This window comes from Myotis myotis, unplaced genomic scaffold, assembly GCF_014108235.1.
Source record: "Myotis myotis isolate mMyoMyo1 unplaced genomic scaffold, mMyoMyo1.p scaffold_m19_p_7, whole genome shotgun sequence".
Lineage (NCBI taxonomy): Eukaryota > Metazoa > Chordata > Mammalia > Chiroptera > Vespertilionidae > Myotis > Myotis myotis.
This window is the reverse complement of record NW_023416379.1, coordinates 91,020,820-91,297,337: the sequence shown is the minus strand read 5'-3', so window position 1 is coordinate 91,297,337 and position 276,518 is coordinate 91,020,820. Positions and strand designations below refer to the sequence as shown.

Genomic DNA, 276,518 nt, shown 5'->3' with positions numbered 1-276,518 from the left:
TTCGAGAGAAGGATTTTGTTGGCGGTTCAGCTTTTACCGCCGCATTTTTTCTTCTTCCCTAAAACAAGGGTGTCCGTGGCCTTGGACCGCTCGCCCCTCCTCACACAAGCGGTGGGTGTCCTCTTTCTCCAACAGCCAACAAAGAAGGACCCTTGCTGGGCAGGATTTTTAAAATAAACGCATCTCGTGGGAGGAGAGAGAGGTCCTGAGCGAGCAGGGCCAGCGACGAGGTGTGGCGTGGAGCGAGCACGTGGCCTCCCCCGAACAGAAAGGCCGCCAGGACCCGGGGCGCCCGCACAGAGCGGACACCAAGCAGCTCCGCGCTCCCGCCGCGGGTCCCGGGGTCCCGCGCCCACAGCGCGCTCCTCCCGCCTTTTCCAATCACCTTCCATTCCTCTCATTCCCCTCCGCGGCCGCGCTGCGGGCCGCGCATACCACGGCGGGCAGACACAAATAAAACCCATACATGGCCTCTGCCGGGGCGCAGGGCGGCGCAGGACGCCCACGGCACCGGGCGCGCCCACCCCTGCCCGCCGCCGAATCTCGGCTGGTAAACACCCGTCACTTGGTAACCCCTCCACCGGCAGCCTTTGGGCGGTTATTCATCCCCGGCTAACCTTCCACCAACTCCATCCTCGCCGGCCTCCGCCCCCACCCCCCGGAGGAAATTCCACTGCCCTGACGCGATGGGAAACGTGATCTGCCCGCCCCGGCGCTCTCGCTCCCCCGCCCCAGCCCGTTCCCAAACTGGGTTTCCCTGGCCCCCGCCCCCCTCCCCGCTCCCTCCCTCTCCCTCCCCACCCCCACTCCTGCCCTCGCCACTGCACCCGCTGTAACCCGATAGGCTGGAAGTGCAGCCTTTCATCTTCCATTTCCCACATCCTGAAAATCCCGGGGAAGGAGCCCACCCAGATCAAGGAATTCCAAGTATGCGCGTCCCCCTCCCCCTTTAGCTCCATTCACAAAGCAGATTACTAAGAGCCGGGTTCCTGGGAGGCCCCGCTCCCACCACGCTCCCGCCTCGGAGCGAGCCGTCTGCTCCTTCCTTCTCCTTACTCCTCACCCGCACAAAGGCCGGCGTCCACAGGCCCAGAAGCAAAAAGGAACGTTTTCCTGGGCGCTGACCCCAAGGAATGCTTTCAGACGTCACTCCGGTTGCAACTGCGTCGGGCAGAAGGTGCTGCCCGCATTCATCTACGCCATCCCTGGCGTTTCTGGATGAGCGGCTCGGGGGAAATGTGTGGCGGGGTCGGGGGAGAGAGAGAAAGGTAACATGTGATGTTTCAAAGGCAAGATCGCCGGCCCTTCCCCCCAGAGACCTTCTTCTCCGACAGCAATGTTTTGAGGCCAGAGGAAAAGATGCTCATTTGAGAGTACGGGCAGAAAATGTGGGTGCAGTTCCAAATGTATGTGCGCCTCGGTGGAGAGAGGTTCTGGTAACAAATTAACTCTGTCGGTAAATTTCTTGAGTTGAAATACCCTATTATAGTTCTCACTACCTGGAAATTCGTGATTGTGAAATGCACCCAGGTCAGTTCTGTAGTCGCCCCGTCCTGAATTCTGTCAGTGACCGGAATCCAAAGCAGGGACAGCTTCTCTGACCCCAAGCCCAAAGGTTAGGGAACAGCTAAGCAACCCTACCCATCCTCCGGCGGGTGTGAGAGCTGTTGGAATCTCCACCACCTCTGGGATAACCAGTCCGAGTTTCCTAGTCACTGTGTGAAACTGGATTTCCTCTACCAAGGAGTGCTCCCTGGTCCTGATTGGGGGGGGAGAGGGGTAGTTCGGGGGGAGTATATTTAATAGATTATTAACCCATATTGTTTTTGCAACTCAGGATAGTTAGCTAACTTGCTTAACTAGCATTGGACCCAAATATGCTAAAGTCTGGGCACACGTTAGTGCCCTGGGTCAGCAAGCCTCATGGAATTACTTCCAAGAAGAATGTAAGAGGCCGGAGCTGGAAGACGCAGTTACGGAGATAAGAAATGACAGGCTGGCAACGAGCCCCAGATCGTCCCCATGGTGCCCAGGAGAAACCCGTGCTGCAGCTCAGTTCCAGACGGGGCCCCGTTTGCAGTCCCCACGGAGGTGCAGCCTGCTCCCCATATCTACCTGGTAACAGGTCAGCATCCTTAGCACCCCACAGAGTGTCACCTTAATGCCTGCAACTCGGAGCAAGTATTATTCTTCCTGGGCCTCCGCTGCCTCAGATGTCTTATCTGTGAAGTACCAACCGCTGCTGTTCAAAGTGTGATCCGAAGAGGAAAAGATGCTCATTTGAGGGTACGGGCAGAAAATGTGGGTGCAGTTCCAAACGTACGTGCGCCTCTGTGGAGAGAGGTTCTGGTAACAAATTAACTCTGTCGGTAAATGTCTTGAGTTGAAAAACCCTATTATAGTTCTCACTACCTGGAAATTCGTGATTGTGAAATGCACCCAGGTCATTTATAATGGCGGGAGGCTTCACCTGGGAGCTCGCTGAAAGTGCAGACTTTCAGGCCCCTCCCAGCCTGCTGCATTGGAACAGGATCCCAGGTGACCCCGTGCACACTCCCACTTGAGATCTCTGGCCAGACCCAGGGTCTCTGAGGTCCTCGTTGAAGTTCTGAAATCGGCTGATCTCATTAAGTGGTTCCCAGGAAGTTTTTCTTCTCTGATAAATCCTTTTCCTTCTTTCTTCCGTCTCCTGTCTCCCTTGCCAAGGGACTTAAGTTTCAATAGCCACTGGATTTGCATGAGGACTTTGTTTAAAATACAGATTCTGGCCCTAGCCGGTTTGGATCAGTGGCTAGAGCAGTGGTTCTCAACCTTCTGGCCCTTTAAATGCAGTTCCTCATGTTGTGACCCAACCATAAAATTATTTTCGTTGCTACTTCATAACTATAATGTTGCTACTGTTAGGAATCGTAATGTAAATATCTGATATGCAGGATGGTCTTAGGCGACCTCTGTGAAAGGGTCGTTCGACCGCCAAAAGGGTCGTGACCCACAGGTTGAGAACCGCTGGGCTAGAGCATTGGCCTGCAGACTGAAGGGTCCCGGGTTCGACTCTGGTCAAAGGCACGTACCTTGATTGCAGGCTCCTCCGCAGGGCCGGGCCCTGGTCAGGGTGTGTGCAGGAGACAACCAATCGATGTGTTTCTCTCCCATGGCTGTTTCTCTCTGTCTCTCTCCGTCCCTTCCACTCTCTCTAAAAATCAATGGAAAAATATCCTTGGGTGAGGATTAACAAAAAATACATAAATAAGATACAGATTCTGGAACCCAATAAAAAATGCACTGGGCAGGCTGGGGATGGGGCTAGTCCTGCATTTCAGCCAGCATCCTCCCACCTAACCACTTAATGAGATCAGCCGATTTCAGAACTTCAATGAGGACCTCAGAGACCCTGGGTCTGGCCAGAGATCTCAAGTGGGAGTGTGCACGGGGTCACCTGGGATCCTGTTGCAATGCAGCAGGCTGGGAGGGGCCTGCTTCAGATTATGGCCTCCAGATTGCATTTTCTTTCCTTTAACTTTTTATTATGGAAAATTTCAAACCTAAAACAAATAAACAAACTAGTAATAATGAGCAATCATGTTTCCATACCCAGCTTCATCAAATCAAGGCCAATTTTGTTTCACTTAGATTATCTTTTTAAAAAGCCTTCACATCTAGACCCTTTTCAACCTTCCTGGTTCCCTCCATCTAACAGCGTCTAATCCTTTAAGCCTCAGCTTGTTCTTCAGGGCAAGAGTTGTGTCCTGTTGTCTTGGAATCCCCAGTACCAACACTGCCTGGCGCTATTGGATGCAATAGTACATTTAAAAGAACTTTGCTTAGGTCCTGGCCAGGTGGCTCAATTGGTTAGCGTCGTACCACACACCAAAAGGTTTCGGGGCTCAATTCCTGGTCAGGGCACATACCTAGGTTTTGGGTTCTGTCCCCGGTCAGGGCACTTTCTCATATCCACGTTCTCTCTCTTTCTCTCTCCCTTTCTCTCTCGGTTGAGGATTAAAAAAAAAAAAAAAAAAAGAACTTCAGTAGTAAAACATAAATTATCATCTCCTTGCGTGATTTAAACTGGAGGTAAACAAGATGATCTGATTTCTCTTGTTTTCCATTCTTTGCCTGTGACGCCTTTTTCAGTTAAAGAAATTAAGGCATCAGAATGCATCTTACCCAGTGAAAGAATTGGGGAAACGTTTCCAGAAGGCCAAGTTTACTAGTACATTCCTTTCCTTCTGGTCTTAACATTTGACAAGAGGCTTTGTGTCCGTGGGTGTGTGGAAAGAGAGAAGGTAGGGACGTACCTCTGGGGGCGGATACCATCCCAGGGCCTTTGTGCGAGTCTAACCTAGTGATCTCTGATTAAAGCGCCCGTGGCATTCGGCATATCCTGTCCGCGGTCAGGTCTTCCCACACTTGTGAGAGGAATTCAGGTTTACTCAGCAGGCACGGCGCTGATATCCCAAAGGCACAGCCCTGCCTTTTCACCCATTTGCTAATTATAAAGGAGAAAGCGGAGAATTTGGATGAGCGTGCTAAATAACAGGAGGGAGAGCGAGGAAGGCAGGACCAAACCGGGGAAGGGGCTCAGCAGTTCCAAAACTCAGCACCACGATCAAGGGAGAAAGCGGCAATTAGGCCTGCTTGTCATGCAAGGCAGCCCGGGCGAAACTGGCCGGGAGCCGGGAGACGAGGCTGGAGGAGAGTGTGCGGCGCTGGAGACGGGCTTTGATGTCTGCAGGGAAGGTTGGGTTTCATTCAGCCATCCAACCAACCAAAAAAAATGTTGCAGGAGCAACATGAAACCTTCTAAAATGCAGCAGACGGCAAGCTGCAGGGAGCAAGCGGCGGGGCCCGAGGTCTCCTCTGAGCGTGAGCGGGTGCTGGAGCTTGCGGACTTACTAGTATTTGCCACTTTCCCCAGACTCGCCGCTCCCACCTCTGGCATCTGTCAGAAGACAGGAGCTCACTGTTAACTCGCTGCCGTTGGCTTAGCAGAGGCTTGTGACGAGGGAGAAAGTGTCTAAGTCCAGGCAGCTCTTCACCCGCTGTGGGGAGAAAGCAAAGGGAATGGAGGCCAATGGCTTTGTCTCTGCGAGGCCTGAACCGATCACAGATGCAGACGCGGGGTCTGAGGCTGCCAGCTACCACAGCTTTATACCAGCCCATGAAGGAAGACGAAAGTGAGCCAAGAAAGTAGGTTAATCTCTCGCATAATAGGGAGCAAGGAGCATGGTCACACCTTCCCCTCTTTAATTGCTTCGAGCACAGAGCTGTGAAGCACAAGGAATTCCTTGCCTCTCTCAACCCCTTAGGGGTGTCCCAGGTCTAGTACATTGATTTCTTCTCTGAGCTCATTGCTCAGTGAGGTGCACTCCCAAAACCTAGCCACAACTTTCATTTCCTGCGAGGGACTTTCAGTGCCACTTGGTTTGGGGAGACAACCAACTTTTTATTTATTTTATGTGTTTGACGATCAACTTGTTCCTAAATCACTAACAGGAAAACAATAGTCAGGTTTGTAGTTAAGATGTCATCATGTTGTTATTTTACTTATGCACAGGGTGCTCCCCATAGAAAGTAGGATGTGTAATCCTGATTTTGCAATAAGGAAGTCCATGAAATTACAGAAGTCTCACATGGGAGACTAAATGCAATTTCTGTTCCTTAGGGATTGCCCAAATAAGACCCATTCACCACTGTGTATACCACCCAGACTCAGGGTCCAACGTTTCTCTTTCAAAGGATGAAGTAATCTGCTGATCAAATTATATTGAAGGAAATAAGAGAGCATTTATTACACATCCAACACATCACTTCTTGGGTTTATCTCAGCCTTCTCTTCTGCATGTGCAGTGAACCATCCACTGAGTCAGCCACTGTTTGCTGTGATTCTCCTGTGCTGCTGTTTACTCTTAAGACCTGCATAAATGGCATCTGTTTACCATAAAGCCAAGAACCCATGGAATAACTACAGGTACAAATCTCCTGTTGTACCCGTCACTATTGATATTGCTTCTATACTTCACAAATTGTGTGAGTGAAGAATGAAGCTTTGATATAATATCTGTCCTTTCCCCCCCAATGTCACTTGATTTAGGAGAAACTGCAGTTAATCACTTCTAAAAAATTCCCAGAAATCACTCTTGTAGGGTGCAGCATGAATTTAGGATAAATTGCACAACATTGAAAGCACCCTTTTAGCTGTCGTATTTTGTATAATATTTGAAAATGAATTGTGGAATCTTGTTTTTACTCAACATAAAAAAGGGGCGGGGGGGGGGAGAGTCTTAACAGCTGTGTCTGTTTTTTAATAATAAGAAAATAGCACTCCGCAGAATTTCCAGTAAAACCCATAAGACTTAGGCAGTTCATCCCTAAAATATGTGTGGGATGCTGGGAGCTCCCTGGCTTTTCCAGACAACCCTACTCCCACCCCCACTCCCCAACACACTCCCCATAAAAACACAAAAGCAGATGGGCTGCATCTGAACGAATCAAACTCCCCGGGGACCAGAGCTCTCTGCTCTAAATGCTAATAGAGTGAGTAATCAGAAACCTACATTTGGTAAATTATTTATCTTATCTCTGGAACTCAGCAAAGCATCGAAGATAGCAACTTCTGTAGAAAGATGTTGGTCAAGAACTCCAGCTGGAATTTGTACTTTTACTAGAAAAGGGAAAAGTTCAGAGACCAGTGTGGCTCATGAAAGCAGTAATTAAAAAAAAAAAAAAAAAAAAAATGACTGAAGGCAAAGCCAAGGAAAACTGACTCCCCAGTTCTGTGGAATAGGTCTGGATCGTGTTTTGTCTAATGGGCCTTATGTTCCAGCCATATTCGGGTAATGGCAAAGCAAACCAATATAATAGGGATCCCTGAAGAGTTGGGAGGAGGTTCCGGCACTCCCCATCTCTACCCTTCCCTTGCAAAGGGCAGCCAGCCAAAGCCAAAGTAACCGGAAGCAGTGGCTCATCAGTATCACCCCAAGGGCTTGTTAAAAATCGAATGGCTGGGCCTCATCCCCAGCATCTCAGACTATAGGCTTTCAGGGGTGGGGCCTAATAATTTGCATCCCTTCATTTCAAATCTCAGGTACTGCTGTTGCTACTTCAGGGACCACACTTTGAGAACCACTGGCCTGGACCATGGGGTCTTCCTATAATTTAGTTTGGTTTCTGTAGAATCTAAGTCCCCTCCCTCAGGTTGAAGTATGGAGGTTTGGAGGTTTCAGGGCTCTGGCTTGGATTTGGACAGTGGATTTAGGCCTTGACATGAATCTTAACACTTTCATCAGTTTTATAAAAAGTATTAACCATCATCCATGGGTTAACGTTATACTTACAGCACATTTACATGCTTTGTGTCCCCCATAGTTCTGTTGAGTGCAATAGAAAAAGCAAACAAAAAGGGAAAGTTTTCGTTTAAATGTTGTTTAAATCACATTTATAAACACATTAAACTTTTTGTTTTGCCTCTACAATTTCATTAGTCCGTCCACATTGTGAACTCAACTTTGATGGATTGAATTGTGAAATAAGAGGGACCCAAATGATTCTGTTCCCTTTGTGTCTGTGGGGGCTAAAAAATAATAATGCCCTTTCTCCCACCTACTAATTTCTTCTAGCTGGGCTAATAATCAAATTAACAGGAGAAAATCAAATTTTAATACGTGGGGACGGGGAATTCACATAAGCACGAACATTGCAAAGACAGGCAAAAAATAGGTATGTATGTGGTTTTGGGCAAAGGAGAAAAGGTGGGGAGCAGGGTCTGAGAGTTTAGAAGTGGAAATGGGCTATTTGAAGGTGAAGAAGGGCAGAAAACACATGGCAGGGACGATTTTGTTAGTCAACCCAGAAAACAATGGACACAGAGGGAACTTAGTCCACAGGCTCCTGCTTGGAGTCTTCCAGTCTAAAGCGGAGGTGATTGTGTTGTTTCCCTTCCTGAAACGGGCTTTTCCATCTGAATCTCCCAGGCAGGAAAGGGGGGAATGTCAAAGGTTCTTTCTGAGCCTTTTGTTTCTTTTTTCTTTTCCTTTTTTAAAAATATATTTTTATTGATTCCAGAGAGGAAAGGAGAGGAAAAAGAGATAGAAACATCCATGATGAGAGAGAATCATTGATTGGCTGCTTCCTGCATGCCCCCCACTGGGGATCAAGTCCAAAATACAGGCATGTGCCCTGATCGGGAATCAAACCTGGGACCCTTTGGTCCACAGGCTGACACTCTATCCACTGAGTCAAACCAGCTAGGGCTGAGTCTTTTGTTTCTTAATCACCAGCTTAAAATCAATATCCCAAAAGGCAGCTTTAGGGTTGCAAAACTTTGATCCTCTTCATGTCTTTCCTTCAAACCACAAATATATTTAGGGTATTGAATCTAAGGGGAGATGAGGCCAAACAATACAACCACATGAGTTAGAGAAACGCCAGCAGGTGTGGTGGCCAGGGAATGCTTTTACAGAAGGTGGCACTTGAGTTGGGTCTATGGCTTCTTGTCACCTTCAGATAAAATTCATAGTCGTCAGACTAGCACACACACAGGTCTTTTTTTTTTTAATATATTTTATTGATTTTTTTTTTTTTTTCAGAGAGGAAAGGAGAAAGAGAGGGATAGAGAGTTAGAAACATCTATGAGAGAGAAACATCGATTCAGCTGCCTCCTGCACACTCCCCACTAGGGATGTGCCCGAAACCAAGGTACATGCCCTTGACCGGAATCGAATCAGTCCGCAGACCAATGCTCTATCCACTGAGCCAAACCAGCTAGGGCATACACAGGACTTTGTGATCACCTACGGTCACCAGTTCAATTGGATTTCTCTGTACTCCTTTTCACCCCAGGGCCATACTCATCACAAAATAAAAGTCTATGATTATGTGAATTTCAGATGTGATTCAATTGACAGTCCTCTACCAAGCTATCCTACTCCTTTTCTCAAATAGGGGCAGAGTAAAGGTCTCTCTGGAGGGGGGGGGGGGGGAGGCTGGGAAATGACTGCCCCATGATCCTTTGAACTTCATCCAGGAGCAGCCAGTTGTGTACATAACGAGTTTCACTGTCCTTTTTTGTGTGCTTTGGTGACAGCAAGGATCCAACTGAAAAAGAACCATTTTTCTTTAATGTCACCGTGATGCGACCTTTCCCTCTATTTTCTGCTTACAAGGTTTTGGGGCCTTACTACCGTATGATGGGTTTTTCTGCCCATGCAAATTCAGCCTCTGGTGTTTACACTCGGCTGTCCTTCCTTGCTGACATTTGAATTTCCCCATCCTGCCCTTTGATTGGTTGATTCCTCTCTTCCTATTTATGTTCAAGACCCACATCAGGTGTTATCTCCTCGCCTAAACTTTCCTTGACCTGGAGGTCAGATTTGGAGGGTGTAGCTTGCTTCGCATTCTTAGTCCTGATTCTAATCACGGTAGAGTAAGTGTTAACTGTGCGAGAGGGGCTCATTAAATGTTTGTGAAGAAAGGAGCCAAAACGGAGAGGCAATGTGTAAGCACAGAGAGATGGGAAATGGCAAGCCTCACCCTGGGGACAGCAAGTTCTGTCCTGCCCTTGCCCTCTCCTCACACTCATAGGGAAAGAAAGACGTGCACGGATGAGCAGAAGACCTCAGAGTAGCTGGGTCTTGGTTTCCTCAGCGGTAACACTGGGATAATGACAGTACCGCCTCATAGCGTGGAGGTGGGGGGGGAGTGCTGTGTGTTCTAAGGCACTGACACTCATCTTGGCACACAGAAAGGGCTCAGCCATGTTAGCCATTGTTTGCTATATGAGACTGTTTCCATGCTTTTAAGCGGGAGTCACACCACTTACTAGTACTCAGGCGATGTTTCCCAGGTACCTGAGTAAGCAATTGGGATCAAACCTATTGCCCAAATTTAGACCCAGGATATCTGAAAGACATAGGTGGCCCTTTGGGCTTTTGTGTGTTGCTGGCGAGTCTAACAGTTGAACAGCTGAGCAGTGCTGAGATCTCCTGGGACCCAGACTAGTGCAACCAACGATGGGGGGAGGGGAGTGCATGATCTTTGTCTCCAAACCGTGGAGAGAAGTGGCTTTGTTTTGAGTTCTCCAGAGGGCACGATTAAGACCAAATAAAGGGAAGTTCCAGAGAAATAGATTTTAATTTATCACTTAAAAGCTTCCAGACAAGTGTAGCTGAATGGAACAGGCTGCCTCGTTAGGTAGTAGGCTCCTGTTTAGTAGTGGTAATCAGAGTCTGGATAATTAAAATAGATATTCTAGGACCCTCAGCTTTGATTCTTGATTCTGGCCCTGCTCAGGTGGCTCAGTTGCCTGAGTGTTGTCCCATGCACCACAAGGTTGCTGATTCAATTCCCAGTCAGAGCATATGCCCAGCTTGCAGGCTCAATCCCTGGTAGGGAGCATACAGGAGGCAGCTGATCAATGTTCCTCTCTCATATTGATTTTTCTTTCTCCCTCTCCCTTCCTCTCCCCCCCCCGCCCCTCAAGAAAAAAGCTCTTGATTCTGAAATATGAAATGCTGTTAAGCTTCTGTTGCAGCCATGGACTTGGGAATTCAAAGACTTGGCTTCAAATCCCAGAATTGCCTTTGATTGTGGGTTACTCATTAACCTATCTTTGCCTCAGTTTCCTCATCTGAAATAGGAATAACAACCCCTATTTCCCTCAGTATCAGAGGTTAGATCTTTTAAAATATGTAAATAATTTAGCACAGTTTATATAGTTAACACCCAACAAAGAGCAACTGTTGTTTTTTTAAATCCTCACCTGAAGGTGTTTGTTTTTTTTTTTAATTAATTTTGGAGAGAGAAAAGGAGAGCGAGAGGAATCAAAAACTTCAATGGGAGAGAGAAGCATCAATCAGTTGTTTCCTGCACCCCGCCCTGGCCAGGGATCAAACCCACAATCTAAGTATGTGCCTTGACCAGGAATCGAACCTGCAACCTTTCGATGTACGGACGACACTCCAACCAACTGAGCCACACTGGCCAGGGCAAGGACAGCTATTTTATCAGGTTCAATGCTCTCTCATATTTGCTTATATAAATTCGTATCGACGTCTGGGATCTTTTTACCTGTAAAGCTCAACTCCCTTCCACCAGTCCTTTCTCAGTGTTTGCGTGTCCCAGCTCACTCATTCTGGTTAATCTAGGCCCTAGTCACTCATCCGAACCGAGATCAGGTGAGAATATTTTACCGCTAAGCCCAGGGAGCATGTGCCTTCTGGGTAGGCTCCAGAGTAAATGCCCTTTTCCTCTCAGTGACATAAATAGTCCTGTCACTGCTTCCAAGCTCTGTTAAGAAGAGGAACAGACCTGTTTCCTCTGGTGTCCCCTGAGCGCTGATAACTGGATGCCAAGGAGTTGGCCTGATCATGTGGGGTAGGCAGCTGTCTACATGGTGTAATTTGAGGGGTTTGAGGAAATCCCCCTGCTTAAAATATCTTCTTCCAATGTCCAGCACACATGCCTGAAATTATTATTCTTCACAGTAAGATGCTCCTGAAATGCAGTTATTATCCAGGAGTGGACTCACATTCAGCCATTAGCATTTGTTAGCACCTCGGTTTAAATGATCAGATAAATTGATTGAGTAGAGTCCCAAACCTAAGCAGGCACAAATAAGTTTCAGTGAGAGGAGCTGATTCCGGAGGGTGAGGAGTGTGGGGCACTGGGCCGCTCTGGTGGGGGCTGTGTGGATGGTCAGGACAGTCTGGGGCAGCAGGGAGAGTCCAGTCACAGGCAGGAGGGGGGTGATGTACTAGCGGGTTGGAGAGGCTCTGAACACTGTTCCAGGATTTCTCTATTTTGAATGCTTCTATAATTGAAGATATTTTTTAAATAACACTTAACAACGTGAAATTCCCAGGTTAAAATTGAAGTTTTGATTGCATGATACCAAAATGCTATACTTGGGTTGAAATCCAATCCCGTCTTTGTGTAATTTGTATAATCATCCTTGCAGATGGCCATTCATTCTTTCTTTTATTGTTATTATTATTGATTTCAGAGAGGAAGGGAAAGGGAGAGAGAAACATCAATAATGAAAGAGAATCATTGATTGGTTGCCTCCTGCATGCCCTCCACTGGGGTTGGGGCCTGCAACCCTGGCATTTGCCCTGACCGGGAATCAAACTGTGACCCGGTTCACAAGTCCATGCTCATCCACTGAGCCACGCAGGTTGGGCTTGCCATTCATTCTTTCATTCAATCAAAAGTTGTTGAACTTAGAGAAGTGCCAGGTGCTATATTAAGCTCTGGGGACACAGGCAAAATCAACAATCCCTGCCTTCACACAGGCTAACTGCTCACCAATCTGAGATCATTAACTATTCTTGGGTGTTGCATCTTGTAGAGTAGAGTCAGTCTACATTCCTGACATTTGGATTCTTTTTTCCCTTGGACTCTTCAATTCCTTTCTCCTAAAAAACTACTCATTCTATCATTTTATGAAGTCTTTGAAAAAGTCATTATAGCCCTGACCGGTTTGGCTCAGTGGATGGAGCGTTGGCCTGCGGACTAAAGGGTCCCAGGTTTGGTTCCGGTCAAGGGCATGTACCTTGGTTACGGGCACATCCCCGGTGGGGGGTGTGCAGGAGGCAACTGATCGATGTTTCTCTCTCATCGATGTTTCTAGCTCTCTATCCCTCTCCCTTCCTCTCTGTGAAGAATCAATAAAATATATATATTTTTAAAAAAGTCATTATAGTACTATATTTGTTGAACTGATACAAAATTTAGTAAAATTTGGCAGTAATTCCATCTTCCAGAGAAGGCCAATCTGAATAATTTGGTTAATTATCATTTTAAGTCACCAGATACTGCGTGCCTGTGATATACTTGCCAATTATTGAGTTATGTCTCAGAGGGAGCTATTATTAGCCCCAAATTACAAACAAGGAAACTGAGTCTTTAGAGGGTTCGATTACATAACCTCTAAGTGCCTGAGTCAGGATTCAAAACCAGCCCTGTCTGACTCCAAACTCTGTGCTCGTAGTGAACATGAAAGAGTAATTTCTTATAAACATTTTAATGGTTAACATCTATAGATGCTTCTGGAGTCATCCAAAAATAGCATTATCTTGTCATAGGCTCGGATGGGAGCTCCTGGGTTTCAGAGCCAGTATTTTTGTCAGATGTCGAACAAAGCAAATTAGCTCACGAGGGCTGTCATAACAAAGTACCACAGTCTGGTGGCTTCAGCAATGGAATTTATTTTCTCACAATGCTGAGGACTAGAAGTTTGAGATCAAGGTGTTGACAGAGTTGGTTTCTTCTGAAGCCTTTCCTGTTGGCTTGTAGACGGCCACCTTTTCTGTCTTCGCTTGGTCTTCCCTCGGTGCCTATGTCCTTATCTCCTTTTCTTACAAGGACCAGTCAGATTGGAGCAGGGCCCACCCATGTTACCTCATTTCACTTTACGCGGGATAATAAATGTGTACTATTTCCAAGTACACGTTCTGAGGTATGTGGGGGGCTAAGACCGAAACACGTGTGGGGTAAGGAGACACTATTCAGCCGATAACGTGAAGTGAACCTCTGGTTGCTGATCATGTCCTGCAGAGAGCGGATAATGGGATGCCTTGCTTGACCTTGGTCACTTCCATAGTTGTTTCAGAAATATTGATGAACAGCCCCCGGTAAAGGCTTGGTACTAAGTGAAGGAAAAACTGTGGCAGACACGGCCCCTGTCTTCAAGAGCTCACACTCTGGAGGCCATTTATTTTATTTTTTACATTTGGCAAACTATAAGAGAAGGTTTATTTAAAAAGTCACAGAGGTAGAAAAAGTGCGTTGTAGAAGAAATGGCCTCAGGAAACAAGTTACAGAGGCTAAAGAAAGGGTCTTGGAGCCCTAGCTGGTTTGGCTCAGTGGATAGAGCGTCCACCTGCGGACTGAAGGGTCCTGGGTTCGATTCCTGTCAAGGACACATGTCGGCCTTGTGGGCTTGATCCCCAGTGAGGGGTGTGCAGGAGGCAGCCAATCAGTGATTCTCTCTCATCATTGGTGTTTTTATCTCTCTTTCCCTCTCCTTTCCTCTCTGAAAGCAATAAAAATATTTTTTTAAAAATAAGAAGAAGAAGAGGAGGAGGAGGAGGAGGAGGAGGAGGAGGAGGAGGAGGAGGAGGAGGAGGAGGAGGAGGAGGAAGAAGAAGAAGAAAAAAAAGAAGGGCCCTTGGAGCTTAGAGGAAAGAGAGAGGCAGGGAAAACGTGCCTGAGGGAAGGAGAAAGGCGAGGTGTGCTCCACAGAGAGAGCCGCTGGAGGGCCATTTGGAGAGACTTGAGGTTCTCAAGCTCAGAAGTACGTCCGCGTCACCTGGAGGGCTTGTTAAAACACATAGTACTGGGCCCCATCCCCGGAGTTTCTGATTCAGGGGATCTGGAGTGGGCCCAAGAATTTGCATTTTAACGAGTTTCCAGGTGCTGCCAGTCTGGAGACCACACACTTTCAGAACTATTGAGCTACACCTACCAAGATCACATGTGACATGTATGACTGAGGTGACAGGTGCTCCGAGAGCACAGAGGAGGGGCCTTTTTCTGTTTTTCATGTTAAAGCAGCTGAAGAGACAACCGGGAAAGTCCCTTTGCCCCTGAAATTCCCCAGAAAATTTCTAGCATTTAGACCTTGATTTCGTAAACTTATTATGGTAAGAAGCAATGCATTGCCTGTACCATTAATTTGCTACTTGGCAAATACTGCCTTTATTACTAATTATATCTACATAAGAAAATGGAAAGCCTGGGAGTACACTAAATTCTGGGTTCTAGCCTTGATCTGAAAATGCTATGGGCACTTTGTCAAATCTCTTGCTGCCCTGAGATTTGGTTTTGGTCATCTATAAAACTAGAGATTAGAGGAACAGATCTTTAAGTTTCCTTTCAGCTCTCTCTTTATGGTCCTATATGTCTTGTCTTATCAGGATAAAAGATCCTGAAACAGGAACTAGAACCATGTCTTTTGTTTCTATGGATCCCCGGAGTTCCTGACACAGAACCGTAAACATAGTAGCTGTTCAGCAAATGTTTATTGATTAATTGACTGAATTAATCAAAGCAATGCAAGGCACAAGCGATTCTTGGCTCAGCACTATGGTCTCTCCTCATCCTAAGGCTAATCCTTACCCCACCTGTGTAGCTGCCAGGAGCTCTCCTTTTCAGCAGCCCTTCCTCTTTGTCACCTCTCACTCACGTCGTTAACTTTTTATTTTATTTTATTAATTTTAGAGAGCGAGAGGGGAAGAGAGAGAGAGAGAGAAACATCAACTTGTTGTTCCACTTATTTTTGCATTCATTGGTTGCTTCTTGTAGGTGCCCTGACCAGGGATCGAACCCGAAACGTTGGGATATCGGGATGGCGCTCTAACCAACTGACCTACCTGGCTAGGTCACACCATTAACTTTTAATATTGTTCCAATCCCCATTCATTTCTCTTGGGCACAATACTGAAGGAAATTATCCACAAACTCTATTGTCTTTCCATTCATTACCTTGTTTCCTGATTTTATTTAATCTGGCTCACGGCCCTCTGTGCTCTAAGTGTGACCTCTGACACACAAAGAACTACTCCATACATTGTCTGGCTCTTAATCAGGGTATGTTTCATGGATTAGGGCTTGTGCCTCCCTCACCTGTGGACCTTGGGCAAGTTAGTTACCTTCCTGGGTAGAATAACAATTAAGAGGATTAAAGAAAAATGTATGTGCCACATGCATATCTACCATATATAATATGTGTTGCCATATCATATGGCACGTAATAGTGCTTTGTACATAGTAAATGTTCACATAATATCAGCTGTATGTACATATATTTTAAATATGGAACACTTTGCACATTTGTGTGTCATCCTTGCGCAGGGGCTACGCTAATCTTCTCTGTATTGCTCCAATTTTAGTATATGTGCTGCCGAAGTGAGCACAGATATTATTTCTATAAAGTGGACTGCACCTACTTCTCTAAGCCTTTGGCTTAGAACCTGGCAATCTTAATTTTTAAAAGTACTTTTTTGAGGAAGGCAAAATTTTGCTCTGAAGTCTGTATTTTTAATAGAGCAAACAGCCGCCTGCTTTTTTCATCATAATATACAGGTAAGTGGCAGGGGCAAAGATGAATGCAGTGGACAGTCACAGGATCTTTGATGTCTTCTTTCTTGGGTTAAATTAAATTCAGGTTTTTTTTTTAATTATCTCTTTTGCCTGGCCAGCATGGGTCAGGGGTTGAGCATCGACTTATGAACCAGGAGGTCGTGGTTCAATTCCCAGTCAGGGCACATGCTTGGGTTGCAGGCTCGATCCCCAGTGTGGGGCGTGTAGGAGGCAGCCAATCAATGATTCTCTCTCATCATTGATGTTTCTATCTCTGGCTCCCTCTCCTTTCCTCTCTGAAATCAATAAAACATATTAAAATCATTTATCTGTTTAGGACTTCCCAAAGGAAGCTATATAATCTTTCAGATTTTACAATATAGTCTCTGTACTTGAAGAGCTTAGGGTCTCATTCATGGCAAACACTCGATTACTGTTTGCTGCTCTTAAAGTTGATGCCGTGATGGCAGCAAACACTTAGATAACAAAAGAATATGATTGTGTCAGATTACTAGTACATATAGTTGCCGTGAGTTTAAAAACTATTGTCTGGAGTGATCCGGGAAAGCTGCAAGTAGTCCAAATGGCCTGGAGTTGGTGTGAAAGGATAGACTGAACTTGGGAATATGCATGTCATTTTGGGCTAAAATATGTAATCTATGCTGTCTTTACAGCCCTGAACAAGAGGACTGGCTATTTGCCAACGTAACTTTCATTCATAAGAGCTAACTCTGATGACTGCCAATGACACATTTGATTCTCATCTAGTGAGTGGGTATCTCCTTAATGAAGTGGCGTCACTGAACACAGCAGCAAGTTAACCTACCCAGGGAAAAGTCACACTTTCCATAAAGAGGGTAACCCAGCTCTCTAGCTGTCCAGCGTGAGCAAGACTAAACTTAGAAATTCTAAGAATCTTTGACAAAGTTCTACGTGAAAGGCCATAAAAAGTGGTTCCGTATTTGTATATGGTTTTTAGTTCAGGCCGCGGTGAGCTGTCAATGCTTGTTTTAGCAGCAGCAGCACCCAACCTAAAAAGAGAACTAAAACACAGTTGGAAAGAGGAAGTATATGTTGAAAATATAACATTTTCCAAATTACTGAGTGAATTTCATCCAATCATGTTAATGCTTGTCCTTGACACTTAGATCTTTTAAAAATATTTTTTTATTGATTTTAGAGAGAGAGGGAGAGAGAGGGAAACATCGAAGTGAGAGAAAAACAATCAGTTGCCTCCCATTCGCACCCTGACTAAGGCTCAAACCCGCAAGCTGGGCAGTGCCCTGAAAGGAGACCAACTGGTGACCTTTGGGTGCATGAGATGACGCTCCACCAGCGGAGCCACTCGGCTAGGGCTGTCATTTGGATCTTGAACACTTTACGTGTTAAGCTGCTATTGCCAAACCATAAGCTTCAGAGATGCCTTAAATAGAGAACCTGCCTCATTTCCTCTTCCATGAAGACTGAAATAAAATCTATCATCTTTTTCATCTCTTTTCTTCACCTTTTGCATTATGACATCAGGAGGTCCTACTGATTTCTCTTTCTGGCTTTCTGCTTTTGATTTAAAGAAACATCCCCTACCCCCTGCTTGTTTTATTGAGAGATCATTGACATACAACATCGATTAAGTTTAAGGTTTATAACATAATGACTTGACTTACATGACATGTATTATGAAATGATTACCATAATAAGTTTAATTAACATCCATCATCTCATACAGATACAAAAAATGTTTTGTAAGGAGACCTCTTAGGATCTACATTCTTACCAACTTTCAAATATACCATCCAGCAGTGTTAACTATAGTCATCATGTTGTACGTTACATCCCCAGTACTTACTTATAATTGGAAGTGTGCACTTCTTGACTACTTTTAACCAATTCCCCCTCCCCCTGCCTCTGGTAACCACAATTCTGATCTCTTTTCCTGAGTTTGTTTTGTGGTTTTTTAGATTCCACATATAAGTGAGATCATATAGTATTTGTCTTTCTCTGATTTATTTCACTAAGCATAATGCTCTCAAGGTCCATCCATGTTGCTGCAAATGATAAGAGTTCCTTCTGCTTTATGGCTGCATAATACTCCAATTTTTTTTATACATACCACAATTCTTTATCCACACATTCATCAGTGGACATTTAGGTTGTTTCCATGTCTTGGTGTAGCCAAAGAAACTTTTATTCATTCATTTCGCAAGTATTGGGGAATACAAAGAATGTAACACAAAGCATCCTTTGCCTCAATTCCCGATGTTACTTACCCCACGCCCTCTCCCCTTTTACCTGCTCATCTCTGACCCATCCTTTAAGATCCATGTTAAGTTCTACATCCTCCATGGAGCCTTTCATGACCTTTTCAGGCTCCTCTGACCCCTGTCCTTGTGAATGACACCCTCAGTTAGAACCTAATCATAGAATACCTTGTGGTTACCTTAAGCTCATCTTGTGTTCCTTGGAAAGGCAGAATGGCATGGTGGGTAGGAGACAGCTCAGTCACTTAGCCATGCAGCCTTAGGCAAATTACTTCTGTTTATTTATCTGTATACCAGCGAAGATAGTAAAACTGCCCCTGTCATAGGATTTAGATGAGGATCCATAAAAAGTGCTTAGAAAAATGCCTGGCACATTTGTGATGCTCAATGTTGGCTACTATCAGTGTCTCTTTTGCCCAATCAATTTTTAGCACTTAGCCTTTATGTTCAATGACAGATTGGTTTCTGCCCTCACTACATTTATAATTTAGTTGTAGAGACTAAACAAATATAGAAAAGAAAGGGTGTGTACTATTAAATGACAAATGAGATACACAATAAATGTTTTCATTAGCATCTTTTAGCGTCCAGAAAGATGTTCCACAAAATCTTTTTGAGCAGTTTCCCCCCCTTTTACCTAGATGCACTCTGTGGCTTTTCAAATATACATTAGCAATTGTATTTTCCTTTTAAAAGATGGCAGACAACCCCCTCACCAACTCCCAGACATATGACATCTTTTCTATTCTCTCTCAGGGATTTTGTTCACAGGCCTGGTTTGTTTTCTTTTTGTTTTTATCTGTGGCATAGATTTTCCTAGTCTCCCGGTCTTCTAATAAGGTATTTTATAACAGTCTCCAGAGTTCTTGTAGCTTTATACATTTTAAGGTACTCCTTTTTGTTTCTTATCTATCCACTAATACTCAGAAACTATAAAATCTTTGTGTACAGTGCCTTCAATAAATATTATTTTAATTCAAATAGGCAGTACTGAATGTGTAAAATTATTATTTTTTAAATGAATTGGTAATAAATTTAAATATGCTTTACTGGATAATAAAAATGCTTTCTTCTCCAACCTTGCTGAGGAAACTGAAAGTTGACTAAAAGAGATTTATAAACTTGAAACAAATGTCGCATGTTATCAAGAATAAGTTCTGACTTGACTATCCGGACTCCCTGACACTTCTAAAGCTGGACTTCCTAGCTTTTCGCCAGTAGACAATTATTACAATTTAAAATGGAGGTTTTAGTCTTTTTAAAGTTGGACTGTTTCATGTATTACTGTTTGTAGTGGATTTTCACATATATTTAATACATATGAAATATATGTGAAATTTAAACTTTTCTAAATAATCTTAAACTCTTGAGGCAATATTTTAAGGTATAGAAGTGTATTGCAGTTGGATTGTCCAAAATTTCCCCTTTTGATTTCACCAAAGAGAGTAAAATAAAAAATAATACATTTTTCAAAATTAATCTTTAAACTTAAAAAATGCAGTAATTGTATTTTTAAGGAGAAAGGAGAGATACAGACCCAAATGATTTTCTCCTTATAGAGAAAACTGTACAGCAGATCCTCCAATAAGGTAACTTTCAACGTCGTTTTATTACAAAGTTGATGCGATGCCCTAGAAACTTAACTCTTTTAGCCTATGGTAAAATTGGTTTTGCTGCACTTCCATGACAATTGAGGACTTAAAGTACAGACCCCTACTTATAAAAACGCATCAACTTGCCCTGGCTGGTTTGGCTCAAGAGCACGTGCCTTGGTTCCAGACTCCTTCCTGGCCCGGGCCCTGGTGAATCTCGTGCAGGAGGCAACCAATCGCTGTTTCTTTCTGTCTTTCCATCTCTCTTACACTCTTCTTAAAAATCAATGGAAAAATATCCTCGGATGAGGATGAAAAAAAACACAAAACATCAACTAGACTCAGAGGTACTTTAAAAAAATAGTATACAGGCATCCCTGCAAACTCAATTCTTCTAAACTGTGATTACAGAAATTGCTGAAGTCATTCCTTTGACAAAGGCTTGATTAAATCCATAGCAGGTAGAATATGGGAACCACCTAAGGATTCATTTGGGTATTATTCAAATTAACATTCTCCCCTTTCCAGAGAATTGTTAGCATTATTATGGCCTTTATCTTCCTAAAAGCACTTGCCATTTAATAATTAGCGTGCTTTTTCTGATTCCTTGTTAGATTCTTTGAGACAAGCACAAGTGGTGCTTGCTTTTATTATTTAAACTACATTTTGATGAATCAAAACATCAAGTTCCCTACACTTGAGAAAAGTAACTTTTAACATAAAACATACTTGAATGTATAATAATTACATTTAAAAGCAGTTTTAAGTAAATAAACGCTCTTGCCAAGTGTGGTCCATGTTTTGTAACTTCCAGCATTGAAGCAGCCACTATATAAAGCAAACATATTAAATGTTAATCACTTCAGCTCTAATTAAATATTTAAGCCTACAAAGATCTAGAGAAAGTGGAAAAAAGGTTAAACTTGATTTCATGTATACAACTATTTTGAATCATATTCTCTCCCAAGATGATTAAATCAAACTGCCCTGAATTTCCCCTTTGGAATCTCCAAGGTGCAAGACCATTCTAAAATTCCTCCTTCTCATCATCATTGCCATCACCACCATCAGCATTATTGCCATATAGCTAATATTTTTAAGTTTACTCTGTGCTAAGCTATGCGCACAATTTTGCTTTACATGCAGAATTGCATCTGCTTCTTGCCACAGCCCTATGAGGTAGGTGCTATTATTATCTCCATTCAGAGTCTGAAGCTTTAGGAAGGTTAAGTAACCTGACGAATATCACATAACTAGTTTAGGTGCCTGATCACAGATTTAAAAGCAAGCTAACTTAGTTTAAAGCCCCTGCTTCTCACCTTTATTTTGCCTAAGCCCGCTTAATTAACTTAAATTTGGTATAAATAGACTTTAATTATGACCTTTTTTGGGGGGACCCATTTTGGTCTTCCCCTTCATCATCAAATGTTAAAGTATACGTTCAAGGAATAGGGAGACAAGATACAAATAATTGAAAATTTAACACAAAGATGAAAAACAACAACCCAAATAGATGATTGTGACGGCGTGGACAGAGGATGATTGCACGGAGTTTATTTAGCAACCTGGGTGCAGCCACAATTGTTTCCTGATGGCTCTAAAAGCTTTAAATAAAAGTGAAGCGGAGAGGACATTCTGAGACCAGGTTGGCTGCTTCTGTAAAGGCAGGAAGACTGGCAAGTGCTAGGTGAGTGTGAGCAAGTGAGAAGATCATAGTAGGGCTTGAGAGAAGGAAGGGGGCGTAGAAGGGGGGGGGGGGGGGGTGTCAGGTACATTTACACTTGATGTCTTAGTACCAGGGGCAGTTTTAGACCCCAATAGGAGGAAATCTTTAAGTCCTCAGGAGTTGAATTTGGGTCATTTCATCTCTTCTCCTTTAGCTGTTGTATGACTCGGTGTCACCCTACTCATGTTTCATTTTTCTAAGTGTAAAAAGGGAATGACTCTTGTTCCCTTGTGTTTTCTCCTAGTCATCAAAAAGGAACCGGGCAGCTTGGTTGGTTGGAGCATCTTCTTTCCCAATAATGCCAAGGTTCAGGTTGGATCCTGGTCAGGGCACACACAAGAATCAACCAATGGGCCGGCTCCTGTGGCTCAGTGGTTGTGCATCCACCCATGAACCAAGAGGTGGCTGGTTGATTCCCAGTCAGGGCATATGCCCTGGTTGCAGGCTTGATCCCCAGTAGTGGGTGTGCAGAGGCAGCCAGTCAATGATGTTTCTCTCTCATCAATGTTTCTCTCCCTTCCTCGCTCTCTAAAAATCAATAAAAACATTAAAAAGAAAATCAGCCCTAGCCAGTTTGGCTCAGTGGATAGAGCATTGGCCTATGGGCTAAACTTATAGCGGTCGCCAACCAGTGGTCCGTGAGGTCTGAAAGGCTGGCGACCACTGGTGTAAGGAAACCTTGTCCAGGGTTCGATTCTGGTCAAGGGCACATGCCTGGGTTGCAGGCTTGATCCCCCCCGGAGGCAGCTGATCAATGATTCTCTCATCATTGATGTTTCTCTCTGAAGTATGGTAGCTATCATCTCAGGTAGAAACTGTAGTCTAACTTTAACCCTGCTGTTTGGCTTCTGTACTTATTTGCTTTAACAACTGAAAAGTTACTTTGATTTTCTGAATTGTATAAATCATCCCATTCGATTGAATGCCTTATTGATTGTCATGTGACTATCTCATTGATTGTGATCTTTCTGGTTTTAGAAAGCACATTCCTCTGTACCTGGGAACCAGGACAACACAATTATCCCAAGATCTGAGGGTTCCAGATAATGTTTCCCTGTCAACTCAGTGGTCCCAAGACCCAAAACTATAATTAATCTTTGTAGATAACTAATCGGCTCAATCTCGCTTCTGTAACTGCTTTGTGCAAACCAGGATCCTCATTCCAAACCCTGGGATGTAATCAATACCTTTGTGATTTTTGCCTATTATAAATCTGGTGTTGAGGCCATCTTATGGCTGTGAGATTTGGGAGAGCAAAATGCCCCCTCGTAGTCCCGGATTGCAATAAATGTGACTCTTTAATTCGACTTCTTGAGGCGTCCTACTGTGATTCGCGAGGTACATTACAACATCTCTCTCTCCCTTCCTCTCTGAAATCAATAAAAAAATATTAAAAATAGAAAAAGAATCAACCAATGAATGTATACGTGGAACAACAAATTGATGTTTTGCTCTCCCTCCCTCCGTCTCTCTCTAAAACCAATCAATAAAAACTTTAAAGAATGTATGTTAGCAGGACCAGTGTGGCTCAGTGGTTGAGCTGCAACCGATGAGCCAGAGGGTCAGGGTTCGATTCCTGGTCAGGGCACATGCCGGGTGCGGCTTGGTCCCCAGTGTGGGGCGTGCAGGAGGCAGCCAATCCATTTTATTTCATCACTGATGCTTCTGTCTCTCTCCCCCTCTCCCTTCCTCTCTGAAATCAATAAAAATGTATTTTAAAAAATGAATGAGTTAAGCCACAGGACACAGAGGAAAATATATATTTTCTAACAAATTCAAAAACGTTGTAAAATATCTGGGCATCTTTATAAACTCAGCGCTGCAGAAAACTTCTAATGGGACACTGAAGTTCATTAATGACTTGCAGGTGTACGGATCCTCCAATATGCTTTTCTTCTTTGAAGCGGCAGGATCTTGAAAAAAATTAAAGTGGGGTAGAGTTAGCTTTTACTTACTTCCGCCACCGACAACCCCACTCACGCATTACAGAGTTTTAATGTACTCATTTCTGCGTCATGGCCAACCCTACGTGAAGTGGAAAGAACAAAGGAGGAACGTCGCCTCGGTCCGTTTTCCGTGTCATTTCCTCGGGCGAGAGGGGGTTTCCCCGAGACACGCCGGGCCGCCAGCGGGTGCCGGGCTGCCCGCCGCCCCTCCCGGCCGGGAACGGCCGCGGCGTGGGAACCGAGGGCCCGGGCGCAGCCCCACGCGCGCTTCGGCCAGGCGCGCTCCTCCCCGCCCCCCGCGGGCACCGCGCTGGCGTCGTGATGTCCTCTGCCGGGCCCACGCATCACCGGCGGAACCAGGTTCCTTTCTGCTCTTTTAAAATAAAAATCTTGAGAATCGTGTGTGCGTGTGTGTGCGGGGGGGGGCGGGGGAGGTGACGTCTCGCACGGGCTGACAGTCGTGATCTGGACCCCGCGCCCCATACGCGGGGTTCTCCCCGTTTGACTCCGGGCCTGCGCCCCTCCGCTCCTGCCGCGGAAGCGCCGTGACTCACATCTTTCAGATGCTCCCCCCACGCGCCCCACACACCCGCCCGCGAGGACCCGGCCCGCGCCCACAGCGTGGCGTCACCCCGCCCAGGCCGACCAGGAGGGCTCGGGTGTGAGTCACACGGAAAGACCACCCTCGTCGGCATCCCCACACACGTCGTCCCTCACACCGACGCCGGCCGCCCGGCCTCCCCGGCCGCCCCGCGTCTCTGCGCAACGTGTTTGGCTCCAGCTCGAGCCCTTGACCCAAAAACCTCCGAGGCAGAGCCGCAGAGCCGGCCTCGCGCGGCCTTTGAAGGCTTTGTTATTGTTTGGGTTTGAATCGATACGCCCCTCCCCATCCTTCCTCCCGGCGGCTCTACACCCAGCTCCCGCCTCCCGCACGCCCCGCGCCCCTCCCCCTCCATTTTGGCGCCTTTTCCTTCCCGCCACGTCGTGGCGGCGTAGAGACCATTCTGACCGCGAGAGCAGGGCGGGGCGGGGGCGGGGCGTCCGCGTTATGCAGATCAGTCGGCCTCTGGTTGGCTGGGGATGCGCCGGCGGGGGCGGGGCCTGGGCGCGGCGCTCGAGCGCGCGGGGCGGGGACCAGGGGAGTCGCCCTGGCCCGCGGCTTCCCTACCCCCTCTCCTCCCTCGGTCTGCCCGGCAGCCGGCTCCCCGCCTAGGCCCCCGGGAGAGGCCCCGCCCCTTCCCCGCCCGCCCGCGCCCCCCGCAGGCGCGCTCCGCCCCTTTACTCCTGGCGGCGGTGCGAGCCCGGCGTCTGCTACAGCGGCCGCGGCGGCGAAGGCCCGAGAGGACTTGGCGGCAGCGACGGCGGCGGCGGCGGCGGGACGAGCAGCAGCAGCAGCAGCAGCAGCTACCAGCCCCCGGTGCCGCGGCCCTGCCACACGAGTCCCACGAGCCGCCAACCCCGTCGCCCTCGGCGCTGCCTGACCCCGCGGGTGCGTCCGCCAGCCGACAGCCCCGGCAGAGCCCCCAGTTGTCCTCCGACTCGCCCTCGGCCTTCCGCGCCAGCCGCAGCCTCGCCGCATCGCCGCCCGCAGCCTTAGCCCAGCCCTAGGCGCCGCCCGGTCCCCGGCTCCTGCGGCAGCGGCTCCAGGCAGTCCCTGCGCCGACACCCTGGAGGGTGGGATGCTCTTGTCCAAAATCAACTCGCTTGCCCACCTGCGCGCCGCGCCCTGCAACGACCTGCACGCCCCCAAGCTGGCGCCCGGTAAGCGCCCCCCTCCCCCGGGATGGGGCCGGGGCTGGACCCGCCGGCGGGGAGCTGGGGGCTCGCGGGCCGGCACTGAGTCCCCTGCTCCCCCCCTTCGCTAGGCAAGGAGAAGGAGCCCCTGGAGTCGCAGTACCAGGTGGGCCCGCTGCTGGGCAGCGGCGGCTTCGGCTCCGTATACTCAGGCGTCCGTGTCGCCGACAACTTGCCGGTGAGTGGGCGCCACGCCGTGGGGGGGGGGGGCGCGGGGCGGGGGCGGGGAGAGGGGGCGCAGGGCTGTGTGTTGGCCCCAGCGAGGGGATCTAATGTCGGCTCTCCGGGGGTGATTTCCAGGTGGCCATCAAGCACGTGGAGAAGGACCGGATTTCCGACTGGGGCGAGCTGGTGAGTGCGCAGGAGGGAGCGGACCCCCAGGGTGGGGGGGTGGGGTGCGGGGCGCCCTCCGCCTCGCGCGCTCACGCAGCCTCCCGGTGCCCGCAGCCCAATGGAACCCGGGTGCCCATGGAAGTGGTGCTGCTGAAGAAGGTGAGCTCGGGCTTCTCGGGCGTCATCCGGCTCCTGGACTGGTTCGAGAGGCCCGACAGTTTCGTGCTGATCCTGGAGCGGCCGGAGCCGGTGCAGGACCTCTTCGACTTCATCACGGAGCGGGGGGCCCTGCAGGAGGAGCTGGCCCGCAGCTTCTTCTGGCAGGTGCTGGAGGCCGTGCGGCACTGCCACAGCTGCGGGGTGCTCCACCGCGACATCAAGGACGAGAACATCCTCATCGACCTCCACCGCGGCGAGCTGAAGCTCATCGACTTCGGGTCGGGGGCGCTGCTCAAGGACACCGTTTACACGGACTTTGACGGTGAGCCAGGCCGGGGCGGGAGCTGCCGGGAGGGAGCTGCCCAGGTGACTCGGCCGGGCCCGGAGGCCTCGGGCCAGCTTCCCTCTCTGGCCCTTTGTAAAGGTCATCGGGCAGCCTGGCTCCATGATAGATAGCAGGGGTGGGGCGAAGGGAGCTTCCCAGCGTAGTAAAGCCGGGGATTTCAAGCCAGCGGAACCTGTAATGTTTCTGGCACGATTTTATTTTATTTTATTTTTTTAAAGTAGAATTCAGTGGGTTCCAAGCTTTTCGGATGAATAAGAGGTTGTGGGCAACCGGCCGTAGCCCAGATTTCTGAAGTCTGACCCAGTTTCCCCGCCAGGAATAGGATGGGAGGTGGAAGAGGGAGGAGAGAGTGGGAGAGATGAAAATTGATGCCAGTTTTTGTAGTTTTTTTTGCTTTGTTTTAGAAGAGTTTAGCTTTCTGTAAGGTAGTTTTTAGACTGCATTTTTTTCCTCCCCTTTGATCTAGGGACAGATAAGGGCTAGAGACAGAAATAGTTTCACTAAATAATTCATTTTGTTGATTTTTTTTTCGGTGTTGTTCAGTGAGGGCGTCGGGAATGAATGTTGTGAAATAAGATCTCTTGCTAGTTTGAAAATTAGTTGGGTGTCTCCGAAGAGGAGGAAAACCTATCCTAGGGAGGGGCTTGGAGCAGGTTCTTTCAGAAAAGGTGGAACGGAGAGCCGGCGATCAAAGCCGAGTGGGGTGGGTCACCTGAGCCGCTTAGCCTAAAAAACGACAGCCTTTCAAAACTTGTGACTGGGGCTTGTGGTTTGTGTTTATTTGCCCTTGGAGGACGCTGGGCTGGGCTGCATTTTTTTGTATTTAGCAGTTAATGGCTGGTCGGATCCTCCCATGTTTTTTTTCTTTCGAGTCTTTGCTGCCCCCTGGTGAGCACCAGAAGAATGGCCCCTCCTTTTTTTTTTTTTTTTTTACAACCCAAAGTTTGTAAACAGGAATCACGTGGTCTGAAACCAGCTCTGCAGATCTGTCTACCTTTCCAGTGTGGGGAGGAAAGGGCGTGGGTGTCTGCGCCTGCACTCAGGGCGGGAGGAAGGCCTCCCAAAGGGCACCCTGACTTAGGATATTGTGCAAGTGCCCTCACCTACACATATCTGAGTTAAGAATCTCACCCTGGCTCCTGGGCAACCTTTAGATCAGTTTAGGGTTTGTCTGTGGGATACCTCCCCTGATTATGCAGACATTCATCCCTTTATCCCCCTGTGGGTGGTCCTGCCCCATACAGGCCTCAGGCTCTGGGTCTTCGGCCAGCCCCTTGGTTTCTTAGAGCAGCCTGTAAAGACTTTCAGTTTATGGTCTGGGCTGGTAGAGAGGTGGGTAATGCTTTGGGTTGGAGAGATGCCATAAGCTGCTTATCCACTCCTTTGAGCTCAGGGAGGTAAATTGAGTTCACCAGCTCCCGAGGGAAGGGCTGGGGTGCCTTTTGTTTTAAAGAGTTACTCAGGATACCACTCAGTTGCTTTGAGTTTTATTTTTGCTAAAAGTGTGTTTTCCTTCTTATTCCCCTGGCTCACAGGGACCCGAGTGTATAGTCCTCCAGAGTGGATCCGCTACCATCGCTACCACGGCAGGTCGGCCGCGGTCTGGTCCCTGGGGATCCTGCTGTATGACATGGTCTGTGGAGATATTCCTTTTGAGCACGATGAGGAGATCGTCAGGGGCCAAGTTTTCTTCCGGCAGAGGGTCTCTTCAGGTAACTTCTGGAAACCCCTTGTTGAAGAGAAGCAATCTGGGGATTGCTTTCACAGCCTTTGAATTCTGGGGAGCTTCACTCTCCAGGAGGTGGCCAGCCTGTGACTTCCAGTCCTAGGCCAGCAGTTCCCCCTTGAGAGCTGACCCCCAGGAAGCCGAGGGTTTGCCGTTGAGCATTCTTGGGGGAGGTCAGAGGAAGGGCAGGTGTGCAACTAGTAACAAAAGACAACTAGTTTCTCTGAAAGGGTGTTTAAAGTACCAACAGAATCATCCTGAGCCCTCAGTGCCTGGCTGGTTTGCCAGGGAGGAAAACGTGGAGTGCTTGCTGAGCCTTCTCCCTTACGTGGAGGCCGGCTCTAAACATTGTGGTCCCAGTGACCTCACTGTGGGTGGTGTTCATATTTGTAAGTTGGTAGGTGAATTGAATCACCTCCTGCTCACTGATGTCTCATCACAATCCCTAGTCATCCTCCTCCGTATTTCTGGTGGGTGAGTGGGTGTCGTGGGAAAGGCTGTAGCTATTGAAATTTGAAACCACAGATTTAAGAGGGGTGCTGTGTTTTTTTTAGCTGAAAGCAGACGGTTGGATCCAGATGTTATATTCTCACTAAAGAATATGATTTCTAGAAAGTATGTGGTCTCTGTTGGACCTCAGACTTGTGGGTCCTTGGAAGGCCCTTGCATCACAAAAACAAACTGAGTCATTCATAACCTTTCTTGTTTCCTGCAGAGTGTCAGCATCTCATTAGATGGTGCTTAGCCCTGAGACCATCCGATCGGCCATCCTTTGAAGAAATCCAGAATCATCCGTGGATGCAAGATGTGCTCCTGCCCCAGGAAACTGCTGAGATCCATCTCCACAGCCTGTCGCCAGGGCCCAGCAAATAGCAGCCTTTCCAGCAGGTCCTCCCCTCCTGGCAGATGCTCCAGGGAGGGGGAGATTTTGTACCAGTGACACTTCTCACCAAGCAGCACAGTGCTTGATACAGGAACAACATTTACAACTCATTCCAGACCCCAGGCCCCTGGAGGGGCCTCGGACAGGGGAAAAGAAATTCCTCTGGGTGTCCTAGGCCTCAGTTCCTCGTAGATGCTCTCTCCTTCTCATAGGTGTGCAGCCAGCATTGCTGGACTCCGCAAAATCCCGGGGGTGGGGAGGGTGGGGGAGGGGGTGGGGGTCAGAGCCCTGTCATGGAACTGTTCCCTTCACTGAATGCCGTGATGGTCAGGTTAGGGGAAAACGGGTTGGGGATAGGACTAGCACCATTTTTTAAGTCCCTGTCACCTCTTCCTTGACTCTTCTGAGTGCCTTCTGTGGGGACTCCGGCTGTGCTGGGAGAAATACTTGAACTTGCCTCTTTTACCTGCTGCTTCTCCAAAAATCGGCCCGGGTTTGGTTTTCCCTGTTTTTCTCTCCCGCCCCCTTCTCCCCACCCTTCATAAGAAAGGTGCCATGGAAGAGGCTACAGGGCCAAACGCTGAGCCACCTGCCCTTTTTCTGGTCTTCCTTTTTGGTTTTTACTTCACTGTTTCAAAGCCAAGACCTCACACACACAAAATGCACAAACAATGCAAAATCAACAGAAAAACTGTAAATGTGTGTACAGTTGGCATGATAGTGTACAAAAGGATTGTAGTTGATCTAATTTTAAAAAATTTTTGCCTTTAAGTTATTTTACCTGTTGTTCTTTTTTAGTTTTGTTTTTTGGGGTTTTTTTGTTTTTTGTTTTTTGGTTTTTTTTTTTGAAAGATGCGCATTTCTAACCTGGAGGTCAACGTTATGTATTTATTTATTTATTTATTTGGTTCCCTTCAGCTCCAAGCTTCCACGGCTGCTGCCATAGTTTTCTTTTCCTCCTCTAACTTGGGGACCTTTTGGGGGACGGCTACAACACTTGCTCTGTTCTTAGGGTGATGGGGCTCAGGCGGGACTGCTGCAGGCCCCTCTTGCCTGCTTACCCAAGTGGGTGGGTTCTGTGGGGAGGGGAGTTACCGACTTGTGTATATAGGGTAGATAGCTGGAAACCAGTTCTGGACAGTGTGCCTTCCGGATCCTCTCTGGGGCTGTGTTTTGAGCAGCACGTAGCCTGCTGGTTTTACTGAGTGAAATACTGTACAGGGGAATAAAAGATAATCTTATTTTTTTTTTTTATACCTGGCGTTTTTTGAATAAAAACCTTTTATCTTAACTTGTGGCTTCTAAGTGTTATCTATGCAGACTTGCTAATGCGCTTTTATTAAACCACTTGGTAAGTGTCAAAATCTAACCTAGGAGGAAAAAGGGAATTTCAGCTTAAATCAGGTTCCTTCAACAGGACTTCTGGGAATAATCGCTTTTCTGAAACAATGTATGGCTGGGGCGGGGGGGGGGGGGGGGTTAGCAGTCATATGGACACGATTTGGCTTGAGGGGCCCCCATAAGGTCCTACCTAGTCTCTGTTCCTAATGCAAATTCTCGTTTCTCTAATACAGCACGGGGGGCTGTTTCCCAGTTGCACTAGCCACATTTCATGAAATAGCTGCTTGTGATGAGGGGCCCAGGAAATGGAGGACATTCCCATCATTGCAGAAGGTTCTAGTGAGCAGGGCTGAGTTGTCAAACAGCCCTACTGTCCCCCACTAGTAAAACTGAGCACGAACCCATACTACATATTGCAGTTATTAGAAAAACTAATTACTCTTAGTTTACTGACTCAAGTTTCCTTCATATGCAGTGTGGGGTTTGGCCATGAATAATGGTGGATGAGGAGAAATGTGCTTTTTGACAAGCAGACAGGATTTTCCCCTCCAATGTGCTTGACAACAGGTTTATAAACGACTAGGGGCTCAGTGCACGAATTCATGTGGGTAGGGTCCCTTGGCCTAGTCCTCTGCAATCAGGGCCATCTTCTGCCCATTCGCCAGCCCCAGGCTGAATGCCGCCTCTGCCGCTGGGCTGTCAGGCCATTGGGATCACCAGCTCATCCCCGGGGCCACTTGCAGGTGCCACCGCCGCCACCGCCACTGCTGCTGCTGGGGCTTGAGGTGCTGACAGAAGTTGCGACCTACTCACCCCGGCATGAGCGCCCTGAGCGGGCAGCACGTTCCATCAGTGGCTGGCCTGGCACACATGCATGGAGGTGAGGTCGCCGGTGCCCGCTTTCCTGCAGGCCTGAGCCCCCAAGCAGCCGGGGATCAGCTGGTGATCCTAACAGCCTGACAGCCAGCCCAGTCCTCCCGCCACCCACCCCGATTCCCCCGTTCACCATTGCTGACCCATCGGAGCCTGTGGGCCGAGGGGCAAGGACCAAGAGGTGCTCAATGCACCTCATGGTGACCGGTCATTTGGTCGTCCTGGTCATCACAGACACTAGCTTTTTATATCTCTATATAAAAGGCTAAGTTGACTCACGCATGCGCAATACATATAAAGCTCTCGCTGGCGCCAATCACATGCATGCATTTCAATCTGTCATTGTTGATCGTGAATTTGGTTGATACTTCTATTATAGAGAAAGGGCGAATAGCGATATTAAAATATTTCTTCTAATTAATTTCTTTTCAATGTGCACGAATTCATGCACTGGGACACTAGTATAGAGATAAGTGAGATGTTCAATTTTCTTCCATTATCCCTGGTTGAGATAATTAGTATTTGTAGTACGTTGTTTCTTTGCAGGAATCTTTAAGCCCCTTATTCATTTATATATACATTTTTTTTAATCCTTACCCAAGGATATGTTTACTAATTTTATACTGAGTGGGAAATAGAGAAACATCACTTGGCCGCCCTCCCCGACCCCCATACATGCCCGGACCTCGGACAAATGTGAAACCCAGGTATGTGCCCTGACCGGGAATCAAACCCCGTGGCCTTTTGCTGTACACCTTTTGGCTTACGGGATGCTGCTCCAACCAACCGAGGGACCCAACCAGGGCCCTTGTTCATTTCTTGAGTTTTGTTTAAACCGGATGGTAGATAGGACCGCCTGGTGGAGGCCTGCTATGCTGAAAGCACACTCAATTTGCATAAGTATTAGTAAAGGTGGGCTTCTTGCTCATGCGCATCGGCAGCAGTTCTAACATTCTCCCCGTGGGTCATCTTGTCCTCTCCCCTTGGTGCATACACACATCCTCTGGACACTGGCCAGGATGCTGTCTTATCAAGATGCTTGAGAGTCCAGGCTGTAATACCCATCACTTCTCGTCGTCTACCCTTCAGCTTGGATTAGATCCCAAGCCCTAGCTCTACCCCTGTGGCTGCAGGAGAGGAAGGGAGGATTTCTTGGTTCTGGGGGCTGATTTTCTAGGTTCCCCTTTTCCCTCCCTTCCCCCATCTCACACCCTCTTGGAACATGAGGGTTGCATGCCTCATCCTTTCCAGTAAAGTTGACACGTGAACAATTAAAAATTGCCCCAAACTTATAACGAAATCTAGTAAAGCCCCACCCTTGTTCCCCTTGAGTTTCTGGCAGTTCCCCATCCTCTACTGAGACTACTAAGAGTCTCTGAAGAAATACATATCGTGCTTCTGTTGGGTACAAAATACTAGGGGTTGTATAGGAAGGGTGACAGATCACATGTAGTCTCTTTTTTAAAGTCTAGTGTGGAACGGAAGTCAGATAACTAATATGACTGTGTGGCCAGAAGGATATAGAGGGAGCAATCTTTAGGAGCATCACCTTGGGAACCCTCCTCGGCCTTTGAAGCCTTCCACCACTTACCTGGATGCCTTGGGAAAGGCATGCTCTCTGAGGCTAATCTCCAAATAGAGCTACTCCTGGATTGGATTATTAGGAAGATGCTTTTTAAATAATGGGAAGATTGAGTTAAATATGAGAGTACTCATGCAAACAAATACTAGCTCCTGCTTATGGATGCAGATGTATATGCAGTAAAAGTACTAAGAAGTACAGGGCAATAAAGTCCCAAAGTCAGGATAGTGGTTATTGCTTCTGGGGAGGAGGCAGGGAGGTTGGGATTTTGGGAGGGATATCTGTACGGGGCCTTTCGACTATTTGGGCAAGGCTTCATTTCATGAGCCAGATGGCAAAGATTAAGGTGTTTGCATTATTCTTTTTTTTTAATTGAGTTTATTGGAGTGGCATTGGTTAATAAAATTATATAGGTTTCAGGTGTACAACCCTATAAGACATCATCTGTATATTGTACTGTGTGTTCACCACCTAAAGTCAAGTCTCCTTCCATCACTATTTATCCCTCCTTTACCCTCTTCTACCATTCTTTATTATTATTATTATTATTATTATTATTATTGATTTTTAGAGAGAGAGGAAGGGAGGAAAGGAGAGGGAGAGAGAAGCATTGATGTGATAGAGAACCATCAATCAGCTGCCTCCTGCACACCCCCTACTAAGGATTGAACCAGCAACCCCTCCATGTGCCCTGACCAGGAATCGAACTGGCAACCTTTTGATGCACAGGATGATGCCCAACCAACTGAGCCACACTGGCCAAGGTCACCCTGCATTATTCTGTATAGATTTTTTAATCTTAAATATTTCATGATAAAATTTTATTTTATTATATTTATTGATTTTTAGAAACGGTAAGAGAAAGAGAAAGAGAGAGAGAAACATTGACTTGTTGTTCCACTCATTTATGCATTCATTGGCTGATTCTTATAAGTGCCCTGACTGGGGATCGAACCAGCAACCTTGGCATATCCAGGACAATGCTCCACTCAAGTGAGCTACCTGTCCCGAGCCTCATGACAAAATGTAAAAAGTAATGAACAAATTAGTGTTTATCCCATAGGAGATAATGCCTCCTTGGCTGAGGTGATCTGGGAAGGCTTCAAAGAGGAGGCAACATTTCAACTGGACTTAAAGGATGAGCCTCGGTTTGTTCACCTGTAAATTGAACATGCAGATAGAGCAGAGAAGTCCAGGAGGGCTGATGTTTCCCCCATTATATCAGGGATCAGCACAGTACGGCCTGCTGACCAAGTCTGGCAGACCGCCTGGTTCTGTGCGCTTGCACACTAAGACTGGGTTTTACATTTTGAAATGGAAGAAAAAGTTCAAATGAAATTTTTTTTTGTTAATCCTCACTCGAGGATATTTTTTGCTATTGATTTTCAGAGAATGGAAGGGAGGGGTGAGGGAAGAGAGCGAGCGAGAGAGATAAACATCGATGTGAGAGAAAGATATTGATTGGTTGCCTCCTGCATGTGCCCCTACCAGGGTGGGGATGGAACCTGCAACCCAGGCACATGCCCTTGACCAGGAATAGAGCCTGTGACCCTTCTGTGTGAAGGCTGACACTCCAACCACTGAACAACACTGGCCAGGGCAGAATATTATTTTGTAACACATAAAGATGATATAAAATTCAACTATCAATGTTCATAAATAAAGCTCACCCAGTTGTGAATTGTCTGTGGCTGCTTTAGTGCTGTAGGGGCAGAGTTGAGTAGTTGTGACCTTATAATTGGCAAAACCGAAATATTTGCCATGTGGCCCTTCATAGAAAAAATTGGCTAACTCCTGCACCAGTCCACGGTCTCTTTGATTCATTTGCCTCTTTCTTAACACTTAGCCATAATAGCTAACACTGGCTTTGCACATATTAATGTAATCTTACAACAAATGCCCATGAGGTAAATGCTATTATGACTTATCCCCATTTTACAGATGAGGAAGACTGAGGTGCAGAGCAGTTCATTCCCATGTCCAAGTCACATACCTAAGAAGTGGCCAGGTCAGAATTTGGACCCAGGCTCATCATCGCTCTGCTAATCTGCCTTGTATAAACATTTGGGAAGGTTACTTCAGGGCCCAGGACCTGGTGGTCAGGGCAGGCCTTCCCCAAACTCTAGAGAGCCGGGTAAGCAGTTCTGTTCTGTGCCAATATTCATTATTAGCTCCTGTGGGCTGCCCTTCACTTGGGCCTGGGCAGGGAGGAAGAGTAGGAGGCGGCAAAGGGAGGAGAGAGGGGACCAGGGGGAGGGGGAAGGGGTGGAGCAAGTGCACATTTCTTGTAAATGTTGCTCAGCTCCTTCAACTGCTCTGCTGGTTCTTGGAAACCCTTACCACAAAGGGCCTATCGAGAACAGTGTTGTAGCAGATATGGCCTCATCTCCCCAGCTCACTTCCTGCCCAGCCTTGTGCTAGTAACCCCGATTGCAAAGAGCAAGGTTACAGTGACCCCCAGCATCGCTGTGGGAGGAAGTGCAAAAATAAGCAGAACTAGGGTCAAGCTGAGAGGACAGACTTTATTTTTATTTATTGTAACAGGACATACGATGCCCAGAATTGGATTAATCGTAATCCTTGGTTCCTAATATATTCTCACCTCTGGTCCAAGCATGGCCTGCTGTTATCATTATATTATGCTGGGTAGTGAGCCTGTCACCCAACTCAAGAAGCAGACATTGATAGTGATATCCATCCACCTTTACGATCCTCTCTTACTCCATCCCTTGCCTCGATCCGATATAACCTAGTATCCTAAATTTTGTTTAGCATTCTCTTAGATTTCTTTAAAAAGTTTTTACTTTATAGGCATGTGCTCCTAAATTATAGTGTTTAAATAGTTGTTCTTGAACTTTATGAAAAGAGTATCATGCATGAATGTAGTGATCTGGAACTTGCTCTTTCCACCCAGCCTTATGTTATGAAAATTCATGCACGTTGTAGCACTTGGTCCATTTTCACTAGAGGATTCTCTGGTGTGGACAGTCTTGAGGGGCCCCCTGGGTTAAGCTGCTTAGGAGTCAGCATGCCCAGCAAGGTGTAGCTCTTGCCCGGTATCCCAGGGGGAGAGCAAGTAACCAGTAGCCATTCCCGATTTCCTTTCGGAGCACCCACTATGCACCAGGCACCATGCCAAGAACACAGAACTCCCTTTCCACGTGTGAGCAGACAGAACCAGGCTTTTCTCATCTGCACCCTTTAGGGTTCAATGTGGCGACAGCAAACAGACAAGTGTCGCAGCAAAGCAAAGATCCGACTGCATGGGCTCCCCGTGAGAGCCATGGCTCAGCAGGGACTGTTGTGTGTGTGGTGTGTGTCTGACGTGGTGTAGGGTGATGATATGGTGTGCTGGTGTGTGCTGGTGTGTGTGTGTGTGTGTGTGTGTGTGTGTGCACATGTTGTATCTTTGGTGTGTGTGGTGACCAGGGCGGTGTATATGCACTTATGTGTGTGTTGGTGTGCACACATAGTACAGGGGGTGTGGGTGTCATAGACATGTATGATGTGTATGTGCCGGTATGCATACACACTCATTCTCGGGGCTACTACCTGCTTACCCCACCTGACTAAAGGCTCCTATTTCTTCACTTTGTGGGTTGGCTGCCTCCTTGTCCTACCTCTGCCCTGATTCCTCTACCCCACTCCCTCCTCTCAACTCTCACATCTTATCTTCTTTCTGATCTCCAACTCCGATCCCTCCTCCGATAACCACCCACCCAATTCCCTTCGTTCCCTTCACCGTCCTCCTTTGGGGGGAGGGGGGGTGCCCATTCCAATTGACCTTTGAGACCTCATCCTGGATTTGACCTTGCCAGCAAGCTTCATAAAACCGTTGGCCCCGCCCACCTTGAAACTCCTCCCCTGGCTTCAGGACCCCAGGTTTGCCTTCGACTTCTCTGCCCCCAGCAGGAAACAGATGGCACTCTCAGAGGGGCCAGTGACGAGAGTGTGAACAAGAACTCCTTCCAAAGGTGCGAGCAGGTGTTGGGAAACCACGAGGGGCCACCACCTGAGGGGCCGAGGACGGAGCAGCAGCTGGAAGCAGGTGTGGGGAAGCCTGCCTGATGAGATCTGTGACCTTCATCCCAGAGGCAGTCAGCCCGTGGGAACCCCAGGGAGCGAGCCAGAGAAATAAATACCCTGGCCTCCCCCCTCCTCCTCCCCACCCCCTGATCTCCTCCCACGGCCTCTCAACTGATGTGAGGCTATCCCCCGGGTGATGAGATGGTGTGATGGTGTGATGGTGTGTGTGTGTGTGTGTGTGTGTGTGTGTGTGTGTGTGTGATGGTGTGTGTGTGTGTGTGTGTGAGGGCACAGACCCAGATGGGGAAAGGCTGGGAGTGACTGCAGAGGACAGGGAAGCCCAGCACAGTGGCCTCGGGTGCCCTCTCCCAGCTCCACCGTGCGTCTTCTGCATGGTGGTTCCTGGAACTCCAGCACAGACCTCTCTCCTGAGCTCCAGGCCTGGGGACCAGTAGCCTAGGTCCCCTGCCCAGGGTCTCCCAGTAAGGAACTGAATTTCACTGGTGCCTGCAGGACAATGTGAGGCCTCCAACCCGAGTTCCCACCCGCCACTGCTCGCTTCTCAGCTCCACTCATGAAGTTCCCAAGAGACACAGATGCCCACAAATTTTCCAAGTGCAAGTAGTATTTTTAAAAACCACAAATGTGTTTTAGTAAAAATGATAGTATAAAGTGAAATAAAGTGATGTGCTATAATGCTACCACACCAGAGAGAAATACTCTTAGGAGATTATATATATCCTATATAATAAAAGGCTAATATGCAAATCGACTGAATGGTGGAATGACCAGTCCCTATGATGCGCACTGACCACCAGGGGGCAGATACTCAACGCAGGAGCTTCCCCGTGATGGTCAGTGCGCTCCCACAGGGGGAGCGCCGCTCATCCAGAAGAAGCCAGGCTCACAGCTGGCGAGTGCAGTGATGGTGGCGAGAGCCTCTCCCACCTCTAGGGCTAAGGATGCCCCCAGGGAGCGGGCCTAAGCCATCAGTCAGACATCCCCTGAGGGCTCCCAGACTGTAAGAGGGTGCAGGCTGGGCTGAGGGAACCCCCCCCAAGTGCACAATTTTGTGCACCAGGCCTCTAGTATATATATAATATTTTTATACATGTATATTTTCTTTATGTAATTTTACAGTGCAGAGCTCATATTTTTGTAACCTGTTTTTCCCCTGCATTTAGCAATGTGCTATTGAAGTGTTTCCATTTCAAGAGCTATAGATTTTATATGGCCAAAATACAGATGTACATTATTCATTTGTGTAATTTCCAATTTTCTACCATCATATATGAACTACTAGAGGCCTGGCTCATGAAATGCATGCATGGGTAGGGTCATTAGGCCTGGCCTCCAATCAGGGCCGATCTTCCCCGGCTGCCAGAAGCTGGCCCCGCCCCTGCCACCAACGCCCTCTGTGTGTGGGGAAACCAGCAGGGCGATTGGGGCCCCACTCCCCAATCGCACCCACCTTGGCCTGGCACTGCCCATGTTCACCGTCACCCACCCCTGGTTCTCCATTCCCATTGGGTGATCAGAGCCTGCCAGCCTGGGGGAGGGACCAAGAGGTTGGCCATTCCTGCCAGCTCACCGGCCCTGCCCCACACTGCCGGTCACCCTCTGTGTGTGGGGCGACCAGTGGGGCAATCGGAGCCCCACTTGCTCGCACCTGCCTTGGCCTGGTGCTACCCGCATCTGCTGCCACCCACCCCCGGGGAATCAGAGCCTGTGGTCGGGGGGAGGGACCAAGAGGTTGGCTGGCAGGCCCCGATTGGGCGATCCGGGCCTGCGGGCTGGGGGCAGCTCCTATGCTGAGCATCTGCCCCCTGGTGGTCAGTGCACATCATAGCAGTCGGTCCTTCTGCCATCCGGCCGATTTGCACATTATGCTTTTATATATATATAGATTCTGTTACCAGTTAGGGCTCTGGGCAGAGATTGTTGCCAATATCTATTCTCCTTTTCTTCCTTAGTAATAAACCTCTCATTTTTCACTGACCATATGACTTTCCTTAAGAACAAAGACTAAATTCCCTTGCAGCTAGCTGTGGAGATAAGACAAGGTTATGCCCAATGAAATGTAAGTAAAAGTGTTGCTCGAGCAGATTCCAGGAAGACTCCTGAGGACACCGATAGGCGCCCTTGACCCTGAGAGGAAAGGCGGAGCCCTAGGAGGAGAGGGCGACAGGGTGATAAGGAAACAGGAGCTGACAAAAGCGAAAAGTTCCCCCAGGCCACTCCATCGCTATCGCCTTGTTTTGTGACAAGCTTTTAATATTTCACTGGGAAAATATTTCCCCTCTTTAACTTAGTGATCTTTGGATTTTTTTTCATTCTCACCCAAGGATATGTTTTTTTTATTGATTTTCAAAAATTGATTTTAGAGCGGCGGAGAGAGAGAGAGAGTGAGAGACAGAGAGAAAGGAACATGGATGTGAGAGAGAAACATCAGTTGGTTGCCTCTCATACTTACCCCGACTGGGGATCAACCCACAACCTGGGTATGTGCCCTGACTGGGAACCAAACCTGCCCCCTTTCAGTGTATGGGAGAACGCTCCCACCAACGGAGCGGCATAGGCCAGGGTTTTTATTGAATTTTTTTAGCGAGAGAGGGAGAGAAACATCGATGTGAGAGAAAAACATTGATTAGTTGCCTCCTGGGGATTGAACCTGAAACTTAGGTATACCCCCTGACTGGGGATTGAACCCAAGACCTTTTGATGCATAGGATGATGCTCCAACCAACTGAGCCACCTGGCCAGGGCCGTGTACTACCTTTAAGTACACTTTCATTGTATCTTGATCCCTGTGTCCTTCATGACACATCTCTCCAATTTTATAATACAAGTCAGCTAAAAAGTGAGATTTGCCCAGCCGGTGTGGCTCAGGAGGCCATGGCACATGCCCGGGTTGCGGGCTCAATCTCCAGTGTGGGGCGTGCAGGAGGCAGCCAATTGATGATTTTCTGTCATCACTGATGTTTCTATCTCTCTTTCCCTCTCTCTGAAATCAATAAAAATATACACTTTTTAAAAAGTGAGATTTGATATTTAGGCAATTCTCATTTATTTACATCAATTCATGGGGGAATTTATATGGTGATATGAATAATGTAAAATGAAAAAACTTGCCTTGGCCAGTGTGGCTCAGTTGGTTGGAGCCTCATCCCGTACACCAAGCATGCCAAATCCAAAGGCTAACATGGTCCAAATAAGCAAGGTTTAAGTTTATGTGGCCGCAAAAACACAAAAGCTTCAATTTTCATAGAAACGTAGGTTTATTTCAATAGAGACATGCTGAATACAAAGGGCTGAAATAAGTGAGTCATCATTAACATAAAATAATGGAACATTTTAATAAAAATTAATATTTTTTCTTGAACATTGACTTACCAGACACTGAATAACTGCACAATTAATAAGCATGACGCAAATAAACCTATTTTTCTTGTTCTCTGAAAGCGAAATATTTCCTGTTGCGCACACCAAACAAGTCAGTCCAAGACTAATGACGTGGCAATCAGCTGCTAAAATATTCGCTGCTAGTATTAGTGGAGAGAAATGGTGCATCTGCACGTAAGGTGCATAAAGGAAATGAATGCAACACGATTATAGCAATCAGTCATTAGTGAATGTTGTAGTTCATTATTAATAATTATGTATAATAGGATATTGTAAAAATTAAGTTACAAAATTTTTTTAAAATATATTTTTTATTGATTTTTTACAGAGAGGAGGGGAGAGGGATAGAGAGTTAGAAACATGGATTAGCTTGCAACCTAGGTACATGCCCTTGACCAGAATCGAACCTGGGACTCTGGGACCCTTAGAGTCCGCAGGCCAATGCTCTATCCACTGAGCCAAAACGGTTAGGGCAAGTTACAAAATTTTTATTAAAACGTTTCTTACATACCATTATATTGGCTGGGCCGCAAAAATATTCATTGTGGGCCACATGCGGCCCGCAGGCCATGAGTTTGACTTGCTTGCCATACACCAAAAGGTCATGGGTTCGATTCAGTAAAGGCACATGCCTAGGTTTCAGGTTCAATCCCTGGTTGGACTGGGTATGGGAAGTGGCTGATCAATATATCTCTCGCACATCAATGTTTCTCTCTCTCTTTATCTCTCTCTCTCTCTCCCTCTCTCCTTTCCTCACTCTCTAAAATCAGTTAAAAATAAAATAAACAATAAAATGAAAAAGAAGTTAAAATATATATTTGACTCTGAAATGAGTTCCTTAATCCAACATATTTTCATTGGTAGAGAAAGGAAGGGAATGAACTTTTTTTAAACCAACTTTGCTGAGGGATAATTTACACTCACTCACTAACACCCACGTGAAGTGCAGGATCTGATGTGTTTTGACAATTGTGCACACCTGCATAACCACTCGGTACTATCAAGAGATGGATCTCCAGCCCTCCGAAGGCTCCGCCCCCACCGGCCCCAGGCAACCACTGATCCACTTTCTGTCACTCCCGATTAGTTGCACCTGTTCTAGAATTTCATGGAAATGGTGTCAGACAGCGTGAGCTCATTTGTGGGAATGACCATTTATTGGGTGCCTACCATGTGACAGACACTTTACCAGGGTACAATCATTTTTCCCTTAAAAATGAGACAACCAGACTCAGAAACTCAATCATTTACCAAAGTCCCATGGCTAGTGAGTGGCAGAGAAGAATTCTGACTAAGTTATCTCCAAGTTGAAGGTCTTTCTTTACATACCACACTGTCACTGCCCTTAGCTTTGTGCAGGCCCTAAAAGATGAATATTTGAGGTGTGAGGTCAAAGTTTATAATCTCATGAAAAGGCGAGATTAGGGCACATGGAACACTTGGAGAACAGATGTGAGGATACGTAATAAAATGTTAAGGGTAACCAACCTCCAGCCATAAGCTGCCTGCTTTGTACTGACAAATAGCGACTGGAGGCCTACGGAGAAGCTGCTGGCCGAAGGGGTCACGCGGGTTCTCAGTGGCAGGATTCCTATCTATCGCCCTCGCATTTCCTTCAGACGAAACCGTGAAGCTGGGCTGGGAACCTCTGGTGTGGCGGGGGCCGCATCTCAGGTCTTCTTCCTTCCTGTCCAGTCAAACCTGTGTGGGAACCTGAAGTTTAGAAAGTCATTCCTTAATAAGGGAAACGCAGACTCAGTCCCCAACTCCCAGAACAGTAGCACCAGGAGGGCAGCGAGACCTCAAGGAGTTGAAGAACAAGTACCATGAAGAAGAGACAATTCTCCAGCCTCGATGGGGTCGTGTTTCGAAAATGTGTTTATCATGTGATTGAAACACAACACATCTTCCCAGAGAACCTCGTTGCCAGTGGAGGTTGGGTCCTCAGATCCACAGGGGAAGGCTGAGTTGACACGAGTGGCTGAAACACTGTGCAGCCGTGTGAGGCCTCAGCCGAAGCAGTGGGCTGTGGGCTCACAGACAACCTGAGTTGTTGTCTACGCCTCCCTCCTACCTGCCACAGGGATCGGCTCCCCCACATCCCTGCCCCTTGGCATTCCGCCTTAGCCGAGTCCAGCCCCTTGCAAGATCGAAAATTCTTCCTGGCTCCTTCCCTCGCTTGGTCCTAGCTCCACTCTCTGTTTCTACATGAATCTGATCACTCCCGTGACAAGTCTTCAAGAGTTGATGGGTATTCATTTTACTATTTTTTTCAACTTTTCTGTTTGTTTGAAAATTTTAATTTTCATTTATTAATTTGAGAGAGAGAGAGAGAGAGAGAGAGATGGATTTGTTGTCCCACTTTTTTATTCATTCATTGACTGCTTCTTGTATGTGCCCTGACCAGGGACTGAACCGCCAATCTTGGCGTATTGGGACAACACTCTAACCAACTGAGCTACCTGGCCAGGGCTTATGTTTGAAATTTTTCATAATAAAAAGTTGCAGGACATTTGTGGGGAAAAAAATTCAAATGTCTGTCACCTCAGCCTTTCTCTCTGAAACTGACAAGGAGGAGTATAGTAATCAGGAAAAATGACTGACCTCCTTGAAAAGGACGCGACTACAAAGTGCTCAGTGAATCTGACACCTGTCAGAGCGAGAACATGGCAAACTCCTCGCCAGCCGGCTTCTCCACTGAGCGACTGATAGGAGCCTAAGACAAAACCCGTTTCCTAGGGTGTTGTAAGACCTATTTGAGACGATCTCAAGGGAAGAATAGGGTGGGCCAGGCACACAGGAAGTGCCACTACATATAGTCAATTCTCGTGACTCATAGTAATTTCTATAAAGTTGCTGTGAGCACTGAATTAGTGAATTCCGAGTCGCTGCAACAGGGGAGAGACAGGGTCTGCTCCCTGCAAGCCTCTGGTCACAGTTTATGTGTGTTTCTCTTTAAACACGTCTTATGTCATATATAGGCAGTAAGTCTTCACTTAACGTGGCTGATAGATTCTGTGACTTTAAGTGAAATGACCAATTTTAGTAAAAAAAACAATTTTACCACAGGCTGATGGATACAAACAAGGGTTAAGTCCCTATGGCCTCTCACCTACAGTGTAAGGAAACAATGTTGGACGAAACTAGGAGGTTCTTGTATTGTGACCTACTCACGTGGAACTCATGCCAATAGCCTTGTACCTCGGGCCCCAGGGAAACTGCCCTGTCAGCTGTGTTGTCTCTGTAGGGCATGTCACTGCCTCCCTGGCCAGGAGCACTAGACACACTTCAGCACGACATTTGGGGGCAGTTTTATGTATTTATTTAGTTAGTTATTTTTCAATATTTTTATTGATTTCAGAGAGGACGGGAGAGGGAGAGAGAGATAGAAACATCACTGATGAGAATCATTGATCGGCTGCCTCCTGCACGCCCCTCACTGGGAATCGAGTCTGTAACCCCGGAATGTGCCCTGATCAGGAATCGAATCGTGACCTCCTGGTTCATAGGTCAACCACCCAGCCATGCCGATCGGGCTGGGAGCAGTTTTAAACAGCAAAGTCACCAACAAAAAGCACAAACCTGTGGGGAAAATGACACAAAAAGGACACTTGTTCAAGTATGAGAACTGCAACCAGAAGGCAGAGAAAGCATCGCTCCATTCCACCTGCACGTGGGCAAGTCGTGCGCTTCGGGTGACTCAGATTGTTGGTGCTTTGCACATGTCTGCAATGGCCAGGAAAGCACTGTGAGTATTGACTTTGGGGTCACAAATAAATTTCAGTGAGAAGGCAAATTCACAAATATAGGGTTCATAAATAATGAAGATAATTGTCCTCAGTGATGGAGGGTTTGTTTGATGGTTTTTGTAATCTTTCTCTCATATACTTTTACTTCTTTGGAGAATCGTGAGCTGGGCAAGGTGGATGGTCTTATCCCCACTTTATAGATGTAGAGCGTGACAAGACTGCCCACGGGCTTTGTTCCAGGTACCACCAGTGTGACTATCCAGGCCCTGGCCGTGTGGCTCAGCTGGTTGAGTGTCGTCTGGTGCATCAAAGTCACTGGTTCAACCCCAGGTTGCAGGCTCAATCCCTCGCCGGGGTGCAGGGGAAGGCAGCCGAGTGATGTTTCTCACACTGATGTTTCGCCCCAAAAAAATTAATTAATTAATTAATTAATTAAAAAGAGTGTGATTATTCAAGCCTACCCAACTGCAAATCAATACTCTGGTACTCAGTTTTGAAATCTTCATGTTTCCAGTCATCTAGACGCTCAGTGAAGGAAGTAACTTTTTATGCAATTGTTTATTTATATGAGAATGGACTCGTGCATGTTAATTTTATTCTATGGGTTATAAAATCCAGTACTATTGCTGCCCAGGCTGTTTCAGCTTTGGCCATTGGGAGCACCTGCGGGTTGGTTCCTGTGTCTTTGAAGAGCTCCCATCTTTTTCTGAGGACCTTCCTACTTCCTGCCCCGGCAAGATGGGCCAGACTCACCCTGTCTCCTCCCCAGCCAGGACTCAACCACTTCTCCAAACCACTGGGGCCTTTGATTGAGGGATGGTGTTTAAAGAGCAACCTGGCTCTGGATGTGCTCATTACTCCCAGGAGTCACTGCCTCGAAGCCTCTCAGGTTGGAGCTGGGACATACGTGTCTGCGGATCCACGCGTGAGCACAGCTCTATGCTTACTTCAGTGTCCATTCGTGGTACCAGGTAAGGAGTTTTTAATGATGGTCATTCCTATGTCTTTACAAACTAGTATGCAGTAGGTTTACAAAAAATGTTTGCTGAATTGAATGGAACTAATGAAAAATGTAGGGAACAGTGTGGTGCAGAAAAGTGTTGGGGGATTGAAAGAGAGAACAAGATAAATGAACCTTTGCCAACTGGTGACACTGAAGGGGCCCGGCTTGGGCTCAGAGATCAAGGACCAGCTCTGGCCACTGAGCCTCAGGACCTTGAACCAGTCACCTAACCTCTAGGCGCCGGTTTCCCATGCATAAGAAGACTTGTTGGGCTAAGCGACCCTTACACTCCTTTCAGCTTGGGAGTACAAATCTGATACTATCAGTCACTTGCTTTAAATATCTTTGAAGGGCAGGCAGTTTCTCTATTTTTTTAACCACAATCTACAGTAATAAATATAATTCACAGAATGAACTGGTATGGTTGTGTGTATAAACATATATATGAACACGCATACATATACCTACTATATATACATATACACATACATTGTGTGTAGTAGGGATAGGTCTGAGATAATGTAATAAAAATGTAAGTGTGTCTTAAATGAAATAGAAATTAACTTCTCCCTCACATAACTTACTTTCTCTTTTGGAGTCTGAGCATGTGCTTTTCAAGGCTCGAACACCATCAATAACAGCTTCCATGTCCGAGCCCAAGGTGACTGCTCCGGCTCCTGCCATCATGTCTGTATCCAGCCAGGGCAAGGGGGGAGGGAAGACGCGAAGGAGAGCATGCCATTCCTTTCAGGAGCACAACCCAGCAGTGGCACCCGCCACGTCTGCTCAGACTCTGCTGGCCAGAGCGCAGCCAGGCAGCCACCCCCGACTGCAGAGAGGCGGGGGAAGGTGGTCCCTAGCTGAGCGGCCAGGTGCCAGCACGTGGGGCCTCGCTATTAAAATGAGCGGAGGAGAGTGGGCTGATGGAAAACTTGCAGTACCTGCCACCATAGATAACACCGAAACATTTGCACACAGTTGTACTTACTCTTAATACAAAAGCACGGGCTTTCTCGCTTTCAGTCTACTCCATTCAATTTCTTGTTCATTTTTAAATATTGGTCTTGACCTACTAAACTGGCTTCGTCATACTCGACGGGATTACAACCCTCCTGTTGAGACACACTTTCCCGGAGCAAAGGGCAAACGCGTCCTCAGCACAGCCGGTGGAGTCAGCCTCCTGGCGGCTGCTGCCCTTGCACTGCGGGACCCCCCTGAGCTCCCCCTTCCTGGACACACCACGGCGTGGCCCCCCAACTTGCTGTTCCCTCTGCCTGGAATGCCTTCTGCAATCCCCTCCCCCACACACACACACACACACCTCCCACCCAAACTATTGGTCTGGCAAACCATCTTCATTGTTCAAGGCCCAACTTGTGTGTCCCCTCATCTAATAGAGTTGATCCACTCCTTGTTACCGCCCCCTCCACCCCATCCCAATTAATGTTCTTAGAGATCAGCTTCCCCGCCTCCTCTGTGAGCCCCTCCAGGGCAGGACGCAGGTCTCACTCATCTTGGATCACCAGGCCCTTTGTCAAGGCCTAGCACAGAGTCCAGGTCCAATGCTCACTTTCCGAGTTGACCAGATAGACGACTTCTTTCGGAGGAGGGGGAGCCGACCCCATCCTCTTAGCAGGAGTCACTTCTACCTCTGCTTTGCTCTCCTAATGCTTTCCTTGTGCCTCAGATTAGCTGAGGGGCCCTGGAGCCAGGCTGCCTGGGTTCAAGTTCCGGCACTGCCACTTCATGTGTGACTCTAGAAAAGTGATCCAATTTTCCCAGGCCTCACCTTCCTCATCTGTAAAATAGGGAAAACAATACATTTTATCTCACAGAGAATTAGTTCATGCATTTGGAGCAATACCTAGTAAACACTCCATCAGCATTAGTTATTAGGGGCTATCTCTACAGCTCCATTAGCCTGTTAGCACGGGAGGGAAGTTTTACATCTCCCTCGGTGCGTTTTGTACAGGCCTTGCTCATCGTAGCGCTCCATACATGTTGACTTAATTGGCAAGTCACATCCAGTATCGTTTCCATATCTGGCTAGCCTGTGGGAATTGTAATAAAGAGCAGGTCATTGAACGCCTAGCCAAGTGTAACCAGACTCAGGGAAAGACAGCCAAAAGGAACCACGCCTGCCACATCGACTCAGATTCTCTGAGCAATTCACCATCATGGCAGACAAAGAAACATGCAGACTTGCTTATCAAGGCTGCCAACACTTCTCTCACCAAGTTAGAACTACCTGAGGTAGCAAGCAAGGGGAGATATTTGTTGTTGTTTTTAAATATTTTTATTGATTTCAAGAGAGGACGGGAGAGATAGAAACATCAATGATGAGAGAGAATCATTGACCGGTTGCCTCCTGCACACCTCCTACTGGGGATGTGCCCGAAACCAAGGTACATGCCCTTGACCAGAATCAAACCCGGGACCCTTCAGTCGCAGGCCGATGCTCAATCCACTGAGCCAAACCAGCTAGGGTGGGAGGGGAGATGTTTTGTTATGAATAGGGAGTTGGCTGGGCCCTGGGAAACAGAGTAGGATTAGATGGCTGCCTCTCTGTTTAACGGTGGGGTCTCTGAAACATGAGAGCTGGGTGACCCAAACCCCATATCTTTGAGAACCAGCTATAGGAAACCAGAGGCCACCCCAGGTATTTGAGGCAGAACGGGACTGAATCTAAGGAATTAGTGCGGGCCTCCAAGAATGACTCCTGCATGATGCCACAGACCTTGCCTGCCAGGAGAGCTGCTGCCACTGCCCCCCTCAGGAAGCTGGGGACCAGGGGCTCACCTTTGGAATTGTTGATTCCCAGAAAACACCACACAGCCACCCAGGGGTTGGGAAACCGTGACCTTGTTGGCCAGCTGCAGCCAGTGCAGGAAGATGGCCTCTGCCTCACTTCTGCTGTCCCAGATTCACACCCACACCCAGCCTCGCAGGACCATAGCTGCAAGGGAGTCGGGCACATTTGGTTTTAGCTTTCCACTCTGATGCAGAGGTAGATACATTAGGGGGTTGTAAGAGATGCTGGACCCATCGACCCACCCCATGCCCTCACTCACCCCGTGCTCCAGTCACTGGCTTTCTGACTGCTCTTTACACACAACAAACTCGTTCCCACTGCTTGGAACTTTGCATTTCCTGCTCCCTCTGCTTGGAATGCCCTTCCCTCAGATCTTTGCAGTCCTCTTAAGCATCACCTCCCTGAGAGACATCCCTCATCGGAAGGCCTCCGAGAGGCCTGGGTCCTGGGCCTGCTCCTGAAACAGTCAATCACAAGAGGCTGGAATGATTAGGAGTGGCTAAGTCTCACTATCTGAGCTAAACCTACATTGTATCCCCTTGTTTCCTTTTCTCTTTTGCACCTATCAGTAGCTGAGGTTATGATATATACGTACATGTTCACTTGCTTATTACTTGTCCTCCCTGTGGAGAATGTAAGTGTCACAAGAGCAGGAACTGTATCCGTTTTCTTCACCCCTGTAGCTCCAACATCCAGAACAGGGCCTGACGTACAGCATGTGCTCAATAAACACTTGTTGAACAAACCACTGAGAAATAGAGATAACACCACCCTTTGGACTTACCTCTGTTATTTCATTTATTAGATAACACTAGAGGCCTGGTGCATGAGATTCGTGCACTTGAGGGGAAGGGTCTCTCAGCCGGGCCTGCATCCTCTCGCAGTCCAGGAGCCCTTGGGGGATGTCCGACTGACTGTAAGCTGGCAGTTGAACATCCTTAGTGCTGCCGCGGAGGCGGGAGCTGCGCTTGCCAGCCCTGAGCCCGGCTTCTAGCTGAGCAGCGCTCCACCTGTGGGAGCACAATGACTACCAGGGGGCAGCTCCTGCTTTGAGCGCATGCCCCCTGGTGGTCAGTGCACATTATAGCGACCGGTCATTCTGCTGTTCAGTTGATTTGCATATTAGCCTTTTATTATATAGGATTGTAATCACTCCCCCACAAACCCCCTTCTTGATTCAAGGCCAAGACCACATCCTTTTTTTAAATTTTAATTTTTTAATATATTTTTATTGATTTCAGAAAGAAAGGGAGAGGGAGAGAGGAACATCAATGATGAGAGAGAATCATTGATTGGCTGCCTCCTACATGCCTCCTACTGGGGATTGAACCCACAACCCAGGAACATGCCCTGACCAGGAATTGAACTGTGACCTCCTGGTTCATAGGTTGATGCTCAACCACTGACCCATGCCAGCCAGGCCACATCCTGGTTTTTATTTTTGCCTCACTTATTAGCATACTAATCAGCAAATAGTTGACAAACCACCCATTTTGATAAATATAGGAAAGAAGGCATGAATGCACGTGTTTAGGAAGCATAGGTGTGTTTCGGGATTTCAGAGGAGGGGAAGGAAGATGATTATTGTATAAACACAATCAAATGCTAAATAAAATCATCTCAATCTGGCCAGAAAATGCAAGATCCTTGGCTGGGGGTGGTGGGCCGGTGGGTGGGCCGAGGTCAGGTGCTGGCAGCAGGCTCAGCCTGAGCAGAGGAAGGTGCAGAAGCTGGGAAACTCTGAGAAGGAGCTGCCAAGTGTCTGTCTGCAGAATTGATAGGGTCTCTAGTTGACTGGGCACTTTTTTAAAAAAAATTAATTTCAGAGAGGAAGGGAGAGGAAGAGAGAGATAGAAACATCAATGATCAGAGAGAATCAATGATCAGCTGCCTCGTGCACGCCCCCCACTGGGAACCAAGCCCACTACCTGGGCATTTGCCCTTGACAGGAATCGAACCCAGGACCTTTCGGTCTGCAGGCCCATGTTCTATCCACTGAGCCAAACCAGGTAGGGTGCCTGGGCACTTCTTACAAGTACTTCCTCCCAATCCCTCTGAAAGGCAGCCTCTATCCCTCTAATATCTGTTTGGAAAGGAAGAGGGCCTCAAGTCCCATTCTCCAGTTTATTCATAAACTACATCTTGTCAGTGTCACGCTGCTGGGCCCAGAGAAGCACCAAACATCCTCTTTTATAAGACGCACTCTAGTGCTACCCCTCAGGGAATCTATTTCTCCACGGAAATCTTTAGTAAAAGGCGAAAGATTTATTAGGGAATCTATTTCTGAAGGGAAAGGCAGTCCTGGTAGGAGGCAAAAGGAGATTTGATAAAAATGTTGACCTTTTAATATCTTTAATATATGTTATTTCATATAATCATCAAATAATTGTTTAACTCAGCCTTTTACATGTACACAGACATGCAAGCACACACATACACAAAACACAATGTACCCAAATAGAAACATCAATATACACGAATAAACACGCACCGTCGTGTGCATACACACTCACACATAAAGCCCTTGTTTAGGAAACAAAATGAATAGTCAGAGGGCATTTGCAAAGCCTATTCCCCAGGGAAGACGATCATAACCCACTTACGGAAAAGACACTTAAGCATTTAAACAAGTTTCTGTTTACTGGCAGCTGGTGAGGAAGAGGCAGGAGGAAGGAAGCCGGGAGGTTGCACAAGCAGCTGCCACGGGAAGGCCGTCTGGCCGGCCAGGAGTCGGCCTGCTGCCGCTGCCGCAGCCACGACCAGCCACAGGCTCTCCGGGGCCTCGGGCAACCGCTTGCTGGGTGGGCACACTGGGAAAAAAGAGCCAGGCCTCAGTCCATAGGTACAGATCAATAGTCAGACCAGATCAAAGCAAGGAAAAAGAGGGCTTCGAAGGCCAAGAATAGTAGCAATCGACGGATGGGGGAGTTCTGGGGAAAGGAAAAGGGAACATGGAATAAAATGGACAAACATTTGTTTTGAAACCAATGGGAGAGAGAGGTCCACATGGAATGAAGTGTCCCCTGTGGGACACGCTGCCAGGAGGCCGGGAGCCCCAGGGGGTAGCAGTGAGGTGCCTCCTGCAGCAGCCGTGGGAAAGGGGGACCCTCTTCTTGACACCGCCGCCCCCTGAACTGGGCCCCTCCCTTCACCCTGAGGTGGCGATGACAGCTAAGAGCTCACAGCGTGGCTATCCCAGGGGCTCCCACCTCTCCATTTCCTCCCTTCCCTCCCGGGCTAACTCACTCTCTCTCCTAGGAGCCAGCCTACAGGTGTCCTCCTCCAGGAGACTTCCCTGACTGCTCACCGCCAAGGGCGGAGACTTGTTCTGCGGCCCCAGCACCCCGCACACTGGGTGGAAATGGCCCGAGTGACCCAGCGCCGCAGTCGGCTGGGCGCCCTGGGTATGTGGCTGTGTCCTGCTCTGCGGGGGATTCCACCTTCCTAGCTCAGGGCCTGCAAACCTAGCGAGGCGAGGGGGGCTGAGAGCTGGGGCTGCACAGCGCGGTGACTGCCTTCCGAGATGCCCTCTCAGGGGCACCTGCGCTCTCCTACAGGCTTGTCTTAGGCGTGGGTAGGTGGGGCTGGGCGGTGAGGTGTTCCTGTGTCGGCAGCTGATGCCAGGGAAAGGGACTGGGAAGGAGTGCAGGGACAAGAACGCTGAAGTCAGGCCCCAGGGCATTTTCCCATAGGAGGCTCCAGAAATGAGTGAGAGGAAAAGGGAGCAGGAAGGTGGGCGGGGGGACTAAAGAGCAGCAGGAATTTGCCTCCCACTGTAACCACTATTTGGAAAACAAGGCACAACGGGCCGTTCCATTCTGCTGAGGGTTTGTGTCCATTCGTTCCACGAGTATTTGTTGAGCACCTGCTTCGTACTGGGTGTTGTTCCAGGTGCTGGGGAAGCGGCAGTGAAGAGACATGGTGCCCCCTGGCCGGGGAGCGCAGTAGGTTAGAGCGTTGTCCCGCTACGCCAAGGTTGTGGGTTCCATCCCTGGCCCGGGCACATACAAGAAGCAACCAGTGAATGTATCAATAAGTGGAACAACTAATCAATGTTTTCCTCTCCCTTCCTCCCCTCTCTCTAACATCAATATATAAAAACTAAAAAGAGGGGTAGAGCGGGGGGGGGGGGGGGTAGAGGGTAACGTGGGGACAAGGACACATATGTAATATCTTAATCAATAAAAAATATATTAAAAAAAACCAAAAAAAAAAAAAACTAAAAAGAGCCCTAGCTGATTTGGCTCAGTGGATAGAGCCTCAGCCTGTGGACTGAAGGGTCCCAGGTTCTATTCCGGCCAAGGGCACATGCTTGGGTTGCGGGCTCGATCCCCAGTGGAGGGCGTGCAGGAGGCAACTGGTCAGTGATTCTCTCTCTTCATTGATGTTTCTATCTCTCTGTCCCTCTCCCTTCCTCTCTGAAATCAATAAAATATATTTTTTAAAAAACAAAACTAAAAAGAGAAATATGGTGCTTATATGGGGGGGGGGGGAGTGAGGAATAAGTCAGGTGACAGTCCCTGTTATGAAAAAGTAAAGCAGAATCAGTGGCCTAGAGAAGGATGAGGTGGGAAGGGCTGCTTCATATAGGTTGGTGGGAAGGCCTCTCTGAAGACTTTTGAGCAGGCGTCTGAAAGGAGCAACAGAGGGAGCCAGTGGTCACCCAGAGTAAGTACACTCCAGGCTAAAGGATGTGCAAAGGCCCTGAGGCTGGGGTGTGCTGGGTGTGTAAGAGGAACTGCAAGGAAGTCAGTGTGGCTGGAGCAGAGGGTGGGAGGACAGAGTGGCTAGAAAGGAGAGTGGAGGGATGACAGGGAACTGGGTCACGTAGCACGCCATGGCCCACACTCAGGGTTGTTACTGCCAGGGCGGTGGAGAGCCCTGGATGGACATGGCAGCACAGTAGAGGAGACCTGATCTGACTGAGGGTTTTCAGCAGGACCCCTGCGGCTGTTGGGGGGAGAACTGACGTAGAGGGAACAAGGGTGCGCTGGGGAGACCAGCAGGCACGCTGCTGCTGCCAGAGCCTGGGTGGAAGATGGTGTTGGCCTGGGCTTGGGTGGCGGCAGCGAGGCTGTGGGAGGTGGTGGATCTGGATCCGCACTGCAGATGAAGCCGACAGGTTTGTTGGGGTCCAGCCACATCCCGGAGGAGGTGATGAGTGTGCAGGGACCGTTGGAAATCGTGTTAGAGGGGCCGCTTCAGCAAGGAAGCAATTGGATCAAGTGCACAGCTCAGGAGAGAGGTCCAGCTGCAGGTGCCAGCTGGGGCTTCTCACAGGGGCCTGGGCAAGGGCTGGAAGTGGCCGAGACAGAGGAGAGAAGGGGCCCAGGGACTGAGCCGGGACACTGCCATGTTTGGAGGTCAGGGAGATGCGGAGGAGCCTGCGAAGGGGAGGGAGCACAAAGGCGGCCCTGGTCTCCATAGGCCAAGAGGGGAAAGTGTTTGCAAAACAGGGAGGGATCCGCGGCAGCAGCCACGGAGAGGTCCCGCGAGAGAAGGGGAGCACGGAACCTGGGATTGGCAGGTGGGGATCACCTTACAAGAGCAGTGTGAGTGGAGGGAAGGGGGTCTAGACCGAACGGGAGGCCAGGAAGTGGAGGCGGATGCAAACAACTTTGGAGAAGAATGGTGTGCAGGGGCACCAGCCTTGTTTCTGAGTCGCCAGCTGTTCTGCGTCAGGCAGCTCGTAGTTCTGCTCTCCCTCTGCCTGGTCTCTGCACAGGTCTCCCGTCTCCCCATCTCCCACCGCTGCCCCGGTGGGACCAGCAAGTTACAATCAGTCAAGGGCACAGCTTGTGAAACCAGGGACGAACCCATACTATTAGCCCCCAGCCCTCAGCTTGAGGCTCCCTAAATCCCAGGATCCGGCCACCCCACAAATAGCACCCGGCAAAAGCTTACTGCTGACTGCCATCTGGTGGTCATGTTGGGACCTGGCCAGCTCTCACAGGCGACGGGAGGAACTGAGGGAAGCGTTACAATGGCACCCAGCGCTCGGTGAAAGCGGGCTGCTACCATTTGGCTCATGGTTCGGGGGCGTGTGGTTAAAACAGTGTCCCTTGACTTCACTCCCAGTATTTGTTGAAGGAAAAGGAAATATCCTAAAAGGAGGTAGCCCCTTTTAAATCTTGGTAAAAGTAAGAGTGCTTCAGGGAACCAAATAGGACACTCGTGTATGAAGTCAGAGGATCTAGATTCAAATCCTGCTTTTGCTGCTGTGTGACCTTGGTCACATCATTGAAGCGTCTTGGGTCTGTTTCATCAACCAGAACCTGGAAACATTAGGGTTAAAACTACGCAAGGAGGTGAATGGAAGGAGAGCTCTCAGTAAAAGATGCTATTCGTTAGTTCATGGAAGTGACACCCCAGCTTCCAACGCTTTAAAATAACGGTTCTCAACTGGGGGACATCTGGCAAGGAGATATTTTTGTTGTCACAAAGGTGGGGGGATCTAGTGGCATCTCGTGGGCAGAACATCCTACAATGCATAGGACAGCCCTTTGCCAGACAGAAGTCAGTAGTGCTTCACCTGAGAAATTCTGGAGCTTTCTAAAAGAGGGGGGGGGGGGGATTCCTGCTATGCTGCGAGCCAACATGAGGAGCTGTTTTCTGAAAAGTCCGAGGGAAGCAGATGCTGACCCTGAAAGGGGTTCTCTCAATGGCCACCGGCAGGAGTGAGGCGAAGCCCCGTGTTACTGTGCTCGCCAACGCGGTAGCTACGAGCCAGCCACATGTGGCCACTGAAATCAAAATGAAATAAAATGCTAAAAATCCTGGTTGTAACAGCCACAGCCCCAGTGCTCAGCAGCCACATGTAGCTAGTGGACAGACAGAGACAGAACATGTCTAGCAGCACAGCAAGTTCTAGCGGACAGCGCTGCTCTCAGAGGCCTCGGCAGGACCAGGCCTCGGGGGGCCATCCACAGAGAAAAACTGGAGACGGAGGACACGCAGAGAGGAGGGGCCCCGCGAGGCAGCGGCACGCACTGAGCAAGCACACAGGCAGGATATAATTTAATGCTAAAACAAGTCACAAACACATACACTATCATTGACCTATGCCACCCCCCCGCCCCGCCCCCAAGAATCACTCTTAAATGCGTAAAACTCAAGAACCCCCCAAAGGCAAACAGAATCAACAGGAAGCGGGCAGGGATGGGGACTCCGTTGGTGGGGAGCACTGGCCCTCTCTCCCTGGCACCGTTCAGTTTAACTTGCGGTACATCATCCCCGGCCCGACGGGGGACCACGAGTCAAGGGTAGTGATGGAGGAGAGCCTGCGGCGGCTTATCTTGCTGAAACTCTTGGGGTCCCTATAAAGGATGTAGGTGTGCTTGAGAATAAAGGGCAGGCAGAAGAAGTGCAGGAGCATGCGGGAGATCTGGAAGACCAAGTGCACGTAGCCCAGCTCCTTGAACTGCTCTTTGATGATTCCGTTGAGGAGAAGGACCATGGAGAAGTTGGTGATCTCGTAGGTGACGATCCAGAGGGCATAGCACAGCAGCCCCTGGTAGACGTTCAGGTGGATGCAGTAGATGAGGAAGGCGCTGACCAGGACGGTGATGGTGGATAGGCTGATGCAGATGTTCTTTTTGTTGGTCAAGACCCAAGTGGCTACCACAGACCCGTTTGTGTAGACGCTAAACTTGTCCCCGAAGCCGATAAACATCCGCTCGTTCAAGTCAAAGATGAGGAACTGAATGGTGCTGAGGATAGAGAAGATGCCCACCAAAACGGAGAACGTCTTGTCATTCATTTTATACTTGTTTTGCCAGAGCCTCTCCTGCAGGGGAAAAAGTAAAATCATGGAGATACACAACAATATGGCAGAGCCAGCCCTAAACCAATTCCCCAAACCACGAGGGGTAAATGTGGGTGCTCAGAGTAGTGATGGTATGTGGACCGGCCGTGGGCTGGAGGGGCACAGGGGTGTGGTCCTTGCTCTAACCTACAGCCGTAGGTGACCACATCACCGGGCAAGGGGGCATCGCTGGCCTGGGATACTCCCCAGGGAGCTCCCAGCCCTGCTCCCAGCTCCGGTGTCTGCAATAATGATCAAGTCCCTTCTGGCCTCCTCTCTGGGATGTTTGCTTCTCTGAGGTCAGAGACGCATGGCTCCTCGAGGGCCCGAGGTCATCCCTGACCCTCCCCCAGACGCCTGTCTCTCCTCCCAGCCCTCGGAGTGGAATGCCCCTGCTTTGCTGTCGGTGTCTGACCCAGATTTGTCCCAAGGCAGGGCTGAGCCAGCAGTGAGTGGAAGGGGGGAAGGCTTATGGGTCTGACTTACTATCTTCTCTGCCCAGGGTGAAGGTGTCTCATCATAGAGGTGAAGGCCAGCAGGCAGACCCCCAGCTGCAACCTAGGCTGGACCTGAACCCTAGAGGCCGCTCCAGCCTTTGGGAGAGGCCCAGAGCCCCAGGGGACCGCTGAGGGCACACTCATTAGGGAGGACCCCAAGCTGGACAGGCCAGCCAGTGCCACGCCCTCCCAGCCCAGATCACCTTCAGAGAATTCCAGAGCACAGCTCCCTCCTCTTCACTCCCCACTGGTGAGCCGCCACTGTGGGGGGGAGGGAAGGAGACCGGTCACACGTGAGGGGGCCGCGTGTAGTCCCTGGGCAGAGCGTGTCCAATGGCTTGGCCTCTTTCTGAGGCGACCGGGACAGGCCGCCTGCTCAGTCCTGTCGAGCAAAGACAAGCCACCGTAAACCTCCCTCCAGCCCTCTCACTCACTCTATCAATTTCAAATTTTCTCTTTTTCGTCAGTAGCAATTTTTTTGGTGTGCTAAAATATATATAACAAATTTTACCATCTCACCCTTTCTGTGTGTGCAATCCGATGGCATTCAGTACATTCACACTGTTGTGCAACCATTGCCACCACCATGTCTAGACCTTTTCATGTTTCCCGAGAAAAACTTTGTCCTCATCAAACACAGACTCCCACTGTCCCTCCCCTTTCCTCTCCCCTGCCCTCCTCTCCCCCCCCCCCCGCCCCCCGTTAACCCCCTTTTCCCTTTCTGCCTCCATGAATGTACTATGCCAAGTACCTCACAGTGGGCTCACACAGTCTTTGTCCTTTTGTGTTTGGCTTATTTCACTTCACATAATGTTTTCAAGGCTCATCCCAAATATGCTCACACTGTGTCCCCACTATCCTCCCGCTCTGTGTGACTCCAGAGTGTAGTCCAGGATGCACGAACTGCTTGCTGCACCGCAGGCCCTGAGGGGTCCCCGTGGGGTGGGAGAGACCATGCCCCACCCCACCCCCCAGCCCATAGCTGCACTGATTCTTCCCTGTCCCCAACAGTTAAACCGCACCCCATCCCTGCCCACAGAACAGCTTCCAGAGCAGCCACTACCCCCCGGGTGCTCTCCTGCACCAACCCAGATAGGGCCCCAAACCACACAGGCGCATTACTGTGGTTTCAGCCTGGGTTGCAGATTTCAAGGCAACGTCTCTATCAATCCCATTGTTTTCTCATCGCTGCTGCTCTAGCCTTGGTTTTGACGCTGTCACCTCCCCCCTGAGTCACCACTCTGATAACCACCTCACTTCTCTTCTGTCCTGTTGGGCTCCTCTACATCCACTCATGAAGCAGCTCCGAGCATCTGCTCTGTGCCGGGCACTGAGCTTGGTACTGGAGATACACAGGCAAACATTCCAGTGAGGAAGCGAGACAGAGAAGTAAAGTGTTAAAAAGCAAACTTACAATGCAGTGTGGGAAGTGCTGTGGAGGAGGTGGTCCATGCCTGAGATGTACCAAGATCTAACCCGGAGTGAGAACCAGGAGACTTTTCTGGAGGAGGCAGTCAGTGAGCTTAAAGGATGTGGGTAGAACTGGGCAGAAAGGCAGGAACTGCACCCCCAGCAACGTGGACTACACCCAGGTGGGCCCAGACACAGGAAAAAGCCATTTTTGGAAACAGCAAGTTTGGTGTGGCTTGAGCAGAGGGGGTAGGCTGCTTGCGTGGGCAGAGGACAGAGAAAGGGGCCTTACCTGCCACCTGCCCTGTGGAGGTTTCTCTGGAAGGCACTGGGGAGGCCTGGAAGGATCTTGGGGGGCGGTGTGTGTATGAGAGACAGGATCTGACTTGCATTTTAGAAAAGCATTTCTTGCTGGGACCATGGGTCAGAAGAGGGGCAAGAGTGGAGGCAGGCAGAACAGGTGAGAGCAGTTAACAGAGGGATGCTGGGGGAGTGACTGTGCATTTGGGGCTGGAGCTGTGGGAAAGGGAGTCTGGAATGAACACCTGGGTGGAGGGTGGCCCCTTCACTGAGGTGGGGAGCCTGGTGGCAGGAGCACACTTAGGATGCAGGTGGGGAAGAGGAGGAGGACGACAGCTTTGGAAATGCGGGGTCTGGGTTCCTCAGGGACATCTAAATAGGCACGTCTACTGTGAAGTCACCTCCGCCAACTCAGACAGAATCTGAGCATTTGCTGGATGTAGGATTCTTGGTTAACAATGTGGGTGTTTTAGTTTGTTAATCCTCACTGGAGGATATTTTTTCCATTGATTTTTAGGAAGGAAGAGAGAGGAGATAGAGATAGAGATAGAGATAGAGATAGAGATAGAGATAGAGATAGAGATAGAGATAGAGATAGAGATAGAGAGAGAGAGAGAGAGAGAGATTGATTGCTTCCCACAGGTGCCCTGACCAGGGCTGGGGATCAAACCTGCAACCCAGATACATGCCCTTGACAGGGAATCATACTGGTGACCCTTTGGTGCATGGGCTGATACTCTAACTATTGAGCAACACCAGCCAGGACAATAATGGGTTTTTGAAAGATCTTTATTTTTTTTAAATATATATTTTGAATTTTATTTACTGATTTGAGAGAGAGGAAGAGAGAGAAAGAGAGAGAGAGAGAGAGAGAGAGAGAGAGAGAGAGAGATCAATTTGTTGTTCCACTTATTTATGCGTTCATTGGTTGATTTTTGTATGTGCTCTGACTGGGCATCAAACCTACAACCTTGGCTATCAGAATGGCGTTCGGCATTCTAGCCAAATGAGCCACCCGGCCAGAGCTGAGACACCTAATATAGGTTATCCTGCCGTCTGGCTTGCATTGTTTTTGCTGAGAGATCAGTTGTTAATCTTACTGGGATTCCCTCGTAAGTGACGAGTCATTTTTCTCTTGCTGCTTTCAACATTCATTTTTCTTCCTCTTTGACTTGAGCACCTTTACTGTGTAGGGTTGTTTGTGGAGCCTTTGCATTTATCCTACTTGGAGTTTGTTAAGCTTACTGGATGTAGGTTAGAGTTTTTCAATAAATTTGGGAAGTTTTAAGCCATTATTTCTTCAAATATTTTTTTCTGTTCCTTTCTTTCTTCTCCTTCCAATACTAACATATTTTGGTTGGTGCTTAATAATGTCCCACATTTCTTGAGGCTCTACTTATTTTGCTTCATCTTCATTCTCTGTTCTTTAGATGCATAATCTCTGTCACCTACCTTCAAGTTTACAATGCTTTCTTCTGCCAGTTTAAATCTACTGTTGAGCCTCTCTAGTACATTCTTCATTTCAGTTATTTTACTTTTCAACTAAAGAATTTCCACTTGGTTCTTTTTATATAATTTGTACCCCTTAATTTGATAGTCTCTACTTGATGTGGCATTGCCATTATATTTTTCTTTACTTTTTAAAATCATGGTTTCCTTTAATTCCTTACTTTTATATATTTTAAAAAATATTTTTATTGATTTCAGAGAGAGAGACAGACAGACAGACAGACAGAAACATCAATGATGAGAGAGGATCATTAATTGGCTGCCTTCTGTATACCCGCCACTGGGGACCAACCCCACAACCTGGGCATGTGCCCTGACCTGGAATTGAACCGTAATATCCTGGTTTCATAGGTTGACACTCAACCAATGGTTGGGTTCCTTTAGTTCTTTAAACATATTTGTAATGGCTATTTTATTATTATTATTTTAATCCTCATCTGAGGATATTTTTTCCATTGCTTTCCAGAGAGAGTGGAAGGGAGAGAGAGAGAAAAAAAAATCAATATGAGAGACATATTGATTGGTTGTGTCCCAACTGGGGTTAGGGAACCTGCAACCAAGGTACATGCTCTTGACCAGGAATCCAATCCACCACCCTTTTGTCCATGGGCTGACATTCTAAGCAGTGAGCCAAACTGGCCAGGGCTGCAATGGTTATTTTATTTTTAATTTTTTTAATATTTTAAATCTTTATTGTTGCTGTCCCCCTTCTCCACACCCCCTCTCCCCACCCCCCCCCCAGTTCCTGCTCCACTCCAAGCATTCACCACCTTATTGTCTGTGTCCATAAGTAATGCATATAAGTTCTTTGCTTAATCTCTTCTCCTCCCCCCTTCCCTCTGAGATTTGTCAGTCTGTTCCATGTTTCCATGCCTCTGGTTCTATTTTATTCATCAGTTTATTTTGTTTATTAGAATCCTTGTTTAATTTTTAGATTCAATTGTTAATAGATATGTATTTATTGCCACTTTATTGTTCTTTTTTTATTTCTTCTTCTTCTTCTTCTTCTTCTTATTCTTATTCTTATTCTTATTCTTATTCTTATTCTTATTCTTATTCTTATTCTTATTCTTATTCTTCAACTGATTTTAAGATTCTCTCTTTGTCTTTAGCCCTTGGCATTTTAATTATGATGTGTCTTGGTGTGGGCCTCTTTGGGTTCCTCTTGTTTGGGACTCTTTGAGCTTCCTGGGCTTGTAAGTCTATTTCTTTCAACAAGTAACGGAAGTTTTCTGTCATTATTTCTTCAAATAGATTTTCAATATCTTGCTCTCTCTCTTCTCCTTCTGGCATCACCATCATGCAAATGTTGTACATCTGAAGTTGTCCCAGAGGCTCCTTATACTATCTTCATATTTTTTTATTCTTTTTCCTTTTGCTCTTCTGATTAGGTATTTTTTGCTTCCTCATATTCCAAATTGTTGATTTGATTCTCAGAACCCTCTACTCTACTATTGAGTCCCTGTAAATTATTCTTTATTTCAGTTAGTGCATACTTAATCTCTGACTGGTCCTTTTTCATGTCTTTGAAATTCTCACTAAGATCCTTGAAAGTCTCACTAAGTCCCTTGATGCTCTCATTAAGATCCTTGAGCAACCTTATAACCATTGTTTTGAACTCTGTGTCTAGTAGTTTGCTTACTTCTATTTCAGTTAGTTCTTTTTTTGGAGATCTCTTCTGTTCTTTCATTTGTGACATGTTTCTTTGTCTCTGCATTTTGGCTGCTTCCCTGTGTCTGTTTCTATGTGTTAGGTAGAGTTGCTATGTCTCCTGGAATTGGTAGAGTGGCCTTGAGCAGTCGGTGTCCTGTGGGGCCCTGGGGGGGCCTCCCCAGTCACCTGGGCTGGGCCCTCTAGGTGTGCCCTTGTGTGGGCTGTATGCACAGTCTTGTTGTAGTTGAGCCTTGATTACTGTTGGTGTCACTGGGAGGAATATGCCTCTAGGCCAATTGGCTGTTAGGACCAGCTGTGACTACAGTGGAAGAGCTGCTGTGCAGGAGACACCCTGTGGAGCAGAACTTGCTTCTGTGGGGCTTTAGTGCTTACTGAGTCTGCCCCTTGGGTGTGTTGCTTGTAGATATTTAGATTGTAATGTCATATGGTCTGAAGCTGCCGCCGGGTGCACTGGCTCTGGGGCCTCCTTGGGGGTGCAAAGTCAGTCACTCCCTGGGGCCACCCAGCAGGAGCTACAGAATTATCTGCAGGTGGTTGCTACTGTGTTGGGCTTGGAAGTTTCCTGGATGAGGCCAAGCCTTCTTGGGCCTCTTTTTGATAGGTATGGGGCACGCTGGCACCAGCTGCTGCTTATTTGAGAGATTTTATGAAAGCCTGAAACCTGAGCTAGGATAGGCCATTCATATGGAAAAGCTGCTGCAAACAGCTTGGGTGGGGCTGCAAATTGGATTGCGTGGGGTCTCAGGGAATCACCAGAGTGGAATGAACAGTGTGAGCCAGGCTGATGGAAGCACAGATATGGCTTCCAGTAAGCTCTGCAACAGGGGCGGTCTCAGCATAGAAATAATGAACCCTGTGAGCACCCCTGTCTGGGAGAAAGCCACCCCCAAGTTCTTGCTCCAATGCCAGACAATCCAGTCCCTCCTCCTCCCCCCCCCCCCATATGTCCCTGGATCCCCCTGAGCCAGTGATTCTCAACCTTCTGGCCCTTTAAATACAGTTCCTCATGTTGTGACCCAATCATAAAATTATTTTCGTTGCTACTTCATAACTGTAATGTTGCTACTGTTATGAATCGTAATGTAAATATCTGATATGCAGGATGGTCTTAGGCGATCCCTGTGAAAGGGTCATTTGACCGCCAAAGGGATTGCGACCCACAGGTTGAGAACCGCTGCCCTGAGCCATTGCCCCAGTGCTGGAGCTCAGAGGGAGTGAGTCTGTGTAAGTTCCTGCAAGGGCCCTTTAAGCAGGACATCTGGGATTCCAGCAGCCTTCAAGTCACTCAGCCACATCCTGCTGGTTTTTACAGCCCGAAGTTATGGGGACTTCTCTTCCAAGCTCTGGAACCCTGGGCTGGGGGGGCTGGGGTGGGGCTAGGACTCCTTGCTCCGCACAGGAGGCCTCCACAACCAAGATATCCCTCCTGCTTAGAAAGTGCCACACGTGGGTGTTGGACCAGCCCGTCCTGCACCTTCGCCCCTCCTACCGGTCTCGATGTGTTTTCTTCTTTACTTCTCTCATTGAGGACTTCTATTCAGCTAGCTTTCAGGAGGTTCTGAATGATGGTTGTTCTGTATGTTAGTTGTAATTCTGATGTGGATGTGGGAAGCAGCGAGTACTGGTGTTTATCTACGCTGCCATTTTGGTTCTCCTCCTGTAATGGCTACTTTAAGCCTTTTTCTGTCAAAGCTGATATCTTGTCACTCCCACAGGCAGTTTCTGTTACCTGCTTTTTTTCTGGTGTATGGGTCATACTTACTTTGCTGTTTCTTTGCATGTCTTTTAATATTTTATTGTTGTTGTTGGAAACTGGGCATTTTAGATGACATATTGTAGCAGCTCTGGGTACTGAGACATCCCAAACATCCACCAGGTTTATTATTGCTACTTGCTTATTTACTTGTTTAGTAAATGGCTGGATTATTTTAGTAAATTAAACCTCTCCATGCCTGGCTAGTGTGGCTCAGCGGTTGAGCATTTACCTATGAATCAGAAGGTAATGGTTCAATTCCCGGTCAGGGCACATTCTTGGGTTGTGGGCTCGGTCCCCAGTAGGGGGCATGCAGAAAGCAGCTGATCAATAATTCTCTCTCATCATTGATGTTTCTATCTCTCTCTTCCTCTCCCTTACTCTCTGAAATCAATAAAAATATATTTAAATCTCTCCCCTCTCCGACCTCACACCACAGGGTGTGAAACCTCTGATATTGCTTCTTAGGAAGGTGCAGCTTGGGTATGCCCACGCCCTAGGCCAGTGATGGCGAACCTATGACACGCGTGTCAGAGGTGACAGGCGAACTCATTTTTTTGGTTGATTTTTTCTTTGTTAAATGGCATTTACATATATAAAATAAATATCAAAAATATAAATCTTTGTTTTACTATGGTTGCAAAGATCAAAAAATTTCTATATGTGACATGGCACCAGAGTTAAGTTAGGGATTTTCAAAATGCTGACACGCCGAGCTCAAAAGGTTCGCCATCACTGGCATATAGGGACAATACTCTAACCAATTGAGCTACCTGGCCAGGGCAATGAGGATCTTTTGATACTTCTAAACTTTTGTGTGCACAATTAGAAGAAGCCAGCTATAGAATTAGGCAGATTGCATGGAAAACATATTTGTCTTTTGAAGATTCAAAAAGAGGATTTAGATACATGGATCAACCTATAATGTCATTTAGGTGTCAACTCAATACTTTTTTAAAAAATATATTTTTATTGATTTTTAGAGAGAGAGGAAGGGAGAGGGATAGAGAGATAGAAACATCAATGATAAGAGGGGAAATCATCCTTCAGCTGCTTCCTGCACGGCCTCCACTGGGGTAGAGCCTGCCACCTGGACATGTGCCTGATCGGGAATCAAACCATGACCTCCTGGTTTATAGGTTGATGTTTAACCACTGAGCAATACTAGCTGACTACTTCTTAGTTTTCATTAGACATTGTGGGGTTGTTTTTGTTTGTTTTAATATATTTTTATTGGTTTCAGAGAGGAAGGAAAAGGGACAGAGAGAGAGAGAGAGAGAGAGAGAGAGAGAGAGAGACATCAATGATGAGAGAAAATCACTGATGAGCTGCCTCCTGCACGTCCCTCACTGGGGATTGAGCCCACAATCTGGGCATGTGCCCCTGACCGGAATTGACCCCAGGACCCTTCAGTCCACAGGCTGATGCTCTATCCACTGAGCCAAACCACTTAGGCTGTGGTCTTAAGCCTTAAAATCTCAGTTTATATGTACAAAAACTTCTAGTGTACATTGTATGGGTAAACAATGGTCGTAAATTAAACAAATAGGGCTATGGGAAACCTACGAGGCCGCTTGGTTCTTCCCTGCTCCCTGACTCCCTATCTTTTGGTTTTTCCTTTTTTTTTTTTTTTTTCTTTCTTGGTTTATTCATCACAGTGCAGTTAAGTTGGACTTAGGTGAAGGAACTTAGGAGCTGACAATATTGAAAGAAGACATCTTACACCATTGCCAAGGTTTAATGGAATGACTTCAAGACAATGCCAAGTTGGTAACTATTTCCTTTAACAGAGAGCTCCCAGAAGACAAAGACTTTAAAGATCATTGACTGCCACCTGGAGATTATGTTTATTGGAAAGAACGTAAATAAAAGATATTTTCCACCCTCATTGGAAGGGACTTCTTGTGTGCCTAACAATGAGTGGACATCTACCCTTGTCTATGAAGATAAAACGCTTGAGGTTGAGACACCAGAGGTAGACAGCTATCCTAAGCCATTGACAAGTCCATAACCTATGCACTCACATTGAACTCAGAATCCATGTTGTTTGTCTTTACCTTTCTGCTAATGATATTAGTCATAGTAATAGTTATACTTGTTCTTTGAACTTTACTATGTGGTCCAAGTGTTTATGATTTCTAAAACTTTCTAAGATAACTGTTAATACTCTTTTCATGGTTTATGTAAATGTAATGCTAGATGACAAATACAGAAAATTGAGACAGAAGACAAACACCCAAATCGTGATAGTCCACAGGCTAGAAATCATCAAGAGTGTTTTTTCACAATGAAGATTCTAAGACCTGACTGCCTTCCATTTACCTGCCCTTCCCTTTTGGGGGAAAAAATCCGGCCTCATCTCAGATCCCATGGTTACAGTATTGTTTCATCCCTAGTGGTCAAGAAGACAATGGTGATATTGAGACTTCCTAGGAATGAGCCTTCCTAGCACTGAGACAACACTATCTGACCACAAGGTTAGTCATCAATGTATCCCTCAGACTGGTATATGGCAAGGGAGAACTGTGGAACTGTGGACATAAAAAGAGATTCTATGGAAAGTAACCTCACAGTGTAATTTGATCATAAATCCCTAACTGGGCAGATCATGGCTGGTAGTCACGCCCCAGGCATATAACTTTTTAGTAAAACATTTATCTTTGCCTTAAGCAAGCCCTGTCCATTGTTTTGCTGTTAGGTTAACAAACCTTTGAAACAAGCACCTGAAAGAGTACATAATCTTGTTAAATACACTGTAATCCAATCCCACCTTGCTTTCTCCCATCCTCATGTAACCTTCTTCTTCTTCTTTTTTTTTTTTTAATCCTCACCTGAATGTTTTATTGATTTTTAAAGAAAGGAGGAAAGGTGGAGTGGGGAGAGAGAGAGAGAGAGAGAGAGAGAGAGAGAGAGAGAGAGAGAGAGACATCAGTTGGCTGCCTCCCTTACTCGCCCCTACTGGGGATTGAACCCAAAACCTAGGTATGTGCCCTGACTGAAAATCAAACCCTTTGGGGTACGGGAAGATACTCAACCAAATGAACCACACAGCCAGGGTTCCATGCAATCTTTATGATCCCTTCTTAATTTCAAATACATAAAAGAGCTGGAAAACTGTTATGCTTGGGAATATTTGAGATCTTGCTTGTCAGCATATGTTATCAGCTTGGCTCAAATAAACTCATAAAATGGTATTTACTTATTTTTTATGTTTCTGTGAATCCTCACCTGAGGATATGTTTCCATTGACTTTTAGAGAGAGTGGAAGGGTGGGGGAGAGAGAGAGAAACATCGATGTGATAGAGACACGTTGATTGGTTGCCTCCCCCATGTTCCCCGACAAGGGCCAGGGATGGAGCCTACAACTGAGTTGCATGCCCTTGACTGGCATCAAACCTGGGACCCATCAGTCCATGGGCTGAAGCTCTATCCACTGAGTCAAACCAGCTAGGGCCATAAATTTTTTTAAAAAAGAATAAAATACTTAGGAATAAACTTAACCCAAGGAGTTGAAAGACTTGTACACTGGAAAATAGAAAATGTTGCTGAAAGCAATTTTAAGAGACACAAATAAATCTGTACATGGACTGGAAGAAATCTTGATAAGATAGCAATACTACCTAAAGTGACCTTTAAATTCAATGTAATCCCTATAAAAACCCAACGGCATTTTTTTTTAAGAAATAGAAAAATTAACCCTAAAATTTACATAGGCTCTCAAGGGACCTCCAATAGCCAAAACAATCTCAAAAAAAGATGACCAAGTTGAAGGCCTCAGATTTCTTGGTTTCAAACTTATAACAAAACTATAGTAATCAAACAATATGAATGGCATAAAGGCAGGCATATAGAAGAACCATGGAATAGAACAGAGAGCTCAGATATAAATTCTTACATATATGGTATTAAGGATGAAATTGTATCCCAAAAATGCATATGCTGATGTCTTAATCCCCAATGTGACTATTTGGAGATAGGGCCTTTCGGGAGGCCATAACATTTAAATGAGGTTATAAGGATGAGATTCTAATACAATGGAATTTATGTCCTCATAAGAAGAGGAAGAGACACCAGGAAAGCTCTTTCTCTCTTCACATGCACACAGAAGAAGAGCCATGCGAGGACACAGAGAGAAGGCGGCCATTTGCAACCTGGGATGAGAGCTCTCACCAGAAACTGAATTTTTCTGGCACCTTGATCCTGGTTCTAGCCTTTAGAACCATGAGAAAATAAATGTCTCTTGTTTAAACCACCCAGCCTGGTATTTTGGTATAGTAACTTGCATAGACTAAGACATGATCAAGCAATTTTCAACAAGGGTGATAAGACCATTAAATGGGGGAAAACGACAGACAGTCTTTTCAACAAACAGTGCTAGGAAAACTGGATATCCACATGCAAAAGAATGAAGTTAGACACTTACTTTACACTACGTACAAAAATAAACTAAAAATGAGTCAAAGACCTATAGTAAGAGTTAAAACTACAAAACTCTTAGAAGAAAAAATAGAGGAAAAGCTTCATGGCATTGAATTTAGAAATGATATTCTTGGATAAGACACCATAAACAACAATAACAACAAATATTTAAATTGGACTACATCAAAATTAAAAATTTCTGTGCATCAAAGAGCACAATCAATAGAGCTAAAAGGCAACCCATAGAACAGGAGAAAATATTTGCAAACCAAATATATGATAAGGGTTAATATTCAGAATATATGAAGAACTCCTACAATGCAGCAACAACAAAGCAACCTGATTTAAAAATGGGCAAAGGACTTGAATAGACATTTCTTGAAAGAAGATGTAAGCATTAGGGAAATCAAATAAAAAAACACAATCAGTACCACCTCACACCTACTAGGATGACTACTATAAAAATAATAATGCTAGGGAGGATGTGGAGAAATTGGAAATTTTGAGAATGTAAAATAGTACTGCTGTAGTTGAAAACAGTATGGCAGTTCCTCAAAACCTTAAAAAGAGAATTATCATATGATCCAGCAACTCCACTTCTGGCTATATACCCAAAAGAATTGAAAGCAGGGTCTCCAAGAGATATTTGTACAACCACATTCATAGCCAAAAGGTGAAAGCAACCCAAGTGTTCATCAACAGGTAAATGGATAAACAAAATGTGTTATATACATAACGGAATCTTACTCAGCCTTAAAAAGGAAAAAAACTCTGAGCCATGCTACAACAGGGATGAACCTTTAGGACATTATGCTAAGTGAGAGAAACCAGAAAAAAGACAGATGCTGTTTGATTCCACATATATGAGGCTCCTAGAGTAGTCAATTTATAGACACAGAAAGTAGAGTGCTGGTTGCCTGCCGAGGTCCAGCCCCGGAGGTCCAGGGGTGCCCAAAGGTGTGGATGGAGTTGGCAAAGAATGAAGGACATGGAGACAGCATTCAGATGATCAGCATAGCCAGGTTCTCTCTTTATTCTCCTGTTACATCTGTATTTATACCATTTGATCCTATAAGCATGCCTCTATAGTCACATCATGGTATGTTTTGGGTCCTCCCTTGACATTCTATAGTTTCTTATTTCATGTCCATAGTTTCTTATCTGACCTTTGCCAAAAATCCCATCTCCATCTAGTTCTGTTGATTTTAATCCTATCCATTCTATTCCAAAGGTTAGGGCTAGTTTGCTATCTCCATTCCAAGGTCACTACTCTACTGCTCTACTGTTAAGCTACAAGGAAGTAACTGAAGGAGATTATCCTATTCTATGGCCTAAGTAAAGATTATGTAGCTTAAGCATGATTGTTCATAGTTAAGATGATTGACTACCTGCTTGGCACTTAGTTAAGGGTTTTACTGATTTATTCCCTTCCTTAATCCTGTTAATCCCTAACTCCAAGGAAACATCCCCACCTGGGGAAACAACCTTTCTCAGGGAGGTGGCCCTGGTTAGAACACATAGCACTAAGAAGGGGAGCAAACATAGTAAGAACAGTATGCCAGGTCCCTTGAAGCATATGCTGCGCAGATGTTTCTTCCCTGCAGTGACTGTGTCAAGCAGCAAGGATGGACCGGCTTCCGGAAGTTGCCAAGAACCAGGGAGAGAAGAATATGGGGAGCTGCTGTTTAATGGGTATAGAGCAGTGGTTCCCAACGTGGGGCACATGCCCCACAGGGGGGCAATTTGATTTTTGAGTGGGGCAATTCGAGAATGAGTTATTAACGGTGAATTTTTTGTATTTTTTTCATATCACTTCATATTATTGTTTTTTTAATTAAATCTTTATTGTTCAGATTATTACAGTTGTTCCTCTTTTTTCCCCCCATAGCTCTCCTCCACCCAGTTCCCACCCCACCCTCTGCCCTTACCCCTCCAACTGTCCTCATCCATACGTGTTTGATTTTTGTCCAGTCTCTTTCTGCACATCCACACCCCTTTTCCCCCAAGAATTGTCAGTCCACTCCCTTTCTATGCCCCTGGTTCTATTATATTCACCAGTTTACTCTGTTCATCAGATTTTTTATTCACATGGTTTTTAGATTCACTTGTTGATAGATATGTATTTGCTGTTCATAATTTTTATCTTTACCTTTTTCTTCTTCCTCTTCTTAAAGAATACCTTTCAGCATTTCATATAATACTGGTTTGGTGGTGATGAACTCCTTTAGCTTTTTCTTATCTGTGAAGCTCTTTTCTTTTTTAAAATATATTTTATTGATTTTTTACAGAGAGGAAGGGAAAGAGATGGAGAGTCAGAAACATCGATGAGAGAGAAACATTGATCAGCCGCCTCCTGCACATCTCCCACTGGGGATGTGCCCGCAACCCAGGTACATGCCCTTGACCGGAATCAAACCGGGGACCTTTCAGTCCGCAGGCCGACGCTCTTTCCACTGAGCCAAACCGGTTTCAGCATCTGTGAAGCTCTTTATCTGACCTTCAATTCTGAATGATAGCTTTGCTGGATAAAGTAATCTTGGTTGTAGGTTCTTGCTATTCATCACTTTGAATATTTCTTGCCACTCCCTTCTGGCCTGCAAAATTTCTGTTGAGAAATCAGCTGACAATCGTATGGGTACTCCCTTGTAGGTAACTGATTGTTTTTCTCTTGCTGCTTTTAAGATTCTCTCTTTGTCTTTTGCTCTTGGCATTTTAATTATGATGTGTCTTGGTGTGGTCCTCTTTGGATTCCTTTTGTTTGGGGTTCTCTGTGCTTCCTGGACTTGTAAGTCTATTTCTTTCACCAGGTAGGGGAAGTTTTCTGTCATTATTTCTTCAAATAGGTTTTCAATATCTTGCTCTCTCTCTCCTTCTGGCACCCCTATAATTCGGACATTGGTACACTTGAAGTTGTCCCAGAGGCTCCTTACACTATCTTCATATTTTTGGATTCTTTTTCTTTTTGCTTTTCTGGTTGAGTATTTTTTGCTTCTTTGTATTTCAAATCTTTGACTTGATTCTTGTAATCCTCTTGTCTGCTGTTGGATCTCTGTATATTATTCTTTATTTCAGTCAGTGTATGCTTAATTTCTAGTTGGTCTTTTTTCATATCCTCCAGGGTCTCACTAAATTTATCGGCGGTTTCTAGAAAATTCTTGAAAAACCTTATAACCATGGTTTTGAACTCTATATTCAGTCATTTGCTTTCCTCCATTTCGGTCATTTGTGACCTGTTTCTTTGTCTCGGCATTTTTTATGCTTCCCTGCGTTGGTAGAGTGGCTTTGTGTGCTAGGTATCCTATAGGGCCCAGTGGCTCAGCCTCCCCAGTCACCTGCGGTGGACACTCTTGGTGTACCCCCTTGTGGTCTTTGTGCACAGTCTTGTTGTAGTTAAGCCTTTATTGTTGTAGGTATCACTGGGAGGAATTGACCTCCAGGCCAATTGGCTGTGAGAATCAGCTGTGTCTACGGTGGGAGAACTTCTGTGCTGAAGACACCCTTCTGGGGCAAGACTTGCTTCAGTGGGGCTTTGGTGCTCACTGAGTCTGCCCCCTGAGTATGTCCCGTATGGATCTGAGGAGTTGTAATCTGGATGGTCCCACTCTGACCACTGGGTACACAGGCTCTTGGATCTCTAAGGAGGTGCTAATTTAGCCTCTGCCTAAGGCTCCCCAGCAGGAGCTACGAAGAGATTGCAGATTCCCCTTCCTTGTTTGGGGTTTGGAGGTGCCTAGATGAGGCCCAGCTGTGAAGCAATGCAAGCTGCTTTGGGGCTTTGGGACTTCTCTTGGAAGTTCTGAGTCTGTCTGGCCCAGCTGCAGTTTGTTAGGTAATCCTCAGACTGCAAAGGGCCAGGGCATTCATATGCAAAAGCCTCTGCAGCAGCTGGGTTGGGGCGGGGTCTCAAGGAATCAACAGGGCGGAGCAAGCAGCTATGGCTGATCCTCAGCCCTGCCCTAAGGGGCCCTGCATCTCAGTGTCCCGGTAATCACTGCAAGCACCTCTGAGAGAAAGCCGCCCTCGAGTTCTGCCCGCTGCCAGACAGTCCAGTGTCTCCCCATATGAGTCTGGGTCCCCAGAGAGACACCCAGAACTGGAGTTCAGAGCAGTCGGGGGCTTGTGACTCCCTCCTGATTCAGAAAGACAGCCGCGTCCTTAGTTGTCAGCCCTTGCCGCGTCCGCCTCCGTACCTCTGCACTTTACTTCCACAGCTCCTCTGAGTCTCAGTGTACTTTTCTCTTTCTTTCTAGTTGTAGAATTTCCACTCAGCTAGCCTTCCTGTAGTTCTGGATGATGTCCGTTTTGTCTTTTAGTTGTATTTTTGAATTTGTTGTGGGAGGCAGCAATTTCCGGTGTTTACCTATGCCACCATATTGGTTTCTCCCTTATTGTTTTTTAAACAATTTCTTAGTGATTTCTTCCTCAGTACTTCAACTGTCCTTTCAGTCTTTTATTTATCTCTCTCTCTCTCTCTCTCTCTCTCTCTCTCTCTCTCTTGGTTTCAAATAACCCTTTATATATAATTTTATATTTATATATAGTTATATCAAAACTGATAGTACATAGTATAACTGGAAGAAAGAAATAAACTTAGAAGGCTATGCTGAGAGGATGGAGCTTGTGAACACAATAAATAAAAGTTCTCTCCCCCTCCCAGCCCACCCCAACAAAACAAAAACAAAAACCAGTTGTAATGTACATGGAAAATTGTGCACAGCAGATTTTTTTTTTTTTATAAAAAGTAGATTCAGCAGCACATCCAATTATAAATGATTGTTAGGAAAATCATATAAAACAATGAAATACATAAAAGTGTCAAGAGTAATCGTCAGGGTGCGAAATTCCTTGGTGGCCAAATGCCCATGACAAGCAGAAATGATCCTGGCAGCATCACTCACAGGTCGATGTCCACAGAAGGTTCTCCAGGTGCAGCAGCATGGACAGGTGGAGATTTGAATTTCAGACCCTGATTCATAGTTTTCACAATTCCATGTGCAATTTCAGAAAGACTCATCGTTCACTGCGGACGACCCTTCGGAGTGGAGGAGTGGAAGAGCCCTTGTCTGTGCTCTCCGACCCTGAGCTGCTCTGGTGCTGCTGTTCTGACCCTGCACTGGAGGTCACTGTGGAGGAGGACATGGAGGAGGAACGAGTCTTTTCCTTAAAAAATGATAATGTGATAATGGCGGTGACATTGCCCACAGTCACTGCCAACTGCTGTACAGTGCTCCTGTCCACATTTTTCAGTCGGGGCCTTGAGGTGTGATTTGACTTGCTGGTCTTGGTTGTCGCATTGGCGGACTGTATGCTGTTTGCCTCACTAGGAGGGTCTTTCAGAATATCGGACTTTGGTTTTGTTTTCTTGTTGGTGTTTTCCTTGGTGACACTGGGACTGATTTCCTTATCTTTCTCAGGTTTCTCTTTGTCTTGCTTTTCAACACTCTCCTTCTTCTTCTTCGGGGGTGGTGGGGTGGCATCCTGCTGTGCCACCAGCTGAGAATTGATTCAAGGTTTTCCGGTGGAGGTGCCTTTCCTCACATCACAGATGCTGCATTTAAAAGCTTCGACGCTGTTTCTAAGGTGCAGACGCTACAATCCCAAAAGCCTTCGTCTGCAGCAGGTTTCGCTTGTCTCTTCTGCCTGCAGAGGAGCGGGGAGTGGGGCGAGGGGCGGGGAGGGAAGGGACAGGGCAGGAAGTGGAGACAGCACATCACAGGCGCTGGTGAGCTGTGGTAATTTCACAGGAATCCTGGGCTGGAAACTTCACTCTGGCGACCACCCACCCATCCTTTTTCGGAACCATCCTTTTCCGGAACCAGAAGAGGGACCCAGCTGAAAGGGCAAGGGCTATGCCCTCCATCTTGCCCCGTACCCTCCATGTTGGGGCAGCCGCCATGTGCTCAGGAAAGTACCTTCTTCCCGGAAGCCCAGGCCTCTGCTGGCCATGCCCGGAGTCTTCTTAAACTAACCAATGACAATCAAGGGACATGCGCACCATAGAGATGACCACATCCTGTGTAACAAGACCCGACTTGTGCCTGGCCAATCGGCAGGGCCCACAGTTAGCTCCCCTCCCCTCACTCCACCCCCTATTAAAACCCTGTTTTTCCCACAGTGGGGACACTCTGCTTCCGGTCGCTGCGTCGGCCAGGAGGGGGAGGAGAGCTAGCTCAAATAAAGGACCCTCTGCTTTTGCATCGGACTGGCTGGCTCCCTGGTGTGGTTTTCTTGGGGATCTTGAAATCTGGGCACAACACCAGCCCCCACTGTCGCCCTGCCACCTCCTGGCCACGGCCGCGGGGCTTCCCATGGTGGGCGGCTCTGGAGCTGGGCCCCGGCCGGCTGTGCAGGAAGCGGGCAGACTCGGTGACCCGAACGCAGGCCGGGGCCGGAGGCCGGAAGAAGTGGCGGCTGGCTTATTTTTCTCTTTCATGGACACCATGTTCTTTGGAAGCTTGTTCAGACCAAGTTAATGGCCTTTTAGGCTTCCTCCACGTGAATAGGAGTTCTCTTTTTGATAATAAGAATTATATGTGGGGGCGGGGGGAGCATCAGGATTTTAGAGATGCTTAGGTGAGGCATGGCCAAAAAGCATTGGGAACCACTGGTATAGAGTTTCAGTTTTGCCAGATGAAAATAGTTCTGGAGAGCTATTGCATAACACTACTAAACTCCACACGTAAAAATGGATATGATGGTAAGTTTTGTTATGTTATGTACACTTTACCATAATTAAAAAGTTAAAAACATTATAATTTTATAAATTAAAATGAAATAATCTTTTCATACATAGAAAAGCCAAAAGAATTCATCATCAGTAGACTCACACTACAAGAAATGTTAAAGGAAGTCCTTCAGGCAAAAGAAAAATGATATTAGTTAAAAATCTGCATTTATACAAAGGATTGTACAGCATGGAAATGGTAAAATACGGGCAAATATTTGGTATTTTTCTTGTCATTTAAAGCTCTTTAAAAGATAATTTAAGCAAAAACAACAATGTAGGTTAAGGTTTATAACATACTAGAGGCCCAGTGCACAAAAATTTGTGCACTCGGGGGGGGGGGGGGTGGAGTCCCTCAGCCTGGCCTGTGCCCTTTTGAAGTCTGGGACCCCTAGGGGGTGACCACTTGCTGGCTTAGGCCTGCTCCCCAGGGGATTGGGCCTAAGATGGCAATCAGACATCCCTCTGGCAGCACAACAGCCCTCAGGAGATGTCCACTTGCCAGCGGGGAGCAGACCTAAGCTGCAGTCAGACATCCTTAGCGCTGCTGAGGAGGCAGGAGAGGCTCCCACCACCACTGCTGTACTGGCAGCCATCAGCCTGGCTTGTGGCTGAGCAGAGCTCCCCCCTGTGAGAGCGTCCTGACCACCAGAGGGCAGCTCCTGCATTGAGCGTCTGCCCCCTGGTGGTCAGTGTGTGTCATAGTGACAAGTCATTCCCAGTCCTTCTGCTGTTAGGGTCAGTTTGCATATTGCCTTTTTACTATATAGGATAGAGGCCTGGTGCACAGGTGGGAGCTGGCTGGTTTGCCCTGAAGGGTGTCCCGGATCAGGGTGGGGGTCCCGCTTGGGTGCCTGGCCAGTCTGGGTGAGGGGCTGATGGCTGTTTTCAGCTGGTCACACCCCCTTCAGGGTGGGGGTCCCCACTGGGGTGTCTGGCCAGCCTGGATGAGGGGATGATGGCTGTTTGCAGCTGATCCCACCCCCATTCAGGGTGGGGGTCCCCACTGGGGTGCCTGGCCAGCCTGGGTGAGGGGCTGAGGGCCGTTTTCAGGCTGGCAGGCGACTGAAGCTCCCAGCCTCTTCCCCCCCCCCCTTTTTTTTTTATTCTGGGATTTATTTACCTTCTATAGCTGTCACTGGAGCTGAGAGCCGGCTCCAGCTCTGAGGCTGTGGCTGGCTGAAAGCAGGTATCTGGGGTTTGTTTAGCTTCTATAATTGAAACTCTGTTGCCATCACTGGCCCTCTAAGCTCTGAGCCCGCTGTGGCTGACAGCAGGTATCTGGGGTTTGTTTAGCTTCTATAATTGCAACATTGTTGCATCCGGAGCTCAGAGCTGGGCCGCGGCAGGCGGGGAACCTTGGCTTCCTCCATCACTGGAGCAAGCAAGCCTCATGTTCACTTCAGCTGCGTGGCTGCTGGCCGCCATCTTTTTTGGCAGTTAATTTGCATATCCTGCTGATTAGCCAATGGGAAGTGTAGCGGAAGTATGGTTAATTACCATGTTTGTCTATTATTAGATAGGATAAAAGCAAAATATGATAGCAATAGCACAAATATGTGAGGAATATTGGAAGTTTACTATTGTAAGGTTCTTATACTATACTAGAGGCCCGGTGCATGAAATTTGTGCACTCTCCGGGGGGAGGGGAAGGTGGTCCCTCAGCCCGGCCTGTGCCCTCTCACAGTCTGGAAGCCCTCAGGGGGTGTCAGATATCCTTAGCACTTCTGCGGAGGTGGGAGAGGCTTCTGCCACCACCAGTGCACTTGCCAGCCATGAGCCCAGCTTCTGGCTGAACGGCGCTCCCCCCATGGGAGCGCACTTACCACCAGGGGGCAGATCGTGTGTTGAGTGTCTGCTCCCTGGTGATCAGTGCATATCATAGTGACCAGTCTTTCCGCTGTTGAGCCACAACCGTCTCTCCAACATTCCACGAGGTGTCCCAGATTGTGAGAGGGTGAAGGCCAGGCCGAGGGACCCCACCAGTGCACAATTGGTGCCGGGGAGGGACATGGGGATGTTGACCAGCCTGGGAGGGACCACGGGAGGGCTCCAGAGTATGTCCGGCCTGTTTCGCTCAGTCCTGATTGGCAGGACCCCAGCAGCAAGCTAACCTACTAGTTGGAGCATCTTCCCCCTGGTGGTCAGTGCATGACATAGCAAGCAGTTGAATGACCTTAGCATATTATGCTCTGATTGGTTGAATGGCCAGCCTGGGTGAGGGACACTTAGCATATTAGGCTTTTATTTTAAAAAATGCCTCTATTATTCTGTTAGCAACAAACCAAACAGGATATGAAGTGGCATAATATCATCTGAAGGTAGAGTCTGTTAAGTTAAAGATGCATACTATCAACTCTAAAACAATCACTAGGAATCCTATATAATAAAAGAGAAACATGTAAATTGATCGTCCCTCCACTGCGCTCACCAGCCAATCAGGCGTGAGTATGCAAATTAACCCAACAAAGATGGCAGGTTAATTTGCATACACAGGCACCCGGCAGAGAGCAGAGCAAGAGAGCTGGCTGCTTGGGGAGATGTGGCTCCCTCAGTCGCTTCCCCCAAGCTGCTGGGTGGAGAGCAGAGCAGGAGAGCCAGCAGAGAGTGGAGCGGCTTGAAGAACTTGGCTCCCCAAGCTGCCAGACAGAGAGCAGAGAGGGAGAGATGGCGGCTTGGAAGACTTAGCAGAGTGGGAGCCGTGGGACAGAGACAGAGCAGGAAGGGAAAACCAAGAGCTTGGGAGCACCAGGAATTCTGGGAATAGTAGTCCTGGTGGTAGCCCCAGGACCAGAAGCAGAAGCCCAGAGTACGGGGAGCATCAGGAATGCTGGGAATCGTAGTTTTGTGACAAACGGATCTCCTAGACCAGGGGTGGGCAAACTTTTTGACTTGAGGGCCACAATGGGTTCTTAAACTGGACCAGAGGACCGGAACAAAAGCATGGATGGAGTGTTTGTGTGAACTAATATAAATTCAAAGTAAACATCATTACATAAAAGGGTACGGTCTTTTTTTTTTTTTAGTTTTATTCATTTCAAATGGGCTGAATCTGGCCCGCGGGCTGTAGTTTGCCCACGGCTGTCCTAGCCACTAGAGCAAAGTGAGCCTGGAGCAAGTTACTGTTGCAATGGGGGATGAAGGGAAAGCAAAGTTGAGAGACATAAGTAAAACCAGAGTGTCTAGGAAAAATTAAACGGAAAATATCCTAAAACTTCCAGGAAATCTCCACCAATGAAGCAAAGAAAAAAAAAAAACACCCCTATTATTCTGTGAGCAACAAACCAAACTGAGTTGGGGTCTCAGACAATTCGCTCATATGATTGCAAAGACAAAAACTCCTGGATTGGAGAGGGCTCCCCTGAAGGCTCCCAGATTGGAGAGAGTGCAGGTCGGGCTGAGGGACCCCCACACTCCCCAGTGCACGAATATCGTGCACCAGGTCTCTAGTTATATATAATAAGGTCACAAAGGAGGTAAAATGAAACCATAAGAAATATTAAATTAGAGAAAATGAAGATGGCAGCATAGGTAAACACCAGAGATTGCTGCTTGGTGGTCACAACCACTTCAAAAATACAACTAAAAGAACGGGCATCATCCAGAACTACAGGAAGGCTGGCTGAGTGGAAGTTCTACAACTAGAAGGAAAGAGAAAAGCATACCAAGACTCAGAGGAGGTGCAGTGCAGAAGTAAAATACAAAGGTGTGGAGGTGCATGCGGAGAGGGCTGGCGGCTGAGGACACAATTGTCTTTTTCAATCTGGAGGGAGTCTCAAGCTCTGAGCTCCAGTTCCGGGCGAGTCTCTGGGGACCCAGACTCATACGGGAGAAACGGGACGGTCTGGCATCAGTTGGAACTCGAGGGCAGCTTTTCTCAGAGGCGCTCACAGCGATTGCCGGGGCCTCTAAGGGCAGGACTGAGAGCAGCCATACTGCTCGCTCTGCCCACCCTGTTGATCCCCTGGGACCCTGCCCCGCCCAAACTGTGCATGGAGGCTTTTGCATATGAAAGGCCTGGCCCTTTGTAATCTGAAAATTACTTAATAAACTGCAGCTGGCCCAAGGCCCCACGGCAACTTGCATTGCTTTACAGCTGGCTTCTGCTGGGTAGCCTCAGGCAGAGGCTAGATTAGCACCTCCTTAGATCCAAGAACCAGTGTACCCAGTGGTCAGAGTGGGACCATCCAATTACAACGCCTCAGATCCATAAGGGACACACTCAGGGGGCAGACTCAGTGAGCACCAAAGCCCCACTGAAGCAAGTCTTGCCCCAGAAGGGTGTCTTCAGCACAGAAGTTCTCCCACCGTAGACACAGCTGATTCTCACAGCCAATTGGCCTGGAGGTCAATTCCTCCCAGTGATACCTACAACAATAAAGGCTTAACTACAACAAGACTGTGCACAAGGACCACAAGGGGGTGCACCAAGAGTGTCTACCTCAGGTAATTGGGGAGGCGGAGCCACTGGGCCCTATAGAACACAGCACAGAAAGCCACTCTATCAACACAGCGAAGCATAAAAAATGCCGAGACAAAGAAACAGGTCACAAATGACAGAAATGGAGGAAAGCAAACTACTGGATATAGAGTTTAAAACCACACTTTTAAGGTTTTTCAAGAATTTTCTAGAAACTGCCCATAAACTTAATGAGACCCTCAAGAAATCTAGTGAGACCCTCCATGTTGTGATAAAGGACCAACTAGAAATTAAGCATACACTTGACTGAAATAAAGAATATTATACAGACTCCCAACAGCAGACCAGAGGATCGCAAGAATCAAGTCAAAGATTTGAAATACGAAGAAGCAAAAAACACCCAACCGGAAAAGCAAAATGAAAAAAGAATCCAAAAATACGAAGATAGTGTAAGGAGCCTCTGGGACAACTTCAAGGGTACCAACATCCGAATTATAGGGGTGCCAGAAGGAGAGAGAGAGCAAGATATTGAAAACCTATTTGAAGAAATAATGACAGAAAACTTCCCCTACCTGGTGAAAGAAAGAGACTTACAAGTCCAAGAAGCGCAGAGAACCCCAAACAAAAGGAATCCAAAGAGGACCACATCAAGACACATCATAATTAAAATGTCAAGAGCAAAAGACAAAGAGATAATCTTAAAAGCAGCAAGAGAAAAACAATCAGTTACCTACAAGGGAATACCCATACGACTGTCAGCTGATTTCTCAACAGAAACTATGCAGGCCAGAAGGGAGTGGCAAGAAATATTCAAAGTGATGAATAGCAAGAACCTACAACCAAGATTACTTTATCCAGCAAAGCTATCATTCAGAATTGAAGGTCAGATAAAGAGCTTCACAGATAAGGAAAAGCTAACGGGGTTCATCACCACCAAACCAGTATTATATGAAATGCTGAAAGGTATCTTTTAAGAAGAGGAAGAAGAAGAAAAAGGTAAAGATACAAATTATGAACAACAAATACACATCCATCAACAAGTGAATCCATAAATCAAGTGAATAAATAATCTGATGATCAGAATAAACTGGTGATTATAATAGAATCAGGGGCATAGAAAGGGAGTGGACTGACTATTCTTGGGGGGAAAGGGGTGTGGGGGATGCGGAAAGAGACTGGACAAAAATCGTGCACCTATGAATGAGGACACTGGTGTCGGGGGTGAGGGCAGAGGGTTGGAGAGGAACCAGGTGGAGGGGGGCTATGGGGGGAAAAAAGAGGAACAACTGTAATAATCTGAACAATAAAGATTTAATTTAAAAAATATATTAAATTAATTCAAAAGAACGTGGAAAAAGAGAGGGGGGAAAAAACAAAGAAGAGATGGAACAAATAGAAAACCAATAACAAAAGGACCACTAGCCCTAGCCAGTTTGGTTCAGTGGATAGAGTGTCGGCCTGGGGACTGCAAGGTCTGGGGTTTGATTCTGGTTTAAGACACATGCCTGGGTTGCAGGCTCAATCTCCAGTAGGAAGTGTGCAGGAGGCAGCCAATCCATAATTCTCTCTCATCATTGATGTTTCTATCTCTCCCTCTCTCTTCCTCTCTGAAATCAATAAAAATGTATCCTATATAATAATAGCTTAATATGCTAAGTGTTCGGTTGTCCAGTCAGCCGTTCAACCAATCAAAACATAATATGCTAATGATATGCTAAGGCCACTCAACTGCTCACTATGACGTGCACTGACCACCAGGGGGCAGACGCTTCAACCGGTAGGTTAGCTTGCTGCTGGAGTCTGGCCGATTGGGACTGAGCAGGATGACTGGACATGCCCTGGAGCCCTCCCGCATCCCTCCCCGGCCCAGATAGTGCACCAGTGGGGCCCCTCAGCCTGGCCTGCGCCCTCTCACAATCTGGGACGCCACAGGCGATGTCGGAGAGCCGCTTTCAGCCTGATCCCACAGGCCAGGCTGAGGGACTCCACTGGTGCACGAACTCATGCACTGGGCCTCTAGTATATATATAAAGGACCACTAAATGTAAATTATCAAAATACTCCAATTAAGAGATTGTTAGATTGAATAAAAAAAGCAAGCCCTAACTTTATACTGCCTAGAAAAAACATATTTTAAATATCAAAATATAAATTGGCTAAAGATAAAAAAGATGGGAAAACATATATCATGTCAACACAAATCAAAAGAATTATGGAGTGGCTGCATTGATATCAGACAAAGAAAATTTCAGAGCAAAGAATAATCTCAGAAGGTCATTTCATCAGAAATGGGTTAATTCATCAGAAAGGTGTAACAATCTGAAACATTTATGCACCCATTATAAAGTTTCAAAATACATGAAGCAAAAAGGGATATAATTACAAAGAGAAGCAGAAAAATCCATAATTATAGTCAGAGATTTCAATACCTCTCTTTCAGTAGTTAATAGAATAAGTGAAAAGAAAATTAGAAAAGATATTAGATTTGAAGGATCTATCAATTAACTTAATCTAGTTGACATTTATAGAACACTGCACCCAACAATAGCAGAATAAATATTCTTTCTAGATGCATGTGGAAGATTTATCAAGATAGAACATATTCTGAACCATAAAACTATTTTTTAAAATACATTTTTATTGATTTCAGAGAGAAAGGGAGAGGGAGAGAGAGATAGAAACATCAGTGATGAGATAGAATCAAGGATCAGCTGCCTCCTGCACACCCCCTACTGGGGATCAAGCCCACAACCTGGGCATGTTCCCTTGACCGGAATTGAACTTGGGACCCTTCAGTTTGCAGGGCTCCGCTCTATCCACTGAGCCAAACCAGCTAGGGCCATAAAACTATTTTTAATAAATTTAAAGTTATTTAAATCATGGAAAGTCTGATCATACTAAAATTAAGTTAGAAATCAATAACAGAAAGATTTTGGGAAAATCTTCAATATTGGAACAAAGTAGTATAAATGACTCATAGATCAAAGAAGAATTCAAGAGGAAATTAGAAATACTTTTAATTGCCTAAGAAATGAAAAAACAACATATCAAAGTGTGTGTGATGACATTAAAGCAGCACTTAAGAGGAAATTTCATAGCACTAAGTACCCATATTAGAAATAAGAGGTGATTGTGGTGGGGAGGGGGGTGAGTGGAGGTGGAAGAGGGTATATGGGGAATAAATGATGATGGGAAAAAATAAAATTATAAAAAAGATCTTAAATCAATGACCTTAGCTTCTACTATAAGAAAGTATTTTAAAAAAAAGAGCAAATTTAACTCAAAGTAAGAAGAAGAAAATAATAAAGACTAGAGTAGAAATCAATGGAGACATAAAATAGAAAAAGAATGGATAAAATCAATGAAACAAAAAATTGGTTTCATTAAAGCATCATAAACCTCTAGTCAGGCTTATCAGAAAAAAAGAGAGAAACACAAATGAATATCAGGAATGAGAGCAGTGATTTCTCTACATGTTCCATAGATATTAAAAAGATAAGAGAATATTTTGAACAGCTTTATGGCAATAAACTCGACAACTTAGATAAAATGGACGATACAAACTATTAAAGCTTACCAAGAAGAAATAGATAACCTTAATAATCCCATCTATTTTTAAAATTTAATTTGTAGCCCTGGCTGGTGTGTACAGTGGTTAGAGCACTCACCTATGCACCAAAGGGTCCCGGGTTTGATCCCCAGCCCCAGTCAGGGGTGCGTTTGGGAGATAACTTATCAATGTCCCTTTCTCACATTGATGTTGCCTGTTTCCCTTCCTCCCTCCCTTCCACTCTCTAAAAGTCAATGGAAAAAATATCCTCAGGTGACGATTAACAAAACAAAAAAACAATTTGTAGTTTAAAACGTCCCACAAAGAAATTCCAGGTCCAGATGGCTTCAGTGCTGAAAATCCTACCAAACATTTATGGAAGAAATAAATACCAATTAAACATAAACTCTTACAAAAATTGAAAAGGAAGAAATACATCTTTCTATGAAGTAAGCATTACTGTGATACCAAAAACAAATGAAGACATTACAAGGGAAGAAAACTACAAAGACCCGCTATGAACATAGATGCAAGATTTTTAGCCCTAGCTAGTTTGTCTCAGTGGATAGGGCATTGGCCTGGGGACTGAAAGGTCCCGGGTTCGATTCTGGTCAAGGGCACATGCTGGGGTGCGGGCTCAATCCCCAGTAGGGGACGTGCAAGAAGCAGCCAATCAATGATTCTCATCATTGATGTTTCCCTTTCTCTCTCCCTCTCCCTTCCTCTCTGAAATCAATAAAAAATATATTTTAAAAAGGATAATCTTTTTTAAGAATTAGTGTTGGAACAATTAGATATCCAGGAGCAAAAAAATAATCTCTGATCTACATCTCTCACTATATATAAAAAAATAACTCAAAAGGGATTATATATCCAAGTTTAAAACTTAAAGCTATGACTTCTAGAGGAAACATAAGAGAAAACCTTCTTGACCCTGGGCAAAGATTTCCTAAATATGATAACCAAAAGTGTGACCCATAAAAGAACAAATTGATAAATTGGACTTCATTGAAATTAAAACTCTCTGTTCCTCAAAAGATACTGTTACATGAATGAAGAGACAAGGCACAACATGAAAAAAAATTTACAAATCATATATCTGATAAAGGACTTGTATTCAGAAAATATAAAAAACTCCCCAGTGGGGTATGGGCTTAGGTGGAGGGGGGCAAAGGGAGGGAAAATGTGAAATACTGTCAGTAATAAAAAATATACATATATATTTAAAACCACTCCCAAAACTTAAGAAAAACAACCAAATTTTTAAAAATGGGCATAAGAAGAAATAAAAAATGTCAAAAAATTTGAATACTTAAATAAAAAAGACATAAGAATGCCAGGTAAGTACATAAAAAGATGTTGAACATCATTTATCATTAGAGAAATACAAGTTAAAGTCACAATGAAATACCACCATATACTTATTAGAATGGCTAAAATAAAAAACTTATTGTGCAAGGATGTGGAAGAACTGGAATTCTCATATACTGCCATTGGGAATATAAAAATGATACAGCTGCTCTAGAAAAAAATTCCCGTTTTGAGATAAATGAAATCATAAGTCCATACAAAGGCTTGTGCACAAATGTTTATAGGTTCTTATTCATAATTGCCCCAAACTTCAAACCAATAGATGTCCTTCAATGGGCAAATGGATACACAGTGATACATCCATGCCATGGCATCTTACTCAGCAATAAAGAATGAACTATTAATACACATGCTATGGATGAACCTTAAAGGCATTAAGCTGAGTGAAGGAAGCCAGACCAAAAAAAAAAAAAAAAAGCAATACTCTATGAATCTGCTTATGTAAAATTCTAGAAAATGCAAACTAATGTATAGCAAATCAGTGCTGTGTGGTGGGAATGGGGAGTATAGATGGGGGAGGCAGGGATTATGAGGAAACTTCTGGAGGTGATACCTATGTTCATGAACTCAATTGCAGTGACAGTTTCACTGGGATATACTTATGTCAATTATATACTTTAAACATTGTGTTATTATATGTCAACCAGAGTTCCAGCACAAAATTCATGCATGGTACGGTTCCTAGTGACTGCTGGCAGACTGCTGGGACGTCCCTTCCCCTGGCTGCCTGCTGCTGCTGCGGTTCAGGGCCTCCATTCCATCCAGCTGGCCAGGGCCTCCCTTCCTGCAGTTGGCCAGCCGGCCCCGCCCCCTGGTGGAACTCCCAGTCAAACTTTCAGTCAAACTCCTGGTCCAAGGAATAATTTGCATATTAGGCTTTTATTTTATAGGACTAGAGGCATGGTGCACAAAAATTCGTGCACTGGGGGGTGTCCCTAAGCCCAGCCTGCCCCCTCTCATAGTCTGGGAGCCCTTAGGGGATGTCCTACTGCGGGAGCGGGCCTAAGCTGCAGTCTGGCCTCCCTCTGCAGGAGGCAACCGAGCCCATCAGGGGAAGGTGTCGCTCCATCACCCCGCCGCTGCTGCCACTGCCGGCCACCGTGGCTGCCTGCCCTCAGCCCTTGCAGCCACCGTGGCTTTGTCCGGAAGGACGTTCAGCTGTCCAGTCTAATTAGCATATTACGTTTTTATTATTGTAGATTATGCTTCAAGAAAGCTATTAAGTAAAACAAACACAACATAATGTCTAATGTTTGAAGTAGAAGTTTGCTCAATTTGTCTTCTATCCTGGTTTAAGCTGCTTCTGACAGTTTTTGAACCTAAATACAAAGTGAAGTTTGTTCATCCATGATAATGTGTAATCTTGTACTGTCTTATACTGTTGGCTAATTGATTCATTAACAGTAATTTAGTTTCTCTCACTAACCTCCAAAATCCTCAAAGTTAGGCTTCATATCTTACTTTGCATCCTCCTACAGTATCCAGACACAGTAGGAGGCACAGAAAAGTTTAACAATTACCTTTTAAGTAATTGTCTTTTGTGTTATTTGACCAATTTGACTCAGAAAAGGAAAAGCAATTTTCTATTTTTATTCTTCTACTTATCTAAATAACATAGGGAGAAAAACAATGGCACAAAGCCACCCTAAGACAACAACAGTATCCTTTGTGCTTCAACAATCTGAGGTATAAATACAGATTTGCCTGTCCCGGGGTTAGATTAGAGAGCTATGGGTTGAAGGTTGATGAAGACATACCAAGATGAACGGATTGACAGACTGCAATTCAGCTTTGTTTCATTCCCTTGCCCTCTTCATGTTGCCCAATAAGATGGTAAGAAAAAGAAGGAGCCACTCAAGGATGCTTGATAAATAACAATGGCCTTTAACTAAACATCCTCAATGAACAGGATGTTCCAGGTGTGACCCTAGTCACATTTCTCTGCACATTCCCCAGAAAGAGTGGCAGTAGGGTCTCTACTTTCTGAATAGATGAAAAGTGAAGAGAAGAAAAGAGAACTACCACGAGAACCTGGGAGACCTGCCTCTCAAGAGAGAACAGGGAAAAGGGTATTCATTCATTCTAGTGGCGGATATGGCTGATTATCTTTGATTTCCGCCTTGGGGAGTCTCGGCTGCTTGTAGAAATCCGTCTTCTGTGGGAAATGATAGTGCCCTGGCTATTACTTTTGTAGATTATCTGGGCATAAGTCATGACAAAGAAGATCCAGAAACAGTGCATGAATATACGGGACACCAAGCCAAACCAGCGCATGACTCTAACCTCTACAATGCCCGTGTTATTGGTGGTGAGGATTTGTATTACAATGTTCAGGGCTTCATAGAAAAAGATCCAGATGATGTAGATCACCATGCCCTTGTACTTCTGGGCATATACTGAGTATATGAGCAAGCAGCTGATGATGATGGTGATGCAAGACAGGAAGATAATGATATTGAAACCCCAACAGGCGACGAAGTGACTTATGAGGGAACGTATCCTCATGTCCTCTGGGTCAATCTCGGTGCAATTGCTGCTCCTTATGTACTTCTGTTCGAAGATGAGGTACATGTCGGTGGCTATGATGGTAAAGACCCCTGATAACACGGTGCCCATTTTGGCGGTCATCCCACACCAGTGTTTCGGTTTCATGTTGAGACTTCCTGTGAAGACAAACAATATAAGGGAGAATTCTGGTTCTTGCCAGTGTGGCAAGTTATCAGGGTTTCTGCCTCTTTTCCCAAAGGAAAAACAACAAAGAGAAGTATGGAAACCAGGAAGTAACAACTTTGTGAAGACTGGAGATGGTTTAAAATTGACTGGCGTATGAGTGGGGAGGAGGGAGGATGCAGTCTGGCGGCAATGAGCAAGTAAATTTGAGAAGTGCTTCTCAACCTTAGAATCATCAAAAGTACCCAGGACCAGGTGCTACCCCAAACCAATTAGAATATTCTCTGGTGAAACCCAAATACCAGCATTTTTCAAAACTTCCTAGTGATTTTCATATGTAGCCAGGATTGGAAAACACAGAGCCAAAAAAGATAGTTTTGCCTTGGGCGAATATTGCTGTTCCCTGATGGGGAAAATTGGCTGCACTTGTCCAGACCTTTCCCCTCAGGAGAAAAATCAGGACAGACTAGTATCCTTGCTGGGGTGAGACATTGATGAAAACAGGTGGCTTTGAGCAATTACTCCTCCACTACATAGCAAAACTTAAGGAATACAATGTAAGGTGTAATTTTAGGGAAATTCAGAGCCTTAGGATAGAATAGCCCTAGAAAAGAAAGAACAATAATTAGCTAAGTGTCTAACTCAGGGGTAGGCAAACTTTTTGACTCGAGGGCCACAATGGGTTCTTAAACTGGACCGGAGGACCGGAACAAAAGCATGGATGGAGTGTTTGTGTGAACTAATATAAATTCAAAGTAAACATCATTACATAAAAGGGTACGGTCTTTTTTTTTTTTAGTTTTATTCATTTCAAACAGACTGGATCCGGCCTGCGGGTAATAGTTTGCCCACAGCTGTTACTCAAGACATTAGGGAGAAAACCAACAATAAGAACAACAAAAAACACGACAACGAAAACAAATAAAACAGAAATCAATGAAAAATTAGAGGGATTTCAGATTGGTCAGATTATTGGGGACAATTTATTGCTAAAAACAACTAAAAATGTTGGGTAAAATAGTCTGAGAAGCACAGAAATGCTGTCAGGGCAGGAGGTAAGAGATCGGAGGCCAAAGTCTTTCAGAGTTTAAGAACTGGGCCCGGCCAGTATGGCTCAATGGTTTATCATTGACCTATGAACCAGAAGGTTACAGTTTGATTCCTGGTCAGGGTACATGCCCAGATTGTGGGTTCGATCCCCAGTAAGGGGCGTGCAGGAGGCAGCCAATTCATGATGCTCTCTCATCATTGATTTTCTATCTCTCTCTGCCTCTCCCTTCCTCTCTGAAACCAATAAAAATATAAACAACAACAAAAAAGAACTGGGATAGGTAAACAAGCATGAAAGTTAATTTTGCTCTGAGGATATTTGCCAATTGGGCAAAACTTGAATTTCACTTATGAGAAAGTTTTGTAGAGTAAGAAGAAATGAAATCATAGCTCAGGGTCCACACCAAGAAGGGGAGTCAATTAGAAGACCTTCCCTTTTTAGTCAAAGGCCTATGACTAAAGATGAGTCAGAAGTAAACTTGCCTCCACAACTTTCTCTCAATAGATTTCATGGAAAGTTAACTTAGTATCCTGAATGTATGGGGGGGGGGGGTGGTGGAAAACTCTTCTCAAGACATTGTTACCATAGCTATTCTTTTGGCAGATTTGCAGTCCAAATTACATAAAAAAACAACACTTTTAAGTCATAAATTTAAAGTAGTCCTGAACTAGAAGCATCTCTAAGTGCCCGGTAGCAAACTCAAATCCTTTCTAGAAGAATGCACCTTTGTGTTGGTCCTAAGAATCTCCATCAGTCATTTTTCAGAGACAATGACTAATATGCAGTAAAAAATAACCAAGCACCCAAGGAACAAAGTGCTATAAGTGAGAACCAGAAGAAATAACAGACAGTAGAAGCAGAACTGCAAGAATACCAGATTATGAAACAACTAGAGGCCCGATGCACAAAATTCGTGCAAGAGTAGGCTTTCCTTACTCCAGCTGCCGGCACCACCTTCCCTCTGGCAATACTTCCCAGGTTAGAAGTATCCTTCTAACCTGGCAGTATCAGGCCAATTTAATTAGTTGTTGTTTTTAACTGGTCCCCTGGGAAGCCCAGGGCCCGGGCTTCCCTCCGGCCGCCAGCAGGCACCTGGGACCCAGGCTTCCCTCAGAGCCCCGGCTTCATCTGGAAGATAGTCTGGAAAAACATACAGTCTAATTAGCATATTACACTTTTATTATTATAGACTAGAGGCCTGGTGCACAAAAATGTGTGCACTCGGGGGAGCGGGGGGGAGAAGAGGTCCCTCAGCCCGGCCTGTGTCCTCTCGCAGTCTAGGACCCCTCAGGGGATGACCACCTGCTGGCTTAGGCCCGCTCCCTGGGGGATTGGGCCTAAGATGACAATCAGACATCCCTCTGGCAGCCCGGCAGCCCTCGGGGGATGTCCACTTGCCAGCGGGGAGCAGGCCTAAAATGCAGTTGGACATCCTTAGCGCTGCTGAGGAGACAGGAGAGGTTCCCACCACCACCGCTGTACTGGCAGCCATCAGCCTGGCTTGTGGCTGAGCAGAGCTCCCCCCTGTGAGAGTGCCCTGACCACCAGAGGGCAGCTCCTGCATTGAGCGTCTGCCCCCTGGTGGTCAGTGTGTGTCATAGTGACCAGTCATTCCCAGTCCTTCTGCTGTTAGGGTCAGTTTGCATATTACCCTTTTACTATATAGGATAGAGGCCTGGTGCACGGGTGGGGGCCGGCTGGTTTGCCCTGAAGGGTGTCCCGGATCAGGGTGGGGGTCCCGCTTGGGTTCCTGGCCAGCCTGCATGAGGGGCTGATGGCTGTTTTCAGCTGGTCACACCCCCTTCAGGGTGGGGGTCCCCACTGGGGTTCCTGGCCAGTCTGGGTGAGGGGCTGAGGGCCATTTTCAGGCTGGCGGGTGACTGAAACTCCCAACCTCTCCTTTTTTTCTTTTTCTTTTTTTTATTCTGGGATTTATTTACCTTCTATGGCTGTCACTGGATCTGAGAGCAGCTTTAGCTCTGAGGCTTGTCTCCAATTCTGAGACCTCGGTTTGTTTGGCTTCTATAATTGAAACACTGTTGCTACTCCAGCTCTGAGGCCCAGCTGGCTGAAAGCAGGTTTCTGGGGTTTGTTTAGCTTCTATAATTGCAACATTGTTTCTTAGACTGCAGCTCAAGGGCTGGCAGCGGCAGGTGGGGAACCTTGGCTTCCTCCATCATTGGAGCAAGCAAGCCTCCTGTTTGCTTCAGCTGCCTGGCTGCCGGCCGCCATCTTGGTTGGCAGTTAATTTGCATATCGCCCTGATTAGCCAATGGGAAGCATGTCAGAGGTATGGTTAATTACCATGTTTGTCTATTATTAGATAGGACTAGAGGCCCGTTGCAGGAACATTCCTGCAATAATAGGGCTTCCTGCGGCTGGAGCAAAGCAGAGAAGGGAGCAAAACCCGCTGAGGCGAGCTTTGCTCCCACCCTCAGCCACTGAGGCTGAGTTTGCCCAATCGGCCTGAGCCACTGTGGCTAGGTTTGCCCAACCCGCCCCCAGCCGCTGTTGCTGGGTTTTCCCAACCCGCCCCAGCTGCTCCAGCTAGGTGGGTTTTCCCAACCCGCCTCCAGCCGCTGCTGCTGGGTTAGCCCAACCCGCCCCCAGCCACTCCCCCTGGGTTTCCCCTCCCGCCTCCCGCCTCCCGCCTCCTGCCTCCCGCCTCCGGCCTCCCGCCTCCCACCTCCGCAGCCTTGGCTCCTTTACTGTGTCTGCACGGCCTCTACTTTGCTCCCTTTGGTAGTGCTTGGCTTCCATGTTGTCTTCAGTCTTCGCTCAAAGCCGGTATATGCAAATTAACCGCCATCTTTTAGCTTCTATAATTGAAACATTGTATCTTTTGGAGCTGTTGCTTCAGGAGCGCAGAGCCGGGAGGCGGCAGGCAGGGAACCTTGGCTTCCTCCATCGCCGGGGCAACCAAGCCTCCTGTTCACTTCAGCTGCCTGGCTGCCGGCCGCCATCTTGGTTGGCAGTTAATTTGCATATCACCCTGATTAGCCAATGGGAAGCGTGTCAGAGGTATGGTTAATTACCATGTTTGTCTATTATTAGATAAGCTTATTATTATAGACTAGAGGCCCAGTGCATGAAATTTGTGCACGGGGGGAGAGGTCCCTCAGCCCAGCCTGCACCCTCTCCAATCTGGGACCCCTTAGGGGATGTCTGACTGCCGGTTTAGGCCCGATCCCTATGGGACAGTCAGAAATCCCTCTTGCAATCCAGGACTACTGTCTCCTAACCGCTTGCCTGCCTGCCTGATCGCCCCTAACTGCCTCTGCTTGCCAGCCTGATCACTCCCTAACTAGTCCCCTGCTGGCCTGGTCACCCCCTACCTGGTCCCCTGCTGGCCTGGTCACCCCATAACTGGTCCCCTGCCAGCCTGGTTGACCCCTAACTCATCCTCTGCCGACCTGGTCGCCCCCTTACTGCCCCTCTGTCTGCCTGGTTGCCCCCTAACTGCTCTTCTGCCAGCCTGATCGCCCCTAACCACCTCTGCCTTGGCCCCTGCCACCGTGGCTTTGTCCAGAAGGAAGTCAGATGTCCGGTTGACCTGGTCTAATTAGCATATTATCCTTTTATTAGTATAGATGATAACTGATACTGCCCTGGCTGGTATGGCTCAGTTGGTTGAGAATCATCCTGTGCACCAAAAGGTCATGTCTGTCAGTACCCCCATGATGGCCACGAGAGAGTGGCTGGTCCTGTTTCTGACACTAGGTTCTACATCTGGATTCTGAGGCACCCCTGAGAGCCAGAGGAGCCCCAGGAAAAACAGAGGTTAGGTCCTTCTAACCTGGCAGTATCAGGCCAATTTAATTAGTTGTTGTTGTTTTTAATGAAAATGGATACTCTGTATATATACAAGCTTGAGTTCTTAGAGACATAACTTCTACATTTTCTTATAAAACATCCATCAACTTAAAAGAAAGCACCAAAGCCGGTTTGGCTCAGTGGATAGAACGTCGGCCTGCTGACTGAAGGGTCCCGGGTTCGATTCCGGTCAAAGGCATGTACCTGGGTTGCGGGCACATCCCCAGTGGGAGATGTGCAGGAGGCAGCTGATCGATGTTTCTCGCTCATCGATGTTTCTGGCTCTCTATCTCTCTCCCTTCCTCTCTGTAAAAAATCAATAAAATATATTTTTTAAAAAAAAGCTACTATGCTCGCCCCAGTTTGGCTCAGTGGATAGAGCATCAGCCTGCGGACTCAAGGGTCCCAGGTTCGATTCCAGTCAAAGGCATGTACCTTGGTTGCAGGCACATACCCAGTAGGGAGTGTGCAGGAGGCAGCTGATCAATGTTTCTCTCTCATCAATGTTTCTAACTCTCTATTCCTCTCCTTTCCTCTCTGTAAAAAAAAAAAAATCAATAAAAAAATATATATATGTAAATAAAAAGAAAGCTACTAAGATAATTTATGATGACTTTTCACACCCTTTTCCTTGACATGTTTATTTTTTTTTTTTAAAAAAAGTAAGACCTGACTCAGTCCGCTTCCATAAGGAGTTAGAGAGAAATTCTATCCCTTGCTGGAGTCACATAGAACTCCCAAGTTCAGCAAATCTTGGAATCCTAGGGAAGGGTTTGAACTTCGGGTTAGTGTTATCACTGTGAGAAGCTTCACGTCCAAGCCTCAGTTGTCCTACAGCTTAGCTCCAAAGGCAATGGTTTATAGCTCAGTTAACCCATGCAGCTAACCCATTACACACCCTGTCCCTCCAGGGTCTGGGAGGGAGTCAAACACAGGTCCCAACGTGGGCAGAACCAGACACCTCTCCATTCCCTCAAGAGCAGGAAAATCCCACTTGCTGTAGGGGTTGGGATCCATTTCCTTCTCCCTCAACTTTTCAAGTCAACACCCCCCCACTCACCCACATAATCTAGACCTCTGTCTTTAAGAGCCTAGATTGTCCAAAACTCAAAATGGATAAATTACTTAAATGTAATCGGAAAACCATAAAGGGGAAGAGATGGGCAGTCCTATTAAATCTACAAAGAGAAAATGCCTGTCATGCTTTGGTAGTGAATCAAGAAGCAGGGAAACCAGCTCCAATTCTGAATGAGGTCATCGTAACAGTAAATCACATGCGTACAAAGTCCTCATGATCAGACTCCGATCCAGCTCTCCTGGGGCGTCTCTCAGCATTGCTTCTCATGTCTACAATGTTCTCACTTGCTCAAACTTCTTTTCTCTCCTCTCCAGCTAGCTCACCCCTACTCATCCCTCAATGTCATTTGAATCCTCAAAAAGGTATCCGGACTCTAGGTTGGCATCTGTAATTCTCTTGGCCTCACGCCAGTATTCCAAGTGGGAGTGTGCCAGGAAGCTCTCCTCCATGTTTGTCTCTTTCACAGGAAGGAAACCATTTTTCCAGAACCCCCAGCAGTCTTCCCCTCAGGACTCATTGGTTAGAACTGGCCCATGTGGCTACCCAGAGCAGCAGGGGAGGCTGGGGAAGCAAGTTCCCAGCAAAGCAGAGTAGATTGCCATATGGTTTATTCAAATCATGATTTATGCCCAGACTGGGAACACAGTTGCCTCACCTCTCTAAAAAAACGAGTCCCCTTAACAAGATAGGAGGAAGGAAATGGCTACTGAAGTCTACCATAGAGATCGTGTTCCGTTAACTGTCCTTTCTGCTTCATTAACATGGCAGGAACTCCTATTATCTGTTTGCCCCTTCTTCCACAGACGCAGAACTGTGAGATATACACGTGGTTCGCCAGAATGTTTGCCTTTCCCAGACTCCTTGGAACTGAGTGTGGCCATGTGACCAATTTTTAAGGATGAGTTGAAAGGGGAAGAAATAAATATAACCACCAAGGATTATGGAGAAAGTCATACCTTCCCTTGCCCTCATCCTGATGGCTAAAATGTGGATGTGGTGGGGGGCCATGTTGGACTAACTGGGTAAAGGACATCATGGGGCAGAGAGACAAGGAGCCCAGGCCCCTGAAAATTTCACAGAGCAGAGCTGCTACTCCAGCTTCAGCTTCTACATGAGAAAAACTGTAAACTTCTATTATGTTTAAAACACTGTTATTTTACAGCCACACTTATATCCTAACAAACAGAACTCCCTCCAGTGCTCTGACTATACACATGCTAAAGTCTCTCCCACCTCAAACAATCTCTCCCATGACCCTGTTTTCTTCCAATTTCCAGTCCATCTTTCTCTGTTAGAGCAAGCAACAGATACCAACTCCTGCCTGACTTAAGCAGAAAAGGCAGTTCATAGGCTTGTGGAAAGGGCTAGAGACATATTAGTTATTGATTGCCACAATAATGCCACATAAACAACCACAAAAAAACCTCAGTGGCATCTAACATGAACAGTATTTAGTTCACAAGTCTGGGGGTTCAGCTTATGTGGGGCTGCGTGGAGCTGGGCTGATCTCAGCTGGACTTACTTGAGTGTCTGGGGTCAACTCCTGGTTGGCTAGAGAGCTCTGTTGATTTTGGCTGAGCTCATCCATATATCTGAAGCTCATCTGGCGGTTGGCTGACTAGGATGGCCTCTGCTGGGATAACTCTGCCACATGACTCTCATCATTCAACAGGCTAGCCAAGACACGTTGTAAAGGCAATGGCAGAGGACAGCAGTGAGAGTGCTACAGATTGAATTCGTGTTTCGCCAAAATTCAGATGTTGAAAACTTAATACCAAAGGTGATGGCATTAGGGGGTGGGGCCTTTGGGAAGGTCATGAGGGTGGAGCCCTCCTGAATGAAATTAGTGTCGTTATCAAAGAGGTCCCAGAGAGATCTCCTGCTCCCTCCACTATGTGAGAATACAGTGAGAAGTCAGAAGTCTCCAACATGGAAGAAAGCCTTTATCTTATTTATTTTTTAAAATATATTTTTATTGATTTCAGAGAGGAAGGGAGAGGGAGAGATAGAAACATCAATGATGAGAGAAAATCATTGATCAGCTGCCTCCTGCAAGCTCTCTACTGGGGATTGAGCCTGAAACCCGGGCATGTGCCCTTGACCAGAATTGAACCCGGATCTTTCAGTCTGCAGGCTGATGCTCTATCCACTGAACCAAACCAGCTAGGGCTGGAAGAGAGGCTTAATGAGAACCTAACCATGCTGACATCCTGATCTTGGGCTTCCAGCCTCCAGAATTATGAGAAATAAATTTCTGTTGTTTATAAGCCACCCAGTCAGTAGTATTTTGCTGTGACAGCCCAAAGGGACTAAGACAAAGAGCAAGTCCAATCACACAAGTGCTTTCCATACCTTCGCTTGTGTAAATAAATGGATATTTGCTAACATCCATTGACCAGAACAAGTCACAGGGTGAGTTCAGAGTCAATATGGGAAGGTCTGACAAGATAACATGGACGTAGGGAGAAGTGAAGAATTGAGGCCATTAATGCACTCAATCCTACCACACCACATTCAGAGGTTTTGCTTATAGGATAGTAGCCAACATCACACCACAGAGCTGGGCTACTGCAGACATTGTTACTGCCACTGATGGGCATTTGATGCCATGGTTACGGAGAGACCTTTTACTACCAGACCCTGGGTGTTGCTGCCACGACTGGCACTGTCCACCAAAAGAATGGATTTTTTTCTGCTTCTGCTTCTTTGCATTACAAGCTCCCCCTGATTCCGATTTTGGGCAGATTTTATTAGCAGAGCCTATGACACATGCACATGACTTAGTTTACAAGGGAGGGTGGGAAAGTGGGGAAGCAGCTGGTATATTTAACTAGAATACTGGGAGGTGGGCTCTGCTTCCCACAGTTTTATACAGTGGAAACGTGTCCACACATGGGAGAGGGACTTACGTCATGAGCTGCTACAAAAACAAAACAGAACAAGGAGGAAGAGGAAGAGGGGGAGGAGGGAGAGGAATATGCTAGTCTCTCATTCTCTTCACAGCTAAGCTTCTTAAATACTCCTAGCTCATTTTTCTCCCCTATTTCACTTCTGTAATAATTATTGCCACACTAATGATGTAAAATTCAGTGGTTTACAGCCACAAGCATCTGTTTTTCTTGCTCGTGCTTCAGGATGGCTGGGCTTGTTTCTAGGCTTCTATTGGGCACTCGTCTGCTCCACTCTTTCCTTTTCTTTTTTTAAAAAATATATATATTTATTCATTTCAGATAGGAAGGGAGGGGGAGAGAGAGATAGAAACACCCATGATGAGAGAGAATCATGGATCGGCTGCCTCCTTGCACGCCCCCCACCGGGGATGAAGCCCGAAACCCAGACATGTGCCCTTGACCGGAATCGAACCCGGGACCCTTCGGTCCTCAGGCCGATGCTCTATCCGCTGAGCCAAACCGGTTAGGGCTGCTCCCCTCTTTTCTTGTCCTCCTTGGACCAGCAGCCTCCCTTCCTCCTGCCCCCTCCTTCCCACCAGAGTATGTTCTTCTCATGGTGAATAATAGGAGTACAAGAGAATGAGTGGAAATGTGATGCCCCTTAAGGAACATCACTTTTGCTCACATTCCATTGGCCAGACGTCTAATAGGGAAATATAATCCATCCCCCTTCATGTACTGCAAGGTCATGTGGCGAGAAGGAGTGAAAATGTGAGAAGAATAATCCAGTCTACCACAACTCTTCATCAGCTTCTGACTCCACCGAGCCATTTGGGTCAACAATAACCCAATTGCCAAATCAAACAGACAGTTTTCTGTTTGGGGTGTCTGTTAAAGGTGAAATTCCATTATATAGTACAGTAGGTGTTAAAAATTTGACAAATTAGTTTACCTGGTTTTACTTATGTGGACACATTTGTGTAATTCAAATTAAGTGTGTATGAAAAGTTTAATTTCACAGAAAAGTTTTCCATATGTATTTACTGTAATTTTGAATTTTTGTTGAATAGGTCTAGTAAGTGGATGCATTCACCAGTCACGGAGAGTAAACAAGTGCACACAGCAGGGGTGGCTTAGCACATGTCGCAACATTGGGGACACATATTGAAACTGCTGCAGAGAGTCACTCCACAAGACAACAGAACCAATTACTGTGCGATTCGGTGTTATCACGTGCTAATCATTCACTAAACACTGTTTACAAGCAGTGACTCCTCAATAAAGATGTATACTATAGTTGTAGATATGTAATATTTATGTATGCTGGTGAAATTACTACACTTCTTTTTCCAACATATGGCCTATTCACTAAAGTTTGTTAAAAATAACAGTGAATGAATAACAAGAAAACCCTGTTAATTTAATTGTAAGCAAATCTTGTTAAAAGCATTTAAAAATTAACAGGGTATTAATTTTCACATATGAAATACGGACCAGAAATTTTGTCCATTAAATCCAAAGTTTGTGAAATCAAGGTCTGCAAAATCAAGGGTGTGTACCTGGATTACAAAAATCTCAATAAAAGCTAGTTGGATGGAAGCATTCATTTCTACTGATAGTCTGTCAATGACCTGGAGAAGTGCTTTACTGAACTGAAGCCAACCTGGAGTGAAATCATAACACTTTTTATACCCCTATATCATCTCCAGGTGTTTCCCTTCTTTCATTTACCCAGTATCCTCCTCTTCTCTTTGCCTATCCTAATATCAAAATCTGCTCCTAGAGACTTCTTTTATCTCAAAGGAGCACATAACAAGAGATGGGAAACCTGTGTTCCTGGTCATCTTTATTGTTGACTTGCCTGACGGTCCTTGGGCAATTTCTTCCTCTCTGAGCTTTAGACTCCTCATTTGTAAAATCACCTTGAGTGTCCCTGCCAATTATTAAGGGCTCTGTAAGAATATCTCTAGAAGGATGACACACAAGGAATTGCAACAGAGAAGGAAACATGGGTGGCTATGGGCCAGGGATGGAGGGAGACCAACTTTCTCTTTATATCTTATATTAGTTTCCTAGAACGGCTACAACAAATTGCCACAAATTTGGTGGCATAAAACAACAGAAATTTGATCTCTCACAGTTCCAGAAGTAGGAATACCAAAATGAAAGTGTTGGCAGGGTCATGGGTCCTGGTGGCGTCAGGCATTCCTTGGCTTGTGGCTTCATCACTCCCTCTGTCCTCATGGTCACATTGCCTCCTCCTCTTCTGTCTGTGTCTGCTCTCTTATAAGGACACTTATCATTGGATTTATGGTCCACTAAGTAAACCAGGATGATTTCTTATCAAAATTCTTAACTACCAGTATATCCGCAAAACCCCTTTTTCCAAATAAGGCAATATTCACATGTTTCAGGGATTTCAATGTGGACATATCTTATTTTGGGTGATCACCATTCAACCTACTATATACTTATTTGTACGTTTTGAATTAGTATCATGTACAAAGTTATGAAAGAAAGGAAGGAAAGTAGGAAGGAAAAAAGAAAGACTTATATGTGACTGAACAGGTAGTAAAGTTTCTTTCCTGCCTCATGTTCAACCCGACTTTGAAACAACTCCCCAATTTTTATTTACTGTTGAAACCACGTTCTAGGAAATGAAAATGGAACTCTCATCCCAAGCAGGTGGAAGAAGGAAGTAATAAAACCATTTTGAAAAACAAGTGGGTTCTATTTTGCAAAGTTTAATATATGTATGCATTCCAGACCAGCAATTCCACTCCTAACACATCAATATCCTAGAGAAACCTTTCTACTTGTCCACTTAGCCAGAGACATGGATACAAATGTTCATAGCAGCAGAGTTCACAGTAGCACAAAATGTGAAACAACTAAATGCCAATCAATAATAACATGGATAAACTGTGCTATTTAGAAAATGGAGTATTATACAGCAGTGAAAATGAGTGAACTATAGCTACATTCATTGACATGGATAAATATCAACACCATAATGTTGGCTAAAAGAAACAAGCAACAGAAGAATAGATACAATATAATATCATTAATATAAACAATATATTATTTACGGTTACAAACATAGCTGAAAAAGCATAAAAAAAAAACCAAGAGGATGAGGACATCCAAGATATTGGCAAAGTAGGTGGAAGATACACTCACCTCCTCCCAGGACAAATCTGAAATTACAACTAAATTATAGAACAATCATTCTGAATAACCAATTGAAGATTAACTGAAGAGAGGTCTTATAACCAAGGATTTACAGAAGAAGCCACATTGAGACTGGTAAGAAGGGCAAAAAGGGTTGGCCCTGCTCCCACAGGCAGTGGCTGAGGTTCCAAAGTGACTGCACAGCCTGAAAAGCTGCAGTGGGTTCCCCCTGAGAAGTATGGGAGTCTCAAGGTAGGCTCCCCAGCCCAGAGCACCAGAGTTAAGAAGAAGCACCCACTTAACATCTGGCTGTGAAAATCAGCAAGGATTCTATCTGTCAGGGAGACAGAGGTTTGCTAGAGAAATAGGCACCTTTCTAAAGAGCCAACACACAAAATTTTGTTCAAAGCCTCCAGCAGATTGATTAGGGTTAAAACTTGGGGGATTGAGCCTGCAACTGAGGCATGTGCCCTTGACCACAATCGAACCCAGGGTCCTTCAGTCCGCAGGCTAATGCTCTATCCACTAAACCAAACCAAACAGGGCACCTTAAAGCAAAACCTCTTATTAAGAAATATACTTTAATTACAACCAAGTACACACAGAAACACATACACACAAATGTATGTGTATATAAAGTTGAAACAAACATTTTACAGAACTATTCCTATCCACATGCATGCAACAACACTCTGATCTTTTCTGTTCCTGTCTATTCTATTTCATTGAAGGTACCGGCCTTTAAATTTCATACGATTCTCCAATAGTTGACAAATTGCATTTTGAAAAAGGCTGCATTAGAGGAGATTTTGTGCATGGTAATTGGAAAAGAATGTTAACTGAGCACTGTTGGAAATAAAAATAACTGGGCACAACAATTGAAGAATATTCACATACTGGAAAACTATATTGCATTTAAGTTGAGTAAACTAAAGCTTCATGCATCAACAGAATGCTGAGTGAAGAAAGCCAGGTGCTGGAGCATATGTACAGTGTGATGCTATTTTAAAGTTTCAAAACATGAAAAACATGTTGTTTATGGATATGCACATATGTCGTGAAAGTCTACAACATGCATGAGAATGTTAAGCACACAACTCAGGATCGTGGTTTCCACTAGAGAGAGGAGGGGAAGGGGATCAAGGAGAGGCAAAAAGGGACTTTCATTGTACCATAAGATTTTTTTTGCTTCTTAACCTTGTTTTTATATGTTATTTATTCTTTATTCTTTAGGGGTTGGCAAACTGCCACCTATGAGCCAAATCTGTTTTTGTATGGCCTGTCAGCTAAGAGTGGTTTTTACATTTTTTAAAAAATTATTGATTTTAAAGAGAGAGGACGGGAGGAGGGAGAGATTGATTGATTTGTTGTTCCACTTATTTATGCATTCACTAGAGGCCTGGTGCATGAATTTGTGCATGAATTTGTGCATGGGTGGGGTCCAGCTGGCCCACTCCCGATAGATCAGGGCCTATGCAGGAGGTTGGCCTGCCAGCCCCGCCCCCTTGTCGAATTCCAAGCAGAGGAAGACATGGCTAATGCAAAGGTCTTGAGGTAGGAAAATGCTTGGAGTGTTTAAGGAAAAGCAAAAAGACCAATAAGTGCAGTTGGAGCAGACAGATTAAACAAGGAAGAGAGTGGAACCTAATCACATAGGGTCTTTAAGGAGCTTGGATTTTATGCTAAGTGTAATTTTATGTCATTTCAAGGTGTTGCACCTAGAGGAGTGATGTGATCTGGCTGCTGTGTGGGGAATAGACTAAGAGGGCAGGAGTGGAAGCAGGGAGGCCTATAGGAGGCTGCTGTCAGGGTATTGGTTGGTTTAGATTTGGGTGGTCATAGTGGTGGTGAGAGAAGTCACAACAATCTCAACTTCCCTGATAAAGTCTATTTACTAAGTTACTGCTAGATGACTGGAGTGATTTTTTAAAATCTTGGATGGAAAACTGGCTTAGATGTCGAAAACAAAGAAGAGGAATAATAGGGCTTCTTTGGGTTGAACACTGTTAACAGTATCCCCAGGGAATCTGCGTTATTTAACATTTCATAAAACATTAAGAAAAGGGAATACTGTGAGGCATTTTTTGGTACACAAGTTATACTCTGCTTTCCACATGTGAAATAGCAAGTTAACGGGGAGCTCTTCTGGAACATTTGCAAAGCTGTGTGAGGAGGCAGGAAGTGACGGGTGACTTGCCACACGGACAAGTGTAGGACAGCTCACGTGGCGGGAGACAGTTCTGATGACACCTTTGAGATAATGGACTCTGAACTGCCAGGTGCAACGGAGGAAAGGAATCTAGAAGTCGCTATAGATTATTCCTTCAAGACATCATCAGCTTTTGTAAAGCCTAAAATGCCAGGAATAAAGACAAAACACCTGCTTCAACAAAACCTCAGAAAACCCGTCTTGGAGTTCAGGGTGTAGTGCTGGTCACTGCATTGCAAAAAAAAGAACAGCTCAAGAAAGACAGCTAAAATGATGAAACGGTAAGATTAAAAGGATGTGTGTGTATGTGTGTGTGTGTGTGTGTGTGTGTGTGTGTGTGTGTTAAAGGATTAAATGCCCATAAAAGGTAACTATCTGAGATGAGATGAGATGAGATGAGATGAGATGAGATGAGATGAGATGAGATGAGATGAGATGAGATGAAAGTCTATAAAAACATGTAAGGTCCAGAAGAAGTAAAACTAAAACAAAAAACCCCTTTTCATACAATCCCATGATGGTGAAATTAGGGGGCAAAAGAAGCTGGAAGAGGGGGGTAATGCCTATGTAGAAAGAGGTTATTGGAGGGCATATAAGAGAAGGTCCTTTTTAGACAGGGGTCCTTAAGATCCTCCAACATATGACGGACTCGTGGTAGCTGTCAGCAGCGGGAGGACAAGCCCCTCCGCAGTCCTTCGTTGGGACAGAAACTGCGCTGGATGGGTGCGCTCCCTGCCCCCCCATCCCTGGCCTATAACCACAGAAACCGGAAAGAGCAAAAAACACAGTCACGGCATTCAAAGGACCCAAAATGCTAATATTAAATCTCATTCTGAGTCAAAACTGGACTGAAATTCAAGAGTGGAAGATTTATAACAGGTTAATAAGAGAAATTAAGTGTGTTTGGGGGAACACAGCCTTAATCTTTGTGATGCATGACATGGAGACAGATATACGACGTCCTCGCGAGAAACGTCACTTGGTGGCCTGAATCGGCTGAATAAACTAAGAACATTTCCCGAGTATTGATTGTCGGCATCTGGTTCTCACAGTCGGAAAGCGACAGTTACTGGTTGAAACAGGCAGTAGGGCATTCGAATGCCACTCAGGGCACAAGGCCTTCAAGAGCGTTCAACGAACAGAGACGCTCACGGTCCAACCGTCACTCACGTGAACCGTTACCAACCTCGGGCTATCGATCCTTATGGGTCTTCCGTCACAGATTTCAAACAAACAAGCAAGCAAACACACACACAAACACACACACACCCCATCCAACCAACCAACCAAACAAACAAAAAATCCCGAGTACAAAGGAAAAGGCAAAGCGGAGGCTAATAACCAGAGGTGTCGTTAGGTTTTAGGTCAAGACTTATGTCTATAATACATGTGCTCTCTCTTTCCAAACATACTAGATGCAAGGACCCCATTCCCCTCAAAAGAAAGCAGTACCCCATCCTCCTTCCCTGGGTCCTTTACCTGCTTCTTCCCCGCTACAGGGGTGAGAACTTTCAGCCCCGCCTCCCTGCTGGCCAAGCACCGCCTTCCCGTCCACCTGTGTGCCCAGCCCCTGACGTCACCCCCCGGCTTCAGAGGCCTACAGGATTCTGGCTCCTGATTGGTTCGTCCGACCACGGCCCGGCAGCCCACCAATGGCAGCGGCGCTGGGTCGGGGGGTGCCCACATCCAAGATGGCGCCCCCAGGAGCAGGGAGCCGTTGACCGGCGGCGGGGAAGCGGCCTGGGTTGGCCCTCCGATTGCGGGATCCTGGGGGCATCTCGCTGGGGACCCCCCTGGCCCGCCTAGAAGGCCTTCCCTGGGCCCGAGCAATGGCTGCCGAGAATAGCAAGCAGTTTTGGAAGAGGAGCGCCAAGCTGCCGGGGAGGTGAGCCCAGGACGCTGAGTGGAAGAGGGGCTCGGACAAACCCTTCCAGATCCTAAGCCCTCAATCCCGCGGGCCTGGGGCGCCTCCGACCCCGGGAGGCTGTTTTGGCCACCGGGGCGGGGGGAGCTGGAGCTGCTTGGTGGTGGCAGGGCAGCTGTCAGGCACCGGAGCCGGCCGCGGACTTTGGGGGTGGCTGGGGGCGGGAGCAGGTCGGGTCTGGGGGCGGAGGGCGCGCGGGACGGGCTGCCCTCAGCCCGGAGGTGGCTGATCCGGGCGTGAAGGACGGTGGAGTTGGGTGAGTAGCCAGTGTCCGTCCTGGGTCCGGAGGGCCATCCCCAGAGCCGCTTCTTACTTTAAACACAACTCCCTCTTGGGGGTCTCCGCACGCACAGGTGGTTGTTTGCAGGAGGATGGCCCCTTCCCGACTCCCCCAATTCAGCTGGACTCCCACAAGGTTCTGCTGGGAGCTTGGGGCCGGCGGGGGGTGGGGGGGTAGCGGGGGTAGAAAAGTGAGGAAAATGGTCAAGCTTGACCTTATTTCATCTTGAGTTGGCCCTTTCCCATTAGGAATTATTGCAGGGTGGCCCAAGAATCGAGGTTATTTCTTTGGCATTTTCTAAGGATTCGTTCAACCCCATGTGAGTCCTTACCCCCATGCATTCATTGTGTGATGTTCTTTTTGTGCAAAAAATTTTTTTTTCATGCACTGAGTTTTTTCATTCTTCAGTTGTTTAGCTACTTCCTACCCCACCCCCCACACACCCCCACCCCCATTTGGTGTGTGTTGAAATGCTTAGCAATTGTACATCCATCAATCTGCAGTTGGTTTACAGTTTCAGTTTGCTTTGGGCAGAGTCCTGAGAAGTGTAAGGACAAGTGTATGTTTCAATTGTGAATGCAAGATTTCTGCCAGCTACAGTCTACTTGGTGATGAAATTCATGTTGTGCCCTACCTGCTACCTTCCCTAATTGATTCTGGGATAATCCTTTGAACTGTGGTCTTTTTTTTTTTTAATATAGCAAAAGAGTAAAGAAGGTCAGTGGTGGCTATATAGCAGTCTTATTTTATTTAGGATCCTATTAGACATATGGAGAATGGAGTGGGAATCAGCTTTTAGTAATACAGTATTAAAATAATACAAAGGAATGAAGAGATAGCTTCAAATTAAAGTGCTATGGAATTACAGTGTTCATATTACTAGTAATGCTAAAGACTTTTATGTGTTTTTTTTTTAAATATATTTTATTGATTTTTTACAGAGAGGAAGGGAGAGGGATAGAGAGTTAGAAACATCGATGAGAGAGAAACATCGATCAGCTGCCTCCTGCACATCTCCTACTGGGGATGTGCCCGCAACCCAGGTACATGCCCTTGACCGGAATCGAACCTGGGACCTTTCAGTCCCCAGGCCGAGGCTCTATCCACTGAGCCAAACCGGTTTCTGCGACTTTTATGTTTTTAGATAAACACCACTTCCTGCCAACTGATTCCTTTTCCTTCCTGAGCTCTCCAGCCTCACTAACTGTTGTTCTCTGGGGTTTTCCATAGTGAGATCATTAAATTGTGACATCCTAAGGCTATCAGCAGAATCAATGGGAAAACTGTTAAATCGGGAAGTAGTATATGAGATGTGGGACATGGCATGCTATTTTGTGCCTATTGACTGCTAGTTGTTATTAACAGTCTTTTGTTTTCTATATTTCCTCTTTACTATACCAACAGTCACCTTTTTCAAAGCACTACTTTTATAAGCTAGAAGGGGGGTGTCTCTTCAGTTTCTACAAGTTTCTGGCTTCCTTTTCATTTTGAAGAGGAATATAGAGGAAGAGGAGAGGCCATTTGAGTTCAGAAAGACTTGGGGTATTATTTGGACTCTCTTACCTGTACAGTCAGGGACAGATGATTTGCTCAATCTCTCTAGGCCTCAGTTCCTTATCTATGAAAAGAGGATAAAAATACTTTCCTCAGGGTTACTGTGAGGACTAAATTAAACATCCTATTTGTAAAGAGCAGGGACAGTGTTTATTTAGCACATTATAGTTGCTTAGTAAATACTAGTTCTTACTATTACTGTTATTATCAGAGCAAGTAAACATTTAAAAGAATGTTTCCCAGATCCTTACCCCAGTACTAGGTAGTTATATTCATTGTATATCTTAAGGCATTAAAATGTTGCCACAATTCATAATAGTTTTTAGTACTTGCTTGTTGAAGGGGAATTTTATTTAGTTGTGTGCTTTTAGCAAGGAAGCCCCATGAGCCCCTGGTTGTGGGAGAAAACTACTTTGAGATAGTAAGTGCTTTGATTTAAGGAAAATATGAGGGCATTTTCTCAAGAATAGGATTTCTGCATGTGTACTCTTTCGGTCTGCGTGAAGAAAAACTTTCTCCTCGGTGGTGAAATGACATAGGTCGAGGTCCGTCCTAGAAGTGAAACTAGTATACTCCTCTTTGCAAATTGAAAGGTAAAAATTCAGTGAAGGCAGGTTACTTTCAGTTTCACTGATTAAGATCTGGCAACTTTAATGATAACAAATAGGAATTTTATTTAGTAAAATAGCCCAAGTTCACAATGAATTAAGCATCCTTTTTCAAAACATTTACTGAGATATAATTCACATACCATAAAAATTCATGGATGGTTTTGTAAAACCATCATCACTAATTTCAGAACATTTTTACCACCCAAAAAGAAACCCCATATCTATTAGTAGTCACTCTTCATACCCTTCCCACACCCCAACCCCCCAAACCCCTGCCCCTGGCAACCACGAATCTTTCTGTTTGATTTATCTATTCTGGACATTTCATATAAATGGAATAATGTAATAGACCTTTCTTGATTTATAAAGCATGTTTATTAAGCATGTTTTCAAGGCTCATCCTTTTTATGGCTAAATAATATTCCATTATACAATATATCTCATTTTGTTTACCCATTCATCAGTTAATGGACATTTGGGTTGTTTTCACTTTTTGGCTATTATGAATAATGCTATGAAATTCATGTGCACGTTTTTGTGTGGATGTATGTTTCTCTTTTAACACATTGCGGACCAGTAGTTTTATTGCTAGCTTTACCCAGTGGCCAGATAAGTTTCTTTTTAAAAATATATATATTTTATTGATTTTTTACAGAGAGGAAGGGAGAGGGATAGAGAGTTAGGAACATCGATGAGAGAGAAACATCGATCAGCTGCCTCCTGCACACTCCCCACCAGGGATGTGCCCGCAACCTCAGGTACATGCCCTTTACCGGAATCGAACCTGGGACCTTTCAGTTTGCAGGCCGACGCTCTATCCACTGAGCCAAACCGGTTAGGGCCAGATAAGTTTCTATTGAATGAGTACAAAACGTTTTAGATAAATGTTAAAGGCACACTTTAAAATTAAGTACCCATTGCATTTTGAAGTTATTTATTACATGTTCTTACGAGTTAATATTTTTTTTAAAGTATGATTGGCCACAAGCCTTAGAACAGAAAACACGAGAATTCTCGTGATCATCCACAATGTGTTAAGTATATATAGGTGTGGAATTGCTGGGTCTTATGGTAACTTGATAGAATTAAACTTCTCTTTGTTTTATTTTAAATATATATATATATATGTATATATATTTGTTTCAGAGAGGAAGGGAGTGGGAGAGAGAGAGAGAGAGAAACATCAATGATGAGAGAGAATCATTGATCGGCTGCCTCCTGCACACCCCCTACTGGGGATCAAGCCTGCAAACCAGTCATGTGCCCTTGACTGGAATTGAACTTGGGACCCTTCAGTCCACAGGCCAACGCTCTATCTACTGAGCCAAACCAGCTAGGGCCCACTTCATTTTTTTATTTTTTTAATCTTCACCTGAGATTATGCCTTTATTGATATGCCTTTATATGCCCTGACCAGGTATTGAACCTGCAACCTGGGTATGTGCCTTGACCTGGAATCAATCCGTAACCTTTTGATGCAGGGGACAAATCTCCAACTAACTGAGTTAACTGAATCACCTGGCCACTTTTTTAAGTTCTATGAGTTATTCATAAGAGCCCAGTGTACTTTTTTTTATTATTATTCTTGATAGTTTTACAGATGTCTCCCATTTCCCCCTCTTCCCAGCCCTTATCCCACCCCCCAGGTCTTTACCACCCTATTGTCGTGTCCTTGGAGCCCAGTGTTCTAAATATACCAAGTAGTCCTGGGAAGATAGGAGGCAGCATGTACTATGTGGAAGCTTGCAGTTAGTAGATATATAAATCCTGGAGATCTAACACACACCATAGTGATTATAGTCAACAAAACTTTGAAGTTGCTAAGAGACTAGATCTTAATCGTTCTTGGCACAAAAAAGAAATGATCATTATGTGACATGGTAGAGGTGTTAGCTAACATTTTAGTGGTAATCAATTACAATATATAAATGTATCAAGCCAATACATGTACATCCTAAACTCCCACAACGTTTATGTCAAAAAAAAAAAAAAAAAAGAAAGAAATTACTGCCCAAGTTCAAATCCCAGCTCTGCTACTTTCTACCTGTGTGACTTTGGTTAAGTTTCTTAATCTCTCTGTGCCTAGTCTTCTCATCCGTAAAATGGGGATAAAGTATTTAACCCATAAGGCTATTATGAGGGTTAAATGAGGTAATGCATAGAAAGTACATAGGAAGTACTCAATAATATTAGCTGTTACGAAAATGACTAGAGGCCCGGTGCATGAAATTCAGGCATGGGGCGGAGGGATGGGGGGTGTCCCTCAGCCCTGCCTGCACCCTCTCACAATCCAGTACCCCTCGGGTGGGGTCCCTAGGCCTGGCTGGCGATCAGGGCCTATTGGGGCTTTTCTTCCCCAGCTGCCGGCAGCTGGCCCTGCCCCTGCCGCTGCCACTGTTTGCCATCTATGCAGTGCTGCCCCTCTCCCACCCCCCACCCTCACCCCCGCCACCTGTTGCTTCCTCTGCGGGTGATAGGCGTGTGGTGTGATTGCTTGGCTGGCCTGGGCCTCCCTCTGCAGGGTGATTGCTAGCCGGCCTGCATACGGCCACAGTGTCACTGGCCAGTGGCCTGGGCCTCCCTCTGTGGGCCAGTCATTTGCGGGGCTCCATAATTGATTGCCCAGCAGAGGGAGGCCCCGCCCACCGGGCCCGGGCTCTGTGATCCATCGCTGTGCAGAGGGTGGCCTGGGCCTCCTTCTGTGGGGCGATCGTGGAGCGATGGCAGGGCCCCCTGACCAATCGCATCTCACCTGCCTTGGCTGGCCGGGCGCCAGTGTGTGTCACAGCGTGGTCGTCCGGATGGTGGTTCTGCTGTTCGGTCGTTTGGTCAGTTTGCATATTACGCTTTTATTATTATAGGTAGTGGTAATCACAGTATGTCCTGTTTTTATTTGTTTTCCCCCTTGCTCTAGTTTCTGAAACTGGAATTGAAAAACTTTGATCAGTAGTGTATCCGGAGCCCCCAGTGAATCCCAGGTAGAAAACCCCCAACCTCTTGTTAGTTAGGTAGAGGGTTCATAGAGGCACCGAGAAGCCTGTTGTGGGACAGTTGTGGTGTCAGGTGTTCTGAGCAGAGGTTCTCGAACTTTAGTGAGTCCCCAGGAGAGCTCATTAAAACACAGATTGCCAGGCCTCACTTCCAGAGTTTCAGATTCAGAGGTTGTAAGGGGGGACCTGAGAAGTTGAGCTTCCCAAGTGAGACTGCTGCTGCTGATCTGGGAGCTGCACTTAAGAACCCCTGAGAAAAGAGTCCTGAATTGAGTGAAAGAAACCTGAGTTCTAGTGCTGAAAGCTTTCGCCATATGGATCTTGAACAGTTAACGCATCTCACACTTAACACGCCCAAACAGAACTCGATTTCCACATGTGCCCACAAAGCTATTCTCCCCCCCGGCCCCCAACTACTCTTTCCATCTCACTTAATGGTCCCAACATTCACCAAGTTCCTCAGACCAAAAATCCTAATGTCTTTATTCTTCTCTTTCCCTTTCTGCCACATCCAACTAATCAGCAAATCCTGTTGGCTCTTCAGATATATTCCGAATCTGAGTAGTTCTCACCACTTCTACCCCTGCTGCCATGGATCAATCTGAGTCCTCTCTTGCCTGGACTATTGCTGTAGCCTCCTAGTTGGTTTTCCTGATTCTCTTCTGGCTCTCTACACACCTCTCATTTATAGTTAGAATAAAATCCAAATTCTCTGAGTCTTCCAGGAACTTCATAGTTGGAAAAATAGGCCAAGTTATGGACTTGGATCTTTATCCCAAGAGCAGTGGGATGCCATTAGAAGGTTGATGGGGGCTGAGACACGATCAGATTTGCATTTATAAAAATATCATTCCGGGTGCCCTGAGAAAAATGACTTGGCAGGATGCTTAGCATCTCTGGCCCTTGTCCACTAAACTCAGGAAGGCCCAGCAGTTATTAGGACAATTACCCTTCCCACATGCGCTTACACATTTCCAAACACGTGAGTCCCACCCCCCCCTCCCCCGACTCTTCCACCCACTACTGCACCTCTGCTGGGAATCAGAGTGAATATAGCTAGGGGGCTATTGCAGTCAGTAAAGGGAGAGGCTTAGACTAGGGCAGTAGTTGGAAAACTGCGGCTCGTGACCCACATGCGGCTCTTTGGCCCCTTGAGTGTAGCTCTTGCACAAAATACTGACTTCTGTGCATGGGCCATGAAGTTTCAATCGCACTGTATGTGCACGTGATTGAACACGTGGTATTTTGTGGAAGAGCCACACTCAAGGGGCCAAAGAGCCGCATGTGGCTTGCGAGCCGCAGTTTGCCGACCACTGGACTAGGGCAATGGTGAGTAGAGGTCAAAATTGAAAATACCTACTTGTAGCCTTGGTAAATCGCTGGATTTGGGGAGTGAGGGAAAAGGAGGGACCAAGGAGGTGTCACTCCCAGGTTTCTGGCTTAGGTAATCTGGTAAGATTTGGCTTAGAGAAAAAGCCAAATTTTAGGGCAAATTTAAATTTAAAACTTCATGCTTTTAATTGTCTTCTTTATGAAATGAAAGGTATGGATTAAGTGAGCTCTAAGGCCCTTACCAGTTCTGAAGTTGAGTGGTAAGTTTTAACTTACCAATTCTAACTCATGTCACTCCACTCACACCCAGCATGATTCATAGGTAAAAGTGGGGTGCTGGTGGTGGGCTTTTGTTTTTGAAAGTAGTGACTTGCTGGCGCTGCTGAACATCTGAGTGTCATGAAATTTTAGCATTGACTCTGAAGACCACAGCCGGTGAGGAAGCTGAGGCCAGAGAGGGGTGGTGGCTTGCCACAAATCACACTGCAGATTTCTTGACACCTGGTTCATGCTCTCTCTACTACTGTTTCCCCTTCCGCCTCCCTCCATCTCGGCTAAGATTAAGACACCCTCTGTCAAAGCACCTCAACCAGTCCAAGGGTGTGGACTTCCAGTGAAAAGATTCGGATGAGACTTGGAACAAGTGTGAGCCAGAGCTTGGCTCATATCCCATATTCTTATTTCCAATCTTTCTGGGAAGGGCTTCTCCCTCTTTTTAAGCAAAAGTGTTTGTTGCGGAGCATTGTCCCATACACCAAAAGGTTGCAAGTTCGATTCTTGGTCGGGGCACATACCTAGGTTTCGGGTTTGATCCCCGGTTGGTGTGTGCCCTCTCCAGTTCCTCCTTTCTCTCTGTTGGTTTTTAATCAATTAAAAAACTACAACATACCCTTAGGTGAGGATTTTTAAAAATGTGTTTGGCCCTGGCCAGTGTTTCTCAGTGAATAGAGCACCGAAGGGTTGCAGGTTCAATTCCCGGTCAAGGGCACATACCTGGATTACAGGTTCAGTCCCGGCCCTCACATCAATGTCTGTCTCTTTCCCTCTCCCTCGCCCCCCCACCACACACACCACCTTCCTTCCCTTTCACTCTCTAAAAAAAAAAGTGTTTGTTAAAGTCAAAGAACTCTTTTTAGCGTTAAATGAAGTTGAGAAAAGTATCTAGTCACTTGAATTATGTAGGAGCCTTCTCTATCATTTGGTCATTTTTTCATAATCTGATAGTAGACTCGGTTAATGTTCTAAGCCTGTTTGGGCAGGCACATTACAACCTGTCCTTAGCCTGGGTATGTTTTACTAATAAAGTAAGTGAAGATACTAAATTATCACTGAAACAGCGTAGATCCCCCTTTCTGGAAGACTTGGATCAAGTGAGTGTGTGAACCTGAATCAGGTGCCAACTCTTGGTTTCAAATTGGATAGTTCTATTCCCATATTTGCTTTAACTCATTTGTTAGTGCTAGCAAATACCTGTTGATTTTTCCTACCAAGTTTTTGCACTGTTCCAACTACCTAAACCAGGTAGGCCAGTACATTCTGTGGTGTTGGTTTTATTAAAGGGATTGACGGAGTTTTGACAGGGATTTTTGCTCTTTTGTCTCCGTTGCAGCATATCCTGTGGCGTTCTTTGTTCTGCCTAGCCAGTGTGGTTTCTCTGAGATGTGACACGTTTGCCTCTAGTTTTTAGGTCTAGCTTAAAACAGAGGCCTGGGTTTTGTCGAGTTCCAACCTTCACTCATTAAGTTTTGTTAAGTGCCTGCTGGTGTGTTGCCCTCAGCCCGTTGGTGAGGGAGGACAGACAAAGACATGCACCACCATTGCTCTTTAGAAGCTGAAAATCGGCTTGGCACATGGCTTCCCCTGTGAGGATGCTGTGTATTAGTGCCTTTCCGGTTTTCCCACTAAGCATGTGTTACTTTTGGAATCAGAAAAACTTAAAAGTGGGGCTGGGTGAAAACGCATTGCTGAGTGAGAAAAGCAAGCTGTAGAACAACACATACAGTGTGCAATCTTGTGTGAAGTTTTAAAGCATGAGAAGTGTTGTATGTTGTTTATGGACACATGAATATATGTCAGAGTGTAAAAACAGACGGGGAGGATTTCATACCCACTTTAGGATAGTGGTTATCTCATGGGGAGAAGGGGAAACGGGACTGGGGACTGCCGTTGGGACTTTAGTAGTATCTCTCTGATGCTTTAATTTAAAAAAATAAATAAAAAGTGCCCTAACCGGTTTGGCTCAGTGGATAGAGCATTGGCCTGCAGACTCAAGGGTCCCGGGTTCGATTCCGGTCAAAGGCATGCACCTTGGTTGCGGGCACATCCCCAGTTGGGGGTGTGCAGGAGGCAGCTGATCGATGTTTTTCTCTCATCTATCCCTCTCCCTTCCTCTCTGTAAAAAATCAATAAAATATATATTTTTTTAAAAAAAGTAAGAAAGAAAGAAATGTGGCCCTGGCCAGTGTTGCTCAGTTGGTTGACCATTGTCCCATGCGCCAAGAGGTTGTAGGTTCCATTCCAATCATGCCTGGGTTGCAGACTTGATTCCTAGTAGGGGGTGTGCAGGAGGCAGCCAGTTGATGTTTCTCTCTCTCCCTCTCCCTTCTTATCTCTCTAAAATCAATAAAAAAATTTTTAATTGTATTGATTTTTAGAGAGAGAGGAAGGAAGAGGAAAAGAGAGAAACATGAAACAAATATCACATTATCTCACTTATATGTGATGAGAGTAAAACATCCCTCAGCCGCCTCCTGCACACCCCCTACTGGGGATCGAGCCCACCACCCAGGCACGTGCCCTGACGGAGTCAAACCAGAACAATGCACAGGCCAACACCCAAACAACTGAGCCACATCGGCCAGGGCTAAAAACATATTTATAAATAAATAAATAAATAAATAAATATGTATTTCTTCTCCTGAAAGATGAGATGAACACTAAAAAGAAATGTGACAAATGTTAACCTTTGTTTAAATCACAGTAATGGGTTCATAGATGTGTGTTATAGTTTTCTCTGTATTTTTATTTGTGTTTGAAAATGTGAATTATATGGTTTTTATACTTTTTGGAGCATTTTTTTTTTTAAGTTTGTGTTGGGGAGATCAGACAGCTAGTGATGAAATTAAGTAATATTTAAAGTAGGGCCCTAACCGGTTTGGCTCAGTGGATAGAGCGTCGGCCTGCGGACTCAAGGGTCCCAGGTTCGATTCTGGTCGAGGGCATGTACCTTGGTTGCGGACACATCCCCAGTAGGGAGTGTGCAGGAGGCAGCTGATTGATGTTTCTCTCTCATCAATGTTTCTAACTCTCTATCCCTTTCCCTTCCTCTCTGTAAAAAATCAATAAAATATATTTTAAAAAAATAAATAAATAAAGTAGGATTTATGATTGAGGGTCAAGATAAGTCATATATACAGTGTGCTGCCATTTGTATAGTTTTTTCTTTTTAAAAAATATTTTTATTGATTTCAGAGAGGAAGGGAGAGGGAGAGATAGAAAATGAACAATAATACACACACACACACACACACACACACACACACACACACACGCGCGCGCGCGCGCGCACACACTGCCCTGGCTTGTTTGGCTCAGTGGATAGAGTGTCAGCCCACGGACTGAAGGGTCCTGGGTTAGATTCTGGTCAAGGGCATGTACCTCGGTTGCAGGCTTGATCCCTGGCCCCAGTCAGGATGTGTGCAGGAGGCAATCAATCAGTGTGTCTCTCCTACATTGATTCTTCTCTCTCTCCCTTCCCTTTCACTCTCTCTAAAAATCAATGGAAAAATATCCTCAGGTGAGGATTAACCAAAAAAAAGAAACAAATGATGAGAGAGAATCATCGATTGGCTGCCTCCTGCATGCCCCTTACTGGGGATCAAGCCCGCAACCTGGACATATGCCCTGACTGGGAATCGAACAGTGACCTCCTGGTTCATAGGTTAACATTCAACCACTGAGCGATGCCAGCCAGGCTCATTTATCTAGTTTTTAAAACATGCAAAAGATACTATACATAGAATATAAAAGTGTGAAAACAAAAACTGAGGCTGAAAAAAGCCAGATTCAATAAAATGGCTTCCTAGGAAGGAAGGGAAAGGCTTACTGGTGCTTTAAGTCTATAATGCCTTATTTCTTATGTAGGTGTTGAACATAAAGAGCCTTGTATTATGATCTAAATCTAGTTTCTTTTAAAAATAGTTTATTTTTTTCCATTAATCTATATATGTCTGCTCTTGTGCATTTACAATAGCTAAGATCTGGAAACAGCCCAAGTATAAATGAATGGATAAAAAACTGTGGTACATTTACATAGTGGAATACTATGCAGCTCTAAAAAAGAAGGATCTATTACCCTTTGAAACAGCATGGAGAGACCTGGAGAGTATTACGCTAAGTAAAAAAAAAGCCGGTCAGAAAAAGACAAATATCACATGATCTCACTTATATGTGGAATCTAATGAACACAGTAAATGGACGAATACAATAGAACCAGAGGCATGGAAACATGGAACAGACTGACGAATCTCAGAGGGAAGAGGGGTGGGGGGACAGGAGGAGATTAACCATAGAACTTATGTGCATATATGCATTGCCCATGAACACAGACAATAAGGTGGTAAAAGGCCTGGGGCGGGGCAGGAACCAGGTGGTGGGAGATAAGGGGGAGAAAAAAAGGGGGGACATCTGTAATACTCTCAACAATAAAATTTTTATTTTTAAAAAGCAGTATAAGTCCTGATTTATGTATTTAGGGAACCAGAGAAGGCATGGGTTATTGGATGCTGGTGTAGGGTCAGAGAATGTCTCCTGGTCAGGGGAGTTGGGGGCGCTGTGGAATTTGAAGGGAATGTTTCAGTATGGATACAATTTTGAAAAGGGAGTAGGGAGAAGAGCCTGATTTAGTAACTTAGGTATGTTTGGAAGGTCGAGTGGAGACCAGCCTGCTCTAGAGTTGAGTTTGGATTTGGGAGAAGAAGGGATGGTACAGGTGAATTATAAATGCCAGGCTTTTAGTCTGTCTTAATTTAATCTCTGTGATCACCTCAGTTTCTTTTTCTTTTCTAACTTCTTGCCTGTCCTTTTTGAGATTAAATAAACGAATTAATTATACAAAATGTTTGAGGTATAACACTGGTTCAAGAATATGTTAACAGATTTCGTTTGGGCTCTGATGCCTTTGCTGATGAAGTCTGTCATCAATCATGGCCTTTCTGGCTGTGCCAGCACATTGGGCTGACATGTTTAAAAAACAGCCCACTATGATTTTAAATTCCTTTTCAGAATAGTAATTGATGGTCTTTGGCCCATAAACCTGTGCAATAGGGATTGCTTTTTTTCTGCATAGATTACTGGCAACTGGTAGTACTCTTTTTAGGAGAGGACCTAAGGATCTGAAAATAAGGGGTCTTCTTTTTCTACCCAGTCACCTAACCTAACTGGCCTGTTGACATCTTCTTGAAATTATCCTCCAATCTTTATATTGTACTTCTAAGAGGCTCGTGAACTTGGAGAGTTCAAGTGTACTCCTCTTAGAGTATTTGCAAATGTTAAAATACAAATCAGTGGCTCTTGTAGTGTTTTTGTTTGTTTTGATTTTTGTTTTGTCTAAGCCTTTTCTCTGTAAGCCAAATGTTCACATTATTCTTTTATCCCTCTTATTTTCTCTCTCCTTTGCTCTGCCTAAGAAACTGTAAACACATTAAAGTTGCATTGTTTATATTTCTGTAGTAGTATATGAAATGGTTGTTTATAGACTACTTAATAACTGTCCAGAAAAGTTTAGGAGAAGAGATTTATATAGCTAAAAAGGTAGGGAATCCTATCTAATAATAGACAAACATGGTAATTGACCGTACCTTTGCTACGCCTCCCATTGGCTAATCAGCATGATACGCAAATTAACCGCCAACAAAGGTGGTGGCTAATTTGTATACTGCAGGCAGGGCAGGACACCGAGAGCTGCCATCCAGGCCCCTGTGTTCGATCCCAGGGTCCACCGGAAAGCCAGGCCGCAGGCAAGGTGATCCCTGGGACCCAGTAACCGCCTTGCCTTGGCCGTGATCGTGATCAGAAAGCCGGGCCGCAGGCAAGGCGACCCCCGTGACCCAGTAGTTGCCTTGCCTGCGGCCCGTGATTGAGATTGGAAAGCCAGACCACAGGCAAGGCAGCCCCCTGGAACCCAGGAGCCCATCGGCGAGGTCTGCAGGTGAAGCAGCGATCAAGCTATGAGGGGGAGGGTAGGGGGCGGAAGGAGCTACAGGAGCAGCTCTGGCCAGAGACTGAAGACTCCCGCCAGAGCGAGGAGCAAAGACTGAAGGCTCCGGCCGCAGCGAAGACTGTGTCCAGAGCAAAGATGGAAGGCGGTGGCCAGAGTGAAGGTCTGGGTCCTGGGTGCCAGAGGAAAACTGGTGCTGGCAGCCAGGGGAAAGAAGGCCTATTGCACGAATCTTCGTGCAACAGGCCTCTAGTCCTATATAATAAAAGCCTAATATGCTAAGTGTCTGGTTATCCAGTTGGCCATTCAACCAATCAAAGCTACGGTAATATGCTAATGATATGCTAAGGCCGCTCAACCACTCACTATGATGTGCACTGACCACCAGGGGGCAGACAGTCGACCGGTTGACCAGTCATTATTACCTGCACTGACCACCAGGGGGCAGACGCTCCAACTGGTAGATTAGCTTGCTGCTCTAGTCTGGTGATTGGGACTGAGCAAGACCGGCAGACACGCCCTGGAGCCCTCCTGCGGTCCCAGCTGGCCAACCTCCCATGTCCCTCCCCTGCCCTGATCACGCACCTGTGGAGTCCCTTGCTCTGGTCTGCACCCTCTCGCAATCCGGGCTAAGGGACTCCCCTCTCCTACCTCCTACCCCCAGTGAGTGAATTTTGTGCATTGGGCCTCCAGTGTATTCATAACTAAAGATTTGTACACAAGAACATTCCCTCTGGAATCTTAGTAGAAATCAATATGAAAATGATTGAGTTGGCTACATTTTTATTTAAAAGCAATTAGGATCACATCAGTGATGTCAAATAAGGTACCTGGTAAACTTGTTCTATTTTCTGAATGTTGGGTAAGGAATAAATTACAAAAATGGGAGGTAGATAGAAAACCATTTCTTGGGCCCTGAGTGTGTACTGGGTAGCATTTTAACATTTGCAAATCAACCTCACTACCTGCTAGTATTATCACCCGCCAGGAATTGTGTTAAAAGGGCTTTTTGCACATTGTCCCATTTAAACCTCCCAATTCTCTTAAGATTGCTTAATTTATTTCTTAAAAAGGTGATACATGTAAATGATACTAACTCAGAAAGGTACAAAAAGGTTTGCAGTAAAAACTAAATCTCTTTGCCGCTGGGTCCTCCAGTCATCCAGTCCCTTTCCAAACCACTTGCTACTACTGTCTTGTGTATCCTTTCAGAGATACGTTATAAGTACATAGACCTAATTCTATGTGAATATGTGGATACGCTTTATGTTAAAGTTTTTTTTACAACAACGGTGACATGGCCTGGCGGTGTGGCTCAGTGGTTGAACATTGACCTATAACCAGGAGGTCATGGTTTGATTCCCAGTCAGGGCACATGCCCGGGTTGTGGGCTTGATCCCCAGTAGGGGATATGCAAGAAGCAGCTGATTAATGATTCTCTCCCTCTCCCTTCCTCTCTAAAAATCAATAAAAAAATATTAAAATAAACAAACAAAAATGGTGGCATGTCCTGGCCAGCTGGTTCAGTAGTCCTGTACACCAAAAGGTTGCAGGTTCGATTCCAGGTTGGGGTGAGTACAGGAGGCAACCAACCGATGTTTCTCTCTCATATTGATGTTTCCTTCTCTCTCCCTCTCTCCCGTTCCCCCTCTCTCCCTCTCTTCCTTTCTCCCTCTCTCCTTCTCTCCCTCTCTCTCCCCACCCTCTAAAAGTCAATAAAATCATATTCTTGGATGAGGATTTAAAAAACAAACAGTGGCATATTATGCATACAGTTCTGCATCTTTTTTCAATGAATGTTTTAGAGCAGCGGTTCTTAACCTGTGGTTCGCGACCCCTTTGGGGGTCGAATGACCCTTTCACAGGGGTCGCCTAAGACCATCCTGCATATCAGATATTTACATTACAACTCATAACAGTAGCAAAATTACAGTTATGAAGTAGCAACGAAAATAATTTTATGGTTGGGGGTCACCACAACATGAGGAACTGTATTAAAGGGTCACGGCATTAGGAAGGTTGAGAACCACTGTTCTAGGTCCATCCATGCTGTTGCAAATGGTAAGATTTCATTTGTTTTTATGGCAGAGTAATATTCCATTGTATATATGTACCATAACTTTTTATCCACTCATCTATTGATGGGCACTTGGGTTGCTTTCCTATCTTGTCTATTGTAAATAACGCTGCAATGCATATATCTTTTTCCATTGATTTTTAGAGAGAGTAGAAGGGAGGGGGGAGAGAGAGAGAGAGAGAGAGAGAAACATTGATGTGAAAGAGACACATCAATTGATTGCCTCCTGCACATGCCCCAACCAGGGCCAGGGATTGAACTTGCAACCCAAGTACATGCCCTTGACCGGGAATTGAACCCAAGACCCTTTGGTGTGTCAGCCAACACTCTACCACTAAGCCACACTGGTAATCTTTTTGAATTAGTGTTTTGGGTTTCTTTATATATATACCCAGAATTGGAATCACTGGGTCATAAGGCAGTTCCATTTTTAATTTATTGAGGAAACTCCATACTGTTTCCCACAGTGGCTGCACCAATCTACATTCCCACCAACAGTGCCTGAGGGTTCCCTTTTCTCCACATCTTCGACAACACTTGTTTGTTGATTTATTGGTGTCAGCCATTCTGACAGGTGTGAGGTGATATCTGAGTATGATTTTGATTTGCATTTCTCTGATGATTAGTAACATTGAGCATCTTTCCTGTCTATTGGCCATCTGTATGTCCTCTTTGGAGAAGTATCTGTTCAGGTCCTCTGCCCATATTTTTGTTGTTAATATATTTTTATTGATTTCAGAGAAGAAGGGAGAGGGAGAGAGAGATAGAAACATCAATGATGAGAATCATTGATTGGCTGCCTCCTGCATGCCCCCCACTAAGAATTGAGCCCACAACCCATGCATGTGCCCTGACTGGCAGTCAAAATGTGACCTCCTGGTTCACAGGTCGACATTCAACCACTGACCCATACCGGCTGGAACTCTGCCCATTTTTTAAAAATACATATTTTATTGATTTTAGAGAGGAAGGGAGAGGGAGAGAGAGATAGAAACATCAATGATGGGAGAATATCATTGGTTGGCTGCCTCCTGCACGCCCCCTACTGGGGATCGAGCCCGCAACCCAGGCATGTGCCCTTGGCCGGAATCAAACCTGGGACCCTTCAGTCTGCAGGCCGACGCTCTATCCATTGAGCCAAACCAGCTAGGGCTGCCCATTTTTTAATTGGGTTGTTTGGTATTTTCGTTACATTCTCTTCTGCAACCATAAAACCTCAAATTTAAGATATAGCCTTAAGGTTAAATTAATTAAATGCTTTCCACTAGTCGTTTTGCCATAGGTTCTACATTTATCTCATTAATTGAAGTTTTTCCTCTAATAGTTTCTTCAGTAGGAAATCAAGGAAACCATATTCCCTGAGTTCTTACATGTGGAAACATGTTTTGTCACCTTTGTGGTTAAACGCCAGTTTGGCTTTGATATAGAATTATTCTTGGGTCGCTTTTTTGTGTGTGAACTATTACAGAAAAGTACATGAAACAGTGTGTGGTATTATAACTTGATGAAGACCCCAGAAGTGAGCTCCACAAGCCCTCTTGTGTCTGTTCTCTATCACACCTCCCTACTTCCCCCGAGACAACCACACCTTTCATGTTAGCCACTCTTTGTTTTCTTTATGGTGTTACCACCATTGATGCACCCCTAAACAAGTGAAGTCATTTTTGCCAATTTTTGAACTGTATATAAACAGAATCATACACTGTTTACTCTTTTATCTTTTGCTTCTTTTTTGCTCAACATGTCATTTGTAAGATCATTCATATTGTTACTTTGCAGCCCTACTTTTATTTATGTTGCTGTGTAGTATTTTATTATCCTATATAATAAAAGGCTAATATGCAAATTGTCCCCTCGACCAGGAGTTCGACCAGGGGTTTGACCAGGGGCCGGAGTCAGCCAGCCAACTGCCCACGTCCCCTCCCCCCGGCCGGCCCACCCCAATCGGCTGCAATCGGGGTGGGCCAGCCGGACCCCACCTGTGCACAAATTCGTGCACTGGGCCTCTAGTATGAACATATTACAGGTTACTATTCTGTTGATGGACTCTTGGGTTATTCTAGTTTGGACTAAAAGGAGCCATAATGCTATGAATAGTTTTATATATGTCTCCCAATACACGTATGTATATATTTCTTTTAAGATACAGATTTGGACCTGTAAATACTGGTCTTAGGGTATGCACATTACATGCTTCCTAAATATGGCCAAATTGTCTTTTGAAGTGGGTTGTATTACTTTATACCCCCACCAGCAATGTATGCAAGAGTTCCTTGGGTCATCTTCCCTTGACATCTAGTGTTGCTTCATTGTCTCTGAGCCCAAGTGATCCTCTGGGGTAGGTGATATTTCCATTTTACAGATGAGAAAACACGTTCAAAGTGGTCAAGTAATTGAGTGCAAGTTTATAGAGAGAGTGGATGCTAGAACTGGCATGTGAGCTCTGGTCTCTCTAACACCAAAGCCTGTTATCTTTCCATGCTGCCTTTTTTACAGATAGGACTTCCTGACATCAGATATGTAAGGCACTGAAACCTCACCAGAGAAGATGAACATTCTCAAAGACTTTTTTAAAAAAATAATTCTTTATTGTTGAAAGTATTATGTGTCCCCTTTTTCTCCGCCATTGACCCCCACCAGCCCGCCCCCGCCCCAGGTCTTCACCACCCTTTGCCTGTGCCCATGGATTATGCATATATGCATACAGGGTCTTTGGATGATTACCTGCCACCCACCTACCCTCCCCTGCCTTCTCTCCGAGATTCCACACTCTGTTCCATGCTTCCATGTCTCTGGATCCACTCTGTTCATCAGTTTATTTTGTTACTTAGATTCCACATATGAGTGCAATCATGTGATACTTGTCTTTCTCTGACTGACTTATTTCACTTAGCATGATACTCTCCAGGTCCCTCTATGCTGTCTCAAATGGTAAGAGATTCTTCTTTTTTACTGCTGCATAGTCTTCCATGGTATAAATGTACCACAGTTTTCTATCCACTCATCTACTGATGGGCACTTAGGCTGTTTCCAGATCTTAGCTATTGTAAATTGTGCTGCTATGAACATAGGGGTGTATACATTCTTTCTGATTGGTGTTTCAGGTTCCTTAGGATATATTCCTAGAAGTGGGGTCACTGGGTCAAAAGGCAGTTCCATATTTAATTTTTTGAGAAAACTCTATACTCTTTTCCATAACAGCTGCACCAGTCTGCATTCCTGCCAGCAGTATACTAGGGTTCCCTTTTCTCCACATCCTCGCCAACACTTGTCATTTGTTGATTTGTTGATGGCAGCCATTCTGACTGGTGTGAGGTGATACCTCATTATTGTTTTAATTTGCATCTCTATGATGATCAGTGACTTTGAACATTTTTTCATGTCTCTTGGTCATCTGTATGTCCTCTTTGGAGAAGTGTTTATTTAGATCTTTTGCCCATTTTTTAATTGGATTGTTTGTCTTCCTTTTGTTAAGTTGTGAGGACTTTTTTTTTTATTTTTAAAGTAGGCTACTATCTTTTGGGGCTGGATTGGATATAGTTATTGGAGGTGACCTGTTTCTCAAAGTCCCTTCCAATTTGGTGATGCAGATGACACTCACCCAACATTTTTAGTGTCCTGACAGCCTCTTCCTTTTTCTTGCTTTTAGCATCCAGCCTGTGTATGGAGCACAGCACCCTCCTCTGGACCCTCGGCTCACCAAAAAGTAAGTCGAATTGTTTTTCCTTTCATTTGAATACTTCTTTCATCACCCCCCAGCACTCCCCTACTTTGTTGAAACGACAGTTTTCACTTTGACCTTTTCTAGCTTCTCTTCTGCTCTCTTTTGGATCAGAAGATGAATAATTTTACCTCTAAACAGTCCGTTATTAAGTGGGAAATTAACGCACTTAAAAGATTTATTTTCTACATTGGTAGACATCTAGGATGTCCCAAAAAATGTATATACACACTTTGAATAACGATAAAGGCAGTTTATTAAAATACACTTATGAGCATAACCAATGGACACATATGGGGGGTGGGGTGGGATGAGGGTTGGGTGCGGCTGGGAGAGGTCAATGGGGGAGAACGAGACTTATGTAATACATTAAACAATAGAGAATTTAAATTAAAAAAAATACATTTCATTTTCAAAATTGAGCTATCAGCTATTGAAGTGTGTATACATTTCTTTGAGACAACCTGTGTAGGATTTGATGTTGGATTCTCTATTCTGGTGAAAAAGTCTTTATTAATTAAATATTGTCCTGAAATTGAATGATTGAGGACCTTCTTCAAGCAAGAGATCTGGTTTCTGGGGCTCCTGGCTTCTGAACATAGAGAGGTCTGCCACCTTTTGTGCACTTGTACCCTGAGAATTAGGGCACAAAGAATATAACTGTAGGGCTGGCTTTCTTCTCATCCTCTTTCTGTATGACACATTCAATGAAACCCAACCATACAATAGAATTAAAAGCTCCCTAGAGACTATTTCTATATTGAAATTCTAATAAATAATTTTCAAACACAATAGAGACCCTAGCTAAATCCAAGATGTATGGATGTATATCATACCCCTAAATATCACTTTATCACACATCTCTCTAATGGGCAACTTGGCCACAATGAGGAGATGGGTCATCTTCTCAGATTTTCTAAGAACTTTGGCCTCCATCTTTGAGTATAAATGTGGTACTTTATACTTAAATATGAGTATAAATATTATTTCCATTAAGTATAAATATTAGTTTGTAGTAAAAGCTGAGAGCTGCAGGAGACCTAGGTTCTCATCCTCCAGGGCCTGGGTAATAATATCCACCCTTTCTTCCTTCACAGTCAATGGGAAAGTAAAGATAATGTACATTAAAGTATTTTGAATACCTAAAAATAGTGCTATATCAACTATACATTACTAATATTTTATTTTTTTATTGATTTTTTAGAGAGAGGAAGGGAGAGTGAGAGAGAGAGAGAGAGAAACATCAATGTGAGAGAGAAACATCGTAGGTTCTGCAACCTGGCTGTGTGCTCTTATCGGGAATAGAACCCGTCACCTTTTGGTGTACCGGATGATGTGCTAACCAACCAAACCACAGTGTCCAGGGCTACATTACCAATATTTTAATGTTTTAAAAATAACTTAGTGTAATGTATGGTGAACTTTCTGTAATTCAACCTAGTTATGTTTTGTTTTTGTTGTTTTGCAATTTGGCCAGTATGTAGAAGTACAGTCTTATTTTGAAAGTATGACTGCTGTTCTTTTCTGTAAGACAAACAGCTTTATATCAGAAACCACTAGACTGTAAGCTCTTTGAGGGCGGGGGCTTTGTTTTGTTCACCACTTCACACTTCGGACCAGCAGCAGCATGTGACACATAGTAGGCACTGAGTAAACATTTATGGAATGAAAGAATGTAATCCTTCACTTAGACAGTGGATTTTTCTTTCATGTTTCTTAGTGTGTACCTTGTAGTAGCTCTTAAGGAGAGCATGTTTACTGTGATATTTCCATTAAGTAGAATGAATTCTATTTCCTGGTTTTACCAACAACAGACTACCTGGTCTTTGGCTAGTAAAGCAGGCCCTGTGGATTACCTACCCAACAGTCTCTCCTGGCCCTGCTTCTTTAAGAACCATAATTTTATTCAGCTATTAATAAGGTGACAGTATACTTAGAGCAGGTATCTGGATTAGTTTAAGTCTTTTACAGTAATTTCTGGTAATCCCAATAACTGGTCTATGGTGACTTCATCTCATGGACTCTGGCCAATGAGACATAAGAAAGTCTCCTGAGGGAGAGTTCTTGGAAAGATTTCTTTTGATCAGAGAGAGATAATTTTGTGAAGAAAGCCTCTTTATGCCTCTGCTCACATTTCCTGCTTTTGACTGTGGTAGTGTGAAACTAAGATGCAGAAACTATTTGTAACCGGAGGGAAAGAGCAAGAGAATTGTGGAAACACCAACCAGCCCTGACATTGTGGTCTTTATCACTTAAGCATCATAGTTGAGAATTTAGTTCCTTGCAGCCAGTTTTGTTCACAGCCAGGATTTGTTGATTAGTAATAGATCCATTTCAGTATATTTTATTTTATTATTTTATTTTTTAAAATATAATTTTATTGATTTCAGGGAAGAAGGGAGAGGGAGAGAGATAGAAACATCAGTGATGACAGAGAATCATTGATTGGTTGCCTCCTGCGTGCTCCACACTGGGGATCGAGCCCACAGCCCCAGGCATGTGCCCTGACCGTGAATCGAACTGTAATCTCCTGGTTCGTAGTTCGACACTCAACCACTGAGCCACATTGGCCAGGCCCTGCATATTTTATAATGATAAGCACATGGTCCACATGTGAATCTGTCTGTCTGCCCATACATAAGGCAATGGAGTCTACTATCCCACTTTATGCTTGGGTTTAAGTCACCATACCTTGTCTGCACCAGTCATCAACTGTGTTTTCTCTGATTCTGTACTTAAGATAGGTCTTGAGTAATATCACCATATCCCAAACTGCCAAGACCAGCTTTATATACTCTTGTCTCCACCGGTTAGTGATATAAAACCATGAGTGTTTTAACGGATCAGCAGAGTTGCATTCATACTTTCAATAGAGGTAATCACCTAGCTCTGTAATTTGGAAGGAATATAATTGTCACTGAATAAATCATGTCCCCTTTTCATGCATGTGGTGGTTTGAGATTAATAGTCTACAGCATGGAACAACATTTAGGTTTGGATCATTTTACAATTCCAGATTATTATAAAACATTTATTGCCCTTATTTTAGTATCTTTGTTGGGACATTTTTATTACTTTTCCCGCTATATGACTATCGTTCCACTTCAGACTGCCGTTAATTGCTGGGTGGTTAATCGCCATCACAGCAGAAAACCTTTACATTGGGTCTTCAATCATCCAAACTGCATGAGCAAGTAACATTCCCGTCTGTGTGTATTGACTTCAGTTTGCCAAATTATTACCATTAGGGATAATATTGCCTGCAATAATTTTCATAGCTCATATAAAACTAGTGTTATTGCAGAGTGGCCCCATTGGCCACTTGATGTCATGACAAGCTTCTAAATTTATTGTTTTCTGACTCGATATCATTGTTCCAAGTATAAGGCTGGTTCACACGGAGCCGCACTAGCTATTGTGATGACTGGATTCATTTGGTTGTTAGTAAATTCCACACTTGCTTCACATCCCTTACCAATATCAAACATTATTTTTTTAAACAAACTTGTATCATATTTCTCTTGAGTGAACAGCCATATCAGTAGAACAGTGTAGTATTAATCAAATTACAGAATGGTTGAACTTTTGTTTCCTAACCAGTATAACCTATAGCCAGTCCTTTTCAAAATATCTGTAGGTGTTTGTGTTACCATTGAAGAAGTTATTCTTCACCAGACGACTACATTTCTCTCAGATGTGCCATTTATGATGTTTTTGTGTGTTTTTCGTTTCACCTGCACTACTTGGATCGCTTTTTCTTTACCACTTACTAGCTCCATGATCTGTGGGTCGCGACCAAACGACCCTTTCACAGGGGTCCCCTAAGACCATCGGAAAACACATATATAATTACATATTGTTTTTGTGACTAATCACTATGCTTTAATTATGTTCAATTTGTAACAATGAAATTGGGGGTCACCACAACATGAGGAACTGTATTAAAGGGTCGCGGCATTAGGAAGGTTGAGAACCACTGATCTTGGGCAAATAACTTGGAGCCTTAGTTTCCTCATCCATACAACAGAAATAATAATAATAAGGCTCAGCTCACAGAGTTGTGAGGATTAAATGAGTATCTGTGAAAATGCTTTTTAAACTGTAGTTTGGTACAGTTGTGAGGCAGTATGATGAAGATGTCTATCTGAGGCCAGTTCGGTTGTAACTTTGATGTAGTTCTGTTTAAATAACCTTGGTTAAACTTCAAGATACACTGTGGCATTATTATACCTTGGGCTAGGTATAACTTAGTTGGGAACATGTTAAAATGAGACCCCTAAGCTAGAACTACCTGGATTGATTTCTTACTGGGACTGCTGGAGTTAAAGGGAAGAGAGACATTTCTCCTCTAATGACCACACCCCTAGAAGTGACTTCTATCCATTCTGGCTACCGACATGCACAGTCTGTTTAGTTATTCCTACCAGACGAGAGCTAGGGCCGTCAGCTGTGCACACTCGGAGATATGATAGCTATGCTGTTACGTGCTCAGTTTGCGTGGCAACTCCTCTTCCCAGGCTGCAGATCCCACGAGGCCTCAACTCTCCCCTCCCATTTTTCTAGGTGGAATAGTTCAAGAGCATGCAGGCTCTGCAGTGAGGTGGGCCTGGATTTGAGCCCAAACTTTGCTGCCTTCCCAGGACCTCAGTCAGCCTCAGTTCTCAGTTTCCTTATCTGTAACCTAGAGGCCCGGTGCATGACAATCGTGCACTTGATGGTGGTGGGGGGCATCCCTTAGCTTGGCCTGCAGCCTGCTCCCTCTAAGCCAGCAGGCAGACATCCCCCGAGCGGTCCTTAGTGCTGCCACAGAGGCAGGAGAGGCTCCTGCCACTGCCGCTGCACTCACCAGCCATGAGCCCGGCTTCTGGCTGAGTGACGCTCCCACTGTGGGAGCGCACTGACTACCAGAGGGCAGCTTCTGCATTGAGGATCTGTCCCCTGGTGGTCAGTGTGCATCATAGCGACCAATCGTTCCACCTTTTGGCCAATTTGCATATTATCCTTTTATTATATAAGACTAGAGGCCCGGTGCACCAAAATTTGTGCACTTGGCGGGGAGGGGAGGTTCCTCAGCCCGTCCTGTGCCCTCTCGCAGTCTGGGACCCCTCGGGAGATAACGCCCTGCTGGCTTAGGCCTGCTCCTGGGTGGCAGAGGACAGGCCCAATCCCTAGGTGCAGCCCCTGGTCGGGCTCAGAGCAGGGCCGATTGGGGAGTTGGCGCGTCGCCCCCTGTCATGCACAGAGCAGGGCAGATTGGGAGGTTGTGATGCCACCCTCAGTCACGCTCAGGGTAGGGCCGATGGGGGGTTGGGGCACCGCCCCCTGTCATGCACAGAGCAGGGCCCATCAGGGGGTTGGGGCTCCATACCCTGTCACGCACAGAGCAGGGCCCATCAGGGGGTTGGGGCGCTCCCCCCCGTCAGGCACAGAGCAGGGCCCATCAGGGGGTTGAGGACCTCCCCCCTGACACTCACAGAGTAGGGCCGATAGGGGAGTTGGGGCACCGCCCCCTGTCACACACAGAGCAGGGTGGATCAGGGGGTTGGGACACCGCCACTGTCATGCACAGAGCAGGGCAGATTGGGAGGTTGCGATGCCACCCTCAGTCATGCTCAGGGTAGGGCCGTTGGGGGGTTGGGGCACCGCCCCCTGTCACACTCAAGGCAGGGTTGATGGGGAGGTTGCGGCACCACCCCCTGTCACGCACAGAGCAGGGCTGATCAGGGGGTTGAGGAGCTCCCCCCTGTCACTCACAGAGTAGGGCCAATAGGGGAGTTGGGGCACCGCTCCCTGTCACACACAGAGCAGGGCGGATCAGGGGGTTGGGGCACTGCCCTCTATCACCCACAGAGCAGGGCCGATCAGGGGGTTGGGGCACCGCCACTGTCACACTCAGGGCAGGGCCAATGCGGAGGTTATGGCTCTACCCCATCACACACAGAGCAGGGCCCGTGGGGTGGGGGTTGGGGCACTGCCCTCTAACACCCACAGAGCAGGGCTGATCAGGGGGTTGGGGCGCCGCTACTCTCACACTCAGGGCAGGGCCGATGGGGAGGTTATGGCTCTACCCCGTCACACACAGAGCAGGGCCGATCAGGGGGTTGGGCTGCTGCCCCGTCACACACAGAGCAGGGCCGATCAGGGGGTTGGGGCGCCTTTCCCTGTCAGGAACAGAGCAGGGCGGATAGGGAGGTTGTGGCCCCGCCCCCTGTCACACACAGAGCTGCAGGGTGATCAGGGGGTTTGGGCGCTGCCCCCTGTCACACTGATCCCGGTGCTGGGAGGCCTCTCGGCTCTGCTGATCCCGGTGCTGGGAGGCATATTACCCTTTTACTATATAGGATAGAAGCCTGGTGCATGGGTGGGGCTGGCTGGTTTGCCCTGAAGGGTGTCCTGGATCAGCATGGGGGTCCCCACTGGGGTGCCTGGCCAGCCTGGATGAGGGGATGATGGCTGTTTGCAGCTGGTCACACACCCTTCAGGGTGGGGGTCCCCACTGGGGTGCCGGGCCAGTCTGGGTGAGGGGCTGAGGGCTGTTTTCAGGCTGGGACTGAAGCTCCCAACTGCTCCTTTTTTTTTTTTTTTTAATTTTTTTATTTTGGGCCACCTTTAGCTTTGAGGCTCCAGCTCTTAGACCTCTGCTCCTGAAAGCAGGTATCTGGTTTGTTTCAGTTCTATAATCGAAACTCTGTATCAACTCCAGCTCTGAGATCCCGGGCTCGCTGAAAGCAGGTTTCTGGGGTTTTGTTTACCTTCTATATGTTACTATGTTTCTTAAACTGCAAGCTCAGAGGCCGGCAAGGCAGGCGGGGAATGTTGCAGTCCTCCGTCACTGAAGCAAGCAAGCCTCATGTTCAGTTTAAGCTGCCTGGCTGCCGGCCGCCATCTTGGCTGGCAGTTAATTTGCATATCGCCCTGATTAGCCAATGGGAAGGGTAGCAGTCGTACACCAATTACCATGTTTCTCTTTTATTAGATAGGATGGGAATAATGATACTTATAGGCTGATGGATGAGACTTAATAAGAAAATGAGTATATGTAAATATTAGCCCAGAACCTAGCACCTAGTAAATAGCCCATAAATGTTAACCATTATGTATGCATGAATTTATCCCCTCCGGAGAGAACAAAATTAATAAATATGGGAAAACTTCAAAACCTTAAATGTTCCCATCATTATTCCTGGTCTGCAGAGTTTTCTGCTTCTCTCAATGGTACACCTGGCACCTTCACTCTCGCTCTCCTCTTTCATTCTGTCCTCAGACTCCCACCGCTCTAGCTGATACCAACCCCTTCCTCCACAAAGGCCGCTGTTCTCAGGACAGAGCTGAGTGTTTTAACTGGTTAGTTGAGTTTTGGGTTTTGTGGGGTAGGTATACCTAAAATAATTTCTAGCAGCCTCAAATGGTCTGCATTGAATCTCTCATGTCTTTCTCACAGGGAATGACAGCCTTTCCTCTTTGTGTGTGAATAGGTCCTTCCTGTTTCGATTTGCAAAGCCTTTATTTCCATAAATTCCAATTTTTAATCTAGTTCACTTGTATTGAACCTTCACCTACTTCAAAAAATATAATGAAATACTTTCAATGTATAAAAAGGTATAAAGGAAAATATAGGAAACATGCATGTTCCCAGCACTCAGCTAATTTACCTCCTTGGTTTGTAGAGGAAGCTAAGTGTCTGTTAGAGCCTGACCCTCAGCACGGCCCATCTCTGGGTGCAGATTGTAATCTTGTCCAAGTGTGCATCTGCTTCACCCAAGGTTAGACTATTAGCACCCAGACAATTGTTTGACCTGAGTTAAAATTCAGCTGCTTAAATCAATGATTTATTTAAAGAATTCTCAAAATATCAAGAGGTATTTCAGAAATATCAAACAGAAAGAAAAGCAGTAGTTAGTTAACCTTCGATCCAGAGTGCTCCATATCACGCTGTTGGATTTGTTATGTGCAATCCTGAGGTACACTTAGCCTCCAAGGAGGAAAGCAGCAATAATAGCCACGTACTCCTATACAGTACTTTATTGATGACAGAACTTTCTTACACATCTGCCCATCTGTTCCTGACAGTGGAGCCTGTGCGGTGTGTACTGCACGTGGCTCTTGGATCCTTGCACAGAGGAGAAGCAGCAGGCTGGAGCAGGCAGCCTCAGAAGGTCTGCAGAGGAGTCATTTGCCTTCTGGCTCAAGTAGATTTTTTTTTTAATTTGTTTTTTATAGTCCTCCCTCGAGGATCTGTTTTCATTGATTTGAGAGAGACACATCAATGTGAGAGGAAAACATGGATATGAGAGAGAAACATCAATCGGTTGCCTCCCAAACCAGAAATCGAACCCGAAACCTAGGTACGTGCACTGACTGGGAATAGAACCTGCGACCTTTTGGTGTATGGGACAACACTCCAACCAACTGGGCCACCCGGCCAGGGCTCCTGTGGATTGTTGCTATGCAGATATTTGCGCTGCATTGCCTCCGTTTCTTTGAGTTGGACTCTCGTTCATTTCCACTTATTTACTTAGTAGGTTTATAAGTATTATTACTTTGGGGATTGACGAAAGCCAACAAAACATTTATTTCCCACTGAATAATAAAAATTATATGCTCAGTTTAGAAAACATGAATAATTCAGAGGAGTATAAAAATGAAATTAAATATCACCTATAATTCCATAACCCAAGAGATAAGCACTCACTGTTAGCATTTTGATGTTTTCTTCCTGGTCTTTTCTGTGCATATACTTTTTTTTTTTAATAAAGAGACCATTAAAAATATATAATTTTGGTTCCAATTTTTACTTTCTTTAGATTGTTTTCAAGATATGATTTTCACTGGCAGTATACATTCCATCTGGTAGCTGAATCATAATTTATTTCATCATTTCCAATTTCTAGGTATTTATCTTACTTGCAGTTTTTAACCAAAATAAATAATACCACCCTGGCCAGGTGGCTCAGCTGGTTGGATAGTAGTCCCATACACCAAAAAGGTTGTGGGTTCGATCCCTCATTGGAGGCAACCTATTGATGTTACTCTATCACATCAATGTTTCTCTCTCTCTAAAATCAATAAACATTTCCTTAGGTAAGGATTAAATAAATAACACCATTATAAGCTGTTTTAGGTCACTTTTGTTTGACTTTCTGATTATATTCTTATGGTTAGAGATGAACCATTTTAAGGCTCATGATGTATATGTTCCCAGATTGTTTTCCAAAAGGTTGTACAACATATACCTCCACCTGCAGTGTTAGAGAGCTGACCTCACTGCACTCTGGTCAGCTGAAGAGAATACATTTTTAAATATTTGCTAAGTTAGTGGGTGGAACATGGTATCTTGTTTTTATCACATTTGAGCTGTTACCACTTGTAATGTGTTCTCTCTTGTATTCGTGTGATGTATTTTCCTTTACTCCGTGTGAGACTAATATTTGCAGATAATGCCTCAGTGATATCTTACTCCTTCTTTGGTGTTAGTAATAGGGACATTCCTATGAACTGTCTGTGTTACCTGTCTTATTTATCACTGTTAATAGCAATTATCTTTCAGAATAAATATTGGACTCATCTAGGGAGATGGGGTGGGTTATGAGACCACCTACCTCTACCCAAAGGAAGAAACACCTCCTGGAAGTGGGGGACGTCTGCTCCTCTGGCACAGAGTTTCACTCTAGTTTCCCTGCCTGCCTGGGGGAAGCAGGGAGACTTTTTAATGTTTCTACCCATTGCATTCCAGTCCCCCAGTGTAAAAGCACAGAAGGCCTTACTCTGCTTCCCTGTTTGGGGTATGAGGGATGCTAGGTAAGACTGAGTTAGAAATGTCCCAACCACAGTCCCCTGGATCTGGAATAAGGGCACCCAGACCTTAAGCAGGAGACAGACAGAGGAAAAGTCCCAGGAAGTAGGGATGTCCCACATGACTCTTAGGGCTAGGCTCTCTTTTCTCAGTGAGGTAATCTAGTGTTTCCCAAATCACGATTTCTTTTTACCATTTTCTATATTACTATTTACATTAAAAAAACTCATTTATTTACATAATTAGATTTTTTAAAAAATCTTATCGTTTCTATAAATGGAAAACAAATACCGTTTTCCAAAAAAAAAAAGAAAGTAACCTTAAAAATAAACAGTGAAAAACTAGCCCAGCCAGGTGTGACTTAGTGGTTGAGTGTCAACCTATGAACCAGGAGGTCATGGCTCGATTCCTGTCAGGGAACATGCCTGGGTTGCAGGCTCGATCCCCCGTGGGGGTGTGTGTGCAGGAGGCAGACAATCAATGATTCTCTCTCATCATTGATGTTTCTGTCTCTTTCTCCCTCTCCCTTCCTTTCTGAAATCAATAAAAATATATTTGCTAAAAAAAACTAAAACAATCTTATTAATTAAATTCTAAGCTAGGTCCTATTGCTTACAAATATGTCAGTTCTGAAACTGCCCTCACTTTGTTAAAAAAAAAAAAAAAGTCTTATAGACAGACTAGCACCAAACTGAGACCATCTTCTCACGGCCAGCAGACGGACTTTAACAGAATAAAAAAGGACCACATGTTCATTTTGGAACTCAGTGTTTAATGCTATTTATGGTCTACCTAAAGTTGCCTCACTTATTCTACCAGTAGTTTATGTCCTACTCTAAGGAGTAGTTTAGGTTATGTTGCCATAACAGATTAAGTCTAATATTTCGGTGGATTGACACACAAAGTTTAGTGGATTAGGGTGGGAGTGGAGGGCAGGCTGTGCTGCAGCACTCACGCTGCTGTCTAGGCTGAGGGAGGCGCCACCATCTGGAGCCTCCTCAGTTACTGTGGTAGAAGAAAGTTTATGGAGAACTCACACCCGTTCTTTTATGCTTGGGCTTAGAAATGATCTGCTCACTTCTCTCCTGAGCCCATTGGCCAGAGCTAGTCATGTGGCCTCACCTAAGTGCCAAGGGACTGGAGAGTATAGAGGAGCACATGGAATAGCTGGTGAGCGTTGCTGTCTTGCTACATCTGCTGCAACACTGGACTCGTCTAGATGCATCTACATGAGGAATGGATTTGGGTGTTTTTTTGTTTGAAGAAGGTAATGATTGTGTATGAGATCGCTTGTAAAACTATTAATAGTACCTTAAGCAAGTGGTGAGATGTGCCAGACCATTCCGTGGTAATAGTGTCTCCTTTCTTAAAGCTTCATTAAAGAACGGTCAAAAGTCAATGCAGTTCCCCTGAAGAATAAGAAGGCCTCCAGTTTCCATGAGTTTGCCCGGAACACCAGTGATGCTTGGGACATTGGCGATGATGAGGAAGAGGACTTTTCCCCCCCTTCTTTCCAAACTCTGAACTCAAAGGTTGCTTTGGCAACTGCAGCTCAAGTCCTAGAAAACCACAGCAAGCTGAGGGTGAAACCAGAACGGTCCCAGTCAACAACATCCGACATTCCTGCCAACTACGTCATAAAGTCCAGCAGTGATGCCCAGCTGTCCAGAAATTCCAGTAAGTCCATCCTGCTCACCTCCATAGCCTCGACTTTTTTAGCAGAGTGCATTTTAAATAAAAACATTTTTTCTTTAGGAAATCACTCAGATTTTCCATTGGATGGTAAATAAGCAAGCTCAAGCCTAAGGTATGACATCAGTGAGCCTGGTCCTCCCACCTGGGTGGCTGCCTGGCCCTGTGACCTGGGCTTCACTTCCTGACACCCAGGTGTTGCCTGCCAGTCTCTTCTTTCTTTCCTGTGCTGGGGTCCGAAACTTTGATTGCTTCGCATTGCTTTAGGCCTGGTTAGGTTGAAGAATATTGACTAATGTATTTAAGGCTGTTCACTGAATTCCATAAAGGTTTGTTGCTATTGGTTGGCCTCCTCAGCGGTGGGGAGCAGCCACTAGCATAGGTTGTCTCTCCTGTTCCTGAAGGCCCTGTGCCCCAGCTCCCTGCCCATCAGGTTGGGGAGCAGGAGGAGATGCCCCTCTGTGTCTCTTCAGGAGGCTTCAGTAGCTGGTTGAGGTGATGTGGCTTTATCAGATATTGGGAGACTCTCAGTGTGCACTTTTTTTGTTAATCGTCACCCTAGGATATTTTCCCATTGATTTTTAGAGAATGGAAGGGAGGGGAAAGACAGAGAGAGCGAGAAACATTGATGTGAGAGAGACACATCAATTGGTTGCCTCCCACACTCCCCCCAACCAGGGATCGAGCCTGCAACGGAGGTTCGTGCCCTTGACTGGACTCGAACCCGAGACCCTTCAATCCTCTGGGCGACACTATCCACTGAGCCAAACTGGATATACAGCAATGTGCATTGCTGTATTTAATGTATCCCTAATGGGTTTTATGGGCACCAGTTGTTCTGAGCTGGAGAGGGAAGCGCTGTCATTTTAGTGAAAGTTAAAACAGCTGACTGGTAAGGGGTGAAAAGGAAGTAGAAGAATGCAGAGCCCTGGAGCATGTCCTGGCTCAGGTCCTAAGAGAACTTCTTTCACAGTTTCAGATTAAGCATGTGTTCATGAAATTAGGGTGGAAGGCCTTTAAAATCATTCCCCAAACACTTTCCGTAGCTGATCCGGGCCCCAGCTTGAACCTTCGGTGCCAGGTGCAGGCGGGCATTTAGTGTTGGTTGACCAGGGGCCACAGCTACAGACAGTATCTGTGCACCGTGATTGAAGGTCTCCAGTGTGAGGAAGAGCCCTCCAGGATCCCTAATGAGCTACCTTTGTGCAGCCAGGACCACCTAGAGCAGCGGTTCTCAACCTGTGGGTCGCGACTCCTTTGGCGGTCGAACGACCCTTTCACAGGGGTCGCCTAAGACCATCCTGCATATCAGATATTTACATTACGATTCATAACAGTAGCAACATTACAGTTATGAAGTAGCAACAAAAATAATTTTATGGTTGGGTCACAACATGAGGAACTGTATTTAAAGGGCCAGAAGGTTGAGAACCACTGACCTAGAGCCTTCCCTTTATGAGGTTCCTTCCAACTGTCATCTGTCATTCGCTGCTGCCAGACGTGCACATGGCCTCAGCGCTGTGCTGTGAGCCAAGTACCCTGCAGCACTTGTTTCTGTAAACCTGATAGTTGTGCTGGTTGTCATTCTTTACTAGTAATTCTTATTGTGACTTATACTTATAAGGCCCTGATGTAGAAAGAATGTGAACCAGTCATGAAAGCTCAGTCAGAGTTTAAAACGAAGTTTTGTTTGGGGCAGTAAAATGAATAACAGTTTTGGAGTCAGAAAAATCGAGGCAGCCTCTCAGCTCTCCCTTGTAAGTTACTTAACTTCTCTGAGCTGCAGTTTCTTCATCTGTAGATTAGTAATAAATGAGTACGTTCCCGCTGTATGCTGTAATGGTCAAAGGAGAGATATGTAAATGTGACCAGCACGAAGCCTTATGCATAGTAAGCACTCAGTAACGTTATTCCTATACTGCTTGTTTCTCCCACTTACCATCTGGTGTAGAAATGTCTAGAACCAGACAAAGAGTTCAGCTAGAGCTGTGCTCTTGCCACTTTAGTCATATCACAGCAGAATTAAATGCTGGTTCATTTGGGGAGACGTGGAGCACAGAGGAACTGCAGCCGCCGGAAGTGGGGTTGCTTCAGGCCAGAGCGTCTCACCCATGCAGGGCACATGGTGCGCCAAGAAAGGTTAGAGTTGGGCCAGGGACACCGACCCTCCCAGCCCTTGGGGCAGCGGCGTGGGGCTGGGCTTCAGGAGAGCCACCTCCTTGCATTGCAGTGTGCTTTATAGTGTGGTCGTTTCTTGTGTGCTCTGTGCTGTGGAAACGGAAGGTGAACACGTGTTGCCCCCAAACTCATCATTAGGCACCAAGAAGAGTTCCAGGTTGAGGGGAAGAAAGAAAACATTAGTTTGCCGTCAGGGGTTGCCAAAAAAGTTCTTGAAGTTGCTGCAGCATCCGCGTCTCCATTAGCATATAAGATGCCTTGTACACATGATAAAAAACACAGCCATCCTCTGGGCGGAAGAGTTGAGCACAGCTGGGTTTCCATCCCGGCTGCCCCTCAGCTGGGCACCCCGGGCGCACAAACTGTGCTGCTGAGGCTCGTGGAGGAGACCATACTGAGCACTTAGGTTACTCAGAGTCCATGCTCTTCACACAGCTCGTCTTTCTCTTTCGAATTATCTCAGGTGATTCATGCCTGAGGAATGCACTCCACAAACAGCAGTCACTCCCTCTCCGACCCATCATCCCCCTTGTTGCCCGGATCTCAGACCAGAACGCATCTGGGGCACCCCCGATGACTGTCCGGGAGAAAACCCGCCTAGAAAAGTTCCGTCAGCTTCTCTCCAGCCACAACACTGACTTAGGTGAGTCCCCGTGAGCCCTGGGCAAGATAGGGCCTCTTGGTGACTGGGATTCTCAGAGCCCTGGAAGCTATTGCTCTTTATTCTTCCTTCTTTTACTTTTCCAGCATCTCCTGATCTGGTGCCCATTGCAGTGACATGCAGGTATTAAGTCAGAAGTATGTTACTAGAAATTAGGGACCAAATGAGGTGGGACTGGATTCTGTGGCCTGTAGACCATAGTGCAATTATTCTGGCTTCGGTCTCTCCCACCTCAAGGCAATTCTATGGAAATCCACACTGGTCTTTCTCTTCCCCTCTAACCTCTGAGCCCGGACTGGATCCCTGCCATAGAGCATGTCCTTGGCACTTTGCTGCTCAGGGCTGTTGTTTTGGGCTTCCCCCTGGTGCTTGTCAGTAGCTGGTGGTGGTGGTGATCATCTTACCTGAATGGTGGGAGGCATCAGGCCGTACTGGCTGAGGTTTGTTTTAGAGCATTTGTGGGAAGAGCTCAGTCTAGGAGCTGTTATCTGTTTGCAGATGAACTGAGGAAGTGTAGCTGGCCAGGTGTTCCCAGGGAGGTTCGGCCTGTAACCTGGAGACTCCTGTCGGTGAGTTCTACCCACTGTGTAGAGAAGTGTGAGCCTCACACGGCCCTTCTTACCTGATGAGGTTAGTGTGGGCACATCCGTCTTACTCCCTAGACTTCTCTAGTCCTGCTGGAGATGACAGGACGTGGGCTGCAGTCCTGCGTCTGTGCACGCAGACACACATTCTGGAGAGTTCATTTTAACACACATAGAAGACCACACATTGGTTACCACAGTCGCAGTCTCATGTTCTCAGCGTGAGGGAGGAAGAAGAGAGTGAGGCACGGTCGTCCCAGCACTGGTCCCTGTGCTTCACCCCTCCGGAGGAATAGCCACAGTGGTTGACACCCACTGTGCGACGAGAAGAGCTGGTGAAAGGGCCTCCCTGCCCAGCCTGCATCGTCCCACTTTCTCTGAGGGCAGAACACTGGCCAGCACTGTTGCAGAAGCACTTGGATTTCCTGAGCCCGTAAAATTCACTCATTCTTCTAGCAAGGATTTATTGAGGGCCTGCTGTTCACCAGGCACGGTGCCAGGTGCCGGGAGGGTATACATAAATGAGTCGGCCACAGTCCCTGCCTGCCAGGCATTCACCGTGGAATGTATTGCATGAGTGTCTGGGATAGGAAGGGTCTCCCTCCTGGCTGCTCCCCACCCCTTGCAACCATGAATCATTGAATCATTGCCTCTGCCATTTCTAATTAAGTTCAAGAGTTGTGAAGAATAGATTGGTGAGAACGGGAGGAGAGCAGGAGGTGTAAGAATTGGGAGTGGGATCTAGACCAGAGACAAGAATGGAAGCTGGCCTGGAGCTTGGGCTAGGAGCGGGCTGCTGCCATAAGTCCTGTGTCTGGACATTGCAGCTGCTATGTCACAGATTCCATTCAGCTTCCCAAGCTGGTAATTCCGAATGTTACATGGAAAAGAATGGGTAACGGGCACATACTTACATGGCACATCGCTGAGATTTGCTGTAGACACGACCGTCTCCCTGTGATCCTCAGAGGTGTTGCCTTGTACACACATAGCCCTCGAGGTCCTGGCTTGGGTCCAGTTCCCCCGCCTGACCTACATGCACTGTCTCTGTGCTGGCTCTGGGAGTCCTGGGTGCTCACCAGCAGAGCACAGGCTACAAGAGTAAATAGTCCTGGGAGCGTTGGCCGTGGCTCATCTGCCCACATGTGGGTCTCACTAGATGAGGGAAGGCAGACACGGTGGCCGAAACAAAAAAGGGATCCACCCTTGTTCTCGTGCCAGTTTTTCTTCCATTTCTCTGATAGTTTCCAAGTCACTGCTCAGACTAAAATAAAAATTAAGGATTCATCCAACCAGCATCTGTCCCCATCTGACTAGCCGTCCTGTCTGCAGGGCTATCTCCCAGCCAACACCGAGAGGAGGAAGCCGACCTTGCAGAGGAAGCGGGAGGAATATTTTGGCTTCATTGAGCAGTATTATGACTCTCGAAATGAGGAACATCACCAGGATACCTACAGACAGGTACAGTTATCACCGGCTGCCTTTGCTAACTAGTCATAATCTTAAGGTGTGTCTTCTGGGAGTGCTATCAGGGTACAGATTTTCCAAGTCTTCAGGCTATGGTGTGCTGCTTAGGAATGACATTTATTCCTGGTATGCAGAGTAGGTATGGTAGGCGGGGGGGGTCTGGGAAAAATTATTCCCAGAACTGCTTTCCCTTCTTCTAATTCAGTAGCTCTGGTTTTAATCATTTTAAATAGATCTCCCCCCCACCACCACTACTCCCTCACCCCACCCCAGGCTAATGGCAGTGCTTCTCAAACTTTAATGTGCATACAAATAACCTAGGATTTTGGTGAAATCCTACTTAGGGATTATGATAAAATGCAGATTCTAATTCAGTAGGTCTGGGGTGAGACCTTCACTTCTAATGAGCTCCCAGGTGAGGCCAGCGCTGCTGTTCCACAGACCTCACGCCAGTAGTAAGGATTATGGGGCAAAGATGAAAGATGGGTTCACTCAGGAGTGGTCCAGTCCCCCTGGACAGTGATATCAATGCCTGTTTAGCACCCATGTCTCTCTGTTTGTCTGTAGGAGTTGTTGCCATCAGCAGCCTTGGCAGGGAGCATTCCATCATTGCTCACAGTAGTCCCCATGCTTATGGGAAGGTGGAGGGGGAGAAGAGCAGTCTGGTGGTTGTAGAAGAGGGAAAAGACGGGGGAGGCAGCTGTCTACAACAAGCCCTAAGAGCTGAAGTACCTTCTGCCGCTGCCAACACAGTCCTTACAGTTGTTAGACTGGGCACTGGGGAAACTGAGGCCAAAACCCACTGTAGTGCCCTCTTTGGAAACAGAAGTCAGAACTTGCAGTGCCAGTTACTGAAGGGCAGCTCCCCCTGTTCCCCCTCTTCTGCATTGTAACTTCAGGAGCAGGTCCTTCTTGGTCCCCTATCCTGGCACGTTTTTGCAGCCATCAGAGCTCTTACTTAGTTCCTGGAAACTGTTGATGACTAAGATTTGGAAAGAAGGGTCCACATTTTGATCATAACTATTAAAGAAGTGAAACAGACTTCAGAGCAATAGGAAAAAGCAGGGGGTTCTCTCAGGTGTGAAGCCTATTGCTATTTGTGATAAGTGGTGTTGGGGGGAGTTTTCCTCACTGTTCAGTAAGCTATTGCTATCATGGAAACATATTTGAGATGGACAGGTTGGTTTAACTAGACTTTTTTTGTATGTCAGTTCTTTCTAAAGATAAATTGTACTCTCACTCATACTCCCTTGATACTAGTTCTTATAAGAAAATAACATCTCAGAAGAATAAGGTAGCATTTGTGTTTGGCCACGGCTTCTCTTTTTCAGATCCACATTGACATTCCAAGGACGAATCCTCTCATTCCATTGTTCCAGCAACCACTTGTACAGGAGGTGAGGGAAGTACTTAACGTTCTCAACCCTTCTCCCCTCATATCTCTGCGGCCCCAGTTCTGTGTGGATGGGTGCTGGAGCCTTCTCCTAACCATGGCAGGTTTACAACTAACGTGGTGTACCTGTGTGCAGATGTGGAGCCCTTCAGAGCACTTTCTTGTGCATTCTCATGTTCTCTTCCTAACACACCTGTGGGCTGAGTAGTGCTGAGAGTTTAAGGGGCTTGCCTCCAGTCTTGAGGCTACCTGGTGACAGAATGAAAAAGCAGGGGGTTCTCTCAGGTGTGAAGCCTGAGAGAGTTCCTAGTCTGGTGTTTGTTCTGCTTTATCAAGCTAAGATAATGATTTTGATTTTTCTTATTATTGTAAATATGCGTAACAAAACAACCATTACCACCATCCATCTCTAGAACTTTTTATTTTCCCAAACTGAAACCATCCCCATCTATCCTATATAATGAAGAGGTAATTTGCAAATTGACCATCATGCCCTCACACAAGATGGCTGCCCTCGTGTGGTCAAAGATGGCTGCCACAAGATGGCCGGCAGGGGAGGGCAGTTGGGGGTGATCAGGCCGGCAGGGGAGGGCAGTTGGGGGCGATCAGGCCGGCAGGGGAGGGCAGTTGGGGGCAATCAGGCTGGCAGGGGAACAGTTAGGCATCGATCAGGCAGGGGAGTTGTTAGGGGGCAATCAGGCAGGCAGGCAGGTGAGCAGTTGGGGAGCGAGCAGTCCCAGATTGTGAGAGGGATGTCTGACTGCCAGTTTTTATTTTCCCAAACCAGCAGTCGGACGTCCCCCGAGGGGTCCCATATTGGAGAGGGTGCAGGCTGGGCTGAGGGATACTCCCCCTAACCCCAGTGCACGAATTTCATGCACCAGGCCTCTAGTCCTATATAATAAAAGGCTAATATGCAAATCGACTAAAAGGTGTAAGGACCGGTCACTATGATGTGCACTGACCACCAGGGGGCAGACGCTCAACACAGGAGCTGCCCCCTGGTGGTCAGTGTGCTCCCACAGGGGGAGCGCTGCTCAGCCAGAAGCCCTGAGCTGAGCTTACGGTTGGAGAGCACAGCGGTGGTGGTGGGATCCTCTCCTGCCACCGTGGCAGTTCTAAGGGTGTCCGACTGCCCGCTTAGGCCTGCTCCCCATGGGCCTAGCTTACAGGTATCAGGCCGAAAGTGGCAGTCCGACATCCCCCAAGGGGTCCCAGATTGCGAGAGGATGCAGGCCAGGCTGAGGGACCCCACTGGTGCCCGAATCCATGCACTGGGCCTCTAGTTAAACAATAACTAACTCTCTATTCCCCAGCAGCCACCATTCTACTTTCTTTCTCCATGAATTTGACTATTCTCAGTACCTGTAATAAGTGAGATCATGCAATATTTGTTCTTTGGTGTCTAGCTTATTTCACTTCACATGATATCTTCAAGGTTCATCCATATTATAGCATGTGCCAGAACTTCCTTCCTTTTTAAGAAAGAATATTTCATTATACTAGTATGTATATAACATATATTATTGATCCATTCATCTACAGTGGACAGTTCATAATGCTGCTATGAACATGGGCAGGCAAATATCTGGCTGAGTCCCTGTTTTAAATATTTTTTTTTAATCCTCACCCCAGGATATTTTTCCCATTAGTTTTTTTTAGAGAGTGGAGGAAAGAGGGAAAGAGACAGAGAAACATTGATGTGAGAGAGACACATCAATTGGTTTCCTCCCACACGTGCCCCAACTAAGGCCAAGGATTGAACCTGCAACTGAGGTACATGCCCTTGACCGGGAATCGACCCCACAACCTTTTTTGGTCTGTGGGTCAACACTCTAACCACTGAGCTAAATCAGCCAGGACCTGTTTTATACTCTTTTGGGTATGTACTGGGGGAACCCTCATGACTTACCAATAGCATCAAGAAGATTTTGAGGTTGATACCATTATTTTACCCGTAAGAGCTCAGAGGAAGCTAAAAACCCATTCAGGATCCCTCTGTGTCTCCCGTACAGTTTCCTACAAATCAGCTCTGCTTATTCCCCGTTTTGACTTGGGGACGTTCAGATACTTCTACCTGTGCATGTTTACTCTAAACTTGGAGACAGGGAAAGTAGCTTGTATAAAAGGCTTCTCCCAATAGTGGAACCTGAATTCAAAGAAAAAAAATCAAACTGTAGTCTTTTCAACTTTTCTCAAATCACCTTTCTGTCTAGCAGACTTTAGTCCTCTTTTTCTTTTCTTTTTAATATGTTTTTATTGATTTCAGAAAGAGGAAGGGAGAGAGAGAAACATTAATGATGAGAGAGAATCATTTATCGGCTGCCTTCCACACACTTCCTACTGGGATGGAGCCTGCAACCCGGGATGTGCCCTGACTAGGAATCAAACCGTGACCTCCTGGTTTATGGGTTGACCTCAACCACTGAGCCACACCAGCCGACAAGTCCTCTTAAATAGAGTAAACTGCTAACTAGGGAGCAGAGAACTGAGTAACCCTGAGTACTGAAAGACTTGCTTTGCAAACTTACTAGTAAAAGGCATATCAGCATTAACTAGAATAAGTCAGAATTACCCACACTGGTAGAAGAGGTGAAGACAAACCTTCAGGGATTAGCCTCTCCTCTCCTCCCTGCAAAACCAGATCATCCCAGAATTGTTTCATAGTGAAAATGCCATGGTCTCCTGTGGTAACCAGAATACTGTTCAATTTCCACCTCTGACATCTTCACTGGTACAGGGTGAGTGTGTCTGCATCGTCCCATCCTTACTATAGGATTGGCCAGTGTTAAAGCCATTCACCAGGATTTGTGTATTCACAAGGTGCTGAAAGTGTGGAGTCCAGGTCTGGTTAGCCCTTCAGAAGGACTGACCTGGAGGAGCTGTTAACAGAGACATCCAGACAGACACAGGCCACAGGAGGTGTGAGGAGACAGAGTGGGATAGACAGCCCTTGGCATCTTCCTGAACATGGTGGGTCTAGCTTGACCTACAGTGTCTAGGGTCATTTAGCAGCAGAGGGGAAAGAATGTAGGTTGGCCCCCACTAGAGTATTGGGTCCAACACAAATGAGGACACTATGCCCTTCCCTCAGCCCCAGAGAGCAAGTGGGCAAGTAGAGCAGAGGCAGAGAGGCCAGCGCCTCCCACACCGGGCTCTGTTCTCACCCCCGGGAGTGCAGGAGTGTTGACACTGCGAGGCGGGCTCAACACTTACCTACAGATGCTCTACCTCTCTCCTCCACTAGCTAACCCACTACAAACCACACAACCATTTCCTTTTTACCGTTCTCCCTCGGAGCTGTCTGTCCCTCTGCCTGACCTCTGAGAGGGCCTCTTCAATTTGCCCCCAGAGCCGACTGTTTAGGGCTCTGCAAGCCCATGTGCTATGGAGGCCCTGTAGTGTCCTGTCCCTCTGTACGTCACCGACACCTCTGTCACCCTCCATGTGATTCGTAGAGACATGGACAGTCCATGTCGAGCCTAGGGGTTGTGGTCAGTGGGATGAAGCCAGGGAGTATTAGCAGGCTGAAAGAAGACGGGGAAAGCTCAGGGGGCCTAATGGAAGCAGAGGGGAGTGTAGCTGAGTGAGTGGGATAGGGCCAGACTCTGACAGAACCATAAAGATCTCTTCTTTCTCCCCATCCTAAGCCTCTGGCCTCTTGTGGCTAATATGCTTACCCCCTTTTCCATGGAGGCTGTGGCTGATTTCTCTGTTCTCAGATTCCCAGCTGTAGGAATCCATAGAATTTGGTTTATTTAACTCCCTGTCCCTAGCAAATGTCTGGGTTGCATCCTGATATATGAAGTGACTTCCTGCATTTATCATCTATCACTAGATCTTTTTCTGTCTCAGCGGGGAGAAAGGAGAGGGCGGTAGAGAAGGTATTTCCTATCTACATCCTGTAATGACAAAAAGGGTTTACCAGAAGCATCAGAACTTAGACGTTCTGAATAACAACATCCTGAATCAATGACATCATTGCGAACCTTTTTCTAAGCCGTTGGGTCACCATCCTTTTTTTTTTTGCCCCAATTTAATATCACAGTAACTAGATACTGAGAAGACAAAGGGCAAGAAGTATCCACCTCTACTTAAAAACAATTAGTGTCTTAGAAACCTTGTATATTTCTATACTTCGTCTTGTGGTATTTAAAAAAGTTTCCTAAAAATTCTGCAGCAACTGTAGGATGAATTGTGAGGTAGGTAAATGGAGGGACGGAGTGTATCCCCATGGTTTAACAGTCATGTCTCTTTCTTTCCTAGATCTTCGAAAGAATTCTATTTATTTGGGCCATCCGACACCCTGCCAGTGGGTATGTCCAGGGAATTAATGACCTGGTCACTCCGTTCTTTGTCGTCTTCCTCTCAGAACATGTGGGTAAGAAGCATGAGTACCAAGTTGAACAAGCTATTGTTCTTTCTCATCTTTGGTGTGTTTGTTTTCCCGAGTGCAGCCAGTAGGCATGTCTTGCTGAGAAAGGACAGTGACTTTAGAGTACACAGCTAAGCCTGTTTTTTGTTGTTGTTTAATCCTCACCCAAGTGTATTTTTTTCCATTGATTTTCAGAGAGTGGAAGGGAGGGGGAGAGACAGAGAGAAACATCAATGTGAGAGAGACACATCGATTGGTTACCTCCCATACACACCCCAACTGGAGTGTGAGGCCGGGGCTGGAGTCTGCAACCGAGGTATGTGCCCTTGACAGGAATCGAACCCAGGACCCTTCAGTTCGTGGGCTGATGCTCTAACCATTGAGAAAACTGGCCAGGGCCACAGCTAAGCCTATTTAATGGCAATAGCAGCCTGAAATTTCTCTCTTGAAATGGTTGCAAATCTCACCTAAAAAGACCTGCTTTGTCGCAAGAATGACCAAATTGATGTGTTCTGTCATAAACAGATGGTTTGATGATTTAATTGGAATCATTTTAGGGTTATTTTGAAGTTGTTTGAAACACAGGCCCTCATCCATGAAAGCTAGAATTTTAGATTGTATATAGGACTTCCCACTTTGGTTCATATGCTTTTTTTTTTTTTTTCATCCTCACCTGAGGATATTTTTCCCATTGATTTTTCGAGAGAGTGGAAGAGAGAGGGACAGAGAGAAACACCGATGTGAGAGGAACACATCAATTGGTTGCTTCTGGCATGCCCCGGACCAGGGCCAGGAACCTGCAACTGAGGCACGTGCCCTTGACCAGAATCGAACCCAGGACCCTTCAGTTCACAGGCCGACACTCTATCCACTGAGCCAAACTAGCTAGGGCCACATGCTATTTTTCAGTAGCGGGATGTGGACACGTAGGGTCCACATCGAGGGGAAAGGTTGTAGCACCAGAATCCAGCTCACACTGAGGTAATGGAATGGACTGAGGCGAGCACCACACCTTGATTTCTTCCCTTCTCCACCTCTGGCCCCACTGGACTCCTGTCACTTTGGGTAGAGTGATTAGATGTCACGGTGGCAGTCAGGTTTACTTGCAGCCCAAGCCTCCCCCCTGGCCAGGCCTAAATGAGGCACAGTCTTGAAAGGATTTGAGGTTGCTCCTCTCTTTTTGGTTCCTTAGTCACTTGTGCTTAGAGGTTCAAAGGAAAACCCATCTGTCATGGCCTGATGCTTTGTTCTTTTAGTTAGAGAGAAGCTCATTGGGGATCAGGACATTGAAAAGGTTCTTAGAAAACCATCCATCCAATCTGCTCACCTCACAGATGGGTTGTAAGATTCCCTGCTTTCTTATTTGTTTGTGGCAGAGCTAGGACTAGAACTTTGTTTTTTTAGACTTGGAATAAGGGGATGGGTAATTGTGGGTTTTGGAGGAGACCGTTGTAGGGGCCAGTAGGGTGATGAGAAGTGGACTAGAGTGGAGACCCTTGACATGGGAGGGGCTAAGAAATGTCTCACTTGATTTGTCCTATTCAGGTTTTCTGAAGGGACTTAGAGGGATGGTGTTTTGTAAGACAACATGAGTGAAAAAGGTCAGACAGGAAAAGCTAAGAACCATATGATTTCACTCATGTGGAATATAAACTGAAACTTCAGGGGAAAAAACAAACAAAACTGAAACTTACGAACACAAACAGCAGAATGGTGGTTGCCAGAAGGAAGGGGGTATGGGGTAAAGGGAGTCCTAATATGAGGTGACAGGAGAAGATTTGACTTTGGGTGGTGGCACATGGTACAATATACAGATCTTATAACATAGAAATCCACACATGAAACCTATATGTTCATGTTGACGATTGTCACCCCAGTCAATTTAATAAATAGTTTTTAAAAAGTATGACAGCAGAATGACATCATTCTGGTTCCCCTGAATTAGCAGCAACCAGGGCAGAACTGGCGTCAGAGTGGAAGGTCACTCTTGCCACTCTGTCAGGTGATCCTAAGCAGAAGCGTGACTAGTAAAATTTAGCCACCAGAAGTGTTTCAATAAAGCTTTTGCTAGAGGACTTTTCATTTTCCCTTCACATTAATAGGTCAGCTATTGGAAGTATCTTAATTCTGCGTGTTTAATTTTTTAAGAGCAATGCAACTGATGGGATTTTTTTGGTTGCTGCTTGCAATTCTTTGATAGGACTGCATTCTGATCTTGGTATTTGGCTTGTCAGCGCCCCCTGCTGACCCACCGTGTTTATGCAGTGCATGGGCTTCTGTGGAAGCCTTCTGTAGCTGTTCCGCCTCTGCTGCACACTTCCGATTCGCTTCTCCTAGACCTAGGAAGGTGGGGCCCATTCATTTTTTACAAACATTTTAGCTATGTTATTTTTTAAGCATATGTAAAAGTAGGTAAAATAATGTGCAAATCCCCATGTAATTATTACCCAACTTCAACAGCCCGTCTTGTATCATCTGTACCTCTGTTCATTCTCCATCCCCTCAGCTTTGTGAATTATTTGGGAGCTGATCTCAATATCAAGCATCATATTTCATCCATAAATATTTTCATATGTATCTCTAGAACATAATAATGAAAGAAACCCACAGCCATAATGCAATTATTACATCTAAAAAGTAATAATAACTCCTTAATATAATCTCATAGACAACAGTATTTAAATTTTCCTGATTCTCATAAATATATTTAACAGTTTGAATTAGAGTCCAAATCTGGTCCACACATTCTAGTTGGTTGATACATCTCATCTGTTCCCATCTGTCTCTCTTTCCCTTAGGATTCTCTAGTGTTAGCCCTTGTTTTTCCAGTTTCCATACCTAGGGAGGGGCTTTGCCATTACCAACCAGGAATGTCACCCTGATTTTTAAAGCACTTTACCATTTGCAAAGTACTTTGACATACCTGATTTCATCTACTAGGTCCCAGTCTCTCTCTTTTTAAAAATCAATATCTTCCTTTTGTTGTTGTTGTTATTTCTTATTGATTTTTAGAGAGAAAGGGAGGGGGGGAGAGAGTAGGACATTGATGTAAAAGGGAAACATTGATCAGTTGCCTCCCATATGTGCCCCAAGCGGTATCAAACCCATAACATTTTGGTGTACAGGACAATATTCCAACCAACTGAGCCACCCAGCCAGGATCCAATATATCTTTAAGGTAGGTGTATCAGCCCATTTTACAGGTGGGAAATCCAAAGTTCAGAGATTTAATGAGCTTTTAGAACTCAAACCCAGGTCTTTTGACCTCAATACCTGTGCTCTTTCTATGACTCGGTGGCATCTCATTTCAGATACTTGTCCTTGGACCCCTAATGGCTCCCTCTACTCCACTCTCTGCTTGAAAGCAGGTAGCAAGCACGTTTCTTATTGCTCTCTGCCTTAAAAAAAAAAATTGTAGGAGAAGTACATGCTCATACACATATGTAATACCTTAATCAAGAAAAAAAGAAAAAAAGAAGTATATGCTCATTAAAAAATCAAAACAATTTAGAAATGTTATTACCCTCCCCCCACCAGAGATAACTACTACTAGTGATCATTGGTGTGCATTCTTCCAGAACTTTTCCTGCGTGTGGATAAACTGCTTGTACTATTTTCTTTGTTGTTGCATTTGGAAAAATGGGATCAACCTATCCATATTTTTCTGTCTTGCTTATTTTCATTCACAAACCTGGCTTCCTTTCCAAGTCTGTGCATATAGATCTGCCCCACCTCATCATTTTTAGCAGTTATATTTATTTTCATAATAAGGCTTTACTGTAGTTTATTTAACAATTCTTCTATAGAAGGACATTTAAATTATCTACACTTTTTAGCTGTTATAAATAACATTGCAATGAATATCCTTGTACATATTTCCCTGTGTTTTTGAGTTAAAATCTATATTTATCTGAAGGAGAGTCCCTAGAAGTGAAATTGCTAGTCCCAAGAGCATCCCAAATAGGTACTAAATTTCACTCCAAAAAGGTTGACACCAGTTTATATTCCAACCACTGATGTTTGAGTGCACTTTTCTTTATTTTTATTTTTATTTTTTTTTATTTTTTTGTTAATCCTCACCTGAGGATATTTTCCCATTGATTTTTATTTTTTTAAATATACTTTTACAGGGATGGCTTACCTCCGTGCTCACACGTCTACCTTTAGTTTGTAAATTTTTCGTTTTGCCAGTTGCATTATTAAATGGCCTCATTATTAATTTATTTATGATAACATTTTGTTATAAACAATGTTATTAATGCCTAACATGCAATTTTCAACATGTATATATGTCATTGTAAATTTGTTATAAATATGATCAACTTAAAAAAAATATATATATATATATACTTTTTATTTTTATTTTTAAAAATATATTTTTATTGAGTTTATTTATTTCAGAGAGGAAGGGAAAGGGAGAGAGAGATAGAAACATCAATGATGAGAGAGAATCATTGATAGCTGCCTCCTACACACCTCACACTGGGGATCGAGCCCGCAACCCAGGCATATGCCCTGACCGGGAATTGAACCATGAGCTCCTGGTGCATAGGTTGATGCTCAACCACAGAGCCAGGCTATCTGGGTTTCCCATTGATTTTTAGAGAGAGTGGAAGGGAGGGAGAGACAGAGAGAAACATCAATGTGTGAAAGACACATTAATTGGTTGCCTCCATCATGCATCGTCGGGATCGAGCCTGCAACCAAGGTATATGCTCTTGACCAAAATCAAACCCAGGACCCTTCAGTCTGCGGGCCGATGCTCTATCCACTGAGCCAAATTGGCTAGGGCTGAGTGCACTTTTCTTCACATCTTTAGCAAAACTGAGCCTCTTAGTTGAATTGTGTTACACAAATCTGGAACGTATATCGTGGTTTATGTTTCAGATTTATTTCTACTTACTCATCAGCGAGGTTGTTTATCTTATGTGTATTAGTGTGTGTCTTTGTGAACTGATTGTTGAAATCTTTTAGCCACTTTTTCTATTAGATTTTTAGTCTTTTATAACAGGTTTTTGTAGATTAGATATATTTATTCTGGTGTGCTTTAAAAATATTAGATTGAACCACACAAAATTACTAATATTCAACCATTTTTTTATCTGTTCTGCACAGGAATTTTATATGGTTCAACCTAATATTGTTTTCCTCCCAGATCATCATTTGTTTTTTAACTTTGTGTATTGTATCTCCTTATATAGAATTTCCTAATTTTTATATAGTCCATTTGACAGGTATTTCTTGAGCTCCTACTCTGTGCCAGGGGATAGGAGTGACTAAGATGGCAGACTTAGGCCCTGCCCTGTGGTGCCTTCCTTCCAATAGGGGGTAAGGGTGGGGCCACCAACAAGTAAACCCATCATTGCAGAGCGTGAGGAGGACGAGGAGGAAATGTCTCCTCCTTTATGGCTTTTGGATTTGGTATCTTACTTAGGAAGTCCTTTCTTCCCCACCCCAATATTCTAAAAATGCTCTTCTATGTTTTAACACTCTTGTGGGTTTGGATTTACATTTAGCGTTTTAAATTTCATTAATAATTTATTTTCCTGTGTGGTGGGGATTGAGATTTAAAGTTACTGTTCCAACTGGATAGTTCATTTTTTCAGCACCATTATAAATAGTGCATCCTTCCCTTCACTAATGTGAAATCCCTCTTCATAATATAATATAAATTCCTTTATTACATAGTTCTACTTATTTCTTTCCCATTTATCTCCATTTCTATGCAAGTACTTCGTGGCTTGGATTTTCAAGCTTTATAATATATTTTATTATTATTCTAGGGCCAGTCTCTTTCATCACCCTTTCTAAAAAATTGTCTTGGCTCTTCTTCAAGGTGGACTTTAAAACCAACTTGCCAAATTCAGGAGATAGGGAACTCTTTAGAATTTTTATGGGTGTTGTGGTGAATTTATAAATTAAGTTTTGTGGTGGTTTTTGGTAGCATCTTTATTGAGATGTAATTCATATATCATACAACTCACTCACTTAAAATATACAATTCAATAGTTTTTAGTATACATATAGAGTTGTGTAACCATCACCACATTCAATTTTAGCATATCACCCAAAAAAGAAACCCTGTACCCCTGAGATATCAGCCCCAAGCCCCCATCTCCCTCTACCCCTAGGCAACTGCTAACCTACTCTGTGTCTCTGGATTTGCCATTCTGGACATTTCGTAAAAAATGGAATGATATTGTATGTGGTCTTTTGTGTCTGGCTTCTTTCACTTAGCATTTTTTTTAATGTTTAGTTTACTTTTATTATCAGACTGTGTCTTCTAAACATAATCATTACACAGCAGTTCCAACAGGAAAACCTAAGGGGAAGCTCTGAGTTAGTCTTTAAAGGACAAGTTAGGGATTTAGTATCCTAGTAGATTAAAGTTCAGCTCTTGGCATTATCCTTAAAACCGAGTACATGTGCCCTGGTTGGTGTGGCTCAGTTGGTTGGTTCCCATGCACCAAAAGGTTCCTGGATCAATTCCCAGGTGAGGACATATGCCTGGGTTGCAGGCTTGATCTCTAGTAGGGGGTGTGCAGGAGGCAGCCAATGTATGTTTCTCTCCCTCTCTTTCTCCTTTCCCCTCTCTTTCTGAAGAGCAATAAAAACATATTTCAGTCTTTACTGGAGTTTCTCAGTGGTTAGAGCACCAACCCATGCAGTGAAGGATCACAGGTTCGATACCCAGTCAAGGGCACATACCTTGGTTGCCGGTTCGATCCCCAACTCCAATTGGGGCTCGTACAGGAGGTAACCAATCGATGTATCTCTCTCATATCAATATTTATCTCTCTCTTTCTTCCTCCCACTTTCCCTTCCTCCCTCCCTTCCACTCTCTCTAAAAATCAGTGGAAAAAATATTTTCTGGTGAGGATTAACAACAACAAAAAAGCAATTCAAGAAAAGAGAGTATGTAGTATTTACTCTCTTTTGTAAGGTACAGACAGACAAATCCCAAAAGGCCTTGGCATTTCGGGCAATGTTAATGCTTTATCTATTAACTAGGGGCCTGTGCACGAATTTGTGCACCTTGAAAGGAACTGTGGGCCACGAGGCTGCAGTGGGCACAGGGGCGGGGCTTGGCACATCCTCCTTGTGCCTGCCCAGCCCCTCCCACTGCAGCCCCCTGGTCCTCTGTCTGCTGGCAGCCCTGCTCCCACCGACGCCATTCCCACGTGCTGACAGCGCCAGCCCCACTTACACCCACTGAACGGCGCAGAGCAATTGGGGCCAGCGCCAGCAGCGGGTTGTTCCACCCTACATGTTCCGCACTCTGCCGCCTGCTGCCGACGCCTGCCATGTTCCGTGTGCACCCCCTGGTGGTCAGCACACGTCATAGTGACTGGTTGATCGGTTGTTCCGCCGTTCGGTCTATTTGCATGCTTGGGTTTTATATATATAGACTAGTGACCCAGTGCATGGATTCATGCACATTGAAAGGAAATTAATTAGAAGGTGGCTGGACACACCCTGAAGCCAACCTCCCATGGCCCCTCCCCGGTGTCTGGTGTCTGCAGAGTGAGCGGGATCCCTCTGACAAGTGGAGTCCCTTGGGCTGGCCTGTGGGGATTGGGCCAAAACCGGCTCTCGAGAGGGGTCCCGAAGTACAAGAGGGCACTCTGCAAAGTTGCTGTCATACAGGGTGTGGAATGCAAACGCAAGTGTTCAGTAAACCAGATTTGGGGCCCACAGTGCCCCAGCAACAACATAACCCACAGCCGAAAATGGAATCATGCAGCCCCGTGAGGAATCAGGCTCCCTCCTCTTCGATTTTGGGGTGCATCACCTGAGAACCGCCGTTGCCAAGTCACTGCAGCTCAGTAGCTCCTGTGTTGAGCATCTGTCCCCTGGTGGTCAGTGTGTATCATAGTGACCAGTCAGATGGTCAGACACTTAGCATATTAGTCTTTTATATATATATATATATATATATAGATTTGCTCCTTGAGCTCTGTGATTCTTTGCATCTAGTGAGACACTCTGCTGAGCAGCTGCCACCTCTTAAACACACAGTCTTCCAGAGCACGCAGGGGGGATCGAACATCAGGAATGGACACTTAGAAGTCTTAGCAAGGCTGGCGCAGCCATCTCCAGATGTCTAAGCTCCGAGTGTCAGTACAGTTAGTACATGGAGAACACCTATGAGCCTTTCCCGTCGGTACCCATCTTTACTTGTAGGGGGGACAACAAAACTATAATAGCTGCTGTTTATTTACATGTGAATGCTTACCATGTGTGGGCTAAAGCCTTGTTAATAATTTTATTTAGTCCTCACAATAATCCTGTGAAGGAGGTACTATTATCCCCGTTTTATAGATAAGCCAGCTAAGGATTAGAGAGGTTAAATACTTGCCCAAAGTCAGATGACCAGAAGGTTCGGGAGCCTTTATTTAAATATAGTTCACTTAGCATATTTTTGTTTCATCCATACTCTAGCATTGTCAGTACTTCATTCCTTTTTAGTATTCAATAATATTTCATTGTGTGGCTATACCACGCTTTATCTGCTCATCAGTTGATGGATATAAATTATGTTTCAAAGAAACAAAGCATATAGATTTTTCTACAGCCTCAAGGCTTTTCTTGGAGTAGATACAACATTGTGGCCTTCAAGAATAATTCTCTTCTCTGAGTAATAATCCTTCTCTTATCCCCTTCTCTAATGGTGCCGGATCCTCATGAGGCAGCCGCTGGAAAGGTTTTACTGTGACCTCTCTGATATGATGCTCCCTAATTCAGGAGGCCTGGGTATGCTGTGCTCAGGGATCAGGCCAGGGAGCTGCCCTCCGCCTCCTGTGCAGCCTGGCAGCCTCAGCCCACTGCCCATCTCCCCGAGTTGTAGCGTGGAGGATCTGCCCTGGTAGGGCTGTGGGACCCACTTGCCTCCTGGACATTATTTGGCCTCTCTCCTACGCCCTCCCCCATCTGTTCCCTGTCACTTTCATAAATTAGTACCTGAACTTGCTTCATGCTTTGTGTCATGTTTTCTGTAAAATAGTTGAGAACAGATCCAGACATCCTCTGAGTTGATAGAGAAGTTGTCCATACCAGCCTCACCCTCAGGCAGCTTCCTTCTCAGACAGAAGGGGCCTCTATGGATAAGCCCATGTCAGGGTCCAGGGTGACTGTGCTAGAGGGTCACCCCGGGGAGATACCGTCTCTGGACTATGATCCCTGAGACTGCAGAGTACCTCTAGTCTGTAATCTATAAGCCTTTGGACTTAGACGATATTATTGATCTAGCTCTGAACATAGTAAGTTAACATGTAATTGATAGTGAGGTCATCACCAAAATAAGCTGCTTAACAGCAACTAAAGTGACACATATGAGGAAATCACACAGGGGCTCAGGGCATGTCCTGTTTTCAAAGGAAGAGACAAGCCTGGTGATTTCTTTCGGTGCAACTGGACCGGCGTGGAGCAACGCCTCTTCTCTGCCTGACGCCGCACAGGAGCATTTGCATTTCAGGGTGTTGAGAAGCACAATGGCACCGGAACTCCCGAGGGCAGGCTCCCCCCTACTTGTCACATGCACCCGGTTCCCTGCATGACAGTCCCCCTTGTCGTGGATGCCCACCTAGGAAGGGCTACCTTAAGCAGGAGAGAAAAGCTGCTTTCTCTCACATTAAAAGCCAAGAGGTTAGTCCAGGGTTTGCACGCTGCTCGCAGACATCAGGGGTCCAGGCTCCCTTCTCTTGTTCTATGTTCTCAGTGCGTGGCTTCCTTCTCGTGACCCAGCGTAGCTGTGAGTTCTGGCCGGTGTGGAGGAGGAAAGGGAGGAAGGCTTGCTCCTTCCCTTTAAGGACACTTCCGATGTACGTGATGCTTGGGCTCAAGTCTCTTTCATCCGAACTTAGTCTCATGTCTGTAACTGTCTGCAGTGCTGCTGGAAAACAGTCTGCATCCCAGGTGGCCAGTGCCCTTAGGGGTCCTGTCACCAAGGAGGAAGGGGGACAGTTGTGTGTGGACAGCTGGCAGTCCTTACCTCCCCTTGGCTCCTAGATGCGGTGTTTGACTGACTCCTCTGCTCCCCATACCAGCCACCCCTTCCCCTCAGCAGCATTTCCTGTCTCTTAAGTCAGAAATGCTAAGGAGTGTTGATTATTCCTTTTTCTCACTCTTCATATCCAGTAAGTTACAAAGCTTTGGCGATTTTACGTGCTCAATATTTCTGGAAGCTGTTTCCCTCTCCATTTATCCTATGACTGGTCTGGGTCAGGCCTGGACTGCTGAAATGGCCAAGTGTGTTTCCTCATCTCCAATTATATCCCCTTCAAACCCATCTTCCACACCAATTAAGCACATACTTGCCCATGTAACCCCTCCGCTTAAAGCAGCGGTTCTCAACCTGTGGGTCGTGACCCCTTTGGCGGCCGAACGACCCTTTCACAGGGGTCGCCTAAGACCATCCTGCATATCAGATATTTACATTACGATTCATAACAGTAGCAACATGACAGTTATGAAGTAACAACGAAAATAATTTTATGGTTGGGTCACAACATGAGGAACTGTATTTAAAGGGCCAGAAGGTTGAGAACCACTGGCTTAAAGCCCCTCAGTAGCATCCTATCATCTACAGGTGAAAATGTCCAGGTTGTCAAGCTGTTGTGCTAGGCCCTGGACGAGCAATGCCCTGCATCACCCTGAAGCTCAGCAATCCTGCATTGACATTTTAAATCATTCCTTCTTCTGCGCCATCCTTTTATCCCCTAGGCCAGTGGTGGGCAAACTGCGGCTCGGCAACCGCAGCTCATGAGCCTCATGCAGCTCTTTGGCCCCTTGAGTGTGGCTCTTCCACAAAATACCAGCTCTTCCACAAAATACCGACTTCTGCGCATGGGCCACAAAGTTTCAATCGCACTGTACGTGCGTGCCCGCACGTGGTATTTTGTGGAAGAGCCACACTCAAGGGGCCAAAGAGCCGCATGTGGCTCGCGAGCCGTGGTTTGCTGACCACGGTTAGGCTAATCCTTGTGCTCCTTTAAGACTCCCCTTCCTCCTGGAAGCCTGTCCTGAGACTTCCCGCCGGCCCCCACCCCCAGTGGCACTCTCCATGTAACCCTGTACATTTCACTGTAGCGCTTCCCACAATGCAAGCTACTGTCTATGTTTCCCTCCTGCCCTCTGCCACCCGACTGTATGATTCTTTGAGGCCAGAGACTATTTGTAAACATCTCTATATTCCCAGTGCCTTCACTTTGTCTCCCAAATATGCATTCCACACATCTAGAGCAATGAGAGAATGAAAAGATTGTGAGAACTTTGCAAGATATCCAGGAATTGGTATGGCTTTGCTGGGCTTGGCCACTGGAGGGCAGTGAATCACATACAATGCTCTACTGTGCGGGTTAGCCAGAAGTTCTCCCGGCTGAGGGATGGCGATGGAGAGCCACCACTCCTCAGCAAGTTTTTATTGAGCACCTATCCTGGGCCAGGCACTGTCGGCACTGGGGATGTGCCCATAAACAAAGTAGGCAAAAATCTGCCGTTTACTTCTAGTTATTTATTCAAGGAAAAGGAAAGCTTATCATCCTTAAAGGCTGTACAACAATATTCACAGCAACTTTATTCATATAGACAAAAATTGTAAACAACCTAAATATCTGTTAACAGGAAAACAGATAATCATACATTGGAAAAGTACTTAGCAATAAGAAAGACAAACTACTGATTAAAGGCAACAACATGGAAGAAACCACGTCAAACCATTATGTTGAACAAAGAAAGTACACACTGTATAATTTCACTTACATAGAGTTTAAAGGATCTGTGGCAACGGAAACCAGAACAGTGCTTGGCGGGTGGAGACTGCCTGGGAGAGGCCCGGGAAACCTTCTGGGGGATGGCGGCGTTCTCTCTTTGGATTGGGGCATGTTTGCACTGAAGCCTACATGTGTCAGAACAGAACTGTGCACTTATATGTGGTCGGCTGTGTGTAAATTACATGTAAAAAGAAATCCCTTTCCTACAGAAACACAACAAATAGAAAAATAGGTGTTAGTTGGATTGTGATGGTGCTACGGAGAAAATGAAGCTGGAAAGGATAGAGGTGTTCCATTGGCAAGAGTGGAACGGGAGCAGGTTTTAAACAGAGTGGTGAGCCAGGTCACATTGCGAAGAGGATGTTTGAGCAAAGCCCTGAAGGAGGCAAGGGGGCAAGCCAGTTAATTTTTGATAGTTACCTCAAAATTTCAGAGGAAATAAGTTAATATTAAATGCCCCACATACTGCCATGTCTTGCTCCTGGGCTGTGGATTATCCTGCAGCCCCAGCTCTCAGTCAGTGGGAGGCCTCATTCTCCACTCACATCCGACTCTGCATGTGGTACCCACCCTGCCAGTCCTGTTCTTCCCTGCCTGATGGGGTGTGGATGCCAAAGATAAAACTGGAAAAACTAATGGTGGGGTTTCATTATTGCCTTACGAGAACATTCCCTTTTTCTTTTTTAAATGTGAACTTTTAGCCTGGCCAGTGAGGCTCAGTTGCTTGAAGTGTCATCCTGTGCTCTGAGGGGTCGTGGGTTTGATTCCTGGTCTGGGTGCATACTCGGGTTGTCGGGGGGAGGGGGACATCCAATCAATGTTTCTCTCTTGCATCGATGTTTCTCTCCCTCTTCCTCTCTCCTTGTCTCCTCCCTTCCTCTATCTCTAAAATCAATTTAAAAAGGCCTGTCCTGGGTTGAGGATTAAAAAAGTTTTTAAATGTAAACTTTACATTGAGATATAACATACATATTTTAAAGTACATGTATCATACATGCACAGTTTGATAAATTTCCAATAAATAACCAGCACCCGTATCAGGACATGGAATATTCCCAGCATGCAGAAGTCACCTCGGGTTCCCACCTAGCCCCTCGCCCCCAATACCACCACCACCCCCCGCCACCTGCCTCAGCAAGGGTAACTTCCTTAGTCAGTTTTGCCTATCTCAACTTGATCAATTGAATCACACAGTGAGGATATGTCATTCTCTATTTTAATGCTATTGGGGGGATGGAGCTGATGCTGAATGTTTTAGCGCTCACCCTATTTGGGACTCTAACCCTTTCCTCAAGATGCCTGCTGGCCCTGTCTTCACAGCTGAGGCAGCTTCCCATGTGACAGGCAGTTGAGGGCTGTTTGAGGCTCTTCCCAGCCGTGGACGTGTGTCTGGAGACAACCAGTCAGAGTGCGGCACAAGCTGCTTTCAGCTGGCCCTTGAGAGCAGTGGATGCTAGTGCTGAATTTACTATCAGGGAGGAGGGAGGACTCCAAGGTCAGTTGTGGCTTGTCATCTCTGGGCTGAGAACTCGCCTGCTCTCCCTGGCGCGTGGCACGAGGGACGTGTGCGTGCTTCCTCACTTGCGCGTTCACTCTCATCCAACCCCAAGAATAAGTGAGAAGCTGACAGAGGAGAAATTGAGGTAGCCAGCACATTCAAGATGGTGGAGCCTAATGAGGAGCCTCTGAGCAGCTGACCTTGGCCTCGGGGACCACAGTGACACACCGCCCATTGGGTGATCTTTGGGCAGGTCCTCGAAGGTTAGGTGTGTGCTGGACCTGCTCTCCTTGCCCCCATGATCTGAATACTTGCAGAGTTTGGGCTCATATAATTTCATATGGACAAAAATTGTAAACAACCTAAATATCTGTTGTAGGACTGGATCCTACAGTCAGCACCAAGAGGCCCAGTGAACCAGCAGCCACTCACGTTTGCTAAATAAGAGTAAAAGTAATACAGAAATAGAGAAAATTTGGTGGTATTTTGTTTTTTTAATTAATTTCACTCAGGGTGTCATGACACTGGTAGTATATACCCAGAGCCCGTATGTTAGTCTGAGTTCATGTCCAGCTTTTAGTCACTACCCTGCTTGATAGGCGCAGAATCAGGAGGGGCTCCAGGGTCAGCTGCTTCTCTGTGTCTTTACAATAGCACATCTCTCACACAGTTTGGTACATGATTTTCGTGAAACAGAGCCACCTCCCTCTAGTCCAGTGATGGCGAACCTTTTGAGCTTGGCGTGTCAGCATTTTGAAAAACCCTAACTTAATTCTGGTGCCGTGTCACATATAGAAATTTTTTGATATTTGCAACCATAGTAAAACAAAGATTTATATTTTTGATATTTATTTTATATATTTAAATGCCATTTAAGAAAGAAAAATCAACCAAAAAAATGAGTTTGCGTGTCACCTCTGACACGCGTGTCATAGGTTCGCCACCACTGCTCTAGTCTCTGCTCTGTAGGAACCTCAGAAGTCTTTCCTCTGACTCCCTCCCTGGGAGAGACCAGCTCTTCTCACTCTCCTTCCTCTGCGGTGGCTTGACTTTCCCATCATTAGCTGAGGGCCCTCGCCCTCTCCATACTGAGGCTGGTGATGGCACCTTGTCGTGGTTGCTGCCATCACATACCTGCCTGAAAGTACTAAACAGATAATACCTAGCCCTGCATTGTTATGACAGTTGAACCACTTAAAAATTATTGCGTACAGGTAACTGCATGAATTCCTTGACACTTTTCTTAAAACTTTTTTGGATGAAAAATGTTTCTGTTTTATGAAATTCTTTAGATGGATGGCCAAAAAGATTTACATTTTCCTTTTCTCAATCAGTTTACTTTTGTGATCAGAAAAGATGTGAGATATTCTAATGAGTTTAGTTTAGAAAAAACAAAGACAGGACTCAGGTAGGCCAGAGGCTGGGGAAGAGACCCCGCCTGCAGTCGGCTGCCGGAACCCGGCCTGCGTCAGTCAGGCTGCATCTTCTGACCCGGCAGCCACAGTGTGGGCATGGGGGTTGCCCGGTCACCGATGGTTCCTGGGCAATGCCTAGAGCAGTGAGTGCACAGGTTCCTCTTATCAGTTTAAGCAAAACCAGCTTTTCCCCCAAAGCTATTGAGGAGCTCTTGAGGCGTATGTGAGGCTGATTTTAGGCCAAGACTTGGAGTTCTCAGAAAAATAAACATTTGACAGGAGCCAGAACTCAAGTACACTTTATCAGCTAATAAATGGGCATGTTCTTGGCAAGCCCACAGTAGGCAATTTGATTTTTATAAGGAGCTTTCGGTTTCCTCTGTTTGGATGCTTTGCCTCCTAAAATAGCCATAAAATATTCCTTAAAATCTCATTCCCACCAGTTTGAGCCCTGACTGCCGTGTGTCTCTAACAACCAAAGACACCGTCCTCATTCGAGACTGCGTTGCTGGCATGGTTTCCCGTTCCAGCTCAATTAGATGCTGAATTTCCTCAAGTGGGACGCTTAATGATCCTTCTGAACAGACTGTTTATGCTGAATGAGGCCCTTCAGAGAGCTGGGCCTCCCTGCCTCTGCTGCTTTTTGCTGGTGCGCTCAGCTCACAGTTTTTGACTGAATGTGTGAATTTTATCCTCCCAGCAGGCAGCACACTAGAACGAAACTCTTCCTGCTCTCGGAAGTGCTGGTGAACTGTCCCACTGCCTGCGAAAGCAAAGGGCTAAAGGGAAGGCCTGGCACAAGGGCGGAACATGGGGAAACAGCAACCCCGAATCGACACCCCCTAAGAAGGCTCAGCATCTGTCTGTTGGTCCCTTTGCTCCCTGGACAGACAGCTAAACGTTTGGAATTGGCACAGTTACCAAGTGTGGCATCTTGCCAACGTAAGACCCCATGTTGTTAGAACTTCTCCTTAAGACCAAATGGTGGAAATGGAAACTTTGAAAATTGACTTATTTTTGAGGTACATTTTGGAATTAGGTTAAGTTTGGATGTGACTAACAGGAATCCAAAATAACTGAGGCTCTGAAAGCAACAAATGAATAAACAAAAACTCATAGACACAGACAGCAGTATGGTGGCTACCAGAAGGAAGAGGACAGGGCCAGGGAAGGGGGTTAAATATATGGTGATGGAAGATTTGACTTCAGGCGGTGGACACACTGTGTAATATACAGATAATGTATCAGAATTGTACACTTGAAACCTATATAATTTTATTAGCCAGTATCACCCCAATAAATTTAATTTAAAAAAACTGAGGCTGAAACCAGATAGGAATTTATTTATTCCTCATTTAATAACAATAATACAAGCTGACATTACATAATGCTTATTTTATGCTAGGCACTGTTAGCATTTTTATATATTAACTTACTTAATCCTGATAATATCCTATGACACTGGTAGGAAAGACCACCTCAACAGATGAGGAACTAAGGCTCAGCAGGTAAAGTCGTTTGCCCAGAGCCACACAGATAGTGAGTGCGGGAGTCGGGCTTTGAGCCGCACAGTCTGGCTCCAGAGTCCCTACTCTTAATCAACGTGCTAGTCTGTCTGACAAAAAGCCACAGGTCGCCGGGGCTGATATGGTGTATGTCCCCATCGTTCTCAGGGCCCAAGCCTTTCTTCCTGGTCACTGCTACGTGTGACATTTCCGGCTCAGTGCTCTGCAAGTGTAGAAGGCCCGCGGCAGGAAAGACCTTCACATACCCGGGCAGCACCGATCCTCCTGTGGGCACGTGTGTGAGCAGTGGCAGGGTTTTGCCCTGAGCCCTCCTTGTGGCTTTCACTTTGTCTGACAACGCTCTCATACAGAGGGAGGTCTGGGATGGTTAGTGTGGGCACTGCGCCCACTAAAAAGAAAGTGGTGCTCTCTTCTGCGCTGCTGTGAGCCTGGTCCTGGACAGAGGTCTGGCAGGACCGGGGCCCAGCGCAGATCTCATCTGGTGGTAGGGAACAGTTTCCCGGGGCGTGTTTGTGGGAGTGGGAGTTGGAGGCACCTGGATACCTGTCCCTGGGGAACGGACACGTAAAGTGGGGAGGCACACGTGGGACAGTGAAGTAGACTGCCCGCAGCCACACGCCAGGCCTTAGGGATGAAACACAGAGTAGAGGGCAGGAGATTCTGAGCTGGGTCTCAGAGCCCAGGACCATTTAACTAAATTAATAGTGTATAGATGGCTACCCCCAAAAGTATAGTAAGGGTTAAGTTAGGGGAAAAGACAGATGATCTTTCTTGGAAGGGTTTTTTTTCCTCAATGTGCTTTCTCAAATGGACCTTTATGTATCATCTGAAGTCTTCATTTCTGCAAGCTTTATGTTGTTTTAGAAAACTATCTTTATTCCTTATTTTTTTATAATAAAAGGTAGGTGTAGTCAATTGTTAGGTATTTCTTTCTAAAATAGTATATATATATATATATATATATATATATATATATATATATATATATATATATTTTCTTTCCTGACTATAAAAATTATGCTTATTATAGAAATTTTGAAAAGTCTAATACAACTTAACGAAACTAAAAATCTTTTATCCTTCCCACCTGGGGAATGTATCCTGTAAACCTTGTGATGTATTTTGCGTTTCCACTGGGCTGTGTCAGCACATGCAAATATTGTATGTACAGTAAGTGGTTGAGAGTACTCCATACATAGTTCTGTACCTTACTTTTTCCCCAACACAGCAACATGCTTTCCCAAGTTATTACAAATTCCTATTAAGCTCCATCTAAAACTGTATCATGCCTACTGTGTGCCACGCCCTGTTGTTAGCATTTTGAATGCATTAACATAGATTTATGTGTGTCTGCACTTCAAGTTGGACTTCTAGGTTGTTTCCAGGGTCATAGCTTTTCTGATAAAACACTTCCCCTTTCCAAAGGGTTTCTATAGTCTTTAATGTCCATTTAAAAATGCTGTTTATAGCCCAACTGGTGTGGCTCCGTGGTTGAGAGTTGACCCATGAACCAGGAGGTCACAGTTCGATTCCCTGTCAGGGCACATGCCTGGGTTGCAGGCTCCATCCCCAGTAAGAGGCGTGCAGGAGGCAGCTGAACGATGATGCTCTCTCATCTTGATGTTTCTGTTTCTCCCTCTCCCTTTCTCTCTGAAATCAATGAAAGCATATGTATTTTTTAAATGCTGTTTACACAGGAGCAGAATCTGAGAGCTGTTACGTGTTGTCTCCAGGAGGTTCAGTTGTAGGTCTGGGTCGTAATTCTCAAAGGTGGAAGGGCTGGATCCCGATACGTTCTGTCAGATGTCTGTGTCTCTGCAGTGCCAGGGCTGCAGCGAACGTCCTACTTCCAGACAGGGCTTGTGGATCTGAAGAGGGCAGCCATCTTTGGCGGAAAACTCAAGGGCCTCTTTCCCTTCCTTTCTCTCTAAAAATCAATGAAAAGATATTTAAAAAACAAACAAACAAACAAAACAAAAAACTAAAGCCCAGCTGGCATGGCTCAGTGATGAGCATCAACCTATGAACCAGGAGGTCATGGTTTAATTCCCAGTCAGGGCACATGCCCAGGTTGGGGGCTCTGTCCCCAGTAGGGGGTATGCAGGAAGCAGCCAATCAATGATTATCCCTCATCATTGATGTTTCTATGTCTCTTTCTCTCCCCCTTTCTCTCGGAAATCAATAAAAATATATATTTTTAAAATTTATTTTTAAAAAAAAACACTAAAAATAAAAATGAACTATGGGGCTGTCTGATCCCAGCTGCTCTCACTACATATGAGTGAACCAGACAGCTCACCAAATTCTGAAATCAAGTAATTTTTCTAGATCATGTCCAGGGGCTGGGTCCATAGCTCATTGAACATGAAGCCTGAAGTATCTTTTTCTAAAACTGAATGAACAAGTGCAGGGGAAGAGAAAGATGCTTGGACCCAGTGGACTTGGTGTGAGAAGTCCTGTTGAGGGCTGTAATGAGGTCCTCGGGAACTCTCTGGGCCCCGCCCACCCCACCGGGGAGGAGGGCAGGCCGGTCCCTTGGCATCAGGTTCTCCTGGCTCGCCCTGGCCCCAGGTCCTGTTGCAGATACTAGACTCTATCTTTCTCTCTCCGTTTTTCAGAGAAGACCTCTGGACTCTCTCCACCTTTTGTTTTACAGAAGAGGATGTGGAGAACTTCGACGTGACCAATCTGTCTCAGGACGTGCTGCGCAGCATTGAAGCCGACAGCTTCTGGTGCATGAGCAAGCTGCTGGACGGCATCCAGGTGGGGGGTCCGGCGGGCCTGTGGGTTCCTTACTGCTCTTCCGCGTCAGCCCCCCACTCAGCACGGCGCCTCCTCTTTTTGGTCCACCCATCTCTGCCTCTTTCATTAGCGTTACAGCGTTCCAAAGGCAGTTGTCTGGCGTCCCCTGGAGTCTCAGGAAGTCTCTCTGTTGCCCTGGCTTTGTCGTCAGAGCACGCTCCTGCCTCCTGGGCCATGTTCGCCTCCGCAGAGCAGGGCTGTGTTAGGCTCCCCAAACTGCTGCTCTGTAGACCCCTCTGTTCTCCCAAACACCGCACCGGCTTTGGAAACACTGCTTGTGTCTTTACGTGTGTGTCTGTGAACTCGAGGTGGCAGCACAGCTGTGTGAGTCCTGCTTATCCCGGGCTCTGTGTCATTGGCAGGATAACTACACCTTCGCACAACCAGGGATCCAGAAGAAGGTCAAGGCGCTGGAAGAGCTGGTCAGCCGGATTGATGGTAGGTCCAGAGGAGCCCTCTCGCAATAGCACAGCCCGCGGCTGACACAGCGCATTATGCGCGAGTCCCCTCCTCAGCCCCTTCCCAAAGTAAACCTTTCCCGTGCGCTCTGTGCTGCTGGCGCCCAGCCTCCTCCCGCCTCTCAGCAGCTAGGCGGGGTGGGAACTGCTGTTTCCTCAGACTCTTTTTCTCCTTCGTTCTCTGTCACCAAGTTCTCTCAGTTCTCCCTCCGCATCTCTCCTCAAGTCACCCTTTCTTCTCCATTGTCCTAGCTCTGCGCCAGCCATGCCTCCTCCAATCCGCTCCTCTTACACACCTTCTGTCACACAGCTGCATCTTGCGTAAGCGTCTGGTCGCCTCCCTCCTCTGCTCTGGAACCACTGGGGTCTCCCTCGCTTTCAGCAGCAGCTCTGTCGGCTGACCTGCCCTCCACGTGGTGATGGGCCCTCAGGCCTGGCTGCCCCCCAGCAGGCCTCCCACAGCCCCGTGACCTGTTTGGGTGGCTCTTCCTGAAGCAGAATGTCCTTGACTCTGGCTGGGAGTCATGGAATGTGAGGGCTGAAAGGCGATTCGGGGAGCCCTGCTCTGGCTGATGAAGAAACTGCGGCCGGGGGAGGTCAGAGTTAGGGTTCAGAAGCACATAGAGCCTCACAGCGAGGCGGCACCAGTCAAGGTGCAGAGCTCTTTAGGGCGCCACCAGTTAGTTACACACCAGCTAATAGAGCGCGTTTCCTGGTTTTCCCAGCCGTGGTTTGCTGCTTCAGCTAAGCATTGCCCTTCCCCCCACATAATAAATAAAATCCCCGGGCGTCCAAGGGCAGAAAGAAACTGTATCTTTCGCTCTTCTTCCCAGGCTCCCGATTTGTTCCACTCCACCTTCTTTTTTTTTAAAATAAATGTTATTGATTTTTTATTTATTTGTTTATTTTTTTTTTATATATCTTTATTGATCTCAGAGAGGAAGGGAGAGGGAGAGAGAGAGAGAAACATCAATGATGAGAGAGAATCACTGATCACCTGCCTCCTGCATATTCCCTACTGGGGATTGAGCCCACAACCTGGGCATGTGCCCTTGACCAGAATTGAACCTGGGACCCTTTAGTCCACAGGTCGATGCTCTATCCACTGAGCCAAACTGGCTAGGCTATTTTTATTTTTATTTTTTTTAAGAGCGAGTGGAAGAGAGAGGGAGAGAGAGAAAAATCTTCGATTGGCTGCCTCCTGCACTCCCCCTGCTGGGGATCAAGCCTGAAACCTGGACATGTGCCCTGACCAGGAATTCAACCAGTGAGCTCTTGGTGCATGGGTTGATGCTCAACCACTGAGCCACACTAGCCAGGCTTCAGCTTCTTTTTATGACAGCATTCCAATCTTCCCCACTCACATGCTTATTTACAGTAGTTTCCTCTACGTCATGTGTGGATGCTTTTCCTCTGAGCGCCCGGACCCAGCTGTTAGCCCCATGGTGGGGCCCGCATGAGGGTCTCTTGCATCCCTCACCTGGATTCTGGTGCAGGGCGCGTGCTGCAGGGGTAGGGCGCTGAGCGGCTGACAGAGGCCGTGGTTTCTGCCACTGTCTTCCCTGGCCTGTTTTTTTTCTCCTCACACATACATGATAAATAAAAGCATAGTATATTGGGATAGTGGATGTTTAAGTGCATATATCTTTATTCTTTCAATTATAGAAGTAATATTACAAAAATTTAAATAATTCAGAAAAACACAAAATGAAAAGTAAAAACCATCCCCCTTCCTTAAATTCTACCCACCAGAAGTAACCATTGTTAATAGTTATTCCTTCAGAAGTTGTATTAAGTATCACATGCCAGGTGCTACTGTAATCACTTTTATTTTCTCATTTTTTTATATATATATATTTTATTGATTTTTTACAGAGAGGAAGGGAGAGGGATAGAGAGTTAGAAACATCGATGAGAGAGAAACATCGATCAGCCGCCTCCTGCACACTCCCCACTGGAGATGTGCCCGCAACCAAGGTACATGCCCTTGACCGGAATCGAACCTGGGACCCTTGAGTCTGCAGGCCGACGCTCTATCCACTGAGCCAAACCGTCCAGGGCTATTTTCTCATTTTATCTTAGAAAGTTTCCCAAACTTTCTGAGGTGTGGGTGAGCATCCCCATTTTATAGGTTAGGAAACTGAGGAGGATAGTGATATAACAAAATTCGATTAAGTATTATTTGAAGGGCTGTCGTGGAAAACAGGGATCAGGATTGTTGTGGGGTTGTTCCAGAACACCACACAGACGCCAAGGGGTGGGAGGGGGGCGCTGGCTTCTGTGCAGTGTGCCGAAGCACTTCCTGGTGAATCACTTAACTCCAGGGGAGTCAGCGAGCCTCTCTCACTGGCAGGGCCAAGTCCCTGCTGCTGCCATCTGTCAGGGAGGCTGAGGAGGAAATCCTCGCTGGCAGGAGGGGCCAAGGTGACCCCGCTCCTTTCCATTCTGCCTCCTCTGCTAAGTGATAAGGTCAAGCAGCCAAGTGAACCGTGTGTCTCCTGTGGCCCAAGCAGCCGTGGGAGGGAAGAAGGCGCCTGGACTGTCACTGTGGGCTGTGCCAGTGGTGCTGAGTTACTGTCAGTGCTGCTGTGTGTGAGACGGCGGAACCAAACACAAAGCACAGTCGGATGCCAGCGTGCCCCTCTGCCTGGCTTCCCGGGGGGGGGGGGATGGAAAGAAATGGAAATTACCTTCTAGGCTCCTGGACTTTTCCAGGATCTGACCCCCCAGGCTGTGCCCCGGGGCGATGACACTTCCTGTTTCAGAGCAGGTACATAATCACTTCAGGCGGTACGAGGTGGAATACCTACAGTTTGCCTTTCGTTGGATGAACAACCTGCTTATGCGGGAGCTTCCCCTTCGCTGCACCATCCGCCTGTGGGACACGTACCAGGTATGAAGCGACCCCCTCCCTCCACGCCAGACTGTCCCGGGCGCCCGCTCCGGCCTGGGGTGCAGTGTAGCTGCGCAGGAGTCCCCACTCCTTTCCGCTTCATGTCTGCCTGAGCCTCACAGGCAGGACCTCTGCTCGGTCTCTTCAGGCCCATTTGCCCCGCCACGAGAGGGGCGCTGCGCCGCGTTCCCACCTGGCGGGCTGGGCCCGAGAGGACTGGCCGCTCCTGGTCAGGGCTTGGCGACCTAACTCTGTTCTTTGCCTTCCCAGTCTGAGCCAGAGGGGTTCTCCCACTTCCACCTGTACGTGTGTGCAGCTTTCTTGATCAAGTGGAGGAAAGAGATCTTGGATGAGGAGGACTTCCAGGTGAGTGGCCAGGCGCTCGGCCTGGGCTGGGGCTGGGCCGTCAGTGGGGCTGGACAGGCAGAAGGTGCCCCAGCAGGTGCCTGGCTGGGAAGAGGATGCCTCTCCCAGTTGGCAGCAATCACAGGGGCCCAGCACCCTTCAGTATGAAAGGGTCTTAGTGCCAGAAAGGCAGCTGCAGACCTGCTGGGCAGGCCTAGGAGACGTCATTCAGGCCCCGTCAGGCATTTGTTCACTGCCTGCCATGTGCTAAGCACTGCTGAAGGCATAGGATACACTGGAAAGTAAAACAGACAGACATCTCTGTTCTCAGGGAGCTTACATACTAGCTGGGAGAGACTTACAACAAACACAAGCATAGTAAATTAGAAAGAATGTTAGAAGGTGAAAAGACAAAATCTCTAATGTAGAGCAGGATAAAGGGGTTATTAGGTAGCAGGGAAGCGGTAGGTTGCCATTTCAAGTGAAGTTGTCAGGATAGGTCACATTTGAGCAAAGGCTTGGGAAGGGGAGGGAGCCAGCCATATGATCATCTGAGGAGGAGCATCCAGGCAGAGGGAACAGCCAGTGCAAAGGCCTTCAAGCAGTGCATGCCTGCAGTTGAAGGAACTGGGGGAGGGGCTGGAGCACAGTGATCCAGGGGAAGAGTCGGCATAGGTGAGGCCTTACAAGGGATCAGATCACAGAGGACTTTGTAGACACTGTAGGACTATGGCTTTTTCTCTGAGCTGAAGGGGAGCCGTAAGAGTGTTTGAGCAGACAAGGGACATGATCACTCAAGGGATCCATCTGGCTTCTATGCGACTGTGGGCATGGGCGAGGGTTGGGGCAGGAGACCACCCAGGAGGCCATGGTGGTCTTCCAGGTGAGACATGAGGATGGTGTGGACCTGGATGGTGGCAGTGAAAGTGTGACAAGTGGCCAGAACTTGGATATATTTCACAAGTAAAGCCAACAGGGATTCCTGATGAATCAGGTGTAAAGCATAACAGAAAGGGTGAGTCAGTTTGACTGCACAGTTTATGAGAAGGCGGCAGGGAGCAGGTGTATGGAGGAAGATCTGGAGTCCAGTTTTGGGCATGTTGAATTTTAACTACCGTTAGACATCCAGATGGAGATGTAGGATAGACAGATCAATCCACGAGTCTATACTGTGTATGTTTAGCAGCCTTCGGCTAGAAGGCCTGAAAGCCAGGATGGTGGTTGCGAGCCCTAAGGAAGTGAGTGTGGACAGAGGAGAGACGAGGACCAGGTCTTTCGCACACTCTCCTACACCAAGAGGCCAGGGAGAAGGGTGGGCGGAGCAAGGAGGGATGACCAGTGAGGGCAGCGACCTGGAAGCCTTGGGTGAGGGTGCAGGGCAGATGTGAGGTGGTGAGATGCTGGCAGCTGCTCCAAGAGGCTTGGGCATAGGATACATTGAGAGGCTTGGGAACTGATGAGAGATTGCCAGGCTCGGAGGCCTGTGGAGAGAAAGGCCTGGAGGTTCTCATGGTCGTTACCTCTGGGGACAGTAGCGGGCTTTTATTGTTCTGCTTTGTACATCTCTGAACAGAAGGTGATTTTTTTCCAAATGGGCATCTATTTCTTCCAAAAGCAGGGAAGAAAGCCAGGGAGGGCTGAGTGCTTTTCTAAGGTCTAATTACTAACCAAGGTGTTGAGTTCTCAAGAGCAGAGCGTCGCCATGTGCTCCCCGAGCAGGCCCACTCTAATTGGTATTAGGTGGCTAAAGAGCAGAAACCTGCCCAGCAGGTAGATGGAAAGACAGGACCTGACTTGCCCAAAAGGACTTTGGAAGAAAAAGGAAAGAGCAGCGTCTGTGAGTAGATGCCAGCCGTGGTGCCAAGGCTGCAGGCAGCTGATAAAGAGCCACAGCTCCTGCCAGCAGGCAGCATATGTGACGTCTGGGATGAATGAGCACCAGGGGCTGCAGTGGCCATGTGCTGGGTGAGCTCTCAATTTTGATAATGTGGTTGAAGTGGAGCAGGGTATCGGGAGCAGGGGATCTAATTGAGTTATCATGAGCCAGGCTCAGAGGGCCTTGTCACATGTGATAAAAGCGCTTCCCAGATTAGCCCGGGGGGTGGAGGGGATTCCTGGAACGGCTGCTAGTGATTCACAGTATCGACAGAGCACAGGATAATAGTCTATGACTTTGAAACTGTGTTAGACGCAGAGATGTTCTTTCCTGGGTAGCCTATTCGATTATCTGATGGATTTGAGGTCTTTCTGCAACAACCCTCAGAATAACAATGGAGCTTTTGTCTGCTGCTGTGTTAACACATAGTTCTACTCGGAGAGGCGTCCCACCTCTCTCTTTTAGACCAAATAGAACAGGCGATGGAACTGGATAATCTGCACAGTTCCTCCCAGCCCCACAATTCTATAATTCTGTGAATAATAAAAGAAAAAAGTGGGTCTGACTGGCTAGGATAGACAGGAGGTGTCCTTCAGGAGACAAGCATGGCGCAGAGCACATGAGCATTGTGTCAAATAGTGAGACCCTGACCCCTGACCTCTGCAGAGAATAGGCTGCCAGTAGTGAAATCGCTGCCCAGGAAGCTCTGTCGATGAATACAGGCATCCCAGAGAGCCAGTGGGCCTAGCCTGGGAGAGAAGTTTTAGGGCTACAGCTGCAGTGACTCGAAAGAAAACCAGATGAAGTCACTGCAGAGGTAAAAGTTGGAGTTGTGGCGGTTTCAGCAGACCAGCCCTTTGTCACTTTTAGAGAGCAGGGAGGGACCCGGCTGGGAGGGGGGCCAGTGCAGGGCATGGGGAAGCAGCCGCCCTCCTCCAGAAGGTGGGGACTATGTGGAATAGAACAGCACTAAGCCACCTTCTCTGGAGCTGGTCCACTTGGGTCAAATCCTAGTTCTGCCACTTTTCTAGGTATGCAACCTTAAGAAGTAAATTGGCGTTCAATACCTCAGTTTTCTTACCTATAAAAGATAAGAGTACCTGTCTCCTAGGGCTATTATGAGGATTATACAAAGTAATGCACATGACGTGGGTAGAACGGTGTGCTGCGCATATAGCCCTGCAAACAGCTTACTGTCATTATCACTGCTCCCTGCAGAGTTCTCCTGAGTCTGGGAGCAGTGAGGCGAGACAGAGTTTAGCACCCAAGTCTGAGTGCTTTTTAACTTACTTGAGTAAACAGACTCTGCTAATCCTGGGTGAACAAATAGGGCTGGAGAGGAGGTGCCCGAGGGTGCAGGGAGAGTGGCTCTGACCATGGGGAAGAGAACAAGCAGGTCCCCGGCAGCATTGGCACATGTGCGAGATCTTCTGTTTGACTCGCTCCATTGATGACGGCCCCACTGGCACTGGGAGGACTGAACGTAGTAGAGCAAGTCCACGTTCAAGCGAGCAAGCCAGGATCACAGTGGCCGAAGCCTTCATGCCCACCATCCTCACTGCAGCATGGCCACCGTTATTGGCCCGTCCTACAGGGTCATCAAGGTCATCATGGCCCATCAAGGTCAGACTTTTGGGTCTCTTCCCCGGTGTTTCAAGATGCACATTACCCTGGGACCCATTCCTCTGAGCGTGCAGTGGAGAAGGGGTGGGTGGAGCTGCCCTCAAGAATGGCCGCTTGTTGGAGGTCGTAAGTTAGTGCCTATTGGTCAGCTCCAGAGCTGGCTTTTAGTCCCCAGCACCCAGGACTCATCACCCTGTTTTCTTGAATCAGTGACGATGAGAAACTAACACTTTGTATTTTGTCGTAAATCCCTAATCTATATATTTTTAAAGATTTGTACAGAATAGAGTAACCTCCAGGTAGCCTGGAAACGATTTGGCTGTCACACTGCATCCACTGGTCACCCTGCAGTCTAAAAAGCCATCTCGAGACAGTATCTGTGAGAGCCCAGAAGAGCAGGATCCCCCACAGAGATGGCAGGCAGGTGTCTCAGGACTGATCTCAAGGGGACTCCAAGGACCAATCATCAAAATTCCTCCAACTCTGTAAAACGGGAACTGGCGAGGATCACCTTGGCCCAGCTGATGACTGTAAACCAAAGTAGCAGCTGGCCTCAGATCCTTTGCTTTCATCTTATGGAAAACCTTGGAGAGATTCCCACTCTGAAAATGTCTTTTGGAGGACACTGGTCAGAGTTATTAAATGAAACAGTGCTAAGCCCAAGGGATGTTTCAGGCCTAAATAACAACTAAATGTAAATAAATCCCTCGAACCAGATGGCATCCACCCATTACTTCTGCAGGAACTTCTGTTTGGGATCGTGGAATGTTGCCCAAACAGATATCCAGTAAATTGCCCATTTGAATCCAGCCCAGAAGGTTCAGAGAGAGCCCTGAGGCTAGTGTGAGAAAGGACGGAAACAGAGGAAGCCCTGGAGGGGGACTCCATGGCGTTCTCTGAGGGGAAACTTGCCAGATGCACTACCAGGTACTCTGATACTGGGGAAACCAGTGAATGAGTTTGGCTCTCACAAAGTTTACATAAAGGACACGTTTTTGAAAATTGAAACCAGGGGAATTGTTTTGCTACCTCACTGGTTTTCAAAACAGGAAAGATTTGTTTTAAACTACTTATTTGACTAAGAAAGCATATTTACATGCCTGAATACATTTACGTTTGCAAAGTATGTTCCAGTATTGTTAAGTGATTCTTACCACAGAATCTTATTTAACAGTATATATTTTATGTGGCCTTAAGGTCTTTTGCTGTCAATTATTATACATCCTATCTTTGGTGGTGCTTGGCTCTTAACACTGAGTAAAATTAATCAACTACAGATTTCTTTCAAGCAGCCTCTGCTATGACTTATTTTCTTTTTGTTCCTCCTACGTTATGCCCCAGTTCCCTCTCACTCCAAAGCAAGCAATATGTAGAATAGTGGTTATGAGCACCAGTTCTCATTCACAGACTATCTGCGTTCAGATCCCAGCCCACCACTACTCGGACCCTGGGCAAGTTCCTTAACCTCTGTGCCTCAATTTCCTCATCTGTAAAATGGACTAATATGTATCTCAGAATGTATGTGACGATCAAATAAGTTAATACAGAGTACAGGTGAAGCATCCAGGCTCTGCCTGGTATGTGGTAAATGCCCGGCATGTAGTACGTGCTACCATTATAACAATTATTATCCTAGATTTCTCCCTCTTCATCTGCAATTCTTCCATCTATTGAGCATTCTCTAGTGGGTTTTCCCTGTGCCTTTTCCTTACCAAAGTCTCTTTGCTTATTACCTACTATCCCTTCTTCTCCCTTGGCCCTTCCTTACCTAATTGTCACCCCCTCTCCCCATCACAGCCAAGATACAGCTCCAATTACTCCTCTGCTGTATTTCTTTTCCTTTGTGATCTGTGGGTTTTCAGCAGGTACCTGAGCCAGACCCTTTTCTACTTTTCAACCATTTTCAGTTTTTTTTCTGTGAAAGCCGTTGCCCCTTTCCATTCATTTGGAACCGTCTCTGCTGCTTGCCCCACAAGCTGTCTTCTCACAAGCGCAGTGTTTCATCTAAGCATGTCATACTTAGTGTTCCCATGAGCTGGCTTTGTAACAAATCTTCAGTGGTTCCCAGCCCAGGCAGTGCCTCTTCTCTACCTCTAGCTAAAAGCACCTGATTTGTGATTAACACCTTCCCATTGTTACAGCACTACGATGGGGGTGCATTCCTAGGCATGGCCACCAGGTGGCAGAATGGTTCCTCACACTTAAGCCTCACTGCCCTTGGGGGAGGTGAGGAGTGTTAAACGACTCTGGAGGGAGGAATAAGGGGTAGAATTATTTCCAGGTTTCTGGAAGGTTTCTAGCACGGCTAGAAGAATTGGAAATTACTGGTAGCTCTTATCCCAGCAAAGAATAGTCTTTTCTAGAAAGATCACCCCTTTATCGGTTGCTTTTGTTTATCAATTGTATGTGTATGTAACCACTATAAAAAATTAAAAATACCAGTATGTAAAAAGAAAAAAATTAGGTACCTGAAATCTTACCACACAAAGGTGATATATTTCCTTCCAGACATTTCATTATGCAAATCTATATGAGTAAATACATATTGTATGTACATAACTGTTAAGTCATTTTGTATACTTTGTTCTGTAACCTCCATTTACCACTTTACAAAATATAGTGGCGTTCTAGAATGTCAGAAAGTATGGATAAACATCATTTCCCCAAATTTGTATTTTTTACACATTACATGAGTACATGCTTGTGCAAAAATTTTGAAAACATGAATAATGTGGCTGCAAGGTATTTTGTTTTATGGATTTATCTTCATGCATTTAATGAAAGGTCACTCTCTGTGATATCTAGGGTTTCCTTCCTTGGGATCTCAAGTGTGCTTTTATTCCATCAAGAGCTGTTTAGTACCCCTAGGGCAGTGGTTCTCAACTTCCGGCCCTTTAAATACAGTTCCTCATGTGGTGACCCAACCATAAAATCATTTTCATTGCTACTTCATAACTTTCATGTTGCTACTGTTATGAATTGTAATGTAAATATCTGATATGCAGGATGGTCTTAGGCGACCCCTGTGAAAGGGTCATTGGACCGCCAAAGGGGTCGCGACCCACAGGTTGAGAACCGCTGCTCTAGTGGAACCCCAGATCTGGTTGCCTGTTGGAATCATTGGAGACGTTTGTGAAAAGTGTGCATTGCCGGGTCCCATCCTAAGTATTGAGAATCCAAAACTCCAGGAATGAGCCTTGGACCCATGTGTTTCTAAGAATTCCTGCATTCGCTTAAGCTTTACACTGGTTGGATGGCAAGTTCGATGATCACTTGAAGCCCTAAGGGTCTCATTGAGTCTTCAGGCCTCTTGGTGCTTATGTTCTGGTGAGGCTAAGCAAATATCGTTTTTTCAGTTCAGGGCTGGTTCGGAGTCAGTGAGGTATGTCCTCAAGAAATAGGATAGCGTCCTAGCTGGTTTGGCTCAGTGGATAGAGCATCGGTCTGCAGACTGAAGGGTTCCAGGTTCGATTCTGGTCACGGGCATATGCCTGGGTTGCGGGCTCAATCCTCAGTGGGAGGCGTGCAGGAGGCAGCTGATCAATGATTCTCTCATCACTGATGTTTCTATCTCTCTCTCCCTCTCCCTTTCTCTCTGAAATCAATAAAAATTTATTAAAAAATAAAAATGAAATAGAATAGCGACATGGCCTCACCCAGCAAGTTGATTGAAAGTGGGAATGAGATTCTATGCCAACAAAAATCAATAAGAAACTTTTCCAATGAATTAATTAAGTTAAAAATTAATATTAATGTCCTAGCTGGTTTGTTTCAATGGATAGAGCTTCAGCCTGAGGACTGAAGGGTTCCAGGTTCGATTCCAGTCAAGGACACATGCCCAGGTTGTGGGCTTGATCCCCAGTAGGGGTTATGCAGGAGGCAGCCGATCAAAATGATTCTCTCTCATCATTGATGTTTCTCTCTCTCTCTCTTCTCCCTTCCTCTCTCTGAAATCAATGAAAAAATATTTTAAAAAATTAATTTTATTTATTTTTTTCTCTTCAAATATGGTTTTAATGCTAAGAAACCTACTGAGAGCTCAGTTCAACTAGGATTCACTGAGCAACAACTGGATATGACATGATCTTTGCTGCCTAAAGCACACTTAGGGAGACAGAAATACCACTAGACATTCCAGGTGATAAATCCAGTAATGGCGAGATATACAAGGAGCTGAAAGACCATTAAGGAGGCACTAACTTTGTCCAGGAGGACAGGTATGCTTCACAGAAAGTGGTTTCTGAACACAGTGATAGACAGGTTTCTCAGGGTGGAGGTGGGAACAGGGTTTCCAGGCAGGAGGGACGATGTGTGCAAAGGCACAGAACTAAGTGATGGCAGGAAATCATCAGATCTCCTTCACATTACCATGCTCCAGACAACATTGGGGGGAGGAAGAATCCTTTTTCCCAAAGTCAGGACTGTCTGGTTCTAAATGTCCCCCAAGTGGTACAATGTAAGAAATAATATGTAGACAAAAGACCTAGGCTGACCATTGCATATTGAACAAACCACTCTGAGCATTAGTTTTCTCTTCTATAAACACTAGAGGCCCGGTGCACGAAATTCGTGCATGGGAGGGGGAGGGTCCCTTAGCCCAGCCCGTACCCTCTTGCAATCAGGGACATCCCTCTCGAAATCCAGGACTGCTGGCTCCTAACCGCTCACCTGCCTGCCTGCCTGCCTGCCTGCCTGCCTGATCACCCCCTAAACCTCTCACCTGCCTGCCTGATCACCTCAAACTGCTCACCTGCCTGCCTGATTGCCCCTAACCACCTCTGCCTCAGCCCCTGCACCTGGAACCCAGGCTTCCAGCCAGCCGCAGGCAACCAGGACCTGGGCTTTCCTCCCTCTGGCCAGCCACAGGCACCCAGGACTCCAGGTGGCTTTGACCAGGCTGGCCGCAGGCACCTGGGACCTGGGCGGCACCACCCGGGCCCCGGCTTTGTCAGAAAGGACGTCTGGTCTATCTTAAAAAATTAATTTTAGTATTAACCTGAGTGTTAAACTAGACTCTGGAAGGAAGTATAAGAGTTCTTGTTAGCTGTGGTGTGGATCAAGAGAAGGGCAAGAAGAACAAGGACCTTAACATAGGGTCCACATTTAGAAGTCAGGAGATCCCTGGATGTGAATGGAACATAATTAGTTTTCTTTTCAGTGACCCCTAATTCAAAGTTAGTGTTTCCTGCAATAAGTGTGGGCAACAAAGCACAGTAATATTAGTAGTACCTGTCTTTGTCACTGATTATAACATTGTTTATTACTAGTTTGAAATTATAGTAGTTAATCTGCCATTAGATCTTCTTATAGAATATATTAATGAAGTATATACATTATAATATCACAAATTTGTTTTAAAAATATTTGATAAGCCCGGCCAGTGTTGCTCAGTGGTTGGGCATCAACCTATGAATCAGGAGGTCAGGGTTCAATTCCTGGTCAGGCACAAGCCCAGGTTTCAGGCTTGATCCCTTGGGGGGTGAGGCAGGCGGTGTGCAGGAGGCTGCCGATCGATGATTCTCTCTCATTATTAGTCTTCCTATTTCTCTCTGCCTCTTCCTTCCTCTCTGAAATAAAAACGTTTTTTAATAAAAAACCAAAACATTTTGATAACTATATTTCAGTTTAACTGGTCTTCTATGTGATTCTGTGTATTTCATTTTATGTATTTAAAACCATTCTGAAAATGGCTTTACCATACAGCTAAAGATAGGCTTCACCAAGTAGCCAGAGTCTGAGGTACAGAAAGGGTTAAGACCTCTGTAATAGAGAGTCTTATAGTTAGAATAAAAGTTGACTCCCTGAGGAGTTTGGGTGGGGCCTTTGGGGGAAGGCATAGGAAGCAGAAGAGGGGTCAAAGGGGAGTCAGGGAGTTCATGGGGGAGGGTATTATATTCCAAGGACAACATTTAAAAAAAAGAAGTTTGGCCCTAGCTGGTTTGGCTCAGTGGATAGAGTGTCAGCCTGCAGACTGAAGGGTTCCAGGTTCAATTCTGGTCAAGGGCATATGCCTGGGTTGTGGGCTCGATCCCCAGTGGCAAGCGTGCAGGAGGCAGCAGATCAATGATTCTCTCTCATCATTGATGTTTCTATTTCTCTCTCCCCTCTCCCTTCCTCTCTGAAATTAATTTTAAAAATATTTTAAAAAATAAGTTGACAGGAGAGTATGGGCAGATAGAGAAGCAGACAGACTGATTGCTTTCTCTTGTTCTTCCTGTGGATTTACCACCATTTTGACTTAAGTCTTCGAGTTTTATTCTCATGCTTGGAGATCTCAGGGACGGAGTTACAATTAACAAAGTTTTTTTAATGATAGTATTCAGTGCTGGTGGAGATCTGGGAAATGAGCGTTTTTCTGGAATGCGTTTTCTGGATGAGTGTTAAGTACTTTTAAAATATTCATGCCCTCTGACATAGTAATTTCATTCCTAGGACTTTTAGCCCAAGAAAATAGTCTAAAATATGGCTTTATGCATAAGGCTGTTCATTATAATTTTATTATAGCGAAAAACCAGAAATAATCAAGTGCTCAAAACAGGAAGATGTAGAATAAATGATGGTACATCTGCATCATGGAAAATTGTTTGGCCATTGAGAATGTCTACAAGGAGTTCTTAATATTAGAGGAAATGCTTATGACAAACGCTAAATAGATTCAACATTGCATAGAGGAGCTATTTCAACTGTGTAAAATGTGCAGAAAAAGGACTGGAAGGAAATATGCCAAAACATTGCAAAATAGCTTCCTTTTGATTATGAAGTTGTGGGTATTTTATTTTCTGCTTTTTTCTTTTTACTAAACGAAACTTCCACAAAATGTGTATTAAGACTTTATTGTAAAAATTGAAAACAAAGGGCTTGAAAGATAGAGAAGTATAATGATAAAGTGAAAGTCTCACTTCCCCAAAAGCAACTGCCTAGCCCTCTACAGTTTTTATACACCAATATAGGTTTTTTAAAGTTTTTATACACTCATATACATATATAAATTATAAATATATCATGTTTTCCCATTTACCTAAGTGATTCTATATTATACGTATTTTCCTACAACTTCCTCTTTTTTCCTCCTAAAAATGTCTTAGCTATTTTTCACCTTAGTGCATGGAGTCCTACTTCATTTGTTACAGGTGCTGCCTGTATTTCATGATATGGATAGCCACAGTCTATCTAACTATTCCCATAAGGAGGACACTTCTCTGGTGTCATTCCCGCTATTGGGAGCGTGATGCAGTGACTACCTTTATACAGGAGTGTGAATATTTCCCGAGGAGAGGGACCCAGACACAGAGTCCTGGATCAGACACCATGGGTGTTTCTGATTTTGTTATACACGGCCTGTATTTGTTAAGATGATTTAAACTGTCCTGTAACCAAAACCATAGAATAACAGTGGCTTAAAACAAGATAGTTGTTTACTTTTGTTTGACTCTTCTGGCTTGTTGCTCTACCATCTTCAGCACGTGGCTCTAAAACCTTAGGGTCTGAGATGGCTGCTTCCACTCCTGCATTTATATCCATTATTCTAGGAAGGGGAGAAAGAAGGAAAGTTTAGGGCAGATCCCAGAATTAGTCAGAACTTAGTCATATTGGCCATACATTTCAGTGATGCGTGAACAGTATGATAAAGCCAGCTAAGTTTCTGTTGCTGAAAAAAGAAACCTCATAAAGACAGGCAAGACCTTTACACTACAAAACATTGCTAGGGCACCACAGCCTGTGGGTGGGCCATCAGCATTCTCTGCATTGCCTGGTCGCTGCGCCCAGCCATTTGTCTATTTGGTTGTTTCCCTTTTTTCTTACTGATATGTAGGCACTCTTTGATTATGGGCATTAACCTTTCATCTCTTACAGGTGTTATGCATATTTCCTTATAGTTAGTTTCTTATACTTTATTTTTATTTTTGGTGCCTTGACACATTATGGTTTTTATAATTATATGTAATCAAATCTCAGTAAGTTTATGGCTCTGGGGTTTGTGTCTTGCTACAATTACTTTTATAATCAGAAAAATAACAAGAATATCCAGTTCAGAAAGAGAGACAGAGAAAGAACATGAAGCAGCAGCAATAGCGTAGGTAACTAAACATTGAGAGAACCTAAAATCTCACATTCATTTTTATTCCAATGTCCTCTTTAATAGCGGTCTCCATGGAGCTTTTTGAGGGACCTGTGCTTTGAAAACTAATAGAGTTTAGATGGGTGGAGTTTTAAAAGAAGAGGTGTTCCAAGTGAAAGGAACAACATAAGTTAAACCAGGGAGCACAAGCAGACGTGGCTGAATGAACCCGGCTGGAGGAGGCCTGTACATGGGAACAGTGAGAATTAAGCAGGAAGTTGAGGATGGTCTTGGAGAACAGGGCGAGGAATAGGGTGATTGCAAGTAACATTGTATTGCGAGAAAAGTGTCCATGCAGAAGGATATGTAGCAGTCGCCAGTACTAGTAAATGTTTTTGTTTTTCTTTTAAAGGAAGCAAATTAAGTTACTAACAAAAGGGAAATGGTTGCATAAATTAGTATAGCCACACGACAATACTAATATTGAATGTAATCATTTTTGAAGGCTGCATGGAAAAACATGATAATTATAGGTAAAAATTTATCTGAAATCACATGAAATCCTAATTATGATTACAACTATTTAAAGAAATATGCATGTGAAAAGACTGAAAAGGAATACTTCAAAATTAGGGAGATGTTTGGATGATGAGTGATTATTTTTCTTTTTTAAATATCCATATTTACTGTTGTCATTCTCTATTTATAATATTTTTAAAGAGACAGGTGTTAGTGGATTGGGAAATCAGCAGAGGCTTTTCAGTGCTTCCTGGGGACAGAGGGCCGTGTGCTGCTTGGGAGGAGGGAGGCCCCGCCTGTCAGGATGCGGGACAGAGAAAGGGACCCGTCCAGGACCTGTGGGTCCATTGCTCTGTGGTCCCGGGATGAGCAAAGCCCTTTCTTGCATTTCAGGGTCTCCTCATGCTGCTACAGAACCTACCTACGATACACTGGGGCAACGAAGAGATCGGGCTGCTTCTCGCCGAGGCATACAGGCTCAAGTACATGTTCGCGGACGCCCCCAATCACTACCGTCGATAGGTGCTATCTCCCCATGGGGACCCAGACTGCCCCCATCTCTGATGGCAATCTGATCACTGTGGCCACTGTGCGAGCCGTGGACTGGACCAGGAACCACTCCTGCTGTAAAAAGCTCACATCCGCCGCCCAGGTCTTAACTTTTTGGCGTGCCTATCCACCACTCCATGTCTCTGGATGGGTCTCCTGGACCGCTGTCAGTATTCCATGCCACGTGCATGGGCCAGCTCTGGGAGAGGACTGAAAAAGAGGTACAGGGTTGTCTGCCCCTTTAAAAGAAACTGGAGAAACGAAGGGGAAGGCTCAGGGTCTTAACTTACATTGACCATCCATGGACTGGCTGTCTCTTGCCTCCCAGCCCCAACTGATATTGTTGCTTTTTGTGACATAGTTTGATTTGATCACAGGTCAGAAACGCCTTATGTTTTCAAAATACTCCTAGCCCCTCTCCCCTGTCCACGGTTCCTAGCCCTTTAACCTGCTGCCCTGGTCTGAGCCAGTGAGGGGCAGCTTTTCAAGACCATTGTTCTCAGATGGAGGAGACACGGATGCTTATAACTGGGAAGAGCCTGTACCCAAGGGCTAGGGGTTTTATTTTTCCTTTTCTCACTAGTATGTGAGCGTGCGCTTGTGTTCATGCGTGGGAATGCCCACCCAACATTTAGTTGCCTGTCTGAATTTCTTCGTCCAGACTAGCCCATCACACCAGCTGGGAAAGGCCCAGCGACCAAGTGTGCAAGCGTCCCTTGAGAAGGACAGGGCAGGGAGGGAGAAGGGTCTCCTTACCTCTCCAAAGCCTTTTCCATGATGACCCACTCCAAGATATTATGTGTAAATTGTGTTATTATGTATATGGGTAAAGATGTACAAATATATGTCCTCTTTGTAGCAGATATGATTTTATATTTATAATGCGCATCAACTTGTGAAAGCAATCCGGGTCACCAGCGCAGGTGACGTTGCCAGCAGGTTGGTTTCTGGATGCCCTCCTGGGCGGGAGGGAAGCGAGTGGGATCTGCTAGGGTGGGCTGTGCTGAGCAGATGGAGCTGCTGTGAAACCAGAGGCAGCCATGCTGAGCCTCAGTGTCTCAATTGTTTTTCCTCCCCTCTGACTCCCCTCCCCGGCCCTGGTGGAGCCTCTGCCCTGCTCCTTCCTGCCTTCAGTCAGAGCTCCCCCGTCTTCACCCCTAGCCTCCCAGAGAGAGGACCACAGAGGCAGAAGCCCTTCTGCATGTTTGTAGCCCCTGCCTTTCCCCCGGAATGGGGGAGGGCTTTTGTTTTTACATTTGTAAGTCAGCATTGTATTCAGGACAGAAGCTGTGACTGACTGTCAGTGCCAAGGAAAGGGGTTTCCGGTGTGTCCCTGGGGTTTTGGGCTCTTCTCAGAGGGAGGCATTTGGTGTCCCCACCATTGTGATCACATCCCATCCAGCTCACAAGATGTGTGACCCCGTTCGATGTTTGGCGTTTGGTAGTGGAGGAGTGGGGGATGGTGGCACGCAGCTGTCATCTTCTTGAGAAGCCAAGCCGTGTCCCAGTGGGTGGCACCCTGGTGTCTGCCAGCAGAGCCACCCACAGGCGTCTTATCTCTCACCTGGAGCTGTTTCTCAGGCATCCTTCCTAACCCTGCGCCCTCCCCGCCGTGTGCCTCAGTCTCCTCCGCAGAGTGGCCCAGGGCCCAGCCTCAGCTGGACTGAAGAAAGACACTTACGTTCCCAAGTGGTGGTTTTATTTTTTTAGTTTTTATGTTTGTATGGGAAATTGTGGGTAAAGTGAAAGAATTGTAAATAAAGAGTGGATTTCCTCCTCCGCTGCTGGTTTCTCGCCCGTGGATTTGTGTAACCTGGAACTAAGGAGTCTCCCTTTTCTAGGTTTTTTTTCCTGTTGATACTAGTAAGTGTGGGGATGAGCCTTCTGTAAGGCAGGCAGGGGACATCAGCAGGCCCACTGCGCCCACCTCGGGGAAGGACACTGGAAGCAGACTGAGTGGTCACGTGGCTCCTAATGTCTGAGAGAGCACCTCGCCATGTGCCAAACACGGGGACAAGCACTTTACGTGGATTAACTTGTCCGAAAGGAGTTAACTTGTCCATCAAACTGTTTTCCCACCAAACCATTCAGAACTAAAATGTGTTCCAAGACTGGCCCTCCACTTAGATTCTTCATTAAGGTTTCTCTTTTTTGGTTGTTGGTTGGTTTTCCTCTTAGTAACCTGATTCCAGAAAGGCAGCTGACTGTGTCTTTGTCTGCAGTATAGATTGGAATGGTTTCTTCACCTGGAACTTCTTCCTAGGGCTCATTTGAGAGTGTTTCTTGGTTTCAGTCATTTGGATTAAATTCAGCTATATCCAACAAAAGCCAAAAATAACTGGCTTAGCCCAGCCAATATGGCTCAGTGGTTGAGCGGCGACCTATGAACCAGGAGGTCATAGTTCGATTCCCCATCGGGGCACATGCCCAGGTTGCAGGCTTGATCCCCAGTAGGTGCTGTGCAGGAGGCAGCCAATCGGTGATTCTCATCTTTGATGTTTCTATCTCTCCCTCTCCCTTCCTCTCTGAAGTCAATAAACATATATTTAAAAAAATAAATAACTGGCTTACACAACATGGAAATTCCTCTCACATAAAAGTCCAAAAGTAGGCAACCCAGGGTCATGGGATGAATCTGTTTCACAAAGCCTTTAGGAACCCGGACTTCTCTCGGTGTTCATGGTCAAGATGACCAACTAACACTCTAGCTACTGCATCCACTTTCCAAGCGACAGGATGGAGTAAAGAAGGGACAACGAAAGAAACATAGGAAACGTGCCAGTAGTGTTTATGGAAGGTTCCCGAAGGGTACCCCATAATAACTCCTTTTAAGACTCACAGGTCAAAATTCAACCCCACGATAGGTCACCCCCTAGTTGCAAGGGAGGTTGGGGGATTAGTCAGTCAGGCAGCCATGTACCTGGCTCAAAATCAGGATTCTATTACTATGGAGGAAGGGAAGAACAGATACCAGGATCCAGGTAGCAATCTACAATAAGAACTTAATAAGGAGAGTTGAAAATAGAGATCAGACTTTCCCATGAGCATATAAAGGGTATCTGACTTTGAAATTCAAGTGACTGTTTACAGTTAACCTTGGAATTTAACCATTATCATAAAACATGGACAGTATTTCTACTTGATATTGTTTGGACTTGAAGCCATTAAATGTTCCAGAAAAAATAACTATTCTGAATTAGTCTTCATTCGAAATTCTGATTTTCATTTATGTAGAAAGTCAAGCATTTTTCTGAAATATGTTTGGTCATGATTAGAAAGTTGATGAAAATTTGAAAACTAACTCTTGCATACTCTGACCTACAGTGGACCTAATGTTTCTGTAATCTAAATCTCTACAGTCCTACTTAAATAGGCCCCACCTTGGCTTGTATTCATCTGGGGAGGGATGGTGACAGATTACTCAAATAGTGAACTCATTTGCTCCTGAGGCAAGAGCCTCTTGCTAACAGTATTCGGCCTGTCTTGAGTTGGACTTTGCATGTCCAGCATCTTTGTAAAGCTTTAAGGACTGGAGTCAGAAGCTAAGCTAAACCCCAGTAACTGAGCCCTTGATATCTCTTCTTAGGACTTCCGACACTCAGTTCCCAGCTGGAGACTGTCCGAAGGGACGGAGGTACAATGACCACCGGACCAAGAACGTATCTTGAGACCAGAAAACGAGGCAGGCAAGTCTATCGATTATAACAGGACTTGTAGAGTAAGTTACAGGAAGAGTGGGTCAGCGTGGAGGGTGGCCCACAGTCTGTGCAGGTAATCACCACTGCTGGGCAGTTGTTACAGTAAATGTTTATAGTATAGCTGAACTACTATTGAGCCACAAGACTAAGGGAGCATACCTCCTGGTCTTATCATGGTAAACTGCTTCCAATTGACACCAGCACCTACTTTGATATTTATTCTGGCCTTTTACTGACAGGAATCTCTATGGTTATATTGTATAAGCTTATAGGACACAACTAATCATTAACCATAAGGCTTTGGTCCTGGCTGAGACTATTGAGGTCAGGTTCAGAACGTGGAAATTCAAAAGAAAGGGGCATACAAAGATGGAGTCAGCATTGGTTACATCTACATCTATACAGAGACAGTTTTGGAAGCTGCCATAGGTACCAAATGGAGGCTTTTAGACTCATGATGAGAAAGATGAAATTAACACAGAATCAGAACAGTTTATAGTCATTGTGCAGTTCATCATTTTTAAAAATATATTTTTATTGATTTCAGAGAGGAAGGGAAAGGGAGGGAGAGAGAGAAACATCAATGATTAGAGAGAATCATTGATTGGCTGCCTCCTGCACGCCCCACACTAAGGATCAAGCCCGCAACCCAAACATGTGCCCTGACCAGGAATCGAACCTCATAGGTCCACACTCAATCACTGAGCCACACTGACCAGGCTATCCTATATAACAAAAGCCTAATATGCATATCAACCGAATGGTGGAAAATACATATATTTTTTAAATCAGATGGGTAATAAATATTTGAACTGGACACTGATATTTAGCAAGTTAAAGGATGTGAGTACTTAAAGCAGTGGTTCTCAACCTTCCTAATGCTGTGACCCTTTAATACAGTTCCTCATGTTGTGGTGACCCCCAATTTCATTGTTCAATTTCAAATTGAACATAATTAAAGCATAGTGATTAATCACAAAAACAATATGTAATTATATATGTGTTTTCCGATGGTCTTAGGCAACCCCTGTGAAAGGGTCATTTGACCCCCAAAGAAGTCGCGACCCACAGGTTGAGAACTGCTGGCTTAAAGAAACAGGGCCCTGATCACAAAGGAACGAGGTGGTTTCATACAGGACTGATTTCAAGTACCTCTAAAACATTCACCTAATTACTGATTACAGATACCTCCAGAATATAATAAACTTGATGACTCATTATAAGTACTTCCAAAATATCATAAACTTGATTAAAGGTGCCAGAAATATCTTCTGACTTTATACTTGAAGTCCTATGTTTACATAAAATATTACTCAGCGCACAATCTGTCCAAAGCAGATGGTCCCTGTTCCCCTCCTCACCTGCTTCTGTTTTTCTAAAACATTTCCCGTTAAATAAAAGACATCTTTCCCTGAATCCTTCAGCAGAAGTCTTACATTTGGGGGAGGGTGGAAAAGAGACAGTGGTGGAATAAATGAGTAAGAGGAAAGGTAGAGTGAATGAGAATGTGGAGCCATCAGCCTCACCTTCCCCCCCTGCCGGCCCCACCCCCCCACACACACACACAGTAAGGCTGGGTCTTAGCTCCCCCCAATCACCCTGAGTCTAGGGAAGCCACCTGTGCCCTCGCTGCCCACCCTACCCCCAAGGTGAGACTAAATGCAGTGATATATGGAAAACTTATCCTGTGATCTCAAGAAAGTCCTTAGGGAGAAACAACAGGGCTTTGCTTGAGATGCTACATCAAGACCCCTTTCTTCTCTGCTCAATCTTTTGAAAACATAATGGAAAAGTTCCTGAATTTGAAAAAAAAACAACAGCTCCTCTTTATTGACCCTCACATAGGAAATCACACTTCAAATCAGTTGGCAGAGCTGTGCCCCCAAAGTGGATTCATCCTTGTTCACCAAATGTGTTTGGTTACACATTTTGAAAAACTCATCTTGCTTGGAGATAGGTAATAAAAGAATTTAAAGTTTATTGAAGGGATTTCTACTTTATAACTTTCACCAATTTAAACAAGGGAAACATCCTGTATTGGTGTCTCTTAGACAAGAGAGTATAGAAAAGAGTAGGAAGATAGCGTTTGTACCCCCAGGAGGAGGCTTCTGCAGAAGCGGACACCCCATTCTTCTACAACAGTAGCTAACAATTACTGGGTACTCCCCATGTACCACGCATGACTATCTTACAGAATTAACCAAATGAATCCTCAAAACAATCCTATAAGGTAAGTGCTATCCTTATCACCCTCATCTTACAAATGGGGAAACAGGCTTGGAGAGGTCAAGTAACTGGCTCAAGGTTTCATATCTAGTAAGTAGGAGAGCTAGGATTTGAGCCCAGGCTCCAGACTCCATGCAACTCACTACCACGCTCCAGTGGCCTCCAGTTTACTGTTGACTTGGTTAAGGGCTGGTCTCACACAAAGCCACACAGCGAGCAAATGTGATCATTTGTACTCCATCTTTTTCCAAGGAGATAAAGGAAATGGGAGAGAGGGGGAGAAAGGGAAAGCTTTGTCATGATCATCATTTTAATTCTTTAACTTGACTTCTGCCGTCTTCCAGAGATAGCTAACTGACCACCAAAATCCATGCGTCCTTTTCCATGATGTAGAGTTGTCTCTGGGAACTGGCTGACCAGCCAGGGACTACATTCCGTGACCTTCCTTGGATCGAGGTGGGGTTGTGTGACCAGTTCTCTCCAATAAAATGTGAGCAGCAGGAATATATGTCACTTCTGAGACAAGACAGTTAAAAAGTAGGCTTCCCAGTTTTGCTTTCTGGATGCAAAGGACTCCGAGCTCTGGACAATAGAGAAGCCACAGATGACAGTAGTTGAGTTCCTGAATGATTTAATGGAAGGCTGTCCACCATCCAGAAACACTGCACTGAATAACTGCGTGAGTAAAAAATAAACTTCTGTTGTGTTAAGTCACTGAAATTTGGGGTTTGTATATCGCAGCAGCTAGTATTACCATAGCATTATGGCAGACAACCAGTGACTGTTCAAGGGTCCCCCACCCCACTTTTCCTGTTCCAGTTCTTTTTAGTGCATAACAAACTGTCCCCAGACAATGGCTGAACACAGCTCTGTGGGTCAGGAACTCAGGGCACAAGAGGGATGACTTGGATCTACTCTACAGTGTCTGGGGCCTCAGCTGGAAGGTTCAAAGGCTGTGGTGAGTCATGGTCAGGGTGTCATCCAGGGGCCCCTTCATTCCCATGTCTGGCAGTTGATGCTGGATCAAGTTGGGACCTCAGTTGGAGCTGTTGGCCAGAACATCTACCTGTGGCCTCTTCCATGTGGTTCTTTCTGCTTCCTCATGGCGACTGGGTTCCAAAAGCAGCCCCAAAAGGCCCGGTGGAAACTATCACCTTTGATGGCGTAGCATCCCCTCTGAGTCACATACTCACTTAGATTCTTGCCACTTGAGAGTAAGAGCATGTGGGATGGGTGATATTCTTGTAATCATCTTGGAAAATAATCTGCCACATTTTCTTTCCATATTTCTCCCACTTTCCTTTTCTTCTTGCCCTCTGCTTCCTCCTCTTGTCATTTTCCTTCCCCATCTCCCCATTCTTTCTAACATTCCTTAGACCTGTTCAGTTAACATTGATTGAGTATATGCAGTGAGACATGTCAGATCCACAGGTACAGGTAATACCTGCTTCATTTTCTGCATCCTGCTCTCTTTCCCAGGTATGGCCATCCCAGCTTAGAGACCACGGCTAGATTGTAATGAGGCTGCCTGTGGGGCTAGGTAGGTCCAGGCTCACAGCCCTGGCTTTAGCCCCTGTACTGCCATTTACTAGTTGAGTTACATTCATTCATTCAATAAAAATGTCAGGAATACAACAGAAAACAAGACATAACCGTTAAGAAGCTCATGGTAAGGACATCTTAGGCAACCCAGTAGTCTCAGGTTCCTCCTAGGTAAATGGGGATATCTTGCAAGATGGTAGTAAGGATTAAAATAATATATAAAAAACATGTAATAAGTACTCAAAATGGTACCTACTAATTCATTGTAGAACTATTTACCATAGCAAAAGACTGGAAAGAACCAAACTGTTTATCAATAAGGGGCTGGTTGAAGAAACACTGGCACATCCACACATTGAGTAGCTACAACTATAAAGAGCAAGCAGGAATATATGTATACACTGCTATGGAGTGCGCCAAGATATATTGTTAAATAAAACAAGCAAGATGTGGGAGTGGGGTGGGGGTGGAGCTGAATAGGTGAAGCACAAGGGATTTTTGTAGGGCTTAGAAACTATCCTCTATGATAGTGTATGTGTGACACTATGCCTTTTGCCAAAACTTGTACAACTTTACATTAGAACTTTAATGGTACTTAAATTTTAAAAAATCATTTATGAGGTCAAGAGATCCCAGACAGAATGGGGACTTTGACAACAGATTCTAACCAATGAAATAATCTCTCTGAAAGGGGTGGGGAGAAAAGGTGCCAATCCTATTTAAGTAACTCTGGAATTGAGTGAACTCTGTAAGACTAAAGTCAAAAGACCTGCCATAAGCAGTCCACTCTAGTTGTTAAAAGATGTTTCCTGCAGGTGTATGAGCTAACAATTATGAAGCCACTATACACGTATCCTGGAAATGATAGTTAAGTAAATGAATGGTCGATAGTGAGAGCCAGGTTCACTCTTGGAGTGCAAGGCTACAGATAAGCAAGGGGATGACTGGAATGATCCAGGTGGCAGCTGGTACTGCGTTAAGAGTTGTAAAGTGTCAGTATGCATACATTTCGCTTACACATTGAAATAGGTAGCTGTATATATGTATGTATGTATTTATATGTATGTATGTTATTACATACATATAAATACTCATAGGTATGTGGATATAGAGGGGTTAGTATTCATTCACACATATTTTTCCTTGCTCTGTCAGCTGAGAGAGCCTAGAAGCAACAACTTTCCATTACCAGCAAGCATACCTAGTGCCCAGATCTTGGTTTCTAATACCATCTATATAATAAAAGCCTAAGCCACCGTTATGGCAGAACGGCCAGAACGACCGGTCGCTATGATACGCACTGACCACCAGGGGGCAGACGCTCAATGCAGGAGCTGCCCCCTGGTGATCAGTGTGCTCCCAAGCGCTGGCTGGCAAACACAGCGGCAGTGGCAGGAGCCTCTCCCACCTCTGCGGCAGCGCTAAGGAGCAGCAAGCAGACGGGCGGTTATGGTACCCACCAATTTTCCTAACCCTTTGTGACATCACAGGCTGAAATTCTTGATCTGACAATGCCACACAGATAACAAGCTCCATGGTTGTAGCCATGGTTAGGAAATCAGGTTCTGGAAACAGACTTCAATTGGAATCCTACTCCACCATTTAATTTTTATTTTGAGAAGACTTCTAAACCTCTCTGTGCCTCTTTTCCCACCATCCCTAAAATAGGAATTATAATTGTAACCACTATCATATTGTTTGTGAGTGGCAAGCAAATAAGATAGTGTAGGGAGGTTGGCCCAGTTCTTGGCACTTAGCTGTCAATAAATGTTAGCTGTTTACTATTATACTTTGTATAATTTATTTAATATATGTCTTTCCTCTCAACAGAATTTAAGAAAATCATTAACCAGGTATTGGAAGATTGAAAAGGCAAGAGGAGACATTGAGTTATCACAGAGGTACTCACTATAGGGAGCAGTTACCACATTATATTGGAGAATCAAAGGAAGGACTTTGAGGGGTTTTTTGTTTTTGTTTTTTCAATTAACAGCTTTATGCCCTAGCCAGTTTGGCTCAGTGGATAGAGCATCAGCCTGCGAACTGATGGGCCGTGAGTCCAGTCAAGGGCAGGTTCCTGGCTGCAGGCTCAATCCCCAGTGCTGGTGGGGTGGGGGAGGGTCGCATGTGGGAGGCAACCAATCAATGTGTCTCTCCCATCGATGTTTCTCTGTCCCCCTCCCTTCCACTCTCTCTAAAAATCAATAGAAAAATATCTTTAGGTGAGGATTAACAAAACACACACACACATACACAAAATAACAGGTTTATTAAGGATAATTTACATACCATAAAATTCACCCATTGGAAGTATATGTATGTTTCAGTGACTTTTTAGTAAATGTATACAACCGTGCAATCATAACTACAATCCAGTTTTAGAAAATTTCTAGCACTTTCCAAAATTCTCTCAAGTCTATTTGCACTCCATCATGGCTCCCACACCTAAGCCTCAAGTAACCGATTTCTTACTTTGTTTTGCTAATTCTCCCTTAAATATATATTTTCCATTTATTTTTAGAGAGTGGAAGGAAGGGGAATGGGGGTGAAGAGTTCGAGAGAAACGTTATGTAAGAGTTGCCTCCTGTGCCTCCACCGGGGCCAGGATCAAACACGCAACCCAGGTATGTGCCCTTGATCGGGATCAACCCACTACCCTTCCCGTGCTGGCTAACCTCCAACCACTGAGCCACACTGGCCAGAAATCTGGATAGATTTGCCTAGTGTGAGTTTTATTTAAACAGAAGAAGAAATCCGGTAGTAAAAGGAAGTCATGTAAAATATGTACTACTTAGGAACAGACTTAACATTTTAAAATTACCACAAGTTTAACGTTAAAAGTTGGTTACAGTTTTATGGAAATCATCATGAAGCAAAATGTTAAAAAAAAAAAAAAAAAGCCGCAGCCGCTTTGGCTCAGGGGATAGAGCATTGGCCTGCGGACTGAAGGGTCCGAGTTGATTCCGATCAAGGGCACATGCCCAGGTTGCTGCTGGATCCCCAGTAGGGGCTCTAATGGTTGATGTTTCTCTTTCCCTCTCCCTTCCTCTCTGAAATCAATAAAAATATATATTTTTTAAAAAGAGAGAAAGGAAAGGTGAGAAGAGGTTCCAGTTCAGTGCGGCTAGAACAGGGGGGATGGTACTAGAAAGGGCGAGGCGGGTGCGCCTGCAGAGTTAGGTGACCCAATACCCCCGCAGCACTCGGGGGGCACTTGCGGGAGTCGGCCGTCCTCCCGCGCAGGCGCAGTGGCTCCGCTGGCGCTGGCGGCGGCGGCGGCGGCGGCAGCGGCAGGGGCGGGGCGGGGCGGGCGGGGCGGGAGTTCGCGCCCATCGCGAGCGCAGAGCGATTGCTTCTGTCTGTTGTGTGGCTATGTTGTCAGAGAAGCGGCGAGGCGGCCGGAACCCGGCCGGGGGCTGGCTGAGTGCTGAAGACGAGCCGGGGCCGAGGGCCATGGGGGACCCCGGCTCCCGGGCTCGGCGGGAGCGCCCCGGGGGCCGCAGCTGGTGCCTGCGGCGCGTGGGCATGGACGCCGAGTGGCTGCTGCTGGAGGACGGGAGCGAGGTGCGCGGGCTGCGGGGAGCGCAGGGAGCCGCGGATGAATGGGAAGAGGTGGGAGCGGGCGGGGAGAGGCGCGCAGGGCTGGAGGGGAGACCCGGCTGGGTGCGTGCGCCGGGCGGCGACTGAGGGGAAAGTGGGGACCCCGAGGGGGAAAGGGCCGGAGGCGAGCCGGGAGCCGGCCGGGAGGAGGCGGCAGGTGGGTGCAGAGGACGTGAGGACCCGCTGGCTTTGGGGGAAGGAGGCGACTTGGGGGGGGGGGGGGGCGGGAGGGGAGACAGGCAGCCCCAGTTTGGGTCGCGCGGAGCCCGGCGCGGGCCCCGGAACCGTGAGCCCAACTTGCGCGGAGATCGTGAACTTTCTCTAGTTTATTTGAAAACAGTTGCGAGTTTTGAGTCAAATTGCTCAAACTTAATGTGAAAAAGCCTTCTTTTCTAACTCCTAAGGGGAATGGGCGCGGGGGAGGCGGGCCACGTTTCTCCTGCGAGCTCGGTGCTGCCGACGGGACCCCCGGGCCGGGATTGGGAACAGCCGAGGCTCTGATGCCGTTCCCCGGTGCGGCCATAAAGGCAGAAATCCCCGAGGGGAGGCGGGCGCTCCTCCTGGAGGCCGTTTGGAATGTGGGGTTCTACGGAGGGCGAGGGTGCGGGAGGAGGGAGCCGGGGCGGGACCCGCTGTCGGAATGGAACCTTTGGGTCTCGGAACAATTTGTAGGGAAGACAAAGCAGTCTTTCATCATATGTGTGATGTTTAATTAGATTTTCCTACCAACTATATGGTCTCAACTCGGCCCTCCAGGTACTTACTGAGTGCTTACACTGTGTGGTGTCTTATAAAGGAGCCAAACAATAAGGGCTCTGCTCTCAAGGAGTCTGTGGCTGAACGAGGAAAAAGGAGTTTATACTGTGCACGGTGCAGCAGCCTGAGAACATTGAGGCAGGCATGGATGATCGAGTGCCAAGAGGAGGATTGTTTAGTGCTGTCTTGGAGCAATGGCTCCTCAATTTAGAGCAGGGATTCAGGTCCAGCCTTAAATGCTGCTGGGTTAGGGGTTCTAAAGGGTTCCTTGTATGCTGTGGTTTGGAGAACATCGGGAAGACACTTCTGCCCCCCATCCCTCTTCTCTCCAGGTGTCATTACCCAAAATCCACGTTAGGCATTCATTCTTTTAGAGAATGCACATTTCCCTTTACCCACACTGCCCTTTCCAAAATCCTAAGCCTTTGGGAAGTTTCACAAATGAAGATCCCAACTCCTGAATAATAACTATATTTGCATAGGGTTGGGGCTTTCACATAATTACCCAATCTGAGCCCTACACATGTACTAGGCTCCCACACACAACTCTGTGCAGTGGTTCTCAACCTTCTGGCCCTTTAAATACAGTTCTTCATGTTGTGACCCAACCATAAAATTATTGTCGTTGCTACTTCATAACTGTAATGTTGCTACTGTTATGAATTGTAATGCAAATATCTGATATGCAGGATGGTCTTAGGCGACCCCTGTGAAAGGGTGGTTCGACCGCCAAAGGGGTCGCGACCCACAGGTTGAGAACCGATGCATAAAGTACTCAGAGGTCAAGTGTGAACTCATTCTTCAGATTAAATTGCTGTGGATTAATTTATTACTTCTGAATAGCTTGGTAATATTGGGAGTCTTGATGAGGAGAGGAAGACAGAGAGCATTAAAACACCTGCAGCCAGAGCAAAAGAACTAAAAAGCATTCCTATCCATATTTTAAACTGTTGGATAATTTTGTGTGGGGTCGCTTCTCTGAAGAGAGGCCCACAGATGCCAGAGTGAATGGTGAAAACGAAAGCACGTAGGATTGGCTGTCTCGCAGTCCTGCGTGGGGGAGAGGCCTGCCCGCCTGGATGTGTTCAAGGTTGGGGTGTCTTGGGAAGTAGGTGGAGCATAGCCGGCAGGATGTATGAAGAGAGGCCTGAGTGAAAGCCAGGAGATGAGGTCTTACTTACTGAAATAGTCCCAAACCATGGCACAAGCTGATGTGCACATGGCTTTAAGAGGTATGCTGGCATCATTTAATTATAACAGCTGTGTGAGGCCCATTTCCTGCCTTCCTAGTTCAATTCATAGTCTCAGATTTCTCAGATCAAATGATAAAACAAAGTTCCTCTCATTTCACTGTAGGGAATACTGTAGTAAATTGCCTGCCTGAATGTATGTCTTTATATTTCTTAAACCAGGGCATTTTTTGAAAAAACAAGTTAGATTTATTGCAAATTATCTAGTTTTCTGGTCATATAAGTATGTAGGCCTTTGGGGAGTCATCGTATCTTCATTTTTTTCCTTGTTCTTTCTTGTGTTTCTCTCTGTCTTTCCCTCTCTCTTCCACTCTTGTGCACTGAGAGGGTTGGAAAAGGGAAAGAGAGGGTGGTTCTAGAATACATGCTGGTCATCTGGTAAACAGTAGGAGCCATTCCCAGGAGGAAAGGGATAGGACTGGTGAAGGTGGGTAAGGACAAGATAATCTTGTAGACCAATGGTCTCAGTAAGTCCAAAGCTTTGCAAAACTGTTGTACAGCAAATAGAAACAACCCCAGCATAGGAGCTGGTAGTTTGTTGGCGCTCAGTTCCCACAGGAAATTAAGTTCTGTGTTAACAACTGATGCCGAGATATCCAGATAAGCTCACTGCAGGCTGCTGAGCCTTGGTTTACTAATGTAAATTTTAGGGCCAGTGAAGAGAAGGACCAAAAAGAGTGTCTCCACCCTAGCTGGTGTAGCTCAGTGGATAGAGCATGGCCTACAGACCAAAGGGTCCTGGGTTTGATTCTGGTCAAGGGCAGGTACCTTGTTACTCGGTTGCAGACTCCTCCCCTCCCTGGCCCCTGGTCAGGGCACATGCAGAAGGCAACCAGTCGATGTTTCTCTGTCTTTCCTTCTCTCTTCCACTCTCTAAAAATCTGTGGAAACATACCTTCAGGTGAGGATTAAAAATAAAAAAAATACTGTGTCCTTCCTTTTCTAGATCCAGAGTCTGTAGGAGGCAATTTCAGAAAAAGGACACTCATCTCCCTTTTCTGTATTACTTTTTCCAGGCTATTTACAATGGCAATATGGTTCTCCCCTCAAGTATTAAAATGGAATATGGAATACTTCCTTTATTAGAAATAAAGCTTCCTAAATGGGAATTCATACTGAATATGGTTGACGATAAATCCTTAAATACTCAATTTTTAAAGGATATATACATATATTAATTCAGAGGAACTTCTATAATTAATGGATTTTTTAAAAAATATCTCTTTTATTGATTTCAGAGAGGAATGAGAGGGAGAGAGATGGAAACATCAATGATGAGAGTCATTGATCAGCTGCCTCCTATATGCCCCACACTGGAAATTGAGCCCGCAACCCAAGCATGTCCCCCAACCAGGAATCAAACCATAACCTCCTGGTTCATAGGTCAGTGCTCAACCACTGAGCCACCACAGCCACGCCAATTAATGTAATTTCTAACAAACCATCAAAGAACTGCAAAACTTTGGACTTATGGTTTCGGTAGAAGTGGTCACCACAAAATATTTAAGGGCAACAAGTCAGATTTTAAGAGTTCCTGGCTGCTTGTTGCTCTATAGTTTCCAGTGGTAATAACCCACTTTCCAACTTCTGACCTAAAAAGCGCCCATTTTAGAATCTGGGAGGATGCATAAGCAAGATCTCTTTATTATATTCATTCGCAGACATTTACTGAGCACCATGTCAGGTACAGAAATGCAGTGGTACACAAGACAGATATGGTCTCGGCTCATGAAATTTATATTCTAGTAATATGGAGACAGAAATAAATAAAACGAGCAAGTTAGTTTTGGATTGTGATAAATGCATGCTAATAACCTAAAGGAATGCAATGGAGTAGGATGGAGGTGGGTAGGCAACAGGCAGCAACTTTAGATAGGGTAATTAGGGTAGGCCTCCAGGGAGCTGAAAATTGAAAGATGAGAAGGAGCCCATATAAATGTCTGAGAGAAGAGTGTTCTAAGCAGAGCCTGACAAGTGAAAAGGTAGCAGTGAGTGTTTCTGATCATGGTATGAGATAAGACTAAAGAGGTAGAGGGGATTAGGGCATTCAGGACCGCATGGGCTATGGAAGGAAGTTTGGAGACTTTTAAGGAAAGAGAGGAAATGCTCTGATATAAAGTTTTTACATTACCCCCAGCTGCTGTTTGAAGAATAAAGTTTAAGAGGACTAGTGCAGCCCTAGCTGGTTTGGCTCAGTGGATAGAGCGTCGACCTGCGAACTGAAAGGTCCCAGGTTCGATTCCGGTCAAGGGTGTGTACCTTGGTTGCGGGCACATCCCCAGTAGGGAGTGTGCAAGAGGCAGCTGATTGATGTTTCTCTCCCATTGATGTTTCTAACTCTCTATCCCTCTCCCTTCCTCTCTGTAAAAAATAAACAAAATATATATTTTTTTTTAAAAAGAGGACTAATGCAAAAGCAAAAACTGGAGGAAGCCAGGTTGTTTTGACTAAGATAGTGGCCATAGAGTTAGAAATGAAGAGATATAGGACATACTAAATTACAGCTAGTAGAATTTGCTGGTGATTTGAATGTGGGAATGAGGGACAGAGAAGAATCAAAGATAGCTCCTGAGTTTTGGGCTAAGTGCTGATTGGATGATAGTGTCAGTTACTGAGGTGAAAGTCTGTGGGGAAGAAAAGATGGAGCAAGGAAAGTCATTTACTCTTTGAGGGACTGAGGAGGACAGGCATGATCCTGAAAGATTTTCAAAAAGAGCCAAGCGGGCAGCTTTTAGAAAACCACAGGTCATTTGGTGTAATGTTCCCAGGTAAGGTTGTGGTATGGGTCATTAAAGCAGGAAATTCCAAGATCTGGATCTCAGAAAAATTGCATTTTCTTCCTCAACAGGGTTATTATGAACTAGACTGGTCCCTCTGGAAAGTATGGTAGATGTCAATTGGGGCCCCTTTGCAACCTTTTCCAGGGGCTCTCATGCTGTCCTTGGGATAAGATGGAAAGTATGGACTTGATACAGAGACTTTGGTTGAATTACAACTGGTTGAAGGGTATATCCAGAACGTGTGGTAGAATGTTTACTAGGCATTCCTGAGAGCTTTGTCTTTGACTACGTCCTCTTTCAATCTTCTATCTGTGTCTTTTTTTTTTTTAATCTTTACTGTTCAGATTATTACAGTTGTCCCTCTTCCCCCCCCCCCCCCATAGCTCCCCTCCACCCGGTTCCCACCCCACCCCACCCCAGGCCCTTACCACCCCACTGTCTGCATCCATAGGTACTGCATACATGCATATAAGATCTTTGTCTCATCTCTTCCTGCACACCCCCACATCCCCTTCTCCCCGAAAATTGTAAGTCCACTCCATTTCCATGCCCCTGATTCTGTTACCAGTTTATTCTGTTCATCAGATTTTTTATTCATTTTATTTTTAGATTCACTTGTGGATAGATATGTAATTGTTGTCACTTTGTTCATAATTTTTTATCTTTACCTTTTTCTTCTTCTTCCTCTTCTTAAAGAATACCCTTCAGCATTTCATATAATACTGGTTTGGTGGTGATAAACTCCTTTAGCTTTTTCTTGTCTGTGAAGCTCTTTTTCTGACCTTCAGTTCAAATAGGTTTTCAATATCTTGCTCTCTCTCTTCTTCTGGCACCCCCATAATTCGGATGTTGGTATGCTTGAAGTTGTCCCAGAGGCTCCTTACACTATCTTCATATTTTTGGATTCTTTTTCTTTTTGCTCTTCCAGTTGGGTGCTTTTTGCTTCCTTGTATTTCAGATCTTTGACTTGATTCTTGGGATCCTCTACTCTACTGTTGAACCTCTGTATATTATTCTTTATTTCAGTCAGTGTATGCTTAATTTCTGACTGGTCCTTTTCCATTTTTTTGGCATTCTCACTAAGATCCTTAAAGGTCTCACTAAGTTCTTCGGAAGTTTCTAGAAGATTCTTGAGTTAACCTCATAACTGTAGTCTTGAACTCTATATTCAGTAGTATGCTTTCTTCCATTTCTTTCATTTGTGACACATTTCTTTGTCTCCGCATTTTGGCTGCTTCCCTGCGTTTATTTCTGTGTATTGGGTAGCTGCTAAGTCTCCTTGAATTGATAGAGTGGCCTTGTGTAGTAGGTGTCCTATAGGGCCCAGTGGCTCAGCCTCCCCAGTCACCTGAGGTGGACACTGTTGGTGCACCCTTTTGTGGGCTGTGTGCACAGTCTTGTTGTAGTTGAGCCTTGATTGCTGTTGGTATCACTGGGAGGAATTGACCTCCAGGCCAATTGGCTGGGAGGACCAGCTGTGTCTACAATGTGCAGGAGACACCCCTGTGGGTCAGGACTTGCTTCAGTGGGGCTTTGGTGCTCACTGAGTCTGCCCCCTGAGTGTGTTACTTATGGATGTGACGAGTTGTAATCTGGTATGGTCTCACACTGACCACTGGGTACACTGGCTCTTGGATCTCCAAGGAGGTGCAAAGTCAGCCACTGCCTGGGGCCACCCAGCAGGAACTAAAGAAAGATCTGCAGATTCCTCCTCTTTGTATGGGGTTTGGAAGTGCCCAGATGAGGCACAGCTGTGAAGCAAGGCAGGCTGCTGCTGCCGGGCCTTGGGCCTTCTTTTGGAAGCTTTGGGGCTCCCTGACCCAGCTGTAGTTTGACAGGTTTTAGGCTGAGAAAGGACCAGCCATTCATATGCAAAAGCCTCTGCGCACAGCTTTGATAGGGTTGTAAATTGGATGGGTCAGAGCAAACAGCAATGGCTGCCAGTCAGCCCTGCACCGGGGAGGAACAGTGTTCCGTTGTGAGCACCTCTGTCTGGAAGAAAGCCACCCCTGCATTCCTGCCCCGATGCCACAGTCCGGTTTCTCCCCATATGTGTCTGGGTCCCCCAAAGTCTCGCCCGGCACTGGAGCTCAGAGCTAGCTGGAGCTTGTATCTCCCTCCCGATTAAAAAAGCGGCACACTGGGTGCCAGCCTGTCAGCGCCTCCTTGCCTCCGCACCTCCTACCAGTCTCAATGCGCTTTTTTCTTTACCAGTAATTCTCTATGTAGGACTTCCACTCAGCCAGCTTTCCCACAGTTCTGGATGATAGTTGTGCTGTATTTTAGTTGTAATTTTGATATGCTTGTGGGAGGCAGCAAGTACAGGTGTTTACCTATGCCACCATCTTGGTTCTCTCTCTTCTATCTGTGTCTTGAATGAAAGTACATAGGCATCATATTCGTTTGGTGAGAGGAATATTGAGTTTATCAGATGGCAAGTTAAAAATTCATAAAGGTCTTGACAAGCTCCTGTGATAGGTTGAACTAACAAGATGAAGTTTAATAGGAATCAATGTAAGGTCCTTCATGTGAATCCAGATTTACCAACTAGTCAAGTATAGGACAGAAGAGATGTGACTTTGCATGTAATTCTTGGGGGAGGGTCAGACCAAGAAATTTAATCATTCCTAAGCCTGAGGGTACATTGTGGGATAGATCTGCTATGAAAGCTGATGCAGTTTATCCAGTGATGATATTTAGAACTTGGAAAGTGATACTTGAATTCGACTGTGTAATAGAAATTAAGTTTATTTTTCTTATTATGGCATCCAGGAATAAAAATATACCATTAAGATAGCAAAGAGACTCAAACCTACACCGTGAGAGTTAGGTTGAAGTAACGTAGGTCAACAAAAGAAAAGGCTTGACAGGCACGATAGCTGTCATGTGGGAGGGGAATTGGAGATTTTCTGATAGTGCCCATGGCAGAGCCAGGGCCAATGGATGGAATTTATAATGAGAAAGATGCCAAGTCTGAGCCCTTAAGAAATTGGACAGACTGTCTTGTATAGAGGCTGTAGCTCTTGGCAGTGTTTAAGACTAGTTGGTGAGGGTGTATAGAAAGAATTTCTCCATCTTATGACTTTTCAGAGCCCTACCAACCCTGACATTCCATGAGTAAATGCATTCAGCTGTCTCTTCTTGTCACAGCTTCTTGCCTTTTTCTACCTGGTGGCTCCCATGGCAGCTGAAGGAGGATGGCTGATGAGCTGTGTGGGTTTCATGGGAGTCTGGTTTCATGTCAGGACATGTATGCACCACTGGTCGACAAGATTGTCAAAAGGACCTCCCTTTTCAGCACAATGGCTGATGGTGTCTCTCATATTGTTGTTGTCTTCCTAGGTGACTTTAGGCCGAGGATTTGGTGTCACATACCAACTGGTATCAAAACTCTGCCCTCTGATGATTTCCCGAAACCACTGTGTTTTGAAGCAGAACACGGAGGGCCAGTGGACAATTATGGACAACAAGGTAACAGGAATCCATAGATGCCTAATGATTTTCATTGGCTTTTTGTTCATTTTTAAATTGCTTTTTTTTTTTTGTACAGGTAATACATGGTATAAAATTTCAAGATTCAAAAATATATTATCTCCCCTAACCACCCAGTTGTCTTCCCCAGAGACAACCACTTCTGTATGCTGCCAGAGATTAGATTATGTCAAAGTAATTTCAAAGGACTTGAAGTTAGTTACTCTGAAAGGAACACCTGAATTGCGGCAGTAGGTTTGCTCCAGAAACTAGACTAAGTTATTGAGGGAATTGGCCCTTTGTCACTTGAAGGGAATCTAGTGAAGATTCTGGAGTGTACCTGTATTCAGGGCATGGGGAGGAGGGCAGAGCTGAGCTTCCTACACCCAGCTCCTTCCTCTCCCCACACCTTTCCATCAGAGCAAACTGTCTCCCTCCTTTTTAAACCTGTTTTATGCATTACTGTTCTGAGGAAGATTTCCTTTGAATAAAGGGTTTTTCTGCTTTAAATTTTTGAAAAGCGTGAATTCTAAGGGAGGTGAAGTATGTATAAAGCTCAAAAATTAGGAAATACCTAAAATACAAATACATAAGCACTTAGGAATACAGTGAAAGTAAAGGCTATGAGGTGAGAGAAATGTTAATGTAGACAGTAAGGATTAAGAAGTATAAAATATCTTTAGACCATTTTACACTGCTCTGGTTAGAAGAATTTTAAAGATAACTGTTAGAAGGAAGCATATTAAAATGGTTCTGAATCCCTAGCTGGTTTGGCTCAGTGAATAAATCACCGTCCTATGGACTGAAGGGTCCCAAGTTCAGTTCTGGTCAAGGGCATGTATCAGTTGCAGTTTGATTCCTGGGTCTGGTTGGGCACATGCAGGAGACAACCAATTGACGTGTCTCTCTCACATCGATGTCTCTCTCTCTCTGTCTCTCCCCCTCCCTTCCACTCTTTAAAAATCAATGGGAAAGAATTCCTGGGTGAGGATTAACAAAAATTAGATGAAATTAAATGGTTCTGAAATTAATTCCTACATGTGGAGAGGATTATCCCCACACCATCAAGCAATGCTGGGGACACCAGCTGGATGTCCTCCAATTCTGACACTATCTACCTGAGGATGGCATCAAATCCCATAGGTAAACGGCTCAGCTCTACAAGACCGTCCTCCACTTTGGATTCCAATTGAGAGCCCAGCTTCTGATCAGCTAGATATAGATTGGAGGTTCCAAGGACCCCTTCCTTGGACTTCAGATACCAGTTGCAAGTCCAGGTTGTTACTTGTGCTTCTGACCAACTGGCTATAAATCAAAGGTTCCGAAGACCTCCTTCTCCTATTGATTCAATTAATTAGCTAGAGCGACTCACAGAAACATTTATTTATATTTACCAGTTTATTATAAAAGGACTAGAGGCCTGGTGCATGAAATTTGTGCACGAGTAGGATGCCTAGGCCTGGCCAGCAATCAGGGCCGATCAGGTTCCCTGCCTCCCCACCTCCTCGCCTCCTCCTTCCCTCACTCCCTCAGCGCCCTGCCACCGCCGCTGGTTGCCCACCATGTTCCATGCCGCCCCCTGGTGGTCAGCGCACGTCATAGCGAGCGATTGAGCTCCCAGTCGAACTCCCGAGGGGACACTTTGCATACTAGCCTTTTATATATACAGATAGGAGGGTTTCCTGTTAAGGTGGTGCGTAAGTAGGCACAGTACCTATATCCTTCCACAACCACATCAAAATTACACTAAACTACAGAACAACCATCATTCAGAACTGCCTGAAATCTAGCTGAATGAGAGTCCTACAACTAAAGATAGAAGAAGTCACATCCAGCTGTGGGACTGGCTGGTCCCATACCTGTGTGTGGTGGATAAAAATCAGGAGGGATATCTCAGCCACAGAAGTCTCCCCTGAGGAGCAAGGGGTCCCAGCCCCATACCATGCCCTTAGTCCAGGATTCCAGTACCAGGAAGAGAAGTCCCCACAACTTCTGGCTGTAAGAACCAGCAGGCATTGTGACTAAGTGATTTGGAGGTTGCTGGAGTCCCAGGCAGCTCTGCTTAAAGAGATTGTGCGTGGATTTACTCAGACTCACTCGCTCTGAGCTCCAGTGCTGGGGCAACAGCTTGAAAGGCACCAGGGACATACAGGGAGGAACTGAATTGTCATCAGGGCAAGAGCTGGAAGGGCAGCTTTCTCCCAGACAGAAGTGCTGGCAGAGGCCTTTGTTCCTTTTCTGAGCTTTACCCCAACAGAGCTATAGCTGAGTCTCCATCAACTCGCTGTCACTGCTTCCCGTCTTCCCCATCCTGTGATTCCCTGAGACCCTGCCCCACCACCCAAGCTCTTTCCAATGGCTTTTCTACATGAATGGCCTGTCTTGGCACATGCTTATGTTCATAGCTTGGCCTCTCCTGGGCACCTCCAAGCCCAGCACAAGTAGCAGCCATCTGAAGATCTCTTTGTAGCTCATGCTGGGTGGCCCCTGACCTTGGCCTGCACCTCCCAGGAAGCCCCAGAGCCAGCGTACCCAGTGGACAACCTCAGATCACCTCAAAGTACCTCCACAACAGCATACTCAAGGGGTGGACTTAGTGAGCACCAGAGCCCTGCTGAAATAAGTCCTGCTCTGAAGGGTAGGCCTCTGCACAGCTGATCCGTAGTGGTGGTCACAGCCAGTTCTTGCAGTCAGTCAGCCTGGAGGTGAATCCCTCTCATTGATGTGCCAACAGCAATCAAGGCTTAACTACAACAGGAGGATGTACACAGCCCACACAAGTGCACCTGGAGTGCCCAGCTTGTGTAAACAGGGAAGCTGTACCACTGGTTCCTATAGGACACTTATTACATTAGGCCTCTACCAAGCCTGGGAGACATAGCACCTCTACCTAATTCATAGAAACAAACACAGGGTGACTGCCAAAATGAGGAAACAAAATTTGTTCCAAGTGAAAAAAACAGAACAGAACTCCAGAAAAAGTACTAAACAAAATGGAGACAAGCAATCTCTTAGATGCAGAGTTCAAAACACTGGTCATAGGGATGCTCAATGAACTTAGGGGAAGAGTAGAGGAACTTAAAGAGAGCTTCAACAACATAAGAAAAGGACATAGAAACCATAAAATGAACAGTCATAAGTGAAGGATACACTAACTGAAATGAAGAATAATTTACAGGGAATCAACAGTAGAGTACATGAAGCCAAGAATCAAAACAGTAATTTGTTTTTGTTTTGTTTTTAATGTATTTTTATTGATTTCAGAGAGGAAGGGAGAGGGAGAGAGAGAGAGAGAAACATCAATGATGAGAGAGAACCATTGATTGGCTGCCTCCTCCATGCCCCCTACTGGGGATCAAGCCCACAACCCAGGCATGTGCCCTTGACCAGAATCAAACTCAGGACCTTTCAGTCCACAGGCCAATGCTCTATCCACTGAGCCAAACCAGCCAGGGTGCGGTGCTTTGTGATTCAGAAAACACCCAATCAGAGCAGCAAAAAAAAGAATCCAAAATAAATAAGGATAGTGTAAGGAGGTTTTGGGACGACTTCAAGCATACCAACATTCTCATCATGGGGGTGTCAGAAGGAGAAGAGAGAGAGCAAGAAGTTGAAAACCTGTTTGAAAAAATAATGGCAGAAAATGTCCCAACCTATTGAAGGAAATAGACATATAAGACTAGGAAGTGCAGAATTACAAACTGGATAAACCCAAAGAGGTCCACACCAAGACACATAATTAAAATGCCAAAGGTTAAAGACAGAGAATTTTAAAAGCAGCGAGAGAAAAGCAGTTAGTTACCTACAAGAGAGCTTCCATAAGACTTCAGCTGATTTCTCAACAGAAACATTGCAGGCCAGAAGGGAATGGCAAGAAATATTAACCCTTTGCGGTCCAATGTTATTTTTGGAATTCAAACAGTCTGGTCCAAATTAATTGACAGGATTGAATGTTGAACTTCTTAATGTTCTTATTGCTCGACGTTGGACCTGCTTCTAGCACCTGGTCTGTCGAGTTGGCCTTGAGGTTGGACCGAAAAGGGTTAAAGTGGTGAAAAGCAAGGACCTACAACCAAGATTACCCAGCAAAACTATTGTTTAGAATCGGACATATAAAGAGCTTCCCAGATAAGAAAAGGCTAAAGGAGTTCACCACCACCAAACTAGAAATGTTAAAGGGTCTGTCTTTAAGAAGAAAAAGATAAAAAATATGAACAGTAAAATGGCAATAAATATATATACCTATCAACAATTGAATCTAAAAAATAAAATAAATGAACAAGCTGAACAGAAACAGACTCATAGATACAGAGAACATTTTGATGGTTGCCTGATAGCAGGGTTGGGGGATGGATGAAAGGTGAAGGGATTAAGAAGTACAAGTAGATTTTTACAGAATAGTCACGAGGATATAAAGTACATCATAGGGAATATAGTCAATAATGTTCTAATAACTGTGTATGGTGTCAGATGGGTACGATTTATCAGGATGATCACCTGAAACTAATATAAATATTGTAATTGAAAAACTGTAATCGAAAAATAAAAAGATTTTTAAAAAAAAGGATATGATAAGGGATATAGATGAACATCCATTTGGAAGAGATGTGTTAGGGCAAGCTGTGTGGGAAGGGGCGTGGAACTTTCATGCCTGTCTGGGTACACCATTCTCCAGCACCTCCATGTGTTCACCAACCCTCAGAACCTGTCCTTTTTTGGGGCAGGGTAATGGAAGCTTCATTACAGAGGCATGATTGATTAAATCACTGGCCACTAGTGATGACTTCAACCTCCAGCCCTCCCCTCCCAAGAGATCCAGGGGTGGGAATTAAAGTTCCAGCCTCCCTGGAATTATCCCTCATTCTTAGGTGACCTAGGGACAGTCCCAAAGTCATCTCATTAACATAACAAAAGACACCTTGATCTCTTATCACCGCTTAGGAAATTCCAAGGGTTTCTGAAGCTCTGTTCTAGAAATGGGGGTGAAGTCCAAATATATGCTGCTGCTTATAATTCCCAATATCACAGGTGTCTTGCAGACCTGCCCAGCAGCCTCCTTTTTCATGCATAAAACTGCTAGAGTTAGCTGTTGGAGAAAGCACCTTCTTGCACTGGGTTAAGTTGAGTTGGCACTGTGTTGAAGGAGAGGCTGTATAAATGCTAATTGGTTCGGCACTCTTGGCAAGGCACTGTGAGAAAAGAAATTGGCACTGAAAAGGGGAGCTTAGAGATGATACAGTTTAACCCCTTCTGGGGACAGATAGATTTGAGGCCCAGAGAGAGAAATTGATTTGCTCAAGGCCGTCTACATAACTGGTTGAGTGAATAAACCAGGGCTCAAACTCAAATAAGTCTCTCTGCTATGCCCCGTTTTCGAATAGTAGTGGAGGACACAGCAGTTTGCTATCCTGGCTGCGTGATTTAAAATAATAATAATAATAATGCATATCTCTGACATAGCTGCAAAGTTTTAAAGTCCCTACAGTAGCTTATATCAAAACTTAATCCTTGGGGAAAGAAGTTTTCCTCATCAGAGTTGGGTATTTGAGTAACAGAGTTACAGTATTATAGAGATGGTTGGTTGTCTGCTGCTGCTTTCCTTGATTATGTACCACACAGATGAGTTCCATTGATGGGATAGCAGATTTTGAGGGGTTGGGAAGCCACCAGCTGCCTGATTTTAATGTTCCTTGAACATCAACCGCAGGGACATAGAGGCAGCCTGTGACAGCAACAGATATGACAGTGCTCCCCGGGTTGCTCTCCAGTTTGTTTTGTACCGTTTCTTCTAGGGCTGTAATCATAAGGTTCCTCTCTCAGGTCTCAGATAGAGAAGATAGAGGGAAGGTGGGCGCCTGATTCTTCCAAATGTTTTCTGGTTTAAGCGTCTTAGCTTTGATGCAGTTGGTGAGGTAACTGAGTTTTGAAAAAAAGCAATGACTGGTTGTTTTTGATGGAGCAACTATTCTTACCAGTAAGCCCCTCTCCTCACTTCCCCCTCCCCCACTCTTAACATGCTTCTTTTCTTTTTGGCAGGAAGCCTTATCAGCCTTCTCCTGATGAAGGATTTGAATTTTAGGTGCAGGATATTATTGTTATATTACATCTGAAATCTTTTGCCAAGTCCTTTTAAGATGTAGATATTGTTAGTAATTCAAAACTCAGAACTACATTCTATCTTCAAAAAAATGATCTCTCTTATATGCTGGAATGGCCAGACAGGGAAAGCTTAAGTACAGTTACAAAAATTGCAACAATATCAATTTTAGTTTAAAATTAAGTTAGAAAAAAAAAAAAAAAACAGCCTTGGAGGATTGCTTATCTTGCACATGAAACATGTGGATGGTTGTAGTTATATAAATTTCAGTTAATTTAGTAGCTCTTCAGATAGCTCATCCTATGTGTTGGTATCCGGCTGTTTCAGAAAATTTGTGATTTCAAAGTCACAATCTGAAATGCTTTGGTGGGTTTGCTTATCTCTAGTCCTAGAGACGCAGGCATATCGTTTGAGCCTTTCCCATTCTTCCCCTCCTATCACATTGCTGTTCACCTGCTACTTAGTGGTTCCTGCTTTGGTCCTTCTGTAGGTTTTGGCATTTAAAGTCTCTGGTGAGTTATACTGTGTGAACACGCCTTGCTGCTTGGTCTTCCAGCAATTAGAACAGTGGTTCTCAACCCTGTTTCAGTTTTTGTCCTTCCCTGGGTACTTATAAAAAAATACTGATGGTATCACATTAAAATTATGAACTTCTATTCATCAAAAGACACCAATAGGAGAGTAAAGACAAGCTCAGAGTGGAAGATATTTGCTACACATAACTGATGAAGGACTTATAATTGGATATTTACAGGACTCCAAATTGTTAAGAAAAAGAAAGATAACCCAGTTTTTTAAATGGACAGGAGCCAGGCACTTCACAAAATATTGTATCCAAATGTTCAACATCCATCAAAAGTTGTTGGGCCTCGCCCTAACCAGTTTGGCTCAGTGGATAGAGCGTCGGCCTGCGGAGTGAAGGGTTCCAGGTTCGATTCCGGTCAAGGGCATGTTCCTTGGTTGTGGGCACATCCCCAGTAGGGGGTGTGCAAGAGGCAGCTGATCGATGTTTCTCTCTCATCGATGTTTCTAACTCTCTATCCCTCTCCCTTCCTCTGTAAAAAAAAAAAAAAAAAAAGTTGTTCAGCCTCATTCATGATCAGGGAAATGCAAATTAAAACCAGGATCGACTAGCACTACACACCCACCAGAGCGGCTAAAATTAATACTGAATGTGCCAGGTATTGATTGGCAAGGGTGTGGAGCAAAAGTTGTCTGGGTAGAAGTGTAAGTTGGTACAACTATTTTGGAAAATTATTTGGCATTATTTATTAAAGTTGCACTTATATATACCCTGTGACAGTATATTTAGTCACAGGGAACAGGGAAATACCCCAGATGTCCATCAACAGCATAATGGAGTAATAAACTATGGAATATTCTTACAATGAAACACTATACTGTAATGAATGTGAATGAACTGCTACTATATCCAACAACACAGATAAATCTTACAGACATAGAATGGAGTGAAAGAAGACAGACACCAAAGAATATATATTATGTAATGGCATTTATTTAATGTCAAAACCAGCAAAATTAATTTGTGATGTTACGCCAGTCTAGCAGTCACCTGATGGGGGTAGAAGGAGACTTAGTGACTAGAGAAGACAAAAGGATGATTCTGGGATGCTGATAAATGTGGGTTAGGGTATTTTTGTTTGTTTTTTAACTTTGTGGTAGTTACACTGAGATGTTCACATTGTGGTTAGTCATCTAGTTGTACATTTCTTATTTGTGCACTTTTATGTTTCAGTGAAGCATTAGAAATATTGACTGATACATACCAATTAGAATTGCTGAAATAAAACAATGCCAAGTGCTGGTGAACATGGAATCGTAAGCATTGCATGTGTGAATACAAAATGGTACTGTCACTTTGAAAAATAGTCTGGCAGTTTCCTGCAGCTAAACATACACTTACCAGTGATTCTGCTTCTTGGTATTTACCCTAAATTAATGAAAACTTAATGTTCTCAAAGAAACGTGTGTGTGAATGTTTGTAGTAGCTTTGTTTAATTATCAAAAACGGGGAAAACAACTAGGGAATGGATAAACAAACTTGTACACCCATGTCTGGAATACTAGTCAGCAATAAAAAATACCCAACTATTGTTAATGCAACAACATTGGCAAGTCTCAAAGTGATTGTGCTAAGTGAAAGAAGCCAGACTCAAAAAGGATACATACAGTGTGATTCCATTTATACAACATTCTGGAAAAGGTAGGGCAGAAAACAGATGAGTAGTTGAATAGGAGTTGGGGAGGGGTCGCCTGGAAAGGGGCACTATGACTTGACCCAATTATAGACTATGTATTTGTATATAAACTGATGCCCGGTTCTAGCCTCAGACTGTTAACTCAGTCTGAGGGTGAGACTCAGGTATTGCTATTTGTTTCAGACATTTCCAGGTGATTTCACTGAATAGTCAGGGTTGAGAATCACTGAGCTACATAAATCATCTGGAAAACTCCAGAGAACATTGCCTTTTGACTTTGGGTTTCACTCGCCAACAACTGACTAAAAACACTGGGCAGAGGTTGAGCATCAGGTGAAGTGATTATTGTATAGGGGTGTGTGCTATCCCACCTTTTCCCACTGATGGCAAAGAGACATTAGGCAGGCTTTTGTTGTTGTTGTTATCACTTTGCTGCTACTGACATTGTTCAAACTGGTGATTATGAAAACCTACATTAAGAAAGGCTTGGCCCTAGCCGGTTTGGCTCAGTGGATAGAGTGTCGGCCTGCGGACTGAAAGGTCCCGGGTTCGATTCCGGCCAAGGGCACATGCCCGGGTTGCGGGCTTGGTCCCCAGTGGGGGCCATGCAGAGGGAAACCGATCAATTATTCTCTCTCATCATTGATGTTTCTATCTCTTCCTCCCTCTCCCTTCCTCTCTTAGATCAATAAACAAATATATTTTTTTAAAAAAAGAAAGGCTTGAACAGAGTTATTTTATTTAAACCATTGTATTTGAGGTTATATTCTGGGCAGTATTGATTGTTCTTATATAGCTATGGTATTTTCATCCTTTTCTATTGTCACCTTGTGAACAGACCTGACTCAGGGCTGTGGTCCCAATTATACCACTAGGTGTCACCAGGAAGTGATGAATGGGTAAATATAGAAGGATCTGAGGATAAAATGTGATGGGGAAATGTGAGAACTTATTTTCCAGGCCTAAAGGGCTCTGAAGGAGGCAATTTAATGCAGAGGATCTAGTGGAAGGCTGCAATATTGTCTTGAAAGTTTTCCCCAGCTTTTTAGCGACTCCCTGTTCTCTCTAGTTTGGGGCTGCTTCTGTGACCTTCATTCTTTATTTAATCTTATCTTTGCCTTTGAGGTTTTTCTTAAATGTCTATACCTTGGCATTAGGTAGCGTTCTGTGTCACACTACTTTTCCTGAAACCTTTTTCCTAAGTATAATCTATTTTGATATAAAATTTTTTTAATTGCCCTAACCGGTTTGGTTCAGTGGATAGAGCATCTGCCTGCGGACTGAAAGGTCCCAGGTTCGATTCTGGTCAAGGGCATGTACCTTGGTTGCGGGCACATCCCCAGTAGGAGGTGTGCAGGAGGCAGCTGTTTGATGTTTCTCTCTCATCGATGTTTCTAATTCTCTATCCCTCTCCCTTCCTCTCTGCAAAAAATCAATAAAAAAATAAAATATATATATAAAACTTTTTTAATTTAAATTATTTATTGTTGAAAGTATTACATATGTCTCCTTTTTCCCCCATTGACCTCTCCCCAGCCACTCCTGCCCTCCTGATATAAAGCTTTTAAAATAAATTCTTCTACCTCCATCCCCCTCCTGTGTTATTTTCTCATGTATTGTCAGCAGAACTCATCAGTCCTCATTCATAGTTTCTCAGGCTGAATATGAATAGAAAGGTTGGGAGAAGGTTAGCCAGATAAGCCAGGTTAGACCCCAGGCAGTGGGTGAAAGCCGGTCTTTCTGTATATATGTATCTATAGCTGTGCTCTGCTTTCTTGCCCTCTTTCTGCTTGAGCCAAATGATATAAAGCCAGAAATAAGGGCCTAATACCAGAACAGAGCTGAGATCCAATCTCTATTGCCTTTCATCTTCTGTACCTTGTGGTTAAGCCCTCACCTCTCATATTTGGGTTAAACAGGTAATTGTTGTAGCTAAAAGTAGGTAACTGTAGTTATCAACACAAACATAAATCTTAGTACCAATTCAGCTGTGAGCTTCATCTCTGGCCTGTCCCCCAAAGTTAAGTCCTTGATCTGGGTTAAAGTGCCCACTTGTTTATTTAAACTCTAAATTCTTCATTACCATTAGGCATCTCTTAGCTAACCCAGCTTCACATAATATCCCATTGCATTTATAGGCTGTGCTTTTATGTGCCCTTGTGTTTTGCTTTCTACTATCAGCTGCTAAACATTTTCATGTCTTCCAATTTTGCACTTCGTATATTTACCTTGCAAGATACTGAGCATAGAATGGAAGTGATTGTTGATAAATCAAGCCAGATCAAAATAATAGTAGAGAGCACTTATATAATGCTTACCATGTGCCAGACACTTTTCTAAGTATATTACATATGTTATCTCATTAAATCCACACAAACACCATGAGGGAGAGACTATTATTATTTTCTGTTTTATAGATGTGGTAACTGAGGCTTAGAGAGGTTAAGAAACTTGCCCAAGTCCCACAGTTGTTAAGTGATGGAGCCAGATCACAAACTTAGGCATTCTGACTCCAGGGTCCATGCTCTTAACTCTGAACTCTGATTTAGTTACAACCATAAAGCATTTATATGTGAGTCACTGTGCTAAATGTTTTACATATATTTTCTGATTTATTCCTCACAGGAATCATATGAGGTAGGTACTATACCAGCCCTATATTACAGACAAAACTGTTGAAGTAAATTGCCAAAGGCCGTGCAGCTAATAAGCCCAGTAGGTTAAGAGCCCAAATCTGTCTGAGTCCAGAGCTCCAGCTCTTCACCACTATGCCCCTGGACCTCTCGTGCTATTAAGTGGGTCAGATCTCACCTGCGGTTTGACCCCAGGACAAGTGTTGGCACTCTTTTTTTTTATTTATGTGTCCTGGAAAGTGCTCTGCTCACTCACCAGTGTGTTCAGGGGGCACATGCAGAGACGGCGCTTGCTGGGCTTTCCTGGTCAAGACTTTCCTTTTGAGCTTTATCATTAGATGCCACTTTCTTTACTAATAGCCGATTTTTCAGTCCTGGGTCAATAGGAGCTATTACATTTCCGTTTCTTTCAATGCTACTGCATTTATTTGAGTAATTCATCCACCGGTAGTAAGGGGATTCCCGCCTGTTACACAGGCTGTTCTCTATGGAGGCATGAATGTGAAATACAGGTAAAAAGCCAGAGTCCTGTGTGAAGAATGCTGTTTCTAAGGACGGTAGTTTATGAACCTTTCTTTTCTATTTGTTCTCAAGGGTTTTCCTTCTGAAAAGGCTGAAGGTTTTGTAGCAGCAGGGGAGACATTCCATTAAGAGGAGGAAAATCGTGAAGCTTATTTTGTCTTTCTTTCCCTTTTCCCAGAGTCTGAATGGCGTTTGGCTGAACAGAGTACGTCTAGAGCCTTTAGAGGTCTATTCTCTCCATACGGGAGACCGCGTTCAGCTTGGGGTGCCTCTGGAAAATAAGGAGAGTGCAGAGTATGAATATGAAGTTACTGAAGAAGACTGGGAGAAGATGTGTCCATATCTTGCCCCAATGAATGATCAGATATTGGGGAAAAACAAGGGCTTGAGAACGAAAAGGAAATGTAGTTTGGATGAATTAGAGGGTCCTGAAGCTGAAGGCCCCTCACACTTGAAATTCAAAATGAATAAAGTTTCTAGTGAACCTGGTCAGCCACTGAGGTCACGTGGGAAAGGTGAACTGGCCAGTGGACCCTCTGAACATTTGGAACCTCAGCTGACTTCTCTTGAGCCAAGTGAGAACGTCTCAGGGGCTCATGTTTTCTCTGGCCCCACCAAAGTCCTGGCGCTGCATCATCACAAGCGGAAAGCCTCAAACCAGTCAGTATCTCAGAGCCGCTTAGAGCTGTTCAAGGTGACCATGTCTAGGATTCTGAAGCTCAAAACACAGATGCAGGAAAAGCAAGTAGCTGTTCTGAATGAGAAAAAGCAGACCCAAAAAGGGGACTCAAAGAATATTGTGCAAATGGAGCAGGAACTGCAGGACTTACAGTCGCAGCTTTGTGCAGAGCAGGCCCAGCAGGAGGCCAGAGTGGAGCAGCTAGAGAAGACTTTCGAGGAAGAGCAGCACTATCTCCAGGTACCACACAGGAGGGAAGGGCAAGGGTGCCTCTCAGGGTGGGCAGGCCTTTGTGAGCCTCTGGATCAGGGACCTAATGCTGAGCGCCAGGGACAGGAGATGGAATGGGAACAGAAAACTTTGAGGTAAGAGAAGGGGGTGAGTCAGAGGTTAAGGCTTCAGTATGATGATCAGGTCAAGAACCAGAGTTGGGTACCAAGATGGGGTAAGGTGACTAGCAGAGCCAGCTCCAGGTTGTAACTGATCTCGGGATGTAAAGATGAGGCATTTCAGAACTAAGGTAAATTCAGGGGATTGGATGAAGGTCAAGATGCCACAAAACCACAGTACTCTCCATTTAAACCAATAGTTGTCCTCATGAGTTTTGGGGTTGTTTTTTTTTATCTGTGATCAAAGCCAAGTCAGTCCCAAGGCAGGTATAGGCCAGCTGGTTACTCTGCCCTTGATGTACCTGTTAGCTTGTTAGCTCTGTACCGAACCTAGGAAGTGGGAGGCAAAAAATGCTTTCTCTCCATCCTGAGCAGCCAGCGTGGGAGGAAACAGGTCCACCATGATGCAGTTGTTGGGTTGAGTGATAAGCCACCTTCCACAGTGCCTTTAGCAAGAAGGTAAAATAAAGACTCTCTCAGCTGTGTCAAGATAAGGCCAAATGTGTCATCCCCGAGTCATTTTCTGAGATGACAAGCTGTTGCAAAAGGCTTCTAGGCTAGAGCTGGTCCTTGCTCAAAAATCAGTTCCACAGGTTTATTCCCACCTACTTGCTCAGGTAATATTAAATGTCAAGAATTCCCCACTGTTGACTAGAACTAAGACAGACCAGTGAGGATTGCTGTGACTATGCTTTTATCTTGTGTTTACTTTGTTCAGGGCAAGGAACAACCAGCAGTGTTCTCTTATTTCTGACCAATTTATCAGTTTCATTCCAATCTCTTGTCCCCTGGAACTGGTAGATTAGCTGAGGCCATGGATTAACTACATCTTTCCAGGGGACACACTGCTATGTGTACCTTTTTGCTTCCCTTTTGCATCCTGGACTAAGTTCTTGAAATTGACAGAGGGAGGTTTATCTTTACACTAGAGGCCCAGTGCACGAATTCGTGCACAGGTGGGGTCCAGCCGGCCTGCCCCAATTGGGGCCAATTGGGGCCGCCCCGTGGAAAGGAGCTGCAGGAGGTTGGCTGGCCAGCCTCGACCCCATCGGGGTGGGGGTGGCCGGTAGGAAAGGCTGCGGGAGGTTGACCAGCTGGCCCCACCCCAATCAGGGTGTGGAGGGCCGATTGGGGGCAGGGCTGGCCGGGGGGAGGGGCCATGGGAGGTTGGCCGGCTGGCCCCTCCCCGATTGGGCCCGTTGGCTGGCCGCAGTGCACGTCATAGCGACTGGTCATTCCCGTCGCTTAGCTTTTATATATATAGATATGTGCTATATGCCGCCATTCCTGCAGCAGAACTCTCTTTAAGGGCTAATGTGTTCAGGAATGAGAGTGACTATTAATATTTGTGGCTGCTCTGGGCATGCTTGAAGGAATAGCTGTAAAATCTTTTTCCACACCAAAATGGTAATGAAAAGCCAAAAGGACTGGTTAAGAAATTTTCTCAAGGTATGAGAAGCTCACATATAAATGGCTCATAGTATCTAGTCCAGCCGTGGGCAAACTACGGCCCACGGGCCAGATCTGGCCCATTTGAAATGAATAAAACTAAAAAAAAAAAAAGACCGTACCCTTTTATGTAATGATGTTTACTTTGAATTTATATTAGTTCACACAAACACTCCATCCATGCTTTTGTTCCGGCCCTCCGGTCCAGTTTAAGAACCCATTGTGGCCCTCAAGTCAAAAAGTTTGCCCACCCTTGATCTAGTCCTTTATTTATTGGGTTGGATTTCCCTTTGTCACAAGCCCTAGGGATTTATTCTACCCGACTACTTGTTCAGAAGTTTGTTTAACCCTTCCTGCTTCACACCAATGCTTTTTTTTTTTTAAGCACATGTGTTGCCTGGTACTCTGCTTGGGTTCAAATGGTTATAAAGATGCTTAATAAATGTGTCATACCTATAAAATAATCATAACAGTTTTAAGTCAGTATATTTAAATTAGAGAATAATTTCAAGTTGGCATATTAGATGGATAGATAATTCTTTAAGGAGGGAATGGCCCAGAGGTTCTGTGGAATGTGCTGGTCATAGGGTAATGATGATGTGGAGGGCACCCTGTCCAGGGGGTGACGGAGGAAATACAGCCTAAGTTCAGGCAAGCCTGGAAGTAGCAGAGACTCAGTGTGAGAGATGGAGGTGCCCAGAATCAAAGGGAGGAACCTATGAGTGCCGGCCTGGGGATGGTGCTTAGAGAGTTGGCAACTCAGAACCTTTCAGTTAACATCCTTTGGGGAGTCACCACATTTGTGGGAAATTAATCCAGAGTATTTTCTCCAGAACAGCCTGAGTGGTGGCTTACAAGTGACAGCCCTGAGGCGAGCAGTATTTAAGCAGTTAACTCTTCTTAGATCCCTTGCTGCCAACAGCTTGAGTAAAATGGGAAATTTTCCACCTGCTTCCTGTCCCCTGTTGCTTCCAGATGCTCGTGCTAGCTGGTCTGCTCTGCTTGTTGCTGGATTTTGTTGCTTGTTTCCCTCTCTGCCAGGAAACCTTCCATTTGGTTTTTGGTTTTGCAGGGTTTGGAGAAAGAGCAAGGAGAAGAGGACCTGAAGCAACAGCTGGCCCAGGCTCTGCAGGAGGTAACTTAGCTCTTGCCATTGTGGGCTGTGGAGTGGGGGCAGCCAGGCTTCACATGGCCACTGGCTGCCTCTGCTGCTTAGCGCACACCTCTGCAGCACCTGCAGTCTAGATAGAGCAGGTGACAGCTGCTCACACCATCAGGTCGGAGACTGGAGCCTCACAGACATGCCAGACCTCAGCATGGAAACTCACATCTTCATCTGAGCAGAAGCTGCTCTGGTGAAGACGGAATGGAGCCTGTAGCTCCATTAGGAGGCTCTGGGGAAGTGCTGCACCTCCAGAAAGGTGAGGGCAGCAGAGGGGAATCGTGAGCCATGCCTTCGCCACCACCAAGGCCTGCAAGGCCTCCATTCAGTCATGGATCCCAAGCTGAAGCTGTCCAGAACCCATTCAAGAATGTTCCAATTAAGCATTTTAGGTCAGGTCGAGAATGTGCAGTTTAACAGTCAGCAAAACATACTGATTTACTGAAAAGGCAGGGCTCACAGGAGCAAAATTCTCCTAAAAGATAGCTTGTAATTTATTTTATTTAACTTGACTACTTTTCTCATCTGATTATTTTTATAAATTTTTTTTTTGCATCTTTAAAACCTGCTTTGTCTTCTATCCTTTATGGGTTAAAATGAGTAGTTTGATGCAAGTTTAGTCGGGTTAGTGGATGGTTCGTCTCCTTGAGAAAAGTGAGTGATCACATTAGACTTTGTTTAGGATAATTGATCCTTACAGCTCTTTTATTGCACACCTACCTCCAACCTTCTTGCAGTGCTAACAGTCACATGCTATTAAAAGCTTGGGAGGTGCCTGCCTTGATTCCTTGAGAGATGCACAAACAGCTTTGGGAAGAACTACGTGAAAATTCAATTTGTTTGGAATTTTATTTTCTAAGTTTGTTTATTTTCTAGGGTGAGAAGGTAGGCATGCTTTCCATGTAGAGCATTATTAAATTAATATTCAGATACTGTTTTGAAATTGATTGGAAAAGAGTAAGGTTCTGCTGCTTGGAAGTCTCTGAGGGATCACTGCATACTCCACACCCCCAACTCCTCACCCTCTCCTGAGACGGAGGAAAACACTATCATTCAGCATGAGGTGCCGGCCCAGTCTCCACTCATTAGCCTCAAATGGGATACTTCTAGGTCATGGCTTTGCGCCAGCATGCCTGGGGGACATAGCTCTCTCTCAACTGAAACATGTTGGTTCTTCTGAAACTGTTCTTTTTCATTTACCAGATGATTATAACAACTGGGTTTACAACTTTTCTGAATGCTTTCTTACCTGTTGTTTTATTATTAACACCGATATGAGAGAGGTACCGGTTTTCCCATTTTGTAGATGAGAGGGTTACAGCACATCTAATTAGTGGTCAAAATGAATGAATACCCAGGCCTTCTGAAGTAACTGTTTTTCTCAGGAGATCACACATTTTAAAGTTTCTTTCTTGAGTAGTATCTTTTTAGAAGTACTTACCTTTACTCCACCTTCTTTTTAAAAAGGATGTGAGGAACGATTTAAAGTATAAGCTACACTTAAGCACAGGACGTTCAGAAATCAGGTTTCATAGAAGTGGATCCTCTTGGCACCCATCCAGGCAGGTAGCCCCCATGAACAAGCTGTTAGCTCTTGGGCTGCCGGGTTCCGGAAAATGAGGGCAGGGTTTAGGCGGGACTGTCTTGTGCGGGAGTCGTGTGTGATATGTAGAATAAGTAGGTTAAAGGCCTTTTTTATTTCAATGGAAATGAAATCCCCGAATCCCATCTCTCCCTGATTATTTCTTAAAAGCTCACTCCCAGTGCTGGGTAGCCTCAGAGTTACTTATTAGTTCTTTTCTTTCTTTTTTTTTTTTTTTTATTATTAGTTAAGGTATTACAAATGTGTCCTCATCCCCCCCATTAACCCCCAACCTCCCCCACACACACAAACTCATGCTCCCATCCCCCTGTTGTCCATGTCCATTGGTTTGGCTTATATACATGCATACAAGTCCTTTGGTTGATCTCTTCCCCTTACCCCCGCCCTCCCCTACTTTCCTTCTGGGGATTGATAGCCTGATCGCTGTTTCTCAGTCTTTGGGTCTGTCCCTTTTCATCAGTCTATGTTGTTCTCTATAATCCACAAATGAGTGAGATCATGTGGTATTTATCTTTCTCTGACTGGCTTATTTCACTTAGCATAATGCTCTCCAGTTCCATCCATGCTGTTGCAAAAGGCAAGAGTTCCTCTTTTTTTACCGCAGCATAGTATTCCATTGTGTATATGTACCACAGTTTTCTAATCCACTCATCTGCTGATGGGCACTTAGGCTGTTTCCAAATCTTAGCTATGGTGAATTGTGCTGCTATGAACATAGGGGTGCATATATCCTTTCTGATTGGCGTTTCTGGTTTCTTGGGATATATTCCTAGTAGTGGGATCACTGGGTCAAATGGGAGTTCCATTTTTAGTCTTCTGAGGTAGCTCCATAGCTATTTATTAGTTCTTGAGCGTTGGTTTTTAGAATCACTCGGGCGGCTTTTATAAAAACGCACATTCTGGGCCCCCAGCAACACCTGCAGAATCAGACTCCCTGCAAGGCAGTTCCTCAGTTGATCTGGACAGCCATGGAGGCTGGGCTATTTCCAGAGGGATTAATAGGTTTCATGGCCTCCCTCCCTGTTTGCTCCCTTCCCCCAAAAAAGCAGCAGGTAAGTGTCCTGAAGGAACAAAGGCATAAATTTGAAATTGCCAGTCCATTGATCCCTTGAACTAACGCCAATGACCGGGGGGAGGCGGGGGGGGGCCTGGGGGGCGGGGGGCGGTGTGGAGGTGTGTGTGGCTAAAAGGAGGGATGCCGTGAAGCTCGTCTTGAGTGTGTATCTGCTATGTTTGTGCAGCATCAGGCTCTAATGGAAGAGCTAAACCGCAGCAAGAAGGACTTTGAAGCAATCATTCAAGCCAAGAACAAAGAATTGGAGCAGACCAAGGTACTAGAAAGAAGATGAAGGTTTAGAATTTGGTTAGTACATGCAACTCAGCATTTTCAACCGTGCAAGGGTTGCTATGGTGAATGGTGAGAGAAGAGAGTATGTGGCTTTTCCCAGCCTCAGGGGAAATAATCTGTAAAATTACTCAGGCCTATAGAAGGGTCTGCCTATAAGACAACATCTGTTTCCTTCCCTCGTTCAGAAGCGAAATGCTACGGATAAGACACACTTGCTGCAGTCTAATCCATTGTCTAGGGTAGATGCTCCCTCAGTGTGTCCCACTGACACAGGCTAAGGGGTGCTGAAGTCAAAGTTAAAAGGAGTTCGTCCTCATGCATTTATGTAATTATTTCCCACATCAAATCAGTAGAACTTGTAAGTTAGGTGTTACTAACTCAAGTGCCCACCGAGATCAGACTGGTAATGGAAGTGAGTAGTGTCCTGTGAGGACGAGGCGCACGGGAAAGGAGCCTTTGCCCCACCTCCCCCCTAAGAGCAGCTCTGCTGCAGCCAGTTGTTGCCATCCAGAAATGCGAGCCCAGTGTTGTCAGATCTCAGTTTTTCACACAAGAGGGAAATCCAAATGTTCACATAAAATATCCCAATTTTCAAACATTGGCAGTAAGTTCAGTTTTTTTGTTTTGTTTTTTAATGGCCAAACTAAACCAATCTGTAGGCTGGATCCAGTCCACAGGCCACCAGTTTGTAGCCTCTGACCCCGAATTACTGCCTGAGCCCGGCTGCATCTCACAGCTGCCCCTCCTCACAGACAGCCCTGGAGCAGAGCACAGAAGGAGGAGATTCTCGTCACTTGGACTCATGGCCTTATCCTCTGTTAGTCACAGAGTACCTTCTTTCCCAGCCTCCAAGAAACCAACCATCTTTTTAAACCCAGCAATTCATAGTGTTCAGGGAACTTGACTCCAGTTAGAAATGGGCCCAGACCTTCTTCCCTGTCATAAGCAGTCTTGCTTTGATTAGAAGAGAAAATAAAAGATGAAAAATGAGCCTGGCCAGTGTAATTCAGTGGTTGAGTGTCAACCTGTGAACCAAAAGGTCACGGTTCGATTCCCCATTGGGGCACATGTCCAGGTTAGGGGCTCCATCCCCAGTACGTGGTGTGCAGGAGGCAGTCGATTGATAATGTTTCTCTCTCGATGTTTCTATCTCCTTCTCCCTTCCTCTCTCTGAAATCAGTAAAAAATATATATATTTTTTTTTTAAAAAGATGACAAATGAATCAATTATATTCCCTAAATATCACTTCCTCTCTCAGAGGCTCCTGATACTTTCTTTTTGGGGGATGAGGTGCCAACTTAAATAAATGACTGCTTCAAGGGCACACGCCTAGGATGCTCCCTAAAAAGATTGTCCACAGCGGGTTGACCTCTTGGGGAAAGCACAGGGAAACTGCACTGCAGGCCTTGTAGGAGTGGCCTGACACCCTTCCAGCCTCCAGGAAACATAGAGATCATCCCTATTTTATAGAAGAGGCAGCGATACAGAGCACAAGGGACCTTATACACTAATGCAAACTTCCTGCCTCTGTGGACTGTTCTTTAACTCTTCTGTTTTGTCCAGTGAGTTTTCAGTTTGGGGGATAATTTTATATTATATCCCCTCTGAACTGCAGTTCACTGTGGGATTCTGAATGCCTCCTTCTGGCCTTGGGTGTTGGTGGGGTTAGTATACTGCCTTCAGTTCTTCTCATTTGGTTAATTTAGGGAAGGAGACAGAAACTACAATACAAATACTGAAAAATCGGAAAGAGGAAAGAAAGGAAGACAGCACCCCCTATTAGAAACCAGTTCTGAGAAACAGTACCCCCTGGGAAATGCTTTATTCTCTGTGTTGCTCCACCAGAATGAATTTTTAATTTAGAATCCTTCTGGATCCTATTCCAGATGATTAGCCCTGCTCCCTGTCCTGTTTTGCATTCTCGTTGGTCCTCCCGAATGACGGGTGGGGTTGGTTGTGTCTTTGCAGGAAGAGAAGGAGAAGGTGCAAGCACAGAAGGAGGAAGTTCTTAGCCACATGAATGACGTGCTAGAGAACGAACTACAGTGTATTATCTGTTCAGAATACTTTATTGAGGTAATTATGAACAGTGGCTCCCGCGCGCCTGCCCCTCTCCCGACTCTGGGAGCTCAGCGGCACAGGCTGCTGCTGCTGTAGGGAAACATTGGGAAGAGCTTTTTCTTGCGGGAACTTCCTGTAGCTATCTGACTGCAAAGTGATGTCTAGAGGTGGCCACTTCTCATTTATTCTTGTAGTCTTCTTTAACTTTCCTGTCCCTTTTCCTGTTTCATTTGCTCTTGAGTATTTACTTGATATAATCAATATTTTTAGCTGCAAAACAGCCTTTCTCTCTGTTGTTGGGGAGAAAACAGAGCCATATGGCATTAGTTTTTGAAGAATCAGAATAAAGCTGCTCAATAAAGCTTCTCCTCACCATGAATGGGCGCCGTACTGAGAGTGGGCGTGCAGCACAGCCTTTAAACAGGGCGGTCATGTCATTGATGTGTGGGCACTGGGAATTCAGCACATGTGGAATATGTCTCAGGGACTCTGAGGCCTTGTGAAAAAGGAACAGCTCTCTCCTACGTTATCATTAGTTACCTGTCATATTTTTGCAGACTCTTATTTTTGAAAATTGTACCATTTGTGACCAGTTCATCTTATGCCACAAGTTTAAATTCGAGTTGTTAAATGACAGTGCTTTTCAGCTTCCTTTACAGAGGAAGTCACATACTGGCCCTGCTTCCTTTTTTCTGGTGGTCTTTATGAGGTTGAGTCTACCAGCCTCCTAAAAACTCTCTCCTGAGCAGACCTGTTTCTTTGCTCTGGATCCACTTTGACTTCAGGTCATAAATTTCCCCATAATTTCTAGTCATTTGATTTGGTTTATAGACTCTACCAGGGGAAGACAGGAAAGGGGGCTTGGAACAGGGGCTGGGTTAGCCAAGCTGGGGCTTCTGCACAGACAACCAGACGGACATCATGGCCTGTGTTTTGTGTACTGCATATTGCCTGACCTTTTCTACTGGTCACCTCTTAAAGTCAGTGTTGGAAAGAGGTTTCCTTTTAATCAGGCAGGTTTTTAGTGCTGTTTATAAGAATTTACCTCCTATAGTATACAGATTGTCTCCTAGTTGGCTTTTGGGCCAACTTGGCATTTGAAACATACATTATTTCTGTGTCATTTTCCACTGCCATCCTAAAAGGAGGATGAAGACTTTTGAGCCTCGGAAAAGTTGTGTCTTAGGAAACGTACATAAACAGGAGCAATGAAGATAATGCTTTATATTCTTGGGAATGAAAGCACGGCGGAGATGGGACCACTGGTCTCAGCGAAACCCCTCAAATGACAGGGCCCCTCTGCTTCCTCCCTCTTCACAGGCTCATTCACTCAGGGTCAGGCACTGGCAGGGAGCCCATTACAGTTTTTCTATTTTCCCCTTTTTCTTCAGCCTTTTTAGTTGCCTTTACGTGTATTTTACTTTTTTGGTTTCTTTTGAATAGAGAGGAGGAGGACTACCATCCTATATGCTGAATTTTCTGTATGTACTCCCCTTTCTATATTAAAATTGAGGTTCTAATTCCCCATTAGCAAGACACACATTTGTTTTCCATAAGAGAATTAGTGATGTGCTTGTACCAAACATTCACACGCTTACTAGTTCTTCCTGTGTCCAATGACATTTGTTTGCAAGGCAGCTAACCCATGTTGGCAGTGGCCTAAGTTGGTGGAACAAGACAGACAAATCAGCCACCTGGGGCCTGAGTCTATGAATTTAACTTTGAGAAAGAAAATAAATCATCTAACTTGAAGCTTAAAATTTCCCATCCCCTGCCCTGTCGGGGCACATGCCCTGGTTGTGGGCTCAGTTCCCAATAGAAGGCAGCCTATCGATGTTGATGTCTCTCTCTCCCTCTCCCTTCCTTCCTCTATAAAATCAATAAAAACATACTTTAAAAAATTTTCCAGCCCCCAAAATGGTTCTGGTACCTTTTGTAAGCTCTCTAGAAAAGATTGTGGTTGAAAATCCACTTGGTCTTGCTTAGCTTTGAGATCACACCGACCCTGGGAAAGTAAACCTGACAGTTCTGATGTGTGTTCACATTCCCATTGCAGGCTGTCACCTTGAACTGTGCCCACAGTTTCTGCTCCTATTGTATCAATGAATGGATGAAGAGGAAGGTAGAATGTCCCATTTGTCGGAAGGACATCAAGTCCAAAACCCCCTCCCTGGTTCTGGACAATTGCATTAGTAAAATGGTAGATAATCTGAGTTCGGAAGTAAAAGAACGACGAACTGACTTAATTAAGAGACGAAAAGGTGAGTGATGATGTACAAGAAGGTGAGTGCCCTCAATGAAGGACTTACAACTGGTTGGGGAAGAGAGTTAGATGAAGAAGATGTGGAAGAAAGGGAGAAAAGTAAAAGGAGTTAAAGATAATGTTTGAGAAAGAGTTGAAGTAGCATTAACTCCCTTACTTGAGCAGCGGGAAGGGGGAGACTTAGTGTATGTGCCTTGGTTGTTGGGGTAAGAGAAGATGTGATTAGAAACACGTGGTCAGTCAGTTTGCTGTTTTGATCACTAGATGGTGCTGTTGTTCAAGACAGTTTAGTTCTGTCCAGGTGTTGTAAACCCTTGGGTTGGGTATACAGTCAATTATAAATTGGATGTGTACAAGTCAGAGATTCACAACTTGAATGCCTGAAGGAAACACATATACAGGTTCTCTCTGCGATAGTCACAGCTTAATTACACAAATTGGGCATAATGTTAAACCAGAGGCAGGTAAGTTTAATCCTGCCATGTTAATGGGGGTGCTAATATGTTTACCAACAAGTCTCCCAGTTGGAGGGAATTTGGATAAAGGGAATGGGGAAGCGGTGGGTGAATCTCCCTAACGAACCATGCTTCCATTGTGAACTCCTCTCATTTAACAAATGACCTCATCACCCCTGCTGCCTGCTCTGCTGAGGGTTGCAAGAGCTGCTCTGCTTAAGGCTTGAACGGCCTTTGGCGAAAGGACATGTCCCGGGGCAAAGCACAAGGGACTTAATGGATGAGAAGGTTGGTTATCCTGCCGTGATGAGTGCACAGAAGCGCGGCGGACTTGATTATCACTAAGTCCCTTTAATAATCAGTGTAGCACTGCCTTGTGAGAAAGCTGCAGAGCCAAAGTGCTGTGATAGCAATCGGCTGCACATAAAGACCTATCAGAGAAGAGCCAGAAACTTGCTGCCATTCCAGGTGCTTCCCACCACCTGGCCATGGTAACCCCTATTCACATGTGCCTTCGGATGTACCTTCCCCTAAGTTCAGAGAAGCTGAAGGCTTAAAAGCCACACAGCTAGCAATAGGGTCTTCGCCCATTGCTTCCTTTCTCCCAGCCCTCCCGCAGGGAGCAGCCACTTTGAGTTGGGCCAGGAATCTGATGCTGATTTTGGAGCAGCTGTGGCATGAGACGCCCTCAGGTGGTCAGCTACAGCAGAGGCAGTCACAGGCCTGGGGGTGCTGAACAGGAGTGTTGTTGAGCCTGTTACACTCAGGGAAGATATTCTGACCTGCGCCCCATTTTAAGCCCCCAGAAGTTGTTTTTTACCTCCCAGGAGCCATTGATTCTGGCAGAATCCCATCGTTCCTCCTCTGCACCTCCCTCCTTCCACAGCAGGCACAGGAGCACTGTACTACGGGCCAGGATGCAATGGTCCCGGAGGCACTGTCTCAGCCTCGGCACTCACGGTCGGTGGGGGAGGTGGAGAGGGACACAGGTAGCATGACAAGGTCCACAGCAGGGTACTGGGAGACTGCGGGAAGAGGCACTCACGTCGGCCTGGGCAGGCAGAGTGCGGGCGAAGCTTCACGGAAGAAGTGCCTTTTGAATGAGTTAAAGGTTCCCTAAGGGGCAGCTTTCCAAGCAGAGGACTCAGCACAAGCAGAGCACAGAGGTTTGAGAAGCATGGCTTGTTCCTAGCAGTGCCCCTCATGTCCACACCAGGTAGAATGTCTTCATGGTGCCGAGCAGCGGGTCTCCTGGGGCATTGCGAGTGCCTTCTGTTCGCTTTCCTCTTTCCTTTCGGCGGGAGCAGTGACCTGGGCACCCCGCGCTGACCAGGCTCAGCCTTTGAGCTGAAGTGTGCTGGGCCTGTCGGGGCGGGGGAGACACCCAATACTTTCTTCATCCAGCCCATTGACTAGGTTTCCTCTCGAAAGTTCAGGCTCCGTAGATGGCTTCATGCAGCACTGGAAAGGGAGAGAATACCCAACTCCCTTTTCTCTCCAAGGCTAAAGAGGGTATCTCTGCCTTTTTGGTAACACGTGGAGCTGCACCGTAAGCCAATCAGCCTCGCAGTTATCACAGTGAGCGCAGCTTTGAGGCTTCCTCTAGAGACAGGCAGAAGTTCTGAGGCCTGGTTAGGGAAACGCGCCAGAGCATCCGCAGCTGCACTGGTCTGCGGTGTGGGACTGAGCGAAGGTCTCATTTCAAATACCAACCTTCCTAGCCAACAGAAAGCTGGTGTAATCCCCAGTGCATGGAAATTTAAAAAAAGACCAAACAGGCTCTGGGAGCTAGGGTTGGCAAGCCTGTCGTTGTCGGATTGCTGACACTGGCGGGCTCTTTTCCTCCTGCAGGGGTTGCTCTCAGCACGAGTTCAGAGAGGGAGACCCGCCTCTCTGGCGGTATGGGGCTCATCCCACCTGGGCCTCCCTGGCTGGTGAAGTGTCCCATGGGAGGCGCAGTGCCTCTTGACTGACGAGCCATTGGTCCCTTGTAAACTCTGGGTGGCCAGATTATAGAGGAGAGACGGAGAATGCTAAGGTGAAGAAAGGGTGCTCTGGGGCTGAGGCAGATCAGGAGCATCAGTAAGTGCTAGCACATGAGTAATTGTAACTCACCAGGATGCTGACGGGAGGCTTGCCTGCAGGAAAGACGTTTACCCCCTGTGGAGGCTCCCCTCCCCTGTTGTTCTGTCCTCCTTCGATGTTTGTTGCTTGACAAGAGTGTTAACACCCCCACTTTTAGCTTTCCCCAGCAGTTTCTCTGGGTTGGGCTCAGAAAAGAAGAAAGCAAATTTTCTAGAAATAAAACCCTGTTGGTCCTTTAGGACAGTGATTTCCAGTCCAGGGGCTTTTTCAAACCACATTCCCCAGCTCCCTTGATACTATAATACTAGTGAAAGCGCCATGGCCTTCAGGTGTGCTGAGGTGGGGAGAGAGGTTCATGAACCACAGCTTTCCCGAATCCAGAGGTTGAGGGTCTCTAGGAAGGTCAGCCCAGGTCAGTCCTGGCCCGTTTCCTGCAGCTAGCTGAGCGCGGTCCCGGCACGGGACGCAAGAAACTGGCAGTCTCTGAAGAGAGTGCCTGCCTGCCCACTTGGAAGGCTGTCCCTGATATTGCCATCGCCCCTTGCTGAGAGAGCCCAGTGGAGGCCTGTGTGGGGATGGCAGAGTCAGAGTGTCTGGCAAGTTGACTTCATCCAGAGAGAAGACTTGTTGGCAAGGACTTTTAATGCACCCAGTCCTGCTCCTAGGCCAGTGATGGCGAACCTTTGGAGCTCGGTGTGTCAGCATTTTGAAAAACCCTAACTTAACTCTGGTGCCGTGTCACACATAGAAATTTTTTGATATTTGCAACCATAGTAAAACAAAGATTTATATATTTAATGTTTATTTTATATATTTAAATGCCATTTAACAAAGAAAAATCAACCAAAAAAATGAGTTCGTGTGTCACCTCTGACACGTGTGTCATAGGTTCACCATCACTGGTCTAAGGGACAGTAGCTCTCAGCAAGGGTAGCGTGGGGTGGGGTATCCACCTGCATGCATCCAAATAGTGTATAACACTGGACTCTACAAATTTATCTTTTACAGAATTGTCATGGGATAGAAAATTGGCAGGCTTATTTCTAGAAGTTTTTTTTTCTTTATAGTCCAAAACCACCCTCCATTTTTTGCCCCTCCTTTTATATATATTTTTCTAAATTGAGATTTTTTTTTTATTCTTCTCCTGAGGATACATTTTTATTGATTTTTAGAGAGAGAGGAACAGGGAGGGGTTGTAGAGAGGGAGAAGAAAGCCACCCAGCCAGGGCTTTCTTCTTCTTCTTTTTTTTATTGTTGACACTAATCCAGATGTCCCCACATATCCCCCTCGTCCCCCCTCTACCCAGCCCCCGCACCCCCTTCCCTCTGGCCATCACCACACTGTTGACTGTGTCTGTGGGTTATACATATATGGTTTTGGCTAATCCTTTCATCTTCTTTCATCCAACTCCCCACTCCCCTCTGACAGCTGTCAGACTGTTCCATGTATCCATGCTTGTGGTTCTATTTTGTTTGTCATTTTATTTTGTTCATTAGGTTCCACATATAAGTAACATCATATGGTATTTGTCTTTCTCTGACTGACTTGTTTCACTTAGCATAACACTCTCCAGGTCCATCCATGCTGTCTCAAAGGATAACAGATCCTTCTGTTTTTCAACTGTGTGGTATGCCATTACGTAAAAGTACTATAGCTTTTTTATCTGCTCATCTGCTGATGGGCACTTGGACTGTTTCCAGATCATGGCCATTGTAAACAGTGCTGCTATGAAGCATATATTCTTTCTGGTCAGTGTTTCAGGATTCTTAGAATATATTCCCAAAGTGGATCACTAGGTCAAAGAGCAGTTCCATTTTTAATTTTTTAAGGCAATGCCATACTGTTTTCCACAGTGGCTGCAGCAGTCTGCATTCCCACCAATAGTGCACTGGTGTTCCCTTTTCTCCACATCCTCGCCAGCACTTGTTTGTCGATATACGCTGAGTGGCCAGATTATTATGACCACCTGACATTTATAGGCAAATTAGCTATAATTTTGCGCTTAAGTTGCTAGAGAGCCAGACCATTATAAATAGGGAAGCAGGTTGTTTACCACGACAGTAGAAGTGATTTTTTTCTGAAGATATGGGTAAACAACGCAATTTAACAGCCTTTGAACAGGGAATATATTTGAACGTGAGTGGCCAGATTATTATGACCACCTGACGTTTGTAGGCAAATTAGCCGTACACTGCATCGTATGGGATATGGAAGCCAAAGGCCTGTTCGAACACCTTTGCTGTCTGCAGTTACCAAGATAAAACGTCTCCAATTCGCACAGGAACACAAGGATTGGACAGTCGAGCATTGGGGAAAAAGTCATATGGTCCGATTAATCACATTTCCAGTTGCATCATGAAGATGGCAGAGTGGAAACAGCATGAAAGCATGCACCCTACATGCATGAGTACAACCCTTCAAGCTGGTGGGGGCAGTGTTATGGTTTGGGGCATGTTTTCCTGGCATGATTTGGGCCCTTTAATTCGTGTGGAACAACGTCTGAATAACACAACATACCTAAGTATCATTGCTGACCAAGTTCATCCTATCATGCTGATGGCGTATCCCAATGGAGACGGCTTCTTCCAACAAGACAATGCGCCATGCCACGGTGCTTGTATTGTGCAGGAGTGGTTTCAAGAACATGAGGGAGACTTTACCTTGCTTAGGTGGCCCCCCCAATCACCAGATCTCAATCCAATTGCGCATTTGTGGGACAAAGTTAAAAGCCATCAGGCAGCTGGTTCCACAACCATCAAATCTCACAGAACCGGACAGTGCTATTCATCAGGCATGGTGTCAGATTCCTCGCATCACCTTTCAACATCTCGTGGAGTCAATGCCAAGAAGAATTGCCACAGTATTGAAGGCAAAAGGTGGCCCAACGAAGTACTGATGGGTGGTCATAATAATCTGGCCACTCATCATAATACATATCTCACATTCAAAGGCCATTAAATTGCGTTGTTTACCCATATGTTCAGGAAAAAAACCACTTCTACTGTCGTGGTAAACAACCTGCTTCCCTGTTTATAATGGTCTGGCCCTCTAGCAACTTCAGCGCGAAATTATAGCTAATTTGCCTACAAACGTCAGGTGGTCATAATAATCTGGCCACTCGGTGTATATACTATTAATGGTAGCCATTCTGGCAGGTGTGAGGTGACACCTCGTTGTTTTAATTTGCATTTCTCTGATGATCAGTGACTTTGAACATTTTTTTCATGTCTCAGCCATCTGTATGTCCTCTTTTGGAAAAGTGTCTATTCAGGCCATTTGCCCATTTTTTAAATTAGATTGTTTGTCTTTCTGGTGTTGAGTTGTATACGTCCTTTATATATTTTGGAGATTAACCTCTTATCAAATGTATTATTGGTGAGTATAATGGGTTCCTTTTTCATGTTGTTGATGGTTTCTTTTGCTGCCCCTCCTTTCTTCCTTCCCTTCTCCTCCTCTTTTGTCTCCTATTGGTCTTCCTTTCCTTTTCCCTTAAGTGGTGTCTCGCTCGTCGCCCTTATTGGCATCTCCGATTGCATAGTTGGGGCCTGGCCGGCTTGGCTCAGTGGTTGAGCATAGACCTATGAACCAGGAAGTCACGGTTCGATTCCATCAGAGCACACGCCCGGGTTGCAGGCTTGATCCTCAGTGTGGGGTGTGTAGGAGACAGCTGATAATGATTCTTTCTCATCATTGATGTTTCTATCTCTCTCTCCCTCTTCCTTCCTCTCTGAAATCAATAAAAATATTTTTTAAAAAAAGATTGCACAGGTGGAAGGGACAGGGCAGCATAGGAACTGTTCGCCCAGTGGCGAAGGTACTGTGATCTTAGAAGTCAGCTTCTAAGATATGAATTGGAATATATGGAGTGACCATCAGAGTCTCCGAACTCACATTTCTTGTTGACTCTAGTCCTTGAGGTTTCTGGATGGTCTCCTTCCATCGGGAGGTGAAGCCTGTTCCGACCAGTGCTCTGTGGAGGAGTGTCTTCTCTCCTTCACCGAAAGCTGCCACCTCACCGCAGGCCCTTGGACAAGCTTTCACGGCTTAGGGGATGGGCCTTCCTGGCATAATGATCCGTCGGTGCACCCCAAATGCGTGCCTGGCTGGGTTTAAGGGAACCACGCCTCGTGCTAGAGAAGAGACCAGGCTGACCTTTGCTTACCTGCCTGCAGAGTCAGGAACTCTGGTGAGCACCGCCCACCAGCACCACCACCAACACCACCACGTTGTACTGAGGGCAAGACCAGTGCTTGCTGGCCAAGGCTTGCCCACCAGCCGGAGAGAAGGGCCCAGGGGAGGAACCTGAGCACACCTAGAGCTTCAGGAGAAGTAAGTGAGCAGCTCCGGTCGGCGGGGGTCCAGCAGGAGGGGCTTCACCTCACTCGTTGCTGTTTCCACAGCAGAAGTTCCTCCTGGCCTTTTTGGTTTTGTTTTCTGTAACGATAAAACAGTTATTTTGGCTCTAAAAAGTGGATCCTCTCTTCCCGCTAACGTGCACCTTTCAATTGGCTTTTCAGACAGGCTTCCAGGAGCCTCTTATTGTGGGAGACCACTTGTGTGAATGTAGCGTCTGTCATTACCCAAGCAGCTCCTCCTGGGCCTTCCTTGGTCCCGATGCTTAACGCTGGCTGTGCCGGGTGTTTTTAGAGCACACTCCGATCAGCGGGTGTTCTAGATGCCCATGAACCCGTCAGGGACACCGTTTCCTCCTCGTCCTTCCCTCATGGAACCCCATAGGGTTAGGTCCGTCACCAGGAGGCATCTCTGCATCAGCTGCACTGTATCCTGTCCAGTGCCTGTTGCTGTGGCTCCTGTGACGTCTGGTAAGACCAGGCATGCTCCTGTTTCTGGCCCGGGCTTCTGCTTGAACAGCCTCCTGCTTTTCTACCTGGGGAGTTTGGACCTTTTTTTTTTTACTTTTGGCCCATGAAACCTGAACCAGAACCAACCCCAAAGAAACTGCTCTTCACTTCCTTCCTCTGGACCCTTCCTTTTTCTTAGTACCTACTGTCAGGTGCTGGAATGGAAGTGGGTGGGCGCTGCAGCCTGCCTGGTGGAGCAGAGCTTTCATCCAGACGCAGGGCCTGGCCGGTTGTAGTAACGCTATTAGAAGAGAGATGAATGGTGTTAGGCAGAGGCCCAGGGACAGCAGAGAAGTGAAGGGAAGTGAAAGGGGGATGGGTGTATATCACCGGTAAAGGGGCTAAGAGCAAGAAAGCAAGGGGTGCTGAGGGCGGGACGGCAGGGTGCTAGAGATCGTTGAGCATTGAGGCTGGTGGACCGTGAAGGGTCCCCTAGCCTGTCCGCAGGATTTAGACTGGGGGCCGTGGGAGAACTACAGAAGGTTTTGGGTGGAGCTGTGACTGTCCATGTTACACTTTTCTGGATAGGTTAATGGGGTGCAGTGAAGATGACACATGGGGATGGGAACAAGACCAGAGGCAGCAGCTCTGGCCCAGGATGATGGCTGGGCCAGCGAAGTAGCAGTGGGGATGCAGCGAGTGGCTGGACTTGAGCAGTGGGTCAGAGGGTGGAATCTACAGGTTTGTGGAGCTGGTTTGCTGTGAGGAACGAAGGAGCTCAGAGTTGCGGATCACTCCGGTTTCTGCCTGGCAGCGGGGCGATGATGGTGCATTTGCTGAAGTAAGGTGCAGGCTGTCAGGGAGGTGAGTTTAGTTTTAGACTAAAGTTGTTTAGACCAAAGTGAGTTGAGAGTGCCTGAGGGCATTTAAATATGTGGACCTGGAGCCCAGAAGAGTCTAGATTTGGGGATCTTGTCTGGGTGGTCAGAGCCCAGGGTCAGGTCCCGGCCCAGAGCAATGCCAGCATTGCAGGTGCGGGTGGTGGAAGAGGAGTGTGCAGGGCAGACGGTGAGTGGCCAGAGGTGGGAAAGGGGGCGTGTGGGACAGGCCATCGGAGTGGTGTGCTTTGAGCCTTCCTGACCCCACCCTTAGCCCTTATTACATTCTAGACATCTCCCTATTTATTTACTTCAAGTACTTACAATACTGAAATTGTATTTGTTAGTGTGTTCTTGCCCCTCAATTTGTAAACTGAGGACGGGTTGTATCTGTCTGTGTGTGGTCTCAGGCCTAGGAGAGTGTTCCCCAGTGAATGCACATTTACGAGTGGTCACGAGCTGAGGGGTGGGCAGTGTGACTGCGGCTGAGAAGATAAGGACGGAAAAGTGCCCTTTGGACAGAGCAGGCGTGGGGGGGACTGGCGGGTCAGCAGCCAGTTTGCAATGAGTAGAATGAGTATGGGCTAAAGTAGACAAGAGTAGGATGAACAAGTTCTTCAAAACATTTGGCTACAAGTGTGGGGAGCTACCTAGAGAAGGCCATGCTGTAAAGCTCTTTGGAAGTGGCCGCTGCATTGGGGGAGAGGGTCCCACAGGGAGGGACTAGAGGGGGAGTGTGCTTGGGGTTGCTTGGAGTGTAGGACGAACGGTAAGGAGCCCAGCTGGCTACAGTAGAGTGAGTGATGGAGGAGGGGGAAGGGGGCAGGACGTGGGGCAGGAGGCAGGTCGTGTGGGCCTGATAGGCCTTGGGAAGGCCCTTGACTTTGCTCTTACTCTGGGGGAAGTGAGGAGCGGACTTTGAGCAGAGGGATATGATCTGACCTGTTTCTCTTTGCAGGGGCTGGTCTGTGGGGAGGCCAGAGAAGGCCCATGCAGCTCGTCTTTATTTCTCTGCTCTTTCCCTCCAAAGCACAGAGATTGTTGTGAAGACTGCTGCGGGGGCCTTTGAAAGACTGCCAGGCAACGGAGCGCGGGGCGGTCTCAAGGATCCTCTGTGGACTGTCTTGGGCTGCGCCGGGCAGAGCGCGGGAGAACCACGTGGGACAAAGTCTAAGTAAGAAGTCGTCCGTCAGGAGCCTCCCATGCTGGCCAGCCCGCTGCCCCATCACCTGAAGCACCCCGTACCCACCGCCCTACGGCTTCCGGGTACTCAACAGACTCTGCCTCACTGCGTGTTGAATGGTTATGTAGTTCCGTTTGCTTTTTTAAATTTGTTGTTATTTTGTTACTGTTTTGGTGCCTCTGCTGACCTTGTTCCGGACAGCTTGAATGTACCCCCGTGGCTGCCCCTGACGCTAAGGCGGCCTCTATTTGAGAGGATGGCACCCCTCTTTGTGAAAACAAGATGTTGTTTCCTGGAAATAAAATGTAAAACTTAACAGTTGCTCAGCTGGGCTTTGGTGTATTTATCTTCCTTCCCTTACAGCTCCCAGACAGTCTCACAGGTAAACACTGGCAGCTCATAAATTGCAACCAAGAAAGTGACTGTATCAGATGATAGACTCGGTGAATGTCAGCCCAAGGAGCCGGGCCCAAGGTCATGGCCATCGCAGATGGGCTCTGGGAAGCCCTGACTGTTGTGTTTCCTTTTCCTTCCAGAGCTAGGGCCCTGCTTCCCTGGCTTTGGGACGGGGTGGCTTCCCTTCTTCAGCTGGGGTTTGGAAGTAGTTTCCAAGTCTATTTTATTGTGTCAGAAAACACGGGTAATGCTTTTATGTGTGTGCATTTAAAAAAAAGTAGAAGTCATCTCTCTCGCTACCTCCTAAGCAGAAAGAAAACTAGTTTGAAATTTGGGAGCTAGAAGCTAGGGAAAACCTGTGGTATCCTTGGTTACCAGTGATGAGAATGAGGGACAATACAGGAAGTTGTAGAGTAGTCGTTAGAAGCAAGGAGCTATTAGTATTGTGAACTGCATTATGTCAGGCTGTGATTTGCTTCTGGGTGGAGAGGGATTCTCCTTTACCGTTTTATGCCTACCTGGAGAATCGTTCTTTGTAGTTTTCATAAAGGATTGGAAGCTATTGACTGGACAATTTTTTAGGCTGGTAGGTTTTCTCCTTTGTTGAGTATACTGTGAATTGGGATGCTGGAGTCCCTCGTCTTCAATTCCGCCTGTCTCGCCATTTGTACTGATTGATTACTGGTTTAGTCAAGGAAGAAGTAAATAAACAGAAAACAATACTACAAAAATATCCATCGTAACCACATTGTAAAAATTCTGGAGAAACAGGGAAGAGAAAGAAAGATTATTACCATCTTGATGTGATAATCTCCTATTTATCCTATACATGTATTTTGTTTATGTGATTGCATGGGCATATATAAATGTTGACTTATTCTTTTTTTAATTGATTTAGAGAGGGGAAGGGAGAGAGAAAAAAAAAACATCAATGTGAGAGAGAAACATTAATCAGTTGCCTCCTGTTGGGGATTGAACCCGAAACTTGGGTATGTGCCCTGACCGGGAATCGAACCTGCCACCTTTCAGTGTATGGGGCAATGCTCCAGCCAACTGAGCCACATTGGCCAGGGCTACTTAATTCATTTTTTAAGTTCACGTATCATAATCACTTTTAAAAGAGTAGAGATGCACTTTTTAATTTTTATAAGAGTTTATTTAAGCCAAACTGACAAATGCCAGGGAGCAAGATCGCAAATGCTCCCCAGATACACACTTTTGAATGGGTGCTGTGGTCACATGGTTTGAAATGGAAAGTACAAGAGAACCCAGAGTGAAATGCCTGCCCGTCTGCCCCTGGGACCACTTCCCTGCACAGAGGCCGAGTTCCCACTTCCCCGCGTGTCCTCCAGAGACGTCTCTCCATAGGCAGACACGCATGTGTGGCCTCTTCCTCTGCACAACTGATCATAAGCTACACATTATTCTTACCTTGCTTTTGGCAATGACTCCCTGTCAGTACCTGAGAACTTCCTCTGTCTATGTTTCCGCTGCCAATCATCCCATTATGTGTTTGCACCATAACTGTTTTTCCAGTCTGTTTGTGATCTAGGTTGCTTCAAACTCTTTTTTTCATACAGCTCCCCAGAAAGTTCTATTAAATAAATCTCAGAATATATCCTTTTAAGTAAAACAACAAAAATAACAACAACAAATATACATAGAACCCATAAAGTAAAGAAGGAAAATCTGGAAGCCCACATGCTGGGAGCTCTCTCTCAAAATCAATGCGCCTCTGTCTGTTTCTTTGAAAAAGATTCACAGATGTAACTTTCTCTAAATGTTTGTTAGTAATAGTCTTGTAAGTCTGGTTCCATAATAGTCTGTAATGTAACTACTTCCACTGAAGGCCCAACAATCTGCATTGAAATAAGAATGAAATTGGTTAGGCTCCCAATTTTATAAAACCCATTGTCCCAGGTAAAATTGATCTTCTCCCCAGCATCCAAGAAAAAGAGCGCAGCCGCCACTTTGTATGAATAGCCATTTACTTTTTGACAAGAGATGGGCTTGAGAAAATTAACTTTAAAATATGTTTCATTGCCCCTGAAATTATGTTGGGTGTTAGAAAACACAGCTGTGAACACACGAGCTCTGTATTTATAAGGTGGACTGGCTCTTGCGTAACTGTTTATTCTCTACATATTTACATACATACCCCACTTTGAGGTCCTCACACTTGTCTCCTTGCCCCCCATGGTGATGGTGGCCACCCTCCAAGGTCCTGTGGTGACGGACACGACCTCAGGACACCCACACTGAGGACCAGTGCATCCACTCCTCACAGGACAGTCATAGTCAGCACCCTCGGACACACTTCACTAGAGGGAAGATCTCAAAGAAGAAACATGGGACCTGGCCTGAAAGCCGTCGGCAGGCTGATCTCAGGCTGACCATCCTCTCCCTGGGCGCCTGGACACAGTGCCTGGCAACCTCCCCCTTCGGAACGCCACATTCCTCCCCAGCGGGCACACGGGTTACTAGTGAGCTCCTGCCCTGGCCAGGGTGGCTCGGTGGGCTGGGCATCGCCCCATGCGCCAAAGGCTTGCCGGTTCGATTCCCAGTCCGGGCCCATGCCCGGATTTCAGGCTCGATCTTGAATTCCAGCCCTGTCATTTGTAACTGTGTGACATTGGGCAAGTTACTCAGCCTCTGTGAGTCTCAGTTTCTTTACGACGTCTGAAATACTCTGGTGTGCTATTGTGAAAGCCCAAATAATTCTTCCAGTTCCTGCACTGCTCACAAACCAAACCTGAGTGTTCTATTTTTAAAAGACTCAAACCAAAAATTAACTCAAACTTTTGCATTATTTCTCTGAGCTACAGTATGTTCTTTCCCTGGAGAGATTTCTGATATTAAACATCATCTACATTTTGCTTGCCTAGAAAAATACATGGTAACTTCTGCCTTGCAGCACCAAACCACAGCATAGCTGAGCCCCACCACTGTGCAGAGGGCTCTAATTAGAGGCATGTTCTCTACCACAGGGCTCTGAGAAACTGGCTAAGGAGGGTTTGTTTCAGATTCTGCCTTTATTAAGCAGATGAATGCAGCCAGCACGCTCTGTGAAGCACTTTGCAGTGAGTGGCAGGTGTCCCATATCCATCTGATTACGTTAACCTAGAAAGGCCCGCTCCGCTCTGCCTCTAGGCGAGCTTCATCCCAGCAATCAGACTCTGCCAGGGCAGGGACTTTGCCCTTTGTGGGTTGGGTAGCTGGATACTCATCCTCTGTTCTTCTGATTGGAAGCTGCTGTGTTTTTTTTATAGAAAGGCCCACATCCGCTCATTATCTCCAGCCCTTCTCTTTCACTACTTTTTCCTCCTCTGAACAATGAGTCAGGCAGTCACCATAGCTGCAAGTGCCTGGGATGGCAGCTCTCTCCAACTGCCTGTTTGCTTTTGACAGCCTGACTGGCGAGAACCTTCCCACTGCGTATCTAAGGATAACCTAGGCACTCGCTGGAACTCTAGGTTTAAGAGAAGGAACTTGCATGGTGGTCCTAACCTAAGAAGATTAGGAGAATCCTGGAATGACTGTCCCTTGCCCAGAAATGCAGGCTTGTTAACCTGTCTTGAGCAGCTTGCTGCTATTGGTTACAGTGGCCCAAGGGCTTGCTCTTCTGAATTCTAATTAGCTTCTTTCAAAGAAAGAAAACTTCCCATGTGGTCAACCCTTCCTGATTTTTCCATAAATGGGGATTGAAGCAATAGAAGTAGGGACTCCTGGGGAGAAGATGGGTTCTGGTGTTGATGGAAAATAATGAGCTGCTTTGTGCTGCTGATTCTGCGATTTATTTATTTTTATTTACTTGGTTCTTCAGTTTGTTTTTTAAAATATAGTTTTATTGATTTCAGAGAGGAAGGGAGAGGGAGAGAGAAATAGAAACGTCAAGGATGAGAGAGAATCATTGGGCCTCCTGAACGCCCCTCCTCCCCCACTGGGGATCAAGCCCACAACCCAGGCATGTGCCCTGACTGGGAATCAAACCATGATCTGGTTCATAGGTCAGCGCTCAACCATTGAGCATCACCAGCTGGGTAATTCTGCAGTTTAGAAGCACATATGAATCCGAAGGGCTGGGCCTGTAGTAGGTGGTCAGTAAATACACAGATGCTATAATTCCTTTGCAGCATCCCCAAACAGTACCCACAATGGGTTATGGGAGTTCATTAATCTCCAAGCAGTATAACCCAGATCCCCAATTCAGATCCAATTTCCAGACCCACTATCCCTGCTGTCCACTTCCCTTCAGTTCTGTGAATTTTTTGTCATATAGCAGCCAAATTCTGAATTCTGGATGTTTCACATAAATTCAATTCAGCAATAGTTTTTGGATGCCCATTCTTTACTAGGCACTATTCTAGGTGTTTAGGGTATGGCACCTAACAAAACAAAAAAGGTATTGTGAACCTCCTTTCTAGTAAGGGGTCAAAAGGTCAAAAGCTTCCCACAAAGGTTTTATTAGATTCTGTGGGAGTGGTTCACCAGTGTGTCCTCACATTCACAAACTCCAGGCCACACCAAGATATAGAGCCCCATTTCACACCTCCAGGGCCTGGGTGTCAGAGCCTTCTCAGTCTACCTCCCCTTAGGATGTAGGGACCAGCTCTCTGGAGATCAACTCTCCTGGGCCTCTACCCAGCTCCCACCAGGGCCTTCAACGCATCCCTGAGGCAGTTTGGCCCTCAGCCTGGAGGATAGGCCCCGAAGATCCCCTCCTCACCACACAAGAACACCGTGAGTCCTGTGTGTGCCGGCCGGCACCAGGAGCCCTAGACCACTGAGGGATCCTCAGGTGACACGCCAGCCCAGGGAGACAGTCACGTGTTTCTGAGGTGAATATTGACACCACACCTAACTTGGTGATGGGTGGGACTGGTCAGGTTTTCAGGACATTCTAAAGCAAATGGGTTTGTCACCTCTTCAACTCATTCTCTTCCTTTCACAAACTCAGGGTAAGCCTGGGACAGTGAATGTTCCTGAAGCTAAAGGAGGTGAGAGACAAGAGGGAATGGAAGGATCTCCCTGAAATATTAGGGAGGAGAGAGAGAAGTACTTTCTGAACCTCACCCTCTTGCAGGCGACCTGGCTCACAAGGAGCTCCCTCAGAACATACACACCACACATCTTGAAACCCAGGCCTTGGACAGAATGCACAGGTTTCCAGGCCTTCCCTCTTCTCAAAATCTTTCAATAGCTCTCTAAATAACCCCTGCTCATTGCTCTTTCCCTCTCTAATCCATTTTTCACACCTGATAATGTGGTTTTCTGAAATATATATTAGATTATGTCTCGGCCACCTATGTCTCTGCTTAAGCCAAATGATCTAAAATTTCTAAACCTTGCCCAGCCACCATGGTTCAGTGGTTAAGTGACCAGGAGGTCACTGTTCGATTCCTGGTAAGGACATATGCCCAGGTTGTGGGCTCGATCCCCAGTAGGGGTGTGCAGGAGGCAGCCAGTCAATGATTCTCTCTCATCATTGATGTTTCTATCTCTCTCTCCCTCTCCTTTCCTCTCTGAAGTCAATAAAAATATATTTTAAAAAATTCTAAGCCTCAGTTTTCTCATCTGTAAAATGAGGATAACAACACTTACCTCATGGAAGTTGTGAAGATTAAATGAAACTGTAGCATAGTGCTTGGCACATGGAAAGAGCTCACCAAATGATTGCTATTATTAACATTACTAGAGGCCCAGTGCACGAATTCATGCACAGATGGGGTCCCTCAGCCTGGCCAGCGATCGGAGCCATTTTGCCCAGTCTGGGGGGAGGGATCGTGGAAGGTTGGCTGGCGGGTCCCGATCAGGGCCAATCAGGGCCGGCCAGTTAGGGGGAGGGACCACAGGAGGTTGGCCGACTGTGGGAAGTTGGCTGTGGGAGTGCAATGACCACCAGGGGCCAGCTCCTGTGTTGAGCTTCTGCCCCCTGGTGGTCAGTGCACATCATAGTGACCGGTCGTAACAGTTGCTTAGGCTTTTATATGTGTAGATTGATAGTGCAGAGAACTTAGATTGCCCACACTGCAAAATAACCCTGTAGTCTAGAGGTCATGAGCACTGGCTGGGGAGTCAGACAAACCTGAGTTTGAATTCCTGCTCTATGTTACCATCCATATGAGCTTGGGCAAGTCAACTAATCTATCTTCTAACTTCATTTCCAGAAAAAAAAAGATAATAAAATCTTTCCTCCCAGGGTTTTTGTTAGGATGAAATGAAATAATGTATGCACATCAGAATTAGGTTAGGCCAGTGATGGCGAACCTTTTGAGCTCGGCGTGTCAGCATTTTGAAAAACCCTAACTTAACTCTGGTGCCGTGTCACACATAGAAATTTTTTGATATTTGCAACCATAGTAAAACAAAGATTTATATTTTTGATATTTATTTTGTATATTTAAATGCCATTTAACAAAAATCAACCAAAAAAAATGAGTTCGCGTGTCACCTCTGACACGCATGTCATAGGTTCGCCATCACTGGGTTAGGCTAATCCAGGGCCCTGAAAAAAGCCCTTCTCCTTTCAAGAAGCTGAATGGAGGCTCCATTATTAAAAACTTGGGTTCTCGCCCTAACCGGTTTGGCTCAGTGGATAGAGCGTCGGCCTGCGGACTGAAGGGTCCCAGGTTCGATTCCAGTCAAGGGCATGTACCTGGGTTGCGGGCACATCCCCAGTAGGGGGTGTGCAGGAGGCAGCTGGTCGATGTTTCTCTCTCATCAATGTTTCTAACTCTCTATCCCTCTCCCTTCCTCTGTAAAAAATCAATAAAATATATTTTAAAAAAAAAAAAAAAATTGGGTTCTTTCTTTCCCCTTTACCATCCTTAGTGGTTGCCTAATAATCCAAGTCAGCAACTATCTGGGAAATTCTAAAACTTCCCAGAAGCTCTGACAACTTCTACTTATACCTCAGGAGCCAGAACATAGTATATGGTAACACCTAGCAAGGGAGGCTGGGATTATAGGTTTTCACTTGACAAATTGCCATCCAGAATAAAATCAGGTTCATCAAGTAAGTGAGGCTTCTGCCAAAAGCCACATGAGTGAGATTGGAAGTGGATCTTCCAGCTCAGTCGAGCCTTTAGATCAGCGGTTCTCAACCCATGGGTTGCGACCCCTTTGGGCGTTGAATGACCCTTTCACAGAGGTCGCCCATCGAAAAACACATATATAATTACATATTGTTTTTGTGATTAATCACTATGCTTTAATTATGTTCAATTTGTAACAATGAAATTGGGGGTCACCACAACATGAGGGACTGTATTAAAGGGTCGCAGCATTAGGAAGGTTGAGAACCACTGCTTTAGATGATTGTAGTCCTGGCCAACAGCTTGACTGCAACCTCATGAGAGACCTTGAGTCAGTACCATTGAGATAAGCTGCTTCCAGATTCCTGACCCTCAGAAACTGAGATAATAAGCGTTGTTTTAAGCTACTAAATTTTGGGGCAATTTGTTACGCAGCAATAGATAATACTGTGGGCAACCAATAGAAACCATAGCTATTTTCATATCACATTAAAGTTGCTGTAGATATTTCAAAATATTATTCCTACTCATAATTACTTCAGAATTACAGTATCACTAGATCTACTAATAAATAATGCATAACTATAGTCTTCCATCTACTTACATTTGTGTGATGTAACTGGCTAACCATTGGGCAACTCTGCACTTAGTAATTGATGTGTTTCTCACATTGATAACTCAGTTATCTTTGTGGCTTTCCAGGAATTTCTATCAAAAAATTTTTATTGATCAAACAAACAAAAGAGGCTGAGCTGTTTCCATTGTTGGTTCAAGTTTTATAAACCAACAGTCCAAATGAGAATTATTCTCTCCATTAGGCAGCTTGACCTTTTGTAACATGAACAAGTGTGCAGTCCAGAAGGGTGGACTAGGCAGCTTCAAACATGTCTAATGGTTGTGTTAACTATCACAGGATGTTATTTAACACTAAAGGCTGGTGCACGAATTCGTCATGCACAGGTGGTTCCGGCCGACCCGCCCTAACCTAGGCCGAACCAGCCAAGGGGAGGGCCCAAGGGCGTTTGGCCAGCCAACCCCACCCCCGATGGGGGGGGGGGCGATTAGGGGTGGGGCCAGCCAGGGGGAGGGGCTGCAGACAGTTGGCTGGCTGGCCCTACCCCCTGGTCTAACTCCTGGTTGAGGGGACAATTTGCATATTAGCTTTTTATTATATAGGATAACATTATTGATAACACATGATAAGAACATTATAGAGTTACAAGTTCTGTGAGTAGCAGAGGTTCTGTCTTTGACTTTTCCCCTTGAACTCCCTTTTTGCACGTTGTCCATGTTTTGAAGTAAAGGCATGAACAAACAACATGTTGTGCAGGTAGTATTTGTATATTATTTTTCCTTGGAAAATAATGAGCATTTAAAATAAGAAAACTGAAGGCAGGACTCCCAGGTATGACCAAGTAAAGAGAACGGCATTGCCTTTCCCCAGAAAGAAACTAGCGACAAAAGTAATAGTTGACAAGTGAAAAATTGGCAAAAATAACCATTTCAGTTCCCCAGAAACCAAACAAATTCATACAATAATTTGAGAAGCATTTATGCTTAAAAAAAACGCTGAGCTTCAGGTAAGAATGATGGAAATCTGTGGTGGTGTGGCCCGTGGCTGCTCCATCACACTCCTTTGCTTATTTGATACAGAGGTTCTAAATTTGGGGGCAATCAGAATCAGCAACTCCTGTGCTGGGACCAATGGGAGCTCACCCAGGTTGGAGCAGTGGACAGTGACAACCTCAGAGGCAGACAAGTGAGAGGGACCAATGGCTCTACTAGCTTGAGGTTATAGTCTCGGTTGGGGCATGCACGTTCCGGGCAGAGGCTACATACATCCCCAGAGGAGACCAGAGAGGGCTCAGGTCAGTGCCACACTCCTGACAATCTGAGGTTATGTTATGTATGTGCAGAGGAGATTCAAAAGGATCAATGAAAAGTGAAAGCTGGATAAAGCTTGAAAATGGCCTCAATGTTGAACGTACTCCTCAACCCAGACATACAGTAGATCTACCAGTAGAGGACAGAAGACTTACTGGCTTCAGGTGGTTGATCACAACCTCTGATCAGTGGGTAACCACTAAGCTATGCAGACAAGGGACAAGAAATAAAAATAAGAATAAAAAATAACAAAGCAGAACAGAGATATCAGCAGTTGCATAGTGCAGAAGAGGCAGATTTCATAGATTTAGCCCAGACAAGTTATTAAGCAGAGAAATAATAAATAAACAAAAAATTGCAGTAACAGTAAGTAACCTTTGGAGAGATGGAATTAGAATCCAGAGTTGAAGCAAGATATTATCTAACATGTTTAATTTCTCAACAACAACAAAATTACAAGATACACAAAGAAATACTCAAGAGGAAAAAATCAGTCAATATAAATAGACTCTGAGTGACCACAGATATTGAATTTAGCAGACAAAAACTTTAAAAGGTCTATTTTAATTATGTTCAAAGAACTCAGAGAAATTATGTTTACAGTGAATCAACAATAGAGATTCTCAATAAGGAGAAAGAAATAGTAAAAAAAAAAAAAAAAAAAGGACCGAAGGATATTCTGAAGTTCAAGAATATCCCCAATAAATTTAAGTAAAATAATTAATAATAAATATATATAAAACAATACAGTACAGTTGACCCTTGAATTATATTTTCTTTTTTTAAATATATTTTATTGATTTTTCACAGAGAGGAAGGGAGAAGTGTAGAGAGGTAGAAACATCGATGAGAGAGAAACATCGATCAGCTGCCTCCTACACACCCCCACTGGGGATGTGCCCACAACCCAGGTACATGCCCTTGACCAGAATCGAACCCGGGACCCTTCAGTCCACAGGCCGATGCTCTATCCACTGAGCCAAACCGGCCAGGGCGAATTATATTTTCAATCGCAAACTGCCCCCTCCTCCCAGTGTGGGCTGTGTGCACTCTTCTGTTGTAGTTGAGCCTCTTTGTTGTTGGCACGTCAATAGGAGGGGTTTATTCACAGGCTGATTGGCTGCAGGGACCAGCTGCAAGAACTGGCTGTGACCGCAGCAGAAGAGCTGTTGTGCAGGGGCCAACCCCATGGAACAGGACTCACTTCAGTGGGTTCTGGTGCTTGATGAGTTCGGTCCTGGAATGTCTCGCTCTTGGATGTGGTCGGATGGTGCTCTGACATGATCTGAAACTGTCCACCAGGTGTGCTGGCTCCGTGGCCTCCAGGAAGGTGCAGGCCAAGATCAGCCACTGCCTGTGCCCGCTCAGAGCCACCGGGCATGAGCTACAAGCAGCAACCTGCTACTTGTGCTGGGCTTGGAGGTGCCTGGGAGAGGCCAAGTTGCAAACCAATGGCCAAATGAATTTTGACAAAGACGCAAAATACCATTCAATGGGGAAAGGACAGTCTTTTCAACAAATAGTGTTGAGAAAACTGGATATCCATATTCAAAATATAAAGTTGGATCCGTACCTTACACCAGCTGCAAAAACTGGCTCAAAATGGATTCAACACCTAAATGTAAGAGCCTAAAACTATTAAACTCTTAGAAGAAAATGTAGGGGAGAATCTTCTTGACATTGAATTTAGCAATGATTTTGTTGGATATGACACCAAAAACACAAGCAACAAAAGATAAATATATACTTATTAGACTTTATTAAAATTAAAACCTTTAGTGCATCAAAGCATACTATCAACAGAGAGAAAAGGCAACTTATGGAATGGGAGAAAACATTTTTAAATCATATATCTGATAAAGGATTAACACCCAGAATATATAAAGAACCCCATACAACCCAACAACAAAAAAACAAACAACCCAAATTAAAAATGGACAAAAGAGCCCTAGCTGGTTTGGCTCAGTAGTTAGAGCATCTGCCTGTGGACTGAAGGGTCACGGGTTCGATTCCAGTCAAGGGCACATACCTAGGTTGCAGCCTCAATCCCCAGCCCTAGTCAGGGTGCCTGTGGGAGGCAACCAGTCGATGTGTCTCTCTCACTGTGATTTTTCTCTCTCTGAGTCTCTCCCTCTCCCCTCCATTCTCTGTTTAAAAAAAAAAAAGAAAGAAAGAAAATAGGCAAAGGACTTAAATGGACATTTCTCCAAAGAAGACCCATATATGGCTAATAAGCACATGAAAAGATTCTGAACTTCACTAATCATTAGGGAAATGTAAACAAAAACAATGGAGTTGAGATACCACTTTACACCCATTCGGATGGCTATTATGGGAACACACATATAATCCCCCAGAAAATAACAAGTGTTAATGAGGATGTGGAGAAATTGGAACATTTGTGCATTGGTGCTAGGGATTTAAAATGGCACAGGTGTTATGGAAAACACTATGGCAGCTACTAAAAATATTAAACATACAATTATCGTATGATCTAGTAATTCCACTTCTGGATGAAGACCCAAAAGAATTGAAAGCAGGGACATGAACAGATACTTGAACACATATTTTCACAGAAGCGTGTTCATTGTAATCAAAACGTGAAAGCAACCCAAGTGCCCATTGATGGATTAATGGATAAACAAAATGTGGTATATACATTCAATGGATTATTATTCAACCTTAAAAAGAAATTAAGACACTTGGTAAAACAAAAATGAGCCTTGAAGATATTATGCTAAGCAAAGAGATCCAGTCACAAAAGGACAAATATTTTTGATTCCACTTATTTGAGGTACCTAGATTGGCAAATTCATAGAGAGAGAAAGTAGAATGGTGTTTCAAGCACTGAGGAGAGTGTAGAATGAGGAGTTATTATTTAACTAGAGGCCCAGTGCACGAAATCTGTGCACTTTGGGGTGGGGAGTCCCTCAGCCTGTCCTGCGCCCTCTCGCAGTATGGGAGCCCTCCGGCCTAAGCTAGCAATCCAACATCCTTAGCACTGCCGTGGAGGCAGGAGAGACTCCCGCCACCAGCACTGTACTCACCAGTCATGAGTCCAGCTTCTGGCTGAGCAGCGCTCCCACTGTAGGAGCCCACTGACCACAAGGGGGCAGCTCCTGCGTTGAGCATCTGCCCCCTGGTGGTTAGGGCTCATCATAGCAATCGGTCGTTCCACCATTTGGTTGATTTGCATATTAGCCTTTTATTATATAGGATGGGTAGCAGAGTTTCAGTTTGAGAAGAAGAAAAGTTCGGGTGGTTGCATGACAATGTGAATGCACTTAATGCCACTGAACTGTACATTTAGAAATTATTAAAATGGTAAATTATATGTTATGTATGTTTTACCACAAAAAGTACAAGAACTAAATTAAAAATTCATTAGCGGGACTTAACAGGAGATTCTAAATGATACAAAAAAGAATCGGTGAACTTGAATATAAATAAGTAGAAATTACGCAGTCTGAAGATTAAAGAAAAATACACAGTGCTCAGAGGTCTGTGGGACAGCATCAACATACTAACATATACCTAATGGCTGTATCCAAAGGAGAGGAGAGAAAGAGAAAAGGACACACATTTAAAAAGAAATAATGGTCAAAAACTGATGAATCTATATAACCAAGAATGCAACAAACCTCAAGTAACATGAATACAAAGAGATCTGCACCTAGACACATCATTGTCTAAGTGCTGAAAGACAGAAAAATCTGAAAGCAGCAAGAGCAAAATGCATTACAGTTGGCTGACTTCTCATTTGAAACAATGGAGGCCAGAAGACAGTGGAATGACATACTCAATGTGCTGAATGAAAAATTCTAAACCAGCAAAACTGCCCTACAATAATGAAAGTAAAATACATTTCTAGATAAAGACAGATTTGTTGATATCAGAAAGTCATTTAGACTGAAAGGAAATAACATCAGAAAATGACTCAAACCCATGGGGAAAAAGGAGGAGCGCTAGAAATGGCAAATATGTGAGTTAATATGAAAGAATGTATAAACATTCTTTTTCTCATTTCTTAACTATCTTAAAAATGTAAGATTATTATTATAAAGCAATTGTAACATTGAATTACTGTGTGATATTAACACACACATATATATGTGTGGTAAAAACTTTGTGAAAAACTGTCAATGATATAAAAAACAGGAACCATTATTTCTAGGAAAGTATAGAAAGCCATTCAGTGTCATGTGCAACAATAGCCAGATACTTGGAAGGTTCAATTCTTGAACTACTGCTGCTATAATCCATATGTCTATCTGAGGACTAAAAGTCATTAAATGTGATAAAGCCAGATAAAGTATAAGACTTGTCTTGTTTTATAGTACACACTAGAGGCCCAGTGCATGAAATTCATGCATGGGTAGAGTCCCTAGCCGCTGCTGGCCGCCAGCTGGGGCCTCCCTTCCCTTGGCTGGTTGCCTGCCACCGCCCCCTGGTGGTCAATGCATGTCTGACTCCAGGTCGGTCAAACTCCCGCCTGCGGGGAAAATTTGCATATTAGCCTTTTTTTATATAGGATATTTTTTGAATATTTTATTAAGCATACAAATTATTTTTCTGTAGGTTCATAAAAACAATTGAAAACCGTTAAAAAGCAAGTTTCAAAAGTCACTTTGAGCATTAAAATAAATAACATTAGTGAGGTATAATGACCTAATGCTGCTATAACCATATACATACATACATACATACATACATACATACATACATACAGGATAATTTTTCCTTCTTACTTATACTTGAATGCCAACCACTAATGCAGAAGGAATGATGGCATTAGAAATCCACCATTTAGTAGATATCATTAATAAAAATTGGTGCAGGCAAGAGTCATCATTGGATGCTAAAACTAGTTGGTAAAAGTTTGATGAGGCGCAAAACATTTACATAGTTTCAAACTATTTGTTAATTGCAAAGGGAAAAATAGAAATTTTACAGCCCTGGCCAGGTGACTCAGTTGGTTGGAGCATCAGTTGGTTTGGTTTTCCATTAGGGCACATACCTGGGCTATGGACTGATGGATTCAATTCCCAGTCAGGGCACCTACAGGAGGCAACAGATCAATGTTTCTCTTTCTCTCTCTCTCCCTTTCCCTCTCTTCCTTTCTCTCTAAAAATCAATAAAGAAAAAACATATCCCTGGGAGAGGATTTAAAAAAAAAAACAGTTACTTCACAGCTGAGAAACTTGACAGACACACCCATAACAGAAATCAAAGTTACCATCACTACTGAGAGTACAAACTGACTTATGCTCCCACCTCATAAGAGGGACACAGTATCATGTCTATGTAACCTTGACAAAAGTACATAACTTCAATTTAATTAGGAGGAAACGATAGACAAATGCTGAGGAGCATTCTACAAAATAACTCTTTTAAAGTGTCCAAGTTATGAATGGTATAGATTTAGGAACTATTCCAGATTAAAGAAGACTAAAGAGACGTTACATAATTTGATTATGACACTGGATTGGTCCCTGGATGGACCAGACACTTTTTCCAGTTTTAATGAGGTGTAATTAACAAATAAAACTGTGAGATATTTAAAGTATATAACATGATGATTTGATATATATACATGTACATAGTGAAGGGATTCCCCCTCATGAGCTAATTAACACATCCATCAACTCATGTATTTAGCTTTTTTGTGTGTGAGAACATCTAAATTCTACTCTCAGCAAATTCAATTATACAATATAGAGCTGTTACCATGTTATAATTAGATACTCAGACCTTATTCATTTTATAACTAACAATTTGTACCCTTTTACTAATTAACCTCTCCCCATATCTCCTGCCCCCCAGCACCTGGCAATCACTTCTCTACTCTTTCTATGAATTCAACTCTCTTTTTTTTTTTCAGATTCCACATGCAGTATTGCCTGTCTCTGTCTGGCTTATTTCTCTTAGCATAATGCCCTTCAGATTTACCCATGTTGTTGCAAATCACAGGATTGCCTTCTTTTTTTTAAGACTGAATAATAGTCATCTAAATATCTAATCTAATAAAAGAGAAACATGGTAATTGGCGTACGACCGCTACCCTTCCCATTGGCTAATCAGGGAGATATGCAAATTAACTGTCAGCCAAGATGGCAGCCAGCAGCCAGGCAGCTTGAAACTAACATGAGGCTTGCTTGCTTCAGTGACGGAGGATTCCAACGTTCCCCGCCTGCCTTGCCGGCCTCTGAGCCTGCAGTTTGAAACATTTTAACAAATATAGAAGCTAAAAAAAAACCCAGAAACCAGCTTTCAGCAAGCTGGGATCTCAGAGCTGGAGTCAGAGCTGGAGTTATACATTGTTTCGATTACCTACTTTCAGTAGCGGAGGCCTAAGAGCTGGAGCCTCAGAGCTAAAGCTGGCCCAGAATTTAAAAAAAAAGAAAAAAAGGAGCGGTTGGGAGCTTCCGTCACCCGCCAGCCTGAAAACAGCCCTCAGCCCCTCACTCAGACTGGCCAGGCACCCCAGTGGGGACCCCCACCCTAAAGGGTGTGTGACCAGCTGCAAACAGCCCTCAGCCCCTCACCCAGGCTGGCCAGGCACCCCAGTGGGGACCCCCACCCTGAATGGTGTGTGACCAATTGCAAACAGCCATCATCCCCTCACCCAGGCTGGCCAGGCACCCCAGTGGGGACCCCCACCCTGATCCAGAACACCCTTCAGGGCAAACCAGCCAGCCCCACCCATGCACCAGGCCTCTATCCTATATAGTAAAAGGGTAATATGCCTCCCAGCACCGGGATCAGCGGAGCCGAGAGGCTTCCCGGCACCGAGATCAGCGTGACAGGGGGCAGCACCCAAACCCCCTGATCGCCCTGCGGCTCTGTGTGTGACAGGGTGCAGTGCCCCAACCCCCCCCCCACACACACACACACACACACGGGCCCTGCTCTGTGTGTGATGGGATAGAGCCATAACCTCCCCATCGACCCTGCCCTGAGTGTGAGAGTGGTGGCATCCCAACCCCCTGATCGGCCCTGCTCTGTGTGTGACAGGGTATGGTGCCCCAACTCCCCTATCGGCCCTACTCTCTGAGTGACAGGGGGGAGCTCCTCAACCCCCTGATGGGCCCTGCTCTGTGCGTGACAGGGGGTGGCGCTGCAACCTCCCCATTGACCCTGCCTTGAGTGTGACAGGGGGCGGTGCCCCAACCCCCCAATCAGCCCTACCCTGAGCGTGACTGGGGGTGGCATCGCAACCTCCCCATTGACCCTGCTCTGTGCATGACAGGGGGCGGCGCCCCAACTCCCTAATCGGCCCTGCTCTGAGCCCGACCAGGGGCTGCACCCAGGGATTGGGCCTGCCCTCTGCCACCCGGGAGCAGGCCTAAGCCAGCAGGGCGTTATCTCCCTAGGGGTCCCAGACTGCGAGAGGGCACAGGCCAGGCTGAGGGGCCCCCCTCCCCCCCGAGTGCACAAATTTTTGTGCACCGGGCCTCTAGTATATATATACATATATGTATATGTGTGTGTGTCTGTGTGTATACATACACTAGAGGCCCAGTCACAAATTTGTGCATGGGTGGGGTTTGGCTGGCCCAGCCCCGATCAGGGTGGATCGGGGCGGGCCTGTTGGAAGGAGGAGATGGTGGGAGGTTGGTCAGTGTCTGCCATGATCAGGGCCCAATCAGGGCCCAATCAGGGCCGCGCTGGCTGGGGGTTTGGGGCTGTGGGCGATTGGCCGATGTGCCCCACCCCTGATTGGGCTGGGGGGCTGATTGGGGGTGGGGCCAGCCATGGGGAGAGGCTGTGGGTGGTGGGTCGGCCAGCTCTGCCCCCAATTGGTGTTGGACGGGCGATCTGGGGCTGGGCCAGCAGGGGGGAGGGGCCGCAGGTGGTAGCCACCAGCCTTGCCTCTGATCAGAGTGGGGGGTCTGATGGGGGGGGCGGAGCTGGCTGAGAGGAGGGACCCTGGGCCAATCGGGGTGGTGGGGGCAATCAGGGGCGGGGTCAGCTGGGGGGAGGGGCCACAGGCGGCCCTGCCCCTGATCGGAGTGGGGGGCCGGCCAGGGGGAGGGGCCACAGGCTGTTGGCTGGCTGGCCCCACCCTAATCAGGGTGGGGGGTCTGAACTGGGATGGGGCTGGGTGGGGGGAGAGGCTGCAGGAAGTTGGCCGGCCAGCCCCACCCCCTAATTGGGGTAAGGGGGGCGATCGGGGTTGGGGCCGGCTGGGAAGAGGGGTTGTGGGCTGATTGGCATGGTGGGGGAGGGGCCACAGGCAGTTGGCTGGCTGGCCACCCCGCCCTTGATTGGGGTGGGAGGGGCTGATTGGCAGCAGAGCTGGCAAGGGGGAGGGGCTGCAGGAGGTTGGCCAGCTAGCTGGCCCCACCCCCAATCGGCTGGTTCGCTGGCTGCAGTGGACATCATAGTGACCGGTTGTTCCGGTCATTACAGCGTTCTGGTGGCTGGCTTTTTATATATATAGATATACACATGTACAGGGTGAGGCTAAAGTAGGTTTACAGTTGTTTATATGAAAATAATACAATAAACAAAAAATAATAATACATGAATAAATTCAGTGTTTCACATACCCACAACTGTAAACCTACTTTTTGCCAATGTGATATATCACATTTTATTTATCTATTCATCCAAAAATTATTTACTACAAAGGACATGGGACAATTGGTGAAATATAAATAAGGTCTGCAGATTAAAGTATATCAATGTTAACTTCTTTTTAAAAAAATATATTTTATTGATTTTTTACAGAGAGGAAGGGAGAGGGATAGAGAGTTAGAAACATCGATCAGCTGCCTCCTACACACCTCCTACTGGGGATGTGCCCGCAACCAAGGTACATGCCCTTGACCGGAATCGAACCTGGGACCTTTCAGTTCACAGGTCGACGCTCTAATCACTGAGTCAAACCGGTTAGGGCTCAATGTTAACTTCTTGATTTTGATAATTACCCTGTGGTTAAGTAAGAGACTATCCTTTGTTCTTATAAAACACTTTAGTATTTAGGAATAAAGAGGTATTATGCCTACACTATACTTTCAAGTGGTTCATAAAAGCAATATGTATTTATACAGAGAGAGGAACATATATGTGTGCATGCATGAAATGATAATAGAAAGAACTATGTATATATAGAGATGATGTGTATGCAGAGAGAGAAAATGATAAAGTGAATGGGGTAAAATATTAACAATTGGGGAACCTAGTCAAGGGTATATGGGAATTCTTGGTATTATTTTTTCAACTTTTCTATAAGTCTGAAACTATTTAAAATAAGTAAATGGAATCAAATGTTTTATTTCAGCTTTATTTTGTGTCTTTTTATAAACCCAATTTAAAGTGAAATGTCAAAGAATAGGACAAATGGTGAAAACCATGTGTTATATTGTTTTGCTTGCATTATTGAATGCGATGGAACACAAAAGCCAGCGTGGTGTGTGCGTGTGTGTGTGTGTGTGTGTGTGTGTGTAAATGAATGTGAACTGCGTATGTGAACTGGGCAATCTCACATCTGCCCAGCCTGAAAGGGCACCTAAATAAGATGTGTCTCTCCACCCCTCTGTCAATGTCGCAGGCTCCCTCCTTCTTTTCCTGTACACACGCTGATGCCATCAAGGAAGAATTCTTATTTCGTGAGTCATTTGGGAAACTACAAAGGCTGTGGATATTTTGGAAATGGTAACACTATTTTTTGCCAAAGAAAACTGTCATATTTTGTACTTGAGGGAGCCACTGAGGTGCTTGGTACCTCATCTAGTCCTGCTATTTCATGAAAAAGGAAACTTCACATGGACACTCTTCACACTGACAGCAGGCTCTTCTATAACCCTGGAAGGAAAGGAAGTTTTGTCAACAGCCGTGAATGTCATCAGCTTCATCAGAGCAGATCTTGACTCAAATGCATTTTTCTTTTCTTTTTTTTAAATATATTTTATTGATTTTTTTACAGAGAGGAAGGGAGAGGAATAGAGAATTAGAAACATCGATGAGAGAGAAACATCGATCAGCTGCCTCCTGCACATCTCCTACTGGGGATGTGCCGGCAACCAAGGTACATGCTCTTGACCAGAATCGAACCTGGGACCCTTGAGTCCGCAGGCTGATGCTCTATCCACTGAGCCAAACCGGTTAGTGCTCAAATGCATTTTTCAAATTTTTGTAAAGATAACAAGAATCACATATGAATTCCTACTCCACCACGCAGGAGTTCGTTTGCCTTCATGTAGATTTGCCTTCAAACACCTTCTCAAACTAAGGCAGAAGTTTTACTTTAACTGAAATTTTAAAAAGAAAGGAAGGAAGGAAAATCCACTCGAGACATTATGAGAAAAGGAACTTTATCCCTGTATTGGCTTACCTAGCATATACTTTTAACAATGAGACTGAGTTAAACCTTTCAGTTTAATGTTATGAAGTCAACATTACAGATACTTCTTTGAAAATTAAAAACAATTTTGGTTAAGTGATGGAAAAGGACAAAACTGGAGGATATGATTTTCTAAGATGCAGTTGTAATGCAAAATTCTATTTCTTTGAAAAAAATATGCAAATTTCTGGAACACTTCAGAAGTCTTTCAAAAGCTATTTCTATCTTGATGACTTCTAAATTGAAGCACAGATGTGCCATTCATTTCTTTCTGATTTAAAGATGTAGACCTAACTGAAGATTAATTCATTAATCTTAGAACGAATAAATACAATTGGGGTTGTAACGCAACATACTTGGAGAATTCTGATATTCCTTGAGGAAGGATCATTCTTTCCTTGATTAAAAAGAACTCTAGTCTTAGCTGGTTTTGCTCAGTACGGGGCGTGCAGGAAGCAGCCAATCAATAATTCTCTATCATCATTGATGTTTCTATCTCTCCTTCTCACTTCCTCTCTAAAATAAAAAGAAAAAAAAGAACTCTAGAAGCTTTATCCCATTTGCAAGAGCAGAACTTTATGAATACATGAATGGGGATTTTCTGACCAATGCTTCTCACCATCAAAATAAAAATAAAAAATTGGTTAACCAACAAAACATGCATGTCAAAAGATCAACTCAATTTGGTGTTCTTATTTATGCTAAATAACAGCGTTTTCACTTTTTTTATTCATATATATGATAAGTTTTTGAGGTAAATTTTATTTCTAGTGAAATTGTTATGGAACAGAAAGAGTTTGTCCACCTGGCACTAGCAGAGCCAAACACTACCAGTAAACACTGAGAATTGCAGTGGAGAAATATTGGCCATTTTATTATGAACAGTGCCACCCAAGAGAACAGGAAGCTAGTCCTCAAAAGCCTGAACTCCCTGATACAGGGTTCCAGACGAGTTTTTAAAAATATATATATTTTTGTTGATTTCAGAGAGGGGGAAAGGAGAGGGAGAGATAGAAACATCAATGACGAGAGATTCATTGATCAGCTGCCCTCCTGCATGCCCCACACTGGGGAACGAGCCCACAACCTGGGCATGTGCCCTAATTGCGAATCGAACCGTGACCTCCCGGTTCATAGGTTGACGCTCTACCATTGAGTCATACTGAAGGGAAATATAAGACAATTTGTGTGTGTGTGGGGGGGGGGGGGGGGGCTAGCAATCAGAATCTGTGCGGATAACCAGTATTCTGATGCACATTTTTGTTAGCCTATAATTAAGTCTCTGCCCCTTCCTTAGGCAATACTCCCAGTTTACAATGGCCATAAACTAAGAATTTAACAGCTTAGCCAGAGGGGAGTCACTGACGCCACCCAGGCCAGGCCTTTAGATGTAATCTTACTTCCCCATTCTAACTCACTTAGGTAGGGCTGCGAAAGCCTGCCGCGAAAGCCTGGAAGTTAGGAAACAAAGAATTTAGGAATATATATATAGTAATCTCAATATGTCAGGCTTTGGATCTTTGAATCCCCTGCTTTGAATAAAGGGTTTTTCCTGAATCTTCCGAGTACCCGAGTACCCGTTGTGTGATTTCCAGACGCCTGGTAAATTCTGCAACAACACAAGCCAGGCCAGGCAAGTTTTTAAGGGTTCGAGGGAACAGGTTTGCAGAGGGGCTGCAGGGCAAGTTTTAATGGGAGGGCCTCGGGGCTTGGTCATTATGGTAAGGGCACCGGATCTTTCTGGACAACAGACCCTCTGCTTCTGAAAGATTTCCGGTGTTAAAGTTCTAGTTATGTCCTGATCCTTTGGTTCCGTGTGTGTGTGTGTGTGTGTGTGTGTGTGTGTGTGTGTGTGTGTGTGTCAGGGTGAGACTTTGGTTCCGGGTGCAGCCGAAGGTCAAAATTCTCTCCCTGGGCATGCTTGGGCTGCATGACTTGCAACTTTGGTCTGTTGTCTCGGAAAAACAACTGGGCACATGGTTAAATAGGAAGGACCGTCTTGAGCCGGTTCTGTAGTTACAGCATCACATGTGTTAAGTGAACAGTTCCATGAATTTCGACAACGGATGTACCTGGCAACCAACCACCAAATCAATCAAGATACAAAACATTTCCTGCACCCCAGAAGGTTCCCTCACATTTTTTAGTCACTTTTCTGAACTCCCTTTAGGTCAGTTTTTACGGTTCTTGAACCTTATGTAAATGGAGTCATAGAGATGTGCGCTTCTATGCTTGGCTTCTGTTTTTGCACATGTTCCATATTTGGGGTGATGATAAATAAAGCTGCTATGAGCATTCATGAGCCAGACTTTTGTGTGCATATGCGTTTACTTCTGTAAATATGTGAAGGTGAAACTGCTGGGTCATAGAGTTGTGTTGGGAAAATTTGGGGGGAGCTGTGAGACTAGAGGAAGAGGCTGACAACTCCATAGTTACATTAAGAGTTGATTAAAGGAACTTACATCTGAGGCGTGTCCCAGGCGGTGGCAAGATGCCATGGATATCCTCTGTGTTAGGTTAGGTGGCTCAGGAGGCGGCGCAAGAAATAGAGTCCAGTGAATCAGAAAAGTAAGGAAAGGAAAAGGTTTATTCTGCGTCCCCGGGAGACCCACGTACCCCAAGGACAGGGCACGTGGATTCACGCCAACAGGGAGGGGGGCGCTTTTTTTATACTGCGGTTGGGTGAGGGGCGGGGACATGAGCTGAGGAATTCTCTGCTGCAGGGAATGGGCGGAATATTCAGGACGAAGTTCTTATCTGTGTGGGGGTATGTGAATTCAGGGAGAAGAAGCTGGTATCTGTGTCTGGCACCTTGATCTGTGAGAAATTCCAGGGGAAGTCCATTATTTTGTCATGTCTGCATGTATCCGATCCTGGGCTCTCTCCGACCTAACACTCTGCACTGCCCAGCAGGCGATAAAGGGTTATATAGGACGGGGCAGGATGGATAAGGCACGGCCTGCCCTGCATAAGGGGACAACACCCATCATGCTTAGCCAGGGCCTGGTCTAGAAACCGCCACAACGCAGCCTGCTGTGGGTTTCAGGGAGGGGTTGGTTGGACAGTTTTTGAAGGGACTTAGGGAAGCAATCTGTGTTCTGCCCGGACTGAGCTGGCAGGGCCGGCAGCTCTCAGGCAGTGGCCATGCTATGGAATAGTCTTTCCTCTACAAGGTGCAAGGTTTAATTTCATGAGAATCTACCACAATGATTTCCAAGCAACGTATGAGAGTTCTGGCTGCTCTGTACCCTTATTAACATTTGGTTTTGTCCGTATATGTAATTTAGTGGATGTGAAATGGTACCTCACTATGGTTTAAGTTGCATGTTCTTGATAGCTAACCACATATAGTTAAGTTGGCTCTTTGGTGTACAGTTCTATAAGTTTTAACACATATGTGATTTACTCACCACCACAATCAGGGTACAAAGCAGTTCCATCACCCTAAGCAACCCCTCATGTTCCCGTTTTGTGTTATGGTCAGGCCTTCTCCCCATTCCTAACTCCAAACAATTAGTGATCTATTCTTTGTCCCTTTTTTAAAAAAATCTTTTTTATTCTTTTGTCCCTTTTGTCTTTTCCTGAAGGTCATGGAGATGGAATTATACAGAGTGTAACCATTGGAGCTTTAATTTTTATTATTTCCTCCCTGTGCTTACTTATTTGCTCTTCCTTTGCTAGTTTCTTAAGGTAGAACTTTGATTATTGAGTTGTGACCTTTCTTCTTTTCTGATAGAAGCATTTAATGCAATAAAATTTACCTGTAAGCATGAAGTAGTTGCATCCTACAAATCTTGACATGTTGTATTTTCATTTTGATTTTGTTAAAAATATTCTCTAATTTCCATTGAGATTTCTTTCTGACTCATGGATTATTTAGAATAACTACAATAATTTCCAAGTATTTGGAGATATTTTTTTCATTAGATTTCTGTAATTGATTTCTACTTTAATGCCATATACTCAGAGAACTTATTTTGTATTATTTCAATTATTTTAAATATGTTATGTTTGTTTTATGATCCAGGATGTGGTCTATCTTGGTGCACCTGTGTATTTGAGAAGTATGTGTATTTTGCTGTTGCTGGGTGAAGAGTTCTGCACCGTCGATTAGATACAATTGATTGATGATGTTGTTCAATTTGTCTATATCCTGGCTGATTTTCTGTCTACTGTTATACTGGTTACTGAGAGATGAGTTTTGAACTCTCCGATTATAATTGTGAAGCTGTCCATTTTCCCTTTGGTTTCTATCAGTTTTCACTTTTATTTTGAAGCTCACACATAGTTAGGAATGTTATGTCTTCTTTTTAAAAAATGTTGATAGTATTACAGATGCCCCCCATACTTCCCTGTTTGTCCCCCTCAGCCCAGACCCTGCCCCACCTCAGGCCTTCACCACACTATTGTCTGTGTCCATGGGTTATGCATATATGCATAGAAGTTCTGTGGTTAATCTCTTCCTGCCCCCCCCTCCCCCTCCCTTCTGAGATCTGTCAGTCTGTACCATGTATCCACACTGCTGGACCTATTTTGTCCATTAGTTTATTTTGTTCATTAGATTCCACATATAAGTAAGAGTAGCTGTTATGTCTTCTTGATGAATGTTTCCTTTTATTATTGTACAATGACTCTCTTTATCCTTGAAAATTTTCCTCCCTCTAACATCGATTTGACTGATATTATTGTAGACTTTTCAGCTTCCTTTTGATGAGCTTGGTATATCATTTTTTAAAATGTATGTGTATATATATACATATATATGTATATATATATATATATATTGATTTTATATATATATATATATATATATATATATATATATATATATATATTTTTTTTTTAGAGAGAGAGGAAGGGAGAGGGATAGAGAGATAGAAATATCAATGAATCGGCTGCCTTGATCCCACTGGAGATCGAGCCTGCAACCCGCGCATGTACCCTGACCAGGAATCAAACCATGACCTCCTGGTTCATGGGTCGACACTCAACCACTGAGCAACACCAGCCAGTGTATATCATTTTTTAATCATTTAAATTTTAACTGATATATGCCTTTATAGAGGTGGGTAAAAGTACGTTTATCGTACTGAGTATGTGAGACAGTTTATTCTTTTATTACTTGTTGTTATTTTTAGCCTACTTTTGCCCACCCCTTTATTAGGTGAGTTTTTACAGACAGCTTATAGTTAGTTCCTGATTTTTATTATTATTTTTATTTTTAGTTATTTCTGTTAATCACCTGAGAATGTTTTTTCCATTGATTTTTTAGAAAGAGTGGAAGGGAGGGAGGAAGAGAGAGAAAGAGATAGAGATAGATAGATAGATAGAAACATCAATGTGAGAGAGACACATCAGTTGGTTGCCTCTGCAACCTAGGTACATGCCCTTGACTGCGAATTGCACCCGAGACCCTTCAGTGTACGGGGAGCTGCTCTAACTCTGAGCAACACCAGTCAGGATGGTTCCTGATTTTCAAAAATCCTTTCTGACAAGCTTTGTCTTAATTAGTGTGCTTAGAGCATTGATATCTAATATAGTTATTGTTATGTTTGGATTTAGGTCTGTCATTTTATTTTGTTTTCTGCTTATTCTCTCTGTTCTTAATATCTGTTTCCTCTTTCCTGCCTTTTTTGGATTATATAAAAATTTAAAATATTCCATTTTAATTTATCTAGTAAGTTTTTGACTCTATCTCTTTGAGTAGCTTTTAAAATTAACATGATTTTTATCTTAAAATAAGAAATAAAAATGTGTCTTCTCAGCTGCTTCTGACTTGGTTTTCTGATTAGGAAACAGAGACAAATATGAGAAGCAATGTAATTTTCAAGAATGTAATTTTCAACTCTTTTTCTTTTGCCTATTCCCAAAGTTAATTTGAGGGAACATTTACTGGTGCTATACATTTCTGTGTGTGGACTCCATGTACTGCCTAGTGTCCTTTCTTTAGCTTGAAGAACTCTTTTCAGTATTTCTTTTATTGTTGTTGTTCTTCTTGGGCCACAGGTTTTACTTTATTCCCTTTACATTCAATGTTACTTTGTATTAGTTTCAGGTGTACAACATAGTGGTTAGACAATTGTATACTTTACAAAGTGGTCCCCCTGATATTTTAAGGATCCACCTGGCACCATACATAATTATTACAATACTAGTGGCCCGGTGCACAAAATTCATGCACATTAAAAGGGAATTAATTAGAGGAAATATTTTTTTCTTTTTTTTTAAATTAAATCTTTATTGTTCAGATTATTACATTTGTTCCTCTTATTTATTTATTTATTTATTTATTTATTTATTTATTTATTTTTCATTCAGGAGAAAACAAGATTTATTTCATCATTTGAATCAGGAGGATGTTCCTTACTTTTAAGCCACAATGGTAGGAGTCACTTTAACGGCACATACATAAAATACTGAAACACTATGTTTTTAGTGGATAGCAGTAGTTCTAGGCACAAACAAAAATAAGTATGCTTTCAGTTTGTTTCCCCATGTGGCATCTAGCTTTCTTGACTTTCAACTTTTATCCTTTTTACAGCCTTAGGTTTTATGTTATTTTATTTTATTTTTTTAAATTAAATCTTTATTGTTCAGATTATTACATTTGTTCCTCTTTTTTCCCCCCCATAACTCCCCTCCTCCCAGTTCCCGCCCCACCCTCCGCCCTCACTCCCCACCCACTGTCCTCATCCATAGGTACACGATTTTTGTCCAGTCTCTTCCCGCATCTCCCACACCCCTTTCCCCCCCAAGAATAGTCAGTCCATTCCCTTTCTATGTCCCTGATTCTATTATAATGACCAGTTCATTCTGTTCATCAGATTATTTATTCACTTGATTCTTAGATTCACTTGTTGATACATGCATATTTGTTGTTCATAATTTGTATCTTTACCTTTTTCTTCCTCTTCCTCTTCTTAAAGGATACCTTTCAGCATTTCATATAATCCTGGTTTGGTGGTGATGAACTCCTTTAGCTTTTCCTTATCTGTGAAGCTCTTTATCTGACCTTCAATTCTGAATGATAGCTTTGCTGGATAAAGTAATCTTGGTTGTAGGTTCTTGCTATTCATCACTTTGAATATTTCTTGCCACTCCCTTCTGGCCTGCAAAGTTTCTGTTGAGAAATCAGCTGACAGTCGTATGGGTATTCCCTTATAGGTAACTGAGTTTCTTTCTCTTGCTGCTTTTAAGATTCTCTCTTTGTCTTTTGCTCTTGGCATTTTAATTATGATGTGTCTTGGTGTGGTCCTCTTTGGATTCCTTTTGTTTGGGGTTCTCCGAGCTTCTTGGACCTGTAAGTCCATTTCTTTCACCCGGTGGGGGAAGTTTTCTGTCATTATTTCTTCAAATAGGTTTTCAATATCTTGCTCTCTCTCATCTTCTGGCACCCCTATAATTCTGATGTTGGTACGCTTGAAGCTGTCCCAGAGGCTCCTTACACTATCCTCGCATTTTTGGATTCTTTTTTCATTTTGCTTTTCCGGTTGGGTGTTTTTTGCTTCCTCGCATTTCAAATCATTGACTTGATTCTTGCGCTCCTCTGGTCTGCTGTTGGGAGTCTGTATAATATTCGTTATTTCAGTCCGTGTGTGCTTAATTTCTAGTTGGTTCCCCAATATAACATCGAGGGTCTCATTAGTTTTCTTGTAGATCTCATTAAGTTTATCGGCGGCTTCTAAACAGTTCTTGAGAGACCTTAAAAGTGTGGTTCTGAACTCTATATCTTCCATTGACAATTTTGTCCTGTTTCTTTGTCTCCGCATTTTGTTATGCTTCCTTGGTGCACCCCCTAGTGGTCTTTGTGCGCAGTCTTATAGTTAAACCTTGATTGTTGTAGCTAATACCAGGGAGGGTTTGACCTCCAGGCCAAGTGGCTATGAGAATCAGCTGTGTCTGCAGTGAGAGAGCTTCTGTCCGCTAGGGAGGTGCTAATCTAGCCTTTGCCTGAGGCTATCCGGCAAATGCCTCTGTGCAGGGCTTGGGCGGGGCGGGTCGCACAGGATCAACAGGGTGGGGCGGAGAGAGCAGTTATGGCGGCTCTCAGTCCTGTCCCCAGGGGCTCTGCCTCTCTGAGTCCCAGCACCCGCTGCAGACCTCGGAGAGAAAGCTGCACTCGCTCTGACCGAAGCCAGACAGTTCCGCTTCTCCCGTTTGAGTCTGGGTCCCTAAAGACTCGCCTGTATCTGGAGCTCAGAGTCTGCGACTCCCTCCCGATTGAAAACGCCAACCGCGCCCTCCGCCGCCAGCCCGCTCCATGCACTCCGCACCTCAGAATTTGACTTCAGCACTGCGCCTCCTCTGAGTGTCCGTATGCGTTTCTCTTTCCTCCTAGTTGTAGGACTTCCACTCAGCCAGCGTTCCTGTGGTTCTGGGTGATGTCCGTTCCGTTTTTTAGCTTTCACTTTTGAAGTAGTTGTTCAAGGCAGCAAACACCGGCGTTAACCTATGCCGCCATCTTGGTTCTCCTCCTGTTCCTCTTTTTTAGAGGAAATATTTTAATCAGCTTCACCTCAGCGCTAGACAGGGACACACGCAGGCAGCACGCCACATCCCAGGCCAGGGACGCACACAGGCAGCATCACGTCAGCGGTGGGCGGGGATGCACACAGGCAGGGTCACATTCCAGGTCGGGGACACAGGCGGGGTCATATCCCTGGCCAGGGACGCAGGCAGGCAGCTTCACCTCAGCGCCGGGCAGGGACACACGCAGGCAGCATGACGTTAGCGCTGGGCAGGCCTGCGTGGGACTCCGCTGGGAGCAGAAGTCCCCATCCCCGTCCCTGCCCACCAGCTCCTGTGCAAGTGCAGCCTGTTGACCGGTTGTGACTGGGACACCGTTAGGACCAATTAGCATATTACCTCTTTATATATATAGATTGTTGACTATATTCCCTAGGCTGTATTTTACATGCCCATGACTATTTTGAGGCTACCAATCTGTATTTCTTAATCCTTTCACTTTTTTCACCCAGCCCGCCAATCCCCCTTTCTGGCAACCATCAGTCTGATCTCTGTACCTATGAGTCTGTTTCTATTTTGTTCATTCATTTTGCTCTTTAGACTTCATATGTCAGTAAAATCATACAGTATTTGTCTTTCTCTGTCTGGCTTATTTCACTTAGCATACTTTTTTAGTCTACTTATGCTGTCTCAAATGGTAAGATTTTATTCTTTTTTACGGCCAGGTGGTATTCCATTGTGTAAATGTACCACAGCTTATCTCTCCACTCGTCTACTGATGGACACTTGGGTTGCTTCTTTATCTTGGCCATTGTAAATAACATTGCAATAAACATAGGGGTGCATATGTTACTTCGAGTTAGTGTTTTGGGTTTTTTAAAATATACATCCAGAAGTGGAATCACTGGGTCATAAGTCATTTCCATTTTTAATTTTTTGAAAACTTTCCTACTGTTTTCAATAGTGGCTGCACCAATCTGCATTCCAAAAAGTGTATGAGGCCTCCTTTCCCCACATCCCTGCCAACACTTGTCCTTGAAGTATTTCTTGTTAGGCAGGTATGATGATGACAAATTCTCTGATTTTGCTTATCTAGGAATGTCTTAATTTTTCCTTCATGCACCCCTCCCCGAAGTTTGTTTGTTTTCATTGCATCCCCTCCCCCCAGATTAGTTTTTCTGGATATAGAATTTTTGGTTGACAGGTTTTTTTTCATTCAGCTCTTTGAATGGCATCCCACTGCCATTTGACTTCCATGATTTATGTTAAGAAGTCAGTTGTTAATTTTATTGAAGGTCCATTATGACTCCATTTAACCTTTTTTTTTTATAATTAAATCTTTATTGTTCAGATTATTACATTTGTTCCTCTTTTTTCCCCCCCATAACTCCCCTCCTTCCAGTTCCCACCCCACCCTCCGCCCTCACTCCCCACCCACTGTCCTCCACCATAGGTACACGATTTTGTCCAGTCTCTTCCCGCATCTCCCACACCCCTTTCCCCCCCAAGAATAGTCAGTCCATTCCCTTTCTGTGTCCCTGATTCTATTATAATCAACAGTTCATTCTGTTCATCAGATTATTTATTCACTTGATTCTTAGATTCACTTGTTGATAGATGCATATTTGTTGTTCATAATTTGTATCTTTACCTTTTTTTTCCTCTTCCTCTTCTTAAAGGATGCCTTTCAGCATTTCATATAATCCTGGTTTGGTGGTGATGAACTCCTTTAGCTTTTCCTTATCTGTGAAGCTCTTTATCCGACCTTCAATTCTGAATGATAGCTTTGCTGGATAAAGTAATCTTGGTTGTAGGTTCTTGCTATTCATCACTTTGAATATTTCTTGCCACTCCCTTCTGGCCTGCAAAGTTTCTGTTGAGAAATCAGCTGACAGTCGTATGGGTATTCCCTTGTAGGTAACTGAGTTTCTTTCTCTTGCTGCTTTTAAGATTCTCTCTTTGTCTTTTGCTCTTGGCATTTTAATTATGATGTGTCTTGGTGTGGTCCTCTTTGGATTCCTTTTGTTTGGGGTTCTCCGAGCTTCTTGGACCTGTAAGTCCATTTCTTTCACCCGGTGGGGGAAGTTTTCTGTCAGCATTTCTTCAAATAGGTTTTCAATATCTTGCTCTCTCTCATCTTCTGGCACCCCTATAATTCTGATGTTGGTATGCTTGAAGCTGTCCCAGAGGCTCCTTACACTATCCTCGCATTTTTGGATTCTTTTTTTATTTTGCTTTTCCGGTTGGGTGTTTTTTGCTTCCTCGCATTTCAAATCTTTGACTTGATTCTTGCGCTCCTCTGGTCTGCTGTTGGGAGTCTGTATAATATTCTTTATTTCAGTTGGTGTATGCTTAGTTTCCAGTTGGTTCTTTATCATAGCATCGAGGGTCTCATTAGATTTCTTGTAGATCTCATTAAGTTTATCAGCGGCTTCTAGACAGTTCTTGAGAGCCCTTAAAAGTGTGGTTCTGAACTCTATATCCTCCATGGACAATTTTGTCCTGTTTCTTTGTCTCCGCATTTTTTATGATTCCTTGGTGCACCCCTTAGTGGTCTTTGTACACAGTCTTGTTGTAGTTAAGCCTTGATTGTTGTAGTTGATAATGGGGGGATTTGACCTCCAGGCCAACTGGCTGTGAGAATCAGCTGTGTCTGCAGTGAGAGAGCTTCTGTCCTCTAGGGAGGTGCTAATCTAGCCTTTGCCTGAGGCTATCCGGCAAATGCCTCTGTGCAGGGCTTGGGCGGGGCGGGTCGCACAGGATCAACAGGGTGGGGCGGAGAGAGCAGTTATGGCGGCTCTCAGTCCTGTCCCCAGGGGCTCTGCCTCTCTGAGTCCCAGCACCCGCTGCAGACCTCGGAGAGAAAGCTGCACTCGCTCTGACCGAAGCCAGACAGTTCCGCTTCTCCCGTTTGAGTCTGGGTCCCTAAAGACTCGCCTGTATCTGGAGCTCAGAGTCTGCGACTCCCTCCCGATTGAAAACGCCAACCGCGCCCTCCGCCGCCAGCCCGCTCCATGCACTCCGCACCTCAGAATTTGACTTCAGCACTGCGCCTCCTCTGAGTGTCCGTATGCGTTTCTCTTTCCTCCTAGTTGTAGGACTTCCACTCAGCCAGCGTTCCTGTGGTTCTGGGTGATGTCCGTTCCGTTTTTTAGCTTTCACTTTTGAAGTAGTTGTTCAAGGCAGCAAACACCGGCGTTAACCTATGCCGCCATCTTGGTTCTCCTCCTGTTCCTCTTTTTTAGAGGAAATATTTTAATCAGCTTCACCTCAGCGCTAGACAGGGACACACGCAGGCAGCACGCCACATCCCAGGCCAGGGACGCACACAGGCAGCATCACGTCAGCGGTGGGCGGGGATGCACACAGGCAGGGTCACATTCCAGGTCGGGGACACAGGCGGGGTCATATCCCTGGCCAGGGACGCAGGCAGGCAGCTTCACCTCAGCGCCGGGCAGGGACACACGCAGGCAGCATGACGTTAGCGCTGGGCAGGCCTGCGTGGGACTCCGCTGGGAGCAGAAGTCCCCATCCCCGTCCCTGCCCACCAGCTCCTGTGCAAGTGCAGCCTGTTGACCGGTTGTGACTGGGACACCGTTAGGACCAATTAGCATATTACCTCTTTATATATATAGATTGTTGACTATATTCCCTAGGCTGTATTTTACATGCCCATGACTATTTTGAGGCTACCAATCTGTATTTCTTAATCCTTTCACTTTTTTCACCCAGCCCGCCAATCCCCCTTTCTGGCAACCATCAGTCTGATCTCTGTACCTATGAGTCTGTTTCTATTTTGTTCATTCATTTTGCTCTTTAGACTTCATATGTCAGTAAAATCATACAGTATTTGTCTTTCTCTGTCTGGCTTATTTCACTTAGCATACTTTTTTAGTCTACTTATGCTGTCTCAAATGGTAAGATTTTATTCTTTTTTACGGCCAGGTGGTATTCCATTGTGTAAATGTACCACAGCTTATCTCTCCACTCGTCTACTGATGGACACTTGGGTTGCTTCTTTATCTTGGCCATTGTAAATAACATTGCAATAAACATAGGGGTGCATATGTTACTTCGAGTTAGTGTTTTGGGTTTTTTAAAATATACATCCAGAAGTGGAATCACTGGGTCATAAGTCATTTCCATTTTTAATTTTTTGAAAACTTTCCTACTGTTTTCAATAGTGGCTGCACCAATCTGCATTCCAAAAAGTGTATGAGGCCTCCTTTCCCCACATCCCTGCCAACACTTGTCCTTGAAGTATTTCTTGTTAGGCAGGTATGATGATGACAAATTCTCTGATTTTGCTTATCTAGGAATGTCTTAATTTTTCCTTCATGCACCCCTCCCCGAGTTTGTTTGTTTTCATTGCATCCCCTCCCCCCAGCTTAGTTTTTCTGGATATAGAATTTTTGGTTGACAGGTTTTTTTCATTCAGCTCTTTGAATGGCATCCCACTGCCATTTGACTTCCATGATTTATGTTAAGAAGTCAGTTGTTAATTTTATTGAAGGTCCATTATGACTCCATTTAACCTTTTTTTTTTATAATTAAATCTTTATTGTTCAGATTATTACATTTGTTCCTCTTTTTTCCCCCCCATAACTCCCCTCCTTCCAGTTCCCACCCCACCCTCCACCCTCACTCCCCACCCACTGTCCTCCACCATAGGTACACGATTTTGTCCAGTCTCTTCCCGCATCTCCCACACCCCTTTCCCCCCCAAGAATAGTCAGTCCATTCCCTTTCTGTGTCCCTGATTCTATTATAATCAACAGTTCATTCTGTTCATCAGATTATTTATTCACTTGATTCTTAGATTCACTTGTTGATAGATGCATATTTGTTGTTCATAATTTGTATCTTTACCTTTTTCTTCCTCTTCCTCTTCTTAAAGGATGCCTTTCAGCATTTCATATAATCCTGGTTTGGTGGTGATGAACTCCTTTAGCTTTTCCTTATCTGTGAAGCTCTTTATCTGACCTTCAATTCTGAATGATAGCTTTGCTGGATAAAGTAATCTTGGTTGTAGGTTCTTGCTATTCATCACTTTGAATATTTCTTGCCACTCCCTTCTGGCCTGCAAAGTTTCTGTTGAGAAATCAGCTGACAGTCGTATGGGTATTCCCTTATAGGTAACTGAGTTTCTTTCTCTTGCTGCTTTTAAGATTCTCTCTTTGTCTTTTGCTCTTGGCATTTTAATTATGATGTGTCTTGGTGTGGTCCTCTTTGGATTCCTTTTGTTTGGGGTTCTCCGAGCTTCTTGGACCTGTAAGTCCATTTCTTTCACCCGGTGGGGGAAGTTTTCTGTCAGCATTTCTTCAAATAGGTTTTCAATATCTTGCTCTCTCTCATCTTCTGGCACCCCTATAATTCTGATGTTGGTATGCTTGAAGCTGTCCCAGAGGCTCCTTACACTATCCTCGCATTTTTGGATTCTTTTTTTATTTTGCTTTTCCGGTTGGGTGTTTTTTGCTTCCTCGCATTTCAAATCTTTGACTTGATTCTTGCGCTCCTCTGGTCTGCTGTTGGGAGTCTGTATAATATTCTTTATTTCAGTTGGTGTATGCTTAGTTTCCAGTTGGTTCTTTATCATAGCATCGAGGGTCTCATTAGATTTCTTGTAGATCTCATTAAGTTTATCAGCGGCTTCTAGACAGTTCTTGAGAGCCCTTAAAAGTGTGGTTCTGAACTCTATATCCTCCATGGACAATTTTGTCCTGTTTCTTTGTCTCCGCATTTTTTATGATTCCTTGGTGCACCCCTTAGTGGTCTTTGTACACAGTCTTGTTGTAGTTAAGCCTTGATTGTTGTAGTTGATAATGGGGGGATTTGACCTCCAGGCCAACTGGCTGTGAGAATCAGCTGTGTCTGCAGTGGGAAAACTTCTGTCCTCTGGGGAGGTGCTAATCTCAGCCTTTGCCTGAGGCTATCCGGCAAATGGCTCTGTGCAGGGCTTGGGCAGGGCGGGTCGAACGGGATCAAACAGAGCGGGCGGAGGGAGCAGTTACGGCTCCAGAGGCTCTGCCTCTCAGAGTCCCAGCAACCGCTGCAAACCTCAGAGAGAAAGCTGCCCTCGCGTTCTGACTGATGCCAGACAGTCCCGCTTCTCCCGTTTGAGTCTGGGTCCCTAGACTCGCCCAGAACTGGAGCTCAGAGCCTGAGCCTCCCTCCCGGTTGAAAACGACAACTGCGCCCTCAGCCGCCAGCCCGCTCCGTGCGCACCTCCGCACCTTTGCATTTTCCCCACTGCGCCTCCTCTGAGCCTCAGTATGCTGTTCTCTTTCCTTCTAGTTGAAGAATTTTCCCTCAGCCAGCCTTCCTGTGGTTCTGGGTGATGTCTGTTCCGTCTTTTAGTTGTATTTTTGAAGTGGTTGTTCGAGGCAGCAAACTCCGGTGTTTGCCTATGCCGCCATCTTGGTTCTCCCATTTAACCTTAATTAGCTCCTAAATGCCCTATCTCCAAATACAGTCACATTGGGAATTTTGGCTTCAACGTGTGAATTTTGTGGAACACACAATTCAGTCCATAACAAGCCCCAATGAGTGAAATTTTCAGATCAGTTATATTTTTCAAGTTTAATATTTCTATTGGATTCATTTAAAAATAGTTTCTATTTTTTTTATTGATATTCTCTATTAGGTGAGACAGTGTCCTCATACTTTCTTTTAATTCTTCATATATCATTTTCTTTAGTTCATTAAACATATTATAATAGCTGATTTAAAACCATTGTCTACTAGGTTCAGCTTCTGGGCTTCTGCAGGCATAGTTTCTATTGACTGTTCCCCTCACTGCTTCCCATGTATGGAGCATACTTTATCATTTCTGTGTGTGTTGAACACTGAATATTTTAAATAATGTGGAAACCATGGATATAAGACATCCTCCAGTAATCAATCGAACAGTAGACCGAAATCAGCAAGGATATAGAAAAACTGAACAATGTTATCTATCAACTAGATCTAATTGACAATTGTAGAACATTTTAAAAAATATATATTTTATTGATTTTTTACAGAGAGGAAGGGAGAGGGATAGAGAGTTAGAAACATCAATGAGAGAGAAACATCGATCAGCTGCCTCCTGCACACCTCCTACTGGGGATGTGCCCGCAACCAAGATACATGCCCTTGACCAGAACCAAACCTGGGACCCTTCAGTCCTATGCTCTATCCACTGAGCCAAACCAGTCAGGGCACAACTGTAGAACATTTTATCCAACAACAGCAGAAAACACATTCAAGTACAGTTTGCTTTTGTTGCTATTTTTTAGTGATTTTCCTGAACTAATTCTGTAAAGTCTATATTCTTTGTCATGCATGGCCACTGAAGTTTCTGCTTGGTTAGCTTAATGATCAGCTAGTGACTAGATGGATTTCCGTCGATGCCTTGAACCAATACATCTCCAAGCCTTTGTCAAGAGTCTGTAAGTTGGGATATGGCTTCAATGCTCTGAGAGGCTGTTTACAACTCTGCCTTTGTCTTGTATAGAGCCTCAAAGTCAGTCAGAGGTGAGAGATGGGGCCTTCTGAGGTCTTTCCTGGGCATGCACATAGCCTTGCACATGCATGTGGCCTTCTAAATACCTGGCAATATTTTAGGGCTCTTCAGAAACTTCTATGGGCAACTCATTCCCAGATATTTCTTTTAAGGTTTCTGTTAGCTCCAGTTGTTAATGCTGCTGCAAGCAGCTGCAGTGTTAAACGGCTGCCACTTACTAGTTTCGGCAATGCCTTTCAAATAGGACTTTTTTCACAGAGTGACCTCTGAGTCAGGTAAAATAAAGACCAGCTCTGAGAATGGAGCTTTTCAGTGGAGCTTCCAGGCAGGTCAAATAGTGACATGTCTTGGGGAGGGGGCTGGGGAAGCTTCAAGCTTGTTTGTGCTCTTTAATGGCCACTGGCTTTTTTTCAGCTAACATAGTTGCAAGTTTGTTGGTTTTCAAGTCTACCAGGGACCTGGTGATAAGGAGATAGGATTGAGGCACATTAAATACCACAAAGCCCATTGTTCTTACTGAGACCATTTTTCCTGAAGAGACAGTCCTTGGATTGTTGGAAGTCTTTGGTTTATTTCCAGAGTTCTAAAGAAGTTGATTTTTGACAAGTTAGCCCATGTTTTCATTGATTTTATGGAGAACTGCATTACAGAGGTCTTTACTCTCACATTCTAGAAGTTGGAATTCCTAAATCTTTTTTTAAAAAGTGATTTGAGCCCTGGCTGGTTTGGCTCAGTGAATAGAGCGTTGGCCAGCGGACTGAAGGGTCCCAGGTTCGATTCCAGTCAAGGGCATGTACCTTGGTTGCGGGCACAACCCCAGTGGGAGGTGTGCAGGAGGCAGCTGATTGATGTTTCTCTCTCATTGATGTTTCTAACTCTCTATCCCTCTCCCTTCCTCTCTGTAAAAAATCAATAAAATATTTATAAAAATTGATTTGAGAGAGAGAGGGAGGGAGAGATAGAAACATCAAGGAGAGGGGTGCACACCCCTTACCAGGGATTGAGCCCATAGTCCAGGCATGTGCTCTGACCTGGAATCAAACCAGTGACCTCTTGGTGCATGGGTCGATGCTCAACCAACTGAGCCACATTAGCCAGGCCCTAAATCTTTTTTCTAAGAAGTTGCTCTCTAGGGATTGCAATACAGGCATATCTCAGAGTTTTGCAGGTTTGGTTCCAGAGCACTACAATTAAGCAAGGCATAATCTTATTGCTTGTGGAGGGCCTTGCCTTTTCTTTGTAAAAAAACACAACAAAGCAAAGTGCAGTAAAATTATATATATTTAACTTTTCACAGCCTATTTAGGATTAGTATTTTGAAACTTTAAGTGTAATGCAGAAATCTTAATACCTTATAGGTTCTTTTGTCCTACCCCATTTGTTGTAGTTGTCGTATATAGTACACCTACATACATTGAAAATTCTATCAGACATTGTTACATATTTTGCTGTCAGCTGTCACATATATTTTAAAGGACTTAAGAGGAGAAAATTATTTACCTAAATAGTAAGCATTTTTATTGTTCTTTCTTAATTCCTGACATTTCTGATGGGAAATCAACAGTCATTCTAAAATCAAGGAGAGAAAAACATAGGTCATCTGCCTCTTTAATGGCTCCTGGCTACTATATGGGGTGCACAGTTTTTCTCCAGCTGTTTTCAAGGTACTTTCTTTGTCTTTAGTTTTCAGTTTTGTTTCTAGTTTGGTTATTATAGGTTTGGGAATAGATTTCTTTGTGTTTCTCCTTTTTGGAGATGGCTGAACTTTAAGTTTATGTCTTTTGCCAACTTTTGGAAGTTTTCAACAATTATTTCTTTAAATGTTTTATCTGCATCAAATATTTTCTCTTTCTTCTTTCCTTCTGAAACTGTGATGACGTGAGTGTTAGACCTCCCCCGCCACAGATTCTTGAAGTTTAAATTTCCCCCTCATTTTTACTCTTTGTTGTTCATATTTGATACTTTCCATTGATCTATCCTCAAGTTCAGTGACTTTCCTTCTGTCATCTCCATTCTGCTCTTGAGCCCATTTAGTGAAATTTTTTTTTTTTGTAACTGTGTTTTTCAATTCTAAAATTCCCATTTGGTTCTTTTTATGTTTTTTTTTCCCCCTCTGATGATACTTACTATCTTTCTACTCATTTAAAAAGTCTTTACTCTTTCTTGGATTATGATTCTGTTAGCTGTTTTTTTCAATTATAGTAAAAAAACAGATAATATAAAATTCACTATCTTATCTATTTTAAGGTGTACAGTTTATTAGTGCTAACTATATTTATGTTTTTTTGTAACAGATCTTTGGACACTTTTCATCTTGCAAAACTGAAACTATATGCCTATTGAACAATAACTCCCCATTTCCTTCTCCTCAGTCCTTGGCAAATACAATTCTACTTTCTATTTTTATGCTTTTTACTATTATAGATACCTCATATAAGTGTAATGAGACAGTATTTGTCTTTTTATGACTGGCTTATTTCACTTAGCATAATGCTCTCAAGGTTCATCCAATTCTTAAAAGAGTTCCTTCTTTTTTTTTATTTTTTTAATATATTTTTTATTGATTAAGATATTACATATGTGTCCTTGTCCCCACGTTACCCTCTCCCCCCCCACCCCCCCCGCTCATGCCCTCACCCCCCCGTTGTCCATGTCCATTGATTAGGCCTATATGCTTGCATATAAGTCCTTTGGTTGATCTTTCCCCCTTACCCCCACCCTCCCCTACCTTCCCTCCAAGTCCCGACAGTCCAATCAATGCCTCTCCGTCTCTGGATCAGTCCTTGTTCATCAGTTTATGTTGTTCATTATATTCCACAAATGAGTGAGATCATGTGGTATTTATCCGCTCTCCAGTTCCATCCATGCTGTGGCAAATGGTAAGAGTTCCTTTTTCTTCTTCCTCTTCTTAAAGAATACCTTTCAGCATTTCATATAATCCTGGTTTGGTGGTGATGAACTCCTTTAGCTTTTTCTTATCCGTGAAGCTCTTTATCTGACCTTCACTTCTGAATGATAGCTTTGCTGGATAAAGTAATCTTGGTTGCAGGTTCTTGCTATTCATCACTTTGAATATTTCTTGCCACTCTCTTCTGGCCTGCATGGTTTCTGTTGAGAAATCAGCTGACAGTCGTATGGGTACTCCCTTGTAGGTAACTGACTGTCTTTCTCTTGCTGCTTTTAAGATTCTCTCTTTGTCTTTTGCTCTTGGCATTTTAATTATGATGTGTCTTGGTGTGGTCCTCTTTGGATTCCTTTTGTTTGGGGTTCTCTGCGCTTCCTGGACTTGTAAGTCCATTTCTTTCACCAGGTAGGGGAAGTTTTCTGTCATTATTTCTTCAAAAAGGTTTTCAATATCTTGCCCTCTCTCTCCTTCTGGTACCCCTATAATTCTGATGTTGGTATGCTTGAAGTTGTCCCAGAGGTTCCTTACACTATCTTCATATTTTTGGAATCTCTTTTCTTTTTTCTTTTTCGGTTGGGTATTTTTTGTTTCTTTGTATTTCAAATCTTTGACTTGATTCTTGGGATCCTCTTGTCTGCTGCTGGATCTCTGTAAATTATTCTTTATTTCAGTCAGTGTATGCTTAATTTCTAGTTGGTCCTTTTTCATGTCCTCCATGGTCTCACTATACTTATTGAGGGATTCATTAAATTTATCGGCGGTTTCCATAAAATTCTTATTCTTGAAAAACCTTATAAACGTGGCCTTGAACTCTATATCCAATCATTTGCTTTCCTCCATTTCTGCCATTTGTGACCTGTTTCTTTGTCTCTGCATTTTGGCAGCTTCCCTGTGTTGATAGAGTGGCCCTGCGCGCCAGGTGTCCTGTAGGGCCCAGTGGCTCAGCCTCCCCAGTTACCTGGGGTGGACACTCTTGGTGCACTCTTGGTGCCTTGGTTGTTGTAGAATCACTGGGAGCAATTGACCTCCAGGCCAATTGGCTGTGAGAATCAGCTGTGTCTAAAGTGGGAGAACTTCTGTGCTGAAGACACCCTTCTGGGGCAAGACTTGCTTCAGTGGGGCTTTGGTGCTCACTGAGTCTGCTCCCTGAGTGTGTCCCTTATGGATCTGAGGAGTTGCAATCTGGATGGTCCCCCTCTGACCACTGGGTACAGTGGCTCCTGGATCTAAGGAGGTGCTAATTCAGCCTCTGCCTGAGGCCACACAGCAGGAGCCACGAAGAGGCCAGCTGTGAAGCAATGCAAGCCGCTGAGGGGCCTTGGGCCTTCTCTTGGAAGTTCCGGGTCTGCCTGGCTCGGCTGCAGTTAGGTACATTCACATGCAAAAGCCTCTGCCGCAGCCTGGGTGGGGCGGGGTCTCAGGGAATCAAAGGGCGGATCAAGGAGCTATGGCTGATTCTCTGCCCGGAGTCGCGGGTCTCAGTGACCCGCTAATTGCTGCAAGCACCTCTGAGGGAAAGCCGCCTTCAAGTTCGCCCGCTGCCGGACAGACCAGCTTCTCCCCGTATGAGTCCTGGGTCCCCAGAGACTTCCCGGAACCGGAGTTCAGAGCAGTCGGGAGCTTGTGATTCAAAAAGACAGCCGCGTCCTCAGGTGCCACCCCCTTTACTCGCGCGCAAGCCGGCCGTACCTCTGCACTTGTACCTCTGCACTTCACCTCTGCAGCTCCTCTGGCTCTCAGCGTGCTTTTCTTTCCTTCTAGTTGTAGAATTTACACTCAGCCAGCCTTCCTGTTGTTCTGGATGATGTTTGCTCTGTCCTTTGTGGCAATTTTCAATTGTTGTGTGAGGCGACAATTTCCCGGTGTTTACCTATGCCGCCATCTTAGTTTCCAGTTCCTTCTTTTTTAAAGCTGAATTTTTTATATATATAAAAGCCTAAGCAACTGTTCGACCATTCGACTGTTTGACCAGTAGCTATGAACATGCACTGACCACCAAGGGGGCAGATGCTCAACGCACAGGCATGGAAACATGGAACAGACTGATGGATCTCAGAGGGGCGGGGGGAGGGGGAGGGCAGGAAGAGATTAACCAAAGATCTTATATGCATACTAGAGGCCCTGTGCATGGTGTGCATGGATTCATGCATCGATCGGGTCCCTCGGCCTGGCCTGCAGGGACTGGGCCGTAACCGGTAGTCTGACATCTCCCGAGGAGTCCTGGATTGCGAGAGGGCACAGGCCAGGCTGAGGGACCCCACCGGTGCATGAATCCGTGCACCGGGCTCTGCTAGTATGTTTGTGTGTGTGTGTATGTGTGTATATATATATATATATATATATATATATATATATATATATATATATTACATTCAACCATTGATGGACATTTGCGTTGCTTCTACCTCTTGGCTATTGTGAATAAGGCTGCATTGAATATGGGTGTATAAATATCTCTTTGAAATTCTGCTTTCAATTCTTGAATATATACCCAGATGTGGAATTGCTGGATCATATGGTAATTCTGTGTTTGACTTTTTGAGAAACCTTTATACTGTTTTCATAGTGGCTGCACCATTTTTATATTCCCACCATCAGTGCACCAGGGTTCCAATTTCTCTACACCATCACCAACACTTGTGGCCATCCTAATGGTATAAAGTGATATTCCATTGACATTTGGATTTGCATTTCTGTAATGATTTGTGATGTTGAACATATGCCCTTATGCTTTTTGGCAATTTGTATATCTTCTTTGGAAAAATGTTTATTCAAGTCTTTTGCCCATTTAAAAATTGGGATACTTGCCCTGACCGGTTTGGCTCAGTGGATAGAGCATCAGCCTGCGGACTGAAGGGTCTCAGGTTTGATTCCAGTCAAGGGCATGTACCTTGGTTGTGGGCACATCCCCAGTAGGGAGTGTGCAGGAGGCAGCTGATCGATGTTTCTCTCTCATTGATGTTTCTAACTCTCTATCTCTCTCCCTTCCTCTCTGTAAAAAATCAATAAAATATATTTTTTTAAAAAATTGGAATACTTGATTTTGTTCTTGTTTGTGTTGTATAATAGCTGTTATCAAAACATTTATCTCTTGCAATATACAAGGTCAATATATAAAAGTCAATCACTTTCCTACATACCAGCAGTAAACAAGTGCAGTTTGAAATGAAAAACAATACTATTTACATTAGCACTCACAAAAATGCAATACTTAGGTATATAGCTAACAAAATATGTATATGTATAAGATTTACATGAGGAAAACTACACAAATTTGATGAATGAAATAAAAGATGAAATAAATAAATTGAGAGACATTCTATGTTTATGGATAGGAAGATGTCAAGATGTCAGTTCTTCCCAAATTCATCTATAGATTTAATGCAATCCCAATCAACATCCCAGCAGGTTATTTTGTGGATATAGACAAAGTGGTTCTAATGTTGATATGCAGAGGCAAAAGACCCAGAATAACCAGCACATTATTGAAGAAGACTATCAAAGTTGGAGGACTGATACCACCCAACTTCAAGGCTTACTATAAAGTTATAATGATCCAGACAGTGTGGTATTGGCAAAAGAATAGACAAGCAGATCAGTAGAACAGAACAGACAGCCCGGAAGTAGACTCTCATAAATACAGTCAACTGACCTTTGACTAAGGAGCAAAGTCAATACAATGGAACCAAGATAGTTTTCTCAACAAATGGTACTAGAATAACTAGATATCCACATTCAAAAACACTAGTCTAGACACAACCTTACACTAAATTTAACTCACTCTTCACAAAAAAGGAATAACAGACCTCAGTGTAAAACACAAACTATAAAACTCCTAGAAGAGGACATAGGAAAAAACCTAGCTGACCTTGGGTGTGATGACTTCTTAGATAGAACACCAAAGGTATGATCCGTGAAAAAAATAATTTGTATGCTAGACATCATTAAAATTAAAAACTTCTGCTCTGTGAAAGACAATGTCAAGAGAATAAGAAGACAAGTCAAAGACTGGGAGAAAAATATTTGCAAAAGACACATCTGATAAATGAGTTATCCAAATATACAAGCCCTTAGAATGTAACAATAAAATAACAAACAACCCAAGTAAAAATTGGACCAAATGCCAGGTTGATGTGGCTCAGTAGTTGAGTGTCGACCTATGATCCAGGAGGTCACAGTTCAATTCCTGGTCAGGGCACATGCCCGGGTTACAGGCTCAATCCCCAGTGTGGGACATGCAGGAGGCAGCCGATTGATGATTTTCTCTCATCATTGATGTTTCTATTTCTGTCTCCCTTTCCCTTCCTCTCTGAGGTCAATTAAAAAAAAAAATATATATATATATATTTTTATAAAGAACAAAAGCATGGATGGAGTGTTTGTGTGAACTAATACATGTTAACACTGCTGCCGGTGAAGGAGCGGAGGGGAGAGCAAGAGAACCCTCCGCTCTTTCGGCTCCGTGGGTCGGATAGAACAGCTGAACGGGCCGTATCCGGCCTGCGGGCCGTAGTTTGCTCACGGCTGGCTTAGGAAGTATAGTCAATCCTATCTAATAAAAGAGAAACATGGTAATGAGCGTATGACCGCTACCCTTCCCATTGGCTAATCAGGGCAATATGTAAATTAACTGCCAGCCAAGATGGCGGCCGGCAGCCAGGCAGCTTAAAGTGAACATGAGGCTTGCTTGCTTCAGTGACGGAGGACTCCAACATTCCCTGCCTGCCGCTGCAGGCCTCTGAGCTGCAACTCTAAGCAACTATGTAACAAATATAGAAGCTAAACAAAACCCCAGAAACCTGCTTTAGTCCATAGGGCTTCAGCCAGCAGGATTGCAACATTGTTTCAAATACAGAAGGTAAACAAAGGCCAGAAACCTGCTTTCAGCGGAGGCCTAAGAGCTGGAGCCAAGCCTCAAAGCTAAAGCTAGCCCAGAATAAAAAAAAAAAAAGGAGCAGTTGGTGATCCAGGACACCCTTCAGGGCAAACCAGCCAGCCCCACCCATGCACCAGGCCTCTATCCTATATAGTAAAAGGGTAATATGCCTCCCAGCACCGGGATCAGCGGAGCCGAGAGGCCTCCCGGCACCAGGATCAGTGTGACAGGGGGCAGCGCCCAAACCCCCTGATCACCCTGTGGCTCTGTGTGTGACAGGGGGCGGGGCCACAACCTACCTATCCGCCCTGCTCTGTTCCTGACAGGGGAAGGCGCCCCAACCCCCTAATCAGCCCTGCTCTGTGCCTGATAGGGGGGAGCTCCCCAAGCCCCTGATCGCCCTGCGGCTCTGTGTGTGACAGGGTGTGGTGCCGCAACCCCCTGATCTGCCCTGCTCTATGTGTTACGGGGTAGAGCCATAACCTCCCCATCGGTCCTGCCCTGAGTGTAAGAGTGGCGGCGCCCCAACCCCCTGATCGGCCCTGCTCTGTGGGTGATAGAGAGCGGCGCCCAAACCCCCACCCCACAGGCCCTGCTCTGTGTGTGATGGGGTAGAGCCATAACCTCCCCATTGGCCCTACCCTGAGTGTGACAGTGGCGGCGCCCAAAACCCCCTGATTGGCCCTGCTCTGTGGGTGATAGAGGGCAGCGCCCCAACCCCCTGATCCGCCCTGCTCTGTGTGTGACAGGGGGCGGTGCCCCAACTCCCCTATTGGCCCTACTCCGTGAGTGACAGGGGGGAGCTCCCCAACCCCCTGAGGGGCCCTGCTCTGTGCGTGACAGGGGGCAGTGCCCCAACCCCCTTATGGGCCCTGTTCTGTGCGTGACAGGGGGTGGCGCCGCAACCTCCCCATCGACCCTGCCTTGAGTGTGACAGGGGGCGGTGCCCCAACCCCCCAATTGGCCCTACCCTGAGTGTGACTGAGGGTGGCATCGCAACCTCCCTATCCGCCCTGCTCTGTGCATGACAGGGGGCAGCGCCCCAACTCCCCAATTGGCCCTGCTCTGAGCCCGACCAGGGGCTGCACCTAGGGATTGGGCCTGCCCTCTGCCACCCGGGAGCAGGCCTAAGCCAGCAGGTCGTTATCTCCCGAGGGGTCCCAGACTGCAAGAGGGCACAGGCCGGACTGAGGGACCCCTCCTCCCCCCCGAGTGCACAAATTTTTGTGCACCGGGCCTCTAGTAATGTAATAACTGTATATGGTGTCAGGTGAGTACTAGACTTATTGGGGGGATCACTTTGTAAGTTATATAAATGTCTAACCACTATGCTGTACACCTGAAACTAATAAAATATTGAACAATAATTAAAAGCAAAACGTTGAACATTTCCTGATTCTTTGTATATTGAGTAATTTTAGATTTTATCTTGGACATTTTGAATATAACATACGTGACTCTGGGTCTTGATAAAATCCTATGGAGAATGTTGGTTTTTTGGTCTGGGTTTTGTTTGTGTGTTGTTGTTTTTACTCGTTTTTTTACAGAGGGGGAGAGGGATAGTTAGAAACATCAATGAGAGAGAAACATTGATCAGCTGCCTCCTGCACACCCCCTAGGGGAGATGTGCCCACAACCAAGGTACATGCCCTTGACTGGAATCGAACCCGGGACCTTTCAATCCGCAGGCCGATGCTCTAAACACTGAGCCAAACCGGTCCGGGCTGTGTGTTTGTTTTAAAAGGAAACTGACCCAGTTAGGTCAAGCCACACATTCCTCCCTGCCTTCTGTGGGCTGTGGTTCTAATGGACTGTGGCTGTGCACCGTGGTTACCTTGTGACTGCCTAAAGACTGGGGTGAAAGTGATCAGAGAAACAACACAAGAAAAACCATGGGTCCCCCTCCCCCAAACCCCGTCTCTGATCCATAGAGCCCTTTGTCGCTTCTCCTGGAGCTTCCTACCTGTGCCTGTAGCACAGTTTTAGGTTTCAAGCTGCCTTTCAGTCTGGGCAGGGAGATACCAGAGGGGGGAAAATTGGGGAACTCAGTCCTGATTTGGTGGTTTTTTGACTTGTAGTTTCCATCCCCAGTAATCCTGCTACCATTTACTTTTCAGAATCTTCACGTAGGTGTTCCATGCATTCTCACTAAGGTTTAAATTGCATTCAGTGAGAGAAATGGGATGGAATGTGTTTTCTCCATTTTGACAGGACTTAGAATTATGTTTTTCCTTCTTTTTTTGTTTTTTGCTTGTTAATCCTCAACTGAGGATCTTTTTTCTATTGATTTTCAGAGAGAGTGGAAGGGGGGGAGAGAGAGGGAAAAAGAGAGAGAGAGATGTGAGAGAGAGACATGGATCAGTTGCCTCCTGCATGTACAGGGGCCAGGGATTGAACCTGAAACCCAGGTACTCACCCTTCCCTGGGAATCGAACCCATGACCCTTGGTGCAAGGGGTGATGCTCTAACTATTGAGCACACTGGGCAGGGCTGTTTTTCTTTTTATTATTGGGTATTTTATATATTTTTGGGTATAAGTGATTTGTCATATATATGTGTGTGTGTGTATATATATATATATATAATATTTTTCTCTCAGTCTGTGGCTTGCCTATTAAATTTCTTTTCTTTTTTTTTAAAAAAATATATTTTTTATTGATTTCAGAGAGGAAGGGAGAGGGTGAGAGAGATAGAAACATCAATGATGAGAGAGAATCATTGATCGGCTGCCTCCTGCATACCCCACACTGGGGATCAAGCCCACAACCTGGGCATGTGCCCTGACCAGAAATTGAACCATGACCTCCTGGTTCATAGGTCAATGCTCAACCACTGGGCCATGCCAGCCGGGCCCTTATTCAATTTCTTATTGGTGTCTTTTGATGAGCAGATGCCTTTCATTTTGATGGAGTCTATTTTAAATTTTTTTTCTCCTGATTGATTAATGCTTTCTGGGTCCTGTGTAAAAAATCTTTGTCTATTCCAAGTCTGCAAAGTTATTCTCTGACGTTCTCTTTTTTCACTTTTTTCCTGTTTTATTGAGATATAATTGACATTTGACATTGTATTAATGTATACAACATAATGATTTGATATCTATATATGTAAAAGGCTAATATGCAAAGTGTCCCCTTGAAAGTTCGACTGGGAGACTAGGAGTTCCATTGCTCCCTATGACATGTGACAGAAGGAAGGCCCTGGCCAGCAGTTGGAAGACCCCATCAGCCCTGATTGCCGGCCATGCCTAGGGACCCTACCCATGCATGAATTTTGTGCACCGGGCCTCTAGAATGTATATATTGGGAAATGATTAACCATAAGTTTAGTTAATATCCATCACCTCATATAGTTACTATTTTTTATCTTGTAATAAAGAATTTTAAGATTTACTTTCTTAGAAATGTCCAAATACACAATACTGTATTGTTAACTATAGTCACCTATGTTTTCTTTTATGAGCTTTGTATTTTTAGGTTTGATCCATTTTGAGTTAATTTTATATATGGTGTGGGGTAGGAATCAAGGTTTATCTTTCTCCCATATATTTGTTTGGTTGTTACAGTACTATTCATTGGATTCACACATGTATATTAAAAAATACATTTTAATTTTTCTATATTTTAAGTGTATTCCCTCATTATTTAATGCTTTATATTAAAATTAAAAACAAATCACACAATATGTTAGATATGTTAACTGTATCCTATCTAATAATAGACAAACAGGGTAATTGACCTTACATTCGCTATGCTTCCCATTGGCTAATCAGCAAGATATGCAAATTAACCACCAACAAAGATGGTAGTTAATTTGAATATGTAGGCGCG

At 45.3% G+C, this 276,518-nt stretch overlaps 6 protein-coding genes, 1 non-coding gene and 3 pseudogenes across 25 annotated transcripts; 4 read left to right on the top strand and 6 right to left on the bottom strand.

Annotated features, from left to right (window-relative positions):
* Nucleotides 1–15,804: 15,804 nt before the first annotated feature.
* Nucleotides 15,805–15,911, bottom strand: LOC118660947. The gene has a single exon (XR_004969109.1). It is a non-coding gene; the product is annotated as a U6 spliceosomal RNA (small nuclear RNA).
* Nucleotides 15,912–24,664: 8,753 nt separating this feature from the next.
* LOC118660129 (atherin-like) lies at nucleotides 24,665–25,246 on the top strand. Its single transcript, XM_036317228.1, has one exon. The coding sequence runs from the start codon at nucleotides 24,680–24,682 to the stop codon at nucleotides 25,205–25,207; it is 528 nt and encodes a 175-aa protein (XP_036173121.1). The 5' UTR covers nucleotides 24,665–24,679; the 3' UTR covers nucleotides 25,208–25,246.
* PIM1 (Pim-1 proto-oncogene, serine/threonine kinase) lies at nucleotides 24,965–30,131 on the top strand. Its single transcript, XM_036317227.1, has 6 exons — nucleotides 24,965–25,360; nucleotides 25,465–25,571; nucleotides 25,694–25,744; nucleotides 25,841–26,207; nucleotides 27,767–27,943; nucleotides 28,673–30,131. The coding sequence occupies exons 1-6, from the start codon at nucleotides 25,279–25,281 to the stop codon at nucleotides 28,828–28,830; spliced, it is 942 nt and encodes a 313-aa protein (XP_036173120.1). The 5' UTR covers nucleotides 24,965–25,278; the 3' UTR covers nucleotides 28,831–30,131.
* A 19,729-nt stretch (nucleotides 30,132–49,860) lies between these two features.
* Nucleotides 49,861–49,917, bottom strand: LOC118660926 (annotated as a pseudogene).
* Nucleotides 49,918–54,835: 4,918 nt separating this feature from the next.
* On the bottom strand, nucleotides 54,836–55,387 carry LOC118660545 (transmembrane protein 217-like). Its single transcript, XM_036318096.1, has one exon. The coding sequence runs from the start codon at nucleotides 55,385–55,387 to the stop codon at nucleotides 54,836–54,838; it is 552 nt and encodes a 183-aa protein (XP_036173989.1).
* A 16,607-nt stretch (nucleotides 55,388–71,994) lies between these two features.
* LOC118660779 lies at nucleotides 71,995–72,854 on the bottom strand (annotated as a pseudogene).
* Nucleotides 72,855–85,141: 12,287 nt separating this feature from the next.
* On the bottom strand, nucleotides 85,142–85,711 carry LOC118659874 (transmembrane protein 217-like). Its single transcript, XM_036316452.1, has one exon. It carries the CDS (start codon nucleotides 85,709–85,711, stop codon nucleotides 85,142–85,144), a length of 570 nt encoding a protein of 189 aa, XP_036172345.1.
* Nucleotides 85,712–101,624: 15,913 nt separating this feature from the next.
* TBC1D22B (TBC1 domain family member 22B) lies at nucleotides 101,625–179,905 on the top strand. 4 transcript variants are annotated; one of them, XM_036316302.1, is made up of 13 exons: nucleotides 101,625–101,827; nucleotides 120,577–120,633; nucleotides 131,814–132,118; nucleotides 134,775–134,954; nucleotides 135,471–135,541; nucleotides 136,889–137,017; nucleotides 138,355–138,420; nucleotides 142,683–142,797; nucleotides 161,658–161,764; nucleotides 162,166–162,241; nucleotides 165,027–165,154; nucleotides 165,425–165,520; nucleotides 177,970–179,905. In XM_036316302.1, the coding sequence occupies exons 1-13, from the start codon at nucleotides 101,772–101,774 to the stop codon at nucleotides 178,096–178,098; spliced, it is 1,515 nt and encodes a 504-aa protein (XP_036172195.1). In that variant the 5' UTR covers nucleotides 101,625–101,771; the 3' UTR covers nucleotides 178,099–179,905. The 4 variants fall into 4 exon arrangements, with proteins under 4 accessions (XP_036172195.1, XP_036172196.1, XP_036172198.1 ...); XM_036316303.1 differs by lacking the exons at nucleotides 165,027–165,154; nucleotides 165,425–165,520; XM_036316305.1 differs by lacking the exons at nucleotides 165,027–165,154; nucleotides 165,425–165,520; nucleotides 177,970–179,905 and adding an exon at nucleotides 164,724–164,935.
* A 3,999-nt stretch (nucleotides 179,906–183,904) lies between these two features.
* RNF8 (ring finger protein 8) lies at nucleotides 183,905–229,599 on the top strand. Of its 16 annotated transcripts, none has more exons than XM_036316298.1 (10): nucleotides 183,905–184,053; nucleotides 184,394–184,728; nucleotides 187,422–187,492; nucleotides 197,320–197,448; nucleotides 209,098–209,838; nucleotides 212,509–212,571; nucleotides 215,443–215,532; nucleotides 217,519–217,626; nucleotides 219,668–219,872; nucleotides 229,131–229,599. In XM_036316298.1, the coding sequence occupies exons 4-10, from the start codon at nucleotides 197,380–197,382 to the stop codon at nucleotides 229,271–229,273; spliced, it is 1,419 nt and encodes a 472-aa protein (XP_036172191.1). In that variant the 5' UTR covers nucleotides 183,905–184,053; nucleotides 184,394–184,728; nucleotides 187,422–187,492; nucleotides 197,320–197,379; the 3' UTR covers nucleotides 229,274–229,599. The 16 variants fall into 16 exon arrangements, 15 of the variants coding, with proteins under 15 accessions (XP_036172191.1, XP_036172181.1, XP_036172183.1 ...); XR_004968717.1 differs by lacking the exons at nucleotides 183,905–184,053; nucleotides 184,394–184,728; nucleotides 187,422–187,492 and adding exons at nucleotides 188,968–189,155; nucleotides 226,588–226,744; nucleotides 226,933–227,238 and having other exon boundaries at nucleotides 229,126–229,257; XM_036316288.1 differs by lacking the exons at nucleotides 183,905–184,053; nucleotides 184,394–184,728; nucleotides 187,422–187,492 and adding exons at nucleotides 188,968–189,155; nucleotides 226,588–226,744 and having other exon boundaries at nucleotides 229,126–229,265.
* Nucleotides 229,600–231,450: 1,851 nt separating this feature from the next.
* On the bottom strand, nucleotides 231,451–239,874 carry LOC118660778 (annotated as a pseudogene).
* Between the last annotated feature and the right edge of the window lie 36,644 nt (nucleotides 239,875–276,518).

Coding starts and splice junctions, on each gene's coding strand:
- LOC118660129 (XM_036317228.1), top strand. CDS start 24,680: ATGCGCCGGCGGGGGCGGGGCCTGGGCGCGGCGCTCGAGCGCGCGGGG.
- PIM1 (XM_036317227.1), top strand. CDS start 25,279: ATGCTCTTGTCCAAAATCAACTCGCTTGCCCACCTGCGCGCCGCGCCC. Junction 25,361..25,464: donor CGCCCCCAAGCTGGCGCCCG/GTAAGCGCCCCC, acceptor CCCCTTCGCTAG/GCAAGGAGAAGGAGCCCCTG. Junction 27,944..28,672: donor CCGGCAGAGGGTCTCTTCAG/GTAACTTCTGGA, acceptor TGTTTCCTGCAG/AGTGTCAGCATCTCATTAGA.
- LOC118660545 (XM_036318096.1), bottom strand. CDS start 55,387: ATGAATGACAAGACGTTCTCCGTTTTGGTGGGCATCTTCTCTATCCTC.
- LOC118659874 (XM_036316452.1), bottom strand. CDS start 85,711: ATGAAACCGAAACACTGGTGTGGGATGACCGCCAAAATGGGCACCGTG.
- TBC1D22B (XM_036316302.1), top strand. CDS start 101,772: ATGGCTGCCGAGAATAGCAAGCAGTTTTGGAAGAGGAGCGCCAAGCTG. Junction 137,018..138,354: donor ACCAGGATACCTACAGACAG/GTACAGTTATCA, acceptor TCTCTTTTTCAG/ATCCACATTGACATTCCAAG. Junction 165,521..177,969: donor TGGATGAGGAGGACTTCCAG/GTGAGTGGCCAG, acceptor CTTGCATTTCAG/GGTCTCCTCATGCTGCTACA.
- RNF8 (XM_036316287.1), top strand. CDS start 189,045: ATGGGGGACCCCGGCTCCCGGGCTCGGCGGGAGCGCCCCGGGGGCCGC. Junction 189,156..197,319: donor TGCTGGAGGACGGGAGCGAG/GTGCGCGGGCTG, acceptor TTGTCTTCCTAG/GTGACTTTAGGCCGAGGATT. Junction 209,839..212,508: donor AAGAGCAGCACTATCTCCAG/GTACCACACAGG, acceptor TTGGTTTTGCAG/GGTTTGGAGAAAGAGCAAGG.